Below are 220,738 nucleotides of genomic sequence, written 5' to 3'. Positions count from 1 at the left end.
GAATTCACACCCACGAAGGAACTGAAACCCACCAAGCTGTTGGAGTCTGAGCCCTGCTGTGTGACTTTGGAGATGTCTGGAGCTGGGCTCGGGGATGGATCAGGGTGGGATGGGCACTCCTGGGTTCTGCTGCTCCCCAGGGCTGCTCCGGGGGCTCTGCTGACCTGGGCGTGGCTCTCGGGGTCTGGGAGTCGAGGTGACCCCCAGAGAGTAAATTCCCTTTTCTCCCATCCTGTGCAGCCAGAGAAGGAGTCTGGATGTGCAGGATCAGCTTCTCAAGGTTGTTTATTTTCCCTTATCCAGAACATTCTTTCTCTGACCTGCTGAGCTCTGCCCAGCAGCTCGGCCATGGCATTCTGTCTGCCCTCAGGGCGGTGTTCACATTTTATACTAAAAATTTACAATAACATGCCAATATCTATAATTTATGTTGGACAGTGTGTTTCTACCTTAAACCAACAGAAAAGTGTCACCATCACAGCAAGACATGGAGGGCAAGAAAAAGGAGAAAAAGGTCAGGGCACACCCAAATCCCTCCATCTTGTTCCCTTGAACCTCATTCTAAAAAGCCCCCAAATTCTACTTTTTCACCCTGTGTTAATCCAACTACCACACTACTCAAACCCTCGTGGTTTGTAATTCCTCACACAAAGTTGGCAGCTTTTTCCACGGGCTAAAATCGAAGCCACAGGTGGTTTTGACTTCGTGCCAGGCTCTGGAGCAGCCAGGGGGATGTGCTGGGCTCCCACAGGTGGCAGTGCCAGGAGGGCTGGGCTGAGCTCACACCCTGACCTTGGAGCCGTGCCCGGGTCCGGGGGCACCGCTGGGACCTGCAGGGATCCCAAACTTACAGGGACAGAGTGAACAAATTGCTTGGCACTCCCAGGGAAAGATTCCCCAGTGATTTCCTGATTTCCAGCCCCTTCCAGGTCATCTCTTGTTCCTTGTCCCATGAACGACTCTGCTGGCACAGGCACACACACAAAAAAAAGCAGTTTTGGCACAATCCTGAGACTCAGATGAGCTGGAGCTGTTGACACAGAATTATTTGGCAGCTTTGGTAGCAGAAGACAAGTCCTTGGGTTACTTGCTCACTAATAGAAAATCACTGGGAGTTATTTATTCTGCATGAGAGCAGCAAAACAATTAAATTTTTGGTTTCCAACAGGGAAAATGTAAAGGTCACTGTGCAAATACTCTTTGGAATTACACAGTGACCACAGTTTAACCACTTTTCCTGTGGAACAAACAGGATTTTGGCTCTGTTTCAGCACAGTTCACTCTGGCTTACCTCTCCACCCCAGCCTTGCCATTTCAGATGCCAGCTGCTAATATCCCCTAGCAATCGAGCTCGCAGCCAGCCCGTCTCTGAAACAGGAGTGATACCCTCCCTTGTGCCCCAGATCAGGGTTTAAAAATAAAGAAGTGGCCAGATCCACTGCTCATCTGCTTCATTTAACAGAGCCATCTCTGGAAAATGCAGCAAATTGTCTTTGATTAGGAGTGAATGGTCAGTTAGCCATGATCCAGGCCAAGATGCTGCTGCCTGGAGAGGAGCAGGGATTCATCTGCCTGGCTGAAGAGATGAAGCTGAGTTGATTGGAGATGCTGAAGGGTTGCTGGGCAGTTTTCTCCGTGGAGGAGCCACGAGGTGGGAGAAGAGCTCTGGTGCAATCTGATTTTTCTCGTGGCTCTGCTTAGAGCCGAGGTTTCCTTCTCTTTGTCACCTGCATAGCTCAGAGCCACTTGGAGCTGGGACGTGGCGTGCCTGGTTAATCTGGGATTCAGCTCTGACATGGAATTAACACTGCAATCCAGGAGCTTTGTGGCCTGGGTTGGGTGATTAGTGTGAGATTTTTGTCAGCACAAAGTGAAAAATCTGCCTGAGCACAACTGGGTGAGATCCCTCTGCCTGGGGATGGGCCTGGGCTACAGGAGCAATTTATCATCACATTTTTCACTAATTCAGCTTAGAGACAATTGGCTGCTTGTTAAATGCTGTGATTTCTCTCACTTCTGTGACACTCCCAAATCAAGCACTTGGTCCATTTTGTCCAAATAAATTTCCCTGCGGTTTTTCTCAGGAGAGATGTCCTTGGGATTTTTCCTGGCTTCAGGTGTTTGTGACATGGAGCTGGTGGAGCTTTGCCCAGGGCAGCTGAGGCTGCCCCTGGATCCCTGGAATGCCCAAGGCCAGGCTGGACAGGGCTTGGAGCAGCCTGGGACAGGGGAAGTGTCCCTGCCATGGCAGGGGTGGAGTGAGATGAGAGACAAAATTTGTTGAAATTCGATTTTTCTGTTGGTTTTCCTCTCCTGATTCACACCTGGATACAGCTGAGCAAAAAGCACCCCTGAGCTGAGAAGTTTCTGTTGTTGTACCGAGATGTGAAGAGTTTTGGGCTCAGTCTGGGTGTGAGGGCAGAGTGAGCTCAGGCTGGGAGCTGCTGTGGCACTGGGGTGGCACTGGGGTGGCACTGGGGTGGCACTGGGGTGGCACTGGGGTGGCACTGGGGTGGCACTGGGGTGACAACACCTCCAGCACTGCACCTGGGACCTGCCAGCCTGGGAACAGGGATCAGCCTGTCCTGGGAGCTGTGTCCTGCTGTAGCTCCCCAGCACTGATGTCCCTTTCCCTTTTTTTCCCTTTTCCCTTTTCCCTTTTCCCTTTTCCCTTTTCCCTTTTCCCTTTCCCTTTTCCTTTCCCTGCAGTTCAGCCTCTCTGTGCCACTTCCCAGGTCCATGGTTATAATCTGCTTATTCTGCCATCCTCCTCCTCCTCATTTTTATATCAGTGCTCAGTGGGGGAAGTTTTTCCTTTTGTACAGCTTTGCTTTCAATTGAACAGCTCTTCTTTCCTGGAGAAAATTGCCAATAGGCTCTCCCAGCTGCTTTGTTCCTACTCCATTTCTTTCCTCAGGATTCGACTGCTCTGTGTTGGGAGAAGAGGAAGAAAATTTTTCCACGAGCAGGCTGCCAGTTCAAGGAGCTCCTGGTGTTTCCCTTAGGGCTTCCTCCAGTCCAGAGCAAGGAAAACAAATTAAAACCAAGGTGGTGGAACCCACCAGAACATTTCACACTTATTTTGGTGATTTATTAACTCCCGAGTAGAACGGGAAAATTTATGGCATTGTGTTTTTGTGTTGTTGGAGCATCCTATGTGCATAATTTGGGGTAAGGTTAATTCCTGTGTGATAAAGGAATAAAAAACCCAGAGTGAAGTCAGGATTGTGCCCTGGAAATGGTTTAGTCTCTGCTAGAACACAGTGAAACAGGATAATGGGAAAAATAATGGGAAATGTGGTTTGCTGTGTAATCACTGGCCTCTGGAGATTTTTTTTTTGGTGACTCAGCAGAGACAGAAATGAAAACTTGAGGCATTTGGCCACTGCCAAGGTCGTGGCTGTTGCTCTTACAGCAGGATTTGAAGTTGCACAATAAATCTGGGGCAAAAAGAAAGAGAATTCCAAGGTGTTTCTGGTACCCTTGGCTGCCTGCACACAGGGACATGGGCCTGGAATGAGATTAGGGATGGGGACAATTATTCCAGGTGCTTCATTTCTTTGAGGTGATTATTTGTTTCCAGGTCAGCTCTGCCCTGCTCTGCTTGGCACTTCCAAAGAAGGGGATTAAAATAAACCAGGGAAGTTTTGGGTGTTGTGGATGTTTGGGGTCCATCTCAGCTGTTTGTGAGCTGCTGCCCTGATTTTTAAAAGTGTTAAGTTTTCTTTTACAGTTCTTTTAAAAGTTTTAAAGCTCTCATCAAACTTCTTTAGCCCTCTGATAATGTTTACATATTTCTACTGGAGTTCTCACCCATGTTCATGTAAATAATGATTGGTTTGCATTCTTCTTTGTGGGAGGAGAGAACTGATGGACTGTTGGTTTGACCAGTGTGGTTGGCCAACAATCCACTGCCACTTCTGGAATTCTATATATTGCAAAATCAGAAATAAAATTGGCTCTTTTCCTCTTTTGAACTCCCCGAGCTTCTGTGTGCTCATTTTGTGTCCAACGGTGCCAAGCTCCAGCATCCCCCTCCCCTGGCAAGGCTCGGGGACCCCCAGGACAGAGGCAGAGGCTCAGCCAGGGCTGCTGTGGGCCCCGGAGCCCCGAGGGGCAGGAAGCTCTGCAGAGCTGCTTTAACCCCTCGGTGACAGCTCTGGAGCCTCCTCGGGAGCCTGGCAGGGAGCTGATGCTCTGCTCCATCCCCCCGGGACGGGGGAAGCAGCCCAGGGCTTCAGCAGGGACCCCCCAGCTCTGCCTCCCTCCCCTGCAGGAGCAGCCAAAAGCCAAGATCTGATAACTGAGCCTGCTTGGAACAGCTGTCTGCTGACAAGTATAATAAACTCTATTAATGGTGTCATTATTATTCCCTAATTAAAAGCTAATAACGAAGAGTTAATTGCCTTTAAAAGATGAAGCAGCACCATGGCAGGGATTTATCTCTGTTTTTCTTTGCTCGCCTGGCTGTGCTGATATTTTCAGGCTAATTAATTGAATCAAATCTTACTGAAAACTAATAATCTCCCTGTGTCGATTCAGCCAATTGAATTAAAAGGTATTTTCTTTGTGCTGGGCTTAAACAACCCTTCACATATTTATAAAGAGATATCTCTGTGTGTGTGTGTGTGTGTGTGTTGTCACCGCGGGTCACGGGGACAGCAGGACACCGGGCAGAGTGGGAAATGTCCAGATGGGGAAAAGTTTCTCCCCGTGTTCAGAGGAGGGACGTGGAACTTCCCACAGCCAGAGGAAGGGGTCGGATGGGATTTTGGGAGGGAATTCCTCCCTGGCACAGGGTGCCCAGAGCAGCTGTGGAACCCAAGCTTGGGCACTGGGGCTTGGAGCAGCCCCACATGGGAGGCGTCCCTGCCTTTGTGCAGACCCAGCTCCTGATTCTGCTGCTCCTGTGGCTATTCTCAGTTCAGACACAGAGAAAACGAAGGTTTCTAACCAGGCAGAAGCCTGAGAAGCTGTTGAGAAAGAATGTGAATAATTCTTTATCTTGTTGTTCACATTGTTTATCGACAATTCTGCCACTGTGCATCATTCACTGTACACCAATGGCTCGAAATGTTTTTACTTCACGACCAATAGAATTAAGTCTGGACGAAGCTCTCTATAAAAAGGACAGAATATTTCAAATAAATCAGAGTTCTACCTGAGAAGAACCTGAGAAGGTTCTCTCACCTTTAATCTAGAGTAATTTCATACCATCCTACCTCAACAGCGTCACTGCTCCCCTTTCCCCAGCCCTGCTGTGCCCTCAGAGATGTTTTTGGGGTGCAGGTGCAGCCACAAAACCGGGTGTGAAACTCCCCAAAAAGTGACCCCAGCGCATCCCCCATGACTCGTGTAACACCAGCTGAAAGGAACCAAATGTTCTCTTTGGAAGTTCACTTTATCACTGTTAATCTTCTGTGTGGAGCAAATTTTATTAAAGTTCCCCAAAGAGCAAATTGTAAATTCATTAGGGCCCATTTTGGACTGCACCTTCTCTCATTTTGGGTAAAAAAGGAGATTAGAAGTCATCTGGGCTCTGTGATAATTAAAAAGAAGATGCTCAAACATAATTCTTAATTAAACAGCAATGAGATAAGAACTTGTGTAGCCTGATTTTGGTGTGTTGGAAAGATGCAGAGGTTCCCATTGTAATTATGTGATTTATGATCTTCCACACAAAGATGTAATTAGTTTTTTCTCCCCCCTTTTTAAAATTTAAACAGTATTTAGATTAAAAAAAAAATTGTGCAGCAATTTCAATCTGCTTTTCCTGAAGGAATAGTAATTTGGTTTGATTTATCTTTAGGTTTCAACCTAAAAAAATTATTTGTAGCTAAAAGGGGATACCCTAAAATAAGACCCCTCCTGGAAGTCCAAGAGCTCTGAGGGAGGTGGGAAAGGGGGAGTGGAATCAGAGGCAGCCCCAGGGCAGCCTCAGGTGCAAGGGAAACTCCCTGAGGGCACCTCCAGCATCTCCTCCCCAGCCTCTGAAAATCTGAAAATATCAAAACCTTCAGGGCCCACGGTGGGTTTATTTTAGTACTTTGCTTTTTTTTTTTTTTTTTTGCTTTTTTTTTAATTTTTTTTATTTTCTTTTTAATTTTTTTTGGTGGTTTTCATTGCATTTCTGGCTGAAAATATCAAAACCTGCAGGGCCCATGGTGGGTTTATTTTTGTAATTTGCTTTTTTTCCTTTTCTTTTTTTTAGACCAGGATACTTGGAGCCCCATCCAGGGTGAGCCTTAAGCAGGGTGTTTGCTGTCCTAAAATAATATATATATATATACATATATATATATATAGGTGTGTTAATAGATGTATAAATATACAAATATACTAAAAATACTAAATATAAAAATCCATCTGTGGCATCCCCACCCTGCCATCCTGCGGTTGTTCCCCTGGGAGAAGGAACCTGACTCACTGATGCTCAACAATTTCCTCAGCAACACCTTACATGGCTCAGGCAGAACGTTATATATTTAAATAAAAGAAAGTTTATTTTTTTAATCATTTGGACACTTTTTTTTTTTTCCCCTGAGGGGTTTATTATCCTCGGTAAGCCCGGGATAAACCCCTTGTGTAACCCTTTAATCTGGGGTTGCCATCTGCACTCTGCGTGTGCCCTGCGTGGGCACGGGCACCCTCAGAGCCCAAACTCCTTCACCAGAATTCCTCCCTCTCATGGATGGAAGGAGCAGTTTGAGGAGATGTTTGGTGTTTGAGGAAATGCTCGGTGTTTGAGATGTTTGTTTTGTGTTTGAGGAGCTGTTTGGTGTTTGTTTGAGGAGATGTTTGGTGTTTGAGGAGATATTTGGTGTTTGAGGAGATGTTTGGTGTTTGAGGAGATATTTGGTGTTTGAGGAAATGCTCGGTGTTTGAGGAGCTGTTTGGTGTTTGAGGAGATGTTTGGTGTTTGAGGAGCTGTTTGGTGTTTGTTTGAGGAGATGTTTTGTGTTTGAGGAGCTGTTTGGTGTTTGAGGAGATGAAGGCATGGCAGGAGTGGGATTTTGGGCAGATTGCAAATCCGTGGTGGATCAGCAGAGATGAAAGCTGGGCTGGGGTGAATGCATCAAATGGTTGGAGAGAGTGTGTGGTTATCACACCTTATCACACCTTATCAATCACACCTTATCTATCACACCTTATCACACAGCAGGATGACACTGCTGCCCAGGCTTCAGCCACAGCCCCAGAGCACCCCAAGAAAGGGACAGGAACAGGGCCAGGGATGGGGACAGGGACAAGGACAGGGACACAAGGACGGGGACAGGGACAGGGACAGGGACACCTCCCACCATCCCAGGCTGCTCCAAGCCCAGTCCAGCCTGGCCTTGGACATTCCAAGGATCCAACCCCAGCTGCTCTGGGCACCCCATGCCAGGGCCTGCCCACCCCCAGCCAAAAATCGTCACTTCTCCATCCCTGGGGCATCTCCAGTGCCTGTGGTGATGCTGCAGTGGCAGTGACTGAACTTGTGCTTTCCTCCTTGGGAAATCTGGGAGCAGGCTCCCTGTATCCCCTTCCCACAGGATGAACTTGGAGCAATAGTAAGACAATTTTCTCAGCACCTCTGAGGGTATTTACTTTTTCCATTTCAGTTCTACATCTGTTCACTTGCCGACTTGGAATTTGCAGCCATCTTATTTAGGAGAAGGAATTGATTTCTCGGTCTGTTACTGCTGCTCTTGGTATAATTAAAGCATATTGCAACGTGAGGAATTTCTCCTGGCCTGGGAACTGCTTTGCCACTTGGGTAATTCTGTAAACCAAGAAAAGCTTTTCCTTTTCCTCTGGAATGTAAATTACACTTTCAGCTACTTTAAAGCCTTTGTTCTGCTGCAGGGGACTGGGGGCTCTTGGTTTAGGGCTGTGCAGGGGCCTGGGGGCTTTTGCAAATCAATCCCTCAGGGATTTGGCAGCCAGGCTGCTGCAAATTCCAGCCCAGGCACAAACTGGTTCTGCCCAGTGTGTAAATGGGAACTGGGACAGGCTCCCTCCAACCTGGGAAGGGTTTTGGTGCTTTGAGCTCTATGGGGCAGCACTGGGGCTGTGGGGTCTGGGTGAGCCTTGGGCAGAGCCCGGGCTGACAGACTGAACAAACTGTGAGGAGGATCCCGTCAGGGTCCCTGGAGATGCCCCAGCTCTGGGCAGGGCTGGGGCAGCTCTGAATGCTGCCAGGAGTGTTCCTGCCCGGGTCTGCTGCACTGGGCCATGCCCGGGGCACCCCAGAGGAAAATCCCCCAGCTGGAGGGATGAGTTTGGCTCTGCTCTCATCTCTGAGATCCCCGGTGAAACCTGCCCAGGCCTTAACCTGCTCCTCAGTGGGGAACAGGATCCACGTGGATCTGCAGCCCTTGGGACAGCCCTGCTCTGTGAAATGTTCCCTGCAATGGTTTTCTCCTTCCAGCCCTGCTCACATCTCTAAGCTCGCTGTCAAAGCTGTCATTTGGAGCTCGTGAGAGAGAAAGAGAAGAGAGAGAGGGAGAAAACCCTGGGATCAATAAGGAACAAGAGCCCTCCCCCTTCCCTGCTGCAAACAGGCATTAATGGGCCATCACTGAGAGTTTAATTAAAACCAAAGTCAGCCCCGTGCCAGGTTTCAGGCTGGTGCTGTCTGGCACAGCAAACCCAGAGAGGATGAGCTCAGAGCAAGAATTCCTGTTTCATTTGCTCTTTGCACCTGGGATGGGCACCAGGGTGCACATGCACGTCCCAGAGCCTGGGATTTATGCTGTCATTTATTTTCTCATTTATTTTCTCATTTATTAATGCCTACATTCAAAAACTGTAATTGGGATGTAATTCCAGCAGTTTCTCCTGGGACTGCTCTCTGTGAGCCTCACTCTTGCTGGGCACTGCCCAGGCTCCCCAGGGGATGGTCCCAGCCCCGAGGCTGCCAGAGCTCCAGGAGCACTTGGACAATGCTCTCAGGGATGCTCAGGGTTGGGTTTTTGGGGTGTCTGTGCAGGGACAGAAGCTGCACTGGATGATCCCTGTGGGCCTCTTCCAATTCAAGATATTCCATGATTCTCTGAAAAGATTTCATCCTGTATTTGCTTCCCTAACTGGCTTCCCATGGAGCTGGTTGGGATTTTTTGAAAGATTTACTTAGCTCCCAGCTGCTGCTCCAATTCTCTTTGCCACTCACCTCCCTGTGCTCCGTGTGGAATTCATTTCAGTTCTGTGAGGGGTTTGCATTTCAACCTGGGGGATGGTCATGCCAGCTCAGAAAAGGATGGAAGCAAAATGAGAGCCTGGAGAGCAGTGATGGGGATGATTACCATCACAGAGAGGCAGAACGGCAGTGCTGGGAGTGCAGGGGAGCAGGGGAAGGCTGAGAAACAGAGCTTAGAAGAAGAATCAGTTTTTCCTTTCTACTCTTCAATGGTAACATAAAGTGAGCATCAAAATTCCCCTCCCTGACGCGAGGCTGGTGCGGTGCCTGTCCCGTGTCTCGTGGCTGAGCTGGGGAGCCACTCGTGCTACAAATTTCCTTTGAGTGCAGATTATGAAGTCAGAACTCGTTACTATTCCCAGACTGCCTGGAGGGACACAGGCACACAAGATGTGGTTAGAAACCAGGAGATTTCTGGGTTTTATTCCTTTCTCTTTTTTCCTGTGCCATCGGGGCCGTCGCTGTTTGATGTGTGCTCGGCTCCCTCCCTGCTCCATCTCTCACATGGAGTAACAACATTTTGGAGGTGCTGCCATTCCCTGGGATCTCAGCTCACCTGATGCTCATCGTGGCTCTCTGGGAACTTGCTAATTAATGTTTTGTTCTTTTCTTTAAGCTGGAGTCAAGCTGCTGCTGGTGCAGGAGAGAGAGGGGGAGCTGGGGAAGGGAGGGAAGGGTCCCACATCCCAGATCAACTCTTCCAGCATTCTGCAAACTCCCTGTCCTCACCAGCCTCTCCCTGCCATGCTCCTGCCTGGACTAAGGTGGGTGAGGTGGGAAGCTCAGGCTGGAGGAGCCAGGCTCGGGAAAGCTTTAGGGTTTGGATCAGTGGATAAGAGGTTTTCAGCAGCTCAGAGGACCCCAGAACCGCTTGGGTTAGAAGGACCTTAAAGGCCACCCAGTGCCACCCCTACGATGGCAGGGACACCTCCCACTGTGCCAGGGTGCTCTGAGCTGTCCTTGGCACTTCCAGGGATCCAGGGGCAGCCACAGCCCCTTCCAGGCTGTGCCTGGGCTGGAGCTCAGCTTTCTGCTTTTGGATGCCCCCGTGGCTCTGCAGGTGACACCAGCGTGGCACCCGGGCCGTGGCTCTGCATCCTCACCCCTCTGGGCTCCACGGGAGCAGGGACAGGGGGCTGAGCCCTGTGCCAGCCCAGGGACACAGGGGCAGGGGCAGAACCTTCCTGCTGGATGCTGAGCTCCCCCACTCCTCACCACTGTGCACCAACCTCGTGCCTGTGCTGCTGCACTTTTGGGCCCAAAGCTCCCCAGAGGAGCAGTTTCCTTCTCTGCAGCCACGTTTGGCTGGTACAGGTGCTTATTTGAGCAGGAGCAGAGGGAGAGTAACTCTCCCCTAGCCCTGGGCAGCAGCAGGATGGATTTTTGGGAGGTCCTGCCCCTCCCACACACACAGGGCTGCAGCACGTTCAGACAATCTTCCTTTAATACAAAGTCAATATATCTACATACACCGTGGTATGAAAACCACTTACTGTTTCAGTTTGAAATAACAGTGTGAAAGCAACAGCACTTTGCTCTCATACAAAGAAAAAAACCTCCCCCCTCCCCCCAACTTGTCCAGTAAGATTTTGCTGCAACATACTTAGAAATTTGGGCAACTTTCACACAAATAAGTAAAATCTCGAAGAAGCCTTTCAGTCGGTTCTTTTTTTTTTTTTTTTTTTCTTTTTTTTCAGTTAAAGACAGGAAATGGGTTGTGTGTGGGGTTCTGGGCAGCACTTGATGGCCATGATTACCCCTTCTAGAAAAATAAAAAAAAGGAGAGGGCAGAGGTGAGCAGAGTTTGGGGCAGGGTGGCTTTTCTCAGATCTCCTGTGCTCTGTGCACGGCTGCAGGAAAACTCCTGAGCACAGAGACAGGCCAGGCTGGTACCTGCAACACACCTGGGATGTTAAAACACCTGATGGGTGTCAAGGCTCCAAAATCTCATCTCTGTCTCCAGTCAGCAAAAGCCACTGGTGGTGTTGGATCTCCCAGTTCAGCCCTGGCCCTGTATGGCCACAGCTGAAGGGGAGGGAATTGGCACTGCCACCAGCCCTCCACCTGCTGCTCCCCCACCCTTCCAGGGACGTGGGATATGTCTGTGATTTCAAACAAGAGAACCCAAAAAAAAAAAAAAATTAATACTAATAAAAAAAAAAATCCAGAAAGGACATTTTGTTCTTACATGAGCAAGTTAAACCTTTTAAATGGTAGAAAAGCAATATGTAGAAGTAGCAATTTGCACTGCATTTTTATATATCACAGCCATTACACGTAACATTTCTACAGTGAAAAAATAGACTGTCTTTGAACATAATATGAACAAATAAGCAAATTTTTCTTTTAAATTCATTGACTGATATTCTTTGTCTTAAAAAAAAAAAAAAAGGAAAAAATACACTATTTAAAAAAAAGGTAATGTCACTTGTTACAGTTACATCGATACTTTAAAGAAAGCCACTCACAGTATTTGCCATTGGATGCACCTTCCTGGATCTTTCCCAGTTCTTTTACAGCTGGGGCATGTTGGGGACAGTGGGATGTGGGAGATGTGCAAGGAGTGCCGTGGTGCTGGGCCAGTCCTGAGAGGAGCTCTGAGAGCTGCTGAGTTCAGAGGCGAGGGGCTGGCACCAGGAACCAGCTGGAAATAAATTTCTGCAGGTGGTTCTGGGGCTCCTGGCAGGAGCAGGGGGATGCTCACGGCAGCAGTGGGGTGTGGATGTGCAAAGAGCCTGGGGAAGGGGCTGCCTTTCTCCCCAGGGTGTCCCACCCTGCTCCAAGGAAAGCCTGATGTGCTGGGAAGGGGCCCAGACCCAGCAGTCAGAGACCCCAGCCCAAGCAAGGGCAGGGGGCTACCCCCCACAGCCAGCTCTGGGGGTTGTAACTCTCGCTCTTTCTCTATCCTTTGAAATATCCTAAAAAAGAAATTTTGGAATTAGAAGAAATGAGGAATGTTCCAAGTATTCAAAATGTGAGCTATAAAACCTCTGGCGTGGCAGGGGCATCCCGTGAATGCTGTTTGCAAGGTGCCTGCAAGCCCAGATTCATCCCAATGCTGATACTGAGGTTATTAAGACTCCAGCTAGAAGAACTCCTGACCCTAAGTTTGCCTAAGTGGTGAGATTTAGCTCCTTTTCTTCCACAGAACACCTTAAATTCTGCAAGTGACTTCCTTTAAAGACTGCCAACTACATTAGTAAATAAACTGAACTCTAATGATGTAACCAAAGTCGGTTTTTCCTTCCCTTCTCCAGCAGAAACAGTTCCCAAGGTGTGTTGTAGCTTTTGGATGGGTTTCCCCGTGTCCATCCGTCCTCCCCAGCGAACACCTCCTGAGGTTCCAGAGCAGTTCCGAGCAGCCCTCCCGAGCTGCCCCTGCCAGGGCCAGGTCACAGCACGGAGATCCCCAAGGGGTGTTCCTCCTTCCAATCCTCCCCCCTGCTCCCGATGCACTGTCCAGATGAAAAGGTTCTTCTTCTGAGTCAGTTTTGTAAGTTCAAGCGCTCCTCCTGGGTCAGAAGGGGCCTTCCAGGACTGAAGTGGTTGGTAGAGTCTGCACAACGATGGCTTTTTATGTTGCATAGTGATCAAAACTTCCCAGATACTCCAGAGCTGCCTGGTAACAGAACTGGTATTCATCCTGCCAACAGCAAAGAGAAGCAGCCTCAGAGGTGGGAATGGGCTCCTCAGGATCCCTGTCCTGCTCTCCAGACAGCACAAAGCTGAGCAGGAACCTCTGTGACTCTCAAAGAGCTGAGAACTCCTGGGAGGGGGAGTTCCAGCTCTCCCCTTTATGTCCGTGCCTCTCAGGTACTGAACATCCCTCCCTCTCCTATCAGCCAGGTTCTTGTTTTTGGGTAGGAATCGAAGCTCCAGACTGGGATGGAATCTTTAAGAGACTTTCTAACAATAGGAATTTTTTTTTTTTTAAATTAATTTTGTATTTCTTAGGTGAAGCCAGCAGTGCAGCCTGGGCTTGCTAACTGACCTCGGGTGAGGGTTTGGGAATGGTCAGAAATGCCAGGCTGGACAGGGCTGGGAACAACCTGTGCCAGTGAAGGGAGTGAAACAAGAGGGGCTTGAGGTCCTTCCCAACCCAACCCAACCCTTTTATGATTCCTGGGAGAGGTGGGGGACCCCCCTCACCTCTGTTTGCACCATTGCAGGTCGTTGTGTTCGCAGCATCTTCACTGTCTGGAAAATATCTACAACCCCCTCGTAGCGCATCCGCTCCAGGACAATGCTCAGGGTGATGAACACTCCAGTCCTGCCCACGCCAGCACTGCAGGAAGGGGAGGAAATCATCAGGGAATTGTGTGCTACAATGTCCAAATGTTCCTGTAAATGCTGCTTGGGGTGGGGCTGAGCTGTGCCCTGTGAACACGTTGGAAGTGGAGAGCCTCGGGTCAGTCCTCCAGGAGAGATGCCCAGAAATAACCCAAGTGTCAGAGTGTGACCCAAAAAGTGTTTGTGAAAGGGAAATTGAAAATGTTAAAAGCTTTGGGTAGTGCTAAACAGCGTTCAGTGGGAAAATTATTCCTAATATGTAATAATGGGCTTTTGAAAAGGAATGATTTTAATAAGAATAGATCATCCTGCCCTGCCTGTGGGTAAGGAGGTATAATTCTTGCTAGCAACAAACACAGCCCAGCAGTGCTGGAGGTGTAAATTGGGCTGAGACTGGTAAAAAGTATTTCTAATTCTGCAGGTCAAATATTATAGCTATTCTACAGATATGCTGTACGTAACACTGTGGCTCCCATCTCCTTCAGAGATATTTCATACCTCTCCTCTAAATATAAAGGGTCAAAAACCTTGTGCAGTGCCTTGGGCAGTAGGGAGATGAGTTTGGCTGGCACAGGCAAGTGTTTGGCACCAACACCCTGAAAAATCTCCCTGAAAGTATGGGGTGGAAAGGGGAGCTATCTGGATTTTAATTCCTTCTGCTCTCCTGCATCCTATCTGGATGAGGCGTGTCCATGTGCCTACCTGCAGTGGACAGAGATGGGGCCATCCTGGCCAAACTGCTCCTTGGTCTTGTGCACCTGCCCAATGAAGTCGATGAAACCTTCTCCTGATTTTGGCACACCTTGTTCTGGCCAGTCAGTGAACTGGAACTGACGAACAGTTCGTGACTGACCGTCCTGGGGGAACAAAACAGGAATAGTTCAACACCTGTGTTTGTGACAACCAACAGAAAAGGCAAAAAAACCCTCCCCTATTTTTGCTGCTAGTTTGTTAAAGGGCATGAAAAGTTGAGGCAGCTCAGTGCTGTAGTGAAGTGCACACATATTTATTATCCAGCCTCGCCACGATGGAGCTGCTTGTGTTTCAGCTGACGTTCCTGGAGTCAGGCTGTCAGCACAGATCCATATCCTGGCAGGTGCTGAAAGCTCTGACCACTGCAGACAGCACAGATGGAGTCTTCAGCAAAGGAACGTCCAAGGTGAGGCGTTGGCCCCTCTAATCAATCTTCACAAAGAATTGCCACAGTGTCAGAATTACAGCTGACAGGAAGATAAATCTTGTTCTACGAGGACTGATGAGGCATCCTCCTCCTCAACCTTGCAAATTGAATTATCAGGTTCTGGAATACTTTGGCAACCTCAAAAGCTGTGCTGCGAGAGGGAGGGTTATGTTTGCTACAGAAATTTGAGAAGGTATTGAAATGTTCCTTCAGATGAGAAACCTGACATTGAATCGAAGATTATTGGAGAGAATTTGTCCCTTTGAACATGACTGACAGTGGCTCCTCTCCCAGCCATAGAAGTGCTCATTTTCTGAAGGGTGCAAAGAAACCTTTGCAAGATTTTTATCAGCTTTTAGAGGGAAATACTTTCTGCTTTCACCTCAAATAAGCTGCAGCTAAACACCAAAGCCAGGCACATCTCTAACAAAGCAACTCAAGGCAGTGAGAGAGGTTTGAAACTACTTTCAATTTGTAAAAATAAATGTTCCAGTACAATCTGTGTGTGCGTGTTCTGTTCCTCATCACAGCTGAGCTCTTGGGCACATGGACTCCAAACCTCCCTGGACAACCCCTTCCACTACATGACCACACTTTCCATGAAGAAATTCCTGCTGATGTCCAACCTGAACCTCCCCTGGCACAGCCTGAGGCTGTTTTATCCTGTGAGCAGAGCCTGACCCCCACCTTGTTCTGAGCAGGGGCTGAACTCGATGATCCTTGTGGGTCCCTTCCTGCCAGGATATTCTATGAGCTCTCCTCCACTGATAACCCCAGAGGAAGTGTGGACCCTCAGCCAAGCCCACCAAACCCTGTGTCTTCTGCCAGCCCCTTTCCTCCTGGTTTGAACTGCCCCATCCTGAAACATAAACTATTAGGAATTTAGAGTTTTAGAAGAGCTAAGATTTTAGTTAGAGATAAGCCTTACTAGAGTTAATGAAAATAAATGAGTAGGCCTTGATGAAGTTAAGAGTTAGTAGGTAACTAATAACTGATTGCTTGTCAGCGCAATGTTTAGTTAGCTGGGTTGATAATGAAGAATATACAAACTGGCAAATAGCTTTTAGGAACATAAGACAATTGTGGGGCTCCTCTGTTCTGAAACCAATTGAAGACAAGGAATGGGAGTTCTACCAAGAGTTCATTTGTCATATTTGCACTGAAAAGGTAGAAAGGTCAGAAGGAGGAAAACTTCATTGACTTCCTCATTTTGGGAAGGGTCCACTGACCCATTTCAAGGAACAAACCACACATGCTGAATGGCTTTTGAAATTATTAGCATAGGAAGTGAGGAATGGGAGGTACCAAAATGATGAATATGTATTTGTATTTTGGGTATTCAACACTTGGATGGATAAAAGGGCTCTGTAATCACCTGAGAGGTGTGGTGTGGATTTGAGAGAGATCCCACACACAATAAACACACACTTTCTAACTTTAAACTGTTAGAGAGTTTTTGTCCATCACAGCTGGATATCGGTACTAGATCAACATCCATATTTCTTTAATAATTCAATCCCAGCACCTACCCTGGCATCTGTGACCTTGAACTCCCTCAGGATGTACTGGGGCATGTTGTACTCAGCCATGGGGTCCACGACGAAGTACTGGTACCGTGCCGAGCGCTCCGCGGGCCAGTACTGATGGCACTTTTCCTGCCCAGGGCAAACAGATCCTGTTAGTCCCTGTCCCTGTCCCTGCAGGATTCCCCTCCCAGCCCCCCCTCAGCCCCACTCACCCGCCCCATCTCGCGAAGCTTGGTCAGCATCACGACGATGGTGGAGTTGTTTTCCCAGAGCATCCTCCAGAAATCCTCGGTGGTCTCTGCCAGAGGCCCCTGCGTGGCTATGTAGGCTCTCTGCTGCCTAGGGAGCCCAAAGCAAGGAGGGGTCAGGGGGTGGAAGAACTGCATGGGCAGCAGCTTTGGGAAAGGCATGGAAAGGCTGGAGAGTGGGAGAGCAAACAGAAATGCTGGGAAAGGACTAGAACTGCACAGGGGCTAAAGGGGTTGGGATGTCTTTGGTGCCAGTGGTCAAAAAAAAAGAACCAAAGGTGAAACTCTCCTTAAATATCACTTTCAAGGAGTAAATCCAACCTCCAGGCATGGAGCTGCCCTAATCCCAGTGCCACAGCCAGCACTGCTGGTCCTGGACAGGAGGAAAACCTGCACATGGAGCTGCTTTGCTCCCTCCAAACCCACCCATGGAGGGCTGCAGCTCCCAGGGCTGGAGTTTCCTGGGGGAAGCTTTGGGGATTGCAATACCCCCAAATCACAAAGGTAGTAAAAAGGCCAATCCGTATTTAGAAACTTTCCAACAGCAAAATCCACCCCTGGCTGACCCTCCGTGTTCAGGACCCGCAGCTGAGGAAGGGCTGCACTGCTTTATAGGATCATTTAATAAAAATTCAATCTTTTAATAATTTAATCATTACAGAGGTAATTTAAGAGCACCAGAGGGGAAAAACCTTCTCAGCAGGCTGGATTTGGGGTGGGGTGAGATGTGGGAGGTGGTGGGCCAGCCAGGCTCCCCGGGCAGGGCCGTACCTGTAGCCGTCGATGAAGCTGGCGTTGATGTAGTCGGAGCCCTCGACGCCGCGGATGGGCTGCAGGCACACCCGGGTGGTCTCGTAGGGCATGATGTTCACCAGGCGGTTCTTGAACTTGTTGCAGGGCAGGTTGGCGCTGATGAAGCGCGAGGTGTGGGCCTTGGAGTTGGCGAGGCGCTGCGGGCAGGGGGGACACCTCAGCTGGAGGCTTCTCCTGACCCTGTGCCAGCCTCTAAACCTGCTCTGCCCCTCTGTGCGCCCTCCTGGGGTTTGTTTTTGGGGCTGAGGCACAGAGACTGAGGCCTGTCCCTAAGCAAAACTTTCAGAAAATAGTACTACCACTAAAAAAGTTAAAAACTCCTCCAGTTTAAGAGGGAGCAAATTCAGTCTGGATCTGGAATGACCAGGGAAGCAGCCTGTGGTGCCAGGCAGGTCTCCCCAGGGAACTGCATAACTCAGCCATGTAAATACCTCCCATGCAGAAGCAGCAAGGTCCCACCAGCCTGATGAAGGCTCTGTGTGACCAGCAAACCCTGGGCAGGCCAGCCTTACCTTGAACTCCAGCTCCATGCCCGTGACGTGCTCCCTGGCCTCGATCTGTGCCAGTTTCTGGATGTAGCTGTAGAGGTTCCGAGCCGGGACCTCGGTGTTGCCGCAGGCCACGGCCTCGAGCAAGGCATCGTGGATGAAGCTGTACTGGTCCTCTGTCTGCACCATGTAGTTACGCTGGGACCTCATGAGGGTGACGTGCCCGTAAATGTCCACGGTCTTCTCGTGCTTGATCCTCTCCAGCATGGCGTCGATCACGATGAAGCAGCCGGTGCGGCCCACGCCCGCGCTGGGGACGAGGGGACAGGGAAGTGAAGGATTGTCCTTCCACTGGGTGGGTGCCTACTGCCCCTCCTCACTGCTCTGTGCCCACCACACTGCTCTGTCCCCTCCACACCGCTCTGTCCCCTCCACACTGCTCTGTGCCCACCACACTGCTCTGTCCCCCCTTCACACCCCTCTGTCCTCTCCACACTGCTCTGTCCCCTCCATGTCACTCTGTCCCCTCCACACCGCTCTGTCCCCTCTCCACACCCCTCTGTCCCCACCACACTGCTCTGTCCCCCCTCCACACTGCTGTCCCCTCCACACTGCTCTGTCCCCCCTTACACTGCTCTGTCCCCTCCATGTCACTCTGTCCCCCCTCCACACTGCTCTGTCCCCTCTCCACACCCCTCTGTCCCCACCACACTGCTCTGTCCCCACCACACTGCTCTGTCCCCCCTCCACACTGCTCTGTCTCCTCTCCACACTGCTCTGTCCCCCCTTACACTGCTCTGTCCCAGCCCCCTGCACTGTGACACCCCGGGCCAGGCTCAGCTGTAGCAGCCCCAGGCTCCTACAAGGGGCTGGTAGGATCTGAAGGCTGAAAAAGCTCGTTTGATCTCTCAGATCTGAGCAGCTGAAAAACCACTGGCGTTGTAATGAGTAGCATGCGTCACCTCTCTCCCCCAATGTTTTTGTGCATCAGGTAACATCAGACCTGTGTGTAATGGCATTTGTGCCCCAGCAGGGCTCTGTGCTCTCTTGTGCCACTGCTAATAAAGGGTTTTCTTTTACCATTCCAGTGCTGTCCCTTTTTTCCTGGAGCCCTCTTGATCTCTGTTAATTAGACTGCCTAACACCTGAACCAAGCAGGTGACTGGAGCTTTGGCAAGAATTTAGCAGCTGATCTGGGAGCTGGTTGTGAGCTGACAGCTCTTTATTCATTTTCTGAGGTGCACAATAATTGCCATCTGCAAGGGTCGTGATAAGTTGCCCACTCACAAAGACTGTTTAAATGGCATCCTCCAGCAGAGGCAGGATTAGCTTCCCCAGCAGCCTGTACAATTCAGATCTTCCCCCAGTGCCCAGGAACCTGCAGGCTCCTCCACACCCTCCTGAGGAACACAGGGATTTATCTGCATTGAGGCTCCAAGGATTCCTTACTGGGTTGTAAATTGAATTAGGGAATGTTACCTGCCTTCAGCCTGGCATTATCAGGAAGGCTGCAGCACTCAGAAACCCTCTGTCTCTCACTGTCAGCTCTGCCTTGGGCAGCTGAGGCAGCTCTGCCTCCCAAGCACCTCCAAAACCCTCTGAGGTCGCACCTGATCCTCCTCATTTCTCATTGTGACCAGAACCAACCCCACCACACAGAACCAGCCACTGGTACAGCACCAGGCACTTCCCACTGCTTAACAAGATCATCAAATCCCAGAATGGTTTGGTTTCAAAGGGACCCTAAAGCTCTTCCTGTCCCATGGCAGGGACACCTTCCACTAGAGCAACCTGGCTGGCCTGCAGCACTCAATCCAAGTGATTTGGCACAAATTACATCCCTCATCATCTCAGGAAATGCTGTGCTCAATGGAATCCCCAGGTTTCCTTCTCAGCTGCTGCCTGGGAATCCAGCTTTGGCTAAGAGCTGTCCCTGCCCCCAGCTACATCCACACCCTCCCGAATTCCCTCCCTCCCGGGCAGCCCCGTGCCAGGGGAGGGGAAGCTGTACCTGCAGTGCACCACGATGGGCCCAGCATCCGGGGGGTTGCAGGTTTTGACCCGTCTCAGGAAGGCCAGGAAGGGGGTGGGGTACTCGGGCACGCCGTGGTCTGGCCACGCCGTGAACTGGAACTGCCGCACCTCGCGCTTCTCGCTGGAGCCGTTCTGCAGCACAGGGGCACGGGGCTCAGGGGACAGCAGCACCCCAAACCTGCCTGTGCTGCGTGTGCCGTGTGCCCCAGCCCTGCATTTATCCCCCCACTTATACAGGGAAGGGCAGGAGGTGCTTCAGGAGGATCCTGCTTATTAATAATGTCTGTAATGCTTATTGTTATCTTAATTTCGTTAAAATCGAGTCGCAGGATGGTTTGTGTTGAAGGGGACATTAAAGCTCATCCAGTGCCACCCCTGCCATGCAGAGGGAATGTTAAGAGGAAAACCCACAGCTCTTGAGGGTGGGAATGAAGGTTTGGACGTGGCATGAGCCTCACATCAAAGATTTATTGATCTTTTGTAATGTTGCAGCCTGAGACCCCTTTGTAACTGGAGCCTGCAGGTGCAAATAATTCAGATCATGGGACTCTTCCCATCCACTGTTCTGAGTTTTTCCCTTAAGAGAAATCCTTGAGTATTCCTGCAGTTCACCAGGACCGTTCCAGCCCATCTCCAGGGAAAGCAGGAGCAGGAGCCAGCTCACCTTGTGAAGGGAGAACGTCCGCACGCAGAACGTGGCCAGTTCAATGGTGTCCAGCAAGGTCACTTGGATCATTCCATAGGTGTCTGTGCCTCGGCCTGGCCAGTACTGGTCACACTTTATCTGCAAGGCAGGAGGGATGGCTCAGTCCTGGGACAAGCCTTTAATGGTGGGGGTGCTCATTCCCAAACTGCCCCCCCAAACAGGGGAAGCCGGGCTGGTGGCAGAGGCAAGGGGAGCTGCAAGAAGTATCTTTGCAGAGCACCAGACAGGGACAAACCCATCAGAAAAAGCTCCTACTGACTAAGCACAGACTTTGATGCTACATCAATCCCACAGACAACAGACTGGAATGATCCTGAAGATTAGAGGGAATGTACTGGGGCTTGTTAAACAAGAGAACTGAATGTGAAACTTGCCACATGATTAACTCCAAGACAGACATGCAGTGGGATCCAGCAGCCTCTTCTGGAGTTGCCAAAGAGGCTGCAGCTTTCCAGGGTGAATGGTTTGTTTTTTTAAAAGCAGTGAATCACTGAACTTTCAGGGTGCTGGCAGAGCAGGCAGAAATCCCCCCCCTGGCTGCACATCAAAGGGATTTGCTGTTCCCCTGACTCTCCCCTCCAATCCCCCTGGATTATGACTAACCAGTCATCCCTCTCATGCATCCTACCCGTGATTTCTCCTCCAGCTTAGTCATCATGACAATGGTGGCTGAGCGCTGCTCCCACACCATCCTCCAGAAGTCCCCAAAGGTCTCTGGCAGGGGCCCCTGTGTGGCAATGTAGGCGTTCTGCTTCCGGTACCCGTCGATGTAGTTGGCATTGATGTAATCACTGCCCACAATTCCTGTGTCAAATCAGCAGAAAATCAGAGAACTGCACGGGACTTCACACAGCTTGGAAGCACGAGGAGATTTTTTGCAGGGATGCTGTTAGAGAGAGAAGCCCCCTGCAGAAACACCAGAGCCTTCGTGGCTTGGTGGGTCAGGATGACCCAGGCTCTTGGCAAAGTTTTCCCAGCACAAGCTCCTGCACTGCAGAGAGACAGTAACTCCTTGCAAAAAGTATTAAAGAGACCAAATACCAGGCCTTGAAACTGTGGTGGTTTTACTCATGTGCTTAACAGAAGCAAAGTCCTGGCACAGGGTTCCTGCTGCATCAGTGTCCACAGGACAAACCTGAGTCCTTTTCCCAGCCTGCCCCAAGCCCAGGCAGCAAATGCACCTGGTCAATGACTGTGTCCACAGTCTAATCCCAGGCATTGAGCTACAGCTGGACAGAGTAAAGAATAAAGCCAGGCTTGATTTAGCCAATGAAGGCTTTGAAATTACAGGCTTTGACTCGCTGTAAATTGCCCGCTGTCATTTTTAAGAGTGGTTTTTTTTCCTACTCACATGAGTTACAGGCTATTGAGTTCCAGCTGCTCGCCTGGGTCCCTGCTTGAGGGTTTGGGATGAGCAGGAGGCACTGCCAGAGTGAAGAGGTTGACTGGGACATGGCAGGAGAAAGCTGCTCTGAAGTTAAAATGCCCCTGGCAGGCGGCACTGCCCAGGTTCAGCTCCAGAGCCGGCGCCTGGCACGGAGCAGCCGCACTCCGGGCTGGTTTGGCTGCTCCCGAGCACAGCGAGCGCCTGGCAAGGCTGGCAGGATCTGCAAACCCATGATTAACTCAGTGCAGAGCCCTTCACTCCTGCTCCAGGGGAGCCAAGGCTGGGGAGCAGCACCAGTGAGGAACTGGGCTGCAGCAATCGGGGCTGCTGCTGGCGAGGGGCGAGCCCAGAGCAGCCTGCCTGTCCTCAAGGGCACTCGGGGACTTCAGCTGCTGGGAAATTGCTTTTGATTAAATTTCTGGAGGGTTCCCTACCCTTGCTCCCTCCCAGGCTGAAATTTCAGGAGGGAGAAAAGGTGGCTGCCATGGCAGAAGCGTGCTCAAGGAGCTTCCAGAATTAATCTCCCCTTCAGCACCCTGGGGTCCACTCTGTCATTTGAAATGGTGGCCACGAGCTCCTGCAAGGTTTCACTGTGTGACAGGCCCAGCTTCAGAGAAGTCACAGAATTAAAGCCACTGCTTCTTCCTGACCAAGCAGGCAATGACAATCTGCATCCTTGACAAATCCAGATTTAAAACAAAGAGAATGCAACAAAATGAATTCCTCCAGCTCCTTTCATCTTCCAGCCTTGAGCATAAAATAGAGCCCGGTAGGAAGGAGCACACCAGCCAAGACATGTCAGAACCTCTCAGATGCTTGAAAATTCAACCTTGGCCCATCATCCCTGCACTGTTGGTCCCTCACAGAGCCCTGGGCAGAGCTGGAACTGCTGCCTGCATCCAGCCCCAGATCCAAGACCAGCCCAAGTGTCCTTCACTCCCACACTTGTGCTCTTCTCCCCTCCCTTGAATGACAAAGCAACTTTTTAAAGCCTCTGCTTTCCTTGGCTCATACAATATTAATCTCAGAATTAAACCAAGGCAGAACACAGTCAGCTTCACAAGGAGAAACATTTAAAGCCCTCTAATAGCAGACCAGAGCAATCCAGATTTGTGCAGTTTTTTGGCAAATCACCGTGCTCTGCTGCTGCCTCAGCTCTCCCCCTTCCCTGTGCCCCTTGGAGCTACCGTGGCACAGGGAGATTATTTTAGCAATTCCCTGGTTTCAAAGGCTCTGGAATTAACCTCTCCATTCGCCAGGCAGTTACCAGGACATCCCACATCCTCTCTGCTCTGATGATCAGCTCTTGGCAATGCAAGACTGGCCTTGAACGCTTTATCCACCCGGCACAGCCACATCCTGAGCCCATGAAACTCCAACTTTATCTCGGCAGCAGCAACCCAAGCAGGTGCCCTGTTCAACTCCATCTCAAGCCCCTCTTATCCTGGCGTGCACTGGAGCAGCTCTGTCAAGAGCCATGAGTTGTGAAATTTAATGTAAATTTTCTGACTGCACCATCGCTCACATAAGCAGCTCAGGAAACAATTTACGACCCGCCAGGCTCGCACTAACCCCTTCTTATCCCAAGCCTTTTTTAGGGGCCAAGGCTGCAGCAGGGGCTGCATATCAAGTGATCTTTGTGACTGTACAACTCAGCAGCCACATCTCTGCTGCTGCTGCTGCCTCTCACATTTCTACAATCAGCCCTGGGCTTCTTTCCCACTCCTCCCTGAGCAGCCCCTCTCTGTGTTCCCAGCCACCCTGCTCTGCTCCCTCTAAAGCACTATGTGGTCTGAATTCTTCCTGTTAGTCAGAGATGTATCAAGCAGGCATCTCCAAGCAAAGGGAAGGCAGTTTCTTGATAAACCAGCCCTTGATATGAGGAATTGCACCTCCAGAGGAATATGCCAGTCACCAGAATTTAACAAATGCCTGGTGTACGGAGGTATCTCCTGCTTGCCAAACTCCCAGGGACACATTAAGAGGAGAATATAGAGATGAGAGAAGAGTGTGCAGTGTGTTCCCTCCATGCCAGCAGTGCCTGGAGGACGGGGGTGCTCCATACCTTCGATGGGCAGCAGGATGACCCGGGAGTGGTCGTAGGCGATCACGTTTGCGTAGCGGTTCTTGGGCTTGTTCACTTCCAGGTTGGAGTGCTCCCAGGTGAACTGCTGGCCAGGGTCGATGGACTGGAGGGATTGGGAAAGGAAACGGGAGAGTCAGTGAGGAGAAAAGCAGCAAATGCTGTTCTGAGCACTTGTTCCATGAGCAGGTCTCGCCGAGCGGCGCAGCGATCGCCGCTTGCAAGAACGCAGCTTTGCTGTGGGAAAACCCCAGCCCCGGGGAACAGCTGATGTCCCATCTCCCCTGGCCCCAGGTGGAATATCTGAGGTCATTCCCCCTCTGGACTCAGCACCAAAGGTTTCCCACTGCAGTGGGGAGGAAGCTCCACAGGAGCCTGGCAGAGATAAGAGTGCATCCCCCAGCACAACACAGGGGTAAGGACCCCGGCCCTAGGACACTCAATCAACATGGATTTTTCCTAGAAGGGATGAAGGAATAAACAATGAAATGCACTGGAGAGAAAAATCCCCTCTGCCTGTCCTAGTGATTTATGCCAGGTTTGGTGGTTGGGTTTTTTTTCCTCTCTAAAGTCCAGCTGTCCCAGATATGGAAATTAGGTTAATTACGTTTACCTCTAAATCCTCAGCCAGAGAATTAAATAAAACAAGGGCTTAATTCCTTCATCATTTTGCAGAGCCCTTGGGGTTTGCCTCAATTGGAGGCTTGGCAGGAACGTGCAGAGCTGTGTTTGCTGCTGCTTGCTCTGCCTCTGACTGCCACCCTTTGGGGACAGGGTCCCAGATCCCAGGTCCACCCCTCTGAGCCAGCCCTTGCCCAGCTCCGCTGCCCTCCCTGCCTGTGCCCACCCCAGAGCTCCCCGGGCACAGCTGGTACAGAACCATCCACAGAACAGCTCGGAGCTCCAGCACTCTGGCTGTGGAGAATTCCTAACTAATGGGTATTTATACTATTGTAATGTGTCTGTTTGCTCTCCATCCCTCTAATCATGCCTCGCCTTCACTTCATTAGCGATGTTTGTTCAGCTCTGGCTCTCCCTCTGGAGGAGGTTGGGCTGGCTCACAGCCAGGGCACTCGGGATGTGGCATTATGCAGATCAGCCTCTGGAATCTGGATGGAGCACAGAACGAGCTGCTGCTGCTCCTTCCACCCAGCGTGGGAGGAGAGACCCAAGCAGAGCAAAATGTGCCTTTTCTAAGGTGTGACCCCTGCTCAGGGTGCCTGGTGATATCCAGGAGTCAGGGCAGGGAAAAAGCATCCCTTTGTTTGGAAAACATCCCCTCACTCCCTGCCTGCAAGCAGACACAGGCAGTCTAGACTCCTATTAGGCTAAAAATACCAGGGCATTTGATGGCTTTCAACAACAGAACCAAGAGTGGAGAGAGGCTTTTTACAAGGGCATGGAATAATAGGACGAAGGGCTTTAAACTGACAGAGGTTTTAGGTTGGATATTAGGAAGAAATTCCTGCCTGTGAGGGTGGGGAGGCTCTGGCACAGGGTGCCCAGAGCAGCTGTGGCTGCTCCTGGATCCCTGGCAGTGCCCAAGGCCAGGCTGGATGGGACTTGGAGCACCCTGGGCCCATGGAAGGTCTCTGCTGATGGCAGGGAGGGCACTGGATGGGCTTTAAGGTGCTTCCAACCCAGACCAGGCTGGGATCGAGTAACCAAACACTACCAGGATAGGGAAAATGTGCATATACCCCCCAGACATGACAAGGAAGCACAAATCATCCTGTTTTCCCATCTTTAGCTCTGTGGCTGCTGTGGAGCACTCCCTGCTCATCTCACCCGAGCTCAGCTGTAAAAACTGGGTGTCACAGTCTGGCTCTGCTCTGTGTCCAGCAGCAAGTCATGGGTACCCCAAAAACAGCTCCCATCCCATCCAGGAGTCACCTTCCAGGACTGGATCCCTTCCCTGAGGGAGCTCAGCCTCTGCTGACCCAACAGGAGCTCATGGACCAACCTCTTTCTTTTTATGAATTAGAATTGACCCCAGCAAAGCTCCCAGCAAGTACTTAATTTCCAATACATAAATAGCTTTTAAATTTCAGCTAACCAGGTCTTTAAAATGAAGCTGTTCATTCGGATGAAGTCCTGTCTGAATTCCCTAATTCCTGGCTCTGCAAACCCATGCACAGCACTCACTCTTGCTCATACCTCATACTCTTGGGATAATTTCAGGTTATCATTAGCTTTGAGATGCTCTGTGTGTTCAGCCAGCTCAGAAACGGGGATGGGTGGGTGGCTGAGCATACCTAAAAGACAAGACAGCAGGAAAAGGATTGCATTTAATAATAACTAAAATTCACAACCGTTGCGCATTTTATAAGAAAGAAGGAACAAGAAAAGAAAATAAATTACAATGTAAGATCTGCAATGAAAGTAGGGAGGTTAGAAGAGAAGAATTCAGGGCTCGAAATTGTGTCCTTGGAAGTAAAAAATAAAAATCAAGGAAATAAAAAAAAAAAAACCAGTAAAATGAGAGTGTTCCCGTGATGGCCCCATTTTCAATGTGGAGATCAGAGCAAAACAAAAAGGAAAATCCGAGGAGCAGATGCGTGTTAGCGATTCCAAAGTGGACTTGGAATGAGCAAACGCTGCCAGAGGAACCGACGCAGCAAATGGCACAGCACCCGCCAGGACCAGGAACCAGCTCCAACAGAAAGGGAGGCAAGGGCAGGATCCAGCCAACCATGGAGATGTGGGCAGGAGATGGGAATATGCAGATGGGGGGAAGCAGGGGAGGCTTTTCAGGAACTGCACTTGATGACCTTGAAGGTCTTTTCCGACCTCAGGGGTTCTCTGGGTTGTTTTTTGCACAACATTGCCTCTGGAAGTTCTCGGTCTGTTCATGGACACTGAGCTCTGACCTCCACCATCCCCAGGTTGCAGCCAGGCCTGGAAGCACCCAACAGGCTCCTCTTCCCACTCCTGGCTGGTGAGTGATGTTCCTCCTACAGCACAGCCCTCCTTCCCACAGCTGTGGGGCAGCACTGGCCCCGTCCAGGCTCTGCTGTTGTCACTTTTTGGGATGGACAGGCAGGAGATCCTCCTCAGGCAGGGGGATTGTGGCTGATGCCCCTGAGCTGGTTCAGCTGCTGCCCCTGCAATCCCCCCCAACACTTTGGGGTGCTGGCGTTGAGGCAGCCAGAGAACTCACTGGAGCCACACTGGGACGTCCCAGGGGTCGGACTGGTCCAACTGGGGCACATCTCAGCCACCACCGGGGTGAGCAGCCATGGAACACTCAGTTCTCAGCCTGGGATTTGCACATCCTGCTCTGAAAGGGGCTCTGGGAAGAGCAGGGGCCCTTCCCTGCTCACAGTCCCTCAAAGGCTACGCTGCAAACCCAGGAGGAAAAGCGCTCCGTGCTTTGCTCATCTGCATCGGATCATGTTTTTCCAAAGGCTTCCCATGCTGTCTGCCAGCCTCCCCAGAGGCTTGGAGAGCAGCATTCTGAGAAGCCCCGGGCAGTGCCCCCGATGAGAAGGACAGGAGTGGAGAAGAGATGGAAGCCAGGGAGAATTTCGAGCCCCGTGGGTGTTTGGTGGGTGACAAAGCAGCGGCGTGGCAGCGGCATGGTCAGATACTCTGAAAACTCAGCACAGAGATGGCAAAGCAAGCATGACATCCTCAGTTTTACAGTGATTTGGGACAGGTGCTGCTTCCCCCAGGCCTGGGCACGGGATGAGTCTGCCAAACCTGGGCAGGTTTCTCCTAAGCTCACCACGCATCTATTTTCAGCACAAGGAAATATGGCCGAAAATAGATGAAGAGGGGAAATATACCAAAAAAAAAAGCTCACAAAAATAACCCTGAACTATCCTGGGGGATGTGCTGGCTCCATTTCAGCCTGCTAGGATCAGGGCAGGAAACCTCTCTTGGTTTATGGAGGAAAAACTTCCATTTAGTCTCTTGTCCTGTCCCATCCCACCTGGAGGAAGGTTATTTCTCCACCTGGGTGGAGGGGGGCTGCCATCCACCCCAGCACCAGAAGCAGACTGGGGTGTTGGAAGGAGCTGGTCCTCTCTCAGTGTGGGATGGGGAGACCCTGGCTGAGATGTTCCAGCTCAGACCAAACCAGTTTAACACCACCAACACTTGATGGACATGTAGGTTAAAAGGAGAAAATAAATAATCTGAAACCCCAGTAATAACAAGTAAGAAAAACTCCAAAACCTCCTTGGCTCAGAAGTCATGGAACAACATGAGCAACAACCTCTGAGCCAGTGGGCTGCATGGGAAAAGCTCACTGTGCCAATCTGGAATGAGGACTCACCTTGCCCTTGAAGGAATTTCCCAAGTTTCCTTCACAAAAGCTCCAGGAAAATCCCAGAATGTGACCAGCAGCTCTGCCCTTTGCTGGGGTCACCCTGCTTCCCCTCCAACCCTCCCTGCACAGAGCCTGGCTGGCAGCACTTGGGAGCTCGCCTTGTTGTGCTGCTGTTAAGGACAGAAACTCCTCATGGGAACATTTTCTAGGGCTCTTTGGAATAAAAGAACCTCTGCAGCAATAAACACTTCCCTGGTCAAAATGCCAAGTGCATGGGGTTTCCAGTAGGATCCAGGAGTTTGCTGTGAAATGAGGCAGGAGTGGCACTGCCTCGGCTCAGCTGCTCCTCTATCCTTTAATTCAGGAACTCATCTGGGGGATGAAGGGCTGAGTTCAGCCAGGAAAATACCCACAAACCCTCCGTTACAATGAGGGGGGTCAAGGGGACAATGGTGACATATTCCATACCAAAGAGACTGATATTTGGATTAAACTATTCAGGGAAATTTCCCAGCCCTCGCATCACCGAGCACAGGCAGCATCTGTGACTCTTCACGTTTGTCAGCTGAAACCTCACATCCTTCCCTGCCCAGTATTTAAAAAAAAAAAAAAAAAAAAATCCAAGCCCATACCACCCAGCAAGGCTGGGATCTTGGCTCCTAATGGGATGAAATCTTTTCGAGCCAGTCTCATCTAACATTTCAATCACTTGAATCTCTCTAATCTTATCACAAAAGACTTGATTCTCTGTGCACCAGCCAAGTCGCCAGAAACGTCACCCTAACATCTGCTCCGTGGGCCAGAGCCCATTTATCCTGCAAAATCACCGTGGCTGGGGGCACTCCTGTGAAATCCGGGGTGGCCTCTGGTCTTTGTGCTCCTGGAACAGCTGGGTGCCAAGGAGCAGCTGAAAGCTGGGAAACAGTCCCTTCCCCATCTGAATGAAAAGGTGCCTGTGTGGCTCCTTCAGCTGCAGCTCCAGTTTCTCTTTCCCTGCATCACAAACACCAAAGAACAACCCACCAGTGACACCAGTGCACAATACAGGGGACACTGAGGACACTGAGGCAAGCACCAGTGATGGGACATCTTCCACAGGGGGGAAAGGCAGCCCTGGATCCTCCTGGGACAGCGAGGGGTGGATGGGAACCCAGCTGCTCCCCGTGTCCTCCAAAGGGCTCTAAGGGGAAACTGTAAAACTGGAAGCACAGTTGAGACACACAGATGGCACAGAAAAGGGATGAGATGGGCAAACACCGCAGGAACACGGAGAATTCGGCAGAAAAATCAAAAAATAGTAACAGGAACGGAACAAGAATTGGAAAGGAAAGTGATAGAAGAGGAAAATAATAATGAGGGGAAAAAATGAAACCAACAGGAACAAAAACACACAGGAACTAACTTTCCAAGTCAAACTCAGGGTCACTGAGAGGGCTGCTCAGACCAGAATCTGCAGAAAACAGTAAAAAATAAATAAATAAAAGATACACTTTTGTAAAAATTTCATGCTAATAAAAAAAACAAAAACCAACATAAATCTAAAGAGGAAAAGAAAGGTATTTTTTGTGCTGATTAGGACAGGATATCTAAGATGTGCTATGCTTTCCCCTCTCTGAGCTGCACATTCCCATTCCCATGTACCTCCTCTGTTTCACTGCTGGGGACATGATGGAGATTCTACCTGGGGTCACCTGGAGAGGAATACAGGCTCCTTCTGAACCACAATATATTGAATTTAAATGCCTTTAACTCAGAGAGCACCTGTGGAGTCTTCCCCTGCAAACAGCACCACAACCTCTCCATCACCACCAACACACTCCAAGCTCATTTTCCCATCCATTTCCATTTTTACCCAATGTTTCCAAAATTCTGTGGGAGGCAGGTGATCAGCTCCCCCAAATACTTTAAAAACCTTTTAGTGCTTAATAAATTATAGAGCAGAGTAACACCAGGTAGATCAACTCTGGCCAGATAGATTTGGCAAGAAAGACTCTCCTAAAGGCAGACTGGACACTGAAGTGTGTTTTGGGATCTGCAGAGCCTAATGCAGGTCTTGATGTCTCAGCTACCCTTTAGAAACCTCCCAGAGGCAGAATTCAGAGGTACAGCATGACCAAAGCAGTGGGGTCAACAGAAGACTGACTCCATTGATCCCATTACCTGCTGGAAGCACCCTCAGCTGACTCTGCTGTCCTGTGGGACACAAAAACTCCCACTTGGGGAAACACATGAACCAGCACTTCCAGCTGCTCCTTGGCACCAAGACCAAGCTGGAAGGGCACAACCTTTTATTTTTATCTCAGCACAGTCTTTTTATTTGAGAGAGTGCAGCTCCTTCTTTTGGGTTTCCCACCTCCCTCCACCTGGAGCACCCACAGAATGGAGTGCTCCAAAGACAAGGGCAAACTGCTGCTGAGCTGCAGTTGGGAGCACTCAAAACATCTCCCACACCTTCACCCTCCTGCAAGAGCAGCACTAAGAGCTGATTTAGGGACCTACCTGTGCTCTCCCTGGAGTGAACCTGCTGCCACCCCTCAGCTGAGCATTGTTCCTAAGCCTGGGCTGATCCCAACAGGTGATTCCTACCTCATTTTGGGAAGAGCCCCTCAGCTCAGCACTGCCTTTGTGCTTCCCCTGCTCTCTGTCCCTGCTGCCAGCCCCACCCTAAGGAAATTTGACAGTGCTAAGGACAGGACTGGGATGGGAAGGGGAAACAGGAGCTACAGAAACATTACTAACGAGCACAAACAGCAAAAAAAAAATAAAATACAAACAAACTGAAAACAACAGCCAGCCCCCAAAAAGCACAATAAATTCCCTTCCAAATCCTCCAGCACCAGGAGCTTGGAGGCAGAGGCGTGGACAGGCACTGGGTCAGCATGGCCAGGTGCCCATCGGTGTGAGGATGTGCCAGGTGTGCCAGTGGTGCTGCAGAGGTGCCATGCAGGCAGCTGGGACATGCATGGACATGGGGACACGTGTGTGCAGGAGGGAGTGCACAGAGCCTCTGCCCAGCTGCTGGCCCAGCCCTGGCAGTGCCCAAGGCCAGGCTGGGCAAAGCTTGGAGCAACCTGGGGTAGTGGAAAGTGCCCTGCCCATGGCAGGGGGTGGAACTGAGTGGGCTTTAAGGTGCTCCCAACCCAACCCAGTCTGGGACTCCATCACAGCATCTGCACCAAGCCAGGAGATGCTGCCTCACCTGCACCAAGCAGCCAGCTCTTCTCCCCTTGCACAGCCCACAGGGCAGGCCTGGCTGCCAGCAGGGGTGGTTTGGCACCAGAAGTCACCAGTTCCAGGTGTGGCTGGAGCACTGGGTTCTGGGCAGCCTGCCACACTCCACCTCCCCACCCAGGAGCTCCCAGCTGGGGCACAGGGCAGCATTGGTGCTCTGGCGTGTCTGGCGCAGCCATGGCGCTTGCAGCTCAGCCCAAAATGCATCAATTTCTCTGGAAATCCAGGAAAAGCCTTCTTGTGCCTCGCCAGCACTGGGCACAGCCTGTGCAAGGTCCTTGAGGATGCCAGCAAAGGCTTCTTTCAGCATCCCCACTTAGCACAGACCAGGCTGGGGCTCCTTGGCTGTGCCCAAGGGCAGCACTGGGTCTGCAGGCAGTGCCCAGCAGGCAGGAAGGGCTCAGGGAAGGAGCAGGTGCCCCCTCCTGCCTTCCCAGAGGAACAGGCTGGTCAGCAGCCAGTTACCTGGAGTCTGGAAGTTGATTCTCCTCATTTCCACGGGGTCCTTGGGGTGGTGGGGGGCAATCTCAGCGTTGTTCAGGAGGCACTTGGTCCGTGGCTCGGAGTCTTTCCGTTTGCTTCACAACAAAAAGGAACAAAAGAGACCAGAGAGAAAAAGCAGCTTAGCTCCTGGGCCTTGTGGGCTCAGCTACTTCTCAGCTACTCGTGTTCAGGCACCAGCAAAGCTCCCACAGAAAATCAAAGGTGCAGCCAAGGGTGTAAGTACATAGAACACATCAGAAAAGGGATGAGGTTTGGAAGGCTTGGCAGTGCTGTTTTAGGGGTTGACAATGGCCTGGGAGCCCCTCAGCAGCTTTCAGGTAAGTCTGGAAGTTCCCCCCTTCTCCCAGCAGCAGCCAGGAGCAGTTGAGGTGCTGTGAACTCATACCTCACCCTCCCTGCTCAGAGCAGCCTCCACTGAACTCTGCAGAGCAAAAAAATGTTCCAACTCTGGCCAAGCCATTTCCAGCCTGAGACAACCAGAGCCAGCAGAATCGTTTGGAAAAGTACAGAATCTCCTGCCCATGACCTTGCATGTCGAGCTCAGATATTGCTGTTGGCTTGCTCAGGAACTCTCAGAGCTGCCCTGCTGCAGACAGAGAAGTCAGAGCAGCAGTTTTCAATCTTTTTTGAACTGCAGAACCCTAAAAATCTGGGTTCAACAAACAGTGTAGACATCCTCTCCCAGCACAGCTGTGCCTGCTGAGAGCCACCTCTCCTTGCCAGGTGCCAGAGCCTGCTCCAACCTGCCAGCTGAGCTGCACATGGAAGTGCTTCCTAATATATTTCCCTCCAAATGGGTTAGGTTAGCTTAGGCAGCTGAAAAAGTCTTTGCTGACCTGGCTCATTCTCCTTGAAGAGAATTTAGAAGCAAAGCCCAGTGCTGACCTAAAGATGTGGTAACTCCTTGCAGAGAAACAGTGATGAGCTGCTGGGAGCTGAATTTCTCCAGAGAGCAGAAAACGTGGCCCCCACCCTGAGGCTCGGAAAGGTGGGGTCCCCTTCCACGAGGGGCTGTGGAGCTCCTCACCCCTCCTGCTCAGGGTGCACAGAAGCCTCCAATAAATTGCCTGCAGCAGCAATGGCAATCACTTAGGCAGAGAGGAGGTTATTCAGGACATTTTTAGCTGTCTCTTGATGTCATTAATAGCCAGAAGAAGTGGTGTGAGCCCTGCCAGCACTGCATGGGGCAGCATTTTGGAATGACACCACTTTGCAGTTTGGGAGCAGTTTATTTCTGAAGCTGCTGTTAACAGTTCATGGACTGAACCCATCAGTTACTTCCAGTGAAAGTTCTTCCAGTCTTGGAAATGGTTGGGAAAAAGTCTCATTGCTGCAGTCATAAACAGCCTCTGTCAGAAGCCCTTGGCTGAGGGGCAGGAGCAGCTCCTGCCATGGGACAAGGAAGCTCAGCTGGGAGAATCCTGCTTGCAGCGTGCCAGTGGCTCAGGGACAGCCTGTGTGGAGCAGCCAGACAGAAACCCACTTTCACCTCTGACTGCCACACAAATGAGAGCTTCTCTGCTCCATTAACCCAGCACTTTATGAGCCATTTACTGTCACTGCTGCTCAACCTGAGAAAGGGCCGTTTTATTTAGGAATGGACTAACAGGAAAAAACTGGGCTTGCTTTGCTTTTTCTGCCCCAATTCAAACATAATCTCAGCTAGTCTGACATGGGGTTTCTGTGAGGACAGATCTAGAGGTGGGAACTGCACCAACAAAGCCCCAGCACCACACAGCAAACACTGCTTAACACACAGCAAGCAAGAACCTGAATAAATGGCAAATCTGGTGCTCTTACCTGTCTGGTTTGCTGTCCAGGGAAGCAATAAGTAGAGAGAAGACAAAACAAATGTTCAGGTTAGAAAGGACTTGCAGAGGGAAGGGGAAGCATTTGCTCAGCTCTAACCCTGGCAGCAGAGGTGGGACCAGCAAAGATCACCCAGCCAGAGGGACACCAACCAGGACCCCTGAGCCCCTGCCCCAGAGCAGCCTCACATGCTGGGGTGCAGAGGCCACACTCCTGTGCATAAGGGAACACCCATGTGCAGATCAAAGGTGGAGCAGGGCTAGGAGAGCTCCCCCCACCCTGAGAATGAGGTGTCCCAGCTAAGGACATCTCTGCTGGCCATTGCCACCTTAATTTACTTTGCTCAACCCCTGCTTCCCCTCCTGTCCCCTTCCCTTGCCCTGTGTGTGTGCTCAGGGGACCCTCAGCTCTCATCCACACACCATGGGCTGCTCAAAGAGCCAAGGGAAAGGGAGACACATCCAGGGGTTTCCCCTTCTCTCTCCTGAAGGCTCACACCCTGCTCCTGTGTCCCAGCTCCAGCAGAAAACCACTCTGAGAGCAGTGGAGGTCTCTGCTGCCCCACAGCTCAGGGGTGCCTCCCCTGCATCCCCCCACTGCCCACAGGCACAGGGAAAGGGGCTGAGGCTGAATCCTGACACACTCACTACCCAAGGGAGTGTCTGTGGGACAAGCACAGCTTTCCTGGCAGTGCCATGGGGCAGAATCTGCAGCAGCAAATCCCTGCAACCCCCTGCTGAACCCTCCTGTGCCGGGCAGACTCTCCCATTCCACCCTTTGTGCCTCAGGGCTTCTCTCTCCAGTGCCCAAGGAAGGATTTCCCCTCAGCTGAGCAGGACAAAATCCCCTTTAGGGCCCCCTGGGGACACTGAGAACCATCCCAGGAGTGGGCAGTGAGCAGCTCTTACTTTTTGTAGAGCAGGATGGCGATGACGATGCAGATGATGAAGACCACGGCCAGGACGGGCCCGATGACCCAGATGAGCCCCTCCTCCCCATCAATGATGGGCTGGGGGTCAGGGTTGTCCAGCTGGATGGGGTCAGAGAAGGGACTGGCAGCATAAGTCTGGAAGACAGGGAATAGGGTGGAACACAGCTAAATTTTAAGGAATTCAGAGATTTTAGAGGAGCTAAGATTTTAGTCTGAGATAAGCCTTACTAGAGTTAATTAAAATAAATGAGTAGGCCTTGACAAAGTTAAGAGTTAGTAGTTAACTAATAATTGATTACTTATCAGCACAGTGTTTAGTTAGCTGGGTTTATAACAAAGAATACACAAACTGACAAATAGCTTTTAGGAACATAAGACAATTGTGGGCCTCCTCTGTTCTGAAACCAATTGAAGACAAGAAACGGGAGTTCTACCAAGAGTTCATTTGTCATATTTGCATTGAAAAGGTAGAAAGGTCAGAAGGAGGAAGACTTCATTGACTTCCTCATTTTGGGAAGGGTCCACTGACCCATTTCAAGGAACAAACCACACATGCTGAATAGCTTTTGAAATGATTAGCATAGGAGGAATGGGATGTACCAAAATGATGAATATGTATTTGTATTTTGGGTATTCAATACTTGTATGGATAAAAGGACTCTGTAATCACCTGAGAAGTGTGATGTGGATTTGGGAGCCATCCCACACACAATAAACACACACTTTCTAACTTTAAACTGTTAGAGAGTTTTTGTCCATCACAGTTGGATATTGGTAATAGATCAATGTCCACATTTTTTTAATAAATCAAGAGATGGGATGGGGGCTGGAGAGTGGGCAAGCACCCAATATTCCACAGGAGGAACTGCTGGAGAGGATGTGAGCTCTCTGCAGCACAACCCAAATGGTGACAGGAAAAATGCCCTGATCCTGGGCATCCACATGAGGGGTATCTTCCACTTCCAGTGCTCCAGTGAGACACAGCATGGAAAAATCACACTCATGTGAAGCTGCAGCCTGCCCTGAGCCTGTCTCACCCCTTCTCATGCTTTTAGAGATCCAGCTGCTTCTGTTCCACCACTGCCCTGAGCCTTCACCACTGCCACTAACACATAAACACTTTCCCCAAGCTCTCACGTAACCATCTGGATTTTGACAGTCAGAGGGGATTACAGGGCAAGAGGGAAAGGATTAAAACAAGAATTAACGCTTGGTCTGGTGACTGAAAAAAACCAAGCCTGACAAATAAATGCAAAGTAGTAAAAGACTGTGTGTGTCCTCTGCTGCCTCTGCTCTGAGCTGTGTTCTTGAGGAGCATCAGAGGCACATTCAAACCCTTCAGAGTTCTGACTAAGGATGAATTCTCATCCTACACAGGAGCTCCAGAAACTGAACAGCACAGAGAGCTGGCATGGCCTGGTTTGGGAGAGCAGCCAGGGACAGGACAAGAACAGGGGCTCTGGGTCCTTGAACTCCATCGGCTCTGAGCAGGCTGGAATGCTGCTCTACACTCAGGAGCTGCTGTGGATCCAGGCCACTGGGAGTGAGTCTGCAGCACCTTGTTCTAAAGCAGAAATTACCTCAAGCTGCAGTAATCCGATTGAGAAACCCATTCAGGAGCGTGTCAGCCTAATCCTTTAATATCAAATACACAAGTAAATATTTATTGGGGGAAAAAACCTCTGAAAACACTTAATTTCCAATAGCTCCCTGATACAATTCCATAGGGAGATTTAAAAACAACAAAGTATTAGTCTGTTTCCCATTGTGTGTGAGGGAGGAGGCAGGTAAATATTAAAATAGTTGTTTTCATAAAGCCAAGTATAGCCCCAGTGAAAACAGCAGAGATGCTGAATTGGTAGAGAGAACTTGTAGTTTTCTATTAAAAAAATGCTCCCCTCTGTGCTTGGAGAGGAACTTAGCAATGCCCAGAGTGTGACAAGCTCTTGGAGCAGGATGTCTGGGGTCACTACTCTGAGGAGTTAAAGAGCAGCCTTTAAAGGAAATTACTGTTCAAAAAGGGGTTTGACCCAGGGCTCTCTGAACTTTTGTGCAGTCCTGAGGGCATAGTTCAGCGTTCCTCCCCATTCTGGACTCCAGTCTGGAGCCACAAGTGTACAAGGTCTGTCCACAAAGACTGGGACAGTCACAGCTCCTCTTGTCCTTGCTGCTTGGAAGAGACAAATACAGGCACAAGCACAACCAGCTCATCAAGCACAAGAGCCACATCCAAAAGCTCCATCACAGCTGGAAAGAAAAGCCCCTCAAGGATGGCAGGAGGGCAGCAGGGCTGTGGCAGCTCCCAGGGAGCAGAGAGGGGAAGCAGGCAGCACTTACAGCCTCGGGTTCCTGCAGCACGGCCAGGATGAAGAGCACATATTTCTGCCCTGGCTCCAGGGCTCTGTTCTCGAAGTTGTCGTAGTGTTTCATGTCCCCCAGGATGAAGTGGGAGGGCAGGGAGCGGAAGCGGGCAGCGATGTAGGGCTTGGGGAAGTCCAGCTGCCGGGAGTGCCGCAGGCTCCGGCGCCGCAGCCTGGCGATGTCCTGGATCAGCTGCAGGGAGCACAGGAACACCCTGAGACCCCGGGAAGGAGCAGCAAGGAAAGCCAAACCAGCCCTCCCAGCTTGGCTGCCCTGAATGAGGAGCACAGGTACCCCAAATCCCCCTCCCAGCCCTCAGGTCCCCATCCCATTCCAGCTGTTCTCTCTCCCCCTGAGCTGAGTCCAGTTTTACCCACACTCACCTCCTCCAGATCCATCTCCTCAGGGCTGCCCAGGGGGTTGAGGAACTGTCCTCCCCGGGACTTCCTCAGAGGCACCACCACAATGTAGAAAGCTCTAAATGTTAGGAATGATAAAATAAACCAGAAGGAATTAGCCATGGAGGAAGGGAGTGCACGCACTAATGTGAGTTTGCCCAAACTGCCCCACTGGCTCAAGCCCCTTATTTTTCATTCAGCACAGTTGCTGCTCCTGGAAAAAGCTGGATTCAGTGGCAGCCCCATGTCTCCTTGTGTACTCCCTTCACACTTCTTTGGCTTTCCCTGTTAGTTGTGGAAGAGCTTCCAAAAGGCAACAGTCAGGAAGGCTGGAAATGCAGGGATCACCCTCCTGGGTGTTTGTGGTGTTCTCCAGCCATCTGAGCCCCAAAACACAAACTGAGCACCCCACCCCTGCAGTTAAACAGAAACCTACTGGACAGGGACAGAGCTCTTCACGTCGGGGAGGATCACCACCACGTTGCCATCAGCATCAGGCTTGTGGGTCACCTCTGGCTTCTTGGACAACATGTCAGCAGCAGTCCAGGCTGCCACGTTCTGCTGCAGCCCCCCCATGCTGTTGCCCTGGTTCATCAGCACGAAGTTGTAGAAGGTGCGGGGCCTCAGGTGGGTGATGAGTTTCTTGGTGGTCCGTCCGTCCACGTCGACGTGCAGCCCGTTGTACTGGATCTGTGGGAGGGCAGGAGGTTGTTCCCTGAGCAAGGCTGGTGCTGCTCCAGCTCCTTCCTCCCCATCCCTTTGGTTTGCAGGGAACACCCAGCCCTGCAGAGCTGGGGCACACACGGGAAAAAAAATCCCCTGCACTCCACTTGCCTTATATGGGGTAGGAGAGTTGTAATTCTCAGGGAACTCCCAGCTCAGAAGGACAGATGTCTTTGTCACCATCTTCACCTTGAAGTTTTTGGGTAAAACTGCGGAGAAAAAAGTGAGGAGGAAGGGGAGAAAGGAGAAGAAAAGACAGCAGAGGGAAGGAAGAGCAGGAAAGAGAAAGAAGAGAATGTCAAGTGCTGGAAGAGGGGCCTGCCAGGCTGGGTCTGGCTGCGGCTGCAGGAGCTGAAGGGATTGCTCCCTCCTCCACTGTGCTGGAGTTTTGCCAAGGTCCATCTCCCAGTGCTCCCTGTCCCCATGCCTAACCCCAGGAGGGCACGTGGCTTTGCCCCCACACTCTGGGCCTGGGTGGCTGCTGCAGGAACGAGGTGCTGCCTGGCTGAGCATGCTCAGGTGAAGAAAAACCCATCCCAGGTCACGGCTTGAGGGTTTGTTTTTTTGTTTTTTTTTTTTAATTTGTGCTCTTTTTCTTTTGTCTGTTTGCAAAAGCTGAAGAAAATGCTCTTCCCACCTGTACAGCGACTGGCCCCCCACTTCAGGTGCCAGTGACAGAAGGTGTCCGGACTTAACTTAGAAGAAAGTGGTAAAAGGGACTTACCTGGCACAAGGCAGAGAGGAGCGGAGGGACTGAGTGTGACACCAGAGTGCTTTGCATTTACTCACGAGCCTGGCTGAGCCTGGCCTGACCTCTCCAGCTCTCTTGCCTCCTGGCACCAGCCCCGGATAGAAGGGGAGAGAGGGAGGAGAAACCGGTGAGTCCTACCTTGGTCCAGCTGGAACGTCCGATACTGGACGGTCGGGCTGTAGGGCCCGGGGCCTTTACTGGTGTGAGCACGGATTTTAACGTCATAGGCGGTGTTGGGTTTGAGGCCGTTGAGGGTGTACGAGTTCTCTGGGGAGGGGGGCAGGTCTTTTTCCAGCAGGTTCCCGGGAGAACCGGCTTCCCGGTAGGCCACAGTGTATTTGACGATGGCTCCGTTCCTCTCGGCCAGCACGGGGGGCAGCCAGCCAAACTGCACCGACATGGACGTGACGTTGCTCGCCTCCAGGATTTGGGGGTAACCCTTGGGGATGTCTTCGGGGGTGGTGAGTTCCTGCACGGCTTCCTCCCCAAAGCCAGCCCGGCTTTTCACGGCCAGCTTGAACACGTACGTGGCGCCCTTGTGGATGCTGGGAGCGATGTACTTATCCTCCAGAGCTGAGAATTCCAAGGTGGCCAGAGGCTCCACGTCCTTGCGGCCAAACTGGAGCCGGTAGCCCAGCACCTGGCCCTCCGCGTCCAGCGGGGGCTCCCATTTCACCAGCAGAGTGTTCTCCTCTGTCTGGTGCACAGACAGGATGGGCTTTCCTGGGACTAGGAGAGAAGAGAGACACCTTCAGCCAGGGCTGGGGCAGGGGACTGCAGCTGCAGGGGGGAGAACCTGCAGCAACAGGTACCCTCAAGTCAGCAGCTGGGCTCCATTGAAGCCAAAATGCTGCCACCCTGTACAGGGGGATGAGCCCTAAACAGTTTGGGAAATGAGGAGCACTGCCAACCTGTCAGCCGTGAGCTCCTGACTCATTCCTAAATTTATTCCCTTTGTTCAGGATGGAAAGATGCGCACAGCTCCTCCCCTGTCCCTGGACCCCTCACCCTGCCATTGCTGGGAAGAACAGACTCAGGAGTCCCGACTCCCAGCTTCCTGTCCCAGTTAATTCCCAGGGCAAGGAAAAGAAACCTGGAGCCTCCAAAAGCCCCAAGCTCCCTCCCTCTCTCCATTACACAGCCCAACTCATGCAGAAAGACACTGGAACAGATTGGCCCAGGCTGGGGAGTCCAGAACAGCTGAGGGTGAAGCAATGAAGGATGGAAGGAAGTCTGGGCAGCCCCAGGTCCTGAGCAGCAGGCACAGGGCCAGCTCACATGGCTGGCAGGCAGCTCATCGCCTGCTTGGGTACAGAGGGAAGCACAGGCAGAGGAACCAGAGCCCAAAATGCATGTGAGGCAGAGGGCAGGGAGAGCTGCTGCTCGCCCTGTGCTGCTCCTCTCCTCTGGAGGAAGGGAACTGACAGTGCTGGTGCATTTTCAGTGAGCCCCTCCTCATCTTTCAGCGAGCTCCCCCACATCTGGGGGCTCTGGGGAGCTCAGCAGTGCCACGTCTCTGCCTAATGAGCCCTGGCACTGCCTGACTGCTAAGCAAGCCCACAGCCACAGTTAAATGACACGTGCAGGCCCAGAGATCCCCGAAGCCAGAGAAAGCAGAGCATTAATTCCAGCAGCTCACGCGTCATTGACGCTCAGCCCCACTATTAGAGATCTCACTTCCTTCTCTCCGCCTTGGTATTTCTCCTGGTTGGACAGGAGGAGAGAAAATGGAGCTGGGAGATGTCCCAGCCCACTCCCGCGGCACAAGCCTGGCCAAGGGGTGAGGGCTGGAATGCTGGAGTGTGGCTGAGGGAGCAGGGCAGGATCTGCTGTGCCAGGGATCCTGAAAGGGTCACACTGGGGAACCTCTGCCTCCACTGACACCTCGGTGGGGATGAGGGGCTGCCTCTGAAACAAAAGCTGCATTCCTTCCAAACTGCCAAAGAACGGCAGGGACAGTGCTGGGAGCACCAGCCTCCTCCCTTGGGAATGCCTAAGGAACACATTAAAGAGAAAAAGAGTGCCATTACCTTTATGTTTCAGTTTTATCACAAATGTTACTGTAATCAGCTGAGCTTCAAAGTATTACATCTGCACAACAAATATTGTTTGGAATAAAGGTGAGAAGAAAGTTCAGAGAGGGGGAAGTGTTTTATTTTGCAATTGGTTTGGACAGTAAAGGAGAAAATTAGATGTATTACTGTATTTAAATTCAGCCTCTAGTCCTGAATGATAAAGAAAGAAATCTCTCCTCTCAGAAGGTGTATTGACTCAACACTGCAAAGAAGGTAAGAATGTTACAGAGCCATTTGAAAGATTTTTTTTTTTTTTAAATAGCTATTTCAAGTCGGGGGAAATTGAGTTTTGGGTAATAGCTGCTGTGCTGGAGAAAACATCCCTCTGTGACTGATCACCTGCACTGCAAATCCTAATAGGAAGAGATGAGGGAGGGTGACAAGGCAGAGTGACAAGGGAGCCAGGCAGAGAGAAAGGCTCCAGGAGAGGAAAACAGAAAGAGTGGAGAGCCTTGAGAAGAAAGAAAGCAGAGAAGCAGGGAGTTACTGAGGAGAAACATGGGCAGAACTGCAGGGGAAGGACAAGAGGGTGAGTGAAGGAAAAGGCTTTGATTGGTATGTGCAGGCAGAGCCCAGAAATGGGAGCCAGGAAAGGTCAATACTGTCAGAGTTTCTCCCTCCTGTAGTCCTGAACACAGGGGATGTACATCCAGACATGGTACCACAAGAGAAGAGTGGGCAGGACAAGCCACCACTGTCTGCCTGCTGCTCTTCAGGTCTTTGCAAGCTACCACCCTGACAGCAGACCTCTCCTGTCCCCAGTGTGCCTGCGTGGGCCACCTGCAAAGCTGCTGCCTCTCCAGTCAGACCAAGAAGAGTCACTTTCCTTTTGGTGCACTGGAATTTACAGCCCAAGAGATTACAAGGGACAAACTCATCCTCTGTTGTGTTTCTGGGTGTGCCTGGGCTTTCTGAAGCACTGGGCAGAAAACTGTGACATTTGGTGAGGGCTGCATGCAAAGAATGAAGGGGTTTCTGCCTTACTAAATCTGATTTTGCCTTTGGGGCAGCCTGGCTCTTGCTGCAAGTCTGTCCTTTGAGAAGGGAGTGGGATGAAAAGTGGTGAGTCTGGAGAAGCTCCTTGGCTTTAGGGAATGGGTTGAGGCTGAGGAAAAGGCTCTCACCTGCACCCTTGGTGGTGACCACTTTGGGTTTGCTTCGAGCACCATCTCCCTTCATGGTGTAGGCGGCCACGGTGATGGAATAGGCAGTCTCCGGCTGGAGCCCAGCAATGATCATTTCCTGTTTGCCAGATGCCAAAGGAAAATCATGTCAATATTCAGGCCCACACCCAAAAGCAGCTCTCTCCTCCTTGCAGGAGTCCCAGCCCTTTTCCAGCATGCAGGAACACCGAATCCAAGGGCATGAGACACTCTGGGGCTTCTGTGGAAGTGGCAGAGGGGGAGAGCCCCGTTCCCCTGGCGAGGCACTCACAGCTCTGCAAACACAGCCTGGCTCTGCAGTGCCCTGTGCAAGGCATCCTCCTCCAGATCTGCCTCTCACACATTCCCTGCCTTCACACAAACCACTTCAGCATCCAAATACTGTCGCTCCCTTCAAAGCTTTCCTCTCCACTGTGCGGCCTCAGAGGAGGCTCAGAGGTTTCAGGGAGATTACATTTTTTTTTCACCATTAGCCCTCTCTTCTCTCCTCAAGAGATATTTTTAATGCTTTCATAATATTAAAGGGATTGCTGGAATGCAAAGTGCAAGACGACACATTCTGCTCACGCTAAAGCTCCCTGCTAAATCCCACCCCCTCCTTCCCCATCCTCTATCAGCCTCCCCACACCTGGCTCCCAGGAGCTTTTGTTGGAACACTGGCCTCAAGAACAGCCCTTCCCCAAGAGGGATCCAGCCTTTCAAAGGGTTGTGTTGGAAAAGGAACACCCGTGCTAAATCAAACAGGATGACAGCACATGCAGCAGGGTTTTCCCCAAGGCCCCAGGAAGGAGGGAGATGGGAATGTTGTGCATGTTTTATGGCTTTCCCCTCTCCTCACCCCTCTGTGCATTCAATACTAAATCTCAGGGCAGCACTTGGAGAGAATTTGTTAGTCCTGAAAATAACTATTTCCCCTGATGGTGAGCTGGGAGTGGAACAGCAGAACTTTGGAACAGTGGGATTTTGATCAGTGACTTGGAGGCTGTCAGCTGCAGGGACAGGTCTGGCTTCTGGAAATCAAGAAAACTGTTCTGCTCTCTCATCTGCCACTGAGTTTTATTAAGATTTTAGGAAAGGGGCTTTGCCTCCCTGCGACTCATTCTCCATCCCTCAAAGAGAGGCCACTCACTTGTGCAGGGCACTTGGCAATCCCCAGGAGACACAAACACCACCAGTTTAGTTGTGTGTTATCTCAGAACCCTGTCACTCCAAGAAGAAAATGCTTTCTCCTACTTCTTGGCAGCTGTAGAATTTTGGAAAACATTTATCATTTTAGCAGAAATAGCAAATGCCAAACAGCCAAGCTGATTTTAAGGTACTTCAAAAGTAAAAGCACCAATAATGATTCAGTGCTTTACATCAATGAGTTTCTAAGGATCTTGGCCCTTTGAGAGTACAAAGCATTTGTTCATGCCGTGATAGCTCAGGACTCATGGATTTTGTACTCCCAGTGCTTCCCAGGCTATCTTTTCCAGACACAGAGGTCTTACAAAGCAGCCCATCTGAGCTCCCTGCTCTGGTGGAAGGTGTCCCTGCCCCCAGCTGGGACTGGAACAAGATGGCCTTTAAGGTCCCTTCCAATTCAAACTATTTTAGGATTCTCATATGTTCAAAGCAGTCCCAAATTCAATATGCCATCTGCTTCCCCATGGAGGAGCAGCAGACCCATCTTTCCTTCAGAGCCAAAGGGAAGACCCTGTGGGATTGCTGCATGCTGACAAATGACACGATCACAGAGGGGCACAGAGCAGTGACAGGGAGGGGACAATGCATAGGAACACCATAAACAGGCTCTAAAACAGGCACACTTGCACTGCCAAAAAAAAAAAAAAAAAAGGAAAAGGAAAATAACACACCACAACAGGAAGTGGGAGAAGGGAAGAGGCAGAACCAGCATGGGAGGATTTTTATGTTTTTACTTACGTATTCAGCAGTGTCATCTGTTTCCCACTGGGCAGAGAACAAGAGAGGTTTGGCACATGAGAATACAAGAGGGGAAAGAAGGGAAAGACAGAGACACAGCATGAGGAAGGAGTCCCTGAGCAAGCAGCCACACAAGGTCAGAAGTTACCAGGCAAGCATGAGGGAAGAAGTAGAGTGGGAGAAATTAGTAGATTCCACTGTGGCCTTGGCCTGAATTAAAAGACTTCCCAGACACAGCAAGGATGAATGGATGGATGGGTGTTTATCTCAGTGCTGGGACAGCAGTTCATACTCTTCCACAGCAACATTATCTGGGAGCACAAACAAACTGCAGAGTGACAAGCACACCTTGTCACAGGTGCCCATATGGACCTTCTGCAGAGTTACACTGCCCAGGGCAGCTGTGTCACTCACAGCCTCAGGGGCTCGGGCAGGTGAGCCTGTTGCTGCAGCCCCCAGCTGGGTAATAATTAGCATTGACTCCATGATTGTAGAAGGCTGAGCAATTGCTTTATTATTATATCATCTTATAGTATATTCTACTATACTTACACTATATTACAGTAGCAAGAGCTCTCACTAACTAACTAGAAAACCCCTGACTCTCTCTCAGAGTCCTGACACAGCTGTGGATCCAATTGGTCATTGAATCCAAACACCACCACCAAAATCCAATCAGGCAATCACCTCGGGTAAACAATCCCCACACCACATTCCACATGGGCGCAACAAGGAGCAGAGACAAGAATTGTTTTGATTCCCTTCTCTCACAGCCTCTCTCAGGAAAAATCCTCGGATGGCAGGATTCCTGCTCTCTGTGGCCATAGCCAGCCCTTACCTGGGCGTCTGCCAGCATGATGTCCTTGATGTGGGGCAGCCCCCTGGCCTCGCCGTTCTCCATGCGCACATAGTGCACCTGGTAGCCGCGGATCTGGCCGTGCTGGCGGCTCGGCACCGGCGAGCGCCAGAACACCTGGATGGCCGAGGAGTTGAGCACCTCCACCTCCACCTTCCGCGGCGGAGCGCTGGGCACTGCGGGGAGGCAAGCAAGGGGCTCCAGTCACTTGGGGTCGTGGTCGGAGCCCGTCCCTGCTCCTCTGGGATGTGCACATACTGGATCTGAGCTATATTCAGCTGAACGCCTGAATATATCCTCGCCTGTCACTGGTGTCTCAGTTCTGTGGGATTGTGAAGTTCTGTGGGATCTGATCTGCGTGGCCTGGACTGTTTAGTAAGAAATGACACAGAGTCATCAGAAGGCTGAGTGGCATAAAGCACACCTCTTTACTTTGGACAGCTCCTTTTATACACTGTTTTGATCCAGGTAGATTGGTCATTTAATCAATACATTTCACCTGATTGGCTAATTAACAAGACACCCTTTTATAAACAATCTTATGAGAATAGCAAGAAAACAGATATTAGGAAAACAACACCTGCAGGTTGCTTTTAATAATAAGCTATCATTGTTTATCTCCAGCTCCCTAAAGTCTCCCAGGCCAATTCTGGGAAAACTTATCTATTTTTCTTGCTCTCTCACTGGGCTGTCACATCCACAGGATGGGAACAGGCCCATCTCATCAGCCAGCCAGCCTTCCACAGGCTCCTGTGTGCCCGGTTTGCTCAGATGGAAGGAACCATTATAGCTCCAGATCTCCTTCTGAAGGCAAAATGGATTTCCAGCGAGCCAGAAAAGCCCTGGTCCTGCCTGCGGGAGGTCAGGGTGGAGAGGATCAGGAGAGGGCTTGTCCTTGGAGTTCCCTCATCTCTCTGGCAGGACAGGGGGTTGGTGGCTACAGCCACTGTGGAATCTCAGGATGGAAAAAAGGGATGTCTCAGATGGAATTTGGGCTGAATCTTTGGAAATACTACTACTACTGCTACTACTATTACTACTACTATTACTACTACTACTAATCACACTGGTAGATGAGGATGGCAACCTCATCTACCAGGAAATCACAATTTCTGAGATGGGTACTCTATGTTACATTTAGATGTGGGCAGAGGCTCAGAGAAACAGGACCAACACTGGGGACAAACTTGGCGCTTTTTAAAAATTCTTTTTATTTGGAATAGGTGAAGAACACCTGAAAATTTTTGTTTATATGCTATTTACTTTACATATATTATTTGAGGTCCTCACATTGAGGGTGCTCCTCTCCCTTCATGCATCCACTCATACTTTTCCCTGGTTTTATTTTACTGTAGAAATATCAGGAAAATTCAAATCTCTGAGTGGGGCCACTGAACTGTTGTCACTCAAGGTTTTTGAAACTTTAACAGACTCCTTGTTTTTATGACTGACAAAAGCTATGACTTAAGGAGGAGGTAGTAACAAGGAATGTGTGGGAAGAGCTCTTTAATATTTTAAAACATGTGCTCCCAGGCACAGGGTGTGATTCTTGGGGCTGTCCCATGCAGGACCAGGAGCTGGACTTGGCTGATCCTTCCAGCTCTGGATATACAACGATTCAAGTTCTGGCAGCCTCAGAACAAAGGCTTTTAGTGCCTTGGCTGCTTCTAGATCAGTGAGCATCTTTTTAGGGGAAGTCAAAACTCAGATATTAAGAAAGCCCCCACACATCCAGGGCAGGAGAACCCTACAGAACCCCAGTGTTCAGAGGGCTTGGGGTGATGGCACCAGAGGATGCCACACCTTGGATCCCTGTCCTAGGTTATAATATTGGGGTGTATTCCATTACCACCTGGAGCTGCAATCCCTTTCTTTCCTTATGTCGTGACTGAGAGGTAAGTCCCTCCAGGAGGACCTGTTCTTTTAGTCACATGGCTGGTAAGATCACAGCATTCTGTGGTGAGATGCTCTGCACAGAGGGAGGAGCCAAACGATGCCATCAAGGATATCAGCGGGGTTGTGCAGACAGCAAGGAGATCCTCTCTTCCAAGAGGAACAGCTGAGACCTTCTCTGCACTGGACTTCCAGAGGGAAACTACATCAGTCTACAGGACCACTGCTTGGACAGAGCCATATCTGCTACCACTGCCCCAGCCAGCAAGTGTCAGGTTGTATCTCTAACTCTGTCAGTGGTTCTTCTTTTGTGCTATTGTATGTATTTGGTTCTTTGTTCCCTTTTTTCCTGATAAATTGTATTCCTGACTTAGAGCCTCTCACTGGCTTTGCTTTTCAAACTAGGACAATCCCACTCCAGCTCTGGCCTGGCACCACTCAGGAACCACGGGAAGGGCCTGGAATAGCAACAACCCCCCTCCAGGGCCGGGAGAACCCAAAAAAAAGAAAAGCTCACTCACCATCTTCATCCGTGCGCACGATGACCGGCGAGCTCTCCGGGCCCGGCCCCACCTCCGTGTGAGCCACCACGGTGACGCGGTACTCGGTCCACTTCTCCAGGGACTCCAGCAGGATCTGACTGGTGGTTGGGGGGATATCATTCACCTCCTTTAGCTCCGTGTCCTCCGAGTCCAGCGCTCGATAGTGGACGCTGTAGCCGGCCAGGACGCCGTTCTGGCTCTCGGCCGGAGGCGGCCGCCAACTTACCAGAATGGCGGTGGAGCGGGTGCTGACACATTTTACATCTTGAGGGGGGGCAGACGGTTCTACGAGGGGGGAAAATTCAGGAGCGGGAAAGGGAAAGAAGGGAGAGGGGAAAGGGGAGGGGGGAAAAAAAAAAACAAAAGATGGGAAAGATAAAAGAAAAAAAAAAAGGAAAATGATAACAAAAAAATCTAAAATAAAACGTACAAAAGTTTGGTTTAGGAAGATAAAATTAAAAGAGAAGAGAGCTTTTTGTTGTGGTCTTTTTTTTTTTTTTTTCTCCGAAATGAAGAGGGTTTTTAAAAAAAAAAAAAAAAAAAGCCAACAGAAATTAAATGGGGCATCAAAACTGAAATGGTGTAAAGCAAAGGACTAAACCAGCAAGCGGGCCAGCCAAGAGGGGTCCTGCTGCTTCCACTAAGCTGGCACCAGCTAAACACCCAGCTGCACCCTATAAAAGCCCTTTCCTTTGGCTCCCTGTTTTACAGCAGCCTGGCAAATCCTGCTCTGGCTGGGAAAGCACTTTCCAACCTCAGTCTCTGCGATCTTGAATTTCTTTGAAGGGATCTGTGAAAATTAAGTAAGAAAAGCAAATCTTTTGCCAGGAGGCTTAAATTTAAGAGTCTGTACCTCCAGATGGAAGTGATTAGTTGTCCCCAGACTGGAGGAGGCCAAATCCCACAGTGGGAATGCCCAGGACACTGCCAAGCCATGGTGTTTAAAGAGGAGGCTTTTGAGAAAAGCACTTGCAGAAGGAGGGAGGCAGTGGGTTTGGTGAGGTATTTGGGTATCCAGGGGATTTTCCAAAGCAGCAGCAAGCCTAATTCCCACTGCACTCTCTGCCTGGACTATGCCAGGGTGTTTCTGCACGTCCTGGGAGAAAACCTTGGGAAGTGTGGCCCTAGCCAGGCACCTTCTCAGGGTGGCAGCAGATACCTGTCCAGGGGTGACCAGGAGGTGGGGAAGGTGGAACCTACAGCTCTCCCTTAAAGCTCCTCTGGTTTCATCCCCTGCCCTGGGCAGGAACAGCTTCCACTATCCAGGGGCTCCTTCCTGGTCCTGAACACTTCCAGGGACTAGAGCACGTTTCTGCCAGTCACTGAGGACAGCTGATCAGCCCAGGGAAGCAGAATGTGATACATTCTCAAGGCAAAACAATAAATCCAGTATCACCTAACTGCAATAAAGAGCTTTTAACTCTCTGCAGACAGGGCAGGAAACTGGGGTGAACTCACAAGCCCCTCAGGTATCACCTGCAAGAAGCAACAGATCAGTGCTAGTCACTGCTTCTCATTCCTCTGATGCTTTTTAATCAGCAGAAAGCTCTTTCAGTGAGGAATGATTGTTTTCAAACCTCTTACTCCCATTCTTGAGTCAGATGTTTAGGCCCAGTTTGCCTTAAGGACTCTGCTAAATCCAGTCACACTTAGCCCAGCTGGCACTGGAGTGAGAGCCACACAGTTTCCAGGAGCCTCCAGGAGACAGAGGGAAGTGGCTTTTCAAAAAGGGCAGAGATAATCCCTCCACTGCTGTCTGAGCACCCTGCCCAGTAGGACATTTTGGGTGTTTTCCTTCTATTTTTATGCACTATTGCTGTCTTTAACCTGGCAGAATGACCCCCTTCTCCCCAGCACTCCCAGTGAGGAGGCTGACAAGCCCTGGCCATGGCTGGCCACGCAAAACAACACAGAAGATGTCAAATGAACCAAACCAAAAAGAATAAACTGGAAAATAAAACACAAATCAAGCCAATAATTTGAAACAAAAAGAAAAAACAAACACCAGAAAGGAAATCATAATAATAAAATAATACTGATATAAAAAGTGACTCTTTCCAGAACATTCCCAGTCTGTTTACCTACCTTCCACGCTTCAACTGCTAACTTATAAGACTTTCTTACAAGAGAACAAGAGGAACTGAGCTACGAGGCCAGACCAAGCTCCTGGTGGGTTTCTGCACATGACTGGCTTTTAAAATGCCACTCTGCTCATGATGAGTCCCCCCCGAGTCCTCCCCCTCAGCAGAACCCCAACTATTCCAGAAATGGCAATTTTGGACCCCAATCTGTTCTGTTTTGCTAAACTGTCAGCACAAAGAGCAGGACAGCACATTCCCAGCGACAGATCTCCTTCCCTCTGGCTCTCTCCATCTGCTGTGATTGCTGCACCACCTCTCCAGGACAGAGGTGCACTGCTCATCCCATGTCCCAGAACCAGCTCAAGGATGGTTTCAAGGTATGGAGGGACAGACTCAGCCCTCTCCCATTGCTGCCATGGTGCCATTCCTTTTTTTTTTTTTGTCCTCATCAGAGGCAGGGCATATTAAAATCCACCTTTCCTGCTTAGTTCCAGCCAAAGCCACCACAGCTGAGAAACCCACTGCAGAGAGGGTCTGACCTGACCTACCCTTCATCCTGCACCTCATTCTGAAAGCCCCAGGAAGCAGAGCTCAGCTCCAGCTGGCACTGGGGTCACTGTCTGCGCTGCCACGCTCGCTCACTCACCCTCTACGCTCCAGCACAGGGACCTACTGAGAGGCCCTGGGGTGAGGCCTCCTTTTGGGATGGTTTTGCACTTTCTCTGGCCAAAAAGGCAGGGTGGGGGGGTGGGTGATGGGGGAGAAGGCCCAGGTCCTGCCCGGCCCCCATCCCCGTCACCCCTGGACTGCAGCAACGGAGGAGAACAGCCAGGGGTGCTGGCTGGCCACGCTGGACACGCCTCTGGGAGCTCATGGCACTGTTTCCTTCACAATCCAGCCCAACCTGTGTGACCCTGGGGACGCTGGGGACAGCGCCAGGAGCCCAGTGCCACCAACCCCACCGGGGCTGCGAGCTCAGCTCTGCAACCAGCCCTTCCCTGAGTGGGGAGCCAGGCACAGGCAGGAGCCCCCAGCCAGGAGAGCTCTGCCATGGCCTGCTGCTGGTTCCACCAGTGTTTTGGGACCCCTCCCCACCCTCCCAGGGCTCCAGAACATCCGGGAGTGTCTGCAGAGCCACCAGCGGTGAGCCTGCAGCCACAGGGTGGACTGTATTTGTGAATCTGCTTGAGACCAGCCAGTACTCACCTGAGCTGCACCTTTTACATGCTTTAAAGTTGACTGTCCAAGCCACAAGAATGACCCTTACTGACCTTGCACAATATCATGTTTTTTAACCCTTTAGGTACCATAGACTTTGGGTATTTCATTCACTTTGTGTACTGTGAGGAGGGGGGCAGGAGGGAGAGCGGAGCTACGTGGAGGGAAATCCTTCCTTGGGCAGGAACAGAGGGTGAGAAAACCCCATTGTTCCTCTACACCTGCACATGCAGCCTCACAGCACCCACCCTGCCACCCCTGCCTGCTGACCACGCTTTGCCCTCTGGAATTTCTGACTGGGAGAGTTGCCAGGGAGCCTGGGAAGGTCATGGCTAACCAGAAAGGGCAAACCAGCTTCTCCCAGCCATGAGAGTCTGTCAGTTTTACGAGCTATGTCTCTGGTACTTGAAGAGTTAAAACCCAGCTACTTCAAGAAGAAAAAGATACTTTACCTTTAGTTTAATGGATTTTACTTTGGTTATGATGCTCAGGAGGAGCCACCCTGGCAGGAAGGTGCAGGGAGGGGCTGCCACATGCGGGTGGGTGCTGGGAGGGGACAGCAGGAGCAGCAGGAGGAGCAGGGAGAGGCTTTGTCATTCCAGAGACAAGATGCCATCGTGGTGTGACATCGCCCAGCGAGGGACAGGGACAGCAGGGAGCTGGCTCATCGGGTGCAGGGCATGCAGGCAGGCAAGCAGAGAGCAGAAGAGAGAAGAAAGAAGAGGCATGGAGCAGGCCAAGGAGGAGCTGAACGGAAAAGGAGCTGAGGAGGGAAGACACAAAAGCCTGTCCCGAGCCAGAAGGTCTGTGAGCCGAAGGATGTCACCCGGACCAGGGAGAATTGACTCGTTCCTCCAACAGCCAGCCAGGAAAAAATGTTTCACCGTGTTACAGGACACTGACAGCTCCCAGCTGATGTTCTTAAGAGCATTAAATTAATGAGACTTTCCCTATGAAAGCTGAGCTACAGAGAGAGAAACCCGTCCGTGTTCTGGGCAGATGCCAAGTTAGAAAAAGCCCCAAAGCCTTCCCTTTTCCCAGATCCCCTTTTCTTCACCCTTAAGGGACAAATTTTCACTAAGGCCTACTGCCACCAGCTCCCACACCCCTCTTCCAGCTTGTTTTATTGTAACCAGAAAAGCACAATTCCCGGACCATCTTTGCCTCCCATCCCCACAGGTCTCAAGGAGAGAAACCCCTTGGAAAACAGAAGCAGAGTGAGAGTTTAACACTTGTTTCTTCAGGTTCTTTCAGTTCATTTCCCCCACCCCACAGAGATGCTCCCTCTGACAGTACCACACTGGGATCAGAACCAGCAGATGTGCAGCAGAGTCAGGAAAGGATTTTCCTATGGAACGTAGAGAGAGTATGGAGAAAAAGAAAAGAAAGAAAAAAGGGGAAAAACATTTGAAGGAAAGAAAAAAACAAAAAAATCTTTGAATGGAGTGGAGGCCTGAGAAAGCCCCAGTAAGGAATTGTGTCTATGCAGAAACAGACTCCCCTTTCTTCCCACTCCTCAGGGGACAGAAAGAGAAAGAGACAGGGAAAGGGAGAGACAGCAGGATGTGATAATTAAAAAGCCCAGCCGAGAGCCTGCTGTTCCCCCTTGTTAGAGACTCTGAGGGATGGGAGCAGGGCTCTCCCTCCTCACACTGGTGACCAGAGCCACTTCTGAGTTAGTTCTGCTCCCGGCTACTCCAAACTGCAGCAGAGTGATTTAGTAGAGATGAGAGGAGACAGAAAACACAAAGAACAGCTGCCACAGCCACTCATGCAGTGAAAAAAACACCTCATTTAAAAGCAAAGATCTGTGAAAAGCCCAGGTTGAGATATTGCCATCCAGGGTTATTGTCCCCAGGGCAACAGCGAAGGGAGACAATCCATTAAACTAAAACCAGCACGTTTTGAGTTGCATACGCTCCATCCTGGTGTCATCAATATCCCCCTCCTGGCCTCCACAGGGCTCCTCTCTCCCGCTCTGCTGGAGCCCAAACGGGACCATTCCCAGAGCTCCAGGCCTTCCTCCCCTTGGCTGTGGAGGTGCTCATGGCAAAGAGCATGGGGACTGCTTCCCCAAAGGCTGGGGAAGGTTGGGCTGGTGAACAATCGCCTTCCCTTCTCCTCTCCCTCCCGCTTCCCCACCGTCTCCCCGCTGCCCTGCTGGTGCCCCTTCCTGACAGCTCGTGCGGGCTGTGGCTGCCATCCCCTGAGCATGCTCAGCACCACGGCCGGCGTGGCCACCACCGAGCCCTCACGGCTCGCCACCCCGCGAGGACGGTGCTGCCCGGCCCCCCAGCACCCCAAACCCCAGCTCTGCTCCTGGCTCGGTCTCAAATCGCTGGTGAAGGCAGAGGGGAGCAGGTCCCAAAGGTGTCAAAGGAGCGGAACGCCAACCCCCAGCTCCGTACCCCTGTGCCCACCATCTCTGGCTCCCTGACCGTGGGCCCCTCAGAGAAGGGTGGGAAAGGAGAGACACCTACTAGACTGCAAGGTGCGCTCTCGGACCTCCGGGGTGAAGGCCCCCAGCCCCAGGGCCGAGCGGGCGGCCAGCCGGAAGACATACTCAGTGTTGGGCTTCAGGCCTTCCACCGTGAACGAGGTCGTGGGCTCGAAGTTCTTCAGCACCTGGGATGGGCGAAGGGGGAAGAAGAAAATAAACCCAAACAACAGGCAGCAGAGATGAGGCCTGCCCAGAGACACCTGCCCTGCTCCCCTCGCTCCGACACCGCAGGGAGCGGCGGGGCCGGGGACCTCCTCAGCCCCAGCCCTGCTCAGTTTGGACTCACCTCCTTGCTGTGGTCTCCTTCTTTGTAGAGGAGCTCGTACTTCACTATGATCTCCTGGCGTGGGGGGCTCCACGACAGCACAATGCTCGTCTCGGTCTTGGCTTCTGCTCGGAAGTTCATCGGCTGCCCGGGAACTGGCACGGAGAGGGAGCCGACGGGGCAGAGGAGGCAAGATGAGAAACAGGAGAAACCACATTAACTTGGCTAATTAGGAGGCTCTTGCTCTGTTTTCTTCAAAGCCTGTGTGGGAAGAGCACGTCAGCAGCAAAATGCCACACTGCAGCGTGGGCAGGTCCTGCCTCTAAAGCTGTGGAGTTACATCCCACTGCAGGACTTCAGCGTATCCAGAGTTGCTGGAGATGGAAGAATCCCAGTAGATCACATGCCTCTTTCTCAGCAGTGCAGAATACAACCCTTCCCATCAATCCCAGTATTACAAGATTCTGGGAGTAGGAAGCCCATGAGCAGCCCATTGAGGACACAGGGTTTCCTCCCATACCCCAGGCCAAAGATGTGCTGGGTGACAGCCTGTGATAAAACACTTGTGTTTGCAGCTCAACACATAAGGCTCATTCCCCACTCATCTCTGACAAAGTAGTTCCTGGGTACTCCAGGGAGAGTTTTAAGCGTCCACCACTACATGGGCAGTTTTACATCTGTTAAAGACATTTAGAATCATGGAATGGTTTGGGTTGGAAGAGACCATAAAGCTCATCCAGTTCCATGGGCAGGGACATCTTCCCCTATCCCAGGTTGCTCCAAGCCTGGCCCTGGACACTTCCAGGGATCCAGGTGCAGCCACAGCTGCTCTGGGTACCCTGTGCCAGGGCCTGCCCACTCTCCAAGTAAATAATTCCTTCCCAACATCGCATCTAAACCTCCAAATCTAACCGGCAGCTCTCCTTCCCACAGCCCAGGTCAGCGACACAGGTGCTCACCTCCTTGCTGTGTCTTAACCTGGATGGGGTCGGACAGGGGCCCGTCCCCCACGGAGGTGAAGGCCAGCACTCGCACGGTGTAGGTCTCATCCTCCAGGAGGCTGCCCACGGTGGTCAGCAGGCTGTCATCCACGTTGTGCTTCTGCCAGTTGCTGACGGGCTGGTCGGGCTCCATGGTGTAATAGACCCGGTAGCCTCGGATCTGCCCGTTGGGCTCCACCGGTTCCTCCCACTGGATGATCATGGTGGTGCTGCTCAGCATCCGGCCCTGCACGTTGCGGGGGGCACTGGCAGGAGCTTGTTCCCCAGTGCGGGTGACCACCGACTCACTGGGAGGCCCCTGCCCGATGCTGTTGACTGCAGAGACCCAGATCTCGTACTCGGAGTTGGGGCTGAGCCCCCCGATGCTGTAGCGTGTGGTGGTGATGTCCTCCTTGATCTGGTAAGGTCCATCCTGGCTCTTAGACTTGTACTCAATGACATAGTAGGACACGGGGTCTGGATTTCCAGAGTCCCAGGTGATGGTGATACTCGTTGCTGTTGTCTCTGTCACCACTGGCGTCCCAGGAGCCTTGGGAAGTGCTGAGAATCAGGAAGAACAGGCATTTAAAAAAACCCACAGATGCTGATATGGCACCTAATTGGTCTGGTTAGGGCTGCAGGAGGCAGAGGCACAGCACCAATCGTGGCAGCTCAGGAAAGTGCTGCTGGAATATGAGGAACCTAGTTATCCACTCTATTATCCTCCTTAAACTGCTCCACCAAAGGCAAAGTGTTCAGCTAAACATCTGGAATCATTAGCACAGGCTTCAGCTGCACATCCACCCTCCTGGGGCAGGGAAGGAGAGCAGCTCCTCAGCTCCTTCTCAGCACGTGCTCACAGCTCTGCTGAGCCTCCACCAGCAAGGAATGGCACAGGGCAGGCTCTGCTCCCCAGAACAAAACTCCAGAAATGCTGGGAGGGCTTCCCCTCAAGCCACAAGCTGTGTTAATCCTCATCTACCCTCTCCCTCAGCCAGGGAGTTCCCCATGAGCCTGCTGGGGACTGCACGCTGCTCAACACTTTAACTGCACCTGATGCATGTTCTCACTTCACCTGTTCTCAAGCTTCTCACTTTAGACCCTTTTCAACAACTTCTTATCGTGGAATCCCAGAATGTTTTGGGTTGAAAGGGGCCTTAAAGCCCATCCAGTGGAACCCCAGTGGGACACCTTCCACTGGCCCAGGTGGCTCCAAGCCCTGTCCAACCTGGCCTTGAAGCCTAACTTCTCTAGACCTGATCACAGTGAAGCTCAAACTTCTCCTTTCACCTTCTGCCTGGGACAGATGCAGGTGCTCACACACAGAACAGTGCAGGGAACATGATCCAAACTAAATTACAAGAGACAGAAGCTACCAGCAGGGTGACATTTGCCATGTGAGGAGACGGGAGAGTTGGAAGCAGAAACAATCTGCCCTACACAGCAGCTTTTTAGATTGAGAGGGTAAGACAGGGAAAAAAGGAAGGAAGGAAATACTTAGGAAAATAAAGAGGACCTGAGTCCAGCCCCAGGCATCTTTCTGCTGGCACAGGAGCCCCACTGCTTGTGCAGAAGCTCAGAATGGGTGTCACACCAAGATTCTCTAGACCCTACTCATTTCTCTGGCCAGACCTTCCTCAGACAGATCACTGATACACCAGGATTGTTTTTCCTCACCCCTCCCTTTCTCCCAAGTGTTTCTCCTCTCCCCCACCCATGGATCTTTTCCCACCCCACCTTTCCCAGATCCCTCATGGGCAACACCAGTACTTGGAGCAGACAGCAGCTCACACAGAGCTCTACACTCACCCAACCTCAGGGGTTCCTGCTTGTGTTTATTACTCCCCTGCTGAGGACAGAATAGATTGAAGATGGCACCCGTGCTCCTCTTGGGAATCACTAGCTGGAAGCTGGGCTTATTTCCCATCTTGCTGAGACAACAACAGCCACTAAGATGCTGGAACTAAGCTCTACTGCAAGGGTGCACATGCCAGAGATCCTCAGGGTCTTGGCTGAATCTCAGCCCTTGGAACAGGATGGCATGCAGGCTCCAAGCCATCCAAGGCTCCTTGCACAGTGCCCAGCCAGCCTCATACGTCAGGACAGACACAGCATGCAGGGATTTGAGCCACAGTTTTCTTCATAACAACCAGCTCAGGTGTCCTAAAGTGAGGGAAGGTCTCCAGCCACCAACTTTCTCTCCACTGTGGGTTTCCTTGTGTGTGGGATCCCCAAGGACATGCAGAGATCCCAGCAAGGGGCACTCATGGTGCACAGGTCTGTCCTGCTGTTCGTGCTCACAGAGCTCCATGTGTACACACAGGTAAGGACAGGGACTGACACTCCTGCAGCCAGGTGCTCACGATACAGCCACTGTGTCCCTGGCCATGCACACACATCCTATACATGCAGGACACCAGGACATGCAGGACTGTGTCCTTATCCATGGACACACATCCCACTCATGCAGGAGAACCAGGACACACAGGACTGTCCCTATCCATGCACACACATCCCATTCATGCAGGAGCACCAGGACATGCAGAGCTGTGTCCTTATCCATGGACACACATCCCATTTGTGCAGGAGCACCAGGACATGCAGAACTGTGTCCTTATGCATCGACACACATCCCATTTGTGCAGGAGCACCAGGACATGCAGAACTGTGTCCTTATCCATCGACACACATCCCATTTGTGCAGGACACCTGGACATGCAGAACTGCCCCTATGCGTGGACACACATCTCATTTGTGCAGGAACACCTGGACATGCAGAACTGTGTCTCTATCCATGGACATCCCATTTGTGCAGGACACCTGGACATGCAGAACTGTGTCTCTATCCATGGCCATCCCATTTGTGCAGGACACCTGGACATGCAGGGCTATCCCTATCCATGGACACACATCCCATTTGTGCAGGAACACCTGGACATGCAGAACTGTGTCCCTATCCATGGACACACATCCCATCTGTGCAGGACACCTGGGCATGCAGGACCGTGTCCCCTGTGGCAGGTCAGGCAGGCACAGGCTCTCCCCATGCAGACACACGATGACACAGGCACAAACCACGGCACATTCCCACTCTGCTACACGTGCCACCATCGCTCCCATGCACGAGCAGGACACGTGCCCAGGCATCCCCTGCACTCATGCTCGGACACTCAGCTCTGGCCGTGCCCGCACGCCTGCCTGGCACGTGCCCACTCCCACACGTGCACTCAGGACCCTGCTCCCACTCCCTTACATTTCACCGTGATCTGGGCAACGGCTTCTATGACTCCCAGGCTGGACATGGCCACGCAGGTGTAGTTGGCAGAGTCCTTGACGTCCGTGAGCTCCAGGACGTTCCTGCCCACGGGCATGTCATCCTCGGGCGTCAGGTCCTCTGCTCCCTGCATCCACTTCACGTAGGGCATGGGAGACCCCACGGCCACGCAGGTGATGTTGACGTTGCCCCCGGGCATGATTTCATGGCTGACAGGGAGGATGGAGAAGCGAGGGGCCACACGGCGAACTGTGGACGAGACGCACAGAGGTAACAAAAAAACAAAACGGAAAAGCAAAGCAAAACAAACGAACGAACAAAAAAACGAAGAGGAAAAAAAAGAAAAAAAAAAAGAAAAAGCCAAAAAAATAAAAAAGGAAAGGAAAGGAAAAGAAAGGAGAAAAAGAAAAAAGAGTAAAAGATAATTTAAATATAGATGGGGTTTGTCATAGTTTATTTTCTTCCTTCATTAAAAACGAAACAAAAAAATAAAGAAATGAAAAAATCAAAAACCAAAAACCAAAAAAATGAACTCCAAATAAATTCGTACTTCACAAACAATATATAGAATATAGACATAAAAGCGATATTTCATAGCAACAGGGTTCCATTGATCAAGATTAGACCCATCACAGCACAGATAAATACACAAAAATTTATTAGCAATTTCTCATCTTTACTGGCAAGAGCTGGCATGGCGAGAGCCCAAACTTCTCCTCCGTGGCCGCTGGGGCCCCCAGCTCCCCGCTCCACACCCCGGGAACCTGCTCCTCCCTCTCCCAGTGGGGTCTGAGGCCCGGGTGCCCTTCTCCTGAGGAAGAGAGAAGGTCTCCTTCTCCATCCACCACCGCTCGGCGTGGTCCAGGTGCCCCCTCCAGAGAGGGGCCCTCTCCCACCCGGGGCTGCTGCAGACATGGGGTGGGGGCCCAGGAGAAGGTTTGGGATGGAGATGGAAACTTCTCAACGTTTTGCCTTGTTGGACCCAGAGAATTCAACAAAGAGAGAAGTATCACATCCCCAAATGCCAGACGCTCCACTTGAGAAGTGAAAAGCAAAAGGATAAACGAGGGAGGAGAGGGAGTCCCCGGAGTGGGACAGAATTTGGTCGGTGTCTGCGTGTGAGAAGCGTCCAGGGGAACACAGCCCCCCTGGAGCGAGAGAGAGTGTGGAAAAGATGAGAAACTCTAATGAAATTTTTGTGGTTTTCGGGTATAGAAACCCTAACGAAGCCTCTTTAAGATCTGACACGGTTCCATTGATAGATGCAGCTCTCAGAGTCACAAACATCATGCAAAATAGGTAAAAAAGAGAGAGAGAGAAAGAGAGAAAGAGAGAGGAAAATGCAGAGAAATATAATTTCTGGGCGGCAGCAAATGCCCACATGGATACTGGATAGAAAGTGAGCGACAGAGAAAGGAAGGAAGACCAGGAGAAGGAGAACAAGAGGGGAGCGGAGAAAGAAGAGAGAGAGAGAGGGAGGGGAGGGGGAAACCCACTTTAATGCTGCATACTTTTTCTAGCTGATGTGACTCAATGTGGTGGCTCACATTGTCACATCTCAGCCCTGGCGGAATAATAAATAGAATAGAATTAATAAGAAAAACAAGGTAATGAAACTTTTAACGTTGAGAAAACAGTGACATGTTCTGTGCATCTCCTTAGCAGAGAGGTGGATGCAGCTTCCAGACCTTACACAGGAAGAACATGGACGCACAGGGGAGGCTGTGGTTTCCTTGGCTCCATTTTCTGAGCTACCTGGGCTGGCTGGAGAGATGCTGGGTGCCCTTCTTTAGTGGGGAAAGGACAGAGGAGAATGTGTGTGGATCAGAGAGGGCCCAGGGAGGGGGCTGAGGGCAGGGTCTCCTCCGACAAGAAAGACAAAAGGATACAGGACCTGGGGGAAATGCAGGAACTGCAGCAGCTGGAGGCTAGCAGGGGTGCAAGATTCTTCCAGCTCCAGGGACAGCCATGCAGGAACTGCCACAGGCAGGGTGGGTGAGGGGCAGGAGGGTCCAGAGGGCTGAGAACTCCCTGTTCCTGCTGCCTGTTCCCAGGTAACTTCTGCACAGCCTCTCCAAAGCTTGGTGGCTTTGCCTCATGCCAAAGCAAAGCAAAGGACAGCAGGGCTGAGCCTGCCATTGTCCCTCCCAGTGCCTACAGATGTCCCCTGGAACTGTCTTGGGGCTTGCTAGTATTTATCTTCCAGCTTTGTTTTCCTCTTTCCAAGGGGAAGGGCACTGCCAGGAGAGGCAGAGGCTGTTTGCTGTTTAGTGGGGCTTTGGCAAACAAAGGCCAACTGCAGCCCCTGCAAGGTGACAAGGGACATTGTCACAGCAAGGTTTGCTCTCCCCATCGGGCTGTCAAACCCTTTTCTGTGAGAACCAGTAGCTAGGAGCCAGCACTGGGAGGCAAGGAAGAGAAGACTTCCAGATTGGTGGCATTAGGAGCTCGGAGGTGGCAAAGGGGAATTCCTGCATGCATGGATTTGCAGAGAGAACGGGGGACATGCCCTCAGCTGGGAGAAGGATGGGGATGTGGAGGGAGGGGCTGCAAGCTCACCTGGCCACTGACACTAGAAGATGGTTTGCTACCTGCAGAAAGGTGTAAGGAGGGTACCACGGTGTTTGTTCCACCTCAGGCACTGGCTCAAAGGATCAGGAATGTGCTCCTTGCTCCCTCCTGCCCCTAGGGAGAACATTCAGCCCTAGCCACGAGGCTGCATCCCTGTTTCCTACTCCATCCTGCTTCCAGAAGTACCACACTTCAGAAAATGGAGCCAGGTGGAAACCACACCTGTAACAGTCTGAGACAAGATGGAGAAAACTTGGAAAGAAACAAGTGGGGTCAACATGCAGACAGATCTGGGGTGGGGATGACTCTTCTGAGGGGGGGCTGGTATGTAACCTTCCGGAGAGGGGAGGCAAGGTGGGAAAGGTGAGGAGGAATGGGGAGACACATCCGGACAAGATCCGGCCAGCAAACAGCATCAACAGCAACAAACAACGGCAGGTGGGATGCAAACACTGAGTTGTCATGGGAACAGAACAAGACAATTAATCCAAACCGAAGCTAATCGCAAAGAAATGAAACCCAACTGAAAAAGAAAGGGAAAAAATAAAAAAAGAAAACAAAGAAAAGAAAAAGAACAAACCAGAATTTAATAACTGAAAAGCATCATCTGATGTAGGGCGGAGTGCTGAGAATCGGAGTCTGAAGGGAACCGACTGTTCCTGGCTGTGGTTTGGGGCAGGGGAGGAGAAATCCACTCACAAAACACAAGCTCAGGGGCTGCACAGAGCACGTTCCCAAAAAGCTGCAGAGCAGCCCTGCCCTCCTCCTGACAGCTCCCAGGGTGCAGGCAGCCCTGGGGTCTCAGGGATCCTTACTTTGGGCTGCTTTAGTGGTTTTTGTCACCCTCCAAGGGAAGCACCCAGCACCTCTGGATGCCAGCCCTCAGCATCACCCGTTCCACAAGGTGGGAGAATTTGGAATAGGGCTGATAGGAGCCCAAAACGGGCAGCAGCACTTCCTTCGTGCATCCTGGTTTAAAAAAAAAGCTAGACTCTCCTGTGTGCACAGATATACCAACATCCACACACTGATCTAGGGTGGGAAAAGAACTCCAATTAAATGTTGGGGACCTCAGAGAGTCCCCTGGATACAGCCCTGTGATGGCTTAGGGCTGTGACAACCACAACAGGCACAGGGTTCATCTCTGGCTACCCAGAGCCATCAGGCAGCTGCTGATTTTAATTGCTGGAACATTTGCATTTGGCTGGAGAGAGGGAATTTGTCAAGCTGAGAATCTCTGGGTCAGCCTTTAGGTCAAGGCCCAGGAGGAGGAGAGTCGTGGTGGAAAGGAAGCTGGAAATGGAATCAAGACCAATTTCACTTCTGGGTCCAGCTCCACAGCAGCTGAAGGAGAGGAATTTCACAAGAAAAAAACTGGGTGGAGAGATCCCTTCCATTTTGCCATCCAACATTTTCAAAGGATCGGGAAGAACAGAACTGCCCCCTCTGGAAAGGAAACATTGGGATGGGGCAGTCAGGGCTCTGCTTTACTGACACTTGTCTAATAATACTTTTCCCAGTTTCTGGTGCAAGAAGGACCTTCCCTGAGTTCCAGGGGTGTTTGGTTTCCAGGACAGCTTTGCCAGACCCCGCATGCGTACACGGACGTGCATGCTCCATGTGCAACAGCTCCCGACAGACACACACAAGCAGGCACACACAAACAGACATTGTCCATGGCCAAAAAACTCTCAGGAGCCTTTTTTCAAACAAGGATACAGCTTGTTATGGATAGAACCAAATTCCAGGACTAGAGCTGGGTGTTTGGGGTGCAATTAAATTATTTCAATGCAGAGAAGCCATTTCAGAGGCACAGGGAAATTTCTGAAGTGCAGTTAGTTATGAGTCTGTTTAATTGTTGGATAAGCATTTCACACTGCAAATCTGCACCCCAAATTGTGCTTTTTTAAGAAACAGAACAGATCCATAACTTTTCACACCCTTGGGATGCCAATTGGTTTTGTTGCTGCTCACGGAGGCAGAGGTTGACCCAGTTTGTGTTCTGTGAGTGGCATTTTTGGCTTTTTTGGTCCCAATTAGCACGGCTCAGGTTCCCCATCACCACTCGGGGTCCACAAGGTGAGAGGTGTTTTTGCAAGATTTACAGACCTGATTGGAAGAGACACTGGGAGATCCAGTGGGTTGACTTTTGCAACACCAGAATCCATCCTTAAAATGTGTTCCCATGATGCTGCTAATGAGACAAACCTGAGGACCAACCAGTTTGTGCTGAGGAACACCACCAGCTGCTCTTTTAAATCCCCTTCCAGATTCCCTCAGAGAGAAAAAATGTTGGAGGAGGAGCAAGGTGGGTAAAAGTAGAATGTCCTGGACAAGAACCTGTCACTTCAAACCCCGATTCACATTAAACCAACTCAAAGAGAAATGCATCTTATACCTTAAAGAAGAAATTAATCGGAAAAAGAAAAGGAAACAAAAGAAAGTGAAGTGACTGGTTGAAAGCACCAAACAAAACCAAATGGTATTAAACATTTTGACACTCAGCAAGCTGCTGCTCCAAATGAGGTGAGAAGGCGGACATTATTGGCCATTTTGGGGAGACAGGAGTCATTCCGTCTTGCTCCAAAATGAGGAGGGGTAGGGGAAAGGGTGCCAAAATAATGTGCAGCCTCTACATTATTAGTGAAGCTTAGATTACACCTGTCCTCCCCTCCCAAATGTGGTCTGGCCCTGCCCCTGCGTGTCCGTGCAGCCGCCTCTGCCTCTCCCTCTCCCGTTCCAATTCCAGGCTCATTCCCCTGGGGTGAGACCTTTTGGGCTTTGGATTTCCGACCTCTGCCCCTCCACAGGATGAGAAGCTTCCCTCCTCCTGCCCATCTCCTTCCTCATTTCCTTCACAGTAAATAAAATAAATAGGTAAATAGGTAGATAAATAAAGAATGAGACCAAGGCTTGGATTTGGTCTGGAGGAAATCCATTACCTTCCCAATAATTGTTACTTTTCACTTAAAAAACCACATTAGCTGAGCGACAGGCTGGCTGAACATCTCTGGTCTTTTGCAATTCTTTTTTTTTCTGTTGTTTTTTTACAGGATTTAACAGAAAATAATCAGAATCCAATTGTTTTTCACGCAGCTCTGTAATTTTAAACACAGACTTGACTGTTTTAGTTTTTGTTATTTTAATTTGACAAGGTGTAATCTAATTTTTTCCCCTAAAACAAAGAGAACAGCGATGCAAAAGGTGTAAGAGACACAGGCAGGCAGAGATTTCGAGATCAGTACAGCACAGTGTTCCTGCAAAGTGCCCTCTATAGAGAGATAGTCATGTATATACATAGATATATACACAGTTTGGATTTTTTTTGGTTGGTTTTTTTTTGGGGGGTGGCTTTTTGTATCCATTTCCATTTCCTGATACCCTTGAGAAATCCTTCTGCAGAAACACAGTGAAGTTTTTGTTTGCTTTGTTTGGTTTGGAACTAGAATTTCAGAGCTGAGGACACCCCAAACACGGACAGGGCGCTCCCCCACCCACAGAAGTGCTAAAATAACCCTTTAAAATCATCCCAGAACTCTCCATCCCTCAATTTTAGCACCTGGAAACTGGGCACTGCAGAGGCAGCTGTACAACCCAGTGGTGGTTCTGCCTCCCTCCTTCTCCATTAAAGAATTTATTATCAATCTAGTCTAAAAAGGTATTAAAATTCCTACAATTTAAAATACCAGTGACTGTTTTGACCTTGTGGCTATTTGTTAAATCTCTAGTGCACGTGGAATTATTTCCTTCAACCTCTAAATGGGATTGAAAGGGAAAAGTTCAGCAATGGTTCCACCTGGAACCAACTAACAGCTCTAGTCTGATGGTCAAATTACTCATGTGCCGAACTTAACCCAGGCTACAGGCTAAATTATTGCTTAAATTAATCACATTTTAATCTATTTTGAAGCTTTATTTCCTGAGGTGCTCAGCACACTATCCCTGCCCTTTCTGTGGGTTTTATTTTAATTGATTTCCACTAGTTCAGCTCTTACATGTTTTGCCCTGGCCTGGTTTCATCTTTGGTCTCTCAATGAGCTGAGGTTTTCCAGAGAGCCTTGGGAGTTCCTGGCAATGTTCTCAGCAGGGCTGCAGAACCTGGCTGGGGGTGACAAAGCTTGTGCTGATGGTGACAAGCAGCAAAGGCAGGCCCTGAGCAGGGACCGGGCTGCTTTAAATGCCTGCTGAGCCATTTGCAGCTCCCTGGGCTGGAAAAGAGCAGAGCCAAAAGAAGCTGGAGCAGAGAGCAGGAAGGATTATCCCTGCAGCATCCCAACTGCTGCCTTTTGTACCTCCTGACACGGCCCCGCTGTGTGAAAAAGGGGGAAAATTCTTAATTCTACTAAATTCAACCACAACAACGTGTCCTGTACCAGTAGCAGCACGGCCCTCACTGCTCACCCCTCCTTCCCTCTGGCCATGGAGGAGCGCAGGGACACGAGGTCCTTACACACAGGCCTCCATCCCAGCCAGCAGCTGCATTTTGGGATCGAACCACAGCAATCGAGGTGGCCGCCTGCAGCTTCCCAGATGAAGAGGAGAGCTGCAAAGTGCTGCATTCCCAGGGGGCAAACCGGCTCTGGCCACAGGTCCTGGATGATGGGACTCAGGTCCTGGCTGAGGGGACACAGGTCCTGGCTGAGGGGACAAAACCCCTGGCTGAAAGGACAAAGCTCCTGGCTGAGGGGACACAGGTCCTGGCTGAGGGTCAGAGGTCCTGGCTGAGGGGACACAGGTCCTGGCTGAGGGGACACAGGTCCTGGCTGGGGGACAGAGGTCCTGGCTGAGGGGACACAGGTCCTGGCTGAGGGGACACAGATCCTGGCTGGGGGACAGAGGTCCTGGCTGGGGGACACAGGTCCTGGCTGAGGGATACAGGTTCTGTCTGAGGGACAGAGGTCCTGGCTGAGGGGACAGAGGTCCTGGCTGAGGGTCAGAGGTCCTGGCTGATGGGACAAAGCCCCTGGCTGAGGGGACAAAGCCCCTGGCTGAAGGGACAAAAGCCCCTGGCTGAGGGGACAAAGCCCCTGGCTGAGGGACACAGGTCCTGGCTGAGGGGACACAGGTCCTGGCTGAGGGGACACAGGTCTTGGCTGAGGGACACAGGTCCAGGCTGAGGGGACAAGGCTCCTGGCTGAGGGGACACAGGTCCAGGCTGAGGGGACAGAGGTCCTGGCTGAGGGGACAAGGCTCCTGGCTGAGGGGACATGTGCCCTTGCTGGGGTAATGGTTGAGCCCCCAACGTGGTCCCTGATCACAGACAAAAACACCACAGAGTGCTCTGGGCTGGAAAGGACCTCAAAGTGTCACCCCTGCCATGGGCAGGGACACCTTCCACTGTCCCATGCTGCTCCAAACTTTGTCCAACCTGGCCCTGGACACTTCCAGGGATCCAGGGGCAGCCTCTCAACATTACTATGGGCAGGCAGCTCTTCATTTGCAGGATTTTGAATCCATCCTTTCCTGCAATCACTATGGGCCACAGGTTTGGTGGCACTTGTGTCCCTAGGGATACAGAGAAGCATCCAAGGAGACTTCTGAAAGCCAGGTGAGCTGCATGGCTCCCATAAAAACCTGGATTCCCACCAAGGTACTGGCTTGCCCTTAGAACTGCCTCCATCTTCTCACCAACCACAGGTGAACCCTGGACAGGTGCCTCAGCCTAAACTGCCACACACCTGGGCTGGTGGCAGAGATCACCTCACCTGCTTCTGACCTGCTTTTGTGGTCTCCAGAAAGAAGCTTCTGCCTCTGACCTTGGGTATCCCCTGTTAGCACTCTGTTATTCTGGAGCATGGCATGATCTGACCTGTAATAACACACCAGGCAAACCCTTCACCAATAATTTCAAGACCATGCCCATGGTTTGGGTTGGAAGGACCTTAAAGCCCATCCTGTTCTCACAGGACACCTTCCACTAGACCAGGTTGCTCAAAAGACCATAACAGCCTCTTCTAGGCAGGTATCAAATCTCCATTTCCTCACCCAGTGTCATTCCAGACTTTCATGATTACATCCCATTTAGCTTTAGTTTATTGTTGTTGATATCATTATCATTACTTTTATTTTTATTGGCTCTTAAGGAAGAATTTAATCTTCAAGCCTTCTCAGATCACAAGAGATTCTTAGCAGCAGCAGTGCAGTTTGGCCATGTTAGAAATACTTTATAAAAGAGAAAATAAACAAATAAAAAATAATGGTGTATAAATCCCTTTTTAATTGCACCTAAATCCTGAAACTCAAACTCCTAGTCATGAAGGAAAATCCTGTAATTAGGAGTGATTATCACCTTTTAGTCCTAGGCAGGAGGGAGGTGGGATGGGAATACCTCATTTCAAATGCTATTCCTTTTTTTTTCTTTTTTTTTAATAGAAGAAGCATTTTTTTTTTCATTTATTTAGATTTTTTTTTTTTTTTTTTGCCTTTAAAAAGAGCCTTGGGACTGAGGGATGTCTTTGGCTATTGTTGGCATCCAAGTCAGAAGAGCCACAGCTGGTCTCTTCCCAGAGAATTATCAAGAGCGCAGCATTTGGGAGTGGTACCCTGGTACCTACAGGGAGGGAGGAGACTCAGAAGGGGAGGGGAGAATACCAGCACTGAGGGTCCGAGCACTGAAATCTCAGCATTTTAAGAAAAAAGAGAAGGACAGACAGAGAGAAAGAGAGAGAGAGAGAAAGAGAGAGACAGATACTGTGTCAATACTGCACTGGATTTCTCAAAAATCACACAGCTTTAATACCTGTGCCCTAGGAAAGCCACTCCTTTGGTAGCTGATTGAGAGGTGAGGACGGGCGGGCAGAGGGGAAGGCATAGCCAGGGAAAGGGCTGGCATTCAGTTCTGCACAGGGGAAGCACCAAGCACCACTGGTACCACTGACACACTGCAAACCCCCTGTTCACTCTCCCATGTGCCTCACCCGCTCGGGATGCACACATGGGAGGCAACAGGAGCTTCTTGGGGATAAACAGGGAGATGAGAAGAGGGAAAAGAGGCATTTTCAGCTCCAATGTCACTGGCCAGATTGCTGGTTGCTGTTTGCAATAGCTGCAGCTGCCAGATGTGCCCCGGCACAGCTGCACTTCTCCTCCCACGCTCCTTTAGGAAGGAGGCTCTGCCTTCGCTGTGCCTGGCTGGGTTTTGAGGCGCCTGCACCAGGCAGCAATGGATAAATCCCAGGAAGGGAGCAGGGCAATGGGGAGAGGCAGAGCCAGGAGGCAGCTGCCCAGCTGCCCTTCCCTCCCAGCCCTCCCAGGACGAGGTGTCACCTCCTCCATGGGATTCTGCCAGGCTCTGCCCGGAGCTGGGGCTCTGCCTTGCCACGGGCTCTCCACGCACTCGTGGGTGCTGCAGGAGAGAACAGCGTGGGATTTGGGATCAGCAGGGAGCTCTCTGTCAGTGCCACGCTGGGCTGGCAGCCCCTGCTCCTGGTGTTCCTGGAGGGAGCTGGGCAGTGAGCAGAGAGAGAGCTCCCACAGCTGGGGAAGCCCCCGGAGCGGGCTCAGGGCTTTTCTTTGCATGCAGGAGGCGGAACAAGAGCCACACCTCAAGAAATAAATAATCAATAATGTGACCCGAGGTCTGCACTAACTCTTGGAATGACCCCCTGTGTTCTCACCATCTTTTCCACTTCCCAGATCCCTCCCTCCCCCAAAACAAAGGCTTGTCCCAAATAGCAGGGCTTCCATGGACAGGCGTTAGAGCTGTGTGACTCCTTTCCTCCTGGAGGGATTGAGGAGTTCAGTTACCACCGGGTGGGCAGGAACACTGGCTTCTCACAATGCGTTTGGAATAAACTACAGCACAGCATAACCAATCATAACAGAAACAGGAAATCAAGAGAAAGCAAAAAACCCAACAGAACCAAAAAATTTGGAAAGTAAGAGTAAATCCACTTCAAAGAAACAAGAATTGTGTAACGAAAAGAAACGATACATATTTATATATCGAAAAAAATAATTCATAATTAATTTAAAAAGTGGCATGCAAAGAAGATTGTTACATTCTCCTATCATGCATCAGGCCCAATGTCCAAACGGCAAGGTAACCATGACGACAAAAAAGTGCAAGAACTCAGCAACATTACCAAAGGATGCATAGAGAGGCCCACAATGCAACTCAACTCATCTCCGTGAGACCCGGGAATGCGCGGGTCTCGCTCATCTTAAAGATTTCTTGCTTTTTCTCTTTTCATTTTTAAATTTTTTTTTTCCATATTTTTTTTTTTTCTCTTACGAATGTAAAAATGTGGGTAAAGAAAGTAAAAAAGAAAAAAACCACACCAACCTTCTCGTAGCTCTGAGGGATGTTAAGGGGGTTTGATGCGGAACACAATGACATGAGGAGAAGAGAAAAATAGGGGAAACACAGAGAGAGTAAAAAAAGGCCTTCTCAAGGCTGTCAGCTGCAAATTGATTGATTTTTTTTTTCTCTTAACCAAAATAAAAAGAAAGGAAAAAAAATGAAGATAGTAACGACCCTCTTTCCTGCCTTCCTAACGCTCCCCCTCCCATCCCTTTAAGCCCAACCGAGCTCCGCAGGGAGGCTGGGCTGGGAGCAATCCTAGCTCAGAATCAGCCCCCACAGGGGTGCTGAGCCCAGGCAGGATTCTCCCTCCCTGCAGTCCTTCTGCTCCTCGGAGAGGGGAGAGGTGCAGCCCGGCCGGGCACCGCTCCCCAGCGCTCCCCCCAGCCCCACACCCAGCCCTGCTCACTCTGACTCCACCACGGGACTGAATAAGGAAAACAGAAATAATTCGAAGAAGGAAAAAGAAAAGCAAAAACCAAACCAAAGCATTTCCTTGCAATGTTCAAACTTACAACTCCTATCCCAGGTGGTCTATAGAGACAAGCATGTTATGGGAGAAACAAGTCAATTGGAAACACAAGAGTGCTCGGGACTCTTTTAAAACAAAACAAAAAAAAAAAAAAAAAAAAAAAAAGGGAAGAAAAATGTGCATGAAATCTCCCTCCCACCAAAGCAAATCCATTTCAGAAATTTGTTACCTTTCCACGATATTAACACACAAGAAACAAGGAATTAAACAGCATGAAAAACACCCAAACCACAGGCCGAGCTGGCACACGCTGTGTTCTGCACTCTCTCGGCAGGTTAGTGCTGGTTTGCAGGCAGGCCCAGGTACACACGGGCTAACTGGGGGAGGAACAGGGCTATCACCTGGAGCCTCTCATCCAGGTGTGGAGACAACACCCTGTTACAACCTTTGTCTCCTGGGTAGTTTCCGAGTGGCCAGAAAAGTAGAGGAAATTTATAAACAAAACAATAATGAAAAATCCCCACATTTTTCCTGTTTCTTTTCTTTTTAGTTGTGTTTTTTGTTTTTTGTTTTTTTTTAAAGAACCCAAACCATTGCAGCTAAGCTGTCTGCAATGGATTCAGCCCTGAATTAGTATTGGATCCAGACTGACACTCCCAAAAGCGGAGTTTCGGGGCCCAGGCGACAGGGCAAATCTCAAACGCAATTTTCCAGCTGGCCACAAAAGGCTATTTAAAAATTTAGCTTGGAAACATTAAATTATTAAAAGCCTTCTCTCCATGTGCATGTGATTTAGTGAGCGTGAGACACGAGAGAGAGAGAAAGAGAGAGAGAAAGGAGTGCACACAGGAGCATGGCTCTGCATTGGACTGCAGAGTAACGTGAGTGTAGGTGGGAGGCGCCTCCTCTGTCGATGGGATGGAAATGGGAACAGTTTGCTGGGATGTAACTTTTCTTTTTTCCTCCCAATGGTATTTTTTTTTTTTTTTTTTTTTTAATCGAGAAGGACCAGCCCTGCTCTCTCATTACCAAAAGGGTTTTTTGCTGTGGAAAGATGTTAAACCGAAGCTACACACGAAATATTACAGGTCAGAGAGATCAAAATAAGAGAAAGTGGAGAGGCTGTTGGCCCACGGGGTGGGAGAACATCGAGGGGACACGGAGCAGAAGCCAATCCCCTGTCATCTGTTCCCCTGCTGCAGGGAGAAGGGGCTGTCACTGAGGCAGGGATGGCTGCTGGTGTCCCCAACTCTGTGCCCAGCGTTTGTGCCCAAGGAACCAGGGACAAATTACTGCTGGCAGTGGGAAAAGCAGCTGGGACTGAGGGCAGCAGTGCCAATGCTGCGGGCAGCAGTGCCAATGCATCCTCCTGCTGCAGTCTGGGGGGATCCAGGGACACAGAGGGGTCCTCCCAACCTCTCACAGCCACAGTAGCAGACCTGAAACCCCCCTACTTCCAGAGGGCAGGGCTCCTTTGGGATTAAGGGCCATTCTGGCCCCTCTGCCCCTCTCCTTTGGGAAAAAGGGCAATTCTGGCCTCTCTGCCCCTGTGCTTTGGGAGAAAAGGGCAATTCTGGCCTCTCTGCCCCTCTCCTTTGGGAGAAAAGGCAATTCCAGCCTCTCTGCCCCTGTGCTTTGGGAAAAAGGGCAATTCTGGCCTCTCTGCCCCTCTCCTTTGGGAGAAAAGGCAATTCCAGCCTCTCTGCCCCTGTGCTTTGGGAAAAAGGGCAATTCTGGCCTCTCTGCCCCTCTCCTTTGGGAAAAAAGGCAATTCTGGCCTCTCTGCCCCTCTCTTTTGGGAAAAAGGGCAATTCTGGCCTCTCTGCAGCCCAAGGGATTCCCTCCCCTGTGGGTGATTTTGGGGTGTGCTCTTTTGGCTCATGCTTAACTCGGCTGTGGGCGAGCCAGCCCTGCTCTGGGGCCCCACGGGGATGTGGGGAGCAGTGGGGACCCCCCGAGCTCCAGGCAGCTCAGGAGGGGTGGGATGGGCCCGGGAGGAGGAGGCTGAGTGCCGCTGAGCCGCTGTGCTCCCTACCTCTCACGTAAAGGTTAGCGGGGGACGAGTAGCGCACCCCGGCGCTGTTGCTGGCCACGCACTCGTACTTGCCCTGGTCCGTCTCCTCGCTGCTCTCGATCTGCAGCCCACCTGTGAGGGGAGAAGAGACGGCAGCACAGACACATGGTCACGGCTCTGCTGGCTCTGCAGGCAGGGCAGCAGCCCCGGTTCTGTTGCGTCCATCCCACCCCCGGGTTCACGGGACAGGAGCACGGAGCCCCCGCGGACCCGCTGTGGCAGCACGCGGTGAGAAAATGTAATCCCCCCTCTGTAGTCAGTGTTGCTCTTTGTCCTGAACCCATCAGCAAAGGCACCAAGTTTTTGTGGCTTCTGCAATGCAGGCGTTCTGCACCAGAACTCCCGAAATCAGCCTCAATAATCCATATTACTGTGATCCCCAGAAATCCATCAGCAGGCAGTTGACTTTCCCTTGCTCAATTTGAAGCAGTGACCATAAAAGTGAAAGGCTTTGTCACCCACTGCCTGGGGAATTTCTATCACTGCTGCCTTTGTTTTGTGCCCAATACCTGCTCCTCGGGAAGCCTACAGGAGATAAGAGCCTCTGTGAAAAGCACCTTGCTGATAGTAAATATTCCCCAAGGAAAACCCTGTAAATACTGCACTGGAACTTCAAAATTGCCTGCATGGTTTACATCATCTGGGCCAAAAGGATTAAGGTTTTTCTTAAACTTGTATATTATTGCAGGCTACAAGAATATACCCAGAGCCCAAACTAAAGATTCCTGTCAGCAAATATGCAGAGAGATGCAGCATGGAACTACATGGAAGAAAATTGCCTCATTTACCTCAGAAGGCTTCATCCCTGCAAAACTCCAGTTAAAATACATACTACATAAATAATTCAACAGGCTCTCAAATGTTTTATGTATTAGGAGTACATGATTATACTACAGATATGGACAGAGCTCACATGTGGTAAGACTCCTAACTCCCATCTCTGGAAAAAAAACCCCACCTAAATATGAAAACCAAACAATTCCAGCTCAGTGTAATAGTATTGATAAAATCTTAAGTGAGAGGAGTGCAAATGAGATCATTGTTGGTTGCAGATAGAGCCTTTTCAGGAAGGAAAAAGCAGTGTGTTCACAGAGGAGGACACAGAGCTCACGTTCCTCTGCGTGTGCGTGGGTGGGAACGATGCTGGTGGGGGGACGTGGGGCTGGGAGAGGATTTGGGACAGGGCTGGGGTGTGAGTGCAATTCCCCACAGCGTCCCCCGTGCCTGGGAGCTCCCAAAGTCAGAACAGAGGGAATTAAACCCCATAAAAGCCCCACCCAGGCCAGTAAACCAAACAAAATCCATTCCAAAAGAATCTGCGGGTATTTCAGCACAACAGGAGTTAAAACCCAAACTGGCTGGAGCTTCCCACTGAGCACCCAGCTGAGCATATTTCATATGGAATTACAGTTCCAGCTCTGCTGTTGGCGAGGTCCACTTGGGTGGAAAGCTGCTGGTGAGTTTTCCCAGAAATTTCTGTTAATTTGGACAAATCTGTGGGTTGTTTCCATTGGTTCCAGATACATTTTCTGTGCTGCTCATGAGCAACACTGGTCTGAGCCTCACTCCAGAGCAGGAAGGGAACCAAGGACTGCAGTGGGCAGCTTTCCCTGGGGAACAGGGACTCATCCCTCCCTCCCTGCCCACTCCTCACCCCTGCTGGTCAAGGCAATGGCAGAAATGAGGCTGCAGAGAGGGCGAGGAGTGTTCAGCACTTGTCAGGAGCCAACAGACACGATGTGTGAAAACGTAAATCTCACCTACAGCACCTCCTGTTGCTTTTACCAGCAGAGAATTATGGAATTTTAAATGTGCCAGTGGAGATAAAACCAAAGCAGGGTCTTCCAAGGGGTGCACACCCAATTCCTCCTGCCTTTCAGCTTGAGGTCAATCTTTGACTCCATTAAAGAGAGAGTGCAAAAGCTACTTACCATGGATCTTTCCTAGAGAAACCTAAGGGTAAGAGAGTGGGGAGGAAGTGGAAGGAGGCTCTGGAGCCAAACAAATGAGTATGCTGAGTATGGTAAGTGCTGAAGATCTGCCTGAGCAAAGGACTGGAAAACTCATCACCATCAGCAGCTCGGGAGCACTTTGCACCAATCAAGAGGAAGTCCTAAGTATTTACTAAGCTTTGATAGCATTTAATGCTGGAGATAAACTTCAGTCCTTCATAGTCTTGGAGAGATTAGCTCTTAAAACTCTGCCATAAATCTGAGGCAGCGCAGCCGGAGACATTATTAGAATAACAGTATCAGTATTACCAAGTGCACCCAGCAAACAAAAAAGGACATTATAACCATAGATAAAATAAAGACAGGTATAAAAAAGAAATATCCAGAGGTGAAGCAGGACAAGGAAACGTAACAACAACACGAATCTGTATTGGGCACGGGGTAATGAAACGGGATCTGTGTGGAGAGAAGTGTTTGGAGAGTGGGTGAGTGAGTGAGCTGGGGTGTCTTACCTCGGATCGGTGTACCTTCTGCAAAGAAAACAAAGAAAATGAGTGAAATGACTGCAAAACCCCAAACACCTGCACTGCCCGTGGGAAAAGGACCTGAGTCAAGGAAGACAGTTCCCAGTAGGAAACTTCTTGGTGTATCTCAAATTACAGGACACTGAAGAGGGCTTGGGATACTTTAGTGGGGTGTCCTTTTCAGCAGCCCAATGCAGCTGACTGTTTGCAGAGCCTCCAGTGGCTCTTGGCTTCAAAAGGCTTGAGACTGGCTCCATTTTGTTGTAGGAATGTAAAGAAACCCCTCAGGCTCTCAGCTAACATCACTGTTTGCTACTCACTGGGCACATGATGACCCTGCGTTTACCTTCCCCACTCCTGGGGATGCCAGGGCTGTGTTAGCCCAGGCAGGGACAGGGACATGTGGGCACCTTGCACACATTAAGCTGCAGGTTTGATCCCACCTCTCCTAGCAAATCCCCACCTCCAAACTTTAGCTGTTGGCACAGATGTGTGGGCTTAGTGCATGTCCTGCTCAGGACCCCTGGCCATCCCTCAGGGCTCTGCACAGGGGCTGGGGCAGATCTGGGCACTGAAGAGGTGACAGGGCTACCTGGCACCTCCTGCAGTGGCTCTGGAGCCACCCTGATGCCAGTGAGGAGGGGCTCTGTGGAGAGAAGAGCCCTGCTGGCTGCCTCTCCCTTGGGTTATTTTATTCCAAGCCCCTCCTGTTGTCTCTCAGTGCCCAGCCTCAGGCACAGCTCCCAGGTGGGAGGGAGTGACAGGCAGGGGTAAAACTCTGTCCCCCATCTGATCTCCTGGGGTTGCAACCAAACCATCTTCCTTTGAAAACACGGCAGGTCCTTTTGCTCACAGTGGCATTGAAAACTTAGCAAAGAAGGGGCTTTAGTTTTTAGTTAGGTGGGTTTTTACCCCAATCCTGAGAACAGGGCAGATCCCGCAGTGCCAAGTTTTGCCTCTCCCCAGGGAGAGATGCACGAGCTCCTCTGCAATGGTGACACTGCTGCCACTCTGCAGCACTCCCAGCCAGGGCTGTAGAGCACCTTAAATGACAAATACCAGCCTCTCACCCTCTCCTCTCCCCTGAGGAGGAACAGCAGAGTTATGATCCTGCTTTACACACGGGGAAAACTGAGGTAGAGGTGAAGCAACCTGCCCAAGGTCATGGAGGGAAGACTGGCAGAGGCAAGGACAGGAGTCAAAGCCTCCCCCGTGCCAATCTTCTGCCTTAATCACCAAAACCCCCTTCCCTCCTTATCCTTCAGCCCTGCTCATCCTTCTGCTGCGGTTCAATCCTCCATTCTCAGGATAGAAGGTAAAAATATAGAGATACTAAGTAGAGTTCACCTTTATTTTTCAAAGGAGCTAAGGGAACAGAGGCATTATAGTGTTAGGAATTAGACTCTAGTTAGACTCAGCTTCTAGTTATGAGGTTAGGTTATTAGCTAAAGAGAAGTTAGCATCTAGTTAGGGTTAGGAACTAGCTAAGGTTAATGAAGCAGGTTGTTAGCTCTCAGGACAAAGGTTGGAGAGACAGCGCTTGGAAGAGGTGGGGGAGCATGGACTTGGGCAGATCCCCACCCAGGAGGTGGCAGGAAGGTTTAAAAAGCAAGAGAGACAGAGAGAGAAAGCAGCAAAAGGTTATAGATCAATTCAGTAAAAATAAAAACAGCCTCTGATACATCCTTCTGTCTCAAAACTGGAGTGAAAATCTGCCATCTGTGGCACCAGTATGGAACAAGGCTAATGGGAAGAGGGTAGAGAAGGGGAAGACATCCCAACATCACCCATGGCTCAAAAGCTTCTCTTGCCTTTGCTAAGCCTGGCACTTTCCTGCAAAAGTTCACTCTAATTGACAGCAAAAACATGCTGGAAGTTAGAGCTGTGCAAGCCCAGACACAGCACCAGCATCACCTCTTGTGTCACTGCCTGCTCCTCTGAGCACTGCCCCTGGAAAGGGGCTGCCAGCAGCTCTGGGGACAGCCTGGCCTGGGGACAGGGCTCTGGGAGAGCAGGCAGTGCCACCCTGGGCTCTGGGAGAGCAGGCAGTGCCACCCTGGGGTCTGGGAGAGCAGGCAGTGCCACCCTGGGCTCTGGGAGAGCAGGCAGTGCCATCCTGGGCTCTGGGAGAGCAGGCAGTGCCACCCTGGGGTCTGGGACAGCAGGCAGTGCCACCCTGGGCTCTGGGACAGCAGACAGTGCCACCCTGGGGTCTGGGAGAGCAGGCAGTGCCACCCTGGGGTCTGGGAGAGCAGGCAGTGCCACCCTGGGCTCCCCAGCTCTAACTCTGGCACACGGGGAGGGGCAGGACAGCTTTGGGATGATGCCCCACACCAGATTTTGAGTCCAATGAGCTTGAGCAGCACTTTGGGTGGGGCACAGACACAGATGGGAGATTTTCACTGTTGGAGTTTCACATCTAACCAGCTCCATGTTCAACACAGGGGCAGCAGGAGGGTGCTGGGAGAGGATATGCACTGGATTAATTATTCTGAGGAACTCTGACAGGTCCTGGAGGGTTTGATATGGGTCATGGGGGTGCAGGGGAGGCAGTCAATACCTGGCTTGCCTGGTGTCCTATACAGGGCATGAACATGTGCACGAGGCTGCCAGGGTCTGGGGCACAGGGAGGGCACCAGCTCTGCAGGAGGACTACAGGGGGAAGAGCTCACACTGCGTGCTGAGTTTTGGAGTGAAAAGCTGGTTTGGAGATACTACGTGCAGACTTTTCTCACTGCCTTGCACAGCCTCCCTGGATCTCCAGATCTGCCTATTTAGGGCAAATTTTGAGGCTGCCTGAGCCCAGATGGCCAGCCTGGGGTTTAAAGGCAGCTTAAAGGCCTTGCCTCTGGATTATAAAGGCCCAAGATGGTGCCAGGCAGAATCCCCTGTGCAGGTGTCCCCCTCTGCCACTGAGGATGGGGTCTGCTCTCCCACCACCCCTTCCCTGCGTTCCCACATGCCCAGCTGCCCACGGATGCTCCAGCCAGGGGAAGAGGAGAGGAGCACAGCCACCATTGCCACAGCAGTGCCAGAAAACACATCCCCACCTTCTGCCAGGCCACGTGTGGGAACGTGTGTGTGTGTGCTGGGCTGCTCTCCCCAGGGCTGCAGCAGCTCGCTGCTCCACACAGGCGGGCACCCAGCGGGGTCCCTGCAGCTCTGCCAGGCTGATGCTGCCTGGCAGCTGCAGCCCCACATCCCTGGGACAAAGGGGACCAAAGGGGACGTGGCAGGGACAGGGAGAGCAGCTCTGCCTTCCCAGGGCTGCAGAGGGGCTGGAGGGGGCTCTTTCTTTCCCTCAGCCCATTCCCCTCACCCTGTGATTTACAGCTTCAGCTTGGAAATGCTGCACCCCCTGTTCTCCCTCCTCCAAATGCCAATAACCCCGTTAGATGTGAAACTCCAAGACCTCCTGCAGGTGTGAACACAATTATCACAGTTCCAGGGTACAAGCTATTGTGTAATTGGGGAATTCCAGGACAACTGTTGCTAAGATACCAAAAAAAAAAAAAAAATTCAGTGCAATGTTAGGAGGTTCATATTTAGCTGTTATCTCTTTATACAGAAAAATTAATTAGAATTATTACTATTCTTTTTTTTTTTTTTTTTTTTTGTAGCCTGCAATACCCCTGCAGAAATTAATTTAGAGGGCAGAACATCCCTACTGAAAGAGTTAGTAGAAGAAATGCAGAGCATGCCTCTCAAGAAGCTGTTACAAAGGAATTAGTTTAAAGGGCAAGGGTTACAAGTCTGCACATTAGCAGGTTTGGGGTTTTTTGGTTTGATTTAAAACATTTTTTTAATTGAACAAACTTACCAAAAGTCTCTGAATGTTAAATAAAAAGTGAAAAAAAAAGAAAAGAAAAGAAAAGCTTGTTATAGCCAGTTATTTAGAAAACAGAAGACACACACAAGACACAAAAGGTTTTAGTGTTTGAGTGCTGAGGAAGGTGGCTGGAGGCTGCCTCTCGTGTCCCCCCTAGATGGCAGCTGAGCAGAGGACATTGGCTTTGCCTTTTGCTTTATATGTCCCAAGATAAGCAGAAATATCCATTTTCCAAGGCCACTTCAACTCTTGTCCAACCTGGATCTCTAAGGCTGAGATGTTCATGATATCTAAGAGAAGCAGGAGCCCAGACAGAGCTTCTTCCAGTTCTCCTCAGACTGACAACTCAGCTTTGCACTCAGCCCAAGCCCCCAAGCATTAAAACATTTCCAACTGCTTGGAAATTTTATCTGGAGATGGAAAGGGGAAGCAGAAACATCCGCTAGAGAAAAACCACTGTGGTTAATGATGTATCACCCATGTCTTGATTAGAGTGAAGACCCACATTCCAAATGGGTTCCTGGGATGGTGGGAATATAATGACCATGCTCTCAGAGGTCTGTTTGTATTGCCAGCCAAACATTCAGATTTAACACAAATGAGAACCAAACCCGATCCCACAGATCTCCTTGTCTGACATTTCACTTTTTAACAAGCTCATTTGTGTATTTGCCACTAACTCATCATCGATAAAAATTCAGTTCTTCACAAGCGTGGCTGTTACCCTGATGGCTTCATGTCCAGGGGGATTCTGGGGCTCTGTCTGTCCTGCTGCTCCCTCAGGGAGCCACACAGAGCTCAGTCCTCAGAGGGAGCAGCCACTAAATCCCACACTGGTTTGGGTGGGAAGGAACCTTAAAGCCCTTCCAATTCCAGTGGAAGGGACACCTTCCACTATCCCAGGGATATTCTCAGTTCAGTCAGAGAAATAAAGAATTATTTACATCTTTCCCAACTGTTTCCCAGGCTTCTGCCTGGTTAGAAACTCTCCGTTTTCTCTCTGACTGAACTGAGAATATCCACACTGTCCAACCTGGCCTTGGACACTTCCAGGGATCCAGGTACAGCCACATCTGCTCTGATGTGTGCCAGTGCCGCCCTTCTGGTAGCAGAATTTGTCTTCTGGAGAGATGAATATATCAAATTCAGATCTAAACTTAGCAGCCCAAGCAGGCCTCGCCTCACTCATACTCAAATCTGCCTTGGCCTTGACTCCTTTCCACAGACACAATGCATATTAACGACCCTAATGTTAATATTTTGCACTTCTGCAGACCTTTCTTTGCAGAACATGCAAGGTTTGGAAGGCCATGAAAGCAGGTGGAAGTTGGAGAACTGGGAAGTCCTGACTGCCCAAGGATCTGCACTCCCTGACATACAGGCAACAGGTTTGTGCCCTGAGGACTACAGGGATGCTTCAGGGTTCCACCAGTTTACTAATTTAAAGCAGCTGTAAATGAGATTAAATCTCAGCAGTTATCTTCTATTTATCAGAAGGGTCAAGGGTTCACTCTGAGGTTAATAAATTCACTGGAATAAAAAGGCAGCACTCAGGTGGCTTCAAGAAAAACACCAGATCAAACCGAGCTAAAGAGTAAAGGCATTCTAGCAAGATGATGAATGTATTAAAAATAATCTGCCTGTGCATTACTCACACTTCAGATCATGGTCACAGAGCATGGTATAATTCTAGTTTACCTCTCATTATTTATGCTGAGTGATTTTCTTTATTTGCATTTGCCTCAGCTGTTATGATAAAACAGGGAGGTCAATCTCATCTGCGTTCCTGGGATTCAACAAGGCATTCTAATTCAACAAAGCACTTTTAAGGATCTGCTTGTAACTTTGCTTCACTGAGCAAGGAGGCATTTATGCAGGTGTGTAAAAGCTACATTAAACTGGGGCTGTGCTGAAGCTTTTCCACCAGTGGCCCACAGAACTTTGTGCAGAATCTTTGCCAAACTGAGCAAGAGAAAAACCAGGTGTTTCCATGCCTTGCTGTGCAGATCCAGCAGGATGGAGTCAGAACTGATTTCTCCAGGGCCAGCAGGAATCCGGGCAAGAGCAGCTGGTTATCACTTTACTAGAGAACTTGTGAAAGGTTTAATATGAACAAATCAACTCCAGTTGCCTCACCAAAGCCTCTGCTTTCCCTCTGCCTACAAAATTGCCTTTCTTTTGCCAAAGAATACTTAAAAATGAACCACGGACACCTTTCCTCTAAGCTGGGTCAAAGCAGTCAGCCCCAGAAGTTTGTGAAAAGGATTATTTCTTGGGTTAGTTTTTGTTAAAAGGTAGAACTTGCAAAACTTGTTTCATTTTTGCAGCTATCTGTGGAAGTGTTTTATCAGTAGTAGTCAAAAATAAGTCCACCTATGCCCTCCTTGCACACACTCTCACACAGAGAACTGGCAGATTTAACAAGTACAAAAAACAGCTCCTGAAACGTGAATATTAAGAGATGTCACGTTGCCACACACACAAAACAGCAAACAGAAAACAAACAAGAGAGACAGATGGACAAGCAGATGGGGGAAGATGGAAAATTGACAAGAGCCACGGAGCTGGGGTACATCTGTTGGTGGAGATGGACTCCATGGGCAGAGGCACCGAGGGGTCACTCCGGAACGTTCCCAAGTGCTCTCCAGCGATGGCTGCAGGGACGTGACGCTGGGGACATCCTGCAAGAGCTGTTCTTCAACACCAGCTCTGCTGTGTGCTGCTCACACCATGGCGTTTGACAACAAGAGGCTGCCTGAGCCATGGACCCTACACCAGGTGTGTGTGTGGCCTAAAAAGCCGTGTCTGCCAGGTTCTTTCTTCCTTTGCCAGTTCTTGCTCTGAGGAACAAACTCCCAGCCCCATCCAGGCCCCAGTTTCCCTTGAGCTCAAGAACACCATGATCCAGGGAACTCATCTGGATGGGCACCAGCTTCCCTGTCGTCACTCCCTGGGCAGCAGAGAAGACCAGGAGGGCTTGAAGTGAAATCTCCAACCAAAAAAAAAGAGAACTTGGCGTAGAAACCAAAAAACTCAAAATGCCCCAACCCACAGCAGCGGCGCCTGCATCTCTCAGCCCTCTCCTCTGCTTCAGGACCCTCTGAGCAGTCTCCTCATGTTTGCATTTGCTCTTAACTCATCGAGTGTCAGCCCCAGAGCTTACCTGATCTCAGCTGTTTGATTCTGCCGTTGCTGGCGCTGGGGTCGACGGGCAGGAAATCCTTGAACCAGGTGATCTCGGGGTCGGGGTTCCCGCTGGCCGCACACAGCATCGTGGCCGTCCGCGTCCGCTCCACCACCTTCAGCTGCGGCCCCATGTCAATGTTGGGGAAGCCAGGGGGCAACTGGTCCTCTGAGGGGTGGAGAGCAAAGGGAAGGGCTTCAACAGGTGCCAGGGATTAGTGAACACCCCAAGGAAAGCGTCAGGCATTGTCCTGTGCGATGCAAGTTCAAACACTGGATGCTAACTTTGTCCTCCTGCAGAGCATCAGCATCTGCCTGTCATTGTTTTGTATCTTGGACCATCTCATTCCCATCACACACAATTTCCATTTCTAAGTGTCAGAATCCAGGGCTTTCCTCTGGCTGCCCTGGAAGGTCTGGGACCCTGGCAGGGATCAGGAACCACCCCTGGACAGAGCCCCCAGAGACACTGGCTGTGATCTCTGGCCATGGAAAAGAGTTTTCAATCTCACAGGATGAATTACCAGCTCTGAGTGTTTGATATCAGTAATAATTAAGTGTGGCACGGGTGCAAAAGTAAAATTTTAGGATTCTAGATGAGGGGTCCAAAGGGGACAAGATGGAGGAAATTGGGTGTGCCTTGTCCTTTTTCTCCTTCTTCATGCCCTCCATGTGTCACTGTGGTGTTGGCATTTTTCTGTTGGTTCAGGCTGGGGACACACTGTCCAACGTAGGTGACAGATATTGGCACGTTCTTGTAAATCCAGCCCAGGGAGTTTCTGGTATTTAATGTTTGTAACATCCCACTGAGGGATGTTACAATTTAAAATAAATTTACAATTTATATTGTAAATGCAGCCCAGGGAGTTTCTGGTATTTAATGTTTGTCACATCCCACTGAGGGCAGAGCCCCACACGCTGCCCTGCAGGACAGAGCTGGGCAGGGCAGCAGAACATGTGAGAGATCAACAGAATAAACAACCTGGAAACCAGCACAGACCAATTATGGCTTCTGCTTTGGCAGCGGGGCAGAAAGACAGAGACTTTCTACAATTTTGGGATGATTTAAATACCACAGATTCTGACACTAAGGACTGGATTATCCAGAGCAGACTCCTATGTCACCAAACTTCCAATGACACTGTATTTAACTTTTTCTTTCTAACTTCTTCCTAATCCCTGCCTTTCCACTAGCATCCAACAAGATGGAAAACACGTGACACAATCAAATTGACCAGCTTGTCCATTTTGTGGGGTTATTTCAGTGTCCCACAGGATTCTACACTTAAGTGAAATCTTTTAAAACCCTTAAATAGTGGGAAAAGCAGAATAGAATTAGAGAATCATTAAGGTTGGAAAAGACCTCCCAGATCCACCTGCCTGCTAAACCATGTCCTCCAATGCCACATCAAGTTGTTTTTTTGAACACATCCAGGGATGGTGACTCCACCAGGCAGTCTGTTCTATGTTTATTCATATCTATGTTCTATGTTTATTCACTCTTTCAGTGAATAAATGTTTCCTGATACCCAGACTGAACCATTTGGAGCAATTTGAGGCTATTTCCCCTTGTTACCTGGGAGCAGAGACCAACTCACACCTGGCTGCACCCTCTTGTGAGGGAGCTGCAGGAGTGGGAAGATCTCTCCTGAGGCCCCTTTCCTCCAGGCTGAGCCCCCCCAGCTCCCTTTCCTGCTCCTCACGGGGTTTGTGTTGGAGTCACCGTGTCAGAGTTTCTCCCCAGGTGCTGCCAGGAAGCTCTGCCAGGTCAGGGGCTGGCACTGGCTGGTTGGCAGAGCAGAGGCTGTAGAGATCCCTGCACTGCTCACCACACTCCGAGCAGCCACAGCTAACAGGAACCTTCCCCTCCAAACCTCACCGTGCAGAGCATGCTGCACAAGAGAAAGAATGGAAGAACCCACGTGGAAAGGGCTGTCAAAGACAGTGGGACTGGGAGAGAAAGGAGAGGAAAATCTCCTCCTTCAGCTGCAGTGACCAGAGGGGACACACACAACAACAGTATGCCAAGTGCTGTCAGCCAGGGTGTGATTTTTAGATTTATTAATTCTGAGTGCTGCTGCCCTCCAAGAACAGTGGCACCAGCACCCAGCAGAGAGGCTCAGCTGAGCTTCAAGTGAGCTTCCTGCTCCTCTCAGTGCTGCTTTTGCCTTCACTAATGAGGGTGAGGAGGGCAATCCCAACAATGCTGACTAATTTGTGGTAACTCCTACGACACCCCAGTGCTTCCCCAGTAATATCTGACACAGCCCCTCACTCCTGGGTTGGAGAGAGCTGTTTCATGCTGGCTGCCACAGCTCAGGAATGTGCATTTTTTCCCCCCAGAACATGTCTGGGGGAAGGCAGCTTGGAAGGAGGATGCCAGCAGCAGGGTGAGATTTGGGAGGGATCCTCTGTCATCTCCAATGAGCCATGTCAGGGAATCACAGCCTTGGGAGTCTGTGGCATGGAATCCATCCCAAAACAGGTGAGGGAACAGAAGGGAAATAATGCAGGGAATTAAAAAAGGTGGGATTCTTAACAAATGAACATCCATCACAGCCAACCCCCCACTGACACCGAGGGGAGCTCTCACAGTGGCACTGGGATGGGCTGGGCTGGGCTGGGAACAATCCTGCCAACTGCAAACACACCCAGAGCTTGTTTCCTAAGGCTGGCTCATGATGGATAAGGAGGAACAGAGCCAAATACAAATGGCACAACCCAGAGACAGCGGGGCAAGGGACAAACCCAGCGGCCTTGCTGCGGTGGGTGCTTTTAGGCTGGAAGGGACCTCAGAACCCATCCAGTGCCACCCCTGCCATGGGCAGGGACACCTTCCACTGTCCCAGCTGCTCCAAGCCCTGCCCAGCCTGGCCTTGGGCACTGCCAGGGATGCAGGGGTATCCACAGCTGCTCTGGGCACCTGTGCCAGGGCCTGCCCACCTTCCCAGGGAGGAATTTCTTCCTGGTATCTAAGCTAAACCATCACTCTTTCAGTTTAAAGCAGCTTTGGTGCATCTGAAGCACCTCTAAACCAGAATTTTGTATCACAAATCGGGGCTGTTCACACACATCTGTAACTATGGACTGGCCCAGCCCTCTGAGCTCCCTGAGCTGTGCTGGGGCACTGCAGGACCCCCCAAACCGTGTGTTCCTGCAGCCCCCCAGCAGCAATGTCAGGCCAGCAGAGGGGCTCTGGGAATTGCTGTGCCTGTGCACAGCTTTCAGGCAGGCTTTAATGGTCCTGCCTCCCCTCCTGTCTCTCAGCAGCCGTGGGAGGGTGAGCGAGGAGCTGCAGCCGCATTGGCTGCAGATGACATCACTATTGATCCCTGCTTTTATCCTGCTCCCTGGTGATGCTGCTCCACCTGCCTCCAGCCCCTGCCCCTTCCTTCCACAAGCAATCCATGCACAGAGGGAATAACCTGTGCCTGGCAGGGTGTGTGTGCACATGTGTGTGTGTGTGTGTGTGTGTGTGCTGGGGGAGGCCGGCTACAACCATTACTACCCAGTGTTTCTAATTAAACAAAAACGTTAATCTAGCAGCACAACGTGCAGAATTCCTCTGAGTTTAATTAAAACAACTGCGACTAGAGGCGTGATCAGATTGGAGGATCAGATGAGCAGAGGAAGCATCTCTGAACATCACAGACTCAAGTGCTCAGATTTCCTTCCTGTCAGGGAAGTCAAACCCTCCATCCCCTAACAGCTGGGTTCCCTGTAACAATGCAGTTACAGCCTCACTGCAATCCCCACAGGACATGCACACACGTGCCCTGCCACCCTCCCCATCCATCCCCAAACACCCCCCAGACCTGTCCCTGAATAAACAAAGAATGGTTCTGGTTGTGAATTCTCTTCCTGAAAGCAGCTCAGGCAACTGCAGGAACAAAAGAACCAGACACAAGCTGGAGATGCTTCAAGGGCACATCTGGGCAGCTGCTGCTGGAGCTGGAGCTGAGCTGGCTCGTGCAGGCAAAGCTTTTCCTGAGGTGCAGCTGCCACATGAAGGGAGCATCCCAGCACCTTGTCCATCCCTGACTTAGACCCAGCTCTTCACAGCCCACCCCACCCGTGTGGCAAGCACATTTTTCTCCCTCTCAAGATTCTTCATAGAGGTGCACAGAGAGAAATGAAAGAGAAAACAATTTCTATTTCTGCTCCTTGTTTTTCCTATTTGGAACGTGTTTGGAGAATTGTTTACCTGGAGTGAGTGCTTGGTTGGATTCTGGTGAGGATTGTTTGAGCCTGGTGGCCAATCCAACCCACCTGGGGCTGGACTCTCAGAGAGGGTCACGGGTTGTGAGAGAGAGTCAGAGAAAGTAGTATGTAGTTTTAGTATCCTCCTTTTATATAGTATATGAATGCATTTTAGCCATAGTTATAATAAAGAAATAATTCAGCCTTCTGAATTGAGTCAGACATTGTCGTTTCTTCCCATTGGGGTCACCTGCATTTACAATACCACCCCAAGCTGGTGAAACACCTCAATGCCTCACTGAGCAAAGGAGGGGGAGAAAGAGCAGGGGAGGAGGGATGGAGAGAGGCAGGGGAAGAGAGAGGAGCACTTCAGCTGCCATTTACAATAAACCCCACCCGGGGACACGTTCTGTGCCTGGACCCTGCTCAGGCTGCCACACACAGCGAGGGTCCCCAGCCCCAGCCAGGCTGCTCTGTCCCCTTGTCACTCTGGAAGGTGGCAGCCCTGGGTTTAGCTAATTAGCTGTGCTGGAAATGAGGATGATTAAGGAAGATAAAGCGGGTGTTACTGCTGCTCTTTTTCCCGCAGGGTGTACACAGTTGTTTAATAATTTAGAGGAGGAGGGTGTGAGCGTGAGCAGTCATGCCATGGAGTCGTTGCAGAAAGCCATGAGGATGCTGTGGAGGGAAGAGGAGGAGGGATTTTTCACTCTCCTCTGGAGATATGGATGCTGGCTGGTCTCTACAGTCGACTGTCCTCATGCAGGGTATAAGAAGCACAGAGGTGGAGCAGCTCGAGTGACACAAGTTTTAATCAGGATCAAAATCAAAATCCAGCACTCTTGAACTCGTCCCTTTCGTTATGTTTATGAACACTAGAGCTGCCCTCTCCCCAGGTATCCTGGCACTATGTGCCTTGTGAAATTACATCAACAATGATTTCCACCCATGTGTCTGTACCTGTGTCTCAGTTCTCTGTTATTGCCCAGCCAAAGACAATTTCAATGCAGGGAGAAGTCTCAGTAATTGTCTGTTGATTCCATTTCTTTGGAGCTCAAAGTTCCACTATGAAAGCAGTAATAGCCTAACAATGTTATTAAAATTTGTGGGCTCACAGGCAGTAAATGCAGCCTTAGATATGTGTGCTGCACCCCAAAACAGTGCAGGCAATGCCTGTGTTCCCTCCACTAACGTGTCCTCAGGTGCCCTCCTTCTACAGGCATCTCAGTTAAAATTACTTTGATGTTATTCAGGAGCTACAGAATTAATCTGCTGTCAATGTCACCCAATTTTCAGGTCACTACAAGAAAAGCAAAACAAGTCAAGTTTGAAGAAAGACTGCCAGGAATTTTCCAAATGGCAAGGTAACATTTCAGAGGGAGCAGCTTCCCTTTCCCATGTGCCCCATGGGACTCTCTGCTGAGCATCCAGAGCTGCTTCTTGTTTACCTTTTGTGATTTAAAGCCAACAATTACAAAAAAAAAAAAACAACCCCAAAAAACCCAACAAACCACAGGGATCTTGCTAGAACTTTACACATTCCCACACCAGATGTGCTCTTGGAGGGGGAAACGTGTGAGGGAGATTTCAGGCTGGAATTGTTAAAGAAATGTCTGAATACTTCATGAAAGGAAACCAAGAGGGAAACACTAAAAGCTGTGGAAGTCTGTCCATAGCAGCCCCAGTGACAGTCCAGGAGGGAGTCCCACAGACCTGACGTGTCCCACAGCCCCTTCTCCCCCTTGCTCTGCAGTGCAGCAATCCCAGGAACAGCCAGCACTGCCCAGGATGCAGCAAGGGGCGGCTCAGGGCACACCAAATTCTGCTCCCTTACACTGAACTGGATTAATCAGTGGTTTCTGTGCTGTATTTACTACTGAGTCCCCACAGAACTCCCTCCATCAGCTTCCACAGAGCAAAGAATGGAGCCAGCCTGGTTCTTGTTTGAAAGCCAGCCCGTGCCTCCCACAGCTGAGGTCCCTGTCCCCTGAGCCCACTCAGCTCTGAGCACAGGAAAGCCTTCACAGCCTCTCTCAGGCCACTAAAGACATGGAGGGAAAGGATAATCTGCATACAGGAAGTAATAATAATAATAATCATCATCATCATCCAGGCAGAGATGACAGAGATAGCAATGTAGACACAGATGGAATCCCAGGGTGGTTTGGGACAGAAGGGACCTCACAGCCCATCCCATCCCACCCCTGCCATGGCAGGGACACCTTCCACTGTCCCAGGCTGCTCCAAGCCTGGCCTGGGACATTCCAGGGATGGGGAGTCCACAACCTGTCTGGCTGTATCTATCCCAGGAGATACAGATATAGATATTTATATCTTCCTTGAGAGTGGGCAGCTTAGAGAATCTACACCAACTGGGGGCTGGCATGCCTGTGCCAATGACCTTCCTTCCTGCCTAAGTTCCAACGAAAAACAAGAGCAGCTGGAGTCAAAAACAACTGGAAAATGCTTCCCAAATCCACTTTCTTTCTTTTCCTCCGAGCTCTGCAGGAGCCAGGTTTGCAGGCACTCTGTCTAGGCAGCTGTGGAAAGAGCAGCCAGTTTCCACAGCCCTACCAAAGTGGGATCCCTGGAGAAGCAGAGCAGGAAGGACAAGCAAGCCAGCAGAGCTGCTGTGAAGGGACTGCGTGAGTTGAACGGGTTCCATCACAGCTCTGCTTCTCAGAAGCTCCCCAAGGTTTCCTCTCCTGCAGTTTCCTGTTTTCAAGTGAAGGCATGTGGGTTTCTACCAGGGGCTGATCCAGGAGTAATCATGTGCATAAGCAAGAGGGGTTTATGCTCAATCCCTTCAGCAGCTGCATCTAGTAGGGAAGAATGTACTGTTTTCTCTTCTGAGTAGAGGAAATATTTTCTGTCTTATTTGCTGTTAGGAGACTGGTGTTGAGGAAATGCTGCAATGCTGGTGCAGGAAGGTACCCACAGGTATGTCTGGGATCACAGCAGCACAGGCAACAGGCTGCACAGCTACCCCAGAGCCCCCGGTGCAGGTTGCAGCAGCTGGGCTCAGGTTTCCACTCTCCAGAGTGTGCCAAGGTAACAGGTTCTGCAGATGACAGCTCCCATCCATCTCCAGGCTGTGGAGCAGCCGTGGAGCAGCCCCCTCTCTCTGCTCAGCATCACTTCTGCAAGTGAGAGCAGAGACAGAGAGGAGGAGGCTGAGCAGGGAGAGAAAAGACAAACAGGAGAGTGGGTGAGTGCAGAAGAGGGGAGGAACAGGAGAGGAGTAGATGCCAACATGCTCACTTTGTCATTGTGTAGATGAGTGCATTTGGCTTGGTGCTTTTAACTTTCCCAGCACTTAAAAACACAGATAAAGAGGAGACAAACTCTGCTGTGTGAGAGTTAAGGAGTGATGGAGGATGGAGTAACTCCAGCTGAGAGAGAAGGGGGGGATATGCTACAAAATCTGCTTCCTTGGTGCTCTTCAACATTGCCTTGGCCCACCCTGCAGGTAATTCCTGCTCCCTCAAGCTCCATGAGAGTACCCCAGTGCTCCAGGAGACTCCAGAGCAGGTCCCATCAGGCAAGCAGAGCTGTGGGAGCAGAACCACAGTCAGAATGCTCTGGTGGGCTCAGCAAAGGGTGGAATTAGTCAGCAGTGGGCAGATGCAGCCCCTGTGCTGTCAGCTGCCTCTGGCTGACGTGGATGATGCTGATCCCAGAAGGAAAAGCTGCACAAAGACACGTACAAAGAGCCCAGGTCCCTCAGGACAGCCCCTGAGCTCAGCTCATTCCTGCTTCAGTCTCTACAGCTCCCTGATAAGAGGCTGTGGCCAGGTGGAATCGGGCTCTGCTCCCAGGCAACCAGAGAGAGGAGCAGGAAACAGCCTCAGGTTGGACATCAGGAGGAATTTCTCCGTGGAAGGGGTGGTCAGGCCTTGGAAGGAGCTCCTCAGGGAGGTTTGGAGTCCCCATCCCTGAAAGTGCCCAGGGAATAACTGGACATGGCCCTCAGTGCTCCAGGTAGGGGACAAGGTGGGGATGGGTCAAAGGCTGGACTTGGTGACCTTGGAGGTCTTTCCAACCTTGATGATTCCGAGCTGCAATGATCCCACACACTGCAGCTCACTGTTGGTGGGCAGTGCATCAAAACCACTGAAGGAGCTGGAGGAGAACCTTCCCCTGGAGCTAAATTCAAGGGGTACAAGCTTTGAATATGACTGCAGGGGCCCTTCTCCCAGACTGTCACAGCTCCAAAGGAATTCATGGGAATAAGTGTGAAGAATAAGGCTCCCACCCTCTGGGATAACCACAGTTAGACACACTCCTGTCATACTGCACTGTTCCAAGCTCCTGACAGCTCCATCCCACCACGTTCCTCCAACAGAAGGTTAAATGCCATGCCAGGCACAGGAGCTGCACACACATCTAAGTCACCTACACAAATCTGTCAGGCATGACTGGACCACGGGCCCCCACGCTCCCAGGCAGCCAAAATCCTGACAGCACAGAGCCCACAGCAGGGATATTCCCAGCTGAAAAGGGAGGTTAGGGGCTTTGCCTTGTGCCCTTCATGTCTGGTGTGAAATCCCTGCTGCACTTTGAGGGGTTCACACACCAATTTGCTGCCTGTTCTAACAAAAGGATTTGAGCTGCTCCTGAAGGGAACACTGGAACTGCTGAAGGAAAAACAACTGGCCCATAGGCAGAGCTACCCCTTGGCCCTGTGGGGCTCCTGCCTGGAGCTCCTAGAATCTTGTTCACTGCAGAGAGAAGGGCTTTTGCTGCTGCTGCTACTGAAATGCCCATGGCTTCATCCACAGCCAAGCTAAATTCCCCTTGGGAGCTCTCAGGCAGTTATCCACCACCCCATTCCCAGCAGGATCACCTGCACTGCCCTGTGGTTTGACCAGAGAACGTCCCTGATGGGGGTTCCAAACCCTAAAATGGGTCAGTTTGAGCACCCAGCCTCGCCCAGCACTTCACACAGTGATTTTAGGGATCTCCAGGGCAATGACAGCAAACATCCAGAGGCATCCAGAGCAACAGCATATTGTTCCCTCCCCCACATCCAGTTCAGGGAGCATATTTCAAACAGATGACATGAGGGAGGCATCCATGTAAACATCCTCTGTAACGGGGACAAGTGGGAAAAAGAACCAGAACAAAATGGAGAATAGAATTGTTTTCTTGGAGAGTGCACAGAGCCAGGGACCTCTGGGAAGAGGGGAGAAGCCCAGAAAGGCACAATAGGAAAGGAAAGATGTTTGTCCTGCTACCAATGTGCGAAAGCCCATGCAGATCCATAACCACCTCAGCCCCAGCCCATGAAGTGATTCCTCAATGAAGGTTTTCCTGGAGCCACATTTCTGTGTGTATAATGGGGAGCTCCTGGTGCTGTTCCTAAATCTGGGGAAGGAAGTTTTGGAGGGGAGGAAGATCATAAGAGTCATAGGATAATTCAGGTTGGAAGGAACCCCAGGACATGATCAATCAAACCTCCTCAAGTGGTCCAGTTTTAGCTCTGCTTCTTACACAGCAGTTTTATGTCTGTCTGAGGTAAGAACAGCAAATAGATCTGATGGGTCAGAACAAACTAAACCAAACCAAACCAAACCAAACCCAACCCAACCCAACCCAGGAGGGTTTTGTACCTTAGCCATGGATTTTTGACAGCCTTCCCACCCAGCTGGGCCAGGTTCTTTACCTCGGAGGACGGTGAGCTTGGCGTGGACAGTGACCTCCCCATGAGGGTTCTGAGCGACGCATTCGTAAATGTTCTCGTCCCGGGGGGTCCGCAGGGGCTGGATCCTCAAAACTGCACCTGCACTTTCATCAAATTCGATGGTCTGGGGGACAGAGGCAAAGAGACACACACATGGTCAGTGTCCTCGGGGTGCTGCTTGTGAAGAGCCCCCAGACACACGCACACAGCCACGGCAAAGCCTCCAGCCCCTCAGCCCCCACAGGTCACCAACACGGTCAGCCTGGCTCTCCAGCCAGCTCCAGGTGACAGAAATGTCCCAGCAAACCCTGCCAGTGACGACTGCCCCTCCAAACCCTGCCAGTGACCACTGCCCCACCAAACCCTGCCAGTGACCCACCAAACCCTGCCAGTGACCACTGCCCCTCCAAACCCTGCCAGTGACCACTGACCCACCAAACCCTGCCACTGCCCCACAAAACCCTGCCAGTGACCCACCAAACCCTGCCAGTGACCACTGCCCCACCAACCACTGCCCCACCAAACCCTGCCAGTGACCCACCAAACCCTGCCAGTGACCACTGCCCCTCCAAACCCTGCCAGTGACCACTGCCCCACCAAACCCTGCCAGTGACCCACCAAACCCTGCCAGTGACGACTGCCCCTCCAAACCCTGCCAGTGACCACTGACCCACCAAACCCTGCCACTGCCCCACAAAACCCTGCCAGTGACCACTGCCCCACCAAACCCTGCCAGTGACCCACCAAACCCTACCAGTGACCACTGCCCCACCAATCACTGCCCCACCAAACCCTGCCAGTGACCACGGACCCACCAAACCCTGCCAGTGACCCACCAAACCCTGCCAGTGACCACTGCCCCACCAAACCCCCAGAGTGCATCTCAAAGGCTCTGAAAGAACAAGCCACGCTGATGGGATGTAGGGATGGGTGTTCAGAGCACAACTGGGGTGAAGGAGGACAAAACAGACCAAAGGAAAACAAAATAAAAATGGATCCCTGCCTTATTCCTCCATCTGCAGGGGCAGCTGACACCACAAAGCTCCTCTGAGCACACAGCTGCCTGGCAGGGCTGAGTCCCACAGCAAATTCCACAGGATGACCTCCCAGTCCTTGTTCCTCTGCTCTCATTTCTATCTAAACAATGCCAATTGCTTGGGTCTGGTTGCCAACAACTGCAGTGTTTACTCCAGACTGTCCCAGGACTAAAATGCTGAGCCACAGATGGATATGAAAGGTGCATTTACAGAGCTGAAGTGCCACCAGCTTAGTTGGGGTTTCCTAGGAAAGCAGGGAGTTATATCCCAGGAAGGGGAAAAACCCAACGAAACAAAATAAAAATCTTCAATAACATATTTGAGCCAAGTTCTCTCTTGCTTTGGAACAAACCCAGCTGTTGACATGGCCAAGAGCTTGCATTTCTCTCCTCCTGCTGCTAAAACTCCTCCCCTTCCAAATTTCCCTTTATTATCAGGTCAGAGGGTGGCCAAAGAGGAGCAGGGGCTGCTTTGTGTCAGTCTCTCTCTTCACAGAGACACCAGATTTCATCTCTTACCTCAAACCTCTGAGAGTTCACTTTCTTCCCTTTCTTGTTCCAGGTGACCCTTGGCTTTGGGTCTCCAGTGGCTTGGCACACGAAGGAGGCCACCCCTCCTGACACACCAATTTGGTCCACAGGCTTTTTAATGAACACAGGAGGACCTGGAGGACAAAAAGGAAATGCCATCAGTGGCAGTCACAAAGACAAGCTCTAATAAACACGGTTTGTAATTAATAGTAGTGTTGCTGCTGTTCTTAATGATCCCAGTTGAAATTAAACCTCTTGGCCTTTTTCAGAACAGCCTTTACCTCCACTTTACATACGAAGTAGCTCCAGCAGAAAATTATTAAGGCCCTGATCCTACAAAGAAGATTTCAATGTTGCAAAACCTCTTTTACTCCTGAAAAGTAGACTTTTAAATTGTTTTGTACAGGGGAAATTGCCCTTGCAAAACCCATCTAATGAGCATCACCAAAAGCTGGTAGAGCTGAAAACAACACTTAGAAACAGTGAATTGCACTTCCCAGCTCCTTGGAGATGACCAAAGCACCAAGGAATGGGGGAGGTTTACAGGAACATAGGCAGGGAAGGGGAGAAGGTGGGAGAAGGATGATGAAGTAGATGGAGCAGGAGTCAGCACGCAGAGATCCTGAGGACACTGGTGTGAAAGAAGCTGATTTTAGGATGTGAAATCCCCTTGGTTGTGGTACCTCTGCTTTCACCTGCAAGTCCTTCCATGGCCCTCACAGGTACATTAGCACACACCAGGCAAGTGATCCCTCAGAACAGGCAATTTAATGGGTGAAACAGGCAATCTGATCAGCAGAGCTGTGAGCAGGTCAGAACCACCCAGCTGCCAAACCCCAGCCTGCTCCTGCAGCTCCCCTTCCCCTCCTAGGAAAGACAGGGAATTAATTCTGCTCCAGGAGGGAGCCACCATCTCCTTCAAACTCCACTCAGAGCCAGCAGCAGCGCAGCAATGCCCGAATAAATACACACTCAGGCTGTGCTGGAGCCAGCCCAGGCCCAAAAGAACACCACCTCACCCCAAATTACCTCTCCCTCAGCCCCTGCACTGGTTCCCACCAACATCCCACCACCTTCAGAGCAGCTCTGCAAGGATGGCAGAGGCTCTCCCTGAGAGGAAACCAAGGCCAGCAGCATTTGTGCAGAGCCCATACTGCCCCCACCCTCTGGGAATCCTCCTTCCGTGCTCTAACCTGCTTTCCCCTCATCTAGTTAGTTTAAAATTTATTGAAATATTTAAATCACAAGGCCACAGCTGTGTTCAAATAAAATCACTCAGATCATAAAGTTGCCGTCTGTTTTCTTGAGAAAAGCAGAGCACGTGACTCTGAAATGTGTGTATTTATCCCTTCATACTCAAGAGGGTATAAAATAAGATGCAAACAGCCTCCCACAGGGCTCGACAGGAGGCCAAATGGTAGCTGGGGAGAAGCCTCCAGGGTCTTTTAGGGGTCGAAAGACAAAAGGAAGCCTTCTCCCCTTCCCTGCCTGGCATGGCCAGCAGTATATAAATAAAAGGCACTGAGCAAGCTCATGTGATGCAATCAAGCATTTGTTTCCATGCTGGAGGTAAATACAATTTGCTGGAGCTGTTTACGTCCCACCGAATGCTGTGTGTACAAAGCAGCGCATTTATAAATATCCAAATCTATATTTAGAGGTCAGAGTCTTCTTTGCAATGTTACAGCTAAAGGTTATCAAGCAAGTCCCACTGGAGGAGCTGGCACTGGGGGATCTGTCTTCCAGCTGAGAAAGGTAAAACCCAAAGTTTGCTCCAGGCTAAGATATAAATGCTCACTCTGCCCCTGACTTCCTTCCTGCCCTCACCTCCGCTCGATATCTGAAGAGTTTGCAGAAGTCAATTCTGAAGGTACAGCTAAAAACATCCAGGGCTTTTAAGAACACTTTATTGATGCAAGTTCATTTCCTAAAATAAAGCCCCTAATAAACCTTAATGTCACGTATACATTTAAATGGGTGCAGGCTGCATGATGAGAGCTCAGACGAGGAGAAAAACAAGGTTCTATTTCCGTCCTGAAGGAAGGGATGGTGCTCCAAAAACCACTGAATTTGGAGTCATTGCTCTCATCCCTTTTTGGGGGTCCTGTGGTGCCTCAGTGTGGGGTGATGGGGGAGCTGAGCAGTGTGTGCATGGGGCTTTTCCTGAGCTCCTGCAATTCCCAGCTGCCTACAAGGGACTCACCGTTAGACACGAGGAGCCAAACAAAAATCCTCACCACCCAACCTGTTAGATTTTACTGCTCACTTGAAAAAATGGCTGAGAATCAGAGCTAAATTGTTCATTTGAAAATTGCCCAAGCCTCTGGGCTGCAGATTTCATTCCTCCCTCCTCCTGCTCTCCACCTCTGCAGCCTCAATCACTGCAGCATTTGTCTCCAGCCCACGCCGAGCACTGAGCAGCTCTCTCCTCTTGGGGAGGAGAGAGCCAGGGCCACCACAGGCACAGTGCTGGTGGCCCAAGGTGATGGTGACCCTGTGGGCTGATGGTCCAAGGTGATGGTGACCCCGTGGGCTGATGATCCAAGGTGCCGGTGACCCTGTGGGCTGGTGGCTTAAGGTGCTGGTGACCCCGTGGGCTGGTGGCCCAACGTGATGGTGACCCCGTGGGCTGATGATCCAAGATGCTGGTGACCCCATGGGCTGATGATCCAAGGTGATGGTGACCCCAAGATGCTGGTGGCCCAAGGTCCTGGTGACCCCGTGGGCTGGTGGCCCAAGATGATTATGACCCCATGGACTGATGATCCAAGGTGATGGTGACCCCGTGGGCTGGTGGCCCAAGATGCTGGTGACCCCATGGGCTGATGATCCAAGGTGATGGTGACCCTGTGGGCTAGTGGCCCAAGATGCTGGTGACCCCATGGGCTGATGATCCAAGATGCTGGTGACCCCATGGGCTGATGATCCAAGGTGCTGGTGACCCTGTGGGCTGATGATCCAAGGTGCTGGTGACCCTGTGGGCTCATGATCCAAGGTGATGGTGACCCTGTGGGCTGGTGGCCCAAGGTGCTGGTGACCCAGGCTGCTGGGAATACAGGATGTTGGTGACCCAAAGCTTGGGTTTATCTCCACCATGCTGTGGGCTGGCTCAGCTTTGCCGTGCCAGGCCCAGCTCAAAGGGAGACACAAGGTGAGAGCTCAGCCTCCAGCTCTGCAAAGGGCTCTGGGAGCCTCCACAGGCAGGGACAAGGTGCCATGTGAAACCCTATCAGCCCACTCGGAGGTGTTTGTCCTCGTCTGCCAAGACTGCAGGACAGTGGCTTTAAAGAAAGAAATAAAAATCAAAGAAACGTTTTCCAGACAACATACTGACAGTCCAGGGGATTTTATATCACTTCACCAACCTTCCCTCAGATAGCTGAGAACAAGCCAGGTTTGGAAAGGCTGAGTCTGAGTTCCATCAGTCCAGCAGTCACAGAGATAATTTTCCTCCCTTTCTCTGCTTGCAAAGTAGAAAAACCCACTTTCTGTGCAGTATCAAAATAGGAACAGAAAAAAAAAATCTGGAGCTTAAAAGAATTTTCCTACTACAAGAGGCTTCCTGCAGGGTCTGGGTCTCCAGAGGGAAGGTTGAAAAGACTGGATGGCTGCTGTGTACCTGTGATCCTGTTCCACAGCTTAATGGAAAGCCATCAAGTCAAACCCAAGCTCTCACTCCTGCCCACTGCCTACGCACTTCCCAAAAGCAGCCAGCACCACGCTGGAGAGCTGCCATGGGCTGAGAGAGCAGATAGAGAGAGATCCCTCCTGTTCCTGTGCCCTGAGCTCCATGGGGACAGAGATCCCTCCTGTTCCTGTGCCCTGGGCTCCATGGGGACAGAGATCCCTCCTGTTCCTGTGCCCTGAGCACCACAGGACAGAGATCCCTCCTGGTTCCTGTGTCCTGGGCTCCTTGGGGACAGAGATCCCTCCTGTTCCTGTGTCCTGAGCTCCATGGGGACAGAGATCCCTCCTGTTCCTGTGCCCTGAGCACCACAGGACAGAGATCCCTCCTGTTCCTGTGCCCTGAGCACCACAGGACAGAGATCCCTCCTGGTTCCTGTGTCCTGGGCTCCTTGGGGACAGAGATCCCTCCTGTTTCTGTGCCCTGAGCACCACAGGACAGAGATCCCTCCTGGTTCCTGTGTCCTGGGCTCCTTGGGGACAGAGATCCCTCCTGGTTCCTGTGCCCTGAGCACCACAGGACAGAGATCCCACCTGGTTCCTGTGCCCTGAGCACCACAGGACAGAGATCCCTCCTGTTCCTGTGCCCTGAGCACCACAGGACAGAGATCCCTCCTGGTTCCTGTACCCTGAGCTCCATGGGGACAGAGATCCCTCCTGGTTCCTGTGTCCTGGGCTCCACCAACACACACACGTCTAGCCCCCAGCCTCACTCCGGCCACCCCTGACCTCTCTGGCCACCCCTGACCCCTCTGGCCACCCCTGACCACTCCTGCCCCAGCCCTGTGCTCACCCTCCCATCCCCACACACCGATCAGCTCCCGTGGGATTCCCTTCCCAAACCACAGCCTGGGGACCCACGGGGGGCACCTGCTCCAAAGGGACACGACACGCCAGGATTTGGGGATTCAGGTGAGAAGGGTGGGGGTCTTCTCCTCAGCCCCCAGCCCACAGGTGAGGGCTGCACAGCCAGGCAGTCCCTCACCAAACATAAAGATGCTGCTGCCTCCTCTCCCCTCTCCTCCTCCTCTCTTCCATGTGACACCAAAGCAGGAAAAGTTATTCAGTCATGTAAAAACCACCCAACATCTCCCTGCTGAGGATACACGGATGACACAACAGGCTGAGAGCTTTGCAGCAGAGGAGCTGGAGAGATGCAGGAGTGGGGAGAAGGAGGGGACATCTCAGTTTTTAAAGCCAGAGTCCCTCAGGAAGGGCTGCCACGGTGAATAGGCGGTGATGGACGAGCAGCGAGGGAGACAGCCCAGCCACCATATGTCTGTCTGAAACATCAAAAACCAGAGACAGGGAGAGGCATGGAGAACCCAGAGGTGGTTTGAGGGGTGGGAGAGAGGCAGGAGAACAAATGAGCTTCACATATCTGAGCTGACAGCTGATGGGAGCAGGGGAAGAAGAAGGAAGAGCCAGTTATGGACGTGCACCACGTCCCTGCCCTGCCCTCCCCACGCCTGGACAGAGCTGGCCGCTCTCCTGTGGCACCATGGGTGGGTTATGGAGCTGAGGCTCCCTGACACACCACAGGACAGGAGAAACTTCCTCCACAGCACCCCAGAACTGCTGCTGCCTCCTGAGCTTTGGGGCAGACTGAGGCAGGAAGCTGCTCCCACATGGATGGGGACGTGTTCCCTTCCACTCATCCTCCACATGGATGGGGACGTGTCCCCTTCCACTCACCCTCCACATGGATGGGGACGTGTCCCCTTCCACTCACTCTCCACATGGATGGGGACGTGTCCCCTTCCACTCACTCTCCACATGGATGTGGACGTGTCCCCTTCCACTCACTCTCCACATGGATGGGGACGTGTCCCCTTCCACTCACTCTCCACATGGATGGGGACGTGTCCCCTCCACTCACTCTCCACGTGGATGGGGATGTGTCCCCTCCACTCACTCTCCACATGGATGGGGACATGTTCCCTTCCACTCACTCTCCTCCTGGCCCCGCAGGTGTCAAGAACAGGCTGGAGGATGGTCCCTGACCATCAGTGGGTGTGACACTGTCCCTCTGTCCCCCAGGCTCTCCCTGAGCCCCATTCCAGCTCTCTCCCCTCACCTCCAGCCCCGCAGCAGGGAGCTGGCAGATTCCAAACCTCACCCGTGTGCTTCACACGCCCCCTGCTCCTGCCAGCCCCAGGAAAGCCCCTCAACAATGGGCTGCCAACAAACAAACCCACTTGTTTTCCACCTGGCCTCAGTGCAGAGCAGCAGGAGCCTGCCTGAAAGGGCCCCTCGCCCACAGCAGCAGCAATCCACGGGGACAAAAGAAAGGCAGCCACAAACACCTATTTTAGACGGGTTTTTTCCCCATTTTTGGAATGCCTGCTGGCAGCTCTGTGGAAGCCCATGCGCCCATCCTGCCGACCCACACCGGTCTCCAGCTCCTCCCTGGCTGGTGACTAACCCAAATTATCCCACCTGGGGAAGGAGCAGGCTCTCCACGGGCCCCCAGAGTGCCACAGGAGCTGAAGCTGCAGCAAGGGCACAGCAGAAAGGTTATTTTCCTGCTGCTTGGCTGCTTGGCAAGCTCCCCTGCCCACCCTGCTGCTCATTTTTCCCATTCCACCTCCGACAAACCCCGTGGTGCTGAGCCCCACATTCCCCATGGGGCTGCCCACCTGGGAGAGTGTCCATGCTACATGAGAGGCAGAGACAACTTCTATCCTGACTCAAAAACGTTCAGCAGAAGGAAAATCACCTTTTTTTGCACACACACACAGCCCCAGACGTGCAGCTCCACCTTGGAGAACAAAGGTTTAAAGTTGAGACCACAAAGCCACTCATGGGTAATATTATTTTGTTTTAAGTTGCACAACTCAGTGTGTTCTTCCAGGCTCCAGATCATTCCCATAATTGGGATTCTGGCTGACCTTGGGCTCGCCCTTCCTGCACCTCCAGCTGTCACACGTGGCGGGGAGGTGACAACCCTCATCTCTCACACCTGCCTGTCTGTCCTGGTCTAGACACCACACGCAGCTTGGAGCAGGGCACGGTCTGGGAACAGACCTGCTCGACACTCAGCACCCCGGGTGGCACCAGCACAGCTGCAGCCTTGGATGACTGAGAGGAAAACAAAATAACCACAAAAAGCCTCACCGAGAGAACTCAGAGACCTTCCCCCAAGAGGTGCTTCTTGGGGAAAGATAAAAATTGAAATTTTTCTGGAATTTCCCAATAATCAAGTCATGTCAGCTGGAATGAGACATCCTGTTATTTTCTCACTTCCTGCTAATTTCCAGAGCAACCTGGAGTAAATGTGATGGCCTTCCCACTGCTGTGCACAGGATTAAACCCACTTTTCTCCTCTTCCTCCTCCTCCTCCCTCTTCCCTTTGGTTTCTGGGCTGGAGCTTTCTGCTGTTCTAATGGAATTCCATCTCCCTTTTCCACAACTGCTGATGGAGTCCCAGTTGGAGAAGGAGCCCAAGGTGCTCCAGAGCCCCAGCCCTGGGCAGTTGTGCTTTCAGCTCCCGTGCAGGAAGGAGGGGTTGGGGTCCAGCCACGCTGCCAGGGTTTGTCTGCAGCTGCAGGGAGCAGTTTTACACACAGGCCTGCCTGTGCATGGAGATCCATGCACTGAGCTGGAGCTCGGGGATGGCAGAGTGGAGCAGCGAGGAGGAGCGGCTCTGTCAGCCCAGGAGATAAAATGGGGAGCAGAAGGTAGGAAGGATGGGAGAATCAGCGGGAATGAGAAGCCATCAGCAGGGAAAATGGCACAGAGTGGAGTTCTTGGGGCTGGCTGGGCCAGGAGTTGGACTTTGCTGATCCTTGTGGGCCCTTTCCAAGTCAGGCTATTCCACGATTCTGTGCAGGAGAACTGGAGCAGGCTGGGGAGGAGGGAGGTGTTCAGAGCCAGAGCAAGGAAGTGAAGATTAGATGGAGGAGACAAACCACAGAGCAGATGAAAACAAGAGAGAGCAGCCAAATTTGAGACAGATGGAGAGTGGGGAGCAAGGATGCGCTGTTTGGAACGGGGCTGTGTTCCACAGCAGCGGCGTTGGGGAGCGGGGGAGCTGCAGACAGGGGTACAGGCAGGGAACACAGCTCCAGAATTCACATTTTTCCTCAGGACAAGTGAGAAAGCTGCAAACTGTGAGAAGGAGTGGGGAGGAGTCTCTATGGAGACACTCCACAGGATTGAGGACACCCCTTGGTGAGGTCCTGCAGAGACTCTGGACCTCATGAAATCCAGGGGTTTACTGACAGATTTTGCACTTCTTCTTTCTGAGGGCTGTTTCTCAAATAAAATTAAAATGAGGGTTTTCTGACAGAACAAACAAACAGGGAGTGAATTATATTCCATTTCCCCGTCAATAACTTCTCCCCAACCCAGTCGTCTTATCATCATAAAAAGTCCATTAAGCAGTAATTGGGGAGGCAGGAGAAGGCAGGGCTGGTCCAGGGAACAGGAGCACGCTCGCTCCCCAACTGGCCTTTTCTGGGAAGGCAGACAGGATAATTATAGCCTTCAGATGGAGACTTCCTCTTACTGTCAGCAGCTCTTGGCTCCCTTCATAGAGATGGGACTGGCAAGGTTGGGCAGAGGAGGGTAAAAAAAGAAGACTGAGGATGTTTTTTTAGAAGTGAAATGCTTCCACCTGGCTATTCCCCTGCTGCTGAGCCATCAAAGCCCTTACCTGACTCAGAAAAGCTGGGTTAACACAGCATGCAGCCTGTTCCCCTGTGGGCGGGGGGAATGTCACCTGGAGGATCAGCCCCTCTCCTTTCCTGCAAGGCCCCAGAGGAGGAAGGACAGCAGTGAAGGATGGCACCAGCATGGGAATTACACACAGAAAATGGGTGAGGAAGATGAAGAATTAATTTAATGCACCTTTACTACACAAGTCCAACAGCCCCAGCCCCTGTGCCAGCTCCCTCCTCTCCCCTTGGCCAGGCTGAGGCAGCACATGCCATCCTCTCCATGAGGATGGTAATTTGGGGATCTGGCACATCCATACAGCCTTCAAGCTCCTTCAAGCAGAGCACTGGGATCCAGACCCTTTGGAAGGCAGGGACGAGCCTGCAGCACTGAGGCAGGAGGAGACTGAGGCTACCAAAAATCTGTTCCCACTTCTGACGTGCAAGGTGAGAAAAACCACGTTATCCTGCCTGCTGGAGGGGAAGCGTAATCCTTCCTTCTGCTCTGTTTAAACTGCTGTTTTCAGGCATGGGGCTGTTCCTTATCACATGGGAGCAGCAGCTGGGATGAAGTCATCCCGTTCTGACAGGACCCCTCCAGGCTACCACTGCACATCCCTGTGCATGGAAAGGATCCACCTCCCTCCATGGCAGAAAGGATGAGTCCCAGCACCTTGATACAGCCCAGGAGAACATTCTTCCAGCTGTGATTTATGCAAAGGGTCAGGGCACGTGCAGTGAGGCACACACAGGATGCAAACTGCTGGCTGGGACAGGACAGGGAGGTGTGTGGCCTTTCCACAAAGATCCTCCTGCCATGCCTCAGCTTCCCCACCTCCCTTCCCTCATCCCAGCAGCACAGCAGCTGCTGAATTCTGCTTCCACCCTCTCCTGGCACCGACCAACCCGAGGGCCAGGGGGTAACTTGGTGGGAATGCAGGTGGATCTCTGGCCAGGATCCTCCCTCCCCTGCTGGCACTACCAGGAGAAAGCTGCTGCTCGTGAGCAGCAGGAGCTGAAGGAGATGAGCACTGCTGTAATGGAGGATGGCAGCCAGGATTCACAGAATTCACAGAATCACTGGCTTGGAAGGGACCTTAAAGATCATCGAGTCCAACCCAGCCCTAACATCTCAACTCAACCCTGGCACCCAGAGCCACATCCAGGCTTTGTTAAACACATCCAGGGGTGGTGACTCCATCACCTCCCCATGAATTCCTGAAATTCTCTCAAATTCACAGAATTTACAGAATCACAGAATCCCCAGGTTGGAAGAGATCTTAAAAGATCGAGTCCAACCCAGCACCAACACCTCAACTGAACCCTGGCACCCAGTGCCACATCCAGGCTTTGTGGATCCAGGGATGGTGACTCCACCACCTCCCCGGGCAGCCATTGCAGAACTTTATCACCCTTTCTTGTAAAAAATTTCCTCCTAATATCCAACCTATATTTCCCTTGATCAGGAAGCTCCAGCCAGGACCCTGGGGGTACACGGGTGCTTTCCATCAGCTGGAACAGCATCTCATCCTAGATCTGTCCACAAGTGCCATAACAAGGCATAACAACCCAGAGCAGAGCCAGAGAGCCAAGGAGCTGTCCTGGCAACTTAATGAGGGCCCCTTGTCCATCAATGACAGCAATTCCAGGTTGTTAGCAAGCAGGAGCTTGAGGCAGGGAGCTCTGCCTGCCCTTGCCATATCGCTAAGACAGCTTCTCCTCCAGCCATGTCATCGATATTGGCATCCTGGAGCAGCCTGATTCACCACCCACCTAGAAAAGATCCAGCTAAAAAGGATTTGGCTCTTTGCTCAACCTCCACTGCTCTGTTCGAGTCACTAAAGAACCAGAGTCCACAGGGGACACCAGAACATGAAAAAACATTTCCTATGGGACAAGCCTGCAAGAAGCAAAAGCTTAACGAGCCCAGATCCAGCTCCCAGGGGGCAATGCCATCTTAATCCAGCCCAGCTGTGGTCCTGTGCCACTGCAAAGTGACAGCAGAGTCAGCAGCAAGGGGAAAACAAACTGCTACGAGCTCCTGCAGCTCGTGGTCCTGCTGAAGGAGCTCAGAGCTGGACCCCAAGGATGGGATCAGGGAGATCAGCTCTGTGTCCTGGTCAGTGACACCCCACAGAGCTCCGTGTCCTGGTCAGTGAGACCCCACAGAGCTCCATGCCCTGGTCAGTGAGACCCCACAGAGTTCTGCACACTGCAAACACCCAGCCAGACCCCAAGGATGGGATCAGGGAGATCAGCTCCATGGCCTGGTCAGTGAGACCCCACAGAGCTCCATGGCCTGGTCAGTGACACCCCACAGAGCTCTGCACACTGCAGGCACCCAGGGAAATGCAGCCCTGCATCACCAGCTCAGCAGGGGCTGCAGGGCTGCATGCACGAGGTGGTGACCCCAGCCAAAATCAGGCTGCTCACACGGGCACGTGGAGACCTTTTGGGGATGAAACCAGGCAAATAAAATATGTCTGATGAAGCTCTGCTCTCTTACTCTGTAAATAAAAGCTGTATTTCTTCCACTTACTGCTTCTTTCCTTCAGGCAAGAGAAGGAGACTCTGTCTACAGGAACAGGTGCAATTCCTGGAGCCCAGAATTCGGGGTGTTTTCAAAAGATCATTACACCATTCCTACCTGACCTCTGGTGAGAGACTTCAGCCCATATTTTTCATGGAACAAAAGGAGATTCTGGATATACAAGCTTGAAACACCTGGGTCTAAACAGCCTGTTATGAGCCTGCACTGCTTATTGAAACTGGGATGTCGAGGATCTTGGGACAGGAGATCTCAAAAATGAGAAACCAAGACCTTATAAAGCCATGACTAATGGATGAGCACAACTTCTAACAGTGGTGAACTTCAGCTCTTACCACACGAGTCATTACAATTTCTGTCTCTGAACCACACTACTCATCATTCACATTTGTACTGGGAACACAAAAGAATCCAAAAAAAAAGGAGACTTCAACAACAGCGCTGAGAACTGACAGCACTGGAAGTGTGATGAATTCAGCTTTGGGACACTTGAGACCCAGTGAGCCAGAAAAACAGTGCGAGATGTGAATGAGAGAGAAACAGAAACATGGAAAAGCAGCAGCTATGCCTTAAATTCTTCTATCAAAGACAGAAATTGAGGAAGGTGATTTTTTTCTGGAGTAGGACAATCCGTGTTCATGCTTGACACCTGTCAAGGGATGGCTTCTCACCAGAAGGATGTCCTGCAGCCCTTCCAGACACCAGGAAGAAGATCCCTCTCCCTTTCATAGCCTCAAGTGGCAGCTACTGGAATTAATTACAATTAGCAGATCCTAGGAGAAAAGGGGTATGGGATGAGTATCACAGTACTCATACAGGAAAAAAAAAAAAAAAACAAAAAAACCCACAAATGTCCTCAAAAGCAAGCAGATCCTCCCCAAACAGACAGACAAAGGAAAATGAGAGCTGGAGGATCTTCCTGGCTCCCTGGGAGATCACTGGAGCCAGTCTCAAGGTGATCTTTAAGAGCTGAACTGAAAAAAAACCTTACACCATCTTTTCAGAAATTCATCCGAACAAATCAAAGTCCAGGCTAAAGATTTGTAAGTGTTGGCACTCCTGGCAGCATGCTCAGACTAATTTATGAATAAATCCATGGATTCCAACAGAGGTGAGGAAGGATGAAGGCACAGTCAAATTAATTTGACTTTATTAATTAAAAAAACCACCAAGTTTCATCACCCCACCACTCTTTAGAGGTTGTGTGAGAGTGGGGGGAGCTATGCTCATTAATTATGCAAAAAATGCAAAACTATCATCCTCTGAATGAGTTTAAAATAAGGAAAAACCCTTTCAGAATGGGGAGAAATTACTCCCCAAGGCAGCTGAAATTTCTCTTGCAACTTCAAAGGACAATAAATTATTCAAATCACTCGCGCCACTCGCACGCTCTCTCACTCTCTCCCCTTCTCAATTTTATGCTCCTGAGTCAATTAAAGATTTGGAGGACTCAGAGAAACTTTGTAGAATGCTAAACCAGTTGCAGCTCCTTCTATTTATTTATTTTTTTTTTCCTTCTTTAAAGCTTTGCTTTTCCTCTTGGCCTCAAAAGGAAAGGGGAATGAGTCCGTGCGCTGCAGATGAAACGAGCAGCGATGGTTTTCGGCACGCTCGCGTGGAACGTTTCATGTCTGCAACCACCAGGATGGGACATGCTCAGGGTTCTGTGCAAGGATCCTGTGAAAGGAGGTCAGCCCAGAGTCCCTCCTGTCAACGCTTTAAATCATTCATCCCAGGATCCCCTCTCAAAGTCAAAGCAGCAGACATCCAAAATGTATTTGTATATATTTATACTGCTCTCTCCTGGTGCTGCTGGGGCCTGTGATCGCTGCCACATCCCGCAGCTCTCGCTGTCCCTGGGCTCTGCTGCCAAACCCCACAGTGACTTATGAAAAAAATATGGATATTGATCCAGTACCGATATCCAACTGTGACGGACAAAAACTCTCTAACAGTTAAAATTAAAAAGTGTGTGTTTATTGTGTGTGGGATCGCTCCCAAATGCACACCACACCTCTCAGGTGATTACAGAGCCCCTTTATCCATACAAGTGTTGAATACCCAAAATACAAATACATATTCATCATTTTGGTACCTCCCATTCCTCACTTCCTATGCTAATAATTTCAAAAGCCATTCAGCATGCGTGGTTTGTTCCTTGAAATGGGTCAGTGGACCCTTCCAAAAATGAGGAAGTCAATGAAGTCTTCCTCGTTCTGACCTTTCTACCTTTTCAATGCAAATATGACAAATGAACTCTTGGTAGAACTCCTATTCCTTGTCTTCAATTGGTTTCAGAACAGAGGAGCCCCACAATTGTCTTATGTTCCTAAAAGCTATTTGCCAGTTTGCGTATTCTTCATTATAAACCAGCTAACTAAACATTGTGCTGACAAGCAGTTATTAGTTACCTACTAACTCTTAACTTCATCAAGGCCTACTCATTTATTTTAAGTTTATTTTAATTAACGCTAGCAAGGCTTATCTCAGACTAAAATCTTAGCTCCTCTAAAATCTCTAAATTCCTTAAAATTTATGTCTCAGCAGGGCTGCTGGGGGTCTGCAGGAGCACAACCCAGGCTGCTGGAACCAAACCAGGGCTGGGGCTGATCAGGCTGGATAACAACGTGCTGAAAAAAGCAAATCCAGGCAAGCACAAGGAGGGTTGGGAAGGTGCAGACACAGAGTGAGGACGATCCCCACTCCCTGGCCTGCAGCCCTGCCTACCTCCTTGCACACAGCAGATGGTGTAAAACGTGACTATTTTCATGAACTTTTAACAATCCCCAAAAAATGGAAGGCAGCTGCAGCGCACAGAACATCACAGCTTTCTAAGGTGGGAACTGGGACCAATTATGTTGCGAGAGAACATCCTTGACTGGAGGGGAAGAGTGGCAGAGAGTAAATAAAACTGTTCTTGGGAGATTGTGTCTCACAGGCCAGCTCGAGCCCAGATTCCATCCCACGCATGGAGGAACGACATTCCTCTGGTCGGGCGTCCTTGAGAAACACTCCGCTTGCCTTCTAAGAATAATACTGGGCTTGCCAGGCCACAAAAAGGAGGAATCCCTCACAGATTGCCTTTAGTGACCCAGGAGATTCGTACTGAGCTGGTCTTGACACCAGCACAGAGAGCCTGCCAGGCAGAAGAAAAGCCAACGTGACCCAGGGTCTGGGAGAGGTTCCAGAAAGATCCCGTCCTTCCTGGCAGCAAGGGCAAGAAGTGCTGGTGTGAAAAGGACAACAAAGGGGAAGAGCCATAAAAGAAGAAGTCTTGGCTTTTTGGCAAAGCCTGACACAGAGGAACAGCCCCAGTTTTAGCATCCAGGTATGAAGAGAGACATTTCCTCCATCCCAATCCTCTGCAGGTGACATTTTCACACAAGCCACTTGTTTACACAACAAACAGATGCTCTTTTCCCCTAACTTAACCATCTAATGAAGCTGAGCAGAAAGAGCCTGTGGCTGGGAAAAGATCCTTCACCAGGAGACACCCATGGCTGGGTCCCAAACACCGTGGCTGCTGCTGTCCCCAGGTGCTCCTCAGCACAGATTAATCTAATGAGCACTCCCAGCGTGGGGCACAGCTGAGACCTGGGAAGTGACAGCCCCCTCTGCCCCCAAGGAAGCTCTTTCAACACATGATTTATTTCCTCTCTGGGTCCTACAGAAGACACAAACTTTCCAATTTGAGTTATCTTAAAAAAAAAAAAAAAAGGAAAAAAAAAAAGAGATACATCACTACATCCAGTCAGGCAAGGTTTAATTTAATCAGGCACTTAAACAAGGTGACACAGAAGCTTAATTCAGTGTCCTTGAGTGAGACAACAGCCAGTCCAGAACCCTCAGCAAGATCAGAGCTGGCACATGGAGAAGGCAGAGAAGGAAAGGGCAGTGCAGCAGCAAGGACAGGGAGGTGTCCCCTGCCTACAAAGGCACCAGGAACAGGAGCAGCAGGTGGATCTGGGCAGGGGAGCAGTGATCTCCACCTCTTCAGCATTCAGCTGCTGTTTCCTCTCTCAGACTCCACTCACTGCAGGGACAATGTGCAACTGCAAGTGAAAACTCCACCACAAAATCCACTCCAATCGACCACAAAACCTCCTCTGTGCTCCCACCTTAAATTGATAAATTCTGCTCCCACTCCAGCCCACCCCCAAGGAAGAAAAGCCTTTCTGCAGCATCTCCCTGGCACGAACAATCAGGGTCTGTGACCCAACCTGTGGGACAGCTCAGCCTCACCACACTGACACCTTCCCTCTCTTGGGGCAGCACTGCTGGGCTCTCCTGGATCCATCTCCAACACTTCCAACTGGAAGAGCTCTCCATTTCCTTCCCACTGATGTCAACTTAAGGTGTCTATCAAGTCCTAAGATGGAGCCTCCTTGATTTTTACTCCCATCTTACCTGACAACTGCTGTCTTGGCCAACAGCAGATCAAAGCTTGGGCCTCCAGAGCTAAAAGCTGTGAGCTGTGCAGCAGGGGCTAATCCTGTTGGGAGGGACAGTTCAGGAGAGGAGGCAGAAACACCTGGAAGTGGCGGGATCTGGATCTCAGAGAGCCAAGCTGTGCTGCCAACCACCAGCTCTCTCCCTGCTGCACAGAGCACAAACCTGCCATGCCACACACCTTCAACAAGGTCAGGAGAGGAGGCAGAAATGCCTGGAAGTGGTGGGATCTGGATCTCAGAGAGCCAAGCTGTGCTGCCAACCACCAGCTCCTGTCCCTGCTGCACAGAGCACAAACCTGCCATGCCACACCTTCAACAAGGCACCAGCTCCCCCAAACACAGCCTGAACATGGGCCTAGAGGAGCCCCATCACAGGTTTTCCATCATCTCCCTGAAGTCCCACGTGGTGCCAACCTGGCTGCTGCCTCTGCTGGCCCCAGGGATGCTCACAGAGCACGAGAGCCCCCCTCACATGCACCTCCCATGAATTACTGTGTTCTGCAAATTAATGATGGAGCAAGGGCAATTAAAAGGGAAGAAAGCCAGGGTAATGCATCATAAAAGGGGTTTTATTCTTTTATTTTGTCAATTGCAATTTAGATTTAATTATTTATGGTAATACTTCGGAGTGTGCTAGTAAGGGTTCTATACTGTGATTTATAAAAGGAAGGAAATGTAAGTAATAAGTAATGTTCCATGCCCTTAAATCTTTGCTGGGGTGGAGAGAGCCACGCACCAGCCTTCTGTGTATGCAAAGTGCCAATTAGCAAAGTGCTATTGTAAAACACAAAGGTTTAATCAATGAGAAAAATCCACTTGAAAACAGCGAGCATGCTGATTCCAGTCAGAAAAATGGCCACATTTCCATGCAGTAAATGGCTTTTTATGTGCAACTGAGGAGCACTTGGAGCAGGCACGTGGTTCCTTCGGGTGGCAGAGGAGGGCAGGGGGACCTGACCACTGCCCTTGGCCAAAAGCAGCTGTGCCCTGCACACCTGGGCAGGAACAGCTCCAGCTACAAGAGGCTGGCTCTGTGCACACACAGAATGAGATGTTTTAGGGTGCTCAGCACAGAGGTTTTATGGCTCAGGCTGGGTGTGTGAACAGGAAACAGGAGGTCCATCAGCAATTTGGGAGCTATTCCTCTCCCAGGACTCATCTCCAAGCCTCATCTGTCTCTGCTGCCTGGTTTCCTCTCAGCTCCAAGGGGCACATTTGGCTGTGCAGCTCCTGGGGAGGCCTCCCCTTAACTTCCTGCAGCCATGCCAATTCATGGTACTCACACAAACAGCAGAATCCTTAAGAAGAGGATAATACTTTCCATTTCATGACACCACTGAAAATAATCCTGGAATTAGTAATTTCCAGTTCCATGTCTGCCTTTGACCATATGGAAGAAACAAAGAAAATGTCCATATTCAACCAAAGAAAAAAGAGGAAGAACATGCCTGTGTCACACCTTCCAATTATTGTTCTCTTCAGCTTCCCAAGGAGGAACAGCAGGCAGAAAGTAGCGTGGTGCTTTGGATTTTTAATTTAAATGGCAGTTTCCTTTAAATAGAATGCTCCTGCCACAGAAAGATTTAAATCACTGCCTGAGATCAATTAGCCTCGGAAACAAGGGAAGTATTTTAATGGTCCTTTGATGGGAGAGGCCAGAGCTGCACTGGGAGAGGAGGCAAGTCCGGCTCAGCCCAGGCTCTGCTGCGCTGGGATCTGCTCCCTGCAAAGCTGGGAGGTGCTGCCCTCCAAAAGCCACAATCCCAGGGGTTTCCCATCTCCAGCGTGGGCTTCCCATGCCAGGAGGGGCAGCAGCAGCGTGTGCCCGGGGGGCTGGGGTGAATTAGGGCAGCAAACAGGGTCAGCGCCGCGGCCAAATGGAAGCTGGCCAAGGGATTACAGGAATGTGACAGAGCCCGGGGCCATCTGATGGGAGAGGACATTGTCAGAACAGCCACAGCTCCTCACACAGCCTCTGCAGCTGTGACACACAAAGCTGTTTGCTGTTTGCAGGGCTCACTGGGGAGCAGCACGGCCAGCTCGGGTGCTGCTGGTAGGAATGGGGTCGCCCAGGATTTAGGAGCCCCTCCAAGGAAGCATCAACTCACTGCCCACTCATCCTCACCAGGCTGAGAGCAACAAGCTGGCACCAGGGAGCATCCCCACGGGCACAGGAGGTGCTGGCATGCTCCACAGGTCAAGAGGAGAGACAACACCTGGCCAACATCTGCACAGAGAGCAGGTTAAGAGCAGCCCCATCCCAACAAGCTGCAAAGTTCCTGCACGGACATCAGTGAGGAGCCAGAAGGGAAAAAAGCACAAACCCTCACAGTTCAGGATCCAAGGACACTGCAGAACTACAGGAGAGAGAAACTTGGCTGCAAGCAGCAAGGTGTCTGCAGAGCAGTGACAGATTTCAGCAGGGCTCAGGCCACACCACTGGTCTGACCAGCACAGAATCCTGAGGGCACATTTCCCCAAGAGGCTCTGTAGCAGTCAGACAGCACATGGGATCTCCCAGCTCTGCTGGAATCTCTGAGCAAACCTCACCCCAAAGAGGAGGGACAGACAAGATGCTCGTTCCTTCCCAGGAAAATGAAAACCACAAGAGAACTGGAGAAGCCTTGATTCTGCCATGTCCCTGTCAGCATTCAGCACTCAGGCCTTGTTGTACACTCAAAATTCAAATGGACCAATTTTCACAGGCACTCAGGTATCACTGGGGATGAATCAGGGCTCTCCTTATGCAGAGAGGCTGTAGAGCTGCAGAACACCTGAGCTCTCCCTCCATGCCTGCAGAATTTTGCAAACTGATTTTGCCAGGCGTTGTTACAGTGGCAAGAACAAGACCCCGGAGCCCTGAGTCCAGATTTCCACTGATTCCCCACTCCTGACTCCACTGCACAAAGAGCCAGGAATGGAGAGTCCCAGTGCCCACTTTCACGAGCCAACAGAGCCACCCTGAGCCCACAAAGCAGCACCCACTGACTCTGGGTGCTCATAAAGACCCTGCTTAGCATCAGCTCCAAAGGATAAATCCTTGGGCAAAAGGCTCGTGGCAGCTCCAGTGCTGCTGCCCCTCCTGACAGCTCAGGCTGAAGCTGTGGGTCTCTTTCTGGACACCAGTGGTACCATCTGAGGTGCAGACTGACCCACAGCCAACACCTCACCCTACCATGACCCTCCTGGAGCCCAGCTCACTTGCCAGGCTTATGAAATGAAAAGGAACAAAACACAACATTATCTTTCTGCACATGAGTGTTTCTCTCTGCAAAGAGGGATTAAGCATGAACCCAGCAAAACTCAGAGAGAGGCAAGGGCAAACACATCCCCAGTTGCCTACTGCAGAGAGGACAGAGAGCAGAGCTCCAAAAACATCTCCCAGCAACAAAAGGTCGCGGATCCATTCAATCCCCGTCATCGTAATAAACCCTGATAACGAAGTGATTACGTGAAAAGCTGTCAAGGGCTATGCTGACCAGAGCAGCCCTCTCACCAGCTTCAAGCAGCTTTGCTGGGGAGGAAAAAACCTCATAATTCAATCAGCTTGGAAAAGTCTATTCCCCACTGATCCCAAGCGATCAGCCTTCATGTTGAAGGAACATTACATTCAAGTCGCTGAAGATTTTCACTTCTTTTTTTTTCTCCTTCTCCTTTTCATTTTCTAAAGCAGGAATTGAAAGGCAGCAAAGATAAAAACTGTGTTGAACTGGAACTGGTTCACTCAGGGGAAGCAGAAACATAATACTCTTTCTTGAAATGCTGTTTGGAATCCAGCCCCAGAAAGTAACCTGACAATGGTCACCAGTGTCTGACAGATCCTGAAAGGCAGGAGCAGGAGAGGACAATATGGGTGAGCTGGGTGGAGATGGGGTTGGGAGAAGGTGGGGTAAGGCTCTGGCAAGAGCTGTCAGGCACCTTCACTCCTTCTCCCCAGCTCTTTGGCAGCCTTGGGGGCAACCTGAAACTCAAAGCAGGCTGTGAGGACCCAGCTGCCCTGCATCCCTCTGGGGTGGGGCAGTGAACAATAGGAAGGCACTGGTGGAACATTAAGGACGTGGGGAAATGAAACACTCGATCAGCGTTTCGATCACTATTGAGCTTCACTTCTTGAATGATGAAAAGGAGAAGGCTGAAAAAAGGAGCAGGGGGACAGCAGAGTCACTCACTTTCAGCAAGGCAGTCCATCAGCAGCACGGAGAGGACGTTCACGAGGGAGACCAGCGAAGACATTCCAGGGCTGGGAAGGATCCTCATCCTCTGCAAAGGCCTTCGGCCCCAGCCGGGAAGGCTCCGGCTCAGCAGGACCTGCAGCGGCTGCCCAGCCTTGTCAGCACCTGTGGGGCACAAAGGGACAGCTCTGAGGGGCGGGCGGGTGGGCAGAGGACGGGCAGAGCCCGAGCGGCCGCGGCAGCGCACGGTCCCTGCAGGGACACGGGGACCTTCCCCGGGGTGGCACTGCGGGGTGGCACTGAGGGGTGGCACTGAGGGGTGGCACTGAGGGGTGGCACTGCGGGGTGGCACTGAGGGGTGGCACTGAGCACCCGCCTGGCTCCACGGGGTGAGCCCAGCTCTACGGGGTGAGCCCAGCCCCATATGGGCAGATCCCAGCTCCATGGGCAGATCCCAGCCCCACGAGCAAATCCCAGCCCCAAGGGCAGATCCCAGCCCCACAGGGTAAGCCCAGATCCATAGGGTGAGCCCAGCTCCATAGGGTGAGCCCAGCTCTATGGCGTGAGCCCAGCCCCATGGGGTGAGCCCAGATCCATGGGGTGAGCCCAGATCCATGGGGTGAGCCCAGCCCCATGGGCAGATCTCATCCCCATGGGCAGATCCCAACTCCATGGGCAGATCCCATCCCCATGGGCACATCCCAGCTCCAAGGGCAGATCCCAGCTCCAAGGGCAGATCCCAGCTCCATGGGCAGATCCCAGCCCCACAGGCAGATCCCAGCCCCACAGGCAGATCCCAGTTCCATGGGCAGATCCCAGACTCACGGGCAGATCCCAGCTCCATGGGCAGATCCCAGCTCCAAGGGCAGATCCCAGCTCCATGGGTAGATCCCATCTCCATGGGCAGACCCCAGCCCCACAGGCAGACCCCAGCCCCACAGGCAGATCCCAGCCCCAGTTTGAATTTTAACCCATTGTGTTCTGTCCCTCCCCAGCACAGGAGAGGCCGAGCAGCACCAAGCAGTGAGATGGGAAGGGATCAGGGCCCAAGGACCCTCGGAAAGGGCGATTTTTCCACAAAAGCACAGCATGAAGAAGCAAAGCTGAAGCCTCACGCATAAAAAACCGAGCAAGGAAGGAAACAAATCTCTCCCCCAAGAGGTCAGATGAAAGAGGAGATGCCTTTGCTGGGTCCCCTTTTGTCTGCTGAGGATCCGTGTGGTTCGAGGAGGGATCCTCCTGCCCAGGCAGGCAGTGATCCCCCAACACAGCAGCCCTGACCCTGAGCCAGGTGTCACTGTGGGTGTCCCAGAGCTCCTCCTGCACAGGAAACACACACTGGAAAGGCTCCAGCAAGGCTGAGGTTGCAGCAGCTACTCTGCACACCTGAGAGCCTCTGCCCCACTCGGTGCCTCAGTTTCCCCATTTGCACCACACAGAGGAACTGTGTTACTGAGCTACACAAAACTGGAAGAGAGAATACCTGGAGCAGGGGGTGCCACAGCTGATCCTGATGGACCAAGCAAACGCAGCCTCCACAGGAGGTGGGAGAGATTTTCTCCTGACCAGTTCTGCCCTGGACGTGGCAGAACGTGGCAGCAGGACAGAAGCAGCAGATCAGCAGGGCTGTGGCAGGGGAGATCCAGCTCAGCACCAGCCTGCTCCCCTCACCCTGCCAGCACATTTCCATGGAGACAACTCCTGGCTCCAAACAGAGCTCCCTGCTTACAGCTTTATCCTGATCCCTGTGCAAAGCTGGAATGGCATTAAGGCAGCTGAATTCTCCCCACCAGCCCAGTCCTGTGTGTCAATACTGCTTCCCTCAGTCACAGAGGTGAGATTTGCCCCAGAAGGGCTGAAAATAGAGTGAAAGCTGCAGCCACAACCCCCTCATAGGGTCGGCAGCTCAGAGGTTTCCCACCAGCCAGACTCTGAGCACGAGGATAATGGGCCAGAGCTGTGCAAGGATGCTCTCAGATCTGACAGATTCCTTCCCGCTATCGTTACTCCAATTAGAAATCAAACCCGGGGTTTATCACCTTTTGGAGGAAAGCCAGGTAGGAGATATTGTACAATGATCAAAGGCTTTGGAAGGACTAAGGGGATGGTGAGGCCGTTGAAGCTTTCTGACACACATCAGGGTGGGAGACTGTCAGGACAGGCAGTGTGAAGGGACATTTTAATCTTTTTCTGTCCCATTAACTCTCCAAGGTGTGCAGAATTAAAAGAAAAGCCAGGATAAACAAGAAATACATACTCAGCCCTAAAGAACAACTTTTCAGAGAGAAGCTTTGGACTTGCACTTTGAGGATTACAAAGCCTCTGCTGTGTGCTCTGTGCTAGCCCAGATCCACCGTGCTCACGAAAAACGAGCATAAATACTGAAACAAAAAAGAGGAAAAAACCTGAATCCTATCACTGGGAATCTCTTCAAATGTTTGTTCTAGACACATTTAGAGAAACACAGAGAGGCTCCAGCCAGCCCTAGCTTGGATTTGCAGGGTTCCAGGCCACAGAACAACACGTTGGGGTTTCTTTTGTTGCTGTCAGGGGCGAGCAGAGAGTGGGAACATGGTGAATAGCTGTGATGGGAACTGTTAATTAAACTGGGGATGTGGCATCCATGCCAGCCCAGCCAATGGAGCTGTGCTGCAGCTCCCTGGCTCTCCCTTCTCCCCCCTTGCAGCTCCCCATTCCCACCAGCCAGGCTGGTGTTGGAGAGAGCAAGAATACACCCAACTATTTTAGGTGCCTGTATTAAAATAAAATCCAACAAACCACGCCAGCTCAGCCACCATTTCAGAAACTCTTCTTTTTCTTTATCAGAGCACTATATCCACCCCCACCAGCACCAAAAATGCCACCAAACATCTCCTTGAGCCTTGTGTGCTCCCCAGACACAGCACCAGTCATCTTCCACAACGGAGAGCAGCCAAGAGCCTGCCCTGCTCCCTGCAAAATGTCCCCAAAATCCCCTCAGGATGGAGCTGAAGGCAGGGAAATGAATGTCAGGGAAATGTTGTGCCTCCTCCACACCCAGCATGGCTTTTCCTGCCATATAATGGGCTCTGATGGAGAAGGTCTGGAAAAGGGGATACAGCAACAGCTCCAAGATTAGAGGAGGAGATGCCAGAGGGTGACACTTCCACTCCGGTGCTAATGTGCTTCCCGAGCCCTTGATGGAGACAGAAAGTGCTGGCAGAGATATCAGGACATGTCAGCTTCAATCCAGCAACTCATCCTTCAGAGCAGGTACATCACTGCTGTCCCCCCCTGGATGTGGGATTTTCAGGAGAGCAGGATTGCACCCACCTGGCTCCCCTGTGGATGTGGAGGACAGGCTGGGGCAGGGTTTGCTCTGCTTCCTTGGCAGGGCCCTGGCAATAGGAGCAGACTCATCCCCTGCACAATTCCTGCCTCCAGCACAGGGGATGAGTCTGTTCTGAGCTCTGAGTCGCCCTGCTGGAACCCAGCTGCCACACAAGGGGTCTGAAAGCCAGTGGGAATTGTTCTGATGAAAGCTCAAACCCCAAGGGCTCTGTCACCCATCCTCTCCTCTCCTCGGGGCACAGCTTACCTTGTCTGTGCTCTCTGGAGCAGGTTTGCTCATCCCTGCCCATCTCTGAGCACCCAGCCAAGCTCCTTTCTGTGCTCTCTTACCTTGTCTGTGCTCTCTGGAGCAGGTTTGCTCACCCCTGCCCATCTCTGAGCACCCAGCCAAGCTCCTGGCACCAGCCAAGCCAACATAATGGCACTTTTCCTGTGCTGCTCCATGGACCTGCAAACCCTCACTAAATTCTCTGGCACAGGATCCCCTGCAACACAAGCAAACCACCTAATAGACCTCAATCCTTGCTAAAGAATGCAATTAAGTGAAGCCATGGCCCTCAGTGGGGTCAGATTTGTGCTAGATACGGTCACATTTCAGGAATAAGATTAATTCTTACAGTAAAAGAGCTCCTGTAAGACATTCATTCTTGTGTGCTGCCTAATCTCCAGCTCTAAGCAAGGCCATGTGTGCAGCTTGTAAGCACCGAGCACGGGGTCCTGGAGAGCATGATTAAAAATAGTAAAACTGAGAGGTGTTTGCAAGGAGCAGCTTCCCAGTGCAGCTCCTGCAGCTGGGAGCGAGCCAGGGAGCCAGGGGAGCGAGGCACAGAGGGTGAAATGCTCTGCAGCACCTACATTTCTTAAGAGCTTAAGTTCCCCTGGGAGTCAAAGGGACTTAACCTAAGCTGTTAAGATGCTTTTGAAGATTTTTCCCCCCCAGCAAGTCCCATTTCAGAGGGTGCTGGACACCTAACTCCCTTAAGCTGCTTTGGGTATGGAGGGGATACAGGAGGAGGGGTTTGGCTACCTTGGTGCTCACTGCTCAAAGAGGGAAATGCTGCTGAAAACCAATGTCTGCACAGTGACAGGCACTGGGGTGGGTCAGAACAAGGATTTTCACAGAAACACAGTGTGCTTTGGGTTGCAAGGGACATTAAAGATCATGTTGTTCCAACCTGTCAATGGCAGGGACACCTTCCTCTAGACCAAGCCTTGAACACTCCCAGGGATGGGGCATCCACAGCCTCTCTGGGCAACATTTTGCCATATGTTCCTTGTTCTTAGCCCCCACAGAGCTGGTAATTGAAACATTTGCTCTGTGTTTGAAAAAAATCCAGGAGGGAGGAACCATGCATTCATTTCAGATTCATTACAATATAACAACTTGGAAAAATAAATCACAAAAAAAAAATTTAAAAAAAAAAGCACTTGGGCTTTTTTTGTGTTTCACCTGCCTGTGAAAAGGAGAAGGGCGATTTTAAAGAAATTCTCTGCAAAAGGTTCCACTAGGATCTAGGAGATGATTAAATATCTTCATTTTCAGCAGCTGCTGTGGGAGAATTGCTCCCATTAGACACATCAATGGAAGCAAACACCTTGCAGGCAGAGGGCTGCACTGAGGGCTCTTCCTTCCAGCAGCACCAGCTTCGTTTGTGCTGCGTATTAACAGAAGTCAGTGGGTCACTTCATTTCCTCCCAGCAACCTCTTTAAAGAGAGAAAGAAAAGCTTTTAGCACAACCACCAGCTCATTTGTCACCTCCCCTGAGGAGGGCAGAGATGAAATTTGAATTCACTACCCCACAGCTCCAGCTTGCTCCTCTCCAACGCCCTGGCCTTGGCAAACTCAGCAGGGCTGGGACAGGGACCTGGCCCAGGAGCCCACCTGGGCACCTTCCCTTTGGTGCTGGGGAGCCCAGCACATCCCTCTGGCTGCCCTGGCTGGCTCCAGACCCTGGCACGAAGTCAAAATCACCTCTGGCTTTGGTTTTACCCGGTGGAAAAAGCTGCCAACTTTGTGTGAGGAATCACAAGCCACAAGGGTTTGAGTAGTGTGGTAGTTGGATTAACACAGAGTGAAAAAGTAGAATTTGGGGGTTTTTAGACTAAGATTCAGGGGGTGAAGATGGAGGGACTTGGGCGTGTCCTGACCTTTTTCTACTTCGTGCCCTCCATGTCTTGTCACCATGATGGTGACACTTTTCTATTGGTTTAAGGTAGACACACACTGTCCAACAAAAATGATAGATATTGGCACGTTATTGTAAACATGGCACAGGCAGTTTTTGGTATAAAATGTGAACACTGCCCTGAGGGCAGACAGAAGCCATGGCCGAGCTGCTGGATGAGCTCAGCAGGTCAGAGAAAGAATGTTCTAGATAAAAGAAAATTAACAACCTTGAGAAGCCAACCCTACACATTCCAGACTCCTTCTCTGGCTGCTTGGGCTGGGAAATGAGGATTTTTACACTGCTGGGGTTACCTCAATCTGCAGACCCCAAGAGGGAACCAGGAGATGCCAACGTGCAGAGCTGGCTCTGGAGCCCTGCACAGTCCACCCCATGGAGGTACAGGATGGTTTGGGCAGGAAAGGACCTCAGAGATGCCCTCGTTGCACCCCCGTTGCCACAGGAGGGATGCCCTCACTGGGCCAGGGTACCCAGGGCCCATCCAGCCTGGCCTGGAGCACTTCCAGGGATGGGGCAGCCACACTCAGGTTGCTTCAGGCGCCAAGCTCCAGCGCCTGTGCAGATCTCATAAGAGGCCTGATCCTGCCCAAAAAAAACCCAAGAAGGAGGTGATGGAGCATTTCCAAGTCAGTGCCTTCCACCCCAAAGCTGCTGGACACAGTTTCTCCTCTGGGCTTGAATGCAGCTCCCCAAGCCACTCCTGCAGGCAGGCCAGGGGTTTGGCAAACACAATTAGAGCAGGCAGCAGAGATCCTTCAGAGTGAAGCATGGCTGTTTATCTATCACGGAGTTACTTAGATCTTAAAAAAATATTTACAAGAAAGAGGCAGAGTATTATCTTCCATGGGGAAACAAACACAGATGGAGGAAAAAAAAAAGAGCTTTGATCAGGACTGTCTTGGTCCTATTCGCTGCTTTTCATCCCCACATCTCCAAGTGCTTTAATATGACAGTATTATCCCTTTTTACAATGTGGGAAACCAGAGGAAGCTGCACACTGAGACAGCTCGCTGTGTTTGCACGTACACACACACACACACACACACACACACACACAGAGCCTTTCTCTCTCTCTCCCTCTCCCTCTTTTTTATCCCTGTGGCATTTCTGGTCCTCCCATGTGAGTGAAGTGCCCAGCACAAGGAGCATTTCAGGGCACAGCCAAAATGTGTGTGTGTTCCAAGAGATGCTCCCTGCCCGGGGCTGTGACGGCACAGCGAGGGTTAAGCTGTGGTCACTGCAGGAGAAAGGAGCCAGGAGAGCTCGCGTTGGGCTGGGATGGTCAGGAGGAATTAATTTCCCCCTGCAGTGACAGCTGTGACAGGCAGTGATGTGTCAGGAACGTTCAGCAGGTGCAGCCCAGCACAGACAGGGCACAGAGGCGAGGAGGATGAGGAGGAGGAGGGGGAGGAAGCACAGCTCCCCTAGCCTGGCTGCACCCTGTTGGGGGCTGTGGCCACAACCCAGGGAGGACCCCAAAGTCACGATGGAGACAACACCAGAACCACCAGAAACCCCAGGAGCATCCTCCTGGACCAGTGCAGAGCAGGAGACGTGGCTTCTCTGCAGGGCTGGGCTCTCCTCTAGGATGCACAAAGGGAAGGATCTGACCCAGAATCCCAATCCCCCCCCCCGGCTCCCACACAAACACTCCCCATCCTTCAGCATTTCCCAGCAAACCATCCCAATCTCCGCCGAGCGCCTGACGGCATCAGAAACCGTCAACTAAATTGCCTTGTGGCTCGGGGTAATACTTCACGTTTCTTTTTCCCTGCCTCTGAGCTTTATTTATTTATTTAGGAAGTCATTCATCATTAGGCCCAGCTCAGCTGCCTGACAGACTGGGAGCTCCTTGGGGCATGGGCTGCATCCCGTCTCCGTGCTCGCACCGATAAATAACCACGTCCTGCAGCACCCCTGCCTCTGCCAGGGCCACCAACACCATCTTCTGACAGAGAGCAGTGCTAAAACCACCAGCAGCCCCTTCCCAAAACACCTGCACCCCAAGCCTGGCACCCAGGCTGATGGGTGGCACTACACACAACAGGGGGAAAAAAGATAAAATCTCAGCAAAGAGCCCAAAGAGCTGCTTTGGCTGCCCACACCAACAAAAGGGCAACAGCTTTTCTCATGTCTGGAGTCCAAGCTAAGGAAAAGCCTTTTTCTGAGATCAAATGCATGTTCAGATCAGCTCCACGTTCCTGGGGAGGAAAGACTGCCTGGCCTCACATCTCTGCGTGTCCAACTAAGAGCGTATGAGAAAACCACTCAGCAATGAGGAACTGGTGTTCTCCTGGCTTGCAGCACGGCACGAAGATGACCTGCACCAGGAAGAGCCCATCCAGATGGCAGCAGTCCCTCTGACCAGGCTAATCCCTCCAGCTTTGGCTTTCTGCTCCCTTCACACAGAAATTTGGATGCTGCTGCACCTTGCAACCTTCTCCAGCCTCCGAACAGCTCTGCCAGCTCTGCACAGGGACTCCCTTCATGTTCAGCACAGGGAATGGCAGCCCCCTCCTCCACCCCAAAACTCCTGGGCAAGCAGGGGGGCAAAGCCCATTCCTGGGGCTGGCACTGCTGCCCCTCACCAACAGGAGCTCACCTGCTGATAGACACCTGCCAGCCCTTCCTCCAGCTCCTCAGGTTTCCTGTGTGGCAAGCACATTTCTGCCCTCTCAGGATTTTCATAGAGGTGCACAGAGAGAAATGAAAGAGAAAACAATTTCTATTTCTGCTCCTTGTTTTTCCTATGTGGAACGTGTTTGGAGAATTGTTTACCTGGGGTGAGTGCTTGATTGGATTCTGGTGAGGATTGTTTGAGCCCGATGGCCAATCCAACCCACCTGGAGCTGCACTCGAGAGAGAGGGTCATGAGCTGTGTTAGAGTCAGATAAAGTAGTATGTAGTTTTAGTACCCTCCTTTTATACAGTATATTGATGTATTTTAGCATAGTTATAATAAAGAAATAATTCAGCCTTCTGAATTGAGTCAGACATCAGCATTTCTTCCCATTGGGTTTGCCTGCATTTACAATACTCCTGCAGCCCTCTGGGGACTGGTTTCTCACAAAGTAGGTGGTTCTTACCAAAAAGTCTTGTGCAAACCATCCCCTGAGGACAAGCAGTGGGCTCCCAGCCCCAGTGTGCAGAGTGTGGCAACCTGCTCCCCCTGTCCTGCTGGTGGCCAAGCAGAGCATCTCCCACCAGCCCACAGCTCGAGCAGAAGGGAAAAAAAAAAAAAAAAAAGAGATGAAAAATCGAAAGGAAGGAAAAAAACCATTCCAGAAAGTTAATTAGGAACATGAGGGTGCTTTATCAGTTCCGGCTGTGAGTGCTGGATGGGTGTAGGATGTCACCAGACCCTGCCAAGAACCTTCTCATTACCGATCGCCTCCTTTTGTTGTCTCCATCAGCTCCTGCTCCTCCTCTGAGCACACCTGGCCACCTGGGCAGGGCCACCTGGGCAACGTGGTGGCAATGGCACCTGGGCAATGGGGTGGCAGGGGCACCCTCCTGCTGCTCCCACCAGGGCACGGCCCCAGGGAGGGGAGCACTGGCAGCCCCAGCTGAATCCAGGTTTTGCACAGCTCATTTTGGTCCCCAAGCAGAAACAGTCCCCAGTAACACGAGTTGTGAGTGAAATAACCCCCCCAAAAAAAAAAAAAAATCTCCAAACTACACGCAGGCACACACCTCACACCAAAAGCAAAATATAAAACTCTTTCTAAAGGCAACAACCTGGAAGATTTGACCAGCCACAGGCAAGGAACCTGCTCCCTTTCCAGCCCACTGAACCCAGAGAGGCTTCCATAAAAGATGACAAAATTGGTCTGGATTTACACTAAGACAGAGGAAAAGTTAACTGCTTAGCATCTTTAGGGTCTCCCACACCTGAAATGCAGAGGGACTGTCCCTCCTCTCTCATGAATTCCAGCCCAGGAACACCCCTACCCCACACACAGGCAAGCCAAGAGCCTTGGGAATCACAAAAGAAAATAAATAAATTGCCTTTTTACCACCTGTGGACCTCATGGCCACTCTTGTCTGCACAACCCTGGGCACCAGGCTGGGAGATGCCACTGGACTGCTGCAGAGCACTCTGCTCATCAGTGAAAAACAAACGACAGGAAATAAAAGTAGCGAAGCCAACACACAAAGTTTCTCCTAATTGCTATTCGATGCTAAATGAAAGTCGTTGTGGCAACAGCACAGCTGATGAGCTGTTTGCTTTCCTCACACCCCGTGGAAGAGGCAGAACAGTGCTCCAGTGAGGAGGGGACAGAGGAGCTGGGAGGGTGAGTGGCAGCCACCAAACCACCCCAGCAAATCCTCCTGCAGGCGAGGACGGGCTGCTGAGCTGCAGTAAGAAGGATAAAGAGGCTTCTCTTTCTTTGTCCCTGGCTTCATCACCACGGCTTGCATCTTGCTGATTAGTGACCAGCAAGGAAAGCTAATCAAGGTTATTAGGAAGTGTTGTCTTCCCTGGCTGTGGCAGCTGCCTGCTCGGGAGGACATGGGCCAAGGTGGCTCCCACAGCCACAAACCCAGCAATGCCTCCAGCTGCCTTTTGTCCAGCCCAGGATCACCAGTGCTGCATCAAGCCCCACTCAGAGTGCATCCCTTGGGCACTGAGATGTCCTTCCTGGGCCTCCCTTCTGGAGCTCACCCTGCTTCTCCTTCAGCATTCATCCCCTCCCCATGTGCCAGGCGCTCCAGCCCTGCCAGCCAACACAGGGGGTTAAATTCCATAAAGAGGATTTGGTTTTGAGCTTGCAAGACAGAAGATGAGCAAATCCCTTGCCTTGCTCTGGCAGGAATCCTGTGTCTCAGACCCACCAGCCAGGGGAGATTAAGAAAAGAGGAGAGAAAGAAAAAAACCCAAAACCCCATCCATCACTTGCTGTCGTGATCTCATCTGAATTTAAGAGCTAAGCTGGGAGGATGCTGGGTCACTGCTTGGGCTGGTTGAGCCCTGCAGACCAGTGGACACCAGAAGAGACTGGACAGAGTCTTAGGCTGCACTGCTCAAGGTCAGCAGCGGGATCAGGAAGCCACATCCACGCTCCGTGCTTGCTTTCCCTCTGATTTAATTCTGGGCTGGCTGTCTGGGGAAGCCTCTGGCTCTTGTCACATCCTTGCAGAGAGCCCCAGCTGCAGCAGGTGCCTCCAGAAATCCCCCTCATGCATTGACTGAAGCCCCACAAACCAACGTGCAGCAGTCCTCAGATGGCACAAGCCAGGGGCGCTTCCAAGCCCAGCAGGGCTCTGCTGCCATTTTCATCTTCTGTGCAAGATGTAAAATTAAGAGGCTGCTAACTAGGCAGAAACTGGGAGTAACACCATCCTCACAGTACTCCAGCTCCTGCCTGACAGATCTCACCCAGCTGGTTTGCTTCTACTGAGTCTGGTATTCCTCCCCTTCTGCTCCGAGCAGCTGTAGAGGCCAGTGCAGATATTCCAGCCCAGAGGTGGCTGCTTCTACTGGCTGGGATACAACAGCCCATGCATCAGAGGTGCCTTAAAACATTTATAAGCATTTGGAGATTGGTAACATCCCTGCTGGAGCAGGCTGTAGGAAAGGAGCCTGTGAGAACACCGTGGGAGAACATTCCCATTACCCAGCATTCAAAAAGCCTCCACCTGCTCGGCACGTTGCTTTATATTTTACTTTAAACCAACATAAGGGCTTTTTTCTGACAAGCTGCTGAGATCATCTCGGTGTCTTTGTGGCAGTCAATCACCAGAAGGATCAGGGAGGAGGCTGGCTGAGCGTTGCTGGCGATGTTTTCGCAGTGCCATGAATTAAACATGCAATAATATTTCCTGGGCAGGTGAGGACCATCCACAGGCAACGGGGCTGTGCCTGGCCAGGGAGGAGGGAGCTCTGTGTCCTCCATCTCCAGCAGGGCAAGGCAGAGCAAAGCAGATTCTTTTCTTCTTGCTCATCAGGGCTGCAGGAGCTTCCCAGGGCCCTGACCCTCAGGAATGACTCGTCCATCTTCGTGGGCACCGAGCCAAACAGGAACTGCTCCAACAACAAATCTCTCCTTGGGCACACAGAAGCCACCATATTGCAGAAAATGGCTTTATTGTCACTGCACCATCTGGAGTCGCCAGGAAATGCAACTTTTTTGTCCCCATCAATTACTGAAGGGAAAAAGCTGCTGTCCCCTGAAAGGCAAAACTTTCAGCTTTCTCCTGGGGCTGGGGAGAAGGCATGGGAGCTGAGCCCCACTCCAGCACCTTTGGGATTTGTAACACCCTGTACCAAACACTCTCTGCTTTTGGGAGCCTCGCCCTCAGAATCCCAGAGTGGTTTGGGTTGGTAAAGATCCTCTTGTTCCCATCCCCTGCCATGGTTCCACTGGAACCATCTCAGCTCAGACCTGCTGGCAGCACTCAGGTGTTCCCACCTTGCTGGAGAGTTAAATTCCTGCTGGGGTTAAATTTCCTAAAGCCAGAAGAGATGAAAAACCTCCATCCCATCCCTTTCGCCAGAAGCTGGGCATGGTGTGGCTGGTGCAGAGGGGTGCTGGGAGCATCTCCTGGTGGGAGCATCTCCCATGGGAGAGGCTGTGTGGGGCTGAGCCAGTGACCCAGGGAACACCCAGGGATGGAACACCAGCACTGCAGGTTTTAGGAAGGCCAGGCATGCATCTGCCTCCAACGACTTCCAAACACACTTGGGCCAGCGAGAGGGACTAATTGACCTTCCAACCTCCCTTCTGTTGCTACTTTCTGTGGTTTTACAACCTCTCTAAATGGATCATTTATCCTGAGTGAATTCCTGCTGCATCCTGCTCATCAACCAGCTGTGAGCACCTCACTTGTGTGAGGGCAAAGCTGCTGTGGGTTCACGGATGGACCCAGCATGGGGCAGGGCACAGGGAAGAAATTAGGGGGTGGGGAGAACCCCAAACAACTCTTGCTGAAAGAATATTATTAAGAAGCATCTTAAATCCCTCAACTTCAGGGCTGTTTATTAGCCTGAATTAAGCCCAGGCCCTGCAGGTGATACCTCATGGCCAGGGTGCTCTTGCCTGGAAGAGGTCAGTGATTCCAGCAACAAGGACATCAATTAAAGCTTTTAATGATGCAAGCCCAGGACCTTGCAGAGCCCTGAAGAGCCTCTGCCCAAAGCTCTCTCTGCTAATAACCCTGGGCTGTGGCCGAGCCATGGGTGCTGGGCTGCCTGAAATATTTATGACAATCAAGGATTGCTTCTTTCCTGCCCGTAATGAAGCCCCCACACGCTCCATGAGTGCCTGTCACAGACCAGTCTCCTCCCAGTGCCTCCAAGAGCATCAGCACATCTCTGGAGCAGCGAGGCAGGGTGCCAGGGAGGGATTTTATTTTGTTTTTAAAGCCTCCCCCAAGCCCTTTCCCACTACAGCCTCGGCTCGAGTTCTCTCGTTAATCTAATTGTTCTCCTAATGAAGATCTGCAATTCCTCAAACATTAATTACCAACGGCAGCAGCAGCAGCAGCAGCTGTGGAACAAGAGCTCCCTGTTCCTAATAATACGCTTCACACTTTCGCCTGCCACAGCTCAATTTAGCTTTGCGTGATTTGGCTGGGGGCAGATAAATAATATTCCAGCTATGGGGCTCAGCAGACAAACCCAGGGGGAGGCAAAGCTCTCCCCACACCCTGGAGCATAGCAGGTCCTCAGCTGGCTCTAGAAATCCTTGGTTTTATTCCACCTGCAGCTTTGGGCCGGTGCAAAGGGCTGGGCCAGCAGCCCAAATTCAGGGAGCGAGGGAGGGAGGGAGGCAAAGGTGCTGCATCCCCATCCCTGTCCACATGCTGAGCACCTCGGCACACAAATGAAGCAGGCAGGAGGTGAGAGCACGGGCAGGGAGGGAACAAACAGCTCGGGCATCAGGAATGAGTCAGGGGATGGAGGAGGAGAGAAGAGAGCAGCTGAGGGAAGGCGAAGCTCCAGCCATTATTTGTTTCATTCACAGGAAAATGGAAAAGAAACAAAAGGGAAGGTTGGTGGGCATGGTGAAACAAGCAGGACCAAAGCTCTGCCTGCCCCTGGATCCCTGGCAGTGCCCAAGGCCAGGCTGGATGGGCTTGGTGCACCCTGGGACAGTGGGAAGTGTCCCTGCCCATGGCAGGGAGTGGAATGGGATGGGCTTTGAGGTCCTGCCAAGCCAAACCACTCTGTGATCCGATGATTTTGGGGGGCAGTTGATCTATTCCACACCCCTCTTCCACAGCACAGTCATGGAAAAACACTGCTCATGTTCCCTGAGGTCAAGCCCTTCCTATCCATCATCCCCTCCAGCCCAAGGGCACGTGTGGGGAGCGGGGAGAAAGCCGTGCCCAGGCACAGGAGAGCTGCCAGGCAGGTCCCACCTTACAAAAGAGGCTCCAAACCATGGGTTAGGAGAAGCAGCTGGCACGACTGGAGCCAGGAGAGGCTGTGGCAGCCCCTGTCGCCAGCACTGCGCAGCCAAAAATACACAAGGGGAACAAAACAACGCACACACACCAAAAAAAAAAAAAAAAAAAAAAGCCCACAAGAGTTTTCAATGACAAAAGCAAACAAATAGATTTGTGAATAAATATTGATTTGACAGGAAGTGAGACAAACCCTTCCAAAAACACTCGCTGGCAGCGGGTCCCTCTCCCAGCACAATGAGCAGTCGTCATCATTTCCTGGGTGCCTTTGCAGCTTCAGCTGCTTTGCAAGGTTTTGGTTTGTGGGGGTTTTTGGTCGCCCCTGTGCCTGGAACATCTTGAGAGATCCCCAGAAATAAATGCACAGCCTAAAGAGCTGGGTAAAACAGGCAGCACAGTGAGCAAAAAACCCCAGAATTCACCCCAACATCTCTCCTGGGGTGGCCACTTAATTCTCTCCAGCACCACAGGCTCAGTTTGGTCTAAAGGAGTTTTACATTCCCTTTGGCCAAAGCTCAGGGCTGAGTCAGAGGGTGATGGGATGCTCCTTCACTCGCTTCTTCCTGACCACAAACACATCTGCACACACCCTGATCCTCCCCAGACACACACACAGCCCTTTCATCCCAGGAAAACCCCCAGAGCGCTGCTGCTGCTTTGCAAAAATTAATTAACCTGCCCATGCAGGGAATTTCAAGCTTTGGTTCCCACTACAAAGCAGGGGGGGAGATGGGTGGGAGAGATGGGCACTGGTTCCTCCATGGCAGCACTGGGATGCTGGGGGAAGCCCAGATTCAGGGACCTGCCCTGCAGAACCCTTTGTACCCTTTTAATGAACGTCCTGCTGATCCCACTTTGCCTCCTGCAGCCCCCCAGAGCCACACTGGTGCAGCAGGAAGCACCAAGAGCAGCATTGCTCATATTTGATGGTTTCCCACTCAATTCCCAGCCTTGCTCTGCTTATGGAATCCAACTGAGAGGGACCAAGGGGGCAGATTTCACCCCCAGAACCACCACACCGGGTGATTTCAGGTCATTGCACACAGGCTGCAGACACATCCTGGCCAAGGTGGAGGTGCTGCATCCCAGAGCTCCCCAGGCACTGGGCAGACACGTGATTGTGAGCTGAGCATCTCAGCATGGATCCTGCACGCCTCCAAAAAAAGGGTTTTTCTTTGTTCACAGAAATCCCAGCGCCGTGAGGGGCCGGTGACGCCGCTCCCAGCTTTCCTGCTCATTTCTTTTTCAATGAGTGAATTAGCAGGCAGCCAGCTGACTTGAACATCCCCTTATCTCTGCACCAAGCTCGCTGCCGAGGATTTGCATAATTTTAATCTTTCCCACCAATGAGCATGAAAAAATTAGTTTTCCACTATTTTATCTTCTATTTGTGTTCAATAAACAGAGCTGGCGGCTTTGCTCCATGTATTTATACTGGGAAGGGTGAGGAAGGAGAAGGGGGAGGTTCCCCATCTCCAGCACTCGGCCATGTGGAGGGTTAAACCAGAAGAAGGAGGATGAGGGAAGGCTCTGCAAAACTGCTCCACAAACTGCAGCTGGAGATGGATTTGAAGCCCAAATTTCCTCACCCAATCCCAGCTGTTTTCTCCAGAGTCCCTCTCCTATCTCCCAGCTCCAGCTGTCAGGCTTCCTCCCATCATCAAGAACTTTGATTTCCCTCTCAGACAAAGAGGTTTGCTGGACTCACCCCAAATTACAGGCTGCAGATCCCAAAGAACATCAGGACTCCAGGGATGGGGTGGGAAGGGCTGGAAAAATGAGGTCCCACCTGGAGGAACCTCCTTGTGCAATCACAGGAACCATGCAAATGTGGGGACACGCAGAAAATTGCCAACGCAGAGCTTCAGAGGTTTTTAAATTAAATGCTTTAAAAGAAAAGCACACCCCAAATGTCAAGCTTGTATTAAAATAAGGCACTGAAAAGAAAATGGTCCTGCTTCACCCTTTCTGCTGCAGGGCAAGGACATCATTTTGGGCAGAACACATGCATGTTGAGGATTACAGCTGGAAATAAAGGCTGCTCTGAAGGAAAAGGAAATGTAGAGAAAACTGAGGCTGTCCTTGCAGGTTCCCCACTCACAAGCAGGGTGGCAGGCAGAAACATGGAAACACTTTTTAAAAAATGTCTTTCCTCCCTGTGGAGCCAAGGGCAGATCAGGGCACACCCCAGCCAAAGGCAGGGGCACATCTCCATCACCTCCAAAAAACCTGGACTAGCTATTGTGCCCAGGTGTTGCAAAATGTGGAATATGTAAAATTTTCTTAAGTAAGAGTGTTCTTTGATGTTTGGTCTTTGTATACTTTCAAGCCTAATCAGCAAAAAGGGAGATTTAATCCATGAAACAGAGTAGCAAACAAGCTCTAACTGATACACAGGTGTTAGAAAAACAAATTACTGTTGGTAGAATTGCCTTGTTAAAGTTTAGGGCTGGACATGCCCCTCATGATCTCAGACCTAGAAGGAGGTTAACAAAGCTTGGAAAGGAGGATGTACCACTGATAATGGATGCAAAGAATGCAGAATTTACAGGCCACAAGGACATCTGGCAGGATTCCAAAGATAATGAAGAAACTAATAAAGCCAAGTCAGCAATTGTGCTGAAATCAGCTCCAAGTGGGTAAAAGGTAATTCTGGCAGGGGCAGATCACGACCACGATTCTTGTGGACGACTCAGGGAGGGCCCAAGGGCTGGTTTGCTCCAAAATGCTGAGATTAATGGCAGTGGGGTGGTGACAGGACTGGTCCCCATCTTTATGGGGCTCCCCATAAGCACCAAGGAGAGGATGGGGTGTCAGGAACCTGGGGGCAGTGCTAGGGGCAGTTCCAGCAGCTCCAAGGAGCCCATTTCTCCTTCTCCTGCACCTCTTCCCACTGATCCTGACTCCACACAGCCTCTGCCACCAGCTCATCTGCACCCAGAGGTGCAATTACCTTCCCTGTGTTCTTTATTTATGCTTAGGAGCCGTATAATTTTCTAGACCAAAAATGTAATTAAAGAGTCCGAGTGCCTCGGAATGGAGACCTCTCTCCTGCCACCACTCTGATCTTCTCTAAAAATACTCCAGCACAGCAGCTCCATGCCAGGGGCAGCTCACAGCAGGGCTGAGCCATGGGAAGAGGAGCAGCCCTGCTGTGCTGGGTGTCCTGCAAGGGGAATGCACCCAAATGCTCCCAACTTTGCCCCAGGAAGGGGCTGCCCTAATAGGAACCAGCTTTGCTGCCACTGGGGTTGCCAGGATTGGCCTGTGTGAGGAAAGGTTAATTCAGATTTCACTTCTAATGCGCTTTATCTAACCAATTTTAAAGCCTTGGGTAGACAGACTAATTGAGAATTAAGGGACTTTGATGAGCACTGCTCTCCCAGCAGAACCAATCTGGAGTTGCACCCAGTTTATTCCAAGACAAATCCAGCTTAAAGGCACAGGGAAATGGAAACTTGCACAAGGGAATACCAGACCCCAAAGAGTTTTCCCAGAAAAGGAGGTGGAGGGACAAGAACAATAACATGGAGAAGGGTGACGGAGAAAAAAGAGAAGCAAAACCCAACTCTGAAACAGCCCTGGGGGAGAGCCACTCGCCCAGACTTGCTGTAATTACACTCCTACTGCTGGGTACAAAGCTCTTGGCTTGGCCCTCTCATAAAGCTGGAAGAAAGAAGGTGAAAGAAATATTTAAAAAAATATATATCCTGAAGGGTCAAAACAACCTTTTAACTTGTCAACGAACAAGTTCAAACAGGACTACAAGTCCTGCTTTCCATAGCTTCCAGGGAGAGACACCCAGACCAGCCAGCTGAGCTCAAGTCCTCCAGGCCCTCACAGTTTTTCTGACAGTCAGAAAAATCAAGGTAAAGGTACTGGCAATGGACACCAAAACCACTTCCCAGCAGGAGCACCAGCCATGCTCCAGCACAAGAACCAGAGCTGCTGAGCTCCATCACCCCACGTCCTGGGGCAAACCCTGCTGCCTCTCAGCACAGGAGTTTCCACATCCTCCCCTGTAATTGAGCTCTTCATCGCCTGCTCTCGCTCCCTGCCAGCACAGACCCACGGAGCAAAGCTGGCCCATTCCCTCTTCCCTCTTCCCTTGCACCTTTTTGCAAATGGTTCAGCCAAACCCAAGCAAATCCCCAAGAAAAACAGTTATTTTAGAGCCCTGCTCCTTGCAAACTCAGGGCTGGCACGGCTTTACTGCGAGCTTGTTTGAGCTTTGCCCAGCAGCCAAAGCACATATGGAGCTCCCATGAGCCAGGCAGGGAAGGAGAAGCCAAGGGACCCCATAAGTTCTGCCTTCACTTGTTACTTTACAGGAAAATTTGAGGCCGCTTTGATATAACCTTCTGAGGCTGCTCAGCCCATATACAGCCTCCAAGTAACCAGGGAGCACCTAAAGGAGGAAAAAAAGCAGCATCCACAAAGCTTCTGGTGCTTTATTTCAGTAAATTCACACCTTCCTCAGTTCCCCTTGGCTTCCTGTGCCTGGACACCATTCATGCCACCCCAGAGCTGCTGCTGCTGAAACCAGCTGCAGAAAACTTTCTAAAAACTCACTTTTATTGCTTGGAAGTGTTGGCTGCCTTCCTTCTGCTGCTGTTTTCCTCAGTGCTGGCCTGGGGGATGTTCTGATGGGGTCTAGCACAGCTCAGGCTGGATGCTCCTCTTCCCTTGACTCCAAGGCTGTTTTATCTGCCCTTCAATACCCCAGTGCAATCCTTCCCAGCCAGAGAATGATGAATCCACCTCAAGAAGGGACCAAAGGAGTCTGGAGGTGCCTCCTGAAGAGCCCTGGTGGTGCTGAGCCCCTGCTCTGTCCCAGCAGAGCTTTAGGGGAGTCACTGGTCTGGTTTAAAGGTTGGGATGGGTTTTACATGTCTGTCCTTGGTGCAGCTGTGGGGACACATTTGCAGCACAGCCTATGACAAAGATGATTTTCAGGTTCTGGAGTGATTAGAGAAATGGCCTGATGAGGACTTTTCTGTGTTTGGTCTCTGTGTTTTTCTTTTTGGCTTCTTACGCAATATTTACAAGGGAAGAAAGGTGTCTGAAGCAGCAGCTTATAAACACAAGCATTTTTGTAAATCCTCCTCCCACTTCCAAGATTGTATCAACAAAAGAAAAGAGGAGGCTGGAAAAAAAAAACATAAATAGAAGTTTCACATTGACAGAGCCTCTTTGAACAACTTTCAAAGAGCTCCACTACCTGTTCTCCCATTTGATTTTGTTTTTTTCAGAATATCTACAGCGTGTTCCTCCACATACCAAAGGAATCCACCAGCTCAGGTCCCTTTTCTGAGCTGCTCCTTGAAGAAAGCACCCCTGGCTCAGCAGCTCTCCAGATGCCTGCCCAGGACTGGGGCTGTGCTGGGATCTGCTTCAAGGTTTGCTCAGTGGATGAGGGATTGCACCTCGATGCTGAAGATCTGGAGCCTTTCCCAGCTCAGCTGCAGCTCTGCAGTGGCTGTGCCCCTCCAAGGCAGAGTCTTGGCTTCCACCAAAGATATCCAACATGGAGGAGAGCTGAGCCTCTCTCCTAGGTGGGACCATTAGCGGTGAAAACAAGTAGAAATCTTGAGGACACACCAAATTTTGCCAGCTGAAGTCATTTAAAGCATTGAAACCCTTTGCTGGATGTCATAATCTTATTTTTAAATGAACACTTCCAGGTATTGACCTCCTCCACTCAGGACTTGTAAGAACAGGTAAAGAAAAAAAGAGTCCTCAGAACCCACCACAAACAGATTGCAGAGACCAGAGAGAAATCACCCCTTAAATCAGCCACTCCTAAACCCAAGAATTTATGCACCATCAAAGGCAGGAAATCATTTATTAGGCTAAATCTAAGCCATGAATTTCACAGAGAACCTTGGTGGGGCAGGGGTCTGCCCCAGCTAAGGGCTTTGCCCTGCTCACAGGAGCCTGGCAGCTGCAGCTCCCTGGGGCAAATTCCAAGGCCAAGGTTGATGCAATGCCTACAAGACATTTCTCTCCATCCTTCTAAACAGAAAATCAAATGAAAAAATCAACCTGCATGAGAGAGGCAGCCCAGGGACCTGCTCAGCTGATACTGCAAGTGACAGTCGAGTCCAAGGAACAATCAAGTTTTGGATTATGATGGGAAAAAGAAGAGCTGCATATACATGAGCACAAACCGTAAATAAACTGGAAATAAATCCCATGGATATGGTGACAGCAGCCCACAGACAGATCTTTACAAATTGCCTTTTACAAGGAAATGCCATTCTATCAGGGTTTATGGGCCTCCCTGAGACGGGCACGGGCAGAGCTGTAAATAGTGCCACAGCAGCCATTAGGCAAAGGGCAAATCCAGCAGGAATTCATGGTGCCAACAGCACAGCTCTGCTCCCCAGCAGCAGGGAGAGGTGGGGAAGAGGAGAGGAGCACGAGCCAGCACTCCCAGGCAGTGGAAGCACTGCTGGACCAGGGCATTTTCCATTATACACCACGTGAATCCAACTCCCACTTTGCCCTTCCCATAGTGAATGAACTGCCCATATCACTCTGCCTCAGTTTCCTCCCCTGCTCCATGAATAGAAGATGCTGAAGAGCTTTTTAACACCACCAAGTGCCTAATTCACTGAAGATGATTAAATAAGTGCCTTAAAGATTTCTGAAGGAGCTGCTATAGGAAGGCATTAATTTGAATATCTAGTGGCACAGAAACATAAAGCCAGGCAGATTTTCTTCCATTCTTTTATAATAGCTTAATAATCCTCAAAATAGTTTCACTGTTAATACTCCTGTTGTGTATTTTATTAGGGCTTTTTAAACTGTAAAGTAAGGTAAACACTCCACATATCTCTAACACCTACCAAAGAGCTTCTGAGAAAGAATCACTTAATCTTCACAAACACCCGTGTGAGGGGACCTGTCCTGTTCCCAGCCACGAGCATCATCCCCTCTTCATGCAAAGCCAGCCAGGATCCTCCTCGGATGGAGGAGGATCCTCCTGGAGCTCTGGCAGCAGAGCTGCACCAATGCTGTGGCTGGAGAGGAGTGGGAGATGTTCAATTTGTAGATAAATCTCAGCCTGAGATAGGAAAAAAGCCCAACAAACAAACAGTTTGGCTCTCTTGAGAGGGGAAAAAAAATAAGAAAAATGAAACAAAGTAAAGTTTTCTAAGGTCTGCAGTGAAAACTATCCTCCCCTCCAAGAAAATATACAGAAAGAAAAATGCAGGATCAGCCGGAGTTGCTGATGGAGAGGCCCCAGGGTATAGTCAGTTATTGAAGTTTTGCAACATAAAGCCTAAATTATTTATTATTATTATTTTTTTTTCCTAGAAAAAGAGAGGAACAAAGCATCTCCCTCCTCAAAAGTTAACAACTGTGCGACATCATCTCCACATTGTCTCCCTGTTTTATCACCACAGCACAGCGCTGAGCAGATTCCACCCCGGGGCAGACACAAAACCACAGGGCCACGGTTTCTAATTATACCCTCTATTCTCAGGGAAATGGTTTATTTATTAGCTCTTTGAGCTTCCCTTTCATTCATTCTCACTCCCAGTCCCGGCAGGCAGCGAGGGGCTCTCGACAAGAGGAAAATTTATTAGGTTTTCTCCCTTTTTCCACCTTCCCTGCTCTCCCACCCAGCGTCTCCCTCCTCTCCCCACTCAGCAGCACCGGCAGCCTCATCACTTTTAATTCAATAACTTGCAGTATAATTACTCCGTAATAACACCATTATCTTAACATTTACTCAGCAGCTGTGATCCCGTTACAGCGAGGCAAGGAGGGAGAGGAGAAGGGATCCTCCGGGGACAGAGATGGGGAGAGAGGCCAAAAATCACCCCTGGCAGGATCCAAGGCTGCTGCAGAGAGGAAGGGGAGTGCTGGGCTGCTGTTCCTGCAGTTCTGCCCCACTTTCTCCATTTTATCTCCTCTCCTCAGCATCTGCCAGCTGCTGACCCAAGGGCTGCCCTGCACAGTCCGGCTCTGCAGCCACCCAGACCCAGGCTGTGCTCCAGAGCATCCCAAAATCTCCTGGAGTCAGGGAAACGGGATGGAAACAGGGCTAGGCAAGAGGGAAAGAGGCACTCAAAATCCCCTGGAGTCAGGGAAACGGGATGGAAACAGGGCTAGGCAAGAGGGAAAGAGGCACTCAAAATCCCCTGGAGTCAGGGAAACGGGATGGAAACAGGGCTAGGCAAGAGGGAAAGAGGCACTGGGGGGATAGGACAGTGCTCCCTGCAGTGACAAACAGCATCATCTCCTGCAAAGCCACTTCTTCAAACACAAATATCAACCACTGATACATTATCCTGCTGCCTACAAAGGCTGGGCTCAATTTTTACTCCAGAAATCCTGCAGAAAATGGTTTTCACATTCCGCAACAGCACATCTGGTAAATAGGGTAAGAAATTCTTCTAAAGCCAGACACTAAAACTGCAATAACTTGTGCAGCAAATGAGGCAGAGAACAGCCCATTTAATATCAGCCAAGACCAACTCCAAGCCTGCCTAGAAAGGCAGAATTTCAGCCTACGAGCTTTACCCAGCCCTGACACAGAGCTCAGGTGTTGGCACCTTCTGTCTCCTCGCTGCGGTTTGATTTTCTGAGATGTTTAAACAAACAAGCCCACTGCATATTTAGGCAGAAATGTTCCTACATGCACCATTGAGAAAGCAAGTTACTACAGCCCCTGCTTGAAGCCAGCAGGATTTTGAAGCCAACAAGGTGAGGTCAGGTTTAGACAGATATCAGATCCCAAAATCACACCCGAAACTCCGCACAAATGCCAGCCTTAAAGAACAATTCCCACTCGGAGGTGTCTGTTTCATACACACGCTGCAGCAGAGGGGTAAACACCGTTTCTTTTGATTGATTATCCATCGTGTAAATGCAGAGCTGTAATTCCATCAAGCCATCAAAGCCATTCGGCAATTATATAAATCACAGCAGGAACGTGTGAAAGCTTTGTCGCTAGAAACTCAAAATGGCATTTCCTCACATTCTATTGCTGCATATTGGCTTGTTTTTTAATAATACACCGGCAGATTGTTTTGCTTTTCAAATTTGTTTACATGCCTCCCGTACACCAATTCACTGGGTATGCCAAAGCCAGATCCCATCAGCATTAATAAGACGTTTTACGCCGTCTTCCACTCCACAGGAAATTTCCAAAGCGAACTCGGAGCGAAACGCGGGCGCTGTGACGAAAATCACGCCCCTGCCACCACAGCCCGACCCCCTGGAAATGGCTGAACCTCAGCAATCCAGCCCTGTGGCACTCACATGGAAGAGGAGACTTCTTCAGGATGAAGGATGCTACAGGGAGCTCCTTCCACAGCTCAGGTTTCATTATTTATTACATTATATAAACCCCGTGCTACTGAATAGATCTTGTGCACGGACGTGATGATGCGTGTGTGCATTATCGTAATTAAAGCCACAATAAAGTAAATCAGGTGGTTTATGATGCATTATCTAGAAGCTGTTATTGAGTTTTTACACCTATTAGTTCAAGTTTAGTAGAAGTGACAACCCCCAGCTCCAGTTCCCAATGGCAGCAGCTGCTCTGGAGGCTCAGATTCCTGTACATTCCCTCCTTATTTCCTCTGGGCAGAGGAAAGCCCTTACAGGGTTCCCTCAAGCCCATCCTCTCCCAGCCCAGAACAGGAGGAATTCCCAAAATCTGGGCAAAATGCAGCAAATGTGGAGCCCCACAGGTGTCAGTGGGCTCAGGCTCAGCTGCAGACACATCCCAGCTGCTGGTGAAGAGAAAAATCATTCAGGATTTGTAAGAGCTGATGGCAAAACTCTCCCTGCCTCTGATGGGAGCAGATTTCATTTTGCTCCTCCACTCTCCCAGCCCAGCAGGGAACTGCCCAGGCAGAGCTCCACTGAAGTCACTGGGATTATTTGCCTTTGGTGGTTTTCTTTCTTTAAAGATAAAAATAAATCCAAGCACTTGGCTTGAATTGTGGGCCCTAAATCAATATCCATAATCTGACTTTTAGAGTTTTGGGGGAAGAAAAAAAGGAAAGAAAAAGCCATTCTGAGCTGTAGGCTGAAAAGCCACCCAAGATAAACTGAAAAAGCACTAAACATTGAACCATTAAGTGAGAAAAGACTACAAGTTTGATGTGACACTTGGCTGTTGGCTGGCACTATAAACTACTGCACACTAAAAAAGTTTGTTAAATGCTCCATAAACTTTAACACATTGCTGAAACACTTTGAACTGAGAATTTTATTTGGTTATCCACAAACCACGCTTGGTTACAAGGCAAGGAACAGCACATGCAGATTTTTCTCAAAAAGTTATTTCACTTTGAAACAGTGACATGAATACAGGTAGATTTAAGAATTTGTAAGAAGGCACCCACACCATGTCTGTGTTAGGAAAGCCAAAGCCTCAAGCAGGGATTGAGTCTTTGGGGTTTATCTCTTTTCAGTACCCCTGACCTTACATTTTCAGGAACAACCAAGTCCTGGACATCAAGCAGAACCAGGAGAATGGTGAAGCACTAGAAGAGGTCTGCAGATCATGAGGAAAACAGCACAGTGGAATCCACATTCACCTTTTCTCTGTGTTTGCCTAAATCTGCATTTCCAGAGCAATTCCAGATCTAAACCAGAGTACAGCCAAAGAGCAAAACTAATCTTAAAAAAAAAAAAAGAAAAAAAATCCCTAGATGTTTTAATATTAATGTTCATTCCTTGCCACAAAGAAAATGTGTCTTTCACCTGATTTTGACATTTTCTCCCCCAAAGCAGGGGGGAAGAAAATCAACACCCCAGAGTGGCAACGAGGTGTGAAGCACAAGTCACCCACTCCCATCACCTTGAATCCAGGGAAATTTCACACTGGACCGGAGACACTTTCCAAGGGAATTTTTTACCCAACAAAACTTGCTGAAAACCCTAAAATCCCCCACCTGTCTTAAGCATCACTGGCTTTGCATAAAACCTAAAGCCACTTTTAATATGTCACTCATCCTCCCTAATGGAAAGCGTGCCATGGCTCCCTGCTCAGGGATGGGAATGGATTTGGATCTCTCTATCCCAGAGACAGACTGGGATTGACACCAAACCCACCTGTGCTGGCACAGGGGACACAAAAGGCACAGCCACATCCTCCTGGCACTGCAATTTCCTCGTGGTTTACAACAAGTTGTTACAGCAGCGCGGGCACGGGGGAGAAGCACGGACAGAAATTCATTTTGAATCACAACTGTACCTGGGGCTAAATCACTGGAATGGTTGGATTTACACATTCCCAGCTCTCAGGGCAGTGCATAAAGCAAGCGTGGGGCCATCATTCACGTGGGGATATTGCTCTGGAACGTGCTGTCAGGAGTGTTTCATGGCCCACGAGCCAGGAACCGGGCACTCCACCCTCGGCAAGAGAAATGGACTCCTGGTAATGGAGTACAATTCCTTCCCCTGCAGGCACAGCCCTGCCACCATCAAACACGTCAGGCTGCAGGCACTGGTGATTCATCTAGTCCAGCAGCACCCAAAAGCAGAGCTTCAGAGGAATTACCTGTCTGGGTGAAGCTTTTCCTAGCTCCGAGCCACTGGTACTCAGCACAGAGCTGCACAGATGGGGCGGGGAGCACAGTGGAGTCCATGGTTTGCTGTGGCATTTACGACACCAAATCTAGAAATGCTGCTGGAAAATGGCAGATAACCAGATTTTCTCTCCTCCACACATACTCTGTGTTCCAAGAACAAGGCATGGATTGCACGAGGGCACTCCCAGACTCACAAGACTGAAAAACCAGAGCCCTCCTGGCTGCTGGGGCCCTTCTCCAGCAGGACAGAACCCACCTGGGCAGCCTGGAGCAGCCTGAATCTCTGCAGATCCTTTCCAGCCTCACCCACTGCGTGATTCTGATTTTCCCTCCTGCCTGCATGCTTGGGGCTCCAGCCTTCAGCTCCAGAGCAAACACCAGGTCTTGGTTAGTGACATAATCCTCTGAATCCCAGCAGCTCCCATTTCACAGGACACAGCTGTTCACTTCCCTGCACGCATTTTTATAGGCACTTCTTCCCTCCTTCCCCCCCTCCCCCAAATTTTTCTGCCTTTTGCTGCTAAAGTTAAATAAACACATTTTCAGGATGGGAGTTGTAACTTTATCCCTTATTTTTCATTCCCCTGTCTTCTTCAGACCAATATTTAAAGGTTTTTCATCCTCAGAAACCTTGCAGACACAAGATTTGCTGCACTGCCACGGCCCTTGGCCACCACTTTGTTCAACACAGAGAAGAAACCAAAATTCACAAGGCAGTTCAGCACCTTGACATTGTGCAACACAAGAAAGAACCAAAGATCCCACAGTCCCAACACTCCTCATTTCATGTTCTGCAATATCATCCTCATCTCATCCCACTGTTCCCTTCATTGCACACAAATTTCCTGCTCCTCCTTGCTCTCAATTTTCTCAGTTTCTGATGGAAAAGGCATAAAGAAAATCACCCACAAGGGCTTTATTTTACAGCACAAGCAGGGAATTCCCTGCCTGGCTGGGGCTGCACAGGGCCCACATCAGGCAGATGAGAAGGAGCTGTGTGGAGGGCACATCCTGTGGGTTCCAATATCCTTCCCACATGGAACAACCCAGCCCTGAACAAACCCAGGCCCCCCAAAAAAACCCAGCCCCCCAGAAAAAAAACAAAAAATCCAAAAAAAAGCCCAGCCCCAAACAAACCCAGCCCCACAAGAAAGTCCCAGCCCCCAAAAAAACTCAGCCCTGAACAAACCCAGCCCCAAAAAACAAACCCAGACCCCCAAAAAAATCCTAGCCCCCCCAAAAAAAACCCTCCAGCCCTGACACACAAATTAAAGGCCTGACAGTGCCCCCTGAGACGTGACCTCCCTCCTGCAGAATTTCCAGGAGGCAAAGCCAGCAGGCACTAAACCTTCTGGGCAGATTTTACACATGGATTTTAGCACTGTGACTGTTCCTCGAGGTCCCCATTTTGGCCAGTTCCTGGTGGCCTTCATGGCTATGAAAATCCTCCTGCTCTTGCAGGCAGACAGGTGACATTTCCATGGCCAGGGCTGGCACAGTGACCTCTGGGGAAGGATGGTGTGTGATGCATCCCAGTGACACTGCCAGGACACTGCTCCTACACCATGAAAAGCAGCCAGGGCACATCAAATTATTTGCCCTCAGGGCAGCTTTTAAAAAATCAAGTATTTCTTTCCTACTCTTTCACTCAAGGAGATCAGCAGCCCCTCCTGCTGCTCCAGAGCTGCCAATTCCCAGGGCAGCCCATTTGGGGACCTCAGGGAAAGAGATGGACAGGGCCATGCAAAGAACCCAGATCCTGTAACAGAGCAGGAGGACAGGCTGCTGCTTGCTTCCTTAAGTAAAGGATAAAGTTTTAATTTAAGCTGATCTCTGGGGAGAGAAGAAGGTTATTGAATCCATAGGAAGCAGCAGGGAATGAACCAAGTGACCCTGAAGCCAGGCACGAGCAACCAGGATTCCCAAGGGTGACAAAGCTGGGGGGACAGACCGGCACCAGATTTGCTGTGGATTTTTTTTCATCCCCTGCTCCGGACACACACATTTCCCTCGTGCTGCCTCACAGAGCAAACAAATGTCATCTCTTCGGGAAAACTGGAAAGACTATTTTCTTCCCAACCCTTCCTCCCCTCTGAATCCTCCCCTTTTTGCAGCAAAGTGCCCCTAATCCCCAAATTCTCTCTCTCTACCTGCAGGGAAAGCTGAAACCCTACCCGTCCCCTCCCCCAGCCCTCCAACCACACTAATCCATCAAATTCCCTGGCCCTGCAGCCCACCCCCAGCCCGACAGCAGCAATCCTGGCACCAGATGTCCACTGACAAAGGCAGCACCAAGCATCAAAAACCAATTGCCCATCACCCTGTCCCGACGGGGCCCCGGGCAAAAAAAGCAAATTTAAAGCCCAAAAAGCAGAGCAGCATCCCAGCATCATTCTGCCACTCACAGCCCGGGCATAGGAGCTGCCACTGTCCTCACTGGGGACACGGTGACAAAAACCTCTGAGCCCACCGAAGGGTTACAGCTCCCCTCTGCCATCAGGGATTTAAACCAGGGGTCACTGAGAGAAAACAAAAGGGATTTTATTTAAAAAAAAAAAAAAATCAAACCCTGAGCAAGACATCTGTGCTCTGTCCACACGATGCTGAAGCTGCATTAGCAAGGACTTTGTTTAAAGAGCACCGTTGCTGTTCCCTGTGCCAGAAGGGCTTTGCTGGCCAAACCACGCTCCAGATTAGCCACTGGATTATCTAGTTTTGCTAAACCTGACCGGCTTTTGAGACAACACACCCATCTCCAGAGATCTGCTCACAGAAAGAGGTGGAGGAGAGGATAATTTCCACTCCATGCCCTCAGTAACCTTTCAAACGCACACATTTTTTTACCTCTTCTTCCTTTTTCCTTCTGTTTGGTACTATTGCTTCCAGTTACTACATCAGCCTCCTCTGTCAAGGCCTGCTGGGCTGCTCACTCTCTCAACCCCCATCATTATTTCACAAATGCAATTTCAAGCTTTCCCACATTTCCCTCAGAGAAATGGGAGAAGAAGAGACGTGTGGGCAGGCACAGACTGTCCCAGCCACGCAGCAGGGACAGGCTGGGCAGGCAAAAACCATCCCCAAAAAATCTGTGCTAATGGAGCCAACCCGGGAAAAACACCCAGGATAGGAACAACACCCCATTTCTACAACTAATTAATTGCAACAATCTTCCCAGCTGGCTTCTGAAACGACTCCAGCTGATGGTTTTTTACGCAGGGTGAGCATCCCTCCTCCTTGCCACGCATCCCAGCCTGCAGGGACAGCCCCTGCCACCCACGCTCCCTCCTCCTCCTCCCCCCTGTGCCACAAATCCGGGGGAAATTTGAACTGTCATTTTCCCTCTTACACCCAGGTTTAGTGCTGCTGCTACAGCATCATTTTATTTATGGCATTACTTCTGCCGTTGTAACGATCCTACATAAATTCCACATCCCGATTCCCTAACAATACTTGCTGCTATTATAATAATGATCCCGTCTGAATGGCACAGGTGCCATTATCACAAAATCTGTTTGTAATAGGGAAGCAACTGTAAAAAAAGGCATTACACCCAAATGAACTACTTAAGGATTACCATAACCAGGGGCCTTGCCTCAATTCCCTCAGCTGCAGCGCTGCTTCCTGCCTGCTCAGAAATAGATAGCAAGTCAAAATTAGCAGGTAAGTCATCCTGTGATTTGGGAGCTGGTGCTCCCAGACTGAGCACTCTGTGGCTTCATCACACAAATAAAATAAAAATAAAATCTACCTCCGCATAGATTTAATAAAGAATTTTTGCAGTGCACTTACTAAGTGCTAGCAAGAGCACTAATCAGTACATGGAGAAATGGAAACATACCCTTACCACTCCATAAAAGTTACCTGTAAATAGCAAGGAAGGCCAGAACAGCTCCTTTAAGAATCCAAACTCACCCAAATGCACACGAGATCATGCAAAATTAAGGCAGAAGTCACTTCAGAAGTGGCATAAGACAGACAAGAAAAATCAAGGTCTTGTAGAGTTCCTGTAGAGATGCGAGTTTCACAGACCTCAGATCTCCATCCCTGCCTCAGCCTGTGCACGTTCACAGCTCCCAGGTGCCTCCTGATTCAGGAAGTTTCACCTACCACAACAGTTATTACTCCTACAAAAGAGTTCTGGAAGGGCAGCTACTCCTTCAAAGAGAGCTTCCAACAGATGTTTTCCCACCGTCAGCATTTGAACAAACTCGGTGTCTCACACCTTCCACAGTCCCTAATTTTACCAGTTCATTCTTCACACCCGCAAACGCAGCATGAAATAAATTCAAATGTAACAAGATTGCACCTCCCTGGTGCCATGAGGTGTGCGGCAAACTCTGCCTACTCCGACAGCAAAGCCTTGCAAAACATACCCAGGGTTCAAAATCTCTTCAAACAGAGGGCAGAGGATGGCTTGGGGGAGAGTGGTAATGGGATGCAGTGCCTTTTATCTCCAGGTGAGCCCTTCCACTTCAGCCCAGGTGAGCTCCACAGCTGCTACTACTCGAGGGCTGCAGAGAAGCCAGCACGAAATGAGGATGGGTGGCTTCACTCCAGCTCTTGGCTGAGCGGTGTCAGACAACTCGTCGCTCCCACACCTTGGCACCGCAGGGCAGCCCCCAGAAAAGCACCGAGGACGGGGTTGTGCAACCTCTCCTGCACGTAGCCCGGTGACACGGGCGCTGCTGCTCCTCCTGGCCTGTGCCCACACGCCGCAGACAGGGAGCAGGAATCGGAGATCCTGGATCTATTCCTGGCATCGCAGGAGCTGGGCGAGCCTCGCCTCTCCGCTGGCTCCTCGCTTTTGGCTGAATGATTCAGCCATGGCACTTCAGCTCTTCTCACCGCTGGACCCTAAAGCTCTTCCCAGCAAGGAGTTGCGCGTTGCTATTCCCATTCTGCAGACAAGGAAGCCAGCAGATTGCCATTCCCCCAAAGGCTGTTTTTCTGGCACGCTCCTTAGAGATTAAATCTAGTGAATAGCTTTGCCTTACAAGAATCTGTACCCACAGGGCACTCAACAGCCAGGGTAAAGAAGGTGTTTGAAACTTGCTGTGATCAAGGTTAAGAAACATAATAAAACACCATATCCTGCTTTTCCAGCTCTTCAGGGTAATGAGGGATTTCCTCATGTATCTGCTGCAACTGTCACCTTCGCAGGAATTTAGTACTTAATTCTAAATTCACTCTCTGTCTGCACACTGAACCTTCAGCCGGTTTATTTTGGAACCTCCGCCTTCCAAAAAAACCGATGCACATCTCTTCCAAGTCAAAAGTATAACTGGGCCTTCTCTGGTTTCAATGCCTTTGATAAATCCCTGCTTTGGCTGCAGGAGAGCAGAGCAGGAACTCTCACTCCTCACTCCCTCGGCTCCACTGGGACTTAGCAGGAAGATTTGGGAGAACTCTCCGGGAGATGATGTCCCTCTTCCTGCACTAGGGACCAGCAACATTCTCCCGTGGAGATAAAAGATGGAGATCCCTCCCCTCGCAGCAGGAACGAGGAGGAAGGAGCTCCAGCTCCTCTTGGGTAGGAGGGCAGTGAAGCCCTTTCCTCCAGCCCAGTCCCACTGCCCCCAGCCCAGCGCCAAATCCCCGAAACACTGCAGAACACGTGAATCACCCAGAAGCTGCTCAAACAACCTGATTCACTCAGACACAGATTTTTCACTCCTTCCTTTCTGACGAAGCAAAAACCCTAAATAAACCCCAACAACAGCGTTAGCCCCGAAAACCCCAGCACTGGCAGGCCCTGGTGTCACCAGGAGCAGCCACCCGTGGGCTGCAGCCCCACAACAACAAACGCCGAGCTGGCTCCAGGGGAGAAAAGCGTCTCAGTGCAGGTGGTTTGTTATTCTCAGAGTCTCTTTCCAGCAGATGTTCCCCCATACCATGTGTGGCAATCCCAGTGCGCTTGAATTTGTGATTTTTCCTCTGCTATGTGACGTTTTCAGGAAAAGGGAAATTAAAGGATAACAAGATGCAGCTATAGAAAGATAGAGCTGTACAAGCTAGAGAATTCTCTTTTTTTTTTTTTGAGAAGAACCATGTTAATGTTAGAAACCACTTTTCATATATAGCAATGATCAGCTTAATCTTTACGCTTCTTTCCTTAGCTGCAGGAGAGTTCTCCAACAACGAACAATATAAATTTAAATTTAATTTCAACTGTTGCTATAACTGCCTCCAGTCAGACCAACTGCTGCGAATTCAAGTCAGAGCCTTGACATAAAAGTTACCTGAGTTACCTGCAACAGAAAAGTTCTTTGCTTTTGCCAAAGTGAGAAAAGAATAATAAAGGGATAAAATGTGGCTATTTCTCATGAAAGCTCCAGCTACACAGTTCCTGCAGCTAAATGGAGGTTTTTATCCCCCATCTATTATATTTCTAAAATTACACATTTTAGACAAATCTGCATCTTGAGCTTGAGCAGTAGCCTAACAGCACCGGCAAACAAGTCATGTAAGGCCGAGAAAATGAGTTGTATTTAATCCTGGGAACAGAGCACAGAAGTTGTGCAATGTTTACAGTGAATAAACTCTGCCCGTTACTCAAAGCCCGTGTCCTGCCCCGCGCTGCCGAGAGCATCGCGCACTCCTGCAGCCCCGGGCTGCCTCCAACTCATTAAAAATAAAATTACATTTCCAGCACGGAAAGGAAACGTAGCGAGAGGGGCAATTTGGGCAAGAGGGCGAGCAGCAGAGCTGCTCCCTTTGTACGGAGGGCGAGCACAGGGGCATGCTGGATGCGGTTCTCACGTTTTCTCGTTTCGCAGCAAAACGAGCCCTTGGCTGGGGAAAAGGGGGAGAGGGGAGAGGAAATGGGAGAGGGATGGGCAGAGCGAGGGGAGGGGGAGAGGGACGGCGAGAGGAAAAGGGAGCGGAATTCCCTCCCCAGCGCCGCCCCAAAGCCCCCGCTGCCATCCCTGCGAGCCCCGCTCGGTTGCCCATCACTTGGCCCGGTTGCCCATCACCCGGTCCACTTGCCCATCTCCCGGTCCGGATAGCCCATCCCCCGGTCCTGTTGCCCATCGCCGAGCTCGGTTGCCCATCTCCCGGTCCGGTTGTCTATCACTTGGCTCGGCTGCCCATCCCCCGGTCCGGTTCCCCATCCCCCGGTCCGGCTGCTCATCTCCCCGTCCGGTTGCCCATTGCCCACCCCGCTGCCCATCTCCCGGTCCGGTTCCCCATCCCCCGGTCCGATTGCCCATCTCCCGGTCCGGTTCCCCATCCCCCGGTCTGGTTCCCCACCCCCCGGTCCTGTTGCCCATCTCCCGGTCCTGTTGCCCATCCCCCGGTCTGGTTCCCCATCTCCCGGTCCGGTTCCCCATCCCCCGATCCGGTTGCCCATCTCCCGGTCCGGTTCCCCATCCCCCGGGCCGCTTGCCCATTGCCCACCCGCGGGTTCCCTCCGGCCTCCCGAGACCCCCGCCCACTCCTCGGTCGTGCGCGCCGAGGGGGAAAACAGCTTTCCCTTGTTTAAAAAAAATAACAGAAAAGCGTTAAATAATTACATTTCTTAAACCAACCAACCGTCTCGAACTCGTCCCGGCGCGGCTGGAGCCTCCGCGGCGAGGCCGGCCCGGGGACCCCGCGACCCCTGGGCGGAGGGAGGGAGGGACCCGCGCCCCTCGGCGGAGCCCGGCGGGGCCGGGGCGGGCCGGGGCGGGCGGGGCGGGCCGGGGGACGGCGGGGCCCGGCCGGGGCGGGCCGGGGCGGGCCGGGGGACGGCGGGGCCCGGCCGGGGCGGGCCGGGGGACGGCGGGGCCCGGCCGGGGCGGGCCGGGGCGGCGGGGCCCGGCCGGGGGACCCCGGGAGCGCGGCCGGGCCCGGGCTCGGCGCGGCCCGCCCCGAGCCTCCGGCGCACCCGCCGGGCTCTGTCCCCTCACGCCGGACCCTCCGCATTTTCTCCGCTTTCCCCCCGCAAAATCCCACAAATTCTCCCTGGAATTCGAGGAGAATCCCCCTCGCTGCGCCCCCCTCACGTCCCTGTTCTCCAGGGAAACTGAGGCACGGCAGCGGGTGCCGGGATAACCCTTGGTTTGAGATTCACGGCATACTCATCTGTGACCAACTCACACCTCTAAAGAAAACACACACACACACACACAAAAATAAAAATAAGGAAATAAAACCATCAACAAAAAGCCACAACCTTCTTCATTTATTTTTCATGCCGTGCTGAGCTCTTGCAGCCATCTGTAAAGGGAGAAGGTAATTCCTAGCCTAAGGACTTTAGAGTTTAAATAAGATATAAACGCAGCGTGAGAGGACAGAGAAGGGAGCGGCAAGAGGGGGTGTGCAACAAAAGGGTTTCTTCAGAGGGAGATTAGGATATCATGTATACGCCTTTGCATTGGCTCTATATGGGATTTCAGAGCAGCTCTGTTATCTCCAGGCAGTAACAAAACACTCTGTACTTGCTCTTTTCCACATCGTACCAAAAAGTTGGAACCAACCAGAAAAAGAAAAAAAATAAAGAAAAATCACAACAACAACAAAATTCCTTCTTCCCTCTGCTCCCCTCTCAATTTTGCCTGTTTTTTTTTTTTTTTTCCTTTTCCACACAGAGAGATATTTTTCAGGGTTTTTTTTTTTTCTTTTTTCTTTTTTTTTTTAGAGCTCTGGGTTGAAAATCCTCGGTCATTTGGGAATTCTCCGCGCCAGCGGCCCTAGCAGCGGGGCCGAGCACAGAGAGGTTTTTTGGCAGGCCCCGGCGTGGAGAAGGCTGTGCTGGAGCATGTGCCTGGGAGAAGAGGAGGGGGGCAAAAGAGGCCACATACATTTTTAGAAGAAAAAATAAAAACCAGGAGAGGGAAAAAAAAGAAAAAAAAAAAAAAAAGCCTCACCGAGGCCTGCCTGGCGCACACGCCAGCTCTGGGGGCTGGGAGCGGGGGAGCACGGGGAGGAGAGAGAGAGGCTGGGTGGATGGAAGTGAGGATCCAGATTGAAAACAGATGGGATTTTTCTTGCCAACCTGACATCCGAGACCGCAGGAGGCGGGGTGAAACTTCCCTTCAGAGGGGCTGGCAGCCAAGAGATATGGTATGGGCCCCCCCCCCAAAAAAAAAAAAAAAATCCCAGTTTGGTTTGAAATCCCTTCTTGTCCCTCCTCTCTGGGGTCAGCAGAGAGGAGCCTGTTGGAACTGGGTTGTTTTTTATACTTTGAGGGGTTCGATTTTACCATTAAGTGTCTGATTCATCTGTTCCTGCCTGCTGGAGCCCAGCCCAGCCTGGCAGTTAATACTTGCCCTGGGAGACATTTTAGGGGCATTTTGCACTGCTGTGGCTCCCTCTGCGTGTGCTCAGAAGGGAAACCCGTGCCTGTGCACAGAAATAACCCCACAGGGCACACAGGACACATCCTCCACCCAGGGGTGAGCTGGGATGCAGGAATCATGCTGGAGTGGGGCTGCAAAGATCCACGTTTCTGTGTAAAAAGGCACCATAAAATGTTGGAGGACTTCACGCCTCTTGGCACAGCCCTGGGCACCTGAGCTGGTGGCCACCGCCAGCCCAAGATGTGCAGGGTTAAGAAGTCCAGGATTAAGAACATGGAGGTGGAGTGTGTCCAGAGAAAGGAAAGGAGCTGGGGAAGGGGCTGGAGAATTCCTGAGGGAGCTGGGGAAGGGGCTCAGCCTGGAGAAAAGGAGGCTCAGGGGGATCTTCTGGCTCTGCACAGCTCCTGACAGGAGGGGACAGTCGAGGGTGTTGGGCTCTGCTCCAGAAAACAGGGACAGGACAAGTGGAAATGGCCTCAATTGTGCCAGGGGAGGTTTAGGTTGTTTAACCTCAAGGGTTGCCCAGCCCTGGCACAGCTGCCCAGGGCACTGGTGGAGTCCCCATCCCCAAAGAAGGACTTAAAAGCCATGCGGATGTGGCACTTGGGGACATGGGTTAGTGGTGGCCTTGGCAGTGCCAGGGGAACGGATGGACTCGCTGATCTGAGAGGGCTTTTCCAACCTCAAAAATTCTGTGACTCTAAGCTGCACACGAATGATACAACAGCCCCAAAGTGATTTAGTTAGCAGTGATTCATCCAGGAGTCCGTTTGTGGCCGGCCTGAGGCAGGGATGAAAGAGAAGGTCACACCTCCTGCTTCCCACCCCAGCCACACACCCCACTCCTCAGTGGCACCAGGGACTGGCTGCTGCAAATCCCAGCAGAACGGGCAGAAGAGTCCCTGGGGATGCAGTGGACACACGAGTCAGTGTGATGAGGAGGATTTTTTACCCCATTTTGGGATAAAAATCACTGCAAAGGGCTCGGTGTGCACAAAGCACTGCCCAGTGGGACTGGCACAGAACACGGGCGTCCCACGGGCCTGGCAGGGACATGGGGTCCCTGTCCCCCCAAGATTTCACAGCTACTTCAGAAACCAGAAACAAAAAGTTAATGGTGTGGGCTTGACCACATATTTTCCAGGGGCTCTGGGAGACCAGCTCTCCACAAGCCGGCTAACACACACTCTTTTCATTCAGAGCTTTAAATACCCAATTGTGTCTGTTTTCAGCACGCTCATTTTTAGCATTTTAATGATATGGTCCCCGGCTTTCACCCTCCTTGGACTGGCCCCAGCGTGGGTTTTTTTTCTTTTTTTTTTTTCTTCTTTCCCCCCCCTGCCCCCCCTTCTTTTTAACATCTTGCAGAGCGAGAGGGGAAAGGGAAGGGGGTTAGCAAGAGGTCACACATTTCTCCTAGCCCAAGTGTTTTTGCAGCAGGCAGGGGGTCCTGCTGGGGACAAAGACAGAGCAGCCCCTCGGGCTGTGTGTTGGCTGCAAGCACTGCCCAGTGCTCTGTGCAGGGACCTTCCTGGCACAGACAGCGGGCAGCAGTGCCCACCCCCTCGCCCTGGCACGGCCCAAGCATCCCTCACCACAGCCAGCCCTGGAAAGGGTGGGATTTGCCACTTCCCTCCTTCCCCTGTGGACAGAGCTTCCCCTGGTCCCACAGGCAGGATTTTGCTGGGCTACACTGCTGTCCTCAGGGATGGGCAGAGGATTCCATGTGCAAACAGGACCTGGGTTGGCTCTGCATCCCCATCACTGCACGGACACAGTGACCCACAGTGACCCAGCAAAGCTGGTTGGGACCAGGCTCAGCTGCAGCATCAACACCCGAAAGCTGCTGCAGTGCCCTGCACGCTGCCAGCAGAGCCAGGGAGGCAGCAGGACACTCACAGCTGCACCTGAGAGCCCCAAACCTCCCCAGTGCCATCTTCCCCACGCACACCCAGCCCTGCTTCCCTTTGGATGTGCTGCTGTCACCAGCCCTGAGGGACATCCTCTCTCTCCTCCCATCCCCAGTGATGTCCCCATCCCCTCTGCCCCAGCCCCATGCACACCACATCCCTATCAAGCACTTCACTTCAGCATCAGCCTCTCAGAGGATTTTTATTTTTTTTTTTACCCAGGCAAGTAATATCAAAATGATATTTATTAAATTTGCTCTCTAAGTCCCTCAATCTGCTCCATAATACAGTGAATCTGCGAGGTGGTTTCACTGATCCCGCCTCAATGAGACCAGATTAACACAGATGATCCCGGCTTTGCGGCTCCCTCGGCCCGGGGAGGGTCAGAGGTGGTGCAGAAAGGCAAAACCCGCTGGCAGCGTGGAGCCGGAGGGAACTGAAACGTAAATTTTGAAGGAGTTTAGAGATTTTAGAGGAGCTGAGATTTTAGTCTGAGATAAGCCTTACTAGAGTTAATGAAAATAAGTGAATAGGCCTTGATGAAGTTAAGAGTTGGTAGTTAACTAATAACTGATTGCTTGTCAGCACAACGTTTAGTTAGCTGGGTCGATAATGAAGAATATAATGAAGAAATTATAATGAAGAACACAGAAACTGACAAATAACTTTTAGGAACATAAGACAATTGTGGGCCTCCTCTGTTCTGAAACCAATTGAAGACAAGGAATTGGAGAAGTTCTACCAAGAGTTCATTTGTCATATTTGCATTGAAAAGGTAGAAAGGTCAGAAGGAGGAAGACTTCATTGACTTCCTCATTTTGGGAAGGGACACGGACCCATTTCAAGGAACAAACCACACATACTTAAATAGCTTTTGAAATTATTAGCATAGGAGGCAGGGAATGGGATGTACTTGAATTATGAATATGTATTTGTATTTTGGGTATTCAACACTTGTATGGATAAAAGGACTCTGTAATCACCTGAGAGGTGTGGTGTGGATTTGGGAGCGATCCCACACACAATAAACACACACTTTCTAACTTTAAACTGTTAGAGTTTTTGTCCGTCACAGTTGGATATCGATATTATCCATATTTTTTTAATAAATCAAAACCACGTGGCTCTGGAAAATGGTTTCCCTGGTTAATTCCAGGTGGGAAGGAGGGAGCACTCAGCTCCCTCCTTTTTGAATGGAAAACCCGTTTGCCTCTATTGCAGCCTCTCCTGCTCTTATCTCCCTCCTCAGGCACATTGATTGCACCTGCCCCCACCCCGCTCCCCAGCAAGATGCCCATTAAATCTCAGATCAGCTCCAGAAAGGTTCATCAGATCCATTATCTCTGCATTCAGCTAAATTATGAAAATCATTAAGATAAGGAGGCACGGAGCCTATTAGTTTCCTGGAGAGGATGCTTTACAATTCTTTTCCTTCTGCTTCCACATTTAATTACCTTAAGTTTCACAGTATTTAATTCCATTTATTAAACCTTTAATAGGTAAAAACAAAACAACAATAAAACCCACTGCTTGTCGCCCAGGGCTGGGATCAAGGCAATCCTCCATCCATGCGTGGACACTCAGCTGAGCTGGAGCTGAGCTCATGGAGAGGGATGCATCCACTAATTAAAAAATTAAGCATGTGCCCTGGAGTCTGTGCAAAGGGAAAATGAGCAGTGCCAGCCCAGGGTTCTCCCGTGGGCTCCCCCAAACCAGGCTGGTCCATGAGCCAGCTGCCAGGAGCTTAGAATAACCCAGAGGGATGACACAAAAAGCAGTGGGATTGTGAAACTCTATTTATTCCTTTCTACAGTCACAGTTCCTGTGCACCATCCCCACCCCCAGGAAGCCCCAGCAGGGATGGGGCTCCTGCAGGTACCCAGGGGGATCCACACTTGGTCATTTGGGTTCTCCTCCTGCACAGATGCTATTCCAGGACACTGACAGCAAGCCTGTGGGAACAGCCAAGCCCTACATGCTCCAAGCAAGGTCAGGCTGAAGCATCAGCTGCTCACTGGCTGCATTCTGCCTTCCCAGAGATGCCAATTAGCAAGGCTGGTTCCTATCAGAGCAGCATCCCAAGGCCCTTATCCAATGGCACACAGGCTGTAACCCTCATGCTGGGCTGGCTCTGCCATCCACACAGGACAGACACTGCAGAGGGCAAACAAAACAAGCAAACAAAACCAGAGGCACAGCCAGGGAAGGGCTTGGTGCAGGGAGGGGAAAATGCCAAGCCCAGCTGCTGCCCAAGTCCAACCCACCTAGAGCACAGTGCAAGGGCTGCAAATCCACTCCCTGTTAGCACACAGACCCAAACCCAGCATCTTCAAACACCTTCTTGCAGGAGATTTCAGCATTTTATGTACAATTTATGGACAACTTGAAACTTTCTACAAGAAACTTGGGACAATCATGGAGTACCTTGAGTCCAACCCACCTAGAGCACAGTGCAAGGGCTGCAAATCCACTCCCTGTCAGCACACAGACCCAAACCCAGCATCTCCAAACACCTTCTTGCAGGAGATTTCAACATTTTATGGACAACTTGAAACTTTCTACAAGAAGCTGGGGACAATCACAGAGCACCTTGAACTATTCCTAAGTGTCCAAGGTCAGGTGGGATGGGCCTTGGAGCAATCTGGCCTAGTGGAAGGTGTTAGGAGTTGGAAAAAAACAATCTTTAAGGTCCCTTCCAACCAACCCAAACCATTCTGTGGTTCCATAATTCAGCCACTTCTCTCCAGCATTTGCACAGCACAATTTACAAATGCTGCTGCCTTCAAGGCCTGTCCCATCATGAATCTAAACAGGGCCCCACAGCTCCAAGCAGTGCAGTTTCTTCCCATCAACATCTTCTACTGGATTAAACCTCAAACTTGGCCTGCATTTTGCATTTGGTTTCTAAATCACGAACCACTCTGGAAAAGTAGCACCAGGAAGAAAAAAACAACTTGCTAAAGTGTTCCCCAGCAGCATATCCACAGACTTTAATATAAAAAAGCTGCTGCTAATTTAAAAAACAAATGTTTGAGCAATCAAGCATGTTTATTTAATTTGTCCTTTCTGTGCCAGAGAAGGGCTGGGCTGCTCGCACACGACATTACCAAGAGGGCCCTGCCTGGTGGGATGGGGGCAGCTGGAGGCTCCAACACAACCCAGAGGCTCTCTTGGGATAATCCAGCCTCACGCCATGAGAGGAAGGCATGTACAAACTGAGGGTGAGGCTGAGGATCCAACCCATTGCTGGCATCCAGCATGAACCAGGTTATATTTTATATATATATATATATATATATATATATATATATATATATATATATATTTCTAGGCTATAGTTATGGCTTGGGTTGGACTGGCCTTTAAGATCAGCCAGTTCCACTCCCCTGCTGTGGGCAGGGGCACCTTCCACAGGTGCCAGCTCGCTCAGAGCTCTGCCCAGCCTGGCCTTGAACAGTTCCATCCATGAAGATCCCATCAACTTCCCTGTTCCTCCAGAATCCCAGTTCAGAAGTGGCCATCACTGCAGGCTAAAGCTCTTTTATTCGAGTCCAGGTGTTGCTCTGCTTGCAAAGAGGGTCCAGAAAACACAGAGACAGGTACAGGGGAACCCCCAGATGAACCCAACTAGAAAGGTTTTCGCTGGGTACAGTTCCTGAAGAGCTTTGAAAAGCCTCCAAACCCACCAAAATCTGAGCAGTAACCGCAGGACAGTCACTCTGTGGATAATCCAGATTTCTCAGGTATCCCAAAACACCTAAAAGGACCCAATTTTCAGGGACAAACAAATCCCCAGGGAGGCTGGAGAGCCCTGTGCTGCTCTTCCCAATGCTAGAAAGGCTCAAACCTGGACAGCAGATCAGAGTCTCCTTTCCCACCGACCGGAACAGAGATGTTTTAGAGATGGGGTGAACGTGCAGGGTCGTGAGGAATCCCACCACGGGCAGGAACTCAATTTTGCCCATCATTATCACTGGCTTTAACAAATCGCTCCTGGGGCTGGTAGGTACTTTATCAATTCATCCCCCGTGCAGCATCAAGGATGGCTGAGGAAATCCAGTGGCCTGTTGATATCTTGTTTGCCTCCAAAATAACTTGTTGTTTATTTTAAAGCAGCAGAATGCACCAAATCCTCACACTGAGGTGACAGAGCTGGGAGGAGATGCCACACACATCATGGCACCAGCACCTGGACAGAAGGTTTCCACCTTGTTCTCTGCACTGGGAAAAAGCCAGGCCCAAGTCTTCCACTTCTTCCACTCACCCTTCAGACACAGCAAAACTGAATAAAGGGATTTTTCACTCCATTGTGTTTGTCCTGGCAGCGTTCCTGAGGGATTCACTGCCCGCCGTGCCCGAGCTTTGGTCTGCTGGAAGCGCAGGGAGGTTTTGGGTGCCTCAGCCTGAAACACAGCCCCTGGCCTGGGACTTTCCTGTGCATCCCCCTGAGGCTGGCGGCCAGCTGGGGCCAGCTCAGGTGCCCACACCCCTCTCGGAGCTGGAGCTGCTCTCGTGGGAGGGTTCAGGATTCGCTGGGTGCCTTCCCACGGGATTGCTCCAAGCAGCAGCTGATGCACACAGACTCGTGCAACCAAAAACCCCAGCAGCCCTCCTGAAGGAAAGGCCACTGGGGCTGTTGGGGGTGTTTTGGTGGTGATCTCCTCAGGGCTGTACATGTGAGAGCCCAGTCCAAGGACATCCACAGGATGGGACATGGCCTGCACAGCTCTGCTTCCCACAGGAAGGAGCTTCTCAAGTCTCACAACCCCAGCAGACATCACACGACGCAGCTTCGCTGTCTCCATCCTGTCAGGCCCCTACTGATGACCTTCATTTGTGATTTGTGAAGCGCCATCTCCATTCTTTGTGGTTACTGAGAGTGTTTTCCATATGAGCAGCACTGGAGACTCTACCAGAGCCTGCAGCCATCCCACACTGGAGCCTGCTGAGCAGCCAAGCGAGACCTGCAAAACCCCAACTGTGGGAATCCAGGGCTTCCCTCTGGCTGCCCTGGCAGGTCGGGGACCCTGGCAGGGGTCAGGAACCCCCTGGACAGAGCCCCCAGAGACACTGGCTGTGATCTCTGGCCGTGGAAAAGAGTTTTCAATCTTACAGGATCAATTACCAGCTCTGAGTGTTTGATAGAAGTAATAATTAAGTGTGGCACGGGTGCAAAAGTAAAATTTTCGGATTCTAGATGAGGGGTCCAAAGGGGACAAGATGGAGGAAATTGGGTGTGCCTTGTCCTTTTTCTCCTTCTTCATGCCCTCCATGTCTCACTGTGGTGTTGGCATTTTTCTGTTGGTTCAGGCTGGGGACACACTGTCCAACGTAGGTGACAGATATTGGCACATTATTGTAAATCCAGCCCAGGGAGTTTCTGGTATTGAATGTTTGTAACATCCCACTGAGGGCAGAGCCCCACACGCTGCCCTGCAGGACAGAGCTGGCCAGGGCAGCAGAACATGTTAGAGATAAACAGAATAAACAACCTTGAAACCAGCACAGATGAATTATGACTTCTTTGGCAACGGGGCAGAAAGACAGAGACTTTCTACAATCTCGGGATCAACACCACAGATTCTGACACCCAACTGCTGCCACGGAGCCCACGTGGGCAGAGATGGATGTGCTGAGGACACGGGACAGAGGCACTGCTGGGCACAGCCAGGCTCAGGAACGCCCCAGAGGAAGGAGCTGCAGCTGAGGGGATGCAGGGACAGAGGGGGAGCAGCAGTGCAGGTCCCCAGGGGCTCCAGGCAGCGGCTGCTGGGCAGGAGTGCGTGTGTCTCTCCCCACACACACTCCTCCATGGAGAGCCTTCTTTCTTTGCTGTTTTTAGGAAAAAGGAAAAGGCAAGGGAAGCAACAGTGCTGTTTTCCAGGCACCCAGGGCTCCCTGTGCCTGATCCCAAGTGGAGTTCAGCTGGACTAAATCTGAAGGGAGCTCTCCAGCAGAGCCTGACAGGGATGGCAGCAGGGGTTTGGGGGCTTCTCCTGCCTCCACCCCCACGAGCAGCAGACGCAGAGCATGAACAGCACCAGGGAAATCCTCACCGGGCACTGAGCAGCAGCCTGGCACTGCCCTGGCACGGGCTGGCTCCAGGAAGGGCTGGGCTCTGTGCAGACATGCCGAGCCCCGCAGCGCTGCCCTGCCCCGACACGCCGGGCTGTGGGGCAAGGGAGACCTCAGAGAACCTTCCAGAACCTGACAGGGCTGCACGAGAGCTGGGGAGGGACTTTGGAGGACAAGGGGAATGGCTCCCGCTGCCAGAGGGCAGGGATGGATGGGATATTGGGCAGGAATTGTTCCCCCGGCACAGGGTGCCCAGAGCAGCTGTGGATCCCTGGCAGTGCCCAAGGCCAGGCTGGACAGGGCTGGGAGCAGCCTGGGACAGTGCAAGATGTCACTGGAGGAGCCTTAAGGTTCCTCCCAACCCAAACCATCGTGTGGCTCCGTGACTGACCTTGCCCCATCTCTTCCAAAAGGGCCTCCAGAAATACACTGCTGAAAATGCAGCAAATATTGCACTGCTGAAAATGCAGCAAATATTGCACTGTTGAAAATGCAGCAAATATTGCACTGCTGGGATCACCCCTCCCTCTCCCTCACGTCCCAGACACACTTTCACTCCTCTTCCCACCACCCCATCAGCTGTCAGCTGCAGAGGGGCCCTGCCAGCTGACAGATGAAGCTTCAGGTTAACAAATCAAATTTGTCAGAGACAAAAAGCCAAACCATTTCATTTCTGATGGCTTTTGTTTTGTTTTGTTTGTTTGTTTTTCATTAAATTGCTCAGACATCCAAGACTTGAAATGTCACCATGTCACTTGGTGGCAGCTGAGGGCACAGAGCTGGAAAGGTCAGGAGAAGCTCTCCAAGAGTCAGCCCTGCTCAGTTTGAAGGGAAGGGGAACAGGGCAGACAGGGCCACTGTGCTGGCTGGGGACAAGGCCACCAGCCCACACACAGCCCAGTGCCCCCAGCCCAGCTCCCAGCACAGCACAGGGGGATGCTGATGCCCAGTGCCAGACCATGAGCACCCATTCATGAGTCCAAACAAGCCCCTTTGGCTTTCCCTGACCCCCAAACTTCCTCCATCACAGCTGGGACCACCTATATCCCTGAGCTTGAATTTACAAACCAAAGGGTTTTCCCCACAACCACTCAGGGCACCTCCCACCACCAGTGTAGGACACAGTGGCAGACTGGGAGGCCCCCAAAATCCTGGCAGGAGATGGGGAAGCTCCAGCAGGTGCCAGTGACCCAGACAGCAGCACTGTGCTTTGAGCTCTGCTCCTCCCAGGCTGGGAGCAGGGATGTCCAGGAGGGTTCCTGCTGTGTTATCCCACCAGCAGTGCTCAGGGCACCCTGCCCCAGCCCTGAGGGACCCAAAAGCTGTGCCAGCACAGCCAGGGCTGGTCACAAAGGGCATGAACACAGCCAGGGCTGGTCACAGAGGGCATGGACACAGCCAGGGCTGGTCATGGGCACAGCCAGGGCTGGTCACAGAGGGCATGGGCACAGCCAGGGCTGTGCTCCCTGCCAGGACACAGGGCAGGGAGCGAGTGCTGGGGCTCCTGGGCACCCCTCCAGCCCACAGGAACCCGAGACCTCCCTGGCAGGTGAAGTTACTGCTGGGAACATAGAGTTACAGCCCGGAGGTGAGGCAGAACAGGACACCCCAGGGCCTGGGGCCCAGCTATGCGACCTATGAGAGGGCCTGGAAATGAAAACAGGCAGTGCCCGTGATGCCATCTGTCCCTGGAGCCACCAAGCCCAGAGACAGCATTTGGGTTGGGTGTTCAGCTGCAGGAATCTGGGAGAGCAGGAGAGGAGAGCAGGAGCTGCTGAGGGTTCTGTGTCAGCCCCAGCCTGGTCAAGGCTGGAGCCTCCTGAGTGTCAAGAGGCTGATTCTGAGCTCTCCTCAGGTCAGCAGCAGCCAGCTCCAGCATCTCCCATCGCTCCCATCTTAGAGGAGCTCTGGCCACAGCCTCAGGCTCTGGGCAATTCCCAAACCACACAATGCAATGCCAGAGCCCACGCTGGGACTGTCCCCAAAATGCTGAAGTCCCTTCCTAGAGCACAGCAGGTACCAGGGGGAGAGCAAAAGCTGCCTCCCACACTGGGCTGCCGTGCACGATTGCTGGTCCCAGCACTGGGAGAGGCTCTGGCTCCTCTGCCCACGATGATGCAGAGCAAGGACGCTGCTCCAGCTCACCCCTTGGGCACAGGGCAAAACAGAACCCGAGGGAAGCAGAGCCAGGCAGCAGTGGGTGAGCAGGAGCAGGAACTGGGAGGCACAACTGGGGTCAAGGCTAGCTCAGCAGCAGCCACCCACCCTGTGCCCGCTGCCACAGCATCCACGGGGCCATTCCAGGGGAACAGGGACACGACGGAGCCCAGGGGCAGCAGGGCAGCACAGCACAGGGCTCCTTCCCTGCTCCTGCTGGAGGAGGTGGCCATGGAGCAGCTGGCACCGAGCTGAGCAGGGGCCACGTGTGCCTCCAGCACGGGCTGTTCCCGTCCCTGCCACCGCCTCCTGCCCGGCAGCGGGTCCCACGCGCCCGTCTGCTGCCTGCTGCCAGCTCCTTCCTCCCCAAACCCCATCCCACCCGGCCCTGAGCTTCCCAGGAGCCCCCAGGCCTTCCCCAGCGTGTGGCTGCTGGCTCCCACCCTGCTGTGCCAGCACCCACTGCCCAAGGCTCCAGCACCCACTGCCAAAGGCTCCAGCACCCATTCCCAAAGGCTGCAGCACCCACTGCCCAAAATCTCCAACACCCACTGCCAAGGGCTCCCTGATCCCTGCAGGTCCCTCTCACCTCGGGATGTTGTCAGATTCCAGCACTCCAAGCAGCTCAAAGGCACCTCTGCCCTGCACCCCCATCATCCGCAGCCAGAGGCTGTGGCCACGAGCAGAGATGCACCCACAGATGGAATGGGATGGACAGACAGGACTCCAAGTGATGCCAGCACTTCTGGCACTGCCTTGGCAGGGGACACTGAGCAGCACACCCTTCTTGTGACTTCAAAAAGCCCAAGCCCAAAAATTATTTACATAGGCAAGATTTCATGATATGGGGCTTTTTCACTCCTAAAGGACTACTCAGAAAAAAAAATGGGTTTAAAATAAAGTGACTTCCAAAGAAAATCCAAGTTGAAAGCCTTGCTTTGATTTTATTTTAAGATTAAAGCTCTCTGCAGAGTGTTCTGGGGCCCTGATGTGAGGACCACAAGCTCCTCTGATATTTCCTAGAAAAACCTGCAATTGAGCCACCCGTAAATGCTCCTCATGAGAAGGTTCAGAGGGCCTGGAGGAGAAGGTGGTGCTCAGGGGACACACTGCCAGGCTGCCCTGCCTCGAGAGCATCAGTCTGCAGGAGGCAGGATGGGGCACGGATAAGGGATACAGGCTCAGAGACATTGGAAAACCTCAAGGGTAAGTCAAGAACAAAGCACTGGGATGGAAGATCCAGTTACACGACAACACAGCCTAATTCCAGCCTGGCTCTGAGAGAAATCCAAGCCTACATGCTCCATGAGCTGTCCTGGCCAGCCCAGCACTGGGGACAGTGGCTCTAGGGCACAGACCCCTCGGGGACAACCCTCTGTCCCCCTGCAAAGAGCTTGGCAGGAAAGCCAGGAGTTTTTCCCCAGTTCCCCTGCCCTTGGTACGTGCCCAGCTCACCCTGCCTGGGGCACCTCAAAACAGCACAGCCAGAACCTGCATGTCCCCCCCAACCCACCAGTGCTGCCCCCAGCCTCTTTAGATACAGAACACAGTCACCCATCCATGACAGGAGGGGACAGCCCAGCCACCAAAGCACAGGATGAGGCAGGACACTGGGGACGATGCCCCAGGTGGGTCACACAGGCACCAGGAAGACTCTGCCAGCTGAAAATGCACCTCCAACGTGAAAGCTGCATGTCTTCTCTTTACCCCTTCCTCATTACTCCTCAGCCAGCCCAGAATGCAGCTCCTTGCCATGCCAAAAGCCCATGGAGAATCCGTGTGAGCCCCATCCCAGCTCCCACACCCTTGGAACACTCCCCGAGGCAGCCAGGATGAGAAACCTTAGCTGTGAGGGCCATTAAGGATTTCATTCACCTTTCTCTCTCTCACTTTTAAGAAACACTTCAGTTCCTCCTACCTACCTTCTTTCCCTCCTTTCAAAGCAACCTTACAGCTATTTTTGGACCAGCACATCTCAGCGCTGCCGGATGGGTGCCACCCCCGCCTGGAGGAGAAGCAAAGGGATGCTCCTGCTCTCCACACCTCTGGGGCAGCTGCTGAAAGCACAGCAGGTCTGTGCTCTTTCCCAAAACCCAGCCAGCCTCACCTAAATCCCCTTATAGAACCATCAGCACAGCCTTTGGGGCACGCAGTCCATGAGCAGATCCAGGGTCAAGGTGCTGAGACATGAAGGTGATGCTGGAGCTTTGTCCTCTTCCCTTCCTGAGGAAGCTGGACACGTGGTGAGGGTGGCTTGGGCTGTTCTCTGCACCCAGCTCTGCCTGGAGCTTCACTGGTGGTTCAGCCTCAGCCCTTGGGAGTGCCAAGTTGTGCTCTGGGCTCCTGGAAAAAATCAATCTTCTCATCAGCATGGTGCAACAAGTCCTTCCAGGAAGGAGTTAGCAAGGCTCTTGCTTGGCTGCTCTCCTCAAGGTTCTGAGCACATCCCAAAGCAGAGCCAGGGCTTGCCCGGTGCAGCAGCTGTCAATTCCAGATGGATGGTGCTAGGGGACTCCAAATCCAGGGATTTTCCTCTTCCAGACAAGTTTTGCAAGAGGACAGAAAAAGGCTGCATATCTCAGGACCTGGATGCCAGAAGGGAACAGAGGTGGCAGGAAATCCCAAACCAGCAGAAAATTCAGCTTGTTCTGGGTCAAATGCAGAGGAGGAAGTGGAGGCACAAGCAGAGGCAGAGGAAAGGCCTTTCCAGGAGAGCAGCACAAGAGGTCAGGTCTGTACGAGGCTTCTGGGCATTCACAACTCTTCCATTCTGAAGGACAAAACCCTGGAGATGGTCAGGAGCTGGTTCCCCAGAGGATGATTAGCCAACAACTCTCCCAGTGGCATGTGGGACCAGCAGCTGTCACCTCCCACTGCTGCACTGGCAAAAAATCCACCCCAGGCACAGCAGATGTCACATCACCTTTGCTTTGGAGTGGGTGGCCGAGCTGGGACCCACCTGGCTGTGCAGGACAGGGAGGTGACCCTGAGTTGCCACAGTCAGAGCTCAGAGAAACAGCAGCTTTTGGAGTAAAACCAGTCAGGAGAGCAAGGAGAAGAGCAGCAATCTGATGAATACCCCCTGGCTGCCAGCACTGTGAGGACACAGAGGCTGAGCTGGAGCCCCAAAACAGCCTGTCCTCCTGGGATCACGCTGAGTTGCTGGGGTTGAACCATTCCTGGGATTCTGCTTGGTCCTGTGCTCGCTCTGGACTAGCAGGGAAAAGGTAAAACCATGTGCTTTGCCACATGCCCCAGCATCCTGGGAGAGCTGCATCCCGTCCTGCTAAAATCCAGCTGGGAGAGGGGCAGGGATTTACCACAGGGTAAAAAAGGCTGCCCAGCACGGTGGGATACATTGGGGTGGTGCCCTGAACCCTCAGCAGAGACAGGACAGAGGCTGCATTCAGAAATCCCTGTTGGGTATTAACAGCTTCTATCCAATTGCCACCATTTTAGAGCCCTGGACCTAACAGCCACATGGGAAAAACAGATTTTCTTCTTACTTTATCTATCAGCTAGGTCTGGGAGAGAAGGGACACATCCCTGAGACACCTTCCCCTGGCTCCAGAAATGTGTTCATTATTCCCAGGCTGTGTCTGCAGGGTGAGGATCACTCTCAGATTACAGATGTTTATCAGTGAACTATAATAAAGGTGGGGACAGTGGCACCAAGATGAATATTATATTTCAGGGAAATTTAAATGAAACGATCCATCATGCCTAGCAGATCAGCACCACCTCCTGCCAAGCCCTGCACTGAGCAGAGCAGCTCTGGGGGCTGAGGCTCTGCCTTGGAGCCCCACAGTCACCTTGGCTCAGTGCTCCAGAGGAAAAGCAGCAGTGACAGGTAAAGAGAAGCACTTTGGATTTCCAAGGGCACACGGATAAACAGCAGCATGCAACTGGCTGGGTGGCAAAGGAGCTAAATCATTTTCCAGCATGGCAGTGGGACATCCCTGAGCATGTGGGGACAGCCCCTGCTGCACTCAGAGTGAGCTCTGGTCCCACCCTGAGCACCCCCAGAATCACAGGGGCCTTGCAAACGGGACATGGCTCGGGCAGGATGTGGAGGGGAAGGGTTACAGAGTGGCTTTTCCCTTAAGTGAAATATTGCCACTGGCTCCGTGGAAGCAGGAGGTTGTTCTCTCCAGGGAGGAAGTTATCAGAAACCACTCTCCCTCCCAGCATGGCTTGCCCACAGTTTGCTACCTGTTGCATTTTACAATCAAGCAAAACACTGGAAGAACGTAAGAGGACATTAAAAAAAAAAAAACAGAGTGTGCAGGGCAGGGACACCAGGAATGCTCCAGGTTGCTGCAATCCAGCCACGGAGGCATTACACATTCATCTGAATTTTAAATACAGAGCATGATGACTGGCATCCTCACAACTGCCACCACAGCCTCACACTACAGCTTTTATGGTAATTCACAGGGAGTTACCCACAAGGCACCGCAGAGATTTTCTTGGCAGCCATCCTAAACTAATTTTTATAGGTTAGTGTATGGTTATACATAAACGTTTAAGAAAAAATAAAATGGCGACTTGGAGGGAATGACATGGCTGGGAGGTTTCTGTGCTGTGTGGCACGTGGTGGTCCAGTGCAAAATGCCACAGGTCCACTGGTGGCAACCCCATGACAGGGCCAGGGGACAAAACACCAGCTGGCACATCAGCTGCTTTGCCCTGGCTACCACAAACCCTCAGCATCAACCCTGCCCCAGTGCTTCTGGGTGTCCCCTGCCCTTTGCAGGATGCTCAGGTCAAGCAGGTCCCACCTGGCCAGGAGACAGCACCCAGCCTGCTCCCAAGGGACCTGTCAGGACCTGGCTGTGGTGCTCACCCTTGTCCTGGGGGCACCAGCCTGGAGGGGATGGGAACAATCCCAAAAAACAACAAGTTGTTGGTAAAAATCACAGCATCCTTCACAGAATGGTGGGATGGTTTGGGTTAGAGAAGGTTGTAAAGATCATCTCGTTGCACCCCTGGCTCCCAGAGGGACACACTGCCCATCACCTTTGCTTCCCACATATCCTGGCTGTTCTGGACAGGGAATTTCACGTGCTGAGGGGAAAGTGCTGCTCAGCTTCCAGCCACAGGGAAAGAGCTGGAGCTGCTGCCAGCGAGCAGCAGCACCTCGGGAAACAAAGGAGAGACACAGCAGGAGGGAAACCTGGAGCAGTGCAAGCCCGGAGCAGCACCCATCTGTGATTCACAGGCACCAGAACAAACACTTGATGATGTCAGAGCTGACGATTAGCTTAAAAAAAAAGACAGAAATCCTGAAGTGCTGCAGGTTTTGCTGCGCGCACACGCGCGCGAGGCAGCGCGGAAGCAGAAGGTTTGTCCATCCCTGCTGGATCACAACGGCAAAATGGAGGGAAGCACCAGCAAGACCTTCAAGGAAAAAAAGCTTTCAGGCTTCAATCAGCCGTGGGATTACTCACAATGCTGATTTGGATGCAGGGACACAAAGGAGAAAACAATTAAACAACAGATCAGAGGGAAAGATGGTGAGATTCAACTCCAGCACCACAAAGAGACAAAGCACTGAATTCCTGACAAAGCAGCTATTTTCCCTGGATGGGATCGTTGCATTTTGAGAAGCCACACACACCACGTCCTCCCTCTCATGCTCAGCATGTGCCACCCCAGCTGGCTGCTTCCATGCAAGGGAGAAGGGGAGCCCTTTGTCCCCAGCTTTGTGCCTTCTGCACCCGGAGCACGAGGCTACCCTGCGTGATCCCACAGCACCTCAGGTACCACAAAGAGGAGTGAGAGCAGGGGAAAATCCCCATCCCATCCCTGCAGACCATGTCCAGGACACCCCAAAACTGATGCAGAGAGATGGCAGCAGGAGAGGCAGGACCCTGGGCACAGAGCTCCCCAGGTACGGATTCACCTGTGAACCCTTAAACCCCAAAATCCTTCAAAATCCTCCTGGAGAGAGAGGGACCCTTCTTGCAAGAGCCCTGCAGGATCTGCCACACGTTGCAAATCGTGGCTGCAGCTGAAGCAGCCGTGTCCCCAGGCTGGGTGGGGACATCCCAGGGACGTGCTCAGAGGTCACAACCAAACTGCAAGCCCCTAGTGTGGTGTAAAGCTGCACTGACAGAGCACTCACCTATAAAATGGGGCTGAGAACAAGGGATTCAGCTGCTGCTGTGCAAAAACAACCCTGACACGACAAGCAGGAGTGGAGAACTCCAGAGCTGGGCACAAACAGCCACAGGCTTCCCAACCTAAACCATCCCACAGCCCCGATTTAATCTGATTTATGCAAATGTTAAACCAATTTAGGTGTACACATTGTACGACTTGCCTGGCCCAGTTTAATTTGATAGGTTTTTAAACCTGTTTAGACAAACTAGTATCTGCTGTCTAATCTAGAGCAGCTCTTGTTTTGTGCAAATGTTGCCAGGGAACTAGAGCATGGAGGTTCTGATGGATCCTGGTTGTACAACAACACTCACACTGCATCAGCCCGAGTGATAGTAATGCATGGAGAGCAGGAATGCTAAAATCCCTTTTCCTTCACGGCTGGCCCACACAGCAGGGCTCCCAAATCCCAAATCCTGCCTGCTGCAGCAGAAGCTGTGCAGAGGCCACTGCCAAAGCTTGCCAAGGCCACGCTGCACAAGCCCAGGTGAGGCTCCAGGAGAGCAGCAGGATGGCAGGACCAGGACATGATGAAGCCTCACTTCTCTGGCACGGGGGGGCAGAAACCCCTGAGGGGCCAGCAAGTCCCAGGAAGAGGGAGAAATCCCAGCTTTGGGTTGAGTCCTGTGTGTCCCTTTCCCCTGAGCCAGGCTGTGTCACCCTCATGACTCCTTTGGCTCCAGAGGCAGCAGAGCATCCCTGAGCACCTCGGTGCTGCACCCCCAGGTGTGTGCAGAGCCCGTGCCACCCTGCCCATGCTTCCTCCTCACACCTGGGTGTGCAGGGGATGCACATCTCGCCCTCTTCCTCAGCAGGGCAGCACCTCTGCCCCCTCCCTGGGCTGCTCCCACACGTGCGTGGGAGCCCTCGGGAGCTGGTGGGAGGCTGGGAGCCAGAAGGCTTCACAGGTTATTAAAAAATAATAAATAAAGTTCAAAGAAATGCACACCTCCCAGCTAGCTCCTTATGGAGTGATGTCAAGAAGGCGAGGTGGCTCTGGAAATTCCTCTTTTTCTGGAGGATGTGCTGGGACACACGGCCATCTGTGTGCAGGACATGGGTTTGTCAGATGAGCAAATAATCCGACAGCACAGGCAGCCTTTGCAACGGGAATGCCAAGCTGGATAAATTACCAAGGCAAGACAATGATACCCAAGCTAGAAAACAACAAAAAAAAAAAGTCCAAAAGAATTATGTTGGATCAGACTCAGAACTCTAGAGGGTTTATGAGTTGAAAGATGGAGAGAAATAAAAGACAATTTCCAGTTTCCTAAGCTGATGTCAAAGAAAAAAAAAATTGGTCAAGTTATAAAGAAAATAATCAGAAAGAGAGGACAAGAGTAAAAAGAAAGGTCTAACAAACAGAGGCTGCAGATTGTTCCAGCTTATTGTGTAATAAACTTTGCAGAAAGGACGCTGGACCGAGCATTACTACTTCAGGGCTCAGAGGTTTAAAATCGACCACAATTTTTAAAAAGCAATACTGACATAGCCAGAAGCTGTCCAGCCCAGCTGGTCCCTTCCATTGCAAATATAAAAAAATAAAATATATGTCCTGGGGGTTCTGCCCAGAGCAAAGCCCCCAGCTCCTGACCCCACTCCCACCGTCCTCTGCAGAGCTGCACGGACAAAAGGGCTGGCCCAAGGAACGGATTATCTGAAGTACAAACCAGGCACATTTTTCACGCTGTTGAAGCAAAGATATTTAAAAGAAGTCATTTACAGATTTTCCTTTTCCTGAGGAGAGAGTTATGAATAATATGCATGTTCTTATCAACTCGTAGAAGAAGAATTTAAAGCTCAAAGTTCAGCAACTGTGGATTAAACTACTTAGCAGTATCTTTTTAATGCAACTGAGTAACCCCTCTCCTTACCATACGCTCGCACTGCCCACACTGACTGGGGTTAGATCTGGCTTCTCTTTACCTCGGATTCCTACACTGGCAATTTTATCTCTGCAATGCAAAAGAAAAGCGGTTTCAGCCGGGAGCGGAGCGAATCCAAGTCGGAGCCATGTGCGGCGCGGGCCACAGGCCACAGCTCGCATCCATCACGGCAGCTCGCCTCCCACGCAACCCCGGCGCCACGTGGGGAGCGCACAAACAGCTCACCAGGCCTTTACTACCTGGAGTAACTCAGCTCCGGGGAGAGCAGCTGGATGGGCTGCCCCCGTGCCAGCCTGGGGAGCCAGCCCGGGACGGATCCCCACAGCTCGGAGCAGCTTCAGGTCGGGGTGTCCCACCTCAGAGGCAGCTCTGGGGTGCCTCAGTATGGCCCCAGCCCTTTGGAGCTGTTCCAGTGCTCTGAGCAGCCACAAACGCCATCCCCACCAGCCTCAGTTTCCCTGGTGTGTAGCCACGTCGTCGCCTTGGACATCCCTGGCCGGACCTCAGCTCATTCCCACCTCTATTCCCGAGGCAGGATGAAGGGTCTAAGAGGAATCCACACTCCTGGAGAGAGAGCAAAGAGATGTTTTTCCTCTGCTGCTCGGGGAAGATGTCACACTCGTCAGCATCCAGAAAAAGGCAGGCAAACCTGCTCCCCTCGGATGAGAAAAAAGGGATGCCCCAGGAAGAGGCTTTGTTCACCAAACCTACATTTATTCCACTAGGGAACAGGGGGGGCACAAAGAGCCCAACCCTGTCCTGCCAGCGAGGCCAATGCCAAAAAAACAACCACAGAAGGACCCCAGGAGCTCCTGCCCATCACCTCCATCGCCCCACGCCCGAGTGTATGGACAGCTCTGCTGCAGGGACCCCTCTCCCCCCACGCCCCTTGGTGGCACAGCTTCAGCTGGAAGCTCCTCTCACATTACTCAAAGTATTTATGACTTTTTCCCATTTGAAATATGGGCCTTTACCACGCACAGGAAGGAGGAGGAGAGTGCCAGCAAACCTGTTAATTTATAAGTCAATCTGGCAGGGAACAATTAACAGCTTTCTCACTGTTGGGTGTGCAGAGGGGGGGGTATCTTTCCCCCAGGGATGGCAGGAGGGGTCTCTCCATCAGCACACGCCCTGCCCTGCTGAACCCCACAGCCTTCGTGCCCAGCACCCCGGTCCAGCTGCATTTCCCTCACTGGGAGCTCTCACAAGGATGAGCAGCCCAATCCCCCACATCCAGGTTACACAAACAGCTCTCCCCTAGCCAGGCGCAGGTACACGACCCCCAAAACACCATTGATGGGGGAAAATCAGATAAATTTTGTAGTATTTTGTCCTGGCCAAACCAAGATGTGATCTGTGCTGACAGCCAGGAGCCACAGGCAGCAGCAGGAACATCCCCTGCACACCCCAGAGGGGCACTCCCCTCGCTCCGCAGGGTGTTCCCGCTCGCAGGAAGGGCTGAAACCCCCTTCAAAAAAAGCAAAAACGCTTTTTCCTCCCACCTGCAGGGAGTGTTTTTGTGGGAGCAAAGCCTCCCAGGACTTGGAGAGGGTGAACACCCCAAAGGCAGAGATGTCCCCTGAGCCCAGGGATCCCTACAGCCCTCCACACCCGCACTGCTCCCCTTATCCCACATTTGCACCCTTCGCCTTCCCAGGAGGGACTGGAATGGGATCCTCCTGGGGAAGCACAAACATTATTCATCATTTATCGAAGGGGTCGAGGGGGGTTCACCCTCATTGTGACAGATTTTGGCTCGGTGACACGGAGGCTCCGGGGCCAGCTCTTTGCCTGCTGCAGGATGATCCCAGGGCTCGAGATTTCAGCTGAAATCCCCGAGGGCAGATGGAAAACACCACCTGCTGTCACCCCGGCGCTGTCCCTCTGTGACTCCAGCCCGATTCCCCTGTCAGAAGGGGGAGGTTTGGCGCAGCTCCCCCAGCACAGGAGGGAGAGACCCCCCCCCCCAGTATGGGGGCTTGGCTGGTTTTGGGGTTATCCATGTCCCTTCCTTGCTTCTGCCATCCCACAGCCGATGACAGCGGGGCAAATCCCACTCGCTGAGGGGCTCGGGGTGGTGGGAGGACAAGGCACCCCGGTGTGGGGTGGGAGCAGGGGGACACAGGCGTGTCACCGGGACACGGCACCGCACGGAGGAACGCTCCCACGGCTCCCCCGACACCGCATCCCCGCTCCGGGAGCGGCTCCTCCGGCGGAGCATCCCCAGCGCGCCCGGACCGGCGGCGGGGGAAAACCCCCGCCGATTCTGCCCAGCAGCAGCCGGCACGGGCGGTCCCACGGTGCTGCTCGGTGGGAGCGCAGCCCTGAGCACGGCGGTGACGCCGGAGCCCGCACCCCGAACCCCGCACCCCGAACCCCGCACCCGCGGGGACCGCGCTCGGGAGGCGCCGGAGGAACGGGGCGGGGGCGCGGCGGCGGCGGCGAGAAAAGAGCACGGCGGGGAAGAAAAGAGCCGAGGGTCCTAAAGCACGGGGGAAGGCACCGGCGGCGAGGCGTGGGATGGAGCCGGGCGCGGACACATCCCGGTACGGCGGGGGACCGGCAGCGGGGCGTGGGGCGGGCTGCGCCCCGGGAACCCCGGCCAGGCTGAGCCGCCCAGGCTCCGGCGCATCCCGGTGTCCCCTCCCGGTCCCGGGGCCGCCGCCCCGGCGCTCCCCCGCATCCCCCCACACCCCTCCCGTACATCCCCCCCATAACACGCCCCCCCATTCTCCGGTGCCACCCACCCGCGACCCCCCATCGCCACCGGCCCGCTATAACACCACCCCTCCCCCCGCGACATATCGCGACTCCCCCCCCTCCCCACCCTCCCACCCCAGAGCGCGGCGCTCCGTCCCCGTTACACCGCGCCCCCCGGCCGGTACCTGCCGGCGCGGCCGCTCGCTGCCATGCTGCCGGCGGAGAGGGGCTGCGAGGGGGCCGCGCTGCCCGCCCTCCTCCGCCTCCCCCCGCTGTCCCTCCGCCTCCTCCTCCGCCCGGGGCTGCGCTGGGCGCCGGGGCCGCGCGGGGCGCGGGGACACTGCGGCGAGCGCGGCTCCCGCTCGCGCGGGTGATGTCATTCCCCGGGCCGCCGCCGCCTGACGTCACCGCGGGGCGGGGCACCCGGCCACGCCCCCAGCACCGCCCCAATGGGAATGGGACTGGGATTGTGACGTCACCGCAGGCGGGGCACCAGGCCACGCCCCCCAGCACCGCCCCTATGGGGAATAGTACTGTGATTATGACGTCATCGCGGGGCGGGACCCCTGGCCCCGCCCCCAGCACCGCCCCTATGGGGAACGGGGAGGCGGGGCCGTGACGTCACCGCGGGTCTTAAAGGCGCCGCGCACGTGGGAGCGGAGGCGCGAAGATCGTTTTGGTGGTGATGGTGTTGGGGGGTTTTTTCCCTTCCCCGACGCGTTAACGGAGGTGTGAAAAACGCCAGTCGCTTATTTTAAAATTTTAAAAGCTTAAATATTTATTTATATAAATTAATATTAATATTTATATAAATATATTTATATTTTATTAATATATATTTAAAATTTTAAATAGTGGTATAAAAATAGAGTAATAAAGATTTAGACAGAGTTAGGACAATAAAGGACAAAAAAAAAAGCAAATAATTACATTGAAAAAGCAAAGAATTCCTCTTGAAAGCATGGCTCGCTAACAAAGGATTAACCCTTAAAAGCAGTAGCCTGTTGCATATTCATATACCTCATACATGACGTATAAATTCAAACAAAAGGTGTTCTCTGGTTGTCGTCAACTTCTTCCCCTTAATCCTGGTCAGTTTATTCCCCTTAATCCTGGTCAGTTTATTCCCCTTAATCATGGTGGCTCCTTAAAGGCAGAGAGGAGGTGGAAGGATGTTTGTCTTTTCCAACAAGGAGGCAGTAACTTTTTAGGTCTCTTATTACTGTTATCTCTGTGTGAAGAATTTCTTGCTTATCTCTTATTGATTATCTCTTATTCATTATTACTATTATTATTAATATTTCTTGATTATCCCTTTCTTCAGCTGGTTAAAAAAATATCTCACATCGCATAGCTTCTATCATAACCTAAAACTGTATCTACCACATTACTTAAAAAATTAGTGCAGTACTACAAAATAACTTTCCAATGTAACACAAGCATTGAATTTAATATTTGTGAAGAGCCAATCGTTTAATCTGCATTTTTCGCAGTCACCACATTTAACATAGCCAGTCTTTAACACATCCCAGTGCTGAGTACATCCTTCATGTGCGCCCTATCTCCCATATTCGATATTTAATATTTACACATACTTAATATGTAATTCTTAATATATAATTCTTAATTTATAATTCTAAGAAGAATGATAATAGGAATAGGCAGGAATAATTGGAGGAATGATTTTGCCCTCGTTTTCCTTTTCCCACAGCTCCAGATCATGCCTGGCCACGCCGCTGTTGGAGCAGGAGGAGCTTTCCCTCCCCTGATGCTCCAAAACTCTCCTGATCCGCCATATGCCTCCTCAGACTGACCAAAGCCAGCTGAGTTGTAGCTGCTCCTGGGAAATACAGCAGAAATATGGGAACATTTCTGCTGCATGGCCTAGGGGTGCCAGCATCGCTTGGGGGTTTTCCTCTGGGAGAAATGGCCTTGTCCAAGGATCGGAGCCCTAGAGATGCACTGAAGTCCATAGAATCCCAAAGGGATCCATGGGAGCCCAGAGAATCCCACAGAGATCCATATTGGCCCAGAGGGACCCAGAGAATCCACAGAGGACCCATAGGGGCCCATAGGAACCCACAGGAGCCTTGGGGATCCATAGGAGCCCAGAGAAACCCACAGAGATCCTTGGGAGCCCAGAGGGACCCATAGGAACCCAGAAGGACCCATGGGAGCCCAGAGGGACCAATAGGAGCCCCAGGGATCCATAGGAACCCAGAAGAACCCAGAGGGAGCCACAAGAGCCCTCAGGGACCCATAGGAGCCCAGAGGGACACATAGGACTCCCAAGGATCCATAGGAACCCAGAGGGACCCATAGGAACCCAGAGGGACCCATAGGATCTCCTGGGGACCCACAGAACCCCCAAGGATTCACAGGAGCCCAGAGGGACCCATAGAAGCCCCCAGGGACCCATAGGACCCCCAAGGACCCATAGGAACCCAGAGGGACCCATAGGATCTCCTGGGGACCCACAGGACCCCCTAGGATTCACAGGAGCCCAGAGGGACCCATGGGAGCCCAGAGGGCTCCACAGGAGCCCTCAGAAATCCATAGGACCCCAGAAGGACCCATAGGAGCTCCCAGGGACCCATAGGAACCCCCAGGGACCTATAGGACCCCCAGGGATCCATAGGAGCCCAGAAGGACCCATAGGAGCCTCCAGAAATCCATAGGAGCCCAGAGGGACCCCCAGGAGCAGCTACAAGGTGCCCCACGCTGCTGTGGGGCCCAGCCCCATCCTCTCAGCTCCTGGGAGGGTCCCAGACCCCATTTCCCCAATCTTTTCCTCCAGAGCAGGGATCAGTCAGCGATGCTCTCCCACATCTGGAGATCTCCACGTTCCCCATCAGCCCAGCCCCTTTCCACAGGCTCGGCGCTGCATCGCCCCGGCCCCGCGTCCTATCTGCTGCATCTGTGTTCTTAATGGATGTATAATATTTTACAGTAATTTCCTCATTTGTCATGCAATCAAATCCTTTGATCAGACACGGGAGAAATGTAAATATCAATTATTAACCAGCCCATTCTGGTCTTGCTTGACTGGATATTTTTTTTTTAATTTTTTTTTTTTTTTTTTTTTTTTTTTTGGAGGAAGGAATTGATTCATTTGCAATTCAACTCTCCAACTCATTCTTAATTTGGATGCTTGCATTTTTGGATGGGCTGTATTTTTGAAGGGGGAGATATTTGATCACTAGAGCGATCAATGTTTCCATGTATATTTTATAGTGGAGAGATAGTTGTGTAGAAAAGTGTAAAATAAGCGGGGGGTTTTAAATTCTGCGCGTCGAGAGATGCTACACCATGGTTCAAAATCTCAGTAGCCAAATTTGCTGCTCTACAGTCATTTATAGCCCTTCAGAGCGTTGGCATGAAATGGAGAGGTGGCCAGGAAATTTCTGACAGAATATTTTTCCATCTGCAAGTAGTTCTGTTTTTTTATTATTTTCTCGTGAGAGCGAGACAATTTGTATAAACACACTGCCTTAAGCAAAAAAGGCTTCGGAAATGAAAATAATAACAAAAAAAAGTGAAATAAAATTAGAAGAAAGATGAAACTCAGTTGCTTTCTTTTTGGTTTCCCATTTGGAGATGGTTTCTCACTCAAAGCTTTGGAAGTTTCTGGTGTCTATATAGCCTGAAAAGTCAAGCTGGGGCTGTGACATGCATTTGTCCTGACATTTCACCGGTGCCAGTTTTGCAGGAGGTAATCCCCATCCTTCCCCCCAAAAATCCCCATTTTGGCTTATAACTCAGAGAACTGGGAGCGCTCTCCTCTCAGCCAGGCTGTTTATTTGCTTTCTGGAGTTTTATTGAAGCTCTGAGAGTTGCATTTTGCAAGCTGTCTTCCTCCTGAAAGCGAGCAAGCTGCGCCTCTTCCTTAATCATCTGCTTTTGTTTGCTCGAAGGAAAATACCAAATATCTCATGACTTGCCATAAAGCCGTGAATGACTGCAGGGATGTGCAATTCCTGCCCGGCCTCATGACTAATGGGTGAATTTTCAGGTGCACGTGGAGCCTGTGGAGATGTGCCCCAAATCCTGCCTGGTTTGGGTTTTTTTATCAATCTGCTAAAGAGGATGACAACATCTTCTCACAAGCCCAGCAGTGGCTGGCGCAGAGAAGCTTCTGCAGTGCTCCTGCAGTGGGAAATAACCATAGAATCATGGAATGGTTTGGCTTGGAGGAACCTTAAACATCATTTTGTGCCAGCCCTGCCATGGGCAGGGACACCTTCCCCTGTCCCAGGTTGCTCCAACCCCAGATGTGAGACACATTTTGTCAGTCTTGCCCAGTGTAATAAGACATTTTACCATTGTTATCCTGGAAGTCCAACACACACTTCCCATCACCTAAAGGAATAAATGGTTTGGCCTTGACCTTGACACCAGGAGTTTGTGCTGGAGCCAACTTTACTCCCGACTTATTTTCCAACCCTTTTTTTGTTTCCGCTGGGTTTTAATCCATGTAAAAGCTGTGTGAAGAGTGAGTCTGAGCTGCAGCCGCTGAGCCCAGACACGGTCACTGGTGGGTTGTGAAAAAAGCTATTGATCTCCCCCTGATGGCGTTTGAATTCAGCTCTTCAATAACGCTGCCAAAGCAGCAGCTCCAGCCCCGGCGCGGGGCACGATCGATCCCCACTCGCTCCCGGCTGAACGGGCAGCTGCCCACCCAGAAACGGCTCCTGACCCCGAGCCCAGGCTGGGAGCTGCTGCCACCGCTTCTGCAGATGCCAAATGGGTACAGACCTGCTCAATTTTCATTTCCTTTCATCTCGCTGGAAGATTTTGGCAGGTCGGAACAAGCCCTGACTTCCAGAACATTCCTGATCCATAACCTCTGGGAGAAGGTCTCAGCAGCAGCTGAGAAACCACTTTGAAAAGTCTATACCTTTCTGAGCCTGGGGTATTTGTGAGGCATAAACTCATCTCCTGATGGAACTTATGGAGAAATTCTCTGTTGCTGTCATCCCACTGGATCCTGGCTCCCACGCAGCAGCAGTACCGACAGCGAGGCTGAAGGAGCAGCAGGAAGGGTAAAGCCGAGCTCACCACCAGGAGTTTGCTCAAGCTTTGTGCTCTTTCCTTGCTCCCAAGTCCTTAACACGTTGTTTCCGAGAGGAAACCAGTGAGGAATGAATTTCTGTAGAAGTAGGCACACCAAGGAGCTCACTGCCCAAACACAACAGAGTTGCCAAAGCTGGTACAAAAAATTGAAACCATTCACTGGTGTAAAGCAAACAGCTGCAGGGAGTGCCATGGGAGGCTCAGCACCCCCCTGAATAGAATCCAGAATGGTTTGGGTTAGAAGAGACCATAAAGCCCCTCTAATTCCACCCCTGCCATGAGCAGGGACACCTCCTGCTGTCCCAGGTTGTGCCAAGCCCTGTCCAGCCCAACCTTGGCTTCAGCAAACCCGCCCTTCTCAGGTGCTGCCCAAAAACCTTGTGCCCATGGGAAGAAACTCCCTGGGCTGCAGGAACATGTTTGAGGCACAATTACCCACCTGGAGTTATTGGCAATGGAGATAATGCCTTTTAGTGAGAGGTTTTGGGGGGTGGTGGGGCTGGGGGTCTGCAGGGTGGCAGCTGGGGCTGGAGAAGTGCAGGGACAGAGGGCAGGGACACAGGGCAGGGACACTGCAGGACACTGGGCAGGACACAGGGCAGGGACAGAGGACAGAACACTGTGCAGGACACAGGAACGGACACAGGGCAGGGACAAAGGTCAGGACACAGGGCAGGGACACTGTGCAGGGACACAGGGCAGGACACAGGGCAGGGACACAGGGCAGGGACATGGGACAGGGACACTGTGCAGGGACACAGGGCAGGGACACAAGGCAGGACACAGGGCAGGACACAGTGCCATCCCCAGCCTGGTTTCCAGCAGCATTGCTGGTGCCTGGGGACTCCTCTTGGGGTTGGAAGACAGGCACATGTCAAACACGTAAGGCACACTTCGGCACCGTCTGCTCCTGCAGAACAATAGTTACTCTTCATGTTAGTTCAGTTACAGATCAAATAATCTGAAAAATTCACAAGTGGCTGCGGATACAAATTAACTTAACAAAACATTTTGAAAATGGCGCAGTCCTGGGGAGAATACAAATGTGGCAGGCACCGGTGGGAGAGCAATCCAAGTGTCTGCGCCGGAGTCCTCCCATCAACATTTTCCCCGCGTCAGATAACACAGAAAGCAGCTAAAGCTGGATGAAATATAATAATAACTTCGTCCAAGATGGAGCCATGCCATATGGAAGCCCAGGGAAGTTTTCTCCGCTCTTTGCTCCACTGATGTTTTTCAGCTGTGTCATTGGTACTTTGCTTTATCAAGAACATTATGGGCTGAGTTCTGTCTGTGCAGTGAAAAATGACAGGCTGAGGTTTGCTCTCTACTGCACCAAAGTCATCAGTGTTGCGGGAAGGTAAAGGACAGAAGTATTTGGCTTGTGGTCACCGTTTCATAACTGCAGAGCAGAAGCTATAAAATCCTGATGAATCTTTTGAGCTTTAGAGACTAAAACAGCTCTTTGGTTTCCAGCCTGGCTGGGTGCATCCCCCTGTGGATGAGGGCAGGAGCATCCTGATGCCCAGTGCTGGTAGTAACTTGTTACACACAGGAATTGCTGTCTTGGGGAAATAATCCAGCAGCTGCTTCCCCTCCGGGTTCACTTCCAGCAGGGATGTTCCCAGCAAAGCTGCTCAGTGGGGCTGCACTTCACCTTCTGTGCTGTGCTAGCTGGATCGAGATCGGTTTTGGTGTGGGGAGAGGAGACTGTGGGATAAAAATGGGTTGGGCTAAATAAGGAAAAGCTGTGTGGGATGCTGCGAACTGCCTCGCCGCAGATGTAACCCACTCCATATGGAAGGTCCAAAGCCACCCACGCTGGGGTTTGGCTTTCCCCACCATGAGCCAGAGATGATGAGGAGCCACAGCGCCGTGGGGGGACCTCCCAGGGGGACTCCCCAACCACCAGCTGGACCCGGTGCTTCATCCTCACCTTCCTGCTTCCCCTGGGCTTGTTCCCAAGCCACGCTCACTTTCCCCACTCAACACAGAAGGATCTAGCAGGACTGAGCCAAATCATTCCTAAGTCCCTTTCCCCACTGCACCCCAAGGTCGTGCTGAGCTCCAGTGGCCCCATTGCTCCTCCCCTGTACTCAGGGTTCAGGAATCACAGAACAGTTTCTGTTGGAAGTGACCCTAAGGATCCTCTCATTCCAACCCCCTGCCATAGGCAGGGACACCTTCCACAAGACCAGATTGCTCCAAACCCCATCCAACCTGGTCACCCCACGGAGCTGCCCCCAAAATCCCACCGCTGTGGGCAGCTGGGCGGGAGCAGGAGCCACCCCCGTTCCTGCTGCTGCGGGAATTACACTCACTCCTCATTGTTCTCGCTCCTCCCCAGCCGGAGCAGGCAGCAGAGGCTTTTTGTCTGAATGAAACCAGAACAAAACTGGATGGAACAGTGCGGGGAGATTAGTCATTAGTCATTTCACCTTCTTCAGGAGATGCTGCTAATTGAGGTGCTCGGGTATTGCTGTCTCCGGGGAGCTGAGTCAGCCCAGCCCCGCTGCTCAGACCCCCATGCCGTGTTTATGGGTGGCACCACTTTGGCTTTAGTCCTCATGAGCACTGGAAATGAAAAGGGGATGTGTGGGAGTCCAGGGCTTCCCTCTGGCTGCCCTGGCAGGTCTGGGACCCTGGCAGGGGTCAGGAACCCCCCTGGACAGAGCCCCCAGAGACACTGGCTGTGATCTCTGGCCATGGAAAAGAGTTTTCAATCTTACAGGATGAATTACCAGCTCTGAGTGTTTGATATCAGTAATAATTAAGTATGGCACGGGTGCTAAAGTAAAATTTTAGGATTCTAGATGAGGGGTTCAAAGGGGACAAGATGGAGGAAATTGGGTGTGCCTTGTCCTTTTTCTCCTTCTTCATGCCCTCCATGTCTCACTGTGGTGTTGGCATTTTCCTGTTGGTTCAGGCTGGGGACACACTGTCCAACGTAGGTGACAGATATTGGCACGTTCTTGTAAATGCAGCCCAGGGAGTTTCTGGTATTTAATGTTTGTCACATCCCACTGAGGGCAGAGCCCCACACGCTGCCCTGCAGGACAGAGCTGGGCAGGGCAGCAGAACATGTGAGAGATAAACAGAATAAACAACCTTGGAACCAGCACAGATGAATTATGACTTCTTTGGCAGTGGGGCAGAAAGACAGAGACTTTCTACAATCTTGGGATCATTTAATTATCACAGATTCCGGCAGGGAGGAGGAAGCAGAAGAGCCACGGGCTCTGAAGTTCCAAAGGAGAACATGGCAGCTCAGCCCGAGCCCGAGGAGCCGCGGCAGGAGCAGGAGAGGTGATCCCTGCGTGCCCTCCTGGAGGCACAGCTGCACATCCAGCCCTGAGGCTTCATCAGCCCCCAGCTGGGAAATCACAGCCCATGGATGCCTGGTGTTTATGCAGCCCTCATCACCATAGCAGTGTTATGTGCAGGAGATATAATTCACACCATTTCTAGTATGGTATATGTGATATTAAATATTTGTTAGAGTATACACGCTTGTATTAGGAGTCCCCCCCATCCTCGCACAAAACCTGGAGTATATTAAAACCCAATTTGCAAGTAAAAGGATGTGTCTTGGCCAGGAGATGGGCCATGTCTGGAGAGATATGGGGACACCAGGAGATGGGCCATGTCTGGACAGATATGGGGACACCAGGAGATGGGTCATGTCTGGAGAGAATCAGGACGCCCAGGCACTGATCATCGCCTGAACGACCCAAAATGGATCTCATGAAAATCCTGTGATCCATGTAAATGCAGGTTCCCGTAAACTTCATCAAGGGATTCACCAACTCCAGACACTGAATTGTTCTTTCTCATCACCAAAAAAGAAAATCTTATTAACCTATGGACTCTGAATGGAAGAAAAGACTGAGTGCTGAAATCTTGGCCTCAGGCAGAATTTTCCCTATAAAAACTGCTTGTGCCAAGCTAGAGGTGTGTGGGCATAGAGGAAAACCTGTGCTGAGGCTGACTCCTTGTTGCACACCCAGGGCTGACCCCGGGCTTGGCTCTCTTCTTTCCTTGTGGCTGGCTAGAAAGAATTTTATTGCAAAATAAATATTTTAATTTTTTCATTTTAATTTGGCTGGACAAATTTTCATTTATAACAGCAGCCTGTGTCCCAGGATGGGGGAACCCACCTGCAGCTCTCCGTGCTGGCTCTGCCCTACCTGGGCTGTGCTGGGGAGGCTGTGCTCACCACCGAGGGCACAGAAATGTCACCCCACGAGGGTGGCAGCTGGCTGAGACTGTCTGTGAGCAGGAGCAAATGATGCTCCACCATCAGCACCTCCAGTGCCTGTGGTCAGCAAAGCTCCCCAGTGAAGCTGTGCCATGTGAGGGAGAAGTCCACCCAGAGGAAATGTGTGTGTGCACATGGCCTGCAGGATCTGTGACCTGCAACATGATCCCGTGGCTAAAAAAGTCCAGCTCTGATCCTCAGGATTCCTCTTTGCAAGCCTGTGGCCTGTTGGAGTGTCAGAGCCTGGTGGGGAATGGCTCTGCTTGGGGCAGGCAGAGAAGCTTTTGTTTGAAGTGGGTTAAATTATCCAGAATATAAAATAGGAAACAGTCTACTAAGGCTGTGCCATATGGGACTCCGTGATCCCTGTGCCAAACAAATGAGGTCTTAATGCTCTGCCAGCCCTCAGGGAGAAAGAGATAACTTTATATATTTATATTCCTTCTTCCCTTCCTTCTTCCCTTCCTTCTTCCCTTCCTTCTTCCCTTCCTTCTTCCCTTCCTTCTTCCCTTCCTTCTTCCCTTCCTTCTTCCCTTCCTTCTTCCCTTCCTTCTTCCCTTCCTTCTTCCCTTCCTTCTTCCCTTCCTTCTTCCCTTCCTTCTTCCCTTCCTTCTTCCCTTCCTTCTTCCCTTCCTTCTTCCCCTTCTTCCCTTCCTTCTTCCCTTCCTTCTTCCCTTCCTTCTTCCCTTCCTTCTTCCCTTCCTTCTTCCCTTCCTTCTTCCCTTCCTTCTTCCCTTCCTTCTTCCCTTCCTTCTTCCCTTCCTTCTTCCCTTCCTTCTTCCCTTCCTTCTTCCCTTCCTTCTTCCCTTCCTTCTTCCCTTCCTTCTTCCCTTCCTTCTTCCCTTCCTTCTTCCCTTCCTTCTTCCCTTCCTTCTTCCCTTCCTTCTTCCCTTCCTTCTTCCCTTCCTTCTTCCCTTCCTTCTTCCCTTCCTTCTTCCCTTCCTTCTTCCCTTCCTTCTTCCCTTCCTTCTTCCCTTCCTTCTTCCCTTCCTTCTTCCCTTCCTTCTTCCCTTCCTTCTTCCCTTCCCTTCCCTTCCCTTCCCTTCCCTTCCCTTCCCTTCCCTTCCCTTCCCTTCCCTTCCCTTCCCTTCCCTTCCCTTCCCTTCCCTTCCCTTCCCTTCCCTTCCCTTCCCTTCCCTTCCCTTCCCTTCCCTTCCCTTCCCTTCCCTTCCCTTCCCTTCCCTTCCCTTCCCTTCCCTCCCTCTGAAGGTTTCCCCATCCTGGAGGAACTTTCTGCATCCCAGAGAGCTGCAGGATGGGCAGCAGGACTAAACTCTTTGCAAACAGCTTTTTCCTAATTGAATTTCTCCCCGACGTGGGTCCTGACGCTTTGCTTGTGCACGGGGGAAGCAGAGTTTAAAAGGGAATTTCTGTCTTTTCTTTCCCTGCCAGCGCAGGCGGGTGGGCGGGTGAGGCAGTTGGAAGGATGTTTTCCTTTCGTTTTTCAGTCTCATTGGGCCGCTATATTTAGGTCAGTTTCTAATTTTCTGGGCTTAATTAATGAGCTGAAGTTTTCATGCACAGGCACTCAGACAGCTTGGGAAGCTCAGCCTGGTCACTGAGCAGGAAAAGAATTGTCTTTTCTGTGCTAGAGCTGGGAAGTGACCTGTAGATATCCTCGGGGGAAAGATCTCTGTGGGATGGCTGGGACACGCCAGCCCTGACCCTTGGGCACGCTGTGCATGGCACAGGTTTGGACAAGTGATGCCACAGCTCACCCTGACGTGGGGCTGTGCTGTGTGTGCTCCCAGTACCCACCATCCACCAGTCCCAGGTACCTCCTGACTCTGGGATGTTCTCCTTGTGCTCCCAGCACCCACCATCCACCAGTCCCAGGTACCTCCTGACCCTGGGATGTTCTCCTTGTGCTCCCAGTACCCACCAGTGCCAGGCTCAGGGACATTCCTGATTCTGGAGTGACCCCCTGTGCTCCCAGCACCCACCAGGCACCAGTCCCAGGTACCTCCTGACCCTGGGATGTTCTCCCTGTGCTCCCAGCACCCACCAGTGCCAGTCACACCAGTACACCTGGATGCCACCAGAGGCACACAGGATGCTCTCTCTGGCACATCTGAGCCTCCAGACACCTGCAGAGGTTTCAGGTCTTTGTGCCTTTTTCTGGAATGGGCTTTGGATGCCCCATGGCTGCACACTGGGTACAAGCAGTCCTGCTCCTCCCTGGCACCCGGCCTGTGCCCATTGCTCTAATCATATAAAAAGGTTTCCAAGTGCAGGGTGACCATAAATCTTTGGGGTTTTGAGCCCCTTTCCAGCTTCAAGTTGCCACCTGGCTGCTTGCCAAATGGCTTGGCTGATTTTCCTCCGGACGTGCCAGCTGCTCTTGGAGCAGCTCCGAAGGCTCCTTGGCCATTTGGCCATTTCTCCTGCAGGGCCTTCAGCATCTCCTGGGCCCTGATCATAACCCCCGTCCAAAGGCTGCTCAGGGGGTGGGTGCACAGCCCTGCCCATCTCCAGGGTCAGCCAGGCAGCCTGGGGATGAGGAGGCAGAGCAGAGCCATCCCAAATTTGCTGATTTTTCTCCTCGCAGCACCCGTGGGGTTAACACTGTGGCTCCCTCCCCACTCCCTCCCAGCTCATCTGTCCAGATGTGTTAGGGCTCAGCTTCTGCCAGATGTGTCCCTGCACCCCTCTGCCCCCTGGCTGTGTCACCAGGGCCACTGTGGCACAGGGGACAGGCAGGTGCTGCCCTTTGCACCCCTCTACCCCAGGATCATCTTAAATGTGCTGGAAAATCGGGCTAAGACAAAGGAAATCAGCACTGGAAGGGGCTTTGGTGGGGGTTGTTTTGCAGTTCTCTTCTTCCTGGGTGCTGCCTAATAACAGCCATGGATTTGGGGCTGGCCTGGTGAGGATGTCACCCTTCCCTGGCACTGCCAGCAGTGCCACCCAGGCACGGGGAGAGCTCGGGGTGAGCCACCCCTCACTCTGCACCCACTGCCCAGCACAGCTCCCACACTGCTCCCAGTTTGCTCACTGGGAAGGGCAGGCAGAGCTCTCAGCCCTGTTCTGATGTGGGGGTCAGGGATGAAAAATTTGGACACGGGGTGAGGGATAAAAAATTTGTACACCAGGTGTTTCTGGGTGACAATGGCACCGATGCCCCCCATGTAAACACATGTACTCTGCCTCACTTCCCCTGCCACCAGCACCACTTAAAATAGATCTGCCTTAAAATAACAGCCTGCTAACCCCAGGCAGATGTGTAGTTTTTATTTTCCAGTAATCAGGAGGTTGTTTTTTTTTTTTTTTTTTCTAGTGAGAAACTATTTAGCTAGAAATAGGCACTAGGAGAGGGGGTTGATGGCACCAGAACTGCAAATTGCACCCCGAAGCCAGTGGCTAGGTGACCCCTGGCTGCCCTGACTGAGCAGCCCCCAAACTCTTTTGGGTTGAAATCACTCAGATTTGTGGGCAAGGAGGGCATTTCTGGCACAGGAGGTTCTATAGCAACTGCCTGAAGGTGCTTGGAAAAAGCTGAGAGGGGAAATAAATAAAATAAAAGCATTGGTGGGAAGCAGAGTGATGGTAAAAGGAGGAGAGGAGCAGGAGATCCCCAGGGTGCAACCTGGAGCCAAAACATCCAGAGGTATTTCTCTTGGGTGCTTTAAAACTAAAAATTCCCAAAGAGCAGAATGGTACAGGAAGGAGAAGCAAGACTGGGTCCTCTGCTATCCCAAACTCCCACACAAATTCCCAGCTCCTCGCCCCTGTTGGGTCTCTCTCACACCCCATTCCCTCCCAGCACTGGGTACTGTCCCCCAGCACCATCCAGCCTGAATTTTTGGGACAGATCCTCCACCCCACCCAACTCTTGTTTCTAAAAAGAAACTGGAATTGTGTTCTTGCTGGTGAAAGCCTTGAACTGGCTGCTGCATCCCTTGCTCACGGGTGCTGTGATGTGCTGGGCACCACCCTGCCCTCATGCTGAGCAACTGGGAAAAAATCCAAAATCTGGCACCCAGGGAGCTGCGTCAGAGGGCTGGAGCTGCCTGCCAGAGGAAAAAACCACCTTTTGATTAGAACTTCCTCCATATTACATTTGATTTTATTTTTCCCTTCCCCTCCCAGCCCTTCCCTTGCTGCCACATTTCGGCAGGATTAATTCAAGATAAAGTTACCCTGAGTGACGGCCTTTTGCTTTTGTGTTCTCCTTGTCTATTTTCCACCTCGCTAAACCTAGAAAAACTCCAGAGAAATTCTCCAGCTTCCAGCCTTGCCAGGGGGCCCCGGCTCAGCCGACACTCATCTGCCGTCTCGGCGTTCAAGCGCGGAAAAAAACCCACAACACCTTCTGACAAGGGTTATTTTTATTTCTAATGAAAAGCGAAGCCTGCTGTGCACAGGTGGAGTGGGACGGATGACAGGCACTGAGGTGCACACATCAAAGTGATTGAGGGCTCCTAATTCCCAGAGGAGACTCTTTTTGGGCAGTGGGGGAGACTCCCCAAGCCGCCGATGCTTTATGGTTTTTTTGCAGCCTGATTGGTGACAAAACCCCCCCAAATTTTTGGGAGAGGTTGTGGTTGCAGAGACTCCCCAAGCCGCCAATGCTTTTTGGTTTTGCAGCCTGATTGGTGACAAAATCCCAATTTTTTTAGGACGGGTGAAGGGTGAGGGGTTGAGATTGCAGAGACTCCCCAATCCACCAATGCTTTATGGTTTTGCAGCCTGATTGGTGACAAAATCCCCATTTTTTGGGAGGGGTGAAGGGTGAGGGGTTGCAGAGACTCCCCAAGCTGCTGATGCTTTTTGGTTTTACAGCCTGATTGGTGACAAAATCCCCCCAACTTTTTGGGAGGGGTGAAGGGTGAGGGGTTGTGGTTGCACCTCGGCTCAAACCAAGTCTGTGGTTTTGTACTTTGTTGATCCTTCAAGCACGGGTTCAATTTTTGGCATAAAAAACATGTCAAAAACATTTGGGACATGGGGTAAAACACATGCCAGGGTATGGGAATCCAGGGTATCCCTCTGGCTGCCCTGGGACCCTGGCAGGGGTCAGGAACCCCCCTGGACAGAGCCCCCAGAGACACTGGCTGTGATCTCTGTCCATGGAAAAGAGTTTTCAATCTTACAGGATGAATTACCAACTCTGAGTGTTTGATATCAGTAATAATAAAGTGTGGCACGGGTGCAAAAGTAAAATTTTAGGATTCTAGATGAGGGGTCCAAAGGGGACAAGATGGAGGAAATTGGGTGTGCCTTGTCCTTTTTCTCCTTCTTCATGCCCTCCATGTCTCACTGTGGTGTTGGCATTTTTCTGTTGGTTCAGGCTGGGGACACACTGTCCAACGTAGGTGACAGATATTGGCACGTTCTTGTAAATCCAGCCCAGGGAGTTTCTGGTATTTAATGTTTGTCACATCCCACTGAGGGCAGAGCCCCACACGCTGCCCTGCAGGACAGAGCTGGGCAGGGCAGCAGAACATGTGAGAGATAAACAGAATAAACAACCTGGAAACCAGCACAGACCAATTCTGGCTTCTGCTTTGGCAGCGGGGCAAAAAGACAGAGACTTTCTACAATCTCAGAATCACTTAAATATCACAGATTCCAACACCAGGAGCATGGAAATGAGCCAGGGCTTGGTGTGTCCAGGCAGAAGCAGAACCTGGCTGCCCCCCAGCAGGGTCCATGTGGGTTTTCCTCCTTGATTTGAGGCTGTCCTGACCTGCTGTGTCCAGCCCTTAGAAAAAGATGAAACTAAGTCGGTTTCAATAAGTGACTCTGAGCTCTCTAAGTGTCCAAGACCTGGCTGTACAGGGCTTGGAGCAACTTTGTCCATAAGAAGGGACTGGGATGATCTTTTAGAATGTCCAGCTTGTCCCTGGTGGGTTTCAGGCAGGGGGTGGTGACACACAGATCTGGAGCTGCTGGCGCTGCCCTCGCTGAGCTCCCATCCCATGAGTTCCAGCCAGTTACTGAGCTCTGCTATTACTTTTTTAACATTTATTTCTGGACTCGCAGCAATTATTTCTCCAGCAGGGTGGAGGTTATTAGGATAACTGCTCCTGTGGTTCGTTTAGATTAGTTTGAGATGGAGAAAGGCAGAGAGAAGCTGTTCCTTGGGAAGTGGTGTGGTTATGCATTGGAAAGGGCAGCTGGAGGAGAAGGCGGGGGAAAGTCCTGCTGTCCCTCGAGGCTCCACAGGGCCACTGGAGGGTTCAGTCCCACTCCTTCCCAGGGAGGTGGACAGGGAGGCAGCATCCTAACACACAGACCTGGGCAGCAAAGCCTGTGCTCAGCCTCCCTGGGAATTTGCACACGTGGAGCTCCTCCATGCAAGCCCTTGACCCCAGCAAGCCAAGCTGCAGCCCTACCTGCACCCCAGGGAGGCTTTCCCAGCTTCCTACAGGTTTCCACCACCAGGCACAGGAGTCAGAGTGTGTTTGTTGACACTCCCCCCTCCCAGCTGCATTATGCAGCCCCAGTAAATGCCCTTTCCATCTTGCTCTGATCATTAGCTGAGAGCATTCCACTCCAGAGCTCTGCAATAATGAAAGGCACTGAACTTCGGGATCTCAATTAACTATAGCAAATGCTCTGGATCCTAGGAAAATGCTTTGCTCAAATTATATTGCAATAAGAATATGTACATGCATTTGCTGGCTGGGAGCGTGCGCCGTTGATCTCAATCCTGCTCCAGCCTTCATCTCCTTCCTGCCCAATGCACAGAGCCATTCTTAATCCCTGGGCTCCTCTGTCATCTCCCAAAACAAAATCGAGACCTAATGCTGCCCGGCACTCCACCTCTCCCCTGACAAATGCAGTGCAGCTCTTAATGAATGACACCGCGCCGTTATAATTAATAAGCGGACGCGCCCCGTCCTTTGGCTGCCATCTCCTTTAATTGCAAGGCTAATTGCATTCCCAAATTTTGTGGCAAGGAAAGGAGATCTGGGTCTCAGCCCAAGGGATCAGCGTGGTGGGGGAACCCCCTCCATCCCCCTGTGTGCTGTGCATCCCAGGTTACAAAGCAAATCCAAAGCAAAGGGATCAGCAAAGTGATGATCACAAGAGAGAGGAATCCTGAAGAGAGGGACTGAAACTGCTGCTGGAGAGAAGTGATGCCTCCTCTGGCACCCATCTCCTCCTCATCCAACCTCCATCACTCCCAGTGATGGCATCAAATGGAAAATTAAGTTATCAAAACCCCTCTGCACCGATTTCTTCAGCCTTGTCTCACTGCAGCAGTTGAGATCTTCACAGCTTGAAGGTCACGCTCCAGGTCTGGGGGTAATCTGGGGAGGGGCGAGAAGACTCGGGATTTACAGCCTTGAAATGAGGAGATGGAAGGAGGTGGTGATGGGGAAGGATCTGGGCACCTGCAGGGTCACCACCACCCCACCGTGGCAGGGCTGGGGTGTTTTTGCTGTGGGGGCACCAGCAGGAGATGGGTTTAGCTTGCCTGGATCCACGTGAGGATGGGTTGGAGGTGGTGCCTGTGTGGGACAGGCCAGGGATGGCAAAGCCCTGCCAGAGCTGTCCCCCAGCCCTGCAGCGCTGCCTTCCCAATCCCATCCAGCCTGCAGGAGTCTAATAAAACAAGTCCACACGTTACAAAATCAATTTCCTCTCTATTAATTTGGGTCTCTTAAGATTTATCATCATCTTTCATCACCAGATTAAAAGCAATTGGCAAAGTCTCAAATAACCTTTTAATTCTGAATTGGAAGCCAAGATCCAGATATGTGGAGCTGTGTCCTCTGGAGGGGCACTGGCTGACAGGATGGGGCACCCCAATTTGGGACTGGGAATGGGCACATCATACCAGTCCTGCCCATGGTGAGTCTCAGCCTGGCTCTTGGTTCGTGATGGAATTAATTACAGTTCTTCCTCTGCCTTCAATCGAAGGCTGCACTTTGATATTTATGTTCCCAGTTGTGGGTTGTGGCCTTGATTCATTAAGATTTGCATAGTAATTGTTTTCTTCTAACGATCTGGGAGGATGGCACCGTGGGGAGACGAGCCCTGCACACGTGGGCAGAGATCTGTAACCACATCACCAAACTGCCAACTTCTGCCCCAGAATGTGTTTGGCCTCTCCTGACCATGGCAAAGTGATTTGGGCCAGCCCAGCCGTGTCCCTTCAGCAATCCGTGAAGATCTCAGTGCTCCCAGCCCTCCAGAGTGAGATCTGATCCGTGCTGCTTCCCCACAACCTGATCTCAGCTGCGTTCTGCTTTTCTAGCTTTTATTTATTTTCTTCTTTCTCACTATTTTTTTTTTTTTAATAGAAGGGTTAAGCCTGTCCAGCCGCCTGACAGAGCAACTCCCAGGCTGCAATTTATCCATGGCTGTCACAGAATTCCAGAACGAGCTGGGTTGGAAGAGACATTAAATTCCACCCAGTGTCACCCTTGCCATGGCAGGGACACCTCCCACTGTCCCAGGCTGCTCCCAGCCCTGTCCAGCCTGGCCTGGGACACTGCCAGGGATCCAGGGGCAGCCACAGCTGCTCTGGGAAATCAATTCCAGGGTCTCCTCACCCTCCCAGGGAATAATTCCTGCCCACAATCCCACCCATCCCTGCCCTCTGGCAGTGGGAAGCCATGCCCTGTGTCCTGGCACTCCAGGCCCTTGGCCAAAGTCGCAGTCAGTGGGTCCCCCAGCACAGAAAGGAGCTGCTGGAGACAGCCCAGGGAGGCCATGGGATGCCCCAGGGGCTGGCACAGGTGTGCACAGGTGTGCACAGGTGTGCACATGGGCTCCACATGGTGCTGAGACCAAGCAAGAGCTGCCCCAAAGCTGCAGGAGGGAAGGAGGCTGGCAGTCAATGACTGCACAGCTCTGCACTGCCAGGAAGAGACCACTGAAAGCCGAAGCAAAGGTTAATGATATCCTGACAGTGGCAGAGGATTCGCAGCTCCCAGAGTGGGAAATTGCAGCTGAGTGACAGCTGTGAGAGCTGGGATAGCAGGGACAGGGCTGGGCTGGGAATCCAATGTCCAGGGACAGCAGCACTGTTTCAGCTGTTTCAGCTCTGTGGGATTGACAGATGTTGATTTGTATGTTTTCCTGATCAAAGGGAGGGCACTGTTGGTTTGGCAGGGTGAATGGCAATCCTTCTCCAGGTATGTTCTTCCTCCCGTGGGGCAGGGTACGGAGTCGGAACCCAGCTCTGCTTTGCTATGGAATCCAGTAGCTGCAGAAGAAAGATGATGATGATGATAATTATAATAATTTTGTTTTCTCATCTCTGTACCCATGTGTTTGCAGGTTTTCCCTCTCCCAGAGCAGTGATGGATCTCCTGATGGGGCCATATCCAAAAGGGAGGTGACGAGTTCCAGGTGCCTGCTCACCTGTGGGAGCTGCTGGCTGGGTGCTCTCCTTCCTCCTTTTGCTGCTGCTGGAAGTGCCCACAGGTTTCCTGGGAACACCAGGCACTGCCAGGGCCATGGCACTGAGTCTGGGGCTCAGGCTGAGCAGGCACAGTGGCCCTGTCCTCGCAGGGGGCACCAGAGCTCAGCTCACATCTTCAGGAGATCAAAGCCCTGGGTTCAATATCAAAAAGAGCCACCCCAGCTTCCCCAGCACCTTTGCAGCCCCGTCCTGCTTTTCCCCAGGCTGGCTCCTGCCCTCCTTCCACCCTCATTAGACACTTTGCAGCATCTTCAGCTGCTCCTCTCCAGCATCTCGTGGGATCCCAACCCCAAATTCCTCTCTTTGAAGGGCCCACACCAAAGCCTGTGTGGAGCTTTGAACCCACCACGTGTCACTGCCTGCAAAAATTCATGTTAAACATTTGCTGCTGGTGGTGTGGAGCTCCCCTCTCTCCTGGGCTGTGCCAGGGAGCATCTCCAGCCAGTTTGTGGGATGGCTGTGGGTCTGCAGAGCATTTCTATTAAACCAATCCCTTTGGCAGATAAAATTCACTGTCAAGGCTGTACCAAGTGTCTCCCACAAGTTGTCGGGGCTGGAGGGGGGGGGTAGGAATAGAAGAGCAGCAGAAGCAGAGTGAGAAGAATTCAATATTTCTATTTGTTCTTACCCAAATAAATTGAGATGTATTTGTGGAAGTGTCAGAGAAGCCCGCAGGAATGATACTATAAAATAACACAGCTGCTTCATGAGTCTATGACAGACAGCACAGATTAATGTACCGGCGTTTTTATGGTCTGTTAACAACTGATATGGGTTTTAAATATATTATCTCCCATTGTATTGTCTGTCATTTTAAAAACTGCTCATGTCTATTGTGTTTGCTTTTAAGAGGTGCTTATGGAACAATCAGCCAGTTGCTTCCTGATCTCTCCTCTTCCCTACTTCCTAGATATATCATTATCTCACCCTCTTTCTCTCTTTTTTTTCCCTAGATAGTTTTTCCCCAGCACTTTCATGGGCAATTTATTCCAAAACCTATCGAAGCCCCCTCATGTTCCTTAATTTCAGGAGCTTTAAAAAGCTTTTCCACCTTCACACCTGGTTATCAGTGAAATGTGGGTGAGCCAGGGGGAGGGGTGTGGAAGGGGAAGGAGGGTGCCTGTGCCACCTGGGCTGGGCCATGGGGGCACCCAGGGCTCCAGGTATCTCCTCTGCTGAAATGGGGAGAGAGAAGGAGCCAGGAGCGAGGTCTGGGCTGGGACAATGAGAGGGTGGGTTCTACTGAGCACTTGGAAAGACATGTAGGGTTTGGAGGTAGGGAGAAAATCCTGCACTGGCTCTCAGTGCTTGGTGGTTGAGCAAAACTTGGGTTTTCTTTTTGGCTGGGGCTTGGGGAGGGTGGGGCTATGAGGACCACGGCTCCTGGCTGCCTCAGCAAGGAGGATTTCAAGCCAGACTCCCCTCAAACCTCTCCAGTGATCCCCTCACCCAGGAAATGCTCCCAGGCAGAAGCTCCCCCTGGCTTTGCTTCCACCTCTCTCGGCCACTCACTCCATCCCTGTCACATCTGTCACCTCCTCCCTGTGGCCAGCAGGACCAGCAGCATCCTCCAACACTGCTGATGACCCCAGCCCCCCCCCGGGCCCTGCAGGGACCCTCCCAGGGCAGACACAACGAGCTCAAAGGCTGCAGATGACTCTGCCACAGACAGAGCCAGGAGGAAACATCTGGAAACATCTCTCCCTGGCATCTGGAGTGGAGCAGCACTTCCAGCTGAGCCCCCAGAACACTGCCTGCTGTCCCCACAGGGCCATTCTCACTCCCATGGGGTCACACCATGCTTGAGACTTACACTGATTCATGCTCATCCCTAAAAATGTCCTTTCCCTCCACTTTGCATCCCTTAAAACTGGGCAGCCCCAGAACAGCTGTAGGGCTCCTGTGGGAGCATTGCCGGGGCAGTGAGGGGAGGTAATGGATGTGTGTTTGTGCCCATAACTTTCTCAAAAGGCTTGAATTGCTGTATTTGGAATTATATTAGATTGCGAGAACAAAGATGCCCTTTTGATGCTTTGTAGCAGCACTGGAGATAATGAAAGGAGAGGAGTTTTGATAAGGATGAAAGATAGCTTCCTTCAGCTTCCCATGGCTGATAAAGTGCTGCCCAGATGAAGAGAGTTTAGAATTAAAAGCGCCACAAAAGTAAAACAAAGTAAACACTGCCCAGCGCCTCTCTAACAAGATAAAATTACACCGTGGAGAGGAGACAAACAGGACAATAAAGAGAAGCACTCAGCAGAGAGAAGGTTTGGGATGGGAGCGGGGAGGAAGGAAACAGCAGCCAGGAAATGTGCTGGAGGGGTGAAGTTTGGGATCCTGCATCCCTCCCTGCCGTGCGTGGGCAGCGAAGGGAGCGGCTCCTCGGCGGTGCTGGGAAAATGGGCTTGAGAAAAGGCAGTGCCAGGGTCAGATCCTGTCAGTGCCAGGGTCACCTCCAGGGATCAGCATGGTGGGGAAACCCTCACCTGTCAGTGCCAGGGTCACCTCCTCTCAGTGCCAGGATCCCTGATGCACAGGAAGAACAATGCTCTGACCCCAATGATTTCAGAAGGCTAATTAATTACATTACATTACATTACTATATTATATTATATTATATTATATTATATTATATTATATTATATTATATTATATTATATTATATTATATTATATTATATTATATTATATTATATTATATTATATTATATTATATTATATTATATATATTATATATTTATTATATATTATATATTATATTACATTACACTAACAAGAACTAACTAACTAGAAAACCCCTGACTCTCTCCCCAGAGTCCCACCACACACGTGGATCCAACTGCTCAATGAATCCAAACAGCATCACCAGAATCCAGTCAAGCAATCAACTCAGGTAAACAATGTCCATACCACATTCCACATGGGCACAAACAGGAGCAGCGAGTGAGATAATTCAGTAATTGTTTTGATTCACTTTTCTCTGCTTCTCTTGGGAGAAACCCTGAGAAAGCCAAGTCTCCCTCTGTTCAGAGAATACCCCAACCTCCTCGGAGTGTGTCAGCCAGGTGGGGAAGGAAAATGTGGGTTTTCCATGACTGCTGCGTTAATTGGTGTCGAAGTGCTGGGTCTGGCTGTGGAGCAGCACAGGGGAGGCAGCTGGCTCCAGCAGAAAGCCGTGGCCAAAGGGGATCTGGAAAGTGATGGCCGAGAACCTTCTGGAAAGGAGTGGCCAAAAACCTGGAAAAGGGTGGCCAAGAATCTTCTTGAAAGGGGTGGTCAAGAACCTTCTGGAAAGGGGTGGCCAAAAACCTGGAAAAGGGTGGCCAAAAACCTAGAAAGGAGTGGCCAAGAACCTTCTGGAAAAGGGTGGCCAAAAACCTGGAAAGGGGTGACCAAGAACCCAGAAAGGAGTGGCCAAGAATCTTCTGGAAAGGGGTGGCCAAAAATTTCCTGGAAAAGGGTGGCAAAAAACCTGGAAAGGGGTGATCAAGAATCTTCTGGGGTGGCCAAAAAGCCTTCTGGAAAGGGGTGACCAAGAATTTTCTGGAAAGGGGTGGCCCAAAAAACTGGAAAGGGATGACCAAGAACCTCCTGGAAAGGGGTGGCCAAGAACCTTCTGGAAAAGGGTGGCCAAAAACCTTCTGGAAAGGGGTGACCAAGAATTTTCTGTAAAGGGATGGCCAAGAACCTCCTGGAAAGGGGTGGCCAAGGACCTTTTGGAAAGGAGTGGCCAAGAACCTCCTGGAAAGGGGTGGCCAAGGACCTTTTGGAAAGGAGTGGCCAAGAACCTCCTGGAAAACGGTGAGCAGAGCTCTCCTCTCTGGAAGCAATGGCCAGGGAGCTCTGGGAAGCTGTGGCACAGAGCTCCGGGGTGGGGATGGTGTGTCCCCACTCACAGGCGGCTCCCAGCCGGCTCCAGGGCCCCGGGTTTGCTCCCTGCTCTGCTCAGAGTCTCTCGGCAGTTTTGGGGCTGCAGTTTTGGCAGCTGGCCGGGCCCTGGCTGGGCGTGCCAGTGCTGGCCTTGCTCAAGGCAGTGCCTGTGCTGCCATGGCAACCAGGGATGCAAAACTGCTGCTCAAATCCCCAAACAAACAAATCCTCCACACCTCCAAAGCCAAGGCATCCTTCCCGCCCTGCTCCCCACACGCTGTTTCTTCTCCTGGGTCCTGACACCCCTGCTCCCCTCGTGTCTGTCTTCCCAGGCCTCAAGCAGATCCTGTTTTGGGGACATTTATCAAAATATCTGTTTTCCCCCATCATGTTTTGCATTTTCCTTAGTGCAGAGGAGTAACCACCTTGACCACTGAGCTGCTGCAGTTTGGGGCGAGAGCTTGAGAGGGGGAAAATAACCCCCTCCAGAAAATGAAATGGCCACTGACACCCAGCTCAAGCCCTTCCTGTCCATGTCCCCCTTGCAGGGTACAATACAATAACCCCCTCCAAAAAATGAAATGGCCACTGACACCCAGCTCAAGTCCTTCCTGTCCCTGTCCCCCTTGCAGAGCTCCATCCCTGAGCTCTTCTGAGGGCTTCAGGCTGTCCATGGGGGTGATGTACCCTGGCAGTCCACACCCACAGGACCCTCTGACCCTGCACACAGGAGGAGCCCAGGACAGGAATGCACCTGGGGTTACCACAGAGCCTGTGACAATAATAGCCACAAGTTTTAGGTGCTTTGTCTGGCCCAAATCTGGTGTTTCTATACATGACTACTTCTCTTTTTTTGCCTGAAAATTGAAATTTGTTTTTCATAACAGGAAATATTCAGCTTTTCACCTTCTCAATGCTCACTGCTTGGATCAAAACACCCAGCTCAGGCAAAGCCAGGCTGCTGTCATCTCACCAGCCTGGATCAGAAAAACCCAGAGAAACCCCATGGAGGAGGCTCCAGGGCTGCTCTGGGAGCTGCAGTAAGAGAGTTTAAACTGAGTTACTCCTTTGGGAATCCTGCTAAGTCCTTATCAAAGAAATCCTAAGAGAGGCTTGTAATATTTAATGGGGATAAAAAACCAATGGGTGTCCATAGAAATGATCCTGTCAGGAAAACAGCCCATCTCCTGTAGGAAATGAATCTGTAGAAATGCTGGAGGATCATGAAGATTTAATCATATTTCTCAGAGTGTTTTAAAACCTGACGGGGTGGGGTGAACACAATGGTTTGCCTTTAATTGAATGAAGCTTTGGAAAATACGGTGGAGCAGTGACAAAGTGAGCCCTGGAGCCAGAGGATCCCTCAATCTGCAAGGGGGACAATTTGTGGCTGAAGAGCTCTGCAGATATTTTGGGCAGCTTTTAGGGCAAGGCCTCTGTGAGGCCTCCTAGCTCCACCCCATCTCCATTGTGGGTGATTTCTCCAAAGACCTCGGGGTGACACTCACTGCTCCAGAGCATCCTCTGATGGCAAAGGAGCCAAAACCTCACTTTTGGCAGAAAATGGGGCATTGCTGTCCTGGTTTGAAGTTCTCTGTGGCATTGGACAGGTCTCCTCGGGATGAGAGGACATCAGGGTTGCTGCAGAAGGGAAATGCGATAAATATTTTTAAAGGCAACTTAGTAGAAAAGTTCTGAGCAGATTACAGTTTAATCATTTGATCTCCTAGGTAAATATTAACGCTGGAAAGCCATTTGTTTTATATTCTCCAAATGCCTGAAGTGTTCCCAACCAGGCAGGAATTAAACCTGTTCTTATCAAGCTCTGGAATCTGCTAGGGGTCAGTTCCTGCTGGGATCAGCAGCAAAAGGACGAGGCATGGGCTGGTCCCCAGCCAGCCCTGGATCTCTGGGATCCAGGGGTCAGCCAGTTTGGGTCAGGGGACAGAAAACTGACCGAGGTCCAGCTCCATCCCCCTGTGTGCTGTGCATCCCAGGTTACAAAGCAAATCCAAAGCAAAGGGATCAGCAAAGTGATGATCACAGGAGAGAGAAATCCTCAAGAGAGGGACTGAAACTGCTGCTGGAGAGGAGTGATGCCTCCTCTGGCACCCATCTCCTCCTCATCCAACCTCCATCACTCCCAGTGATGGCATCAAATGGAAAATTAAGTTATCAAAACCCTTCTGCACTGATTTCTTCAGACTTGTCTCCTGAAGTCCCCATGTGCTTTGTGAACATGTGAAAATACAGAGGGAATAAACAGCAGAAACAGTCCAAACAAGCCCAAACAGATTGGAAACCTCAAATCTCACAAACCTCATGCAGCTTCACGCTTCAAATCACCTTAAGTATTTGCAGCACGCACCAGGATCTCCTTTCTATCATAATTAAATACGTCTGTCTCCGAGCAAAGGGAGGAGAGCTCGGGGGAGTTGTCACCTCCTTAATCTCAGCTGCCATTCCTCAGCAGCGCTGGCACGGCAGTTTCAAATCAGGGGCTTGGGGTAAAAAGTATCTTCCAGGACAGATTTGGAGTAATATCCCATTTTTGCAGCCTGCTTTGGTGTTTAAAGGCAGGGTGGATGCAGCTTGGGGAGAGCAATCAGAGCAGGAGGAGCATTTTGTAGAGCTGGGGTTGCACCGGTTGAGTTGGACTCCTGGGCATCTTTGGGAGCTCAGGAGGGTGGAAATGGGGTGGGGATGTGGGTGCTGAGCTGTCGCTGTTGAGGCAGGATGGGAATGGGAAGACTCTGATCAGAAGGCTGCTGAGAGTAAAACTCTGATTTATTCAAAATCCACTGCTTTTTATACAGAGCTTTGTGAGGACCAACTCCTGAGAGCAAAACTCTGATTAATTCAAAATACACTGCTCTTTTATACAGAGCTTCACAAGGACCAACTCCATTGGTCCTGAAGTGAAAACAACTCAAAGCGTTGGTGTACAGTGCTTGATGCACAGTGATATAGAACTTAACTATAAACAATGTGAATAACAAGAGAGATAAAGAATTATTTACATTCTTCTCCAGCTCTTTCCCAGGCTTCTGCTTGGCTAGAAACTCTCAGTTTCTTTCTTTGACTGAATCTGAGACCCACACTGAGCCCCTTCTATCCATGGCCTTGTCCACCCGGTGAGGAGCTCCAAGAGGAGCTGGAGGCTGTGCTGGTGCCTGCTCAGCCCTTGGCAAGAGAAGATCCCCAAATCCTGGCACCCACCAGCCTCCATCCCTCAGCAGGATGCCCCAGCCCTGGGCAAGCTCCGTTCCTAAATCCTCGTCTCCTCCTCAGCGGGGTAGAAGTTCCCGGGAGGGGAAGGCACCTCCACACTTCATTTTCCCATAAAAATGGGGCTGGCTTGGAGCGAAAATGCCACCGGTGATTCCTCCAAATGGCAAATCAATAGGAGTCCAAAATTAATTAACCGTGTCTGCAGTTGGGGCAAACCAGTTAAATAAAGCTGAATGAAGCTTTTCAGCCCGCAGCTGGGGCAGGATCCACCCGGCGGTGCCTCCTTTGACCATCCCCCTCATCCCCCTTCCCACCCGGAGTCTTTCCAGGGGGAATGGAGCAGAGGGCCCCACCACGAGCTGCTCAAGGTCAGAGCGACTGCTGCTCTCCGATGGGGCGGGCTCCAGAGAGTAAACAATAATTAACCTTAAATTAAAACCGGTTGTAATCTTTGATTACCCGCCTGGTTCTGCGATGTGCCAAAGCCCATTTTGTTTCTGGTTTCCTTGGAGATACCACCCGGTCTCCCCACCCCCTTCCAGCTCTGCTCCAGCTTTTTTTTTTTTTTTTTTTTTTTTTCCTCCTATTTTTTTAAAAGCAGGTTCAAAAACAGCTATTAGGAGAGCTTGTTAATCATCATCCCAGGCTGCTAATAGCACTCTGGCCACGGTTAATCACAACGAGCTGCAAGGATGCTGCAAATGCTTTCAGTGGAATAATTGCCTCCCTGTTCCTTCCCTCCGCTGCATCCCCTTTGCCTTTTATGTAGAATTCTCTCCTCTACCCAGGTTGGGAAATCGGGATGCAGGACACTTCTGGCTTTTTCTATTTAGGCTTGGCTGGTGGTGACACCCTGAGGGACTCGGGGAAGGGCTGTGCCCTGCTGGGACCTGTTCGAGTTGCAGCAGCAGCTCTTGGACGTGGGGTATGCAGCAAGAATGGGGGATTTGGGATTTGGGATTTGGGATTTGGGGCTGTGTCCTGGGAAAGGCAGGCCCGAGCTGGAAAGGCAGGAGATCAGAGCTCCCTGGGGATGTGGATGCTGTTAATAACAGGCTGCAGCCTCCGCCTTTTCAAACCTCCCAGGAACTTCTTTTCAGCGCCCCGTGCTTCAGATGCGCCCAGAGCAGCAAAGGAGCGGAGGGGATGAAGCTGGAGATAACGCCGTGACCCCGGGCTGCCTCCATCTCCAGGGCATCCTTCTCCTCCTGCTGCTGTAGCTGGAGGAAGGTTTGACCTCCCAGGTCTTCAATTCGTAAATCAGTTCAGCACGTTATTTATTTAATTTTTTTTTTTTTTCTGAGTTAAGCAGTTGCTTGAAGTCTTCCCTGTACAAGCCCAGGTGCTGCAAAAAATAAAGTTTGTGTCTACAGCATCCTCCCGAGGGGCGGCGGAGGGGCAGGAGCTGTGGGGAGGGACCCCAAAATCCCTGCCGGGGGCTGCTCCGCCCTGCCCGATCCCATTTAGCGGCGTTTGAACCTCGACCCACCCGCGCGGGGCTTAATTGTGGCTCTGGCTGCTCCTGCTGAAATGACAGATAGGGGACAATTCTGCCGCTTGACAATAATTGTTCTCCTAATTACAGCAATGACATTTACTGGAAAGCCACCGCAATCCCATTACCTTCTTATGCTAAATTCTGTGACTTTAAAATTGCGTTCCCTGTCTCCTCCTCCTGGTATTTATCCCTCTGGATACAGGCGTGTTTACCTGCAGTGTGGATGATGCCAGAGGGCCCTGAAGAGATGCTATTCATTTAGGTTTGGGTGAGGGTGTTTTTTTTTTTTTTTTTTTTCTTTTTTTTTTTTTTTCTTTTTTGAGAGGGATTGATCCTTTTTGCCTGCCTTATCCTGCATTTTTTAACCCATCACCTGGATGGGAGATGCTGGAATATTCAACTGGCTGGGGAGGTGACAACACCCAGACACTGACACCCCAAAATGAATATATTGCATTAATCCATCATCCCCCAGAACAACAGAGGACACCAAGCAGAAGGAGTTTGACAACAATATTTCTTTTTCTGTATTGCAGGTAGCAAACCTGAACATCCACATTCTCCCCCATCACCAAGAGAAAGGTGCCTGTAAAGTGTTCCTTTTTAAGACCCTTAATATTTTATAAATGGTTCTAATGAGCCAATCTTCTGTTTTGTTGGGCTGTTTATGTGTTGTTAAGTCTGTGATATTTTAATTTAAAGTGTTATCCTCAAAAATATCTTTTAATAAAGCACCATAGCTTTTCTCTGGAGAGCCAGTGTTTGGTTAAGCTGGATAAATTATGATGCAGATGATGTCTTTCAACAGCTTCTTCTTTCCTCTCCCCTCTTCTCTACTTGCTTCACACTGAACCAGCTCAAGTTAATTATATAAAAGGGAGGAAACTCTAAGGACTAGGAAAGCTGAAATAGGGTCATGCACAAGAGCTGTTCCCTAACGTGGACTGCCCTCCCAGACCACCAGCATGGTCGTGTCTGAGTGGGGTACAGAAGGGCTGAAATTCAGACACAGAACCACTGCAGAGAAACAGGTCCCTTCCTTTGTGGTTGGAGAAGCCAAAGGGGTTGGCCCACCTCCAAGGCAGAGAGCATCAGGAGCACCATCTCCTCTTTGAATTATAGTCATCTCTTTCTGAAATAAAAAATAAAAAGAGAGGAAAAAAGCTTTTTTCTGTCTCCAGGATGACTGCTGGGAGGTGATAATTTTTCTTTGAGAAACTGAGGCTCCCTTGCAAAACTTATGGAGAAATAAAGTCATTTGTCAATCCAAGTCATTGTCTTCCATACGTCAAAAACATGGCAAGTGCAGCTTTTGTAAAATCTAAATTGAAAGTAAATAGGGAACGGGCAGTCCTTGGTGATAAAACCTCCCATTCTGTAGATTTCTGGTACAATATTTATTTTATCCTCTTTATAACTACAAGAGCTGTCTCTGTGTGTTATTAAAGTAATGCATTTGCTTAACCTGCACTTAAATTCCCTCCCAACCTTCCCTGATTGTACATCTCACTGCTACATGTTCCCAGCCTGCTGGTCTCAGCTGGACAATTATATTAACTGCTCCTATTTGCAATTACTATGAATCATAAAGCAAGTCTGAATGGATTGTTTTTCTTTATTGAAAATGTTTAAACTTAATGCATTGCAAATGTCACAGCCATGGGGCTGCTCCTTGGTGCTTTGGGAAGTGCCTGGCTGCTGATGGAGCATTAGGGATGAAGTTTTGTGAAGTTTTGGCATTTGTCCCCCTCTGCCCATCCCTTCCCCTGCAATGCTGAGCGTTCCAGGTCTGCTTGGAATGACCTGCTCCAGTGCAAGGTGGCCCTGTCCATGGCAGGGTGTGGAACACAATGAAATTTAAGGTTCCTGCCAATCCAAACTATCTTGGGATTCTTTGAATACACTGCAGCAAAAAAAAAAAAAAAAAAAAAAATTTAAAAAAAAAATCCCCAAACCTACAAGCAGTTCCCTGGATATCTCTGTGAGAGAGGTGAAGGCCCCCTTTCCAAAATGGCCCCAGGTGCTGGCAGGGAGCTGAATTCAGAGGAGGCTTGAGCTCATCCTGCACCTCTTCCCTTGGGCTGTCCGCAAGGTGGAATATCGTGCTGCTGAGATGTTCTCCAGGGAAGTTTGGAAAACACCTGGGACAGGGAACACTCCCACCATTTCTTCCAGCTGTTCCTCAGCTCTACCAACTTCATTTGGGGTTTGCCTTCAATGTCCCCACAAGGTGCTCCACCCCAACTTGGTAGGACAAAATTTTGGAGGTCTTTGAGGCTTCTGGATACCTTTGGTGTCTCTGGGCACAGAGGTAGGTGAGTACCAAGGGGATGATGGATTTTGTCCAGCAGGAATTGGATGATATCCCACAAAGCACTCTCATTCCCACAACTCATCTTGCAGCCTTCAGCTCCACTTCTATTTTTTTCAGTCCAGCCAGGACGAATTCTCCTTGTGCCGTGGCTCTGCGGTGCTTGATGGCCCTGGATTTCCTGGTAAGGGAATGGAGGTGACCTAACCCTGTGGAAAATTGGGACACTTGTGGTGATGGCAGGGCAGGGAGGGCTGTGAAAGTGCAGGGTTGAGCTTGGACAAGCTGTGTCTGTGCCTCACAGGGACAATGGGCTAAAGGAGAGGACTTGATTTCTCAATTATTATGTTTTAAATGTCACTGCAGGGGGGTTGTGCCACTTAGCTGAGGGAGGCAATGAACTGGGTACAGATAGGCCTGACCCAGATCCTGCATCCCACAGCTCTGGAAGGTTTGGGTTCAGCTGGGATCTGTGTCCAACTTGCTCTGTCACTGCTGTTGTTGTGTCCCCTGGAGCCCAGGACACGAGGCTGATGATCCAGCAGTGAGGAAATCTCGGAGTCTGTATATTGGGATGACCCCAAGAGTGTAAAAGTCCTCGTTTCCCATCCTGTGCAGCCAAAGGAGGAGTCTGAAATGCAAAGGATCAGCTTCTCAAGGTTGTTTATTTTCCCTTATCTAGAACATTCTTTCTCTGACCTGCTGAGCTCTGTCCAGCAGCTCGGCCATGGTGTTCTGTCTGCCCTCAGGGCAGTGTTCACATTTTATCCCAAAACTACCTGTGCTATGTTTACAATAACGTGCCAATATTGATCATTTATGTTGGACAGTGTGTCTGTACCTTAAACCAACAGAAAAGTGTCACCATCACAGAAAGGCATGGAGGGCAAGAAGAAAGAGAAGAAGGTCAGGACATGCCCAAATCCCTCCATCTTTACCCCCTGAATTATAGTCTAAACAAGCCCCAAAATTCTACTTTTTCACCCTGTGTTAATTCACCTACCACACTACTCAAACTCTTGTGGCTTGTGATTCCTCACACAAAGTTGGCAGCTTTTTCCAGGGGCTAAAATCGATGCCACAGGTGTTTTTGACTTCATGCCAAGGTCTCTGAGCCCCCTGCCAGGGTCTGGAGCCAGCCAGGGCAGCCAGAGGGATGTGCTGGACTCCGACAAGGAAAAGCTCGGTCCTCTTGGGAATGCTGCTCTTGGGGTAGGGCTGGGATGTGTGTGGGACACAGCCCCTTCCTGCTGTGGCCTCATTTCACAGAGGAGCAGCAGGGAAGCTCTGGGCTGGGCTGGAGATGTGGGAAACCCCTTGGAGCACCAGAGGAGGCTTCAAGGTTTGCTGTTCTGCATTGGGGATCTGCATTTCTGACACCACAGGACTTGCACCGAGGTGGATCCGGGCCAGCCCTGAGCATCACGGTGGGTAGAGCTGCTCCTCTGAGCTCACTCTTGCTTATGCCACAAACTGGGAGTAACTCCAAGGACGTGGGAGAGGTTGGACAGTGGAGAGCTAGTTCAGGATGAAGCAAGGCTGGCTGAAAGCCAAAGCAAATCCAATTTTCCTTCCACCCTTGAGACAGAAATTTGCGGAGCTAAGTTCAGCTTCAACTTCGTGTTTTGGTTCAGCTCAAAGTGCTCCCTCATTTTTAGTCTCAACATCATCAAAGTCCCCTTAATTAGATTTGTATCTCAGACACATTCCTTTGCAGCGTGCTGCTAGTGCATCCAAAATGGCAACGTCCCACATCCCATAATACTTGCAATTTTTAAAGAATTATGTGCTTTTTTTTTTTTTTTCTTTGTTTTTAAATCACTTTTTAGGTCCAGACAGGGCAAGATAGCAGTAGAGATGGAATCAATAGTACACAGAACTGATAGAAATTACCCAGCCTTAATAAACTTCACGCACGGCTTCCTATTGCAGCTGTACATCAACCCCGGGCAAACAGAGATGCTGCGCTGGGAGGACGCCTTGCTGCTGGCTGAAAAAGAATGTTTATTAAAAGGGTTACAGATGACGCAGTTCTCATCTTTTTCAGGTGCTTTGGTTCCTTCCTATGCTTTCATTGTGTTCCTGATGCTTGTGTGTGGGAATCCGGAGCTTCCCTCTGGCTGCCCTGGGAGGTCTGGGACCCTGGCAGGGGTCAGGAACCCCCCTGGACAGAACCCCCAGAGACACTGGCTGTGATCTCTGGCCATGGAAAAGAGTTTTCAATCTTACAGGATGAATTACCAGCTCTGAGTGTTTGATATCAGTAATAATTAAGTGTGGCACAGGTGCTAAAGTAAAATTTTCGGATTCTAGATGAGGGGTCCAAAGGGGACAAGATGGAGGAAATTGGGTGTGCCTTGTCCTTTTTCTCCTTCATGCCCTCCATGTCTCACTGTGGTGTTGGCATTTTCCTGTTGGTTCAGGCTGGGGACACACTGTCCAACGTAGGTGACAGATATTGGCACGTTATTGTAAATGCAGCCCAGGGAGTTTCTGGTATTTAATGTTTGTCACATCCCACTGAGGGCAGAGCCCCACACGCTGCCCTGCAGGACAGAGCTGGGCAGGGCAGCAGAACATGTGAGAGATAAACAGAATAAACAACCTTGGAACCAGCACAGACCAATTATGACTTCTGCTTTGCTGAAAGACAGAGACTTTCTACAATTTCAAAATCATCAATACCACAGATTCCAACACTTGTGGTTTGTAGCAAGAAATCTTTCCCTGGAAAACCCTGCCAGAAATCTCTGTGCTCCTCAGCACTGCTTCCTCCTCTGCTTGGATGCAGAGTTCCCTGTGCCCAGCCCTGCTCTCGGGTCTTGGTGACAGTTTGGGAGGGATTAGTGTTAATATTCACCCCAAAATGTGAGCATCCATCTCCTCTCAGCAGCTGCAGCATCCTCCATGCAGAATTAGGTCCCTCTTTCCCTTCCCGGGGGAGACGTGGGAGAGATCAACACACCAAAGCAATTAAAAAATAATAATCACAGAAAAGGAAAAAGCATAAAAAGTGGGACTAATTTTATGACAAGAAATGAGGCTGTAAAACCAGGAGCAATTAGAGCACAAAGGCAATTAAACCATTTCAAAAGGCTCAGTGAAATTTATTTACTTCTTCCTGTTTCTTTTTTTTTCTGGGAGGCTTTTGGCGACTGGGGACTTTTTTTCCCCCCAGTGACGACAGGACCTGGCACCAGGAGTTTCCTTTTTGCCTCCAGACCTTAACTCTGCGTTTCTGCAGTTTAATTCTTTTTTGAGGAATAGGAAAAAATAAAAGGCAGGTGCTTCTGGCAGTGGAGCCATCCCTCAAGGTGCAGAGCTGCTTGGGGAGGTTTGGGTCCCCTGCTCCTCCCAACAACTCTCCAGGCAGAGATTTGAGGCAGTTCTGCTCCTCACAGGGATGGATTACCAGGGAAGAAATGCACCATGATGGGGGCAGGCCCTGGCATAGGTGCCCAGAGCAGCTGTGGCTGCCCCTGCATCCCTGGCAGTGCCCAAGGCCAGGCTGGATGAAGTTTGGAGCAGCCTGGGACAGTGGAAGGTGTCCCTGCCATGGCAGAGGTGGCACCGGATGGGTTTTAAGATCCCTCCCAACCCAAATTTTAAGGGAAATACAGGTTGGATATTAGGAAGAAGATTTCCCAGAAAGGGTGATAACGTTCTGGAATGGTCTGCCCAGGGAGGTGGTGGAGTCACCATCCCTGGATGTGGCACTGGGTGCCAGGGTTGGGTTGAGGTGTTGGTGCTGGGTTGGACTCAATGATCTTTTAAGGTCTCTTCCAACCTGGTGATTCTGTGGATTCTGTGAAACCATTCCATGATTTTACAAGTGGCAGTGGGGAGGGGGGGAAATCTTCTATGACTCCCCAAATCATGGGTTGTGTCTGGGTTTTGGCACTGTGTGTGTTGGGAGCCAAGGTGCTGGACTAAAACTGAGGATGTGGATTTAAATTGTGGATTAAAAACCTCAAAGTTTCAGAGGAACATCAGGAAAATCCAAGGAAAAGAGACTTCCCTAAGGGAGAGTCCTGGTCTCTGAATTCTGTGAAAGCATTCCATGATTTTACAAGTTACAGTGGGGGCAAAAAAAGCTTCTGTGACTCCCCAAATCATGGGCTGTGTTCGGGTTTTGGCACTGTGTGTGTTGGGAACCAAGGTGCTGGACTAGAAATGAGGATGTGGATTTAAACCATGGATTAAAAGCCCCAATATTTCAGAGGAAACATCAGGAAAATCCTCTGATGCAGCCAAGGAAAAGAGACTTCCCTCATGGAGAGCCCTGGTCTCTGCATCATTCCATCTCTACTGCTATCTTGCCCTGTCTGGACCTAAAAAGTGATTAAAAAAAAAAAAAAGCATATAATTCTTTAAAAATTGCAAGTATCAACCCCTGGAAATGTGTCCTTGAGCCTCCCAGCAGGTATTTGAGGCATCTCATTACCTAAGCTACAGCACCTAAAGTGCATCTCTGGATCTCACCCTAAATCCTGGGAAACTCAATAAGTGCTCACATGTTCTGATGATGAGTTGCCCATAACTCTCCAAACACGTCTCTCTCTATATCTCCATATTCACTCACAGGATGGAACCAGCTGCCTGCAATATTTATTGCTGTGCTCTTGATGCTCTGTGCTCCTGCAGGGGGACAGGACCCTGTGCCCAGCCCTGGGGATTTGTGAACCCTGGGGAAATGTGAAGTTCTCAGCTCCCTTCCACAGCCTGTGATTGGAAAGATTTGTGGAAAGTCTCCAAATGACAGCCTGGCCCCAAATTTCCCTCTTCAGCTGTGTTAAATGGGGACACTTAAATGCATTTTGTGGACAAGTGGATGGAGTGTCCTTACTCCCAGTGTATTCAGGAAGAGAAACCGGGGAAAACGTAATTTCCACATGTTTTAGGACCTCAGTGAGATTTCTTTTCTGGAATTGCAACTTTATTCAACTTGAAAACTACCTTGAAAAGCTTGGAGACACTCAGTACTTCACTGTCCTTCTCTGCAAAATGGGTCAAAGCACAGGGAGTGGGAAGTCCTGGCTGGGAACATCCCCAGGGCGCTGCTTTATCACCCTGATAACGACCCCTTCCACCTCGGCCAGCAAACTGCAGAGACTCTTAATGGCAAAGAGGCAACATAAAATCCCCAATTATTGCAGTTAAACCCCGTCCTCTGCAGCACAAACCTGATGTCCTGGCTTTTGCCTTCCAAAAAAATATTCCTGCCGCTCATGGAGATGCAGAGGTTGAAAATGAAGGCCCAGTTATGAGCCCTGGTGGTGCTGTAGGAGATTTTCTCTGGGGTGGACACAGGGTGGGTGGCCTTGTTCCAAATCCATTGATGGTAAGTGATGAGACGTTTGATAAAGGAAAAATTCCCCCAAATTTAGAGCTGGGAGAAAAGAACCTTCTTTCGTTCCTTGATGCCCAACCTAAATTGGTCTGCACCTCTCCTGATTTCTCTGGATGATTTCCTGGTTCAGAACTAGAAGGAAATTAGGTTTTGAAGAGCCCGTAGCCTGCAATTTATTCCGTTTCTGTTCCCTTTGAATCAGGAGCCATCAATAGTCATGGTGTGTCACAGGGTATCTAAATTACAACGCACCATTTCAGCTGCCTAATTGCATGAATGAATTTTAGAGAAAATTAATGAATGGTGAAGAGCACATTTTTTAGTCGTTTTTATTTTTTTCTTTTTTCTTTTTCCCATTTTTTTTTTCCCTCCCCACGCAAATTCCTGCCGATGTAAATCAATTGTCTGCGCTTGAAATTCATGAAGCATCCAGGGGATCCCCACAGCTTCCCCAGCTCCCTCGTGGCTGCCTTGGGAACTGATGGATAAATTCAGCCAGCCAAAAATGTTGCTTTGCTGGAATAGCTCCCCAGATGCTTCTTTGGGCTGCTTCTCCTGCTCTTTTTCGGGCCCAGGGAAGGAGAATCTGCCTCCTCCCCCTGGACCCTGCAGCAGCACAAGGATGGGAGCAAGGGGGGGCAACCAGCCCTGAGCTCAGTTCATTGCTTGGGGCTTTTGCCTGCTGTAAAATAACAGACAAGTATATCAAGGGCTATAGATAGGTGTGAGATATATATATTTAAATGCATAAAGTAATATAGTAAGTGTAAAAAGTAATAGAATATAAAGTAAAAATACCTATATAAGTGTATATATATATATACACTTGAATATATACATATGTGTGTGTGCAAATTTATTACATGTGTGTATATATTATATTATATTATATTATATTATATTATATTATATTATATTATATTATATTATATTATATTATATATAACATATATTTTAAATTTTTTATATATTATATATATTAAAATATATACATATGTATATATAGGAGGTTGGAACTAGATGTTCTTCAAGATCCTTCCAGCCCAAACCATTTTATGTTTCTCTCTATACAGAGCTGCAGGTTTTCACTCTGCCCACAAAGGACCCAGGTGCTTATTCAGGTGCCTTGGGGCAGCTGCCCTGAACTATTTCCCAGGGGGAGGGAGGCTTGGGTGATGCTCAGTGCTGCTGCAGAGGGGGCTTGGATTAATTTAGAGCTTTCTTCAAGGCTTGCTTTCTCCTTTATTTATTTATTGTTATTATTTTATCCTCCTGGAGAGAGTCTCTACAGGGTGGGAATGGGGAAAAGAGGGCAGGCATGGATGGCTCCAGGACAGGGGCCAGGATGCTGACCCATTTCCACACAGGGCCTGGTGTGCTTATTTCCTCTCAGATTTAAAGACTGAAAATGAAGCAGGACCCAGATAACTGACCTGGTTTGAACCACTTTGTAGGATTTTTAACCCAAAAAAAAAAAAAAAAAAAAAATAAAAGGAGAAAAAAGAGAGCAAAGTCCCTCCGGATTTAAGAAACTTCAGCTGAAGTTTCACCACTTGGAGCACATTTGAATCTCACCAGGTAACTTCATTTGGTTTCCTTAATGAAGGCTGCGCAGCGGGGTTAATTCTGCTTTCTATGTAAAAAGATTAAGTAGTAGTTGGGTAAAACACTTCATCACTGAAGTGATTTTCAGGATGTACTCACTCCGAAGGCACAGATGTAATACCTGCTTTTAAATTCAATTAGCTCTGACTCAGTTGTGTTGCCTGAATACATTACCACAGCTTGAGACAAGTCAGTGTTATTCTTTAAAGCTAAAAAAAAAAAAGGGGGAAACAGAAGGAAAAAAAGGCAAGAGAAGAAAAAAAGGGAAATACCTATGTGGAGATTTCCCTGAATGTGTTATAATTCCATTAATATATCCCATGTCTTACCAGCTCCTGACACTCCCACCCTGGGTTTTCCCTTCCCTGGCAGCAATTCCCACACTGGCACAGAACCACGGGGGGCTCTGGGGTGCCAAAGGGGCACTGGATGATCAGATCTCTAATTCACAGCATTTTCCCTCTTTTCTTTTGACACTCTCATTTCTTACAAGTTGCAGGATTTGGGGCTTTCCCTCTGTGCTGTCCCTCATGTCCCAGAGCAGGTCCCTACCTCTCCCAGTACCTGTTTGTTAAATTTTTATGTGGCATCAGAGGGAAGGGCTATTTGAAAGCTGAATTAATTAACGCTTGTAAAACACGTGGAGATCCAGGGATGAAAGGAGCAATAGAAATGCAATTTATATTATAATTATCACAACGACCCTGAAAGACAACGAGGCTCCTGTTGGCGTGGGATGTTTTGTTTTAATTAAATCTGGACAGGAACCTCCTGGGGATGATGTCAGTCCTGCAAAGCACTGCACTGGTGGTTGGCACTGGGGTTTGGGGATGGGAACTGGGAGAACTGGGAGAACTGGGAGAACTGGGCTCTGGCAGCCTCCAGGTGTGTCAGGGGAAGGGATTATTTGCAGGACAATAAGAGCTGGACCCTAACTTTCCACAGAAATATAATGGGGTAACCTCCTCCTCCATTTGGGGTGGAAATAGGCATAGCCCTCACATGCTGAAATAGAGGAAAAAAACCACCCAATTCATAGAAATATATGAATTAAAAGTGTATTTTAAGGTTATTGAAGCAATCCTGAATGTCTGGTTTGTGTTGGTTTTCCCCTGCACATGCACTCACTGTTTCTCTGGGCTATAAACCATCTGTTTTCTTTCTGAAGTGGATGCACTTGTGCTGGGGCTGTCGTGCACTCTGGGTCTCCACTCCCAAGTATTTCTCAAGGGATTTTAATGATTTTTAGGGACCCCTCACCCCCCTCCTGCCCAGGACCACCGTGGGTGGGTTGCTCTGAGCGTGGTGGGTTTGGCTCTTGTGGGCAGAAGGTTGAAACTTAACCCTAATAAAATCAGTATCTTAGGCTATGGAAAAAAGAACTACTCTCAGACAGAGTGTAGTTTAAAAAAAAACACCTTTAAAAATGTAATTTTTGATTGTGTGTGAAGCCGAGACACATTTTGGGTGAAACAGAGTTTTTGATGCGTCCCCACTGATGTTGGATCCAACTCTTGTGGCATTCACATTCTCTGGACAGAAAGACATAATTTTGTCTCTGGAAAAAAAAAACATACCACAGAGAGAAGAGAAAACAATCCTTAGCCTTACTCCTTTGTTTTCCCCATGTAAAATTTAGTATTTAAATTATTATTATCATATTTTATTACTATATAATAACATATATTCTATATTCTATATTCTATATTCTATATTCTATATTCTATATTCTATATTCTATATTCTATATTATATATTATAATAATAGTATAGACTAAATAATAATTATATATTAATATCATCTTATATAATTAAATAATAGATATTAAATATATAATAATATTATATATTTTTGTTATTTATTATTACTAATATTATGTAATTACTTAATTAAATCCTAGTAAAAATTGTTTAAATTCAATGACCAATCAAATCCAGCTGTCTCAAACTCTCAACAAAAGAACACAAATAAATAAATATCTAAAATAATAAAATAAAATACTATTGATTGAAATAATATATTAATGTAATATAATTTTAATATAACTATCCTTCAACCTTCTAATCTAAAACCAAACATCAACATTTCTTCCCCCATCTGGGGTCGGTTGATTTTTACTATAAACCCTGAGCTGAGTCTTGATCCTACAGAGTTCCCCAGGTGCCAAAGGGGAGCTGGAGCCCACAAACATCAGGATTGCTCCTCCAAATGTTGGGATAAATCTGGGGTTGATTTCTGCCAGCTCCCTGCCTGCCCTTCTCATTTCTCCACCTTGCTCTCACCGCAGCGCTGAAGATCAAAACGCAGCTCTGCAAACACCCTGAGACAGCCCCGGCTCTGAAAAGGGAGGCAGGGGAGGAGAAAAGAGAAGCAAAAGCTCCTTGGATTGCTGGGGAAGTCGAGGCATGGAGAAACTGATGGAGAAAAACTCCATCAGAGCAGGAGCTGCGGCTGGATCTTCACATCCTCATCTCAATTTGTTCCTACAATCAGCCTGGGCTTCTCCTCCTCATGAAAAGCTCCAGGTCCACCTCAACTGAGTTGAGACACAGTCAGGCTTTTTGAAATCGCTTAATTTCTCCGCGCTCCTTTCTGCCAAAGACAGCGGGGTTCTCTGGCTGCCGTGCCTTGGCTGGAGGAATTCTGATTAAAACCATTTTAATCGCGTTTTATTGCCGAAAGCCTCGTGGCTCGGCGCGCTGCGTCCCAGATCAGAGCAAGGGCAGGGCTGCCTGCAGAGGAGGAGGTTGCGGAGACACTCTGCAGAGTGCTGTTCCCTCTAATGAGTCTCCCTGGGTTTCCTGGCTCCGAGAATCCTCCAGCACTGAAGGCAGACAGAGACCCTGGTGGCTGGGCTGATCTGAGCACGCTGGCTGTGAAAAAATGCATATTTTTTTTGATTGGCTTTTCGCAGATGTTACAATGAATATTATATGTGTAACGTTAGAAAGTTGTGCTGTATTAATTCTCTTACGTAGTGTGTTAAATATAGTTTTAGGTTCCTGTGGGTCTCAGACTCAGTCAAAGAAAGAAACTGAGAGTTTCTAGCCAGGCAGAAGCCTGGGAAAGAGTTGGAAAAGAATGTAAATAATTATTTATCTTTCTTGTTGTTCACATTGTTTATAGTTAAGTTCTATCACTGTGCATCAAGCACTGTACACCAATGTGGTGCGTTATTTTCACTTCAGGACCAATGGAGTTGGTGCTCACAAAGCTCTGTATAAAGAGCAGTGTATTTTGAATAAATCAGAGTTTTACTCTCAGCAGCCTTCTGATCAGTTTTCTCATTCCTGTCCTGCCTTGACAGTGACAGGTTCCAACATAATGATAAAATAGAGACTCTGTATGTGGGGGAAGTTTTTTTTTTTAGGAATGAGATACTCACTTTGAGGAACACCTAAATCTTCCAAAGGAGAGGAATTTATGGCTTCTTATCAGAAGAAACTAATTTCTTCAGGACTTGCTCAGACTCGAAGTTGCCAGGGGATTAAAGGAAACAGTTGACATACAACAGACAGAGTTTCTTGGTTTAAATAAAATGTGTGCATAACCATGAAGGATATATGCATATGCAACAAGTGTATTGTTTTAAGGGTGATTCCTTTGTTCACAAGGGATGCTTTTCTTGACTTAGTGTCCAAGAGCATCCGGACGTCCGTAATTCTTTGCTTTTTATTGTCTTGTAATTGTCCTAACTCTAAACTTTATTACTCTAATTGTATTATTATTTTTATAACCATTTTATTATTATTAAACTTTTAAAATTTTAAAAGCCAAGTGACTGGCGTTTTTCACATTGGCTCATTGATTGAATGCAGCTTTGCTCCACACATCTGGTATTTGGAGCTGTCAAAGCTGCCCCATTGACCAACAAAGCCCTGCTGGTGGGGAGAGGGTGGTCAGGGATGGATGGAGGAGGCTGGCAATGCCCAGGAGCCCCAGGGATGAGGTTTGTGACAGTAAACCCCACCTGAAGGGACACCTGCACTCCACACATGGATTTTCATCTTAATTTGTCCTTACAGTCAGGCTGGGTTTGTCCTCCTCATGGAAAACTCCACCTGAGCAGAGTGAGATGCAGTGGGGACCCCACTGACCTGAGGGGTCCCATCTGTGCAGGAGCTTTGGGCCCTGGCTGCAGTTTGCAGCTGTGGGAGCCCACCACATCCCTCTGGCTGGCTCCAGACCCTGGCAGGGGGCTCAGGGACCTTGGCACAAAGTCAAAACCACCTGTGGCTTCAATTTTATCCCGTGGAAAAAGCTGCCAACTTTGTGTGAGGAATCACAAGCCACAGGGGTTTGAGTAGTGTGGTAGTTGGATTAACACAGGGTGGAAAAGTAGAATTTTGGGGGTTTTTTGGGAACAAGATGGAGAGATTTGGGCATGTCCTGACCTTCTTCTCCTTCTTCTTGTCCTCCATGTCTTGCTGTGATGGTGACACTTTTCTATTGGTTTAAGGCACAGACACACTGTCCAACATAAATGATAGATATTGGCACGTTATTGTAAACATGGCACAGGTAGTTTTTGGGATAAAATGGTAACACCAACCCAAGGGGGTGGGACTCTGTGCAGACTGACCTGCTGGACAGAGCACAGCTCCTTGAGAAAGCATGTTCTAGATAAGAGAAAATAAACAACCTTGAGAAGCCAACCCTGCACATCCAGACTTATTTTTTGGCTTCACGGGCTGGTAGAAAATGACTTTTTACAATCTCGGGGTCACCTCGACCACCAGATCCCCAAGAAGCAGCCACTGCCTGGGGCTGTGTGAAGTATTCAGGGACAAACTCATCCCCTTTTTGTCCCTGGGACCCAGGGGCAGCCACGCCCTGTGCCAGTTTTCCCCTCACTGGGGGCTGCTCCCACTGGAGCACCATCACCCCGTGGGTATTGGCAGGGCCAGGCTCGTGGGGCTGAAAGGAAAAGCCCAGATGCAAGGAGAAATTTGGGTTTCTGCAGCCCTACTGGAACTGGGGGAGCATGTGGCCTCATCAGCTGCTGCAGGGAACATTTGCTGGGAAGCAGCAGCTTTCTCCGCTGTGGAGAATCCAATTAAGAACTTATTAAATTAATTTGCTTTTTTTCCCCCTGTCCCTAACTTGCTTTTAGAGCCTTGGGCTGGAATTTTCTGACAGGAGCCTCTAATGGTGGTTCTTGGGTCCTGGTGGCTGCAGGGCTGAGGAGGGGAGGTGGGGGCTCAACTCTGGGGCATGGACGTGGTGGAGCACGAGGCTCTGGGTTCCACTCACCTGCAGACCCCAGCACTGCACATTCATAGAGTGGGCTGGGTTGGGAGGGACCTCAAAGCCCCAAAGAGTGAGATTTGGTCCATATTGCTTCCCCACAACCCAATACCAACTTCCCTTCCCTTCCCTTCCCTTCCCTTCCCTTCCCTTCCCTTCCCTTCCCTTCCCTTCCCTTCCCTTCCCTTCCCTTCCCTTCCCTTCCCTTCCCTTCCCTTCCCTTCCCTTCCCTTCCCTTCCCTTCCCTTCCCTTCCCTTCCCTTCCCTTCCCTTCCCTTCCCTTCCCTTCCCTTCCCTTCCCTTCCCTTCCCTCTTTTCTTCACTTTTCTCTCTTTTTTTCTTTTCTTTTCTTTCTTTTCTTTTCTTTTCTTTTCTTTTCTTTTCTTTTCTTTTCTTTTCTTTTCTTTTCTTTTCTTCTCTTCTCTTCTCTTCTCTTCTCTTCTCTTCTCTTCTCTTCTCTTCTCTTCTCTTCTCTTCTCTTCTCTTCTCTTCTCTTCTCTTCTCTTCTCTTCTCTTCTCTTCTCTTCTCTTCTCTTCTCTTCTCTTCTCTTCTCTTCTCTTCTCTTCTCTTCTCTTCTCTTCTCTTCCCTCTTTTCTTTTTCCCCTTCCCAGGCAACTCCCAGGCTGCAATTTATCCATGACTATCACAGGATCCCAGACTGGATTGGGTTGGAAGAGACATTAAAGCCCATCCAGTGCCACCTCTGCCATGGCAGGGACACCTTCCCCTGTCCCAGGCTGCTCCAAACTTCATCCAGCCTGGCCTTGGGCACTGCCAGGGATCCAGGGGCAGCCACAGCTGCTCTGGGAAATCCATTCCAGTGTCTCCTTGCCCTCCCAGGGAACAATTCCTACCCAAAATCCCATCCATCCCTGCCCTCTGGCAGTGGGAATCCATTCCCTGGGTCCTGTCCCTCCACCCCTTGTCCCAGTGCTGCAGAAATCACTTTGAAAGGGGACAGGGGGACAGCCCTGTCCCCAACTCCCCATCCTGGGCCTGGCTTCTGCCCCCACCACCTTCCCCTCTGCTTATGCAAGGGATAAGGATGGAAGGATGGAAGGATTTGGGTCCAAGCCTGTTGGCCAGGACAGGGTGTCCCCAAACCCTAATGAAAGCGTTCACAGCCTGCCTGCGGCTTCATGGGGAGAAATATTTGATTTATGCCATGAGTCAATGATGTTTCTCTGCCAAAATGCATAAAAGGTACAGGCTGATGAGTCAAAGGCAGCTCCATCTACATAATGGATTTGCTGCCTGGGAGGAGGAGGCAGGGATGTCTCCATAACCTCCCTGGGCCCCAAAAGGATGGCAAGGAGGGGCAGAGATTATATATCCATATTTCTATTTACAAACACACAAGATACATGCTTACCCCAGCGTTTGAAGTGCCAAAGCAAACCTGCAGCTTTCCAGAAAGAAGCACAAGCCTTGGATTTACCTTGCAATAATCCTCAGAGACCCTGTTGCTGCTCTGACACCACGTGGGACGTGTATCAAAGGGTGCAATTTAACCTTTGCTTTAAAAAATATAATGGTTTTGCATCAGTCTCATGATTCCTGGGTCCTGTCTAATGATATTTTATTTTTCCTACCCGGCAACACCGTGATGGACCTGCCAGCTTTTCTGTTGCATAAAGATTTCTCCTTTAAATGACAGGAAACATGATTTCCCCCAATATTTATATTAATTCTATGCCATTATTGCTTTATTTCTGCACTCTGAAAGCAGGAAGATTTGTGTTTCATAATCCATGCAGGAAGGCTGAGTTGATATATTGGTTGCAAATGAAGAAAAGCACGTGTGGCTCTTCCCCAGTAGGTTTAATTTTATCCATCTGGCTCAATCATGGCAGCAGATTAAGTAAAAATTTTCAGTGGAGTTGCGTTGGCATAACTTGGCTTTATTTTTTTTTTTTTTTTTACTTAAATATTGAGGTAGTTTTTGGTCTGGGGAGGAATCTAACTGTATTTCTTGCTTTATTTTTTTTCCATGGGTCCCAACCGGGCACCCTTGGCTGGTAGTTAAATTCATAAATTGCTTCAAACCAAAACAAGCTTTTTTTTTTTAAATAATCCAACCCCCTTGGATCTGCAATGCTGGGACTCGGTCCAGCATCAGGAATTCTCCATGGGATGTAGGAGGAATAATTCTGCTCTTTTCACCAGCACCTCTGGTGCCAACGAGCTGCTCAGGGGAGCACTGGAAACAGTGAAATGTGCCACGAAAAATCAGAGAATCATGGAATGGGTTGGGCTGGAGGGGTATTAAAGCCCAGCCAGTGCCAGCCCTGCCACAGCAGGGACACCTTCACTGCCCCAGGCTGCTCCAAGCTCATCCAGCCTGGCCTTGGGCACTGCCAGGGATCCAGGGGCAGCCACAGCTGCTCTGGGCACCCTGTGCCAGCCCTGGGCCTTTTCTGTGTGCCCCCAGTTTGTCCTGTTGTCCCCTGGGTTTCACAGAAGGGGTTAAAAATTGCAGCAGTCGAGTGGTTTTGTCAGTGGTCATCACTGGAGCACAAAAGCTGGAGATTTGGGATCCTCCTCCAGCCTCTGCACAATCATTTTCTCCAAGTGGTTAAAGCAGATTGTTTGGACAAGCTCTGCGGATTATAATATTTAGCCTGTTCTGCATATTAAATTAAAATATTGATTGGAATATCAGAAGCCAAACCTGAATCACTCGGTGTGCCGTGGAAATCAAACATCCCCACCTCACCACAGGAATGCAGGGGACACTCCAACCTTCTCCCTGCCCATTGCACCAAAACCCAGGGCTCTTCCACATCCCCTGGCACTGCTCCGTGCTGGGGGTGGCACCAGGGGGTCCCACACCCACCCCACCCCAGGGTCCCACACCCAGCCCACCCCAGGGTGCTCCCAGCATCCAGAACCCTCCACATCCCTCACCGAGCTGCAGCTGGAGCCACTCACAGCACTTTATTGCCTTGCTGGGGGGCAGGAGGACTTTTTTATTATTATTCCAGCTTCCTTTCCTTCCTCGTTTTTGCTGAAAGCACAAAAACTTGTTATGATTTAGCTCCTGACACAGCGAGCTGAGGGCCACCGGCAGCCACAAATCAGCCGTGGGACTGGAGTCTTGGAGCAGGGCCACGGCTGCAGGATGCTGTGCCTCCTCTGGATGTCTTGGGGGGTGACCAGGCACCCCCAACACCCCCGTTTTTTGGAACCTTTGACCACGTAGCTGCATCTGGTTTGGTTCTAATTGTGTTTAATTTAATTGTGGGGGCGACTGAGCTAGGGCAGGGGATGGGGACAGCTGGCTCCAAGGACACTGCTGTGCCAATGGGGCAGGATTATGCATCTGGGACCCAAAATAACCCCAAAACTACCCAAAAACGACCCTAAAAGGACAAAGGACTTGCTGAGCTCTGCTGGAGGACACCCTCATGCCTTGGGTAAGGTTGTGCCTGGGAGAGGGGAGAGCTCATCCCTCTGTTTGCCTCTGTCCTCCTGCATCCCTGTCCCAGCTGCATCCAAAACACCTTGGAAATGCCCACCCAAATGAGAAATAAAGCCAGGGCAAGCTCCAAAACGCCTTGGAAATGCATTTAATGGGCCCTTCCCGAGCCCATTTCCAATCCGGGCAGCCAGCAGGGAGATTTGGAGGCTCTCGCTCCAAAGGGAATTAACCTTCGTGCAGAGCCAAGAGCCACAGGTGGCACCGGATCCGGAGGCACCAGTCCTTAATTAACTCCTAATGAGCAGCGCTGGCGTCATTAGCGCCCGTCCATCCCCTCCAACCCAGCCCTGGCACCAGCAGGAAGGTCCAGCGGGGCAAAACTGAGCCCAGCATTAACTCCTTAAAGCCTGCAGTCTGTGCAAGGCATTTTGGAGCCTTCCCTGGTTTTATTTCTCACCTGGGTGGGCATTTCCAAGGGGTTTTGGAGCCTTCCCTGGTTTTATTTCTCACCTGGGTGGGCATTTCCAAGGTGTTTTGGAGCCTGCCCTGGTTTTATTTCTCACCTGGATGGGCATTTCCAAAGCGTTTTGGAGCTCACTCTGTTTTTATTTCTCACCTGGATGGGCATTTCCAAGGTGTTTTGGAGCTTACCCTGGTTTTATTTCTCATTTGGGTGGACATTTCCAAGGTGTTTTGGAGCTTACCCTGGTTTTATTTCTCATTTGGGTGGACATTTCCAAGCTGTTTTGGAGTTTGCCCTGGTTTTATTTCTCACCTGGATGGTGAGATGGCATTTCCAGGGGCCCGGCTGCTCCCCCAAGCTCATGGGGCAGCTTTGACTTCTTGACACAAACCCTGCCTAATATATTTTGAAGCTATAGAAGAGATTTTGCTGCACTTGTGGCTTTGTTTCAGTGCTCAGCAGGACCACACTGCTCCACCTTACACCAGCACCGAAGCCCTGCTGGAGAGGGGGAGGTGGGGTTGCCTTCAGGGGTTCAGCCCCTCATCCCAAACTGGAGTGTTAGGAACCAACCCGAGTCTTGGAGCTGGAGATTTAATGTGCAACATGAAATGTTTGTTATAATTAATTATGATAACTCTGAAAGCTCTTCACATAAATAGACAGGCCCTTTTCTTCCTAATTTCATTCAATTTAGCTGTCGTTCCATAAATTTCACACTCAGTTTTGCAAAAAGCTGCAGTTTCCACTAGAGGTGTTTTTTTTTCATTCTTATTTTTTTATTTAATTAGTAATCACTTTTTTTCTTTTTTTTTTTTTTAATCAGTGAGCTAACTTGATTCTTAGGGTAAAAAGCAAATCAGGTGATGAAAGCTGATCCAGAAACCACGGGAGAATACATAAATATGGGGGCACATGCAGGAGTTGTGCCTTTATTGGGCAGGGGTGGAAGGTGTTGTTTCACCCCAAAATCCACCCAGGAGTCTGCAGCCACAGCTGAGAGCAGGATCTGGCCCCTCTGCTCAAGGCTGAACCCCCCTGGCACGCTGCAGCTTCCAAGCTGCTCCATCTGCAACAGAGATATTTTTTCCTCTTTAAGAACCAAGGCATGAAATAAATAAAACCCCACGTCCTTCTACTTTTTCACCCAGCAAGTTCTGCCCCCCCTTCCCTTTCTAACGGGTTATTAACCAGCCCCGAGCTGGGATGGAGCCTCGGCGTTCCCCTCACTGTCCTCATGCCTCGTTGCTCCCAATAAATCACAGCAAAGTGGGGGTTAACAACGCGTGACTCCATCCTCCATCTCCCTGTCCCAAGGTCTGGGGAGTGAGGAATGGTCACTGCTGGCCTGGGAAAAGAAGGCTGAAATGGGAAATCAAGGGGAGAAAATGAGGTGGGTGACTGGGGTAGGGGGCATCCCACAAATCCCCCAAAATGCAAATGCTGGAGACGCTCGGATGCTGTTGTCTCTTTGCTGGCCCTTTTGGCAAGATGATCTAACAAGTTAAAAAAAAAGCAGAGATTAAACAAATATCTCAGTGACAGAGTTACCTGGAAAAAAAAGAGGCTAAAACAACAAAAGACAATGATAGAAGAAAAACAAGGGTATGATTTTCCTAATGTAATTTCAGTCGCTCAGAATGGTCCTGGCCTGATAAGTGAATCTTTTACTTCTATTTCAAGTAGCCTTTAGCCACAGAGATCAGATATCTGTTTCTGCTGCTCTTGTTATCAAAAGAAATCCGTATTAGTTCAGTTTTTGCTTGGAATTCAAGAAGGAAATGTTTCCTTCCTGACAATTTTATGTATTTATCCCTTTGGCTAAAGCCTTTGATTCTGCAAAGTGCAATTAGCAAGTGGCTGGTGTGCAGTTTGACTTCTAACCAGAGAAACTCCCAGTGCCAATGGAAAGCAGGGCTTTAATGAAACACAACGTTTCTTCTGTAATTTATTCCAACCCACAGACACCTGAGCCAGTGGCAGGTGTGCACGTGCAGGAGTAAATAATAATAATAATAATAATAATAATAATAATAATAATAATAACAACAACAACAATGGGGTCCTTGTCAGCCACAGCCCTGTGAGCACCACATAAAGCAAAGGCAAATCAGAGCACAGAGTCATGAAATTCAGTCCAGGTTAAGGAGATATTTTCTGAACGTTTCCAGCAATGGGATAATCACAGCTTCTCTGGGCAACCTGTGCCAGACCCTCACCACCCTCACAGGGAGGAATTCCCTCTCAATATCCCACCTAACTCTGCTCTCTGGCAGTGGGAGGCCATTCCCTGTGTCCTGTCCCTCTCCAAACCCTTGTCCCAAGTCCCTCTCCAGCTCTCCTGGAGCACCTTCAGACCCTGGAAGGGTTTTCCCAGAGCCTTCCCCTCTCCAGGCTGAACAATCCCCACTCTCTCAGTCATTTTTCAAAGGAGAGATGTTCCACCCTTCTAATCCTCTCTGTGGCCCTACCCCAGTTATCCACCTGAAAGACAAATCCCCTCCTGGGTGGGAATTTGGTGGGCTGAGACCTCCCTGTCCCTCCACAGCGCCCGACTCCTCACCGGGGCTGCCAGAGGAGAAAATCCCTGCAAGTGAGTGCTGAGAAGAGCTCCCTGCTGAGATGACAACACAGCTTTACCCTCCAGGAGGACGAGGGACCTTTGATTTAGTGAGAGATGTGTGAGACAGGAGCTGACTCAGGCAGGGAGATGCATTTCGGCTGGCGGAGCAGCACATCCCTGTCCAGTCACCTCCAGGTACCACTCTGAAACATCCCTAATAACCCCCATCTCCACAATTCCCACTGCAAGGGAGGAATTATGATGGATGAGGTCAGCCAGCATGATTGAACTCTCTCTCCTGGCCTTAAACCCGGGAATTTATTGAACAATTTCAGCACAGTTGATGGCTGTAACTCCGGTGGGGTCTCCCTGCGGGTGATGTCCTCGAGTTGTTCCCTGTCAATGCTGTCAACTTTATTTGTGGCACCTACAAATTGTCTGGGGCCCCTTGTGACAGCTGAGAACTTTTACCCTGGGCAGGGGAGGTCTGTGTGTGGGGTTTGTTTGGGTTTTTCTCCAGGAAAACCCCTTCAGTGCAGCCGAGTCCTCAAACCTCCGGCAGTGCAATGGGAGTGGGGATTGGGCACAGCTACAGGAGGAGATGCAAACCCACCCGAGCAGCACCCACTGTGTCCCCTGCCCACCCTCTCTTTGCCTTCCCAGGGCTGTGTTTCATCCCTCCCCAGCTCAGCATCTGCACCAGAGCGTGGAGAACACGGAGCAGCTCTGGGAGTGTGCTCAGCACCCCACGGAGCCCAGCCCTGACCAAACACCCACCTCTGCCCTGCTGCAAAACCACCCTCTGTACCCTCAGTTGATGTCTCGGGGTTCAGGAGGTCAGGGTGACCCCGAGGTTGTAAAAATCCTCGTTCCCTTAGTCCGAGCAACCAAAGAAGGTGGCTGGAACGCATCCAATTGTGTTTTCAAAGTTGTTTATTTCTTCTTATCTCTAAGCATTCTTTCTCTGACCTGCTGAGCTCTGCCTAGCAAGTCCACCATAGCATTCTGCCTTGAGCCTTGGACAGCTCCCACTTCTATACTCAAAACTACGTGTTTGTGTTTACAATTCATTACCAATTCCTATCACCTATGTTAGGCTGTGAATCTCTACCTTAAACCAATAGAAAAGTGTCACCATCACACCAAGACATGGAGGAAAAGAAGGAGAAGAAGGCCAAATTCCTCCATCTTGACCCCCTGAATTATATTCTAAAAATCCCAAAATTCTACTTTTAGACCTGGTGTTAATTCAAATATCACACTACTCAAACCCTTGTGGCTTGTGATTCCTCATACAAAATTGACAGCTTTTTCCACGGGGTAAAACCAAAGCCAGAGGTGTTTTTGACTTCATGCCAGGGTCTGGAGCCAGCCAGGGCAGCCAGAGGGATGTCCTGGACTCCAACAAACCTGCACTCCCTGCCAGCAGCTGGGGAGGGACCCCCCAGTGCCAGAGCTGCTGTAGGGGTGGGGATAATCACAGAATCCCTGGGTTGGAAAGGTCCTGGAAGATCATCTCATCCCAGCCCTGCACACTCGTGTGAACACAGGATCATGTGCACACCCGTGCACAGACCTGACCCCAGCACAGCAGCTCAGTGGGAACCTGGCTCCTCTTTCCAGGAGCTTGGAAATCCAGAAAGGACAAACATTTTGGTGCAGACTGGCATCAACAAAGCTTCAGCCTTTCCATGCCTGCTTTAGTAAAACAGAGCCCTCAGCAACGCACAGCTCAGTCCCCTGTGTCTGTGCTGGGCACTCCAGGTGCCACCACACCAGGGCTGGCTTGTGCTGCTGTTTTGGGGAAGAAAAAGCTTTCCCCAGGTGTACAATAACAGTGACTTTGATGCTTTGTGTGAGGCCACTGTAGCTTATCTGGGCATAAAGGAGCTGGATTGTTTGCTTCTGGGATGGGAGAGCAGAGCTTGCAGCAGCAGCAGTGAGTCAGAACAGGATTTAGGGGTCATGGGTGTATAACTCCCTCATCATGAGCTCCCAGCACAGAGCTGCAGGAGAAAGAGAAGTCGATGTGACCCTTGATTGAGCTTTAAATAATAAATTAAAAAAAAAAAAAAAAGAAAAAAGAAAAGCTGAGATGTGTTCTTGAGTCTGCAGAGTGTGCAGGGGAATATGACTGAGGGAATCTGCTGGGATGCTGGGCCAGCACTGCTCATCACACCCGAGGGTAAAGGGGCTTCCCTGGGCATGGGAGGCTTGGGGTTCCCTAGGAGAGGCTGGAGAGCGCTGGAGCAGAGGAATTGGATTCCTCTGTGTGTGTCAGGCTGGCAGCAGAGCCCAGAGCCTCTCAAGCCACATGCTGGAGAAGCCCTAATTGCTGGAAGCTGAAGGCAACCTTGGAGGAGGACACACTGCAGGGCAGTGAGGCTGGCGGAGGCCAGGGGAGCAGGGATTTACTGTTGCTCAGAGCCTATCAAATGAGATTTGAAATTGCTACAAACCAGAGGCTTTAATTCAGCTGCTGGAGCAGAGGAAGAGCTGCGGCGTTTGCATTTGGGAGGAGCAGGAGGGAGAGTCACCGTGGCCCTTCCTGACCTTCATCCATAAATCCCTGCAGGAAAGGCCGTCCCCGCTCTGCCCTCGAGGTGTTCACAGCACTTGGAGCTCTGCAGCAAGGCCGTGGCTATAATTTATCCTGAGCCTCCTCCAGCTGTCTGCAAGAGTCAGGAGAAATGGCTCCTGGGGTGCACATCTGGCCAGCTGTGCTCCCAGGTGCCCGAGCTGTGGAAGCTGGCTGAGAGCAGGGGTGGCCACGGGGTTGTGGGGACTCCTCCCCAAGCCTGCCAAATCTCCCTGAACGCTCGGTTTGATTAACAGACTTGAGATGGGGAAGGAATTTTCCACATGTCACTCTGGCAGGAACCACGGAGATTTTTTTGCCTTCCTCTGTATCCCGGAGTGGAAAACATCTGGGCATATCAATTACCCGGGACTGCAGGAGACGTGAGCATCAGCAGCGCCCCGGGCAGCCTGGGACAGATCCCTGGGGCCCTGCACAGCTCCTGGGCTGACTTTGGGGCCCATCACCCCACCCACACAGGGCTGGGGTGAGCACGCTCCACCCACAGCACCTGCAAGCTTTCAGGTGCCTCACAGGACTGCAAAGTGAGGAAATAATCCTGAGGACTCACTGGGGTTAAGCTTGAGTGTGTTCGTCCTTAAGGCTGTGGTTTGACTTAATAGATCCTGAGTGCACTAATTGGCTTAAATTGTGCTGAGCAGCCTCACCTTGAACCTCACCTGCTCAGGTGCTATTTGAGCCCAGTGCAGGCTGTGTTTTGAGTTTGTTCCTCTCCTGATCTCCTTTATTTGTGGATTGCCTTGTCTCCAATATCATCTCATCCCCCTCAGGACCCTGGAGCTTCTTCTAGATGTGGTTGTCACCATGCTTGTGTCTCCTGCATGTTTGTGTGCAAACAAGGCTCTGTTTGAAAACCTCTGCTGGTCACCATCGACGTATCTGATGTGAAGAGAGTTGTTGTCTGTTTCCTCAATTTATTTCCGCCAAAATCTGTGTTAATTTGGGATAAATTAACCTTGATATTCCCAGTTTCCACCAGCCCAAGCCAGCACTTGCCTGCTTGGTCATGGTGCTCTTGTGTTAGTCATCTCGCAGCTCAACGAGCACTGGCAAACACATAAAGCAAGGAATGAGCTAAAATTTCCAAATCATCACTCAGAATAAAATGTGACTTGTTGGAAAATGTCAACATGGCTGTTTTGACAGACTTTTTCCCATCTAAGCAGATTTGTCAAAGCCAGCCCTTTCCCTCTGAACATCTCTTGTTTTTTGCTTTCACAAAGGGAAGAAGGGCTTCATTGCAACAACTCCTGACCCAGCTTTTCCCTGATCCTGCTGAGGTCCTACCACATCTTCTTGAGCTCAAACATTTCTCCTTCCAGGAGTCGAAAATTCAGCTTCAGGCTACAACTCTGACTCACTGGGAGGAACCTCTCTCTTTGCTTGGAGGATAAAAGCCAAGTGGAGTCCCTGAGGTCCCCCAGACCAAAGGAGAGGAGCAGCTCGTGCAGGGTGGGGATCTCCAGCTGCTTCCCAGCCTGTGGCTTTCATCTCCTGGTTATTCCCTCCCATGCCACCCGCCCCCTTCCACGCCAGCCTCCTGCTTTTAATTACGTTGTAGAAAAGTCTCACAACTCAGCGATTCAAGGTGGCATTTGAGAGAAATGATTCCCTTTAGCATAGCTGACAGCTAATTTGTGTAAAGTTTAATTACAGCTAGCATTAATTAACTGGCAGTGTGTTGCGATACCAAAGCACGACCATCTGTTCTTTAAACTGCCTCCCCCAAATTTCAGCCCTAATAATTTTGGTGCCGAGGTGGTTGCTCCGGTGGGCCCGGTGTAACCACAGCTGCTGTGGGAAGGTGTCACCCACTGATGGTGATGGAGCAGGGAGTGAATCACAGCTTCCAGCACTGAGGGATCAGCTTTGGAGGATGTTCTCTGGGAGCTGCATCACGGATTTCAGCAGAGGATCAACTCTTAGCTCACAGCAGAGGGAAGCTGGTGGTTGGCTGCTCCAGCAGCACGTGCCAGTGCTCCTTGTGGGAGTGTTTGGTGTTTGCTCTGTGGAGGAGTTATGTGGGATCTGAGGGTTGGGAGAAAGGCTCCAAAGCTGGCTGCCCTGCTGTGGGGCAGGGTTGTGCCTTTCCGGAAAAGCAAAGCTGGTAATGCCTGAAAAGAGAACCTGAGTGTGTTCATACAAGTGCCCAGTCCCCAGCTGTGTCCCACGAGGTGGGTTTGCAGTTATTCCTGGTTTCAGTCTGTCCATCTCCTGAGCAGACACGCATGGCCTTAGTCTGTAGCCAGCAAAAAATAAGCCCTGGGAGCTGGTTTTGGCAGATTCTGCCAGAGGCTGCCCCGTGGAGGCAGATTTAGTGCTGGGAGGTGAGTGGTGCTGGCTGCACACAGCCTGCAGTGGGCTCCAGCAAATCGACCCAGCTCATCCTTCAAACACATCAGGACACCGTGGGTGAAACTGGGATGGGGCAAAACTCTGCAACCAAATGCCCCAGAGCTCTGCCCTCAGTAAATCCAGCCTAACCTCAGTGCAGCTGCTTTGATCTCATCATCTCATCATGTAAATCTAGCTGAAAACAAATCCATCTCCAGTAAGAGACGAGCTCGTCCGCCAGGCTCTCGGCCAAGCCTTTGGATCCACGGCTTTGAACAGGGCTCAGCAGCTGCTGGTGGGAGGAATTGCTTCGGTCA

General features: G+C 50.8%; 1 protein-coding gene across 1 annotated transcript; it reads right to left on the bottom strand.

Annotated features, from left to right (window-relative positions):
* Positions 1-10,607: 10,607 nt before the first annotated feature.
* On the bottom strand, positions 10,608-167,588 carry PTPRS (protein tyrosine phosphatase receptor type S). Its single transcript, XM_031507186.2, has 36 exons — positions 167,401-167,588; positions 111,555-111,722; positions 92,033-92,178; positions 90,460-90,601; positions 80,575-80,763; positions 71,068-71,178; positions 68,543-68,554; positions 57,667-57,936; positions 54,393-54,974; positions 53,455-53,588; positions 53,149-53,293; positions 47,349-47,654; positions 44,917-45,110; positions 44,079-44,105; positions 42,117-42,234; positions 39,056-39,646; positions 38,278-38,375; positions 37,880-38,133; positions 37,429-37,522; positions 37,022-37,237; positions 34,662-34,819; positions 33,745-33,756; positions 31,906-32,018; positions 29,612-29,659; positions 26,094-26,191; positions 23,919-24,042; positions 21,095-21,270; positions 20,425-20,544; positions 19,738-19,892; positions 17,751-18,036; positions 17,197-17,375; positions 16,390-16,516; positions 16,181-16,306; positions 14,174-14,328; positions 13,331-13,466; positions 10,608-12,824 (listed from the first exon to the last, which is right to left on the bottom strand). The coding sequence occupies exons 2-36, from the start codon at positions 111,640-111,642 to the stop codon at positions 12,756-12,758; spliced, it is 5,799 nt and encodes a 1,932-aa protein (XP_031363046.1). The 5' UTR covers positions 111,643-111,722; positions 167,401-167,588; the 3' UTR covers positions 10,608-12,755.
* Between the last annotated feature and the right edge of the window lie 53,150 nt (positions 167,589-220,738).

The sequence above is a fragment of the Lonchura striata genome, chromosome 28 (genome assembly GCF_046129695.1).
Source record: "Lonchura striata isolate bLonStr1 chromosome 28, bLonStr1.mat, whole genome shotgun sequence".
Lineage (NCBI taxonomy): Eukaryota > Metazoa > Chordata > Aves > Passeriformes > Estrildidae > Lonchura > Lonchura striata.
Note: the sequence above shows the minus strand (reverse complement) of the source record. Positions and strands in the feature narration are given on the sequence as shown.

What these genes read in the sequence shown, in the direction of transcription:
- PTPRS (XM_031507186.2), bottom strand. Translation starts at nt 111,642, where the DNA reads ATGAGGATCCTTCCCAGCCCTGGAATGTCTTCGCTGGTCTCCCTCGTG. An exon ending in AAGGAGACCACAGCAAGGAG is followed by an intron (nt 53,294 to 53,454) that starts GTGAGTCCAAAC and finishes CGCCCATCCCAG; the next exon opens with GTGCTGAAGAACTTCGAGCC. An exon ending in AGCTTCATCGACGGCTACAG is followed by an intron (nt 16,517 to 17,196) that starts GTACGGCCCTGC and finishes TGGGCTCCCTAG; the next exon opens with GCAGCAGAGAGCCTACATAG.